Raw genomic sequence first — 260932 nt, 5'->3', positions numbered from 1 at the left:
GTCATCATTGTTGTTACATAAAGGTACAATTGCGTTAAGATTACATATGCCTTATTTAAACTTAAACCAAAGCAAATATATTCTTTATCCTGACGTTTCCTACTTGCTACGTTTTCTTCTTGATGTTCATTCTTACCCAAAAGTATGATGTGAACATTCTTACTCTGTGCAGAGAGTATGAGCCCACATTTGTGTGGGCAATATGCTTCTTCGTGTTCTGCACAACTAGCTATTGTTTATTGTGTTATCAAATATTTACTGTATGTTTGCAATCAATGGTGCACCATATTTTATGTTTTCCATATGTAAGTCCAATCAATAAACAGACATTCGACACTAATTGCACAGAAATAAGCTTGAACTGAACCAAGACGTTTGGCTTATATTTTTGATAAAAGTAAAAAAATGAAATTGTGTTTTTACATTTAATTGTATATTTTTTACCTTTTGCGGGTACTATTTTTCTTTAAAAAGACTGAGTTATTTTGTAATTCTAAACAAGTTAGCCTGATTTGGTCAGAAATACAAGGTGGGTGGGAAGTAACTAGGTATTGAAAATTAGTTGTAGTTTCTGTAATATTTAAGCAATCTCAATGCAATTTTCTGTATATATACATTATGGAATAGGATTACATATGTACCAGCTCAGAATTCAATGTAGGCACCAGCGGCATTCAACAGAGCAGCCACAGGCTGAACTTCGTCCATGAATAAAGAAATTCTAAAGAAATTCTAAGAAATTCTAAACAAACGGGAATGGAATTCACTGTCTTCTGTAGGAATTCCTTCGGGACGTTTGTGATAACATCCCGAATCCGTGCCTCCAATTGTTTCACAGTGCGGGGTTTTGTCTAGTAAACTTCCTCTTTTGCCCAGCCCCACAAGAAAAGGTCACAGGGCATGAGGTCTGGACTTCTGGCAGGTCATTCATGAGGTCCAGCCAACGGCCAGGAGAATTATGGTCCAATCAGGCCCGTAAGGTAAATGCAAAGTGTGGCGGAGGGCCATCTTGGATGAAAACAAGCTCACGAATGGTTCCCAGCGACATACGACGGGCCAAACATATCCGTGCAATATTGTCAGGTAGCGTTCGACAGTCATGGTGTCATGCAGGAAGTATGAACCTACGACCCTATCGGCTATCATATTCTGAAATTCGTGTGTAGATATGTAATCCTATTCCATAATGTATATGTACAGAAAGTTTCATTTGGATTATTTAAATATTACAAAAACTACAGTAAATTTTCAATGACTAGTTACTTTTCACCCACCCTGTACTTTTTAAGAATGCAGTGGTGTAACTAGAGAATTGTTCGGGTGCAGGGTGAATTATATACTTTAAGGTGGATCCTGCTTGGGTGGCAATCTGACTCAAGTATGTATCTAACAGCAGAAATAAGCATGTGAATAGGTTAGGTAGGTTAAATTTTGTATATTTCTGCCATTATATGCATACGTGAGCAGGTTAGGGAGATCAGCTTTGGTGCTGTCTCCAAGCTGTTATATCTGTCGCCAGCCGGTCGTGGCTTCTAACCTTTATATTCGAGGTTAAATGCAGCAACATAGTTTTCTGGAGAAGAACAAGGTGCTGGACAAATTTTCTCCCGTTTATGACTGTGTACATACCTCATGGGAGTACAGTACTAATTTCCACCTCCTGTGGTCCTTTTTGTACAAAGCAGGGGAGCAAATGTAAACACATTAATGGCGGGATAATAAAACTGAAATCACGGTTGCGGCGAGTTGGTGTCTGACGTCACTCGCCAATTTGACCGTTGAATATGCATGGAAAGCCCGACTATAAAGGAGCCGTAATAAAACCCGGACACATGAACACACATAAAGGAACAGCTGTATCAGCAGTCAAAGAGATGACTACGACTATCCTAGCAGGAACATCAATGACAGACGGCTAACAAGAACAAGCGTGGTATTTTTCGCCTCTATAAAATGTGAAGCAATACTTTACTAGAGTTGACGAGCTGTATCTTTGCGGGTGACCTTGACCAAACCCGGTTTCGCAGTAGCAAGGGGAGGAGCTTAGTCGCTGCGCGTCATTCTCCATGAGTTCTGCCCTTGCTATCGACCAATCAAACGCGAGTAGGTGGCAACTAGGGATATCTCTCTCGGTCTCTCTGAGCATAATAGCCAAGGTCACCCGCAAAGATACAGCTCGTTAACTCTAGTGAGTTTTATCTTTCATTTTTGTTATTTAGCGTCGCTTTCTGTCACCTTTGTATAACCGCCACGATGAAGATGTGTAATGATATGATAAAAGTGGTGAAGGGACACTCATAAAGAACACTCATGCCCAGGCCGGGACTAGAACCGGGGGATCCTGGCGTCGTAGAGCGGTGCGCTAACCACTGCGCCACGGAGATCGGCTTTTCTAGTAAGTTTCTAGGATTTTATTTGTGTTATAAGAAGTTCTCTGCAAAACTACAAAATAATAATAATAATAATCGAAATAATAATAATAACAATAATAAAAACTGGTGGAGTACCCAGGGGATGTTTGGTCCAGAATCCAACAGATGCCACAGGGTAGTTCAGATCCCACCATAAACTGTATGCCCAGTCCTGATTAGCCTATATCTGCATAAAACTCAGATTAATTAAACCCAAAAACGTTCCTTGTATACAGCGCTGGATCTACAAGGAACAAAACCCAGCAGTGCGAAGGGGGAGGGACGGAGACAAATAAGCCTTTAGGGGGCCCTCAGCCATTGACATAGTAGAAGGTTCGTATATCATTATCTAAGAAAGTAAACGTAGTTACTCAGGGGAACAGAAACGAATACAATATATACAGGTAAAGGTAAATTTAAAGTTTCCTGTGCGTACCTTGCCATGGAGACACATTTAGAGTAGGGATGGCCAAACGGATCCGGATCCGGATCCAAAAGTTGCGGATCTGGATCCGGATCCGAAAATTCCGGATCCGGGTCCGAAAGTTCCGGATCCGAGAGTTTCGTATCTCAATCCCATTATAATATTACCACACCTTAAAAGGTATTATGATCTTCTATTACAAAGAAATTTTTCATTAGTTAGTCCTACAAGAATTTTTTTTCAAGTGTTGTACCTAAAATACTTTGCTACGCATCGGCTAACACACTCGTGCACAAAAATAATCTTACTTGTTTAACATAAAATGTCAGAGGTGATTTTGTAAATGCCATTGAAACGAATATGTATTCATTCGAATATATATTGGAAATGAAAACACACATAAATGTGAGACATTCCATTCCAGGATGAAATCTTTAACACGTGTAACACGATAGAAATGTTATACAAAAATTATACAATTGTTCTACAGTTACAGTTTTACAAATTAAAATAAAACATTATAATATATGCAGTGTTATATAATTACAAAGTGTAAGAATAACAAGGGAGGTTATCTAAGTGTCCCCCTCCGATTTCCATGAAACTTGGCAGGCGTATAGTGGGGTCCAAAAGAAGAAATACGTGTTTTTTTTGTTTCAGCTAAAAAACTGTTTTAGGGGGCAAAACCCCCTCAAATGTCAAAATGAGGACAAATTGAAGTGAGGATCTGACCCCTGTGTCCCTCCGATTTCCATGAAACTTGGCAGGTGTATAGTGGGGTCCAATGAAAGAAATACGTGTTTTTTTGTTTCAGCTAAAAAACACGGTTTTAGGGGGCAAAACCCCTTCAAATGTCAAGATGAGGACAAATTGAAGTGAGGATCTGACCCCTGTGTCCCCCTCCGATTTCCATGATATTTGGCAGGTGTGTGTATAAAGGGGCCCAAAGGAAGAAATACGTGTTTTTTTTTTGTTTCAGCTAAAAAACTGTTTTACGGGGCAAAACCCACTCAAATTGTCAAGATGAGGACAAATTGAAGTGGGGATCTGACCCCTGTGTCCCCCACCGATTTCCATGAAACTTGACAGGTTGTGTATAAACGGGCCCAAATGAAGAAATACGTGTTTTTTTTTGTTTCGGCTAAAAAAACTGTTTTAGGGGGCAACCCCCCTCAAATGTCAAGATGAGGACAAATTTAAGTGGGCATTTGACCCCTGTGTCCCCCCTCCGATTTCCATGAAACTTGGCAGATTTATAGAGGGGCCCAAAGGAAGAAATACGTGTTTTTTTTTTTGTTTCGGCTAAAAATCTGTTCTAGGGGGCAACCTCCCCTCAAATGTCAAGAAGAGGACAAATTTAAGTAGGCATTTGACCTATGTGTCCCCCTCCGATTTCCATGAAACTTGGCAGGTTTATAGTGGGACCCAAAGGAAGAAATACGTGTTTTTTTTTTTTTTGGTTCAGCTAAAAAAAAACTGTTTTACAGGGCAAAACCCACTCAAATTGTCAAGATGAGGACAAATTGAGGTGGGGATTTGACCCCTGTGTCCCCTCCGATTTCGATGAAACTTGGCAGGTGTGTGTATAAACGGGCCCAAATGAAGAAATACGTGTTTTTTTGTTTCGCCTAAAAAACTGTTTTAGGGGGCAATCCCCCTCAAATGTCAAGATGAGGACAAATTTAAGTGGGCATTTGACCCCTGTGTCCCCCTCCGATTTCCATGAAACGTGGCAGTTGTATAGAAGGACCCAAAGGAAGAAATACGTGTTTTTTTTTTTTTGTTTCGGCTAAAAATCTTTTCTAGGGGGCAACCTCCCCTCAAATGTCAAGATGAGGACAAATTGAAGTGGGGATCTGACCCCTGTGTTCCCCTCCGATTTCCATGAAACGTGGCAGGTGTATAGAGAGGCCCTATGCCCCCCCCCCGTTTCTTCCTATGCCATATTTACGTGGTTTCGGGGTCAGATCCACACTTCGTTTTCTCCTCATCTTGACATTTGAGGGGGGGCCTCTATGCACCTGCCAAGTTTCATGGAAAATGGAGGGGGAAACTCCCTTGAAAGTATATTAATTAATTACGAATCGCGCACGCGCGCACACACACTATATATATATGTGTGTGTGTATGTATGTATATTATATATATATATATATATATATATATATATATATATATATATATATATATATATATTAGCAGGTAACAATATGTTATAAAGACATTCTTACTTTCCAAAGAAGCGCATGTGGGATAACAAAACGGATCCGGATCTGAAAATTCCAGATCCGCGGATCCGGATCCTAGGATCCGGAACCAACCGGATCTGGCCATCCCTAATTTAGAGTAGGGCCCCACATATTTTCTGTGTCGACCATCTTGGTGGTGATGTGATCAGCAGCACGCTGTGGACTCCTTTATCCCCCTCCAGGGTACCATTTGATTTGAGGCTGGGTGGACCCTAGAGCCGCTTTATTCGGGGACTAAGCAGGAAAAATTCCGACCTTAGATCACCCGCCACGGGTTTCTCGCGTCGCAGTCAGACTAGAATCAAATGAGACTAAGCCAAGCGTCAAACTAAGTTTGCAGCATGTTTTATGTATCAGTCCGCGTGAGAACTGAGCTCAGAATCTTCCGTGCCAGTCTTGCCTCAACCGCCGAGCTGCTTACATCGCAGACACTGAGAAAATCCACAGTATTGCCAACCGCAGAACACATCAAAACCCGCATGCATGTCAAGTGGGATGTATTTTTGCCTCTTCTTGTCTCCTGAAACATAAAATTTTAGAACTGCTTTCTGCGCATAGATTATTTAATAAATGTGTCATTACTTAATATAAATGCGAAATAACTTCTAAGCATAAGAGCATGTGTGTACATTTCGAGCACGCAAAAAAAATAAACAAAGATAAAAGTAAACAACGATAGGCCCCTCTTGAATTTAATGACAAATTATTGTTTTTGGTTTAGAAAGATATACATTTATGAAAAAACTTGGTTGCTTCGTTCGCAATACATCCGTTACTGTAAAACACACGCACTTCAAGTTATACCAGCAAAAAAGCATGATTTGTTATTGGTGACAATCAGCTGCATTGTCTCCTGCTATTACTCTTTTTCAATTTATGAATCACTTCACTAAACCAGGATTCAAATCTTGGTCTGTCCATTTCTTGCTGATAATCACCCTTTCTTTGCACGGAACAGTAAATTTGCGTCTTCAACAAAGACTTCATTGCCGCCAGTGGGTGAAACAATAAGCCTCCCCCTTCCCCTCTTCTTTTCACGTCGGTTTCTTCAGCCCTGGCGGTGGTTTTACGGTGGTGTCCTTCAATGTTTGATTCAATATACGCCCCCCGCCCCCTCCGAGTTAAAGCAGGTCTCGTCCAAACAATAAACATGTTTCTTATCACGGCGATATCTTTTAATACCGAGGAGAGTCTTTTGTCTTCAAACAACAAACAATCGTGTCATCTTCCTAAACTTAAACCGCAAATTATTCAGCACCCGTGATACAGTTCATGCGCACATTGACGGCAAATCACCTCACGCCCTGTTTTACTTTGATCATGTTGTCGTAAGGAGGATTATGCATTTGAAACAACTTGCTTGATTTGAAGAGCTTTTCCCTTCGGATGAAGCCCAAAATAACACTCGAGTAAAACCGCGCGCTGAACAGGATACCTCGATTCAGCCATTCTCGCCGCTGTATAGCACCATTATTAATCAATCACATAACAATAAACATAGCGTTAAAATAGTGGGAATTACAACACTGGTATGATTCCACGCTTTCTGAAACGTATTCAGTCTTGCTCGACTCGCTCTTGATCTTCAACGATTCTTCAGCGCAATACAAACTCCAGTTGGCGAATCTGCGGATCCTAGTTCGTCTGCACAGTGATTGCAACCGATCAAGTACGTACCTGCTAATGGATGTATTATTTTGTCTGTATTTTACAAATTAAATAATTTTCTTGCAAGTATGCAGTTGTGTCGGAATAGAACCCGTCTCAATGGAACTATATTCTGCGCGCACGTTTAGATCTACATATGCGAAAACCTGCTGCACTTGAAGCTTGGCTTAGAATTTCACGAGAAATGCAGGGGAGAAGGTTACTTCAACCTATCTTTAATTAGGAAAAAGTTATGACTGCATCCTTGTAACAAACGTATAATTTTCCAGGTGTGAGAAATCAGTGTCATATATAGATCACATCACCCCCTTCCCATTTAAAGATTAGAATTGAATTCAATATGGCGGACTTCCGCTTGGAACACACCAATTTGGTTTCCCCTTAAGCCTAACCTGTTTCTATATGACCAATTGTACCCAGCCTAAACCCTTTAGTTTTTATTAGGGTGACCAGACATACTCTTTTTAAGAGTATTATACTCTTTTAGAGGTTCATATACTCTATACTCTTTTCAATTTGCAAAAATCTTTAAATATATTATTTTCCTTACTATTTAATTTCATTCATTATTTTACGCCTAAAAATGCGTTAAAATCCACAGAAAGAAAAGAAACAATGATGGGTAAGTGGAGGTCAGTACAGGCTGAGTAAATTTAAAAGTGATTGTGCCTCTTATAAAATTCTTGTTTACTATGCCTGGTACAAATGTTGATTGTGAAAGACTTCAGTGTTATGAAAACTTATTGGCGAGAGGGAAAAGTACACACCTGGTGTCAACACTCGAACAAGAAATGAAAGTGAAATTCAATGTGGACATGACCTGTGAAGAGTTTGGATTGGCAATAAAGGACGAATGAAACATACTCAAGAAAGCAAAATCATCCCAGAAGTATGAATGATGGTGCCCATTGGTGAGTAAGTATTTGTAATTAGCTAATTACATTAGACCCTTATGTAATTTGAATCTGTAGAGTGTAGGCCTATTTTATAGGGGCTATAATGGAAGCAACAACAAATAACCACCCGTATTTTGGTTTTCTATTTATGTTTTGTGCATGCGCATCATCAACCTATAGACTATACTCTTTTTGGTCAACAAATATCTGGTCACCCTAGTTTTTATAGTTTTTATAGGGGGTGTTAGGGACTTTTGAAACGCCCTTTAGGCCCTCGTATGTGACTTTGTCAACATGAGATCAAGAATTACACACACACACACACACACATTATATATATATGTATGTACTCGTATGTATGTATCTGTGTGTGTGTGTGTGTATATATATATATATATATGCGATATGTGTGTGTGTGTGTATGTGTGTGTAGAGGCAGGTAGTTAGAGGGGTGGCCTTTGGTAATATTTTGCGGGAAGCCAAGATTTGTAGATCCGGCACTGCTTGTATATCCAGAATTTGATATCTAAAACTGGATATCTAATGAAAGTCCAAAGCTGTACATCTAATACAATAGATATCTCGAAATGGATATCCAACCTGGATCTCTAATGGACTTCCAAAGGATATCCACAATATCGATGGATCTGGTCTGTATATTGTGGTTATCCAATGTATGTCCCTTGAAGATTTGTGTTGAATGGGATGCCACCCATGTAAGAATCACGGTTATGCCACTGGTATTCTGATTTGGAATGCACAAAGCAATGCTCTACATTAAATATCTCGTCCGTAACTGGAGATCAAATGCCAGTGCGATTTGTGCTTATTATTATTACACCGTGGAATGAAAGCCTTTCAAAAAGACTAAAAAAAAAAAAGTAAACGCCACGAAAACTGTCCAGTCAAGGTCACGCTATCCAAGTACAGTGTTGCCAATAAGCAACAATTTCAACTTTCAATAATAATTCAGACAAAAATGTTAGAAAATAGTACTTACCGTGAAGAACATTATGAGGTATTTTTACACTGAAATACTTTATTGGTCATTTAGAAAAAAAATGAAAACATGTTTCGGTGAAATTCACGAGGAAATTATTATTTTTTACTTCAAACTGTAAAATATAATGGAAGCAGTGACACAAGAGGGTTGGAAAAAACAGCGAAGCAATCTTAACGTTCATAGATGCCTACAGTATATGTTTCATACACAAAATGTATAAGCATGTGAAGTAAAAAAGTAAAATATTGCAAGGTTCGCAAAAATTTTCGGGTTATGTAATGTAAAATATCGCGTTCTATTTGATCACGTAAAAACTTTGAGCGAGAAAGTTTTTAATAAAATATTGAAATTAATTTTAAGAACAAATACAGCGTGTTTAGAGTAACATGTCAATTGTATTTTATGTTTTATTTGAACGTATTTTGCCGCGCATCAATCTTGCGCTCTTCTGAGCGCTGCCTGTGACGTGTGTCCGGCTACATTTGCTTACTGGGGGAACAAAATATTTCCCGCAAGTTTGTACTTCGTTCAGAGTAAGAATCATCACTATCTCTCTCTATGACACTGGCGGCATCAGGATTAATCATCTAGGGGTGCTGGGGGGAATGCGGAATCAAATTAAGGGTTGCAATCTTGAAAATAAACACATGATTCATGAAACAAACATATACGGATGTCAACACCAAACAACTTTTAGAAGGTTTCCATAAAAATATGCTATTGAAAGTGAATTCTATTTTTATTTACCATAAATTTGTCTCCCTACTAATCAGTGAACTTCTGTGCCGAGAGCAAAATTCGGCCGCTTATTGAACTGTGCCACCGAGGCGGTGTTTTATTCTTGTAAGATTTTAAAATAGCCAACAAAGACATGTTTTGTAATTTGAAACGAACAAGGCTTTTTCAAGGAAGGCCAATGGCATACTATATTACTAGGGAGACAAATTTATGGTAAATAAAAACTTAGGACAGCGGTAAATAAAATGTTAGATCAGCGGTATATACCAGCGGTGGAAAAAAAAATTGGCACACACTTTTTCATTATGAGAGGAAACAACATACAAAAGAACTATAAATTGATAAACTACTTCATTTTTATATACTGTACACATACACAAGTACTTATCTGTCCAACCCAAAAGAAAACATCAACACAAAATCACTTCATTTCTAAATTGCATATCTCAAGTGATTTGTTCATTGTATGTATTTAAAGGATATCCTTGCTGTCCAACAAATAAAATAATCACTACTGCACATACACAAACACATGTTGAAAATCACATGATGATAAACAAAATTCATTCATGACTGAACACAAATGACACCATTGTTTCCCTTGATGTGCGGGAACAGACTAATCTTACCGCTGCTACTGCTAGCAATGTTCAATGAAACTGGAAGTTGAGTAGACATTCGGGGGAAGAAAGGAATGCAGCTTGACATGGAGCGAAGTTTTCGAACTGAGATTATGTGCATGGGAAATCCAAATTTGCAGCATCTTCCTGATGTGATCGAAGATAAAACGGTCTTCAGCTGCAAGTGGTAGGAAACTTTAGGCAAACGTTTCGTTACAAATCGACAGTTTGCGCGCAAAACCTTGATTGCAGGTTTTTGCATGTTTTCTACTTAATTTGATGATATTTCACGGTTATTTCGCGAAAAAGCGTTAATTTCGTGGAAAAGCACACATTTCGCATTACTTCACGAATAAAACTCATATATATTTCATCATTGGGGGTGTAGTTACGTGCATAATGTTGAAAATTGCATCTTTTATTCACATTTCGCGATTTCGTGCATCGCGAGAATTCAGTGTCCCTATATTTTACGTTTACACTTCAAGAAGTGGTTATAAAATGTAAACCGAAAGCGACAAACGGTATGACTGAATAAACAAAGGGGGACACAATTCTTATCAACAATACAGGTGAAAGAGAGACAGCAGTCACTGATCTTTGTATCTTAGAGACCGTCGCTACTGCATCAAAGCAAATGTTAAAATCGTCCATTTCAGTGTTTTTGCGTTCCCGTTTGTAACTCTTTGTTGGTGACTCGAAGACAACGTTCACACCTCGAGCCTCTGCCGAAGCTAAAGTACTGCTGATACGTTCTACAGACTTTTCAGAAACCCCACAAGTTACGCAGTCAGTTTTTGTACTTTTGCAAAGTTGATGTTCTTCTTTGCTTGTTCGTTATATGCAAGATTTCTGTATCGAATGAATATCTTACTTTGTTTTTAAATGTCCGTTCTCCAGGTACGTACAGTACCATCACTTCCACCTGATATTGTACCGCACGTAGGACGCTGCTCCTCAATGTCATTCACAATGAATGCAAAATCAAATAATCCGTACACAATACACCATCGAAGACGTAATCGGCCGCAAACGTACAGAGCGCGAAGTGTCGACTGAGCAGCTTAGAAGAAGTGTGGAAACCCTGGAGGGTCAGGGGTGTAGAGGAGCCAAGGGGGGGGGGGGGCTTCGACCTTGACTGGACAGTTATCGTGGCGTTTACTTTAGTACAAAAAGAAATCTACTCATTTGAGATGTGGCTTTACACAAGGTTATTAAAAAATTCATTTACATCTAGAGCAATGACAAAGTCACAGGAAAATGGAAAGAGAGTGGGTATTAATAAATACGACGAAGAGAAGCAAAATTGCATATTGTCATTACAATAATTAAAAAATCAAATATCAAAGGTTGATTGATTGGTTTTATTTTACTTCGCTTTTTGTGCCTCTTGGCTAATTTTCGAAGATGGGGATGAGTGATGAAATGATGAAATTGATGAATGGACATTCACAAACAACCATGCCCGAGCGGGAATCGAACCCTGGACCCCTGGCGTCGCAGCGCAATGTGCTAATCACTCAGCCACAGGGTCCGGCGAAATATCAAAGGGAAAATAACAAACATTGAGGAGGCAAGTTACTTTCTGTCATTCTTCTTAAGTACCTCAATGGTCCGCCACTTTTATTCTCCCCTAAATATCCACACTCAGTAATATTTTTTTAAAAGACTAGAGAGAAATAAATACAAAAAGGAAATGTGAATATTTTGATTTTAGAGTAATGTTTTCATATTTTTGTTATGTTATATCTAGAGTGCTCGGGAAAAGGCACACAAGTCACAAACTGCAATTTTCTGTTCCTTTAACTTAAGTCACGCTGAATCAATTAAATATATTATAAGTATAATTGATATTGGGCACTTATAAAACAGTGATGTTCAAAATTTATATCATGTCTGTAACGTTTAGTATTAAAACATACACAACTGTCTGCTGTAAATTTCCATTTTTTTGACTTATGTTTTTTTTCTGAACAGCTTATGTGCATATATAGAGATATATATCGAGGTTGGGGTGTATGTGTTTGTGTATGTTTATACAAACATTTTGAAGTTCCTGTATGAAAAGATTACATTCCTCCACCCTGTTAGAGTCGAATTACTTTCGGAACATCTTCAGCGGACTGCGCGAGTCTGTCTAGCGAGCCTAGTGGGCGTGTAGAACCTGAGCAAGGGGCTTAGCGATAGGTTCTGGGTTGAGTTGACGTCAGCGGCTCGCTTGGTTAATTGGCTGCTTCGAGAGTTGTGACTCGTTCCGAAGCTTCAAATGCATAACAGCCAAAGATGTTATGGAAATAATCACCCACTAGAATGAATTTCAGTTGGCAATATTTCAATTGTTTTAATGCGTAACAATTGAAAAGAAGTATATATATTCAGTTGCAGCTGAACGAGGCTCTTCAGTTTTAATTATTAATAACAATACAGAGCCTGTAGCTTATTGTTACCACATATCAATACGAACAATGTACAGCAATGTTGATGAAATTTAAACAATGTTCTGTGGCTATTCAACAAGCTTAAAATTAAGTAATTCCTCTAAATATCGGAACATTTTACTCAACAGAAGAATCCATTACTCTCTACCGGGATTTTCAACTTGAAATCAATTCAAATTAAATAAACGTGATTGGCTGGCATGAATCGAATTCATCTAGCCTAACAAGCAAAGTCGTAGGAACTCGAATCAAATTACGGTTTAAATGAAACCGAATTCGAGAAAATCAAATCACCGTATATAGCCTCGAATCCAATACGATGCGCGTGATACAAGGGGGAATCCAATTTTATCTGATTTCATTTTGCCAGAGTCTGGAAGAGAAGATTGGCGGTTTGTCCGTTTGAATGCTTTATTATGTCCATTCGTGCAAACTCTTGTTTACCTTGACGTTATTAAAACACATAATGGCTAATATGTTGCCTGCCTCCGTGGCGGAAGGTCAACGTAAGACACTACGAAGTCAGAAACCCAAGTTTCGAAGCCTCTTCAGGCTTGTGTTTGTCCTATCGCCGGTTTCATCAGTTCATCATTCATGGTCGTAGTCGCGATTAACCCAAGAGTTAGAAAAGTGATGTAAAAGGAAAATCAGATAATACCCTATCGTCTTTTAAATTTTGTGTCACTCTACCCCGTTAGGTTAATTGTGACTCATTAGATGACTCTGATTAAGAGACACTGTGTGAATTGAACATTTTGCTTTCTCCAAGTCCGCTCGCAGAATTTTTTCTCGGGGGGTGGGGCATGGTAAGAATTCATAGCATCCTTTCAGTCATAGAAACTTGTATTGTTGTTGTTATTATTATTATTGCTATTATTATTATCATTACTTTACTAATCATAAAATTCAAATTGAATTAAAAATACATTTGCGTTGTATAGAAGTTCAGACTCCAGTCTGTTATTTACGTAGATAAAAACTGAATTCGCCTTACTTCCTTTCCATAAACATCTATCACTTGGATGAACAGTTCTTTGTCTTTTTGTACTTTTTCACAAAGCACAGATATCAAACAGATACCACTTAATATACTGTCCTTCATGCTACCTCCGATCCTTGTTTTTACATGCCGTAGGGTACTGTAAAAAAAAAGTTATAATTGAAAATGACGGGGGTGTGAATTATCGAGGTCAGATCTCGACTTTTCGTAATCCCGAACAGCCGATATATTCCAAAGAATCTTAAAAGAAGTTAATTATTGATATTTTCTGTACTATAAGTGTCTGAAATATCTTGAAATTAACAGTTTCAAAAAGAAGGTGAAATAGAGTGTACAATTCGAGATTTTAACCTCATCGGCAAATTCCGAAAATTTCCCGACCTGGTCTGGAAATATTTTTCCTCAGCTGCGAATGCCCGAATTATTAATATTTCCTTCCCGATCTCGTCTTAACCAAAAAAGTTTCCGACCCGCCCACTCCTAGTTACGGCAGTCAACACGATTCTAATGTCTGTTGTGTGAACGTTCTCTCGCTACTTTGTTGGACATGGTACTTATTATTTTTTTTTTGTAATAAAATATGGCTACAATTTCACCATTCGAATTACATGAACCTTTTCCAGATATCTCGGGGGTCAAGTGCCCACCCTCGCCCCTTGGTGGCGCCGTTGGCCCACTCAGTGGCGGATTTGTGATTTCATTTTGGGTAGTAGGTTTTTTGGGTGTGTTACCAGTCAGTGAGCTAAACTATTGCCCTGCGGTTGTAAGTACCTTCAATATTGGTTCTGACCTAGGCCATTAAATCTTACTTAATACATTTATGACGAAATTAGAAACAGTGTATTTACATTCCAAGAAAACCAAACTCGTACACAGAAAGACCTATCGAACTATACTGAACGCAACTCCAACTGGCGGCTGGGAAACAGCGAATCAGCGATCAGTTGAATTCTCTTCGAATGAGATCGGGCATTTTCGAGTCACAAGGTACTGAACGTTGTTCGAGGGACGAAACAAATGGTCGTTGGATATACCACATGTTGCCAAGCGTACTGTAAAGCGAGAAAGAGTTTTCTCGGTCAGCACCAGAAATCAGCGGGTTCAACTACACACGTCGTTCTACACGATGAAGTTTCCGGAAGGACCACCCACAGTTCGGAATGCAGGCGGACGTACAGTCATATGAAGACAACTGGCAACGCTTTGCAACGTTGCTTCGGGAGAGCGATGTGATCCTTTCAGCTTTTACTTCGCAACTGAGTTTGTTGACACCGATCGGACCACACGCCCCCGTAAATAATTGGGGGACAGGACGCGCCATAAATAGCCATCAAGGTCAAAAGCCAGTTGGAGTTGCGTTCAGTATTGTAACACCGAAAACTTATTCAAATTTCCATTGCCAGGTTCAAACATAACGTCCATTTAACCTACCTACAAGTTTCTTGCGAACACTTGAATATATATTCGGTTAAGTTGGTCAGTTACAAAATGGTCGTCCTTTAATCCATAAGTCTACTTTTCGGCATGGACATCTTTGATGACTAGCCAATTAATGGACACGAATGATTTTCCAGTTGTGTTTGTGACAGTTAAGGAATGGTGTACTGTATGCTTTCATTTCCAATTTCTTTGAGAAGAATAAAAACATCCCTGGCAGGGATAAAAATAATATTATTTTGCCGGGGACAAAATATTTTCGGGGGATATCCCCGGCAACCCCCCCCCCCCCCGTTAATTCGCACACTGGACACTAGGCACAGATTTTGATGGGAAAACAAAGTACTTTGTGCTTCCTTTAAATTCCTTAAGAGTTGCAGATTAATCATGTGTGTGCGCGCGTGTGTGTGTGTACACGCAACCAAAACTTTGATCGTACGTAACTATGTACAAAATTCGATAGAGATATCAACCTGGGTATTAACATTGTCTATGTGCATAATTTTAAAACGTTAAACAAGAAAATGGTTGTCCATATGAACGTTCAGCATAGGGCAAAACGTTACTAAGGTGTAAAAAAGTTTTTGTACGAAGGGAAAAAGAACATGGGTAAAATACAGCTATGGAGTCGTTTGCATAATGGTCTCTCTGGGTATTTATCGAGCTGATAAAAGAACGATAAATATTTTACCATTTTATGCATTACAGACAACTTATTGGGTTAATTTTAACATATTCGTAGAAACGTGTTTTTCTTTGCAATTACGAGATGTACTGGCAACATTGGTCGTGTCAGAGAGCAGTAGAGTCGAATTACTTTCGGAACATCTCCAGCAGACTGAGTGAGTCTGTCTAGCGAGCCTAGTGGGCGTGTAGAACCTGAGCAAGGGACTTAGCAATAGGTTCTGGGTTGAGATGACGTCAGCGGCTCGCTTGGTTAATTGGCTGCTTCGAGAGCTGTGACTCGTTCCGAAGCTTCTAATGCGTAACAGCCAAAGATGTTACGGAAATAATCTCACTCTACTAGGAGTGCCCGGCATATGGCTATGTTATTTAACCAATGCCAAGATGAAACAAAAAGAAAGATTTGAAATTTACTTTTGTTTATATTCATCTTTCCACCAAATATATGATTGAAAGTGAACACCACTTGAAGGACACTCAGAAAGGAATTTCTAGGTCAAGACTAGAATAGGAGTCTTCGCTAGTGAGACAACTCAAGGCACTCGTAGAAGTCATTCCAAGGTGCACAGCAAGTCCAATAGAATCACTCGCCATCAAACCTCCTGCAACTTTAAAACCGAACTTTTTAATGTAAATTTAGAATAATTATGCAGCAGAAACAAGGAAATTTATGATTACATCAAAACGAGCGAAACCATCACAAGTTTGAAAGCATTCAACCCTCGCGTTGCATACCTGATGGAACAATTTCCAAAAGTTGGGCGTGGAATTTGAACATTGGCAATGAAGTCTCGAAGTTCAAACTTCCTCTGTATGTCAGCCTCGGGAACATTGCTGTTTTTCTTTTCTTTCTCTCCTCGTTCGATGAACTGGAATCCTACATCCAACTTTCACAAGAGAAACTTTCCCATCATTCAACTCTTCCTCTTCACCAAGCATTACCATTGAAGGGCGGAGTGGGGAGGAAGCCAGTTTGTATTTAACCGTCAATAATGGTTTCCAACATTCGCTTGTGCGTTTTTCTTCTTTTTTTTGAGCTGCTTCTGGTGAGTTCTGATGACGTCGGTTTGAAACTCACAACCACTCAGAAGTGTACTGTCAATGTTAGGTTCGCAGTATGCCAACAAACGGCTAAATTTCTACAAGCAGAGGCAGGTGCTTCTCAGTAACACGTTTCCTGTGACAGCTTAGAAGCAGAGACAGTTGGGAATATTTCGTGGTTGCAGGGTTATTAAAGGTACAGCAAATTTAAGTAGATTCAATTCCGGCGCAGGAGGGAAAATTAGCAAGCGTAAATTGGTTCTGGACCGTAAAGAACCTTTTTATGTTTAAAGTATTTCAATTCGGTCCACGAGCCTCTTTTCCCGATGAATTTTAATACGGTTCAGGAACCTATTTACCGGATCAATTTAAATACGGTCCAAGTTCCACATTGCAATGAAATAATATGGACCGAATTTGAATTATACGAGAAAAGAGATTCCGGTCCTGTTACGGAACCTAATACAGAAGGTCGTTTCACGTCCATGGTAACAAAGTTAGAACCCACCTCACCTTAAGAAAAACCGCGACGCCACGAGCGGTGGTGCTCCACGTGATACCCCTGTCTTGCAGCAATGGCCCTGTAGCGGAGTTTCCATTGGAGAAGACTGCGTTGAAGAACACATTGGTCCAAACGATCATATTCCTCCTGACAAGTTTCCAAAGACCCTCAATTGTGCGGGGCCGTCTGCTTCCTAAGGCTAGTTTCAACAACGGAAACCCACAAAAATCCATGGAAGAGGCATCGGTGGATTTCACAGGGATGTCTGTAAAGGGGATTGCATGAATGCCCGTTTCACGTGCCATCCGATCCATGTATATCTGCGTGGACTTTGCCGTATGACTGGAAGCCTTGTCCTGGTGGATGACAACACGAGATGTGTCGCTGCCATAGAGAGAAGGAATATCATGTCTGTAAAGTGGCTCCAAAATATTCGTCTGGTAATAGGCTGCATTTATTTTAACCTTTTTTCCACTCTGCACAGTTGAAGTTTGCCATTGTGGCTGTAACCACCAACAACCATGAACGCGCGTGGAAAACTTTCAGCACATTCACGTACCCACTCAGATCGACCTCTTGGATCACGTGGACGATAGTAGATGGCCCTTTTTTTTTTAAACCACATCCGGACAGATACACCCATGCTTCATCCAGGGACACCACATACTTCCAGCGGTCCCCTGCCAGATGGCGTTCGTAGAGCTTCCGACTGTTGGTCTTCCTCTCCTGGACATGTAAGGCACGCAACTTATGAACTTGAGCCTTGTGCTTCCGCACAAGTTGTAAATCTTAGGCTATGATGCGATTTATAGTTGCAGGGAAACAGTGTACTGCCTGTGCAATCACTCTTTGCGTTGCAGGGTTTTCACATCGCACCAAGGATCTCACTTTTCGCACAACATCGGAGGAACCCTTGGGCTTGGGATATGTCCGAGGCCCACTTTGACTGGTTCCAGCAACAGGTACGGTGCAAGCTTTATGGCGATTCAACACTGCATTGATGCCCTTGTTTGACACATGGAATGTATTGGTTCCTGGATCTTTCACAACCCTGTTAATAAGTATAATACTACCAGAAGGATTTTTTGTGGAAAAAATTTAAACATTTGAATTTGGAATTCGTGTTAAAGAGTGAGGCTTTACATATTAAAATTGGAAATTTTGGTATACCACTTTTACTTTGGTATCACCATCTTCAAAATCCCCCCCCCTGACATAGGCATGTAATATCTCGTGTGAAAGAGATCTTCAATACCTCCCAACTTATGGCTGAAATATTGCAATTTAAAATCAATCAGATTATGAATAATGGTCGAAATATCACTGTTATTTCGGAAATACAAAAGACATGGATCTGCAACTTTGCACAGGTTCCTACCTTCCTAATTGCCTCTCCATTGGCTGATTTCACATGGAATGACCCAGATACGATTAGAAATCACGAAATGGCTACAGTCGTAAACGTGTAAAAAAAAAACGAAAAAAATCAAATATCTGCAAAATATGAAATAAAAAAAGCAGTTTCTCCTGGAAGAAAAATATTGGAAAAGAACAAGTCCCGACAAGAATGTGTCCATTTCATCAACTTCCGTTTCCCGCTCATAACACACATTTAAATGCACATGAAACTTTTAAGCACCAAACTTTCATGACGAAGAAAGCAAGCTGAATGTAAAATCATTTAATAAGAATCTTAGTATGGAGGGTATTGCAGCACACAAGAATGAATTAGAATATATATATATATATATATATATATATATTACTACTGACTAACGTAACCCAACATAGAAAGTTTCACCCCGTAGCACATACAAATAAAACCTACTGCTCACGTCGTAGTTGCACGCATTGTCGGTTGAGTCTTTTATGTGACACATTTGGGTTAGATACATTTTTAGTGCAAAAGTTAAAAATAGCTTTAACTTTGACATTAGAAAAGTTTCTGATAATGGTATCGCTATTATTACTTTATCGTTACTGAAGTAAGACTATAGTAATATTACTAGTTTCCTTCGAGAACGATTGAGGACAAGAACTCGTAAACCTTTTGGAATTTAAATGATTTCGTCCAGGAACGTTATCACAATTTATATCTGCTTTTCTTTTATCTGTAATTAAAATTTAGAAATTGGAGAGTTGCGTATTGAGAAGTAAAGTCCTGGGACGCCGACTTGTCATAATTATTGGGGGGGGGGCCTCTGATCACTGAAATAAATGAATGAATGACTCAGTCCCTTCCTTTTTTAAAAACAAAAATTACGTCTTCGTATAGCAGTTTTTAAGCAGCTATTATATTCCTCATGCAAATGAAATGTAACATGAAAAACGTTTAGAAAATGTTTCAAAGTCTCTTTATGTTTTTTGTGTCTGCTTTTTTGTTTTTTAGATAATTAACTTTTTTATTGAAAAATATATATTTAGATTAAGAGCCAACCTAACAGTTTTATGTCGGCCTCGGTAGCCGAGCGTGTTGAGTGGTCGACTCAAATCGCTTTGATTCAGAGGTCTCGGGTTCGAGTCCCGGCGAGGGCATGGGTGTGTTTTAATGTCCGCAACAGACATGTGACGGGTTCAAATAACCTTAGTATTGACGTACCCATAAAATAACGAAAATTTACAATATTTAACAGTTTTATATAATTAGCTAACACAAATCGAAGGAAAATAGTTTTACTTTTTTGTTCTTGCTACAATATTTTACTTTTTAAATTTGATTTTGCAATAATAAAAAAATAGCATGTACACTAAGATATAAAGTACCGTACACAACAGAAACATATCAACATGATTTAAAAATAAAGCAAAAGTTGCTCTACGCACTGGGTTATTTCTTTATGAACTCATTAACGAGCTGTCTCAGGTCCAAATTATCAAGCACAGTTTGAAAAGTTCTGCCCCATCGTAGATCTCAAATATGTCTTTAGTCGGCGAATAGCACCGAATGACAGCATCAGGATTTTCAAGTCTCTTAGGGATGTGACATTGCCGGAGCAATTCTGGCTCATCAACGAGGCTGGGTTCGCCCTCTGTGCATTTCTGCCAGAACTGCTGAAAACCCATTCGCTTTTCTTGAAAGATGTCAGTCAAGTATTTTAGTTTTGATTCCACTTCTGTAGCACCAATGCGTGGAGACTGAATCTTACAGTTTACCTCTTCTATTGGGCCCATCACATGGCAGTAGAGGGAGAGAAAGAAAAATGTCTTGAAGTGAAGCATTGTCTCCAGGTATCCAGCACATTTTGATGCTGCGTCAGTAGAATCTTCTTCAGAAAATTTCTTAAGAAAATTGAAAAGGTTTTCATAGTTCTTAAGATCTGTTGCATACTGGAGGCTCTCAACGTCCACCGACGAGGGAAAACTTCTCACAGTCCAGTATGACCAGCCTTCTCATTCACATCAATAATATTCCTAAATATTTGCATTCTTTTAGGGGATTCCCAAACAGTCTTTAACAAGTCGTTGGCTAAATTCATTATGTCTCTGATTAATATATGAATAATAGTAAATAATAATTATATACTTAGTATAAGTCACGTGTTTTGCTGTCTTCGGTCATAGCCCCCCCCCCCAAGTTGATGGTTTAGCGGTCTCAGCCCCCAAAGTTGATGGTCTAGAACATTTCAAATGTGTATTTAAAGTTAAGTACATGTGGCACAATTCAGAGTAAACTTTACAAGATGTAACGTTTGTCCCTTTTGCGTGTGTCCAAACCTTACGTAATTAAAAATTGCTAGTTCAATTTTTAGCCATCGAGGGCGTTACGCCTCTCGATTGCTCTCTCTGGTGCTGCCCCTGGCGGTGAATTTTTGCAGCTTATGCCTGCTCGGAAATCCCGCTGCACCAGGCAGTTCAGTTCGCCCTCAGCCTTTCTACATAGCACGCCCACTCCGAACGGCTCGCTTCCGTTGCGATCCATGTCATCTAGTCCACGCCGGCAAGAGTGTACCCGATCCACGACTTGTAAAATTGACGTCTGCCACGCCGACCGCTGAATGGGGAGAAGGTGATGAAACGAGTACAGAGACTCTAGTGGAAGGAAGGCCATGCAACTTTACGTGATTTGAACATTCGTGGGGAGGTATGTACAACAATCTCTAGACCGTGAATATGGCAATGTGAACATATATATATATATTTTTTATTCATATTTGCATCAGTGATTGGCCCTCGTGTATTTGCCTTTTTTTGTGAGGTGAACATTTCGTAGCGTTACAACCTAGTGTATATTTTCGTTGGCGCACGACGGCAAGGGCAAAACAAGCAAAACGAAGCATAGAATATAAAACTAGTGTGGACTCAGCATAAATTACGCGAACCAGGCCTTTTGTAAATTGGCGTTCGTAATAATTGCAGAAACTGTGCGTGGCCATTGTTTATGAACCTTTTGAGTAAAACGATTTTTGGGCAAAAATTGGATTTTTGAATTGTGCATCGGAACTTATAGTTCCAGGTCAAATTAGACTTTTCTCATGCGACGTCAAATGTGGGCGCATTCGTGCTTGAACCAAAAAAAATAACGCAAGGACATAGAATAACTACGATCCCTTCTGTTCCTTTTTGTTTGTCTTTTCTCGTATCCCGATAATAGACATATCCGCATTGAGGTAGCACTAACGATGCATTTAGAAAGTGGGGACACAAAAAGTAAAGCATAATGAGTAAAGTAAAATAAGGGTCGTTTTGGTCCGTGTGTTCGATTGAGTAAAGATGAGTCGTACGTTGTTATCCAAGCACGTAATGTGCGTTGTTTTAGAGAGGTAAAACCTCTGTACGAATTATTATTATTATAGAGTCAGTTGGCAAAAGATATAAGATTGTTTAAGTGGACGTGCACTTTGTAGTTTGCGATTGATTGTTAAAATTGAATGGGGAAACTATGCGATACGTTAAATGGAGCGCCGGACGCTCGAATTGTTGATGATGAATGTGTGTTGTTAAATTACTCATAGTAGCTACACTTTGGGTATGTTTGTATTAAATGAATGATGTACTGAATAGCAATCAAGAATACATTTGAGCTTGTTAATTAAATTGTGTGGAATCTTAATTTCTGTTGCTGCATTCTAAACGGCAAGAATTGCGGATTAAATAATTGGTTGCAAATTAATCCTTAATTTAACAAAACGAGAGAATTGGAGATAAGCCTGCAGTCTTTTGGCACGTCTTTTTGAATAATAGATATAATAGTAATAATAGAAACGAGAAAGGAAATTACATTGGAAGAATATTATAGCAATTTTACTTTTTTTTTACAGCGAAGAAGGCAGGTACTGCTATTCGCTGTTGAACCCTTTTGAAACTTATTGTGCATGTTGCGCGACGTACGTGAGTTTCTTTGTTTTCAGGGCTGCTTCCCTATTTGTCTCGTGCTTCTTGTACTCGTCGCTCGTAAACTCCTGCGTCATTGTGCCGGAAGTACGACACAAAGAAAGGAAGTATACAACTTGTAACGTGAAGAGCGGGTCTTAAACCTTTTGAAGATGAGTTGCCGCGTAGCCGCTTCCAGTTAATTACCGCGTGCAATCTCATCAAATCCTGCTCCCACGTCACAAAGAGAAGCAAAATAATACATTAGATCCTCTTAAGCAAAATTATTTAGGGGGCTCTGCCCCCACATCGTTAAGAAGCCCCATGGGGTCGGCGCCTATGGTAGAGTCATTAACTGAAGATAATTTGATATAGTTGTTTGGAAACAATAGCTTTACGACGCTTTTATCCGTCAAGTTAACGGATAAAAGTCAAGTTGAATACATTGAGCAAATTGGAAACCTATTTATATTTAAACCAACGGCAAAGAAAAGGTAAACCTTCATAGCACGTAACAATAACAAACAAATGACCCTTTTCTTTGCAATTTACATTATAGAAGTTGAAATGTTGACCAACAAATTCGATTCTTTGAACCTCAGTAATTTATCTTGTCAAATGACGCTGTAGCTAGACACCCTATCAAATACAACACACTATTATAAAAATGAAAGCACAAATCCTCCTGGTCACATATTTTTTTTTACCGGAAAAGGGGTCACCCACCCCAACACGAGAAAAGGTCGCTCTTGTGATCATTTGCAGTCTAGTAGCAAATTCAACAATACATTTAATAAGAAATAAGATGAACAACAACAGTTAACCGAGTCATTGTTCCTTTGAAAGGCATCCTGCAAATGCCATATTTCGGATTGTGGTTATTTGCGATCATTTTCGTAATTGCCTCAATTTCCCATTAGCCTTCAGTAAAACTTAAATTGTCCTTTCAACTAGGAGTACACTTGAAATTGCTTCCCATTCCACGTAACAAAAGGAAAATAAAAAGGGTACTAAAAAACACAGAACATCAGCAAGAGACAAAAAAGATTAGCCCTCTTGCGTAGGCTCGGAAATGTTTTCCACTCTCCTCTCTATTTCAAGTTTTTGGTCATGTTTTTTAAGCCGTTACGCCCTTCACCATTTGTCCCCTACTCTCATTCTATTACCGCATGAAACTACTGAATCGAAATCTGATATGACATTGGCCGTTTTGTGAGAAAAGTTGCTTTTTTCCTCTTTAATAGTTGTTGTTTCAAATGAAGTACAACCGCTAAGTGCTTCACATACTTTTTTTTATCAGCCATATTCTCGACAGTAAAAACGGGCGCGATGCTTAATTTCCGCGCTCTTTTTTTTCCCGCCACCCGGCTCAGCAATCAAGCTCCTAACAAAGCTGGATACCTCCGGAGAGAATTACACGCAATTTTCCAGAAATTAAACACTTTTCCAGCCACAGTCCGATCACGATATAACGACCTAAATTTATTCCCAAGATGATGTATTTAAAATACAGGGTAATTCATAAAGAAAGTAACGCTTTTTAAAATTCAGAATGTATAAATTATTGCAGATAGCTACAGCAAAGCAAGAAGTGACAGAGTGATACAGAACTCTGAAAGTTCTTCGTCAGATGTGTTGCTTGTGCTTTCCTCATAAATGCTTTATGCGGGCCTTGTTTTGGGAAAAGAGGATATAACTCCAGCACCCTCTTTGGAAACGCCACAGTTTTGAAGTAAATTACTTCTTATCGCGAAAAATCGAAACACTAAACTCAGAGGTTGACTTCGAATAGTTATTTGTATGTTATTTTTTTTTTTAAAAAAATTAAATATTCTCGATTTTTCTCTCTCCACTTATTCTTTAACTTATTCTATGCCTATCTGTCCACCTCCCCTGGCGTAATAACAAATAAAATATATTTTTATTCAGCGGGCGAGGTTGAACCGCTGGCTCCTCAACTATCTAAACCCATCAATGTGTATATCTCGCGATCCAATTTTAATTCTAAGCGGTTAAACCCTGCTTGATTTCTTAATCCTAGCATAGCCGAGGGGGCTGTCAGGACCACAACCTTTATTGTTTTCAATTTCAAATGAGAACATTTTTATAAAAAAAAATTGAAAGTAAAATTACATTGTTCCCTAGGGTGTTCTGAATATTCTGTGTTAGTTTTGTTCATAAAAAAAACATAAATGTAATGTATATAGGAGGCAAAATGCACTTGGAGTGCGTATAAAGCGTGTTATTCGAGACACTCGTGCTAGTGAGAGTGTACAATTGGTTGGTAATGATAGTATTTTTGTAATTATTATAATTAATAAACAACTGCCCCTATATAAAAGGAGAAGCATTAATAAAAATAATATTATCGTTTTTGTGAGTCTTACGAATGATAAAATATGGGTGTGGTGTGACACTCATGCAATAATTGGTTATTAATTTTTATTAATGATGGTAATTTTTGTAATCATTATAATTAATAAATAACTAAGCGGTAGTATAATTACAGAATACCGGAAGTATCTCCGATTGCTTTCAAATTTGGTATGTTCACTAATTTTGACCTCGAAATCACGAATCTGCAGTTAAAAATTGGCGGTCACGTCTAGAAAATGCGAAATACCGTGCATACATTACCACTATGATTGTCGATACACTAATATGGTCGTCGTGTTTGATGATGTGAACAAGTGAAGTTCGCTATCCGTTCCATGGAGCGTTGTTTTACATGTGACAATATGGCGTCTTCAGTAAATGTGGAAAACATAGTTACTCACGCCAACATTAGTGAGTATGCCGAATTTGAAAGCAATCGGATATACTTCCGGTATTCTGTAATTTCTCCGACTAAACTTCAATTCAATAACAAACTGGCTTCTTGAACTTTAGTGATTATAAAAAGTGTGGGCCTGTAAGCCCCCCTTCAGGTAGGTAAGTTTCTGGTAAAATTTTGGTATCCGCAAAACGTATTTCTTCAATTTTGCAGGAGAAAGTACTTACCGAACTGACTTTCCGTACACTTTTGAAAGGTCATGGAAGTGTTTTTTTCCCATCGCTTAATTTATTTCGCCGGTAAATCATGTATTTTTGAAGATTAATGCCTCTCAAATGCACGAAAGCTGTTGCCTCTATGTCCTTCCACTATGTGAACCAAATGTTGCGTGCGTTCGATGATGTAACCCCCGGTCAGTGTTTCCAACCACGCCGTTGTTTTGCAAGAACATGACAATTTTGAAGATGACAATTTTAACTATGTTTACCTATCCTAACCGAACCTAACCTAACCTTGGCGTGCATGGTTCGTGGGGCTATTTATGAATGGTTTGTGGGGCTACGTGCATTGTTCGTGGGGCTATCCGTGAATTGTTCGTGGGGTTTTCGAACCCGGAAAAAAATACAAAATCAGTAACACGAAAGTAGGTATTTTTCGGTGAAGAAGGTTGGAAAAACTGCACACCCATTGATCATAGACAACGCTAGTCAAGATTTACCCGCCATATTGTGTGTAACTCAACCGAAAAACCAACGAACAATAGACCGTGTTATAAATGTAAACATAAACATTGGTGAGGTCTTGCCCCGTCCCCCCGGAACTTCTGGTTTAGGCCAGTCCCCGTTGTTGCCAGTGCAGATTCACCAGTATACGAAGGAAGAAATGAGCGCTTGTTTTCATCAGTTGTGCGACGATAGTCAAGAAAGGTATTTGTTACAGTTCTACTATGAAGGAGTAGACGTCTAGAATCCGTCTGATGATCAACTGCAGAGCAGATTTATTAAAACATGACTTGTATTTGTGGCCGCCAGTTGTATAGCACACTACGTGCATACAAGTAGCTCATGTACACGCACGACGAACGTTTAGGTATTCAATTATTTTGTAAATGGAAAATTAAGGGAAAGATAATTCTAGTGATATTATTATATTAGAAAGTACGCTTAAGTGAATCTTTGCCAACAAATCTGCAGAAGCAATGAGACATAACAAATGCTAGTAAATATATGTGCTTTCAACGTCGCCTTTCCGCCTGAGCGATTTAGGGAAAACCTATGATATGGCATGCCACTTTCACTTGCACGAATTTACTTCAAGCAACAAGAGAGTTTTTAGACTGAAGCGATAAGCGATATCGGGATTTCGCACAGAAGCATTCGATCTAAAGCAAACCATTTACCAGTCACGCTTGAGCAAAAAACAGGTCTTGGCAACACAATGCACGGTATTGATAAAACAGCCCAGTCCGAGCGACATGAAAGCGACAAGCGACACTTGCAATTTGTCGTGTCGCTTTAATTCGGAAGGTGTTGTTTATTTTTGAATGTTGGTTTCCAAGAGACACGTATCGTTGCAGTCTGAAAGCTTCCTTTCGAACCAATTCGCCACGAGAAAATGCACGTGTCGCTTGGACTGGACTGTTTTCTCAGTACCATGATTCGTGTCGCCTTGGTCTGTTGTACTCGTATGCGAGGTGAATTGTTTCTTTTAGAGTAAAGGGCCCGTTGCAATGGGCGTCCGGAAGGAGATGCAAGGGGGCCGTGCCCCCCCTGGAAAATGAAAGTCAACCAAAAATTATGTATTTCATACATATAATTTCATTTTAGCTACAATAATATGTGTTAATTATTGCATGAACATCATAAATTCAAATTTAAGCAATGTTTTTTTTAAGGAACAACACTATTTTTGGAGAAAATGCGCCTTGTTTGCCCCCCTGGAAAAAATAACTTCCTTGCCCCTACCTGGAAAAAATACTGCGGACGTTCATGGCCGTTGCTTGTCGCTTCGGTGTGTAATCTCTGTGCCACTTAAAAGTGAATCCTCAGTGATCAATGACATTTTTCGAACCGAAGCGACACGACAAGCTGCACGTGTCGCTCAGATTCCCAATGGTATGTATGTATTGTGCCGCCTGAGACTTGATTTCCCATGAGCGTAAATGCTTATTTATAGACTAAATGGGCCTATGTCGCTTGTCACTTCGGTGCTAACCACTGCTGTCGCGTGTCGCTTCTGTTTGAAACCTTACTAAGAGCCGTTCTTTTCACCACAACACAATACGCAGATAAGCGATCAACATACATGTAACAAAATGCAAGTCGTAAAACCCCTTTCCGGGTACCAATCCTTTCTCGTTCTGCTTGTATTAACAGGTTTCGTCTCTCTACGTTCTTCGGAAACCTACGAAGTGATACTTGACTCAATAAATTTGTTCCCGATCGAACTGTGCAACCATATGCTACACAGCTGACACCCTATTTCGTTGTAAAAGAATCTCCACTTTACCCTTTCATACAACGTCCATAGCATCGTAAGCGTAACCGGATGTTCGAGGGGGACCAGACGAGTGCGCATGCTCCGCAGTAGCTCCGCCTTTAACACCGTCTATAATTACTCGATATGTGGCAAATTGAAATTATTGTCGTGTAAAAAACTAAATCTCACCTTCAAGAATCCTTAGCAATGCAGAATACGTAAGTACTAATGTGAAAAACAAGAAAATAAAGGAATTTCAGACGTTTGGCAGATACTGAAATTTTAATAAGTTTCTCGTAAGGCATGGGTTAGGTAGGGTTAAGTGGAGAAAGCACTGCTTGTTTGGACTAGGTTAGGCTGTCTCGTCTGTTGGTGATGTCCAGTGGCGCAGGAACGTTTTTTTCATTTGGGAGGGGTACAAAATTCAACCTCCCATATAGTATATATCTACACACCTACTACTACTATACCTAGCAGGTACGTATGTAGAAATACATTTCGGGGGGGTCCAACAAAGTGTCGCAATAATAATAATAATAATAATACATAATAATTAGAATAATTATATTTAATTAGATTAAAATATTAATTAAATATGTAAATTAATTAATGTTGCATTGCTATTATTACATGAATAGGTAAAAGTTAGTAAAAGAATAGATATATAGAACAGCACGTACTCATTATCTAGCTTTCGTGTAGTTAAGATCGCCAAGATTTGCATGAAAACAACTGCCCTGGCAAGAATTTAATGTCAAATAGAAAAATAATTGAATATTTATTGAATAACAAAAAAGGAGTTAGATCCAATTAACGAAAAGTAAAGTTGCTGATCAATATTTTATGGATATTTTCATTAGTACTGTGCATAAATATTTGGAACCCTTCAAAGCCGTATGAGCCAATTTCCTTGCCTTCAAATAAGTTCAGCGGAAATAATCATCGATTATAATTAGCCTATATCTAATGCTAAACAATTATATTTTGATTATTTACTTTTACTACTTGGTAAGTCTTTTGGGGGTTGAGTCCGGACCCCTTGGTCCATCCTTGATACCTAGGTATAATGGGAAGCCATGGGAAACATCCTGTTTTAGAACAACTGTCACGTGCCAGTTTCGATGACACAATGGAAGTTACAAGGAGGAATGGTTTCTCGGAATCGACGATAGATGGCAGCACGACATATAAAGAAGAGCAGAGCTCATTGTACAAACTAGGAGCGGAGAAGAGCGATTATATATATTATAGTAAATAAAAAATATATAAAGGAAGAGTATAAAAATTATAAAAGGAGTGAATAAAATGTTGTAGATAGCAAATTAAGATAATACAGAACATGCTTATATATGAAACGTTTAGGAAAGTTATTAGGTGAGCAAATGAATTCAGAAATGTATCTCTTTTTATTTTCCTGACGAGGAGAACATCGTCAGTGTTTTTGGTTGTTTGTCCCCGGTGGCGCTGTGTCAAATTAGACGCCCCGAAGCACTTTTCGGTTGCGCTCTTTATTAGTCGCACTGGGCCATTGGCAGCGCTTGTTATTAGCGATCCTGGTTATTCCCCTTTGGTCGTCAAATAGGAGGTGGCGCTATTGTCAGTTTAGTCGACCCTACTCTTTCTACAAGTATAGCTTGTATTGTTTGACAAAGAAGCGGGGGGAAAGCGAGCACATAAATAAGATTACGCTTTAAAGGAAGATAATAAATTAAACGAAGAAAAGAAGAAGAAGCCTTTTCGATTATCAAAGAAGAAGAAGCCTTTTGATAATAAAAGAAGAAGAAGCCTTTTCCATATTAAAAGAAGAAGAAGCCGTTTCCATAATAAAAGAAGAAGAAGCTTTTTCCATATTAAAAGAAGAAGCCTTTTAAAAGAAGAAGCCATTTAAAAGAAGAAGAAGCCTTTTTGATAATAAAAGAAGAAGAAGCCTTTTCGATTATACATATATATATATATTTTTCTCTGTATTTTGTCAAGTTCTCAGAATATAGATCCGCATTTTACTATATCCTCTTGGCTATAAAACGCTTTCTTATTTGGAATTCTCAAACAAAGAACCTATCCTCCTGAGATTTAGATATCTGTAGCCGTAGTAAATAACATGTAAGTACGTACCCACAAAGGGCGTAGCACAACACACTCGAATGTCCTGTTATTTAATACAAAATTTGCATACATATATTTTATTTCTTTGTTTTTCTTAGAATTTATGTTGTTTTTTAAAATAGATTTTAAAACCTGACAACAATTCTGAAATATATAAAGCTCTGGACCTCGTTCTGAGCTTATTTGGATTTAACGGAACGGAAAATCAGGAGTTTGAAATGTGAAAATTGCGAACAAAAATAAGGTACATCTATGCATTTTAATGCAGGTTGAGATTAAAGGGCGGTGAGGAGGATCTCGAGCCACTCCAACCAGAAATAATAATCTCCTAGCTACTGGATATAGAAACCACATTATTGAATACAACGATCATACTTATAGAGTTCCACTTCAGTACGGTTCATTCTAATATTAAAGTCCCATAGCTACGCATAAAAATATCTTTAAACAATGTATGGCAGATGTGTACCACATCCAATGCCCTTTACAAGCCATGTATTTCTTATTTTCTCAGACATCTATAGGGCGTTGTATTAAAAAAGAAAAAAAAACAGTTGTGATGTTTCCTGATCAACTCGTAAGAAGTCTAATTTTCAAATATTTGTGAAAAATTTGACAAAGCTTTTATTTGTTATGGCACTCTTCAAGCATTGAAAGTATTATCATTACATATACAAAACCTAAATCCTTCAGATCTCGGAGAAAGCAAGGAAAGCCATACGCTCAAAAGTTGTTTTTTTTTTCAATCAATCAATCTTTGGTGGACAATATGAAGAGCCGGCCAAGGCTTCTTTTCGAATGGAGTGGTATTAAATGCATGTACATGCGTGTGTTTTAGGGTGACAAGTCAATTTCTAGTTTATGTGAACAGGTAAACTCTAATGTAAACAAAAGCATGCACGTCACAGTTAAAGATATTTGAATCTACAAAGAAAATCCAAAACACATTCCCGCCTCGCCGGCGTCCGTGGCGGAAGGGTTAGCATAGCGCGCTATGACGCCAGGGGTCCCGGGTTCGAATTCCAACCTGGGAATGGATGTTATTTGTGAGTGTCCATCAATTCCATAATATCATCACTCATCCTTATCTTCGCGATTAGCTAAAAGTGGCAGAAATGCGAAGTAAAACAAACCAAATATATCAATCAAACATTCCCATCTAACTCAATGACCTTGTGAATCCAATCCAAAATCTACCAATAGAACCTCCAGTCTGATTTTTCTCGTGCATTCATCTGACTAATGAAATTTTCTTACAGTTTGACTTTAGGGTTTAACTTAAAATGGCGTTGTATTTGTGTTGCATTCGATACCAAAATCAGATTTTAAGCAAATAATATCCAATTATATATACACCGTGCGTTCATTTCGATCTGCAGCCGAGAGATCGGGAGAAGCGTGGCGGGCGGCGCTGACGGAGATGCCGACATTTGCGGCCTGTAATGCCCGCTTATTTTTATAGACATATGCAGACATTTATATAAATATTGCAAAACGATCACTAACCTGTGTTATAACACGCAAAAGTTCTTCTGTAATTCATCCAAGTTCTGCTCTTATATGCACAAATAAATACGCTTTAGAAACGATGTTAAGAGCCACAGATAATAAAACATTTTAATCATAGTTTTGACCAGTAATGTCCTGCTTAAGTTTATATCCTTGAAAGAGTTTTGTGCCGATGGGGATCGTTTGGAGGTTTTGAATGTGCAACACTGTATCAAGATTACGCTGTAGAAGAAACCGTTAAAAGTCAATAGTGTTCGTGAGCTTCCTTGCAATCCGAAATCTCCGAGCTCGAGTTTTTTGTTCCTTCGCGACTAGATGAAGACAGAGTTGTAAATATAGTGGCGAGCAATATAAACCAAGAGCGTGTTAATTTCGTACTGTGCGCAAGAGTGTTATTCTTGGTTACTTGCAGTTACTTGTTTGTGTTATTGTAGTGTGTATGTGTGACGTGTCAGTGAGACGATTGGAATGCCAGCCGCAAAATTCACGTTAGAACAAAGATTTTTTTATGTATGACACGTACCTACGTGAAAACAAACTCGTGTCGAGACACGTGTAGGTAATTTGTACAGAAATTCCCATGCGTTTCAACTCCACACAGAGATACGGTTAGACATCTTGTCCTTAAATTACGAGAAACTGTATCGTTAAATTTTAAAACACCTAAGCAAAAACGACGGATTCTAACCGAAGCAAAACTCAATGATATTGGTGCAGCGTTAGAACGTTCTCCAAACAAACCTCTACGCCGTGTTTCACAAGAGGTGGGCGTGTCAAAATCATCGGCACATACAGTCACTAAGCTACTAAAATTAAAACCATACTCTTATAACACAGGTTAGTGCTCGTTTTGCAATATTTATATAAATGTCTGCATATGTCCATAAAAATAAGCTGGCATTTCAGGCCGCAAATGTCGGCATCTCCGTCAGTGCCGCCCGCCACGCTTCTCCCGATCTCTCGGCTGCAGATCGAAATGGACGCACTATAACTAATACATAGGTAAAAATAAGTCCCCCCTTTGATAAAATCGCAGATTGCACCCTGTTTAAATGTCTAGGAAAAAATTCATTTCACCTAGGAATGATATCCCGATGCAATGAGTCTAGAATTGTCACAGCATCATCTAGTCTCATGTGTGCTGAGGTCCTTCTCGTTCTTGTTTGTGTTTATTTTTGTTTCGGTTTCCACTCTGAAGTTATTAAAACACATTCTAGATCCACTTCATGCTCAGATAGCCTACGGACTCTATTTTATAAAAATCTCTTAATGCAGTATACAGGTTTAAATGGTTTGATTGATTGATTGATTTAGTTTATTTTACTTCTCGTTTTGTGCCTCTTGGCTAATTTGCGAAGATGGGGATGAGTGATGAAATGATGACATTGATGAATATACATTCACAAACAACAAAGCCCGAGCGGGATTCGAACCCGGGCCCCTTGGCGTCGCAGCCCGATGTGATAACCAATCGGCCACAGGGTTCGGCTGAAAAATATGGGTGAGGTACAGTAGTAGTACATTGTACCCCCCCCCCCCCAAGTTGGTTTTGTGGTGTCTCGTCTTGTTCGGGTATTTCGTTTCGGAAAATTCCATTTTAAATTATTCAAAAGAAAATGGGGTCAGTCATACACTCTTCAGATGAAGATTTGTATCTTATCTTCGAATCGACGCAACCACCTCTTTAGAAAAGTGTACCCCCCTTACGCAAAGGAGCATTCGTCTGCAGCGTGATTTTCTGAGAGCAAATCTGATTCCATCGTTCCACACACATTTTAAAGAATTTTCATCTCCTTAAAGATGTTTTCAAGACCATAGGTCAATGAACTAACAATGTAGTAGAATCAGTTTACAATTGTTTGAATAAGATAAGATTTATTTCCATCCACTTGGTCATATGAGTACGAATAGCACTATGATATGAGATAGGTCAATTACATGTATAATTTTGAGTACAAAGGAATTAACACATACTTAAGCATATTAAAAAAGTATAAAGAGTATAAAATAAAATTACATGTATGATTTTGAGTACAAAGGAATTAACACATACTTATGCATATTAAAAAGTATAAGAGAGTATGGAATAACATAGAAAATAGAAGAAAAATCAAAGGTTATAACTATTAGTGAACATAAAAATAGAAGAAATGTCAAAGGTTATGTCTATTAATGAAAAATATGATCCAAGTACTCCTCTGTGTTATAAAACAAATACTTCATAAGCAAGCTTTTTACTGTTATTTTAAATTTGGTTGGACGTATGATTCTTGAATTCCTCTGGCAGCTTGTTATAGAGTTTTACACCTTGAAATCCTAGACCACTATGTGTTTTGGATGTGCGGACAGTAGAAAGGTGGAGGGAGTTATGCATACGAGCTTCTGATATTGACTTACTTTTTTGGTATCCAAATTGATGTTTGGATAAAATGTCGTATTTTTCTAAGAAAGTTACTAATCTATTTAGCATTATTTTCTCTATTACTTTAGAGAAGACCGATAAAAGAGAAATTGGCCTATAGTTTGAGCATCCTTCTTTGTTGCCTTTCTTGAATAATGGTCTCACTTTAGCTATTTTGTACTCACTAGGAAAAATACCTGTTTCTAAAGGTGTGTTGCAAATACTTACTAGTGGTTGTAAAATACTATTCGCACATTTTTTTAGTAGAGAACTTGAAAATTCATCTGGCCCTGATGAATACTTATTTTTTGAATTTATAATTACCTTCTCGACTTCTCCCTCAGTTACTGGTGTAAGAAACATAGTGTTTGTGTTTCTGGGACTGTTGAAATATGTTCTTCATCTAGGTGTAGAGATTACTGCATTTTTATTTACGGTATTGGGAATGTTCACAAAGTATGTATTAAAAATTTGTGCTACATCAAGGGGATTGCTTATTTTCTCTCCATCAGCCATAATTTCTATTTTTTCATTCACGTTCTTTGTTATCTTACCAGTTTCATCATTAACAATTTCCCATAGTTTCTTTGATTTATTAGCAGATTTGCGTATTTTATCTGCAATGGCCAATTTCTTAGCATTGTTTATTGCCTTCCTGAGAATAATTACATATTTTTTGTAGTGGTCTTTAAGTATGGGATTCTTGTTTCTCTGGATTTCTTTATATAATTTTCTTTTTGTTTCACATACAGCGCCTAGAATAACGTAGTGTGGAAAACGGCATTCTTCTGCGCTCTCTGGCTGGTTCCACTCGAACATGATCCGCTAGAGGCGCTGGTGTTGACCCCGGTGCTTGGTGTTCGACTGCTTATAATGGAAGTAAATGGAGTTTTCGCTGCAACGTCTGATTCTTTTACATGAAGCATTTCTATGAATGTGATAATTGCTATGATATTTGGTGCAGTGGTCGCGAAGATATTAACGAACATTCTAGACAGTCGATTACGTCCTGTTATCGCCATACTTTCGTTAATAATACGTGAGAAAAAATACGCGTGGAATGTTCTTGGCAACTAAATTTTTGTGTATGAATTAGGTTCATTGTTATTATCATCATCATCATTTCTTTTAAAGATATACACACTGAAGCATTTGTATTTTGGATATTTACTGTCTCTTTTCTTCCGCTTTATACTAATCGCGGCGATGATGATAATGATGATTCCATGAAACGACAAGGGGAACCCCCACAAAACTTTCTTAGTGCCATCGACATGAGTGTAAGGAAACTTTCAAACCAATGGGACAAGCGACACGGGATGTTCACACTGTCACACTAGTGACACACACTTCCAGACTGTAAAATAGCATTCATGGCACATGAGGGTCCAAACAGCATATGGCGTATTCGCGTGCTACTTGTTACTTCGGTCGGAAAGCTCCTTAAAGGAAGGGTGCTGAGACCGAAGCGACGCGCTACAGGGGAGTTTCCAACTAAGTGACAAGCGACATGGTGCCTTCAGTCTATTGTCAAGCGTTCGCTGCTAATTGTGCGAACAACAGATAGGCGACACGAAAAACAGCACAACAACAGATCTAGGCGACACGATAAGTCACACGTGTCGCTTTGTCGCTTGTGCGTTGCTCAAACTGGGCCATTTCCTCAATAGCTTGCAACATGTTGCCGTGGTTTGTTGTTCGCGCATGCGCGATGCAATGAGTCTCTTGCTTTAAGGAGATTGCGCACCAAAGCGACAAGGGGCACGCGACACTTGTCGCTTGAGGATTTCACCAACCAAACGCTGGCCTGTGCTTCCCGTCATGCCGCTACGATGTGAAATGTTGCTCTTGATTGACTCGTTTCTAAGCAACATGTGTCGCTTCAGTGTGAAAGTTGCCTTGGACCGAAGGACCCGTGTCGCTTTGGTGTGAAATCATCGTATCGTTTGTTGCGTGTCGCTTTGGTCTAAAATCTCCTTGAGGAAACTGTGCAGTCAGAGCTTTTGTCCCTACGGTTCGAAAGGCTGCATTGATTTCCGACTGCTCGCTTTCAAGTAGTGTTGATAACGAGACGAGACTTTGGCCTGTCTCGTGCTCGTGTCGCGGAAATGCTGTCTCGTCTCGAAAATATTCGTTTGTCTCATGACACACGGTCAATCTCGTCTCGTCTCGAATTTTTAAAAGCCTGTCCCGTCTCGTCCCGTGGGCAACACTACTTTCAAGCGACATTTGTTGTTTGTCGCCTCGGTATGAAATATCTCTCAGGATACTATTTATATTCCAATAACATAGAAAAATAAACTCTAATACACAGTCCAAGACCTGACGTCCGGAATCACATTGCGATGTTTCTTCTTGTGTTACGCATGCTATTTATTTATTAATTTTATTTTACTTTTCTTTCCAAATTAATGCCATTTCGTGACTGCAAATCACTCCACAAATATAACTGTTTCCATCAATTCACTTACCGCCTTTCTAGAGAAACAAATCTACACAATATATTCCAAAAACTAACTAAGCCGCATTACTTTCATAACAAAATTAGCACCTGGGTCGATCGCACTGCCATCTACTTGTCATCGTCTCGGGAAAATTGTTTGCATACATTACTGTACATGCTATTAGCTTTCTCTACTTCTTTATTGACAATAGACCAGCTTCTGAGATCATGGCGGTGTGGAACATTTACTAGAATCACATTTGTGTGAGTCAGCCTCCCTAAGGTCTTTCGCAGTGTAGTTACAGCATCAAATGTTTGATCTTTGCTTACATCATTTCCACCACCAATTAATACGGCAAAATCATCTGATGATAATTCTGAATATTCCTTGTTTCCTACCACCTTTTCAAAAGTTGCACCTGGTTTCACAACACTTTCAATTTTTAGGTTATCCGCACATTTTGAAGAAGTTCTTAGCATTGAAGATAAACCACGCCCATGACTATCAGAGTATATCTCGATCCTACCCATTCTTTTATTCTTATTTCTTTGTATCTTAAGTTGCACTTCACCTATTTCAACTTTCCCAGTGAGTCCTAGTTTACCAACCTGATCTCCACGTGCATCCTCCTCTCTGCCCAAGACTGCATATCTATTCTTACTAACAACACCATCACCCATTACATTATTCCTCTTCTAGGACCACATTGTTATTTATATATGTACATAGTATGTAATTATTTTCCAAATGTTTCTGTTTATAAATGTTTCTGAATGTATGATAAATGGGGTGCATGTTTAAGGTCGGGGTGTTTATGTAACAATATTGTAAGATACGCACAGCCGAAGGGCTCGTATCAATATCAATAAATATCAATATCAAATAAAATATTCCTCTTCTGGCTCATAGAGTGTATTCTCTTCCCATGTGAAACAATTTGCCACACATTTTCATCAAGTTCAGCAGACGACACCACTTCACCACAAGATAATCCCTTGCCCAACTGCAGGTCACATGCCTCCAGGTCTTTCTTTAACTGTGCATTGTCACCCTGCAATGTTTCAATATCTTGTCTTAACACAGATATTATCTCCAGAAGAGTGCCTTCATCCCCCTTACCATCGCCACTCTGTGCACTCGCCACACGTGTAACGGCCATATTCAGGGTTGGCAAAATTTGTGTTTTTTTTTTAAAAGAACAAAACAAACTGTTTTTTGTTTAAAACATTTTTTTGTTTTAAACATAGTTTTAAACATGAGTTTAAAAAAACATGTAAATTCCCAGTAAATTATAGTTAAAGTCGTTAAAGAAAAAATAGGGGTGTGCCGGATCCCGAAGAGTCGGGACCGGGATCTGGAAAAAATTTCCCGACTTTTCGGGTTCCCGAGCAGTTAGTTTTTGTACCAGAAGTCCAAAAACAAGCTCTTAAGATGAAAATTACGTGTAGAATTCGAGATTTTCAAAGCTTCGGGAAATTTCGATCATTTCCCGTCCCGAAAATTTCCCGACAATTTCCGTCCCGAATGTTGGGATTTTAAAAATTTCCCGTCCCGACCAAAAAAATTCTGTCGGGACACCACTAGAAAAAAAATCATCTTTATGAAACTATGTTACTGAAGTACAGTGGCTGCAAGGACAGTTTATATCCCTTTGGAGACAAGGTTTACCATACTGCAGGGAAGGGGTGTGCGGGACAGAATTTTTTGGGTCGGGACGGGAAATTCTTTAAACCCCGACATTTGGGACGGGGAAAATTCTCAATTTCCCGACAAAGTCGGAAAATTTTCGTGACGGGATACTTCGAAATTTCCCGAAGCTCTTGAAATCTCGAATTCTACACGTAATTTTCATCTTAAGTGTTTGTTTTTGCACTTCTGGTACAAAAACTAACAATTTCCGATACGTTCCAGACATATATTTACAATGAAGAAAATGTCGAGAATTGACGACTTTTTAAAATGACCATTCTGTATGTCCCTACTGCTTGAAATGAAATTCACTTTTCGGGATCCCGCACACCTCTACTGTAGGGACAAAAGTAGGGGGTAATAACCCCCTTTTTCCGCCACTGCTGAAGTAGGTTAGGATTCATATTCATCTAAATTTCAAGAAACTAAATATTAAAGAATTACTATCATCGTCGTTGAAAAATAAGGGTGAAATATTTCCTGCTGCCTGAACAGTTTATATAGGAGAAAACAACCTGTAGTGTTATAATAGATTCTCGAGATCAATTTATCTATCCAAAGTACAAAATTGTGTTACCAAAAGTAAGCGTCTGCGCTTCCTTCAGTTATACAAACCAATGAATCATATCGCAAGAGAAAAAAATTCAAGTCAAGATCAAAATCACGCATTGTGTATTCAGATACTTCCACCAGTCTCAAACTTACATGACGGTAGGAAACAGAGAACTGAGAAGTTTCGATTTCTACAGTAAAGCACGGAACCTTCTTGTCGCACTACAGTTTTGCTACCTTGTGCATACATAGCTAGCCTGCCTAACCTAACAACGTAGGCATTTAGCCAAATTTATAACATTTTTCTTTAGAAAGTATTTAGCGATATTATTTTAATCCTAACGGAACCTAACCTAACTACGAGAGCATTTAGATTTATAATTAGAAGAAGAATGCTAAGGGATCTAATCTTTTAGAATTAGAATTTCTTTAGAATTAGAATTTCTTTATCCATGGTCGAAGTTCAGCCTGTGGCTGCTCTACCACTTAACCCGCAAAATCTACTACAATAAAACAGACAAAATGCAATTACTATTATAACATTTGAATTCCATTACATCTTCACTTTTTTAGCCAAAATTAAAAAGAAACTTCTCAGTTCTTTGTTTCGTACCGTCCTGTAAGTTTGAGACTTGTGGAAGTATCTGAATACACAATGCGTGATTTTGATCATGACGTGAATTTTTTTCTTGCGATATGATTCATTGGTTTGTATCGTGATTTCATCATGCTATGTATGCAATTACGTCTGTAACACATACTGTGAAGTTGTAGCGATTACTTTCACATAAATGTTTTAAGATTAGTTTCCTTAGCATTCTTCTAATTATAAACCTAAATGCTCTCGTAGTTAGGTTAGGTTCCGTTAGGATTAAAATAATATCGCTAAATGCTTTGCGGTGGCTCAGTCGGTAACGCGTCTGACTACCATGCTAAAGGTCCCGGGTTCGATCCCCGGCCGGTTCAAATCCGGGAACTTTTCTAACGGTGGAAGCGGCCCCGGCGCCCACCCAGCGTCGAATAACATGGGTACCTGGGGGAAACCCTGGGGGGTAAAGGCGGTCAGGGGCGTGATGCTGATCACATCACCCCCCCTCACGACCGGATCAAGAAAGTGTGGGGCGTTACCCCCACACCCCCTATACGCCTTCATGGCGTGGTGCTATGCACAGGGGAACACTTTACCTTTACCTTTCTAAAGAAAAATGTTATAAATTACATGTACATTCATTCCCACTAATCATAAACTTGCATTTTTCTCGTCTTCATCTGTTCTTAAGAATTTGACGCTATTCTTAGTGCTGACACGTGCGTGGCAGCAGACTCCGCCTTTTTTTTATATATAAAATATTTATTGGTTGTGGACAAAATCCATGCACCAGTTAACAATTTATCAATTGGTATTATATACATGTATGCACATAATATTTACTCACAATTAGTCCTTTCATAATAAATAGTTTCCAAATTTCATTACACTTTTACAGAATTATATTAGACTTATTAAGATATTTTGTAAAAATATAGATTACCGAGGATGAAGGTGAAGTCAGTAAACAAGGCAGTGTCAGTGGCGCTTGATGTCCACTCCTGTACAATTCCTGTAAAAATGGTTCTCTGTAAGTTTCATAAAGTTTGCATTGAAATATAATGTGGTTTGGAGTTGCAGTATATTCATTGCACAAACAAACTGGTGGTCACTAAATTCTTCTTGTACAGATGAGCTGCGGCGATAGTGTGATTTAACCTACAGCGCATTATAGTTGTGAGGGAACTCCGGGAGAGTTGAATCTGTTTAAACCAACATTCCTTTGGAATTCTTTCTTGTATAGAATAGTAGGCCTTACCGCATTGAGTGCCAGTATTTGTCCACAAGTTTTGCCAGTCAGTAAATAGTATTTTTCTAGTGTGTGATTCCAAAACTACGGACGGAATCTTTATTGAAAGCGGCCGTTGGATTGTTTGATTCGCTGCATATTTTGCCAAAGTATCTGCTATATTATTCCCTTCTATTAAAGAATGTCCAGGTGTCCAAATAAAGTTGATATCATATCCCAATCTCGTTAATTTCAGTGTGAGTATTCTTATGTTAACAATGTACCATTCCGTATGACATGACCATGATGCAAACTGTAAAGAATTTAGCACAGAGGCTGAATCGGTTGCAATTAGAACTGAATTTAACTTCTTCTTTTGTACATAAAGCAATGCCTGTCGTATCAGCCCTGGCCCAAAACCATGGTAACGGTTGAAGTTTTTGCGTTCGATGACGTGTAACCGGCCAAGTGAATGCATCACTTCAATGTGAAGTCATGTGAAATGACAGAACGACAGTATTGCACTATGCAGATATTAACCACCAGAACAAGAACAATGTTTAGATGAGGATGTGTACTGCAGGCTGTCGAAAAGGAGATACGATAGCCACTAACGCCGTCAAACGGTGGGGCGGGAACTTTACGTCACATACCATGAAGAAGTAATAGGATCTGAGCTGATTATGTCCTTTGCGATTAGTCCACTCAGAATTAGTTCACTTCATCAAATGATTTACTAAATCTCATCAATTTACATTGTCGAGTTCATTATTTGTGTTATTTTTGGTTTAGGTTTAACATCTTCTCCGAAGAGAAAATTATGCTCTTTTCTTTGTTTTCCTTGTCCCTGTACATCCAGGGTCAAGGAAGTCAGTAATAAGGTGTATTATATACAGTGTACACCTATAGATTGAATTGTATCTTCTCCAAATATGATGTATAAAGAAACAAACTGCCGGATAACTAAGTGAGGTGAGTGTACATTTTTATATTACTATTATAGTTAGTGGAACCACAAGCAAAGAAACCTGTGTAGACTCGCGACTCCTGTGCCCCGTACTCCAGTGTGGAGGGGAGGGGAGAGTGGAGCAGCTCTCTTATAGCCCGAGTTGAACGGAAGAGGAGGAACGTGCGCGGGGACTTTTCGACGAAGGTTCTTTTTCTTGTAGTCGCTCTTATAAGGATGGGGAACTGTGATTGGACATTCATCTATTTTATTACTTCTTCATCATCTCAATTGACTTTAATGGCCGGAAGAGCAAAGTAAATTTATCAAATATAAATGCAAACACGTACAGTTTAATAAATAACCAAAATAGAATGAAAAATTAGCAGTTTGTATTTTTATTGTTTTATGTGAATATGTAGAGAAAAACGAGAGAGAATTGTACACCAATGGCAAAAGAAATGGTAGGCGAATTGCCCATCAACATTTTCTTCCAGTCTGTTTTCCCCAAATCTGGTGATCACAAATTGAAATAAGCAGAGGACAACATCTGCTTTCCATTATTTAAAACAACACAGGATGTAGAAAAAAAATGAAAATAACGATGGACAATTTGCCCCCTATTATCTATCTCTTCAAGAATAAAAATACATCTAAATTTAGAACCACACTAAGGAGCTTGCTAATGTAATATTTGTTATATAGAAGATTATTTGTGTCATATTTTCCATTAATGGACATTAACTATAAAACTTTTTACTATTATTACAAAATACACTACATTACTTCTTAACTTTCTTAAAGTATTATTGTTTTTACTAACTTAATAGATAAAACTAGACTATAGGTTAATTTCCTTGTATTCAAAATTAGACATTAGATATTGACATATCTCATATCATAGTGAAACTTATACTTGTATGATCAAGTGAGTGGATCTCAATGAATTAATCTTTGTAGTTGGCTGTACGCCTTTAATTTTGTTTTAAATTAATGTTTCAAGAAAACTATATTTCTGCCCTGAAGAAAAAAGTATTGACGGATTGAAAGTATTCCAATCAAAATGTATGTGTCTTTACTCTTTACAATTCGTTTAACTCCATTACATGCCCGACTATGAGTAATTATCCTTAGGAGCGCACGATTCATCCACCTTTCTCCAATTCATATTTCATATGATTGTTAAGGACCGCTGCTGCGAGACTTCATATCGCTAATTATTCACGCTATTTATTGTCACGATTAATACTACTATTCATTTTCATTAATTTCTACATAATTCCCACATAGGTATGAGGATGAGTTTAAATAAATATACCTTGTATCATCTTAAACTTAACTTCTGACATGCAAATGAATGATACTATCATTGCTTCAAATGTTCAAGTTATGAAATATCAAATTTATTGCTTATTTGCACGGCATAAATATATGATTAGAGGATGAGAATGTGAATATATTTTACATTTTATAACAATTAACAGTTTGTCAGAAACATAAGTGGAATGCAAGTATAATCATTTGTTAAAATATAAACATGCACAAACATGTTGTGCACTGAGGAAAAAATACAAGTGCATAGCCTAGTGTAAATATAGCGTACATAAATGCTTATTTGAACTTTTCTTTTCTGGTATGCACAGCATATTATGTTCAACGTACTTGGAAGATGTATCTTGTGCTGAACTAAAATAAATAATAATAACAAGTGGTGTGCGGTATCTCGAAAAGTCGGGACCGGGATCGGAAAGAAAAATTCCGTCCCGATCCCGACTTCAGCAAATGACTTCCCTACTTTTCTGGATCCCGAGCAATCGAGAAATACCGAATGGTCATTTTAAAACGATATTAATTCTTGACGTTTTCTACATTGCAAGTGTCTGGAACTTATGGGAAATTGTTAGTTTTCATTCCAGATATGCAAAGACAATGACGTGTAGAATTTGAGATTTCCAGAGCCTCGGGAAATTTCGGAAATTTCCCGTCCCGAATGTCGGAATTTAAAAACAATTACCGTTCCGATCAATAATATTGTGTCCCGCATAACAATAAGTAGCCATCGATATTTATTTTCAATTTGTCTGAAGCCACAAAATGTAAATGGGTGGAAATGCTCATTTGTGTACTCGATTTCGTGTGTCCAGTTTCTGACATGGTTTCCTATCTGCATAGTGCAACACTAGCGCATAGATTTGGAATTCATTTCATGGATAAATTCACCTCTTACCGTCGTTTCGTCATCACGAGTAAACAACGGATTGGCCCAACCTATACTTCTAATAACCTTGTGTCGTATTGCAAAAGCTTCTGCAGTGTATATTGACAGATACGATAGCAAAGGAAAAATTTTGAATTCTGCAGAATTATCACAGTAAAATGCTGCTCCTGTTTTTCCAGACGTTGATTTTGAAGCATCTGTATATATGTGATATTCACATTGTAATTTTGAATGTATGTAGTCTTGATATATATTATTTGAAATTGTAGGGATTGTCTTCCTGAAAACTCTACTTGGGTAGGCAGGAAAATGAATCCTCATGGGAGATATCATATTAAAGTAGTCTGTCGTGAAGCATGGTGCATTAGGTAAACGAATAATATTAGCTTGAAATTTATTAATGTCCTTATAAGCATAATATAGTATAGGTAATCTGGATTTATATTTTGCTGTACGTCTGTTGAGCATCAAAGAGTCTAACAATTGAAGTTTTGGTATGATCGGAGATGTCGTGTTGGCAATTTTCTTAAGTAAAAATTTGCTCGCAAGATATTTAACTCTAAGTTTGTATGGTGGATCTTCCACTTCTACGAAAGTTGCTTGTTTTGGAGTTCCTTTCCAAAGGCCATAAATCCTGGATAAACTGCTATATTGGATAGAAGATAGCGTGTTAAAAGTCCAACTTAAATTATCATTGTACATAAAGGAACCATACTCTAGTCTTGAGTTTAGCATCTGTTTATGGATCTGATGTAATAATTTAGGATCAGCACCCCACTTTTCTTAACTGTCAACATTTTTATTATGTTAAACACTTGAGATCCCTTACATTGTGCCAGTTCTACTTGTGACTTCCATTTAAGTTTTTCATCTAATATAAGTCCCAAAAATTTATGACTTCTTTGTTGACTAATAGTTTTTCCGTTTATATTTATTGATATGCATGAATGAGATCTCTTCTTATTAAAAACTACCACCGAAGACTTATCTGGATTTACTTCAATTCCATTGATATCACACCATGATGATAATTCATCCAGAGATTTTTGAATTTTTTGAGCCCCTTCTTGAATATTTTTACTACTAGTGTATATAACAATATCATCTGCATATTGTAATAGACGAGTGTGTTGAAGAATTTTTGAGCCTAAATCTGCCGTGTACATATTAAATAGCATGGGACTCAGCACTGCGCCTTGTGGTAGACCTTTATGTGTATAACGTGCGGTATATAACTGTCTTCCATATCGAATGTACAACTTACGTGCCAATAATAATCCAAGAATACTTTTTATAAAATTACGTGGAACGTTCATTTTCTCCAATTTTTGTAACAGTATATTTGGAAGGACAGAATCATAGGCGCTACTTAGATCGAGAAAAACTACGATACAAAATTCTCGCCGTATGAAAGATAGCCATATATCTAAAATTAGTGTCGCTAATACATCTACTGTTCCAGTTCCTTTCCTAAATCCCATCTGATGTTTCGGTAATTTCTGATTATATTCGACCCACCATGTGAGTCTGTTGAGTATTAAATGTTCATATAATTTAGCAAGGCATGATGACATTGCAATAGGTCTATAGTTCGTATGTATTCCTGATTGTTTACCTGGTTTTAATATGGGTATTATCACCACTTCTTTCCACTGTGATGGAATTTCTCCACTATTCCATATTGAATTGTATGTATTTAGTAAAATTTCATATCCATTCAAAGGCCAGTGTTAAATACAATCGTATGTAATACCATCTAAACCCGGAGACGTTTTCTTTCGTTTATGAACAACATATTCTAATTCATCCATAGTGAATAGCGATTCTAACGTGGATGTTTCTGGATATTTCATAGAGTTTAACAATTGACAAAGATTAGTTTCAACCGTATCTGGTGTCAACTTGCGGTGAAATTCTTTTATCCAGGCTGAATTGATATCTCCTCCAAAATAATGACAAGTATTATTATTGGACATACTTCTTATTATTTTCCAAGTCACTGAAATAGAAGAATCTTTAGTTAATGTAGAGCAAAATGACTTCCAAAAGTATGATTTTGATTTCTTTAGGAACCTCTGAGTTTTTGCTGCAATTTCTTTATATCTAATAAAATTATTGATGGTAGGATTCTCCTTATAATTTATGTATGATTTTTGTCGTTCGTTTACCCATTTCTGGCAATCCGTTGTCCACCACGGAGTCACTTTTCTTCTAGATCCAAAATTAGATACTGTTGCATTTATTTGTTCTTGTCGAATGAGAGACACCAATGTGTCATACGATACTTCTTGTTTCAACAATTCATTCTTTATTGCATTGTTTACATTTCCGGAGAATTTCTGCCATTCAACCCTTCTTGATATATATTGACTATTGTTTTGTTCAGAGCGCATAGTAAACCACGTTATATTTTTATTATGTTGAAAGGTTATCATAATTGGCATGTGATTACTGTTGTAACACTTCTCTAATACACTCCAATGGATTTTTGAAGCTATATCATTTGAGGTAATAGTTATGTCTGGAGCACTCGGCTGTTCATTAGGTCTTGAGATTATTGTAGGTGTTTCGTCGTTGAGTAATACAGCAGAGGAATCTTGCAAGTAATTATACAAATCTTTACCTGATCGATCAGCAAGAGAACAGCCCCACATAGGGTGGTGTGCATTAATGTCCCCTGCCAGCACAAATGAAGTGTTTGGTGGAAGCTGCCCAACGATATTCTGCCACACTGTAACAGGGAGGTGCACTGTAAACTCCGCCTTAATTGACACTGATTCAATGAAAATACAGGGTTGCCAAACAAAAAAAATTATCACAGACTATAAAATATCAAGTACCAAAATGTGTTTTAAACACTTCTAAAAAAACATGTTTAAAAATCATTGTTTTAAACGTTTAAAACATTTGTAAAAAAACAAAGCCGTGTGTTTTAAACGTTTAAAACATGCCAACCCTGGCCATATTGGACTGTAGACCTACACACGTCGGACACATCCATTCAGTTCCCTCACTTGGCAACTCGTTGTCACTTATGCCTACACATCTAAAATGATTCCACAAATCGCATAAGATACCATTTCGAACAGTTCTTCTACATTTCACACACTTAATAACGGTGATCACACGATTCTTTGAGGGAGCTACACAGGATCCGACCGACTCAACAGGCGCCATTGTAATAAGGAAGGTAAGGAAGATAATGCTTATAAGTACCAGTGGCGTAGATTGGACATTTCGGGTGGAAACGCCAAGTCCGAAGGAAGAGTCGGCCCTTTCCTGCTTAATAATTTACTTATGGTATTAGTCGCCACGGGTATTATTTGCCTGAAGTAAGCTGGGTTTTCAATAAAACATCATCATTGCATGTTTTAGCTAGAAAATTAGATGCCTCACTATGCCACATATGTTTTGAACTCTGGTGTTCTATACCTTTTTTTATATCTTTCTGCATGACGCAAGTCATTAAAAACCTACCTGAATCACAAGAGCCTCTGCACAACAGTAGACGTCATTGTTGTGAGCGATCCAACTACTGATTGATTTGGTTTATTTTATTTCGCTTTTCTACCACTTTTGATTAATTGCGAATATGAATATGAGTGATGATATTGATGAAGGGACACTGACAAAGAACACCCGTGCTCACGCCGGGATTCGAACCAGGGACCTCTGTCGTCTTGGCGCACTGTGAAAAGCAGCGTGGATGATCCAAATATCGTACACTCTACTGACGTAACAGTGCCGATTAGTAATTCAGACCACTGTTTATTACATCTTGAGAATGCTGATAAACATTTTAAAATAATTTTCTCAAGAGACCATTCGATGTTAAGAGTTTTCAAACGAATGCTAAACATTTCCATTCACACAATATTAAGTAGTTAGATAATAACGAAGAAATACAATAAGAAAATAATAGTTTTGCGGGTTAAGTGGTAGAGCAGCCACAGGCTGAATTTCTATCACGAGGACTTCACCAACTTATTTGACAAAAACTGTGTTGATCTTTTAGTTTCTAATACACATCGCTGTTCGTGCGATAAACTATACAATGCAGTGGCCATTAGGAAGCAGTATATTTGAGATTGGTAAAGTTACATCAGTCAATATTGCGTATTGTAGCATCACATAGCACGAGTTGCATGAGCGCGAAGAGCGAAGAACCGGGTAGGAATTCTGCCGCTGTGGTCTGCTTCAGAAGGCAGGAAGGGTCACATGAACCAATCACGGTAGACCTCTCGTACGCTGGCGTAAGAGAGCCCATTTACGCGTGTGCTGTAGAAATGGAAGCTTTCCCTACGTAAAGGCAGCAAGGAATATAGGAGTCCTGTATGCCGAACCTGCTCGGCGTCCGGCCGGGAAAAGCATTGCAAAGAGATGCTAGAACGAGTGTTGAGAGTGGAGCGTTGCAAGCGGATCGCGAAAAATAGCCATTATAATGCCATGAAGGTCAAACATATATGAAATTAGTCACGTTTTACTTTATAATCACAGCATTTAAGCATTTTTGAAATTTTAAATCTGGGAACGCCGGGCGTACGGGCGTACTATAACCTATGCTATAACGCTACGCCACTGATAAGTACCCCCCTTCAAAAATTTGAGGGAATATAATGTACCCCTGTACCCCCCCCCCCCCCCTGTTCCTGAGCCACTGGTGATGTCACCACATATATGATCATGAAAATCTCAGTAATCGTGAACTGAAGAGGATTTGCCAACAGTGCTTGGTGTTTGTTTGTTTGGTCGATATTTTCGAAGTGCAAGCGGGAGGAGGTTTGTTTAGAAATATTTGTAGTTTTAAATTACTGTAAATGAGTATTCTGATCGGAAATTGTAGATTAATATAAAATAGGGTTCACAGATATTTCAGAAGAAAATACGAGACAATTATTTTGTCAAAAGTAGCTCAATGTTATAAAGGTAAAGTGACCAAAACAAAACGGGATATTTTTCATATTTTCCTGAAGGAAAAACGGGACCGCAAAATGTACACATTTTAATATGACAACTGTTTCTTCTTAAATATTTATGATTGAAAACTAAATAAATAAATACTGTGTAAATAACTTACATAATATGGTGATATACACTGCACTCCAGTCCTTTAGAATTAGAAGTTATTAATTTAAATTGGCCGATGGATACCAGTTAGATAAACCGGAAACACATTTAACTCGTTTATTTTGAAATAAAATTCATTTCTACTTACCTCATATACATAGCGGAACATTTTCAACTAGGGATTACTTTTTTTTCAATGAAAAAAGCTTTATTTTTAACATTATAAGTATTTATTGGTCGTTGCTAATTGGCGGCCAAATTTTGACTCACGTTGTCTATCGTCAGCTGATATGCAGTGTTTCCAAACTTATGAATCGATAAATGCCGCACAAACTATTCACAAAAGGTTTTTAAGCGAAAATTGATCCACAAACCATTCACGGAAGGTTAGGTTAGATAAACACAGAAAATTGAATTGGGAAAAAAAAACCGCTCACACGTCATCTTGTAAAACTACCGCATGGTTGTTACACTAACACAGGTTAGGCAAACAGAAAATTAAATTGGAAAAAGAAATTCCGCTCACACGTCATCTTGTAAAACTACCGTGCGGTTGCTACACTGACAGGGGGTTACGTAATCAAATGCACGTAACATTTGATTGACGTAGTCGACGGTGATGGTGGCACGAGCTATCATGCAACGGAGATACATGAATGTCAAAAAATATTTACAGGCCGAATAACTTGCACATTTCGAAAAAACACTTTTCCCAGCTTCAGAAAATCCTCAAGAACTAAATTCCGTAAGTACTTTCTCGTCTTTTCTCCTGTAAATTTCAAGAAATGTGTTTCCGGTATATCTGATCATTACCCCACTTTCTTTTGAACAATATCGAAAAAAGATTGGATGGGCAAAGACAGAAAAAAATCTAATCTTTTGTCTGTTAAAAACTATCAACGAAATTTTACCATATTTTTAATACTTCATTTAAGATTAAGATTAACTGCATTTCATTCAAATTAACAACACAATCATAAATTGAACATGGTATAACTACAAACATACCACAATGGTCTGGATGGCCTAGTGCGGGAATTCAAACTCGGGCAGCAAACCGTCTGCACTATGAATCTGTGGTTCGCATCTACCATAACATGGGAGTCGAACAAACGATATTTGTCGCGTGAGAGTTAATGGAAAATAATCCACAACATAGGCGAAATAATAAGAAAAGTGTATATTTTTTAATCATAAATTGTGATGCAGGTTATGTACGAGATATAATTTTGACAATTTTCTTTTTCAAAACCAGGGACTGTGTTACATGCCGATAAAAACAGCATTAAATATATCAATAAATACACATATACCACAGATGCAATTTCAGTTTCTATAAGACTGCCATCTTTCTCCTTTCAATTACTTTAATACTAAAATTAGCACTTCAAATTACTATTATTTCGTGAGGAAAATTACCCAAAAATCATGTTTAACATGTTGTTTGAATATTTAGCTGCAATCCATCAACAGACATAATCACAAAATAGTTTATGTATTTTTATTATGCCTAATTTAAGAAAAAAATACTCATAGTATATATAATACTCTTCATCACCTGAATACCATTCCGTTAGTTTCTACTGTCTTCTTATTTTGTACTCAAATAACAGAATGAACCTTCACTAAGTTATTCAGCAACATTGTCCCCAAAAATTAACATAAGTTTATAAAAATCACAGTGTCCAGGCCTACACAGGTAACAAATGTTTTCTGTTACCAAAAATGAAAGTTCTGTTTGAGCATTGTAAATTAATCTGCCAAAAAGTACTCTAATTACCTGAAATGTATTACATGTTTAAAGCATACTTGACAATAAATAATTCTGCTGGCAGTGGTAAATGTTTCCTTTTACCCACTGTTTGAGCAATATGCTGTTACTTCTCTCCTTCGGCATTTATTGTCACTTCTGCAGCACACGCACAGACTCTCAGATTTATCAAGATGCCACACAAAGAATGGGGAAAATGAAGCACACAAACTTAAAACGAACAAGTACATGAAAATTACTCTATATATATGCACGTTAAGCTAAAATATGCACTAACGTCCCTTATATGCACAATAAAACTTTACCACACTAATCCACATCAAGTGAAATGGATAAATCCATTGAGAGCATAAGGAAAAAAAATATGCAAAAATCCACCCCCTGGTCATGAGTTATACAAAACCAATAAGTTTTTATAATAATAAAAATAATGCATGGATATCATATCACAGGAAACTGACAACACAGTGATGTGATAAATACTGTACCACATAAAACTACATATCAGTTCATCATAACTGATAAGGGGGGGATTGCATGGGTTTCCCTGCCACCAAAAATGTTATCCCAGCAGAAGAAAATATTTTGAATGGCTGCCAGAGATGTTTTTACCCCCCTCCCCAAAGAAAGTGGAATTAAAGCATACAGTATACTACGGAACAAACACCACTGAAAAATCATTCGGGAAAGGAGTTGGAATCTTTAAGCCAATTACATCCTACTTTGCATCAGAAGTTTTTCAAAAAGCTCCCCGACTAGCTAGGGTGACCAGATATTTATTTATTTATATTTTGAATTATATTATATTATATTATATTATATTTATATTTTTTTATATTTTGAATTATTTATTTATTTATTCAAAGTTTCAGATACAGCACTTTTAAATCCATTTTACACTGAAAACTATAACAAATAACAAGAACAAGTCAAGGTGGTTTAAGGTAAAAACAAGAAAAGTTAAATATAAACATAAGGCATAAACAAGGAAACAAAGATTTACATATTCATTTTTAGGGAAGATCGGAAAATGCTTTCAGGGGCAGAAATGTCTATGTTTGTGGGTAAATTATTGTAGAACTGGGGCAGCCTGTAGAATAGAGCGCGCTGTATAAGAGAAAGCCTAGCTGTGGAGGTGTGGAACAATTCAGTGATTCGGGTCGATCGAGAGGGAACTCTGAAGTTGAATTCTGTAAGAAGAGTATACTCTATAGGTTGAAGGTGCGCATGCATTTTGCTCTTTCACGGGATCCGCAAAAATTCCGCGCGACTTCTTGACAGTCTTATTATCCTGGAAATTATGCAAATTAAAACTTCTTTTTTATTTTACACAAAAAACTATATTTTGTGACTACATAATATCTATTGTAATATTCTGATGCAATTCTTGAATATTCTAAAGCAAATTTATTGGTATGTTGATGCATATAATTGTAGGAGAGTATTTACATACCAATATTGATCAATATTTTGAACAAATTTTAATTATTGCAATTTTCAAGTATCGGTATTGGTGGGAATCTATAGGAGTATTGGTATCGGCTCAGCCCTAATCATTATCATTAAATTCCAATGAATTTGAAATATGTTTTGCTTGTTGATGGAATATGAAAATGACACTTTAAATTGTTCATAGGAAATTCTTGAGTCAAGGAGTTAATACTACAGTTTGTTGACATCTTGACGTTTTCCGTTCTGTGGATTTTAAGGTATTTTTAAGCGTAAAATAATGAATGAAAGGAAAGAGTATATTTGGGGATTTTTGAAAATTGAAAAGAGTATAGAGTATATGAACCTCTAAAAGAGTATAATACTCTTAAAAAGTGTATGTATGGTCACCCTACGACTAGCCTTTGCTCTGTAAATAAACTACAAAAACATGCTGTCATGGCAGTTAAAGTTGATTTCGTAAGCTTTATTCATTTCTCGCTGCACACTGTCATTGAGTTGAACAGGCAATAGAAATTTAATTTATTTCTCTTGTAGTCTACAGTTATTACAATCATAAAAACAGTTTTTTGTTGTGATGTTTCAGGAGAACACACGCTTCCTTCATCAGACATTTAATTTTAGTTTGTTTAAAGATACAGTTATCTTTACAGCATACATTAAAGATAATAACTATCTTTAATCAAACTAAAAATAAATGTCTGATGAAGGGAGCGTGTGTTCTCCTGAAACGTCACAATGAAAAACTGTTTTCTTATGCTTGTAATAACCGTAGACTACAAGAGAAATAATTCTACAATGCAAGCAATGCGTACATACAAGAAAAATTAATAGAAATTTGGTCAAGTTTTCTCATTGTTACTAGTTCAATAGCTCTTTTTTGTGCATGAGTTTGGGTTTCTTTAGAATGTAAATATACTGTTTCTAAATTTTGTGTAAATGGTATCATCAGATTTAATGTCCTAGGTTAGAACCATTGATTTCAGGTGCTTAGAACTGCAAGGCAATAGTTTAATTTACTAACTGATAACTGGGGCTAGGATTTTTATCACCTAATCTCCAAAATATGCAAAATAAAATGTGCTCTTATGAGCTAAAATTATACAAAATATGCACTATAATTTGAAAAATATGCACTATAATTTGAAAAATATGCCCTTATAACTAGACTGTTTCAAACAATATCTAACTTATGCTGAAATATTTTCATATACATACTATTTTTAGTTCACTTTATGGGTCCTGATGAGTTGAAATGCACAATGAATACTTTCTGTAAATTTTCAATTAAAAATGAAAAAGATTTTGCTGCAGTCCAAAAAACAAACCCTGAGTGAATATGGGAGTAAGAAGGAATGCACTAGAAAATATCTATATATATTTCTTGAAAAAGAAAAACATATGCTGAATATGACCGAACATCCATCAAAATATGCTTTATCACGTAGAAATGGCCAAATATGCCAAAATATGCCCTTAAAAAGCACCTTAATTCAATTAGTTTCTTCACAATATGAATTTCTATATATTTAGGGAACACATCACTCTTACCAAAAAAAATATGTAAGTCATGAAAATCCTAGCCCTACTGATAACATATACAAATTTGCAAACCCAAAAAAAGTTACCCCCCGAAATGAAATTACAAATACGCCACTGAGTGGGCATCCCTCCCCTAAAGCAAAAAGCTTAATTCACACACTGGTAGAGTTGGATCCATGAGTATTACCATGCAAATTGTCCATAATGATGTTTGTGCACTTTATTTGACCCAATAAGAGCTTCAAGAATTAAAAGAAAACTCAAAACAAGCTGTTGCTAACTTCTGCACCAGCGTACGTAAAAATCCATTGCTTAAAGCATATAGGATGTAAGAGCAAAATTAATGAAAATAATCATGGACAATTTGCTTGGTAATACTCATGGCGTGATGCTGATCACATCACCCCCACTCATGACCGGATCAAGAAAGTGTGGGGCGATACCCCCACCCCACACCCCCTATACGCCTTCATGGTATGGTGCTAAGCACAGGGGAGCACTTTACCTTTTTACCTTTTGTAATACTCATGGCTCCCACTGTACAGAGGATTGCCAATCCTTTTTTTCTTTTTTTCTTGCATGTTGGTGATGGTAAAAGTTTCTTTCTCAGCAGAAAATAATGCAAACCAATCATCTTGTCATTAGGTGATGTATGGTCAGTGTAACATGTCTTATCATTGCTGTTTTCTGACTTTTCAGACCAGTGTCTGATACTATTGCTCGCAAGTAGCTCCCCAAATGTCCTCTCGATGTTAGTCAACAATGATTTTGTAGCCTGCCACTGGGAACCGTACATGGGACAGCTGATACAAAAAGCAAGAATGCAAAACCATTAATCAATGCAGGAACTCTGGCACTTGAATGCAGAGAAAAGTATGCAGTCCCCGCTGTAATAATGGATAGTGTACATGTTCAAAAATTGGTTTTGTATTTGAAATTGTACCATTCCTAAGTTCGAGTGATTAAGTTAAATAGAGTCCTAGCAATAATTGTAGGAATGATATTATGATTTAAACTCTGTAGTAGATTTGAGGAGTTTTATTTTCTGAAATTTAATAAAGGATTTATTTATTTATATTTTGCTTTAAATCAACCATGCATTGATGTCAATAAACTTGAAGCAGTTTGTTGTATATTTCGTACTGTACTGTCCTGATTTACCAATGACAGGACATTTGAAGCAGGAGGAGTGAAGATGGATAAACTGAAGGAGAAAGGCATCCATTTTGTGTCTGGGAAAGTGAGTCGTGAAGTGGTTAAGTCAGCTTCTTATCAGAGCATATATAATGATGTGCAGGTGAGTTCAGTGTAGAAGTTTTGTTAAACATGTACATAAAAAAATGGTTAATAATTTTCCAAAGTACTTGCATAAAGTTTATTTTATTGTTTGCATGTTCCGGGAATGAAAATTTCGTAGTGTTATTTTATTTAATTAAAGAAAATTGTTGATTTTTTCCAGTGGATTAAGTTTTTTATTTATTCACTTTTTATTAGTTTAATTCAAGTAAGACATAAGAAACTCGTGGATTTTATTTTTTAATGTAAATACTGCATTAAACTTTGGTTCTGATATTATATTGTAACCCTCTCATTTCTACATTATTTGTAGATTCACATATGTAAAAATAGGCGCCATTTATTTAAGACAGCAATGGCCAAATTGTAGTTTTGCAATGCGCCACTTTTTATTGTCGGAGTCGTCCTTAACGTAATTTCCCCTCCCATGGTTGCCAGAAGTGATAAAATTAAATATATGTTCATATAAAGTTTGTAGAGTTTGAGTTTAAAATTTTGGGTGATTCAGCACTTCGGCTATTTTGCACCCATCACGTTAAACGGCATCCAGCCTCTTACCATAACTAAAATAACATAACTGTAATGTCATATAAGTAACATATTAAAATATTCTGACTTAGGTTAAAAGCTGAGGTTGTAAAGGGGCACTCAGCATAAACAAGGACAACAAACACACACAGTCTTACAAAGATTATACTGGCCTTAGGTCCAGATGCCAGAGACTTGTTAGTCTGGAAAATGCAGTACAGGGTGTACTACGTGGAAGTGAGGTTGACTATTGGGTGTACTATGTATGTACATATAAAAGAAGAGAAGATTAATTTTATCTTTGAAAGCTGTGTTTCATGGTTACAGAGGCTTGCTTATATTGGCTTTTATTAACTTTTAGCGAATGAGAAATTTGTATATTGTAAAAAGATTTTTAAATTTAAAATTTCCACAAAAAATGTCTTTTTTAAAAAAAGTCACCTCTTTTTTCAAATGCCCCCTTGCAAAAAGAACACACCTCAGTGGCATATTCTCCCATGTTACACCATGTAAATAAAAGTAAACCTGGTGTACTGCTGGTAAAGCCAACTTATGTATATAGAAATTGCCAGAAACTTTGAAGTTGTCAGCCTTCTGTTGTTTTACTTATATTTAATTTATACAGGGTGTTTCCAGGCTGATGATACAAACTTTCAGGAATGATGGGGAACGGCACATGTATCAAATAGAGAAAAAAATAACCCTGGCCCAGAAACGACTTAGTCGAAAGTTATAAGCAAAAATCGGTGTATGAATATATAATACTTTTATTACCTGCACAAGTTTCACAAGCCGCTACATTCACAACAGTTGTTCAAAATGGCGTCCCCCAGCTTCGCTGCAGGTATGACATCGTCGCACAAAGTTCTGGCTTACCCATTGGAACAACCCCAGGGTCGTTCGAACAATGTCTCAGGCATCGAAAATTCTTGCCAGGAGACCTTTTTCAGTCTCGTACACAACACTTTTCACATTACCCCACAAGTAGAAATCAAGTGGGGTCAGATCAGGTGACCAAGCTGGTCACTTAACAGGACCCCCTCTTGATTCAGCATGCTTACGTTGAAATCAAATCAAATCAAAACAAAAAATGAGCAGATTCGAACCCAAGATGAACATTTTGATGTGTGTGAATGAGAAAAATTGTTTTTTATCTTTTTAGTGTGTTAATTACTGAAATACTAGAAGTGAAAATGTAATGGAATTTGTATGTTATAGTAGTAATTGTATTTTGTCTGTTTTATTGTAGTAGATTTTGCGGGTTAAGTGGTAGAGCAGCCACAGGCTGAACTTCGCCCATGAATAAAGAAATTCTAATTCTATCCACCTTTCACGGAACATCTGACGCAAGTGTTCACGAACAGTATGTTCAAAGTGATCTGGGGCTCCATCATGTTGGAAAGACATATGTTGATGAAGATCAAGTGGGATATGTTCCAACAATGTGGGGAGTATGTCTCGTAGAAACACAAGGTACACTGGGGAGGAAGGAAGAAGATACGGGCCTATTAGGTAATCATTGACTATGCCCACCCACAGGTTCACATCAAATCTGTATTGATGGCTCGTCACAACTGCAGCGTGGGGATTATGACAGGCCCATACATGATTGTTGCGAGTATTCAGTACTCCATCTCTGGTGAAACAGGCTTCAACCGAGGAAAGAACATACACAGGAAAGTTAGGATCGACCATACAGCGTTGGAGTAACCATTGGCTGAACTCGACGCGAGATCCGAAGTCAGCAGGAGTGAAAGCATGCACTTTCTGATGATGGTAAGGGTGTAGCTGCTGTTCCGTATTATTTTCCACACAGGATTGTGCATGACACCCGTTTCACTTGCAACTGAACAGGTGCTGATTGATGGCTTCTCATCCATACGTGCAATCACTGCTTCTTCCAATTCGGGAGTCCGTACATATCGTTGTCCTCCTCGGTTCTGGTATTGCGGTTCCACATGCCCTGTTTCCTTTAACAGTCTTGGAAACATGGTGTTTGTCGGATGTCTCCTACATGGGCTCGATACAACATTTCGGCCTCCCTACTGTTTCCGTTTGCTTGTCCGTACACAAAAATCATGTCTGCAAAGTCTGCCCACTACCATGTACTCCATTTCACTACAGGTGATCGACTGTTACTCTTCAACTTGTAAACACAGACTGCAGTTGACCGACCTTCACATCGGGATTGACCATGTCTGAGACGTACACATCACGCCATTTGCAGTGCAATAGTGGAGTTTCCTGTCCCCACCCCTCATGATTGTGTACGAGACACCTGTAGTAGACTGAAGAGGATCTCCTGGCAAGAATTCTCACTGCCTGTGACATTGTTCGAACGACCCTGGGGTTGTTCCAACAGGTATGCCAGAACTTCGTGTGACGATGTCATGCCTGCAGCGAAGCTGGGAGACGCCACTTTGAACAACTGTAGTGACTGTAGCAATTGTGAAACTTGTGCAGGTAATAAAAGTGTTACATATTCATACACCGATTTTCGCTTATAACTTTTGACTAAGTCGTTTCCGGACCAGTGTTCCTTACCTTAAATTGATACATGTGCCCTTCTCCATCATCCCTGAAAGTTTGTATCATCAGCCCGGAAACACCCTGTATATCATACATATATGCAATATATAAGAATTGTTGTGGTAAACCAGGCCTAATTTTCAGAATAGATCACTGAATCACCCATGCTCATGATGGGACTATAAGCTTGGACCTTCAGTTTTGAGATCAAAAGTCAACCCTCAAGGTGACTCATTGAAAAATAGGTGGCAAAACTGTTGAAGACATGGATTTTTTTGTCTTCTTATCCTCATCTATTTCATCAATTCAGTCATCTTTATCATTACAGTGTATTAGAAGATCAACATTAGATTTTTCGGTCGAGTCGCCCACGGAACAGCGATTAGCGTGGCGGAAAGTAAGATCGCATCTGCTGGCAAACAGAATGCAGTATCTGCGTAACTGGAGCCACTAAGTATGTAATGAAAGAAGCTCGTACAATTACATTGCCAGTTACAATTAAAATGAGCAGGTACCTTGTTACATGAGGTGTTGGAAGTTATGTCCTGCATCCTCACATTTCCAGCATTTTTAATGGAATTTTTACTAACACATATCAGTTCCTCTTCGAAATTGCTTCAATTTCCCTCCTGATATTTTCTTCCAATTCTTCTAATGTGTGGTTTCAGGTTTGAAAATTTTGTACCTCACCACGCAGATGTCATGAAAATGTCTGTTTCTTGTGCAATGCGCTGGATGGATATTTGATTGTATTTCAACGTTTCTTCTCATTAAGCACATGCTGTTTTACCCCTTGCTTCTTATCAAGAACATACCCTGATTAACTAAATTTGTTCACGAGTATCCGAACACTGTGTGTGGAACAGGAACATCTGGGAATTCTGCTGCAACACGTATTTTATTAAAGATGTAAGAGTCGTGCATAAAAACACTTCACAAACATGTACAACTGGACACCAGCTATCTAGATAATACGGCACTGACACGCCCAATGGCAAGTTAGCATACAGCTGTGGGTCTAAATGCTGGCAGATGCAATCTTTCTTCCCGCCGAGCTATCCGCTGTTCCATGGGCAACTCGACAGAAGAGGGCACTGTATTTTCAATATTGGTACAATTGTATTTGTTCTAAAAGTAAAAAAAAAAAGAAAGTAAGATATTTATGTATTTGCAATTTTTTTTCAGATAGTGGCATCCTCACCTGAAGTTTCGAAGGCCGATTTTCCTGGATCTATGTCAAAATCTGTGAAAGAAAGAGGTATTATAAATCGGTTAAGGAATACAGTTTTTCACTGGCTTAGATCTAATAGCAACTTCACAAGTGTTAATGGTGTCCCTGTCAAAGAAGAACTTGCTTATCTAAGGAAAGCTCAGGTAAAACTGATTCATACTTCTCAGTTGTGATTACCATGGGCGTCACCAGATTTTTTTAGGGGCGGGGGTTGCATCAGGCAATCAACAATTAATTATTACTATTGCCAAGATTATGATTGTTATTAAAAATAATAACTATTATAAAGTAGAAAAATAAACCAATTTTATTTAAAGTTTTTTAACATTATTAATATTATTGATATTCTTGGAGTGACCTCCACTCGATCCTCAACTGTTTTTTCATTACTTTCTTTTACATTTCATAAAATGAGTGTTCTAAAATGCATAGTTGTTCTATTTTACTACTAACTTTTACACACAAAAGTTAGTGGAAATTTTTTGTGAATTTGAAAACTATGGAACCAATTGACATTTCCACTCAATTTTTTTTACAACAATTTTAAAAACAACACCCTGGAGAAATGACCCTGTAAGTTCTCGCGTTTCTCTGCCTTCAGTTTATGGCAAAAAGGAGACTTCCAAAGTTGCGCTGATAACACACCCCACCATGTTAATACGTCACTACTTAGAGAGAGCTAGTTTGTCGTCTGCTTCGAGCATCCAGTTTACTGCGGTAGCCTACGTTGAGCGAACATGTGCAGCAGTTTTACAAATCTGTACAGATTTAAATACTTGAAGAAGGAGCGATAGTGGAAAGGAAACTGCTTTGTAATGATCATTCTTCTATGAAATATCCCTGCTGTTCACGTGCAAGATAAATGAAGGTTCTGCTGCGTGCATGTTTTCAGGTCATGCGAAAAATATTGCTTGTAAAATTGGTTGTTGACCAAACTTTCGAAAATATATTTTAAACTTATATTTATCGTAATTTACCGTAACCTATGTAGTGCAAAATAAGAATTCTCACATTCTTCACTTTATTTATAAAGCCTATTTAACTTTCTTTTCCGTAAAGCAATTTCAGTTTGTGTTTCATTTCTGTTGCACAAATGATGATGAAATATTTTTGTGCAGATAAGAGAAAATACACTGAGAAGATTACATCACTTCCACAGTGCATATCAATACTTAGTTTATGTATAATTATTACAAGGAAATAATGTGTATAACCATGAGCGTATTTAAAGCGGGGTTCAACAGGTCCAACCCCCTCTTTTTTTTGGTTCAGTAAAATTACCAGATTACTGGTTGTATCCGCTTGTTGATAAAAAATTCTTCGGACTTAATTTCATTCTCTTAAATTAGAGACGTATAGGACGGGATACAGGTGGGAAGGAAATTACGTAATTCAACTCCTGATAGTTTCGGAATTTCTGCGATAAGAAACTGCATTAAGACTGTCAAATCAGTTATTTTTTCCCCCTCGAGTCATCGTAAAGAATTTTTTTTTATATATAAATTGAGTGACACAAGGTTCATGTTGATGCAGGTGTGACTTACTCACGTAGTATAAATTATCAGTACAATATAAAAAAAATTTTTATAAAATACTTAAAAGTACTTACATTGTGGATAAAAATGTTCAAAAGGTGGGACACAACAAGGGAAAAAATCTGCTTCCAGGTCACCTTGACCATGGTTAACGCATCTCGCGAGATAATAGATTTCGAGTTAGATATGAATAACCCAACAGAAGTAAAGGGGAGGGAAAGGAAGTAAGAGGGGAAATGCACCGCACCACACAACTTCCGACATTCCTTGAGAGGCCTCCTCAGTCTAGTGTACAGCGTCTATCGAGCCACTCTTGAAAAAGTGGTTTTTAACATGTTCCGAGTATAATTGTTTTAGTGTTTTTATGGATACACCCATCAGGATTTTAACATAATGGTAGGAATAATGCAATTTTACGCGTTCAGCAGCCTTAAGTCATTTTTTAACCTTTTTACCTATTTTTACCATACCTCTTGATCCCGCCTTGTCTGATGCAGCCAATGTCATAATTAAATTGGCGTAGTATGTCTACCTGATGAAGGGATTAGTTATATCCCGAACGAAGATGAACAGAAAAGTATATATACTAACTAGCGTGACTTTGTCGGGTCCAGCACCCCCTACCCCTCTGCTCCCCAACAAGCTTCCAGCCAGCAGTGTTCTGGATTTTCACTTACAAAATAAAGCAACCCTAATTATACCAAAAGTTGAACCCCCTCCCCTTACGTGAACTATATGTACACCCATGTGTATAACATTATATCTAATACTGAAATTGAACGATATTTTTTAAATTTTGTACTGCAAAAAATGCCACTTCATCTATTTACCCCGAACGCATTAATTGGTTGGTTCAGAACCTCGCCACTAAGGATCCTATCGAGACGAGACATGGCAGCCTTGGTCTCGTGCTCTTTGTGAGTTGTAAATGCCTGTCTCGTGTTAATTTGTACATGTCTCATTGACAGTCTCATCTCGGTTTATAAACATCCACCTCAATTTCGGAGGGCAATTCTCGTTCTTGTCTCAAGTCTCCAAAAATATTGAATTAACAACGTATGCAAAGGCTTATCGTACAAACTTTTACAGTGCTTAGAGATTATAAATATATATATTCGTTTGTTTGACTCCTTATTTCGATGCTACAAGGTCTCGAAAATTGGATATTATCCTGCTTATATATGCAAACCAAACCGAACATTCAGAATTACCACGAATGAACTGTTGTTGTAATTATTACACAAAATTCATGATTTATCTGAGGAAGTCACATATTCCAGGTTTGACTCTCGACCTGGGAGTTACTGTTTCCTTGTGAGTGACATTTCATTGAACTGGAAATTGTTACATGGGGGGGATGTTTGCTTGCTACTTTGGAGACAGTTAGGGGGATGGTTGGTGGTGTTGGTAGTGTGTGGGGTGGGGGTTCTGCTGCACCTCGACTTCGAATACTGCTTGTAGTCATTCATCCTCATTGTAGCGATTAGCCAAAAGTGGGAAGAAATGTGATGTTAGAGAAGATACATACTAAATTAACCATGTGTTTTCTTCGTTGTGGTTAAACAAAGCGACGGAAAAGTAGGATAAATACAAAAATTTGCAATATATATATTAACTGAAGAATACTGTCGTTTACTGCATGAAATTTTAAAGAAACTCCCCATACTTTTTTATACCGTATCACCTCTTATATAGCAGAAATTGGCTTGTAAACCAGAGTGTTCTAAACATATTATTATTTTAAAATTTGCGAAGAAAATATTATGATGAAAATAATTATAATTTCAGAAAAGGCATTCCTATAACAATAAGTTCTTGCCAGTCAGAACCAACCTATGTAATCGCAATGAACAAGGCTGTTCACGTGTTCAGCCATTGACTGTTAAAAAGTTTTACTTTGTCAGCCTAATGAGAAAACCCTCTACCGAGTGGCTGAATTATAGTAAATGCTGCTATACTTTTAGGACATAATTCATTTCCAAGAAATGGAGCACACATTTTTGCATTGGATGTTACAAGATACTAGTTCTACACAGTAACAAGTGACTTTGCTGTCGCTTTCACGGCTCATGCTAAGTTAACGGGACGAGCAGAAGCCCTGCCTGCATGCATATCTAAGTGATGATGTCAGAGGACCTCTAGTTTGTGCAGAGGACGTTTTCAAATCCGTGACGTAGGAGGTGAATTTCAGCTGTGTTTGAAGCTGTGTTTCTCCAGAACCAAAACAAATATTGCCAAGATATTTTGCACATCTCATGTTTGTGTCATTATCCGTAAAGTGAATTGATTTAAAACGTTTTTCATGTCAAAGTGGAAATGTCCATTATTCTTTGAATTAAGTGCTTGAATATGAATACACCAACCATATGGTTCCTGTATTTTACACAAATTATTTTGATCTATTATAGTTTTTACTTTTGTTATTCTGTTCCAATAACTAACTGAACCTTATTTCTGTTATTTCTCTTGTGGTCTACGGTTGTTACATGCAAAATAATCTAAAACAGTTATTTTTAGTGGTTATTATTTTATTTTATCTGTGACGTTTCGTTCTGGTATCTCAGAACTTTCTCAAGCTACACTAAGATATACATACAAAAACATAACCTCACAAGGCTAGTCACTCTACACATCTAAGGAATGAATGTGTCCTTATTTCCTCCTAGGTAAACTGGTTTTTCCTTGCAGGTGTTACAGCTGGCTGTTTCTCCCCATCCCCTCCATCCTGTAACCTACTCTTCTTGTCTTCCCTCCCCTCCTCCTTCTGGTGGCACTGACCTTCTTTTTCTCCTTTAACTCATCTGGCAAGTTAAAATGTTCCATTTTTGTGCATAAAATTGAAGGTGGCTCAGGAAACTTAACTAACTTACTTTCCACATGCTTTTTTATCAGTTGCATCCATTTCATACCAATTTCCCCTTCGTTTTTGTTTATTTTCTCTCCCCTGTTTATGCATATGTGCTTTGTCTCTGCTACTTTTCTCTCTATTTCATTTTCGTTCTTCTCCTTCATTTGTACTTTTTGATCTTGTGCCCATATGTCAACATATACTCACTCAATGCTGTTCCTCTTTAATGTCTCTCCTATGTTATTTAATTCTCTCATTGATGCTTCTCCAAGTCTCTCCTATGTATTTGCTTCTACATTCATATTCAGATAAAGTAAAATAATAACCACTAAAAATAACTGTGTTAGATTATTTTGCATCTATAAAAATTGTTAAACATTTTCATTGCAATACTAATGTGTTGTCATACTCAATGTCAACAACACATTATTTATCTTACAGCTACAGTGGGAGAAAAGGATTCAGAAATCATTGAATTCCATGTGCCTTGAGTTGGACCAGGTTCTCTCCAGACTGAGACCTACATCTGATAGGGAAGAGTTTCATGAGAAATGGGCCGAACTGAGCACATATGACATAGGTAAGATGCATTCTGTCTTTTAAGTTTTTGAATATCATATGTCATTTCTTAAATGTTCGCGTAACCACAGTAGCTAATTATTAAAGATAAAATACAGATCTTACTTACGTGTAACTTGCAAGGTTCTTGTTAGAACCAATGTTTTGGGTCCGTTGCCGAATCCTTCAGAATTTACCAATAAAATCACATTAACACTAGGACCACGCTGATTTCCTACTATAGTACGGCGGATATGTGTAAAATTGTGCATTTTAGTGATAAAAGCATGAAACTTCAAATGTAGTTTTATATCCACTTTAATATCATTTTAAAGATTGGAGACATTTAAAATACTCCGTTGGTCAGCAATGGCAGACATTTTCATAATGACGGCCGATTTATTAGTATATCTTTTGACACAAGCTGAAGATTTATCTCTGTTATTGGTCAAAGGAAAGGAAAACTTTCCAATACGGCCTACGAATGCATTCTAAATGCGTATTAATGACGAAAAATACATTGTTTGCCTATGTTTAAGGGGCACGTTTTTCATGATTGTGTATAATAGCATGTTGCTGTTCAAACAGCTTCAGTTTTGAAGTCTGAAGTGTAATCGTTAATTATCAACACTTTAGTTACTAATTATCATATTTCACGGATGTGTATAAATTCTAGGGGCAAAAACACAAAAGATTGTACCATTTACAGTCGGGCCAATATGCAGATATTTGCTGAATTGTGCATTTTTGTGATAAAAGCATAAAAATTGATCAATAAATTAGTAATATCATATCAAACGTTTTGAAGGTTGGTGGCACTGATAATACTCCATAGGGTATGAGGAAAAATTTTCAAAATGCCCATCATAGGGATCCTAAATACATCTTTTGGGCTACATTTTGATACTATTGTCACTTCTTTTATATTATCGTCACGGAAAATAGTGCTGGAGAGACTATGAAAGTAATTATTACATTATAGCAAAGACGTCTGATAACAGGTAAATGCTGATTGCCTAATTACAGGGTGATTCTTGAATATTGATACCCTATGATTTGCCTGCGTCATACGACAGTTATATCTGCATAGTTTAAATTTTAACAATCCATAAGAGGTTCTTTTACGCCACTTCCATTGAGGTTACTTCAGCGAAGGACCCTATAAAAAATTAATAACATTATAATCAAGCAGCAATATGAAACCTGCAGATTCTTGTCTTGATGTCATCGATATTTAATAACTTCTTTATAGTATCACAATGAGAGTAATAGATGGATGGCATCAACGCCTGGTGAGCTCTATAGTAATAGCATTAATTACATTTGCTTTGAATCATGTTGAAATCGAAGTCATTATATGTGTTTAACGTTTTATTATTGTACCTATCAGGGAGAAAAGGACTATAAACTTTGTGTTAAACATACGCTTTACATATTTCTAATATGTATATTTTCCATTTTCCTGGACTTCTGTCGCAGGAGGAGCCTAATCCACCCACAAACTTGATAGTCCGATAATCGAACAAGTGCGGCGTAAGAGACAGCACCTTACAGAAAAGCAGCGTGACACCGAGAGGAGAACATTAAAAGTGACGCAGAATGCAAATACTTGCAAATTGAATTGTTGAACTCTATCCCAAGTGGCTAGCAGCGGAATATCGTACTCATTCATTTAACATGTGAAGAGAACTTTTCGTGCACGTGAAGTCACAGCTTCTGCAGGCAACTTCAGCACAAATCCTATGACCTTCCTAGGTAAGATCAACAACAATGAAGATCCCAAGACCATTAAAGCGTAGAGTGAAAAACAAGGGAGAAGACTTCCCACTCTGCTTTTCGGGAGAACATCCTGCAATTAGAGTTAGGCGTTCTCACCTGGGATCGATCTTTCCAGGAAGGCAACTTGCCTCTGTACGTGGAGTCTTTGGTTAACTTTTGGATATTTCTTGCCCTCGATCACCATAATTAACCGCATGCAAGATAGATGAGCTTAAAAGAACAGAATCTAACAGTATTTGTTGAATTTCTTATAGTTGGATCACAAGCACAAGAACCTGCACAGAACCGTGTGTCGTGTGCACCGTACTTGTGCGTGTAGGGGAGGGGCAGAGTGAAGCAGGTTTCCCCGTAGGCCGAGCTGAAGGGATGGAGGGGAAGATGCGCGAAGGCTTCTGGCAGAAGGTTATTTTGGTTGTGGTCGCTTTATGAAGGAAATTTACTTATTTTAGTGCAAGAAACCTAGAAGCTTTACTTGACAAGGGTCAGGAGCAAAACAGTGTGTTAGTTAAGGGGACTGGAGGAGTGATAGGACAGGGAACCCAGCACAATTACTTATACTCTGTCTCAAGTGTCTGTGGACCAAGCAAACAAAAATTAGTCCTCTTCGCAAGTAGTGACTCGTGAGGGGATGATATTACAGGGAGGGGACAACACGACTGCAGCTAGCAGCAGTTTGCAGCAGGACTACCCACTCTCTTCTTCCTTCTCTACCGTTACGTGTGGTGTTTCTCCCCCAACTCCTTAGACATAGAATAGGTGGATGGTTACTGGAACAGAAATACCGTGGGTCGTCGAAGAATTCCTCGCTGCAATCAAGATACTTGAACTGAAGAGACTGAGAAGAATCTGCACCACGAAAATTAATCCAGCAAACAACATCTTTTGTGAAGCATGTCAAATCCTGTCATGTCACCTGCATGTCACCTACGAGAGGACTTGGAAACCCGACACACGAATAGTGGCAGATACAGCTGTTACTCAGTCCGCAAGAGACATCCAGGAACTTGGATGGAATAAATGCAGCAATTTCTTCCAAGAGTATCTAATACATCGAACAGTGTGGTTCGATAGTTTACTTAAGAAAACCATCTTCTCCTCTTCAGTTGTCCTCCTGTGAGAATGAAATTGCTCGAAAAGGGACAGTTTCGTCCCCGTAAAACATGATAGAAACTTGATCTCGGTTATGTATATTGCTTGCCAAGTGACAAATGGCCACCTTTGTCTGTAAATGGATGCAGGTTGGGAGCTAAGTCTGATTTGTTGCCATGTCTAGGAATTGCTAGAATAAATTTACTTACCACCCTGAAATACTAGTAGATATGCTTGTCATAGATGATGCGGCAGTAATTAACTTTGCTTGCATCTGACACATCACAGTTCAAGCCAGTTCTACTAGTGGACGTGGTTTTAGACATGTATGGCACCACAAGCCGCACAACAGCAAAAAAGGAAAGACAGTTTAAAGGGGTGTAAGCGAGCAAAGGATTGTTCTCCGAAATTTGCTTCAGTTTCTTTGTGGGGATGAGAAAAAGAATGAAATTTTCTTTAAACTTCAGTCTCCTCGAATCATTGTATCTACCTGCGCAGATTAAGGGAAGGCCACTGGGGACACAAACACAGACTGACTTTTACTGACAGCAAGGATCAGCAGACACTCTAATATTCCTGCACGCATTAAATGGCGTTGTCTGCATATTCTAGAAAGGTGCACTACGAACGATGGACACAGTTGTGATCGTCCTTGCCATCACTTTCGCTTAGAAGCTTGGATGCGAACGTTTGATGGTGGCAAGCGGAACTAGCAAATATTTCGGATACCTGGATGCCACGGAAAAGGACGGACCTAGGGGTGAGGCAAAGTGAAGTAATACCTCAAGTCACTTTTAGCAGCATTGCCCACGAGATGGAACTTTCATCTTTCTCGTCTATTGACCAACACTAAGCTTCGCGGGGATGGAAAAGCGTTCGACATGGGTGGCCTGGAACACCTTTGAAGAACTGATACCTATGTTCCAGTTCTTTCTAAGGGCACCACCTGCTGAGAATTCTTTCTATGTTCAAAAGGGCTCTCCCTACATTGTAGCTCAGTACGATCCGTGGAGACCCGAGAGGAATGTAAACGACACCCAAAGAGTTAAAAAGGAAAGGAAATTGAACATATTTCCTCTACAAGAGATGCTCTGCACTAACATCATATTCGAGTGGCCTACCAGGCTGGCCAGGTATGGGGTTGAGCCCTGGAAAATTCTCCAGAACTACCCACGCTTGTTAAAGATGTTGAATGGAAGCCGAAATGGCTAACACTACCACCAGAGAGGGAGGCATGGATGGAAATTTTGAAGTGTGGCTATGTGGATAAAAGTACAAGTGATTTTCCAGCAAGGACCCGATCCATTCGACCTTAGTTGTGAGCTCTGTAGGCTGAGCTTTATGGAGTTTAAGAGCAAGTATCATAAAGTGAACGTTTGCATTTTTGATTCCTTGATGCAAGTTGTCCTCCTAATCTTTCAAGCTTCACAAGAGATCAATTCTATCATTTTCCTACTGATTCCTTCCGTGTACTCAACTATGCAGATGCGATGGCTGTGACACAGAAGTCACTCTTTGAGGATGTCAATTATGATTTTGTGATGTTACTAAGAACATTTATTGATTGTATTGATATTTTTTCAGGTACTGATTATAATCAATATTTTGAAAATTAGAACAATTTGATTAATGGATAACATTTAATACTCTTTTTGAATTGCAAGAGATTCTTTCTTTCAAGTAGCATTAAATGGTTCGTTCCTTGTTTGTGTTTTTGGTCCCTAGAATTTATGCAACCCATATATCCACATCTGTGAAATATGATAATTAGTAACTAAAGTGTTGATAATCAAACAATTACACTTCAGACTTTGAAACTGTAGCTGTTTAAACAGCAACATGCTTTTATACACAATCATGAACAATCATTAAACATAGGCAAACAATGTATTTTTAGTCATTAATATGCATTTATAATGCTTTCGTAGGCCTTATTGGAAAGTTTTCCTTTCCTTTGACCAATAACAGAGATAAATCTTCAAACAGGACCAATAAAAGTTAATTTACACCGCTTGTGTCAAAGGATATACTAATAAATAGGCTGCCATTTTGAAAACGTCCGCCATTGCTGACCAACGGGGTATTTTAAATGCCTCCAGTCTTTAAAATGATATTAAGGTGGATATTAAACTACATTTGAAGTTTCATGCTTTTATCACAAAAATACACAATTCAGCTAAATATCGGCACATATCGGCCTGACTGCTACCAACTAGAACTAACCTGTCATTTTGACAGGTACAGTTTTCCTTACAATATTTTTCACTGCTTTTATACTGAGCATGAAGCAGCTACTGTGTTTCTTTATTTCTTTTATTTTCACATCATTATAACCATTTGTTACAAATTCTGCCTCCTAGAATGGCTAATAGAGGGGCATATAAGGAACAAATAGCCTGCTCAGAAGGACTGTGTTATTCATATTTAGTTAAATCATGGAAGCTGTGGAGTAAACTTAACATTGTCAAAATTATTATACAAATAAATCAGGTCAGGTTCGATACCCAGTGGAGGCACATAGTGGTTCGGATCCCACTTTAAACTGTGGGTCCAGTCCCGATTAGCATTGCTGTGCATAGAGTGGATTTAAAACACCAAATCAATCAATCAACATAATGATATGTATATTATGTATGTATTTATAGGTGAATTTTATTTATTTATTTATTTATAGTGTATTTTTATTTGTTTTTGAGTTTTTGTGCTTGTAGACCTTTTTTCCTGACCATTTAGATTACGTATGCTTTTTTCATTGGTTGGAACTTTTGAAAAATATAATTTACTTATTCTATCACAAAAATAGAAATACACGAAAACTCACTTGGAAAGGAGGAAACATCAATCTGCTGACACTCACCTACACTGCCTACAAAAAGTTTAAGACCACCATGAAAAACGGCCAAAAAATCAGTATGGAGTGTTGTATGGAACCAAGAGTTCCTGTCCAAGAAAACGTGATGATGATACATATGGAAAATTCAATGTAGTCTAGTTTGAACCTCGCAAGACGCGAAACCAATTTTTTTCCGAATGTGTAGCATTTGGTTGGAAAAATGGAAAGTGACAAAAACGTTGCTGAAGCTGGCAACATTGCAGCTGTGTGCGTGAAACTGGTCAGTACGGTAGCCAGGATTACGCGAATCCTTATCAGTGGCTCAGGGTCAGTTGCTGTTCATGCAGGCGACATTGCGACCCATTATTGTGTGTGAGGTGTACAAGGTAAGTGGAGCTGTGTGAAATGGCCCGTCATCGTGGGGAACAGGCGATTTCGGTTGAAAAGCGTGCTGTGATATGTGCACTGAAAAATGAAAGTTATTTGGAACGCGAAATAGCAAGAAAACTGAATATTTCCAAGACTTGCGTTCATTGTGCATTGGACAGATACCGTAAAACCAACAGTCATGCTGAAATGCACGTAGTGGAAGAGCTCGTGTAACGTCTGCAGCTGACGATAGATATATTGCAGTAACTAGCAAACGGAACAGGCACCTAACAGCACCAGTCATCGCTGCTTCCCTGAATAACAGCAGAGTGATGCCTGTCTCTGTGTCAACGGTGAAGAATAGGTTGCGTGAAGAAGGGCTGCAAGGCAGAGTAGCTGCTAGAAATCCATTTTTACGACGTGTGAACAAGACTAAACGATTAGCCTGGGCTAAAATGCACCAAGGCTGGACTGTGGATAACTGGAAACGGGTACTCTGGACCGACGAATCCAAATATGAATTATTTGGCAGCAAGAGGCGAACCTTTGTGCGTCGAAAGGTCGGCGAGAGAATGTAAGAAGAGGGTCTTGTTCCCACAGTAAAACATGGGGGTGGAAGTGTAATGGTGTGGGGATGTTTTGCTGGAAACCAGATGGGGGACCTTCATAAAATTCAGGGAACCTTGGTAAAAGAAGGGTATCTTCAGATATTGGTGCACCATGCCATCCCCTCTGATCGTCGTCTTGTTGATAATGGGTTTATTTTTCAACAAGATAATGATACCAAACATACATCCAAATTGTGCACGCGGTATTTGGAACGCAAGGCAACAGAAGAGGTATTAGTTCTCATGACGTGGCCACCACAGTCTGCTGATCTTTCACCAATTGAACTGCTATGGGACCAAATCGATAGGGACATCAGGAAGAAGTTACCCAGCAACACTCAACAGCTATGGGAATTCATCAACGATGCCGGGCGTAACATTCAACCATCCTATCTGGAAAAACTATTGGAGCACATGCCACGTGTTTGCGCTGCTGTCATTAAGGCCCATGGCGGACATATTGATGAAAGCAAAATATGAGGTGACATTAGTACGTATAGTGGATGTACCTATGTTTGTATATTGCAAAGCACATTCTTAAATCTGTTTCTTGTACATTAATTACGAAATACATTCATTTCTACTGATTTTTGGCACTTTTTCCTGGTGGTCTTAAACTTTTTGTCGGTAGTGTATATTGTCATCATCTTGCACATCTTCGTCTGAAGAAGAATTTGCAGACACATTTGTAGGTGGTACATAATCAACAACTATTCCGGCATTGTCATTATCTGCTCCAAGCTCATCATCTTTTTTGGGCCTCCCCGATGGTGCACTGGTAGAGTCGTTGCCTTGTAATCAAGGGGTCCCAGGTTCGATACCCGGTGGAGGCACAAGTGGTTCGGATCCCACTTTAAACTGTAGGTCCAGTCCCGATTAGCCTCATTGTGCATAAAGTGGACTTAAAACATCAAATCAATGAAGCTCATCATCTTCATAAATATTGTCCGCTCCCTCAGATTCGACGTCTGACAAGTCACTGAGATAATGAGGTTCATCACAATCCAGTAAACCACGTTTGGGCCACATATTGAACACTGAACTGAGCCAAATACAGTAAGCAAATAGAGGTAACCAATGTTTTACTCTAGATAATTCATTGATCGACCTGAACTAACATTCAACTTGAAAATACATCAGTTAGATAAACAACAATGAGCAAAGATGAACTTGCACTTTGAATCCGCTCGCTATTGCTTACGGTTGTATCTGCCTTAAGACTGTACCTGTCAAAATGACGGGTGACTGTACTTATAGTAGTAATGAAAGTAGATTGATTTAAATCAGGTGATTTAATTTATAGAATAATGTACATAAGGATTTTTTAGATTTCAGAATCACTTTTGGAGAAAGTACATTAACCTTTAAAGTCCTCTGGCGCTTATGCAGCTTTTACCTCTGTCCCAGGCCATTTAAATGAGTTTTGTAAGGTTTAGCAAAAATCGTTATAGCTTCCTTCCTATGGCAGATAATTTAGTGAAACAAGAAATAACGGCTGGGGGTTCATCGTGCTGACCTAACATCACCAGATTGGATGATCTTCCACCTCAACAGGTGGGAGTGAGGTTGGTAGGAAGGCCCTGGCCTTGAAAGGCTTTTGCACCATGGGTTATTATGAAGGTTGCTGAAAAAGTTTCTGCAAACTACCACCAACAGTGGCACTAGTTTTCCGCTATTATAAAAATTGGAAGAATAGACCTTTTTTATGTTTAAATTTTCTTTGATTGTTCGTTGAAGCCTATTCGTTTCTTTTTCACAGCAGTTTGAAGAAGTAGTTTCATGTGAGAAATGGAAATTTCTCGTGAGCACTTTCGGACAATGATTTTTTATGATTTCAAATTTAGTTTAACACCAAAACAATGCATCGAGCGACTTCATTTGGCTTTTGGGGATGAAGCACCATCCAATAGGACTGTGTACAATTGGTTTTCCGAAATCCAGCGTGGTCGCACATTTCCACATTTCTCAGTGATGAATTTCGTGAAGGTTGTCCATCTGTTGTTGCCAGTAATGTTGATGCTGTGCGTGAAATGATTGAGAGAGATCGGCATGTGACATACCGTGAGATTCAGGCATCCTTGAACATTGACATGAAAGCAATACATACGATTTTGCATGGTCATCTGAATGTATGGAAACTTTCAAGCTGTTGGATCCCACACAACTTGACCAAAGCTCAAAAACAGATTGGTGTAAAGAAATGCTCAAAAAATTCAACCGAGGCAAGTCAAATTTGGTATACTACATCGTTACAGGGGATGAAACTTGGATCTATTCATACGAACCCAAAACTAAACAGCAATCCACTGTTTGGGTGTTTCAAAGTGAGCTGAAACCAACAAAAGTTGTTAGTTCGAGGAGTGCTGTCAAGCAAATGATTGCTTGTTTCTTCGGTTATACCGGATATTTGGCAACAATAGCGTTAGAAGATTGAGGGACTGTAAATGCTGAGTGGTATACAACAATTTGTTTGCCAGAGGTCATCAATGAATTGCTTAAAACAAACCCAAATCGTCACATTATTCTTCACCACGACAACGCCAGTTTCCACTCAGCACACCAAACTCTTAATTTTTTGTCCAGTAAAAATGTCGAATTAATGACTCATTGTCCGTACTCACCTAATTTATCACCTAATGACTTCTTTTTCTTCCCGCACATGAAAAATAAGATGCGTGGTGAGCGATTTGTGTCGCCTGAAGCAGCTGTTGACACATTCCAAACAGCGGTTTCTGAGGTATCAACTTCAGCTTCAGAGTAGAAAAAATGCTTTCAAAATTGGTTGTATGTAAAAGTGTATCGATCTTAAGGGTGAATACTTTGAAAAACAATAAAGCCATTCCCAGAATTTCACGTCTTTTTTCATATTGATTGCAGAAACTTTTCCAGCAGTCCTCGTATTATATTATGAACTTTATTGTAATGAAGACATTTTCAAGAACTTTGAACATCTTTTTGTACTCTAAAGAGAAACTCTCAACAATGTACCAAACATAGCAATGTAAAATTATGGCAAACATAACTCTGCTTCAAAGAGAAAACTAGACTTTAAAAAGATGTGCAGCAGGAAAGTTATGATTTTCATGGAATTTTTTTATTACATGTGTACAAACAATTATCCAAGTCGCATTATTTCACAATTTACTATCCCTAAAAGGTGTTATGCCATGTTATTCACATAAAACTATTTTCCTAGCTCAGATCAATATTTTTCAACGTTATCGTGAGTGCAACATAATCTTACTTATTGGTTGTGTTTGTATTGCATTCTTGTGGGTATCTATGTATTCATAATTTTTTGTTGTTTTGTTTTTAGATTTGAGCCAGTATCGACCTGTATATGCACCAAAGGATTTTCTGGAAGTTCTGTTATGTTTGAGAAGTCCTAACTTTTTCCCTGGAGTGTAAGTGATTTAGACAATCTTCCCCTTTTCTCATGTAGATTCACATGCATCTTTGCAATGCATGACTGGATAGTATTTAACAAATGACTAACTATTTTCATGTTTGTTTAATTTCATGTTGTTAACTGAAACTAACAATATGCCTTACATCTGTCTTTCTATTTTTAGTCCAGAAGGTGACTGGGAATTTTGCATGCTGCCTATAAAAGTAAAAGCATTTAATGAACTTGTAAGTATCTTCAGATTCTTTACAAAATGTCTCATATTTTTAAATTTAGTTGATGGACTAATGTTAATTGCATGCTTTGTTGTAATTGTCTCATCTCTCCTTTGTCTAAGTAACGTACAGGAAGTGAAAATTCAGCCAATGTCTTGAAATCAAAAACAATTATGTTTATCAATTTTTGACTTGGACTTTTATTTTGTAAAGTACAGTATTTTGCCAGTATCTGTAAATGTAACTGCAACGCAATAATGGAGTTTGAAGGTTGGAGAAAAAAATAACAACTTGGGAGCAAAACTCCCCCCACCACCTTTTATCGTAATAAGCCATAACTATCTACGTATTCTTCTCTTCACCTTTCCATTTCTAACTATCATCTTTCTATTTTCCTTGTATTTTTTAGACCTACCTGATAGCATAGTCGTAACGTAGTCACCTTATGATGAAGGTGTCCTAGGTTCGATAACTATTGGTTGTTCCGATCCCACTTTAAACTGTAGATCCAATCCTGATTAACCTATTTGTGCATAACCTTACCTTACCATCTGGCTCTACAGCACCTGGTGGGTCTTGGCCTCTTCCACGACATGCCTCCAGTCTCCTCTATTTTGTATTCTTCTCTCCCATTCTCTTATTTCCATTTTCTTCAGGTCCTGGATGACTTCATCCCTCCATCTTGATTTTGGTCTCCCCTTTCTCCTCTTTAAATACATTCTTTCTTTCCCTTTCTCCTCTTTAAATACATTCTTTCTTTCATTATGTTCTTTGGCAATCTTTCCTTTCCCATTCTTTTGACGTGCCCCATCCATCTGATTCTTTGTGATTTTATGAATCTAACTATATTTTGTCCATCGAGTATTCCATCTATTTCTTCATTATTTCTGATTTTCCATTCATCATTCGTCCTTAGAGGTCCATAGATTTTCCTGATTATTCTTCTTTCAAGAACTCTCAGGTGGTTTTCATCTTCCTTTGAGAGAGTCCGCACTTCAGAGCTGTACGTATTAACTGGTCTGACTAAAAGGTAAAAAAAAAAAGGTAAAGTGTTCCCCCGTGCATAGCACCACGCCATGAAGGCGTATAGGGGGCGTGGGGGTAACGCCCCACACTTTCTTGATCCAGTCGTGAGTGGGGTGATGTGATCAGCATCATGCCCCTGACCGCCTTTACTCCCCAGGGTTTCCCCCAGGTACCCATGTTATTCGACGCTGGGTGGACGCCGGGGACGCTTCCATCGTTAGAAAAGTTCCCGGATTTGAACCGGCCAGGGATCGAACCCGGGACCTTTAGCATGGTAGCCAGATGCATTACCAACTGAGCCACTGGTCTCATTAACGTTTTATATATTTCATTTTAGTTCTATCGATTAGCTAGCTCTTGAATAACTATCGATTGACGTAGTATGCTTTGTTGCCTGCTTGTATTCTGTCTAAAATTGTTTTGCTTATTTGATTGTTGTTATCATTCCCAGGTATTTAAAGCTTTGAACTGTTTGTATTTCTGTATCCTCTATTTGTATGCTGTGTATTTGTCTATATCTGCTTTTAGGAGATACAATCATACATTTTGTCTTTTTGGTGTTGACCTATACTCCTACTTTCTCTGTTTATTTTTGCAGTTCTTGAAATACTTCTTTCATTGAATTTTTTGTCCTTGCTATGATTGTTACATCATCTGCATAGGCACAGATTTGACTAGTCTTGGTAAATATAGTCTTCCTTTTGTTAATTGTACTAATGGCTCTGTGAAGTGCAATGTTGAAAAGGGTAGTTGACAGCCCATCTTCCTGTTTTACTCTGCTGTTGATGTCCAAAAGGAGTGCTTATCTCATTCCTAACTTTAACTTTTGCTATTGTATGCTCAGTGATAATTTTTATTAGTCTCACTACTTTATCTGGGTAGTTTAATTGTATCATGATCTGCAGTAATTATTTTCTTCTTACATTGTCAAAGGCCTGTTTGAAATCTACAAAAAGCATGTAGAGGGTTACATCATGTGCATAGTGCTTTTCTATTATCTGTCTTGTTACGAATAGTTGATCTGTTGTACTTCTATTTGATCTAAATCCACCCTGATATTCATCCAGTATCCTCTGTGTGTAGTTCTTTATTCTCTGTTTAAGATTCCTGATAGTATTTTGTATGTTACATTCAGTAATGTTATGCCTCTGTAATTTGATCTTTCCAATATGTCTCCTTTTTTATGTATAGGACATATGATACCTATTCTTCACTCTGCAAGCATTTTCTCCTCATTTCATCTACAATGTCATCACTTCCAGGGGACTTGTTGGATGTTAACTTTTTGATCATCTTCTCTTTTTCCTCTTTCCCATGTGCTCCTATCTTAATTTTTGTATTTTTGTTCGTCTCCTTGTACGTATGTCTCTATTGGTATCTCTTTTGCTTCTTCTATGTTAAATTGTTCATTAAAGTATTCTACCCACCTGCTGATCACTTCATTTTCTTCTGTTATTATTTCGCCTTTTTTTATTTCTGCATCCTATTTGTCTCGGTTGGTATCCTTTCGTCATTTTGTTAATGGCAGCATAGTTTTCTGGTTTCATTCTGTTTATTCAAGTGTTCAATTTCTACTAACTTACCCTGTATCCTCTGTTCCTTCTTTCTCTTGCATATTTTATTTGCTTGTCTTCTCAGATCTCTGTATTTTTCATAGGTATTCCTGGTTTCCCTTTGTAAAATTTTTTTCTGTTGCTGCATTTTTCTTCTTTATTGCATTTCTTCACTCATCATCATCATTTCTTCTGGCCTTTTGCTCTCCTATTATTTCTAGGGTTGTTTCGGTTAATATATCTGTTACTTTTCCCCATTTATCCTCAATTGATTCTTCTCCTTGTATCATTGCTCTTCTTTCAAGTAACATCTTCACAATACTTTCTTGATACTTTCTTTTAATCTCTTTATCTTTAAATTTATCTGAATTCCATTTCTTCCTTATATCTCCTTTCCCCTTGTACATTTTATTAAACTTCTCTCTAATTTTTTTCCTTTTACACGAAAATGATCTGAGTCTCAGTTTGGGCCTCTACAGCTTCTGACATCTAGTATTTATGAGAAGTGCCTTGCATTTATCAAAAATGGTCAGTTTGATTAACTGTATTGTCAGGTGACTTCCATGTACCTAAGTGTATGTTCTTATGTGGGTGGAATATGCTTTTTATCACCATTTTATTTCTTGTAGCGAACTGACTAAGGAGCATCCCATTCTCATTGCTTTCTTCATGTAGTGTGTGCTTTCCAGCTATCCCTTCATAAAATTTTATTTTCCTACTTTAGCATTAAAGTCTCCCATCACTACTAACATATCATATTTTGGTACTCTATCTACAGTTTCTTCTAATAGATCATAAAATTGATCTTTCTCATTATTTTCTTTCTCGTTCGTTGGGACATGAATCGTTATCATGGTAATGTAAAAAAAAAGGTAAAGTGCTCCCCTGTGCATAGCACCATGCCATGAAAGTGTATAGGGGGTGTGGGGGTAACGCCTCGCACTTTCTTGATCCGGTCATGAGTGGGGGTGATGTGATCAGCATCATGCCCCTGACCACCTTTACCCCCCAGGGTTTCCCCCAGGTACCCATGTCATTCGACGCTGGGTGGCTGCCGGAGCCGCTTCCAACGTTAGAAAAGTTCCCGGATTTGAACCGGCCGGGGATCGAACCCGGGACCTTTAGCATGGTAGTCAGATGCGTTACAGACTGAATGGTAATGTTTCTGAACATACAAGGGTCGTTCAAGGTTGACCGGGATTTTCGTACGTAAGAAATCGATGAATAGCCGGATAATGATGAAACGTGCGGGTGACGTAATGTATTCCTTCGCAAGTAACTAGCGCCCGGCATGACGTATTTCGTGCATGCGCAGCAGTTGCAGCGAACATGATGGCAAGCAGTGTGTCTGTGGCTGTGGAGCAGCGGTGTGTGATCAAATTTCTCGTGAAGGAGAAAGTGAAACCAGCTGAGATTTTCAGACGATTGCAAGCACAGTATGGTGAACAAACGATGTCGCGGACAAGAGTGTACGAATGGTATGAGCAGTTTCGCGAAGGACGGGAGCTGGTGACAAATGAAGCGCATGGACACATTCGCCCGACTGCAGTCACACCAGTGAATATCGCACGTGTTGAGCAAATTATTCTTGAGAACCGGCAAGTAACAGTGAGGGATGTTGCTGCCGAGGCGAATATCAGTGTCGGGAGTGTTGAGACAATCATTCACGACCACTTACGCTTCCGCAAAATCTGTGCAAGGTGGGTTCCCCGCCAGCTGACATTCGATCAGAGGTGGACACGCAGGATGGTCTGTGAACAGCTTCTGAATCGGTTTCGAGCAGAAGGTGATGAATTGTTGCAATCCATCATCACGTGTGATGAAACATGGTTGCACAATTCAACCCCAGAGACCAAAAGATGCTGCATGGAGTGGCGGCATAAAGGTTCCCCCCCCCCCCCAAGAAAAGCAAAACGCAGCCGTCCGCTGGAAAGATCATGGCAAGTGTCTTCTGGGACATGAAGGGCGTTATCCATGTGGATTTTCTGGACAAAGGGAGGCTGATTAATGCCCAGTATTATTCCACATTGTTGAGTGGTGCTGTACGAAAGTCCATTCGCAAGAAAAGACCTGGGATGTTGTCTGGAAATGTCATTCTTCTCCATGACAATGCCCGCCCTCACACGGCCAATGTGACAACAACAACTCTGGCCGACATGCGCTGGGAAGTTCTGCCCCATCCCCCCTACAGTCTGGATTTAGCCCCCAGTGATTATCATTTGTTTGCACCCCTTAAAGACCATCTGGGAGGGAAGAAATTCACGACAGACGAAGCACTGCGGAGCGATGTCCTCCAGTGGCTGCGACAACAACCAAGTTCTTTCTACGCCAAAGGAATTCGGGAGCTGCCAGAATGATGGCAACGGTGCCTCGGCGCGCACGGAGAATACTTTGAAAAACTGACATAGTTTGGTGTTTCTTCTGCTACCTATTTCCTCTGCAGAAATAAAAGTCCCGGTCAACCTTGAACGACCCTTGTATTTATTGGTTCAAACTGCAAAATGTTTCTTCTCATTTGTTTGGTTATTATGAATCCAGTTCCATATAACCTTACTTTGTCCCTTGTTCCACTGTATAACATTGTGTATTTGCAGTAGCGGCGATTAGGGGGTGCATTTGCCCTCCACTTTTTGCCACTTTTGCCCCCGCACTATGCTAAATCTTATGTACAAAGGGAAATTTACTGTATTTGCCCCCCCCCCCAGTTTTGGTTCCTTGCCCCCCCTGGTTTTGGAACAACCGCCACTGTGTATTTGGGTTTATCTATCCTTCCTCCTCCATGCCACCTTATCTCTTGGAGAGTGATTACATCTATTTTGTTATTTATTACTATGTCTGCTTCTTCCTGCTTTCTTCATAGTTCTTACATTCCATTTTGCTATAGTAATATAATTATCCTTTTTTTGTTTGCCAGGGTCGTTTTCTCTTGTTTCCATCCTTCATCCGAGGCTGTTGTTTCTGTAACTGCAGGTTCTTTTATGGGGTCTGGTAATGGGCCATACCCCCAACCCCCAACCTGGAGGGCCAGCTGATTTGTTTTCTGGGTTTTCTTTAGGGATGGGACCGATTAATTGGTACTCTTTCGGTATTGGCTGATATAGGCTTATTGGTGTATAGGTAAAATTACCGATTATTTTACCGATATGATATATCAATAAATATCTGATAACTTAGTGCAAAATTCTGTCATTTTGTTGTAATTTTTATGGCTAATCTCCATGCTCTAATTTCTAAAAAAATTAAATGTCTAAATATGCAACTTCTCTTTCACTGCAGTCACAATGAAACAAATTTATTAAGGATGTCAATGAACCTTTCAGGTTCTTCAAGGACCACTTCTAATTTTATATCGGATCGATAGAATATCGGTTATCGGTATCGGTAAATTTAATATCTGTACTTTATCGGTATCGGCCCATCCCTAGTTTTCTTCCCATAGGCCTTGTAGATCCCTCTACTAACTATAGGCCAGCAGTTCTGGTTTTGGTCCGCCCTGGGTATTTTGATTGCCCAGTACCCACTATATCTAGTGGGTGTTACCCTATCTGCCACCTGGGGAGGCACCCATTAGGAGACCAGTAACTCCATGTGGTTATCTGTGTATAAATTGGACTTAAAACTAAAAAAGTAACTGAATTCCAGTTTTGGCATGTACTTCCTGATTTACTCTTGCTTTCGCCACAACATGTGGCTTCTTCAAGAGTTAATAGTCAAAGTTTAAAACATTGGATGGTAAGTTGGTTTAAAAAGGTTAAAATTGAAGGTAAAAGACAATGAAGAGTTCCCTGTCACTGCTTCCTACTCCATCTCGGGCTTCAAACTTCAAACTTTGACTACCGCATCTTAACTCCTGAAGAAGCTACATGATGTGGTGAGATCTCTGCAGAATCTTCTTGTGACACGATAACACTTCTATTTTTGAGAGGTAAGTAGTTCACATATGTAAACCTTGGATGTTGACACAAAGCAGAAGAATATTGTAATCTCTATATTTGGGTAAGAAGTAAATTTTAACCATGTTTGTGCTATGTAATTAAGTCCACCTTTCTTTCAGTAAGTTGGATAACTACTGTAATAGAAATATTTATGAAATGTATAACAGAATTAAAAGAGAAGAAATTCACACTTTTGGTTATGTATATGATGTGTTTAATTGCAGAAGTCATTGTATCAGGAGCTTACTCGTGGAGAACCACTACTTGGTGTTAACCCCAACATGCCAACGGCAATGAATAATTGTCCCACACTGGAGATGGAGCGGACGTACATTGGTGAAAAAGGTAGCATATACAAATAAAGTGTTGAAGTACATATTAATATTTTTTTATCATCGTTAACAGTCAAAGCTTTCCAATTTGATTTATAAATAGAACTGTAAACAAATATAAATTTCAGCACTAGGGAGTGCATTTTTGGTTTTATGACCTACACACATCATTTCTAGTTGAGACAAATTGAGATATAACAGTGCATTCTTGCATGTTTCTCTGTATGTTATTTGCATTTCGTATGAACTCTCTTCAACTGGACCTCTTTCATTAACAATATTTACCTATTCTAGGTGGCTAAACTGAATTAAGTATTCACCCTATAACCTCAGCTCTGAAGGTTTTGGGTTACGAGTTCTGTTTAGGTCATAGGGGTTCCTCATCTGTTGTTTCATCTGTTATATCTAGTTGTCATTTATCACATCACAATGAGGCCTCATAAATGGTGTGGTTGTGTCACTTCCTTGTAATCAAGAGGTTCCAGGTTTGAAAGCTGCTGAAGGCATAGAGTGCTTTGTATCTCACTTTAACTGTATGTTCAGTCCTGATTAACCTATTTGTGCATAGAGTGGACTTAAACTGTCAGTATTCTATAGATATTATTTATCTTTTAGTTTGTTTCTTACAAGCACAAAAACACAATTTATGGTGTGACGTTTTAGGAGAACACACGCTCCCTTCATCAGCCTTTTATTCTTAATTTAATTTAAGCTCTATTATTATTATTATTGTTATTGGTAAATTAGCTGATAATTTTATCTATCTGTTAATTTATTATTTAAATTACATCAAATTGAGTGTCAAATTTTGCCATTTTGGTATTATTTTTATCTGTATAAAGATGTAATACATGTCCATTAGTTTTGTAAACTAATAATTGATTGATTGATTTGGTGTTTTAAGTCCACTTTATGCACAGTAAGGCTAATCGGGACTGGACCTACAGTTTAAAGAGGGATCCGAACCACTATGTGCCTCCACCGGGTCTCGAACCCGTGACCCCTTGATTACAAGGCGACAACGCTGCCACTGCACCATCGGGGAGGCCCTGTAAACTAATAAATATGCCACCAGCTTACATACATTAATTAAGGAGGTGAATGACCCATGGAGGTTTCACGTGGAACATTTGCAATGTTATATCAGATTGGTAGAATATTGGTTATCAGCAGGCAAACGGATTTATATGTACCAAGAAAGTGTTAGATATGTAAATATATATTTATTTATTTTAATGAAAATGTAGAATTAAATGTTGACCAATAGTTGTGAAAAATGGCAACTTTCACAGGAGACTCACAAAGCTAAATAAAATGCATTAGGCTAACATCATTACATGACATTAACAGTAATGCAAAATTCAAATACAAAATGTGCTTTATTTTTTGCTACCAAAGCCAGAGATTACAAAACTTTCTTTTTTGTAGTACTGAAAAAAGAATCTAAACATGAATGTCCCTAAATAAGATTTTACAAGGACTGGAACTGAGTTCAATATCGCGGAGTATATTTAAAATATGTAATGCATTTCACCGCAAAACCATTCTCAGGAATATTAGAATAACATATGCATTGTCTAATGTCAATAATTAAAGTAAATGGAGAATACTAAGCAAATAGAATGCAGATGAATTATAAACCTTTGATATTTAATGGAAGAAGGGAAAATCTAGTAATGGCATGAATATGGAATATATGTTGGAAAATATGGAAATTATTTGTAAAAATAACGAAAATATGTACAAAAAGCTAATGTATGGAAAAATATGGGAAAAATAGCATTTTTCGAGCTTACATACCACAATTTGCCAAGATAATTGAGACTGTCCTATTCTCAAACTGTCATGTTCAAAGTTAATATTATTTATGTTATTGATGTTGTTTTTAACTTATGCATGTTTGTTTTATAGATATTGTTATAATCATCTTATCACGCTGTATAAAATACAAGAAATGAAATTGATGTAACCATAGCAACGAGAAATAATAAGTACTAAAAATGGTGATGGAAGTAGTGTGATGTTCTGCGCCTGTATTGTATTTATTTGAAATATAACGGTTATCGTTAATTACGCAATTTTATTTGCATTGATAATCGTTCTGCAAGTCCGACTGGCGACAACATACAGTTTGTAGAACTGTACCGTGAATATGAGTGTCCAAACAAAAGAAGCAATGGGTGTATGAGGCCATAAGTTCATAAGATGAGATTTGATCAGGCCCGTAGCTAGAGGGAGGCAGAGGGGGGGGGAGGGGGCTTTTCCCAGACTTTGGGAAATGATTTCGCAATTTTCAGTATCTAGAACAGTTGTGACATTTTGAGAAGTCTTGTATGAGTTTGTGTTTATATTGTGTTATAGTTGCTTGTGTTTGTGTGTGTCTTGTGTAGTAGTTGTGCTGTCTAATGTGTTTGTGTCCGTCTTGTGTAGTAATTGTGCTGTCTAATGTGTTTGTGTTTGTCTTGTGTAGTAGTTCCTCCATTCATATTGGGGGTTAGGCGTAGAGCTGACAACTCTGCACTGTAAAAAGACATGCAATATAAGGCCATGGATGTTCCCAAGGTAAAATATTCCGGAGGTAAAATAGTCCCCCGTTCGGATCTCCGGGTGGGGACTACTTTGGGAGGTCCCTGGACTAAGGATAAGATCTACGTTAGGAATAAGGATATTAAATTAGGCACCTGGAATGTTCTGAGCCTTTACCAGCCTGGGGCATTTCAGTGAACAGTTAATGAGATAGTTAAGTATAAATTAGATGTAGTAGCTGTCCAGGAAGTTAGGTGGCCAGGAGAAGGGAATTGTAAAACTAAAAATTATACTTTTTTCTATGGTGGTACTGAAAATCATAATTTTGGAACAGGCTTTTTCATAAATAATAGAATTATCTCGGCTCTTAAAACAGTAGAATTTATTAATGATAGGATATCATATGCAGTTTTACAGGGTAGGTGGTGTAAAATTATTTTAATAAACATACATGCACCAACGGAAGATAAAGATGATAATACTAAAGATGATTTTTATACAGAGTTAGAACAGGTCTTTGATAAGTTTTCTCAGTATGATATGAAAATTCTGTTAGGTGACTGTAATGCACAGATTGGCAAAGAAGAGACATTTAAACCCACGATTGGTAAAGGAAGTCTTCATGAATTAAGTAATGATAATGGTATAAGATTGATTACTTTTGCAACCTCAAAGAATTTAATTGTGAAAAGTACGACTTTTAAACATAAAGATATCCATAAATATACCTGGTCTTCTCCAGATGATAAAACTCATAATCAGATAGATCATATTCTCATTGATAAGAGAAGGCATACTAGTATAATTGACGTTCGTACACATAGAGGTGCTGACTGTGCCAGTGACCATTATTTAGTAATTGCTAAATTAAGAGAAAGACTCTCAGTGATAAATCATAAGCAACACAATCTAAAAGTTATAAAATTTGATACAGGAAATTTTACTGATGAAAGAATTAAGAAAGATTACCAAATTAAACTGTCAAATAGATTTGATGTTTTGCAGGATTTAAATGATGATGAAAATATAAATGAAACAGACGTAAATAAGAATTGTGAGCACATACGTAATGCAATAGAATCAGCAGCTAAAGAAAGTATAGGATACCATAAACCGAGAAAAAGTAAGCCATGGTTTGATAATAAATGTCATAATCTAATAGAAATAAGAAATCAGGCTAGACTTAGGTGGTTAAATAACTCTGATGATACAAATCTAAACAATTATAATAGAATAAAGCGAGAAGTTAACCGCACGTTTAGAAGTGAAAAAAGAGATTACTTGAAAAGCGAAATTAACGAAATTGAAACAAACAGCAAAAATAAAAATATCAGAGATTTATATAAAGGTGTAAATGAATTTAGAAAGGGGTGACAACCTAAAGTAAACTTGATAAAAGATAAAGACGGTGATTTTGTAGCTGACCCAAGCGATATTATAAATAGATGGAAGAACTACTTTAATGATCTTTTAAATGTCCATGTAGGAGATAAATCAGAAGTAAATGAAGTCCACACAGCAGAACCTTTAGTTCCAGAACATAACTTGACTGAAGTTAAAGATGCTATTAAAAGGCTAAAGAATAACAAAGCACCTGGCATTGATTTAATACCAGCTGAGTTAATTAAATATGGTGGAAATTCATTAATATGTCAAATTCATAAATTAATTTGTTTAATATGGAATAAAGAAGAAATCCCTCAACAGTGGAAAGAATCCATAATTGTTCCTGTGTTTAAGAAAGGTGATAAAATGAACTGCAATAATTACCGTGGAATTTCTCTACTCTCAACAACATATAAAATATTATCTAACATTCTTTTAACAAGACTAACCCCATATGCTAATGAAATTATAGGTGATTATCAATGTGGATTTAAACATAACAGATCAACTACAGATCAAATTTTTCACATCAGACAGACACTTGAAAAAAAGTGGGAATATAATCAAAATGTCCATCAGCTATTCATTGATTTCAAAAAAGCATATGATTCGGTCAAAAGAGATAAATTATATAATATATTAGTAGAGTTTGGAATACCTAAGAAGCTTGTTAGTATGATAAAAATATGCACCAGTGAAACAGAAAGTAAAATTCGTGTGGGTATTAATATGTCTGACAAATTTACAATTCATGATGGGTTAAAACAAGGAGATGCATTATATCCATTGCTCTTTAATTTTGCCTTAGAATATGCTGTTAGGAAGGTAAAAGAAACTAACGAAGGACTAAAATTAAATGGTGTGACTCAGTTGTTAGCATATGCAGATGATGTAGACTTACTGGGGGATGATGTGAATACAATAAAGAATAATGCTAAAATATTTTTCAAAACTGCTAAAGAGATAGGTTTGGAAGTTAACAAATAGAAAACTAAATATATGCTTACAGGCCGAAACCAATTGTTAGATAATAATCAAAATCTAATTATTCATAACAACTCGTTTGAACCAGTTTCCAAATTCAAATACTTAGGAGTAATATTAACAAATGAAAATTATATTAAAGCAGAAATAAAATGTAGGCTTAATTCAGGAAATGCATGTTACTTCTCTCTTCATAAACTTTTGTCTTCTCGTTTAATCTAAGAAACTCAAAGTTAAAATATACAAAACCGTAATTTTGCCTGTAATATTATATGGATGTGAAACTTGGTCCCTTACATTGAAAGAGGAACATAAATTGAGAGTATTTGAAAATAAGATCCTTAGGAAAATCTTTGGACCTAAAAGGGATGAGGAGACAGGTGAGTGGAGAAGGTTACATAATTTAGAAGTACATAATTTGTATTCATGTCCAGATATTATTAGAATAATTAAATCAAGAAGACTTAGGTGGGCAGGGCATGTGGCACGAATGGGAGAGGAAAGAGGAGTTTACAGGATTCTTGTTGGGAAACCTGATGGTAAGAGACCAGTAGGAAGGCCAAGACGAAGATGGAGGGACAACGTTGAGATGGACCTAAAGGAAATCGGTAGGGATGGAAAAGAGTATATAGAACTTGCTCAAGATAGGGAAAGATGGAAGGCCTGTGTTGCTGCAGCCATGAACCTTCGGGTTTAAGAAGGCTAGGGAGTTAGTTAGTTAATCGTTCTGCAAGTTTAAGTGCAGCGACGGTTATCAAGAGTGGCGAGCCAGGATTGTTCAAAAAGTGTGCAATCTTCTGATAGTGGTAAGAATGTCTGTTGTAATGGAACAGAATTTTTGTCATATGCTGAATTAAGACTTATGTCACAATCTTCAGTGTGCTTGTATAACGTAACTTCTTAAGTGAATCGTCATATGTGTAAAGATCACAATGGCTGATAAGTTAAAACAAAGTAAATCTAAATCGTCGCGTAAAGAAACAAACATTCAGGCTAATACAATGACTACTTACATTGATGCTGGTAATCCCGTAGTCGCTTCCAGTAATGTGAATACTACAGAACATGATGTTTGTTCTACAAAACCCGACAAATTATCTTGTTGTAATGATCCTGACAATGATTTGAGGTATGTTCAGTGTACACAGTGCTCGTCATGGCATCATATATATATCTTGTCTCAAACTTAGTCACTCACTGGACAATTTATTCGACTACACTAGAAAATTATTATTGTAAAGGTTGCAAACCAGATTATGATCCTTTTAGTTTGCCAGCTTATCTCGAAACTCTTAACCCGAATTTTGGTGATTTGTTAAGTACTGTTAAGAGTATTCAATTGCTTATGGTCGCTTCTAATGAAGACCTCAAGACGAAACTAGAACAGTCTAATGCTGAAATGAAATCGCAGTTAGAACAGTCTAATGCTGAAATGAAATCTCAGTTAGAAAATTCTATGAAATCGCAGTTAGAACAGTCTAATGCTGAAATGAAATCTCAGTTAGAAAATTCTATGAAATCGCAGTTAGAACAGTCGAATGCTGAAATAAAATCACAGTTAGAACAATCTAATGCTGAAATGAAATTGCAGTTAGAACAGTCTAATGAAGAACTAAAAACCCGAATGGATCTTGCTAACCAAGATATGAAATTACAGTTACAACAATCTAATCAAGAATTTGCAGAGTTTAATGAGAATATCAAGTCTCAGTTTGAACAATTGGAATTGGATATTTATAGTAACCTAACTTCAAAATTTGAATTGGTTCATCAAGAAATTAATACTGTTAATCAAAGATTAGACAACTTGACTTCCGATGTTAAAACACAACTTGATTCAATAGCTTCTGAATGTGTCAAGGAAAATGAACATTTGGGAAGTATTTTAAATAGCAATATTTCTCAAATCCGAACAGAACAAGACGTTCAAGGACAACAAATTTTAATAAATAAAGATTTGATTAGTGAATACGATAAATCTATTACAGTATGTTCATCCAAAATAACTGATATTAATAATAGATTATCATCGTTGGAAGTTGCTGGTAAGGAAAATGTACATTTTGGAACGTATCTTATTGATTGTAATAACAGATTTCAACATATAGAATCTCGTATTGATGTTTTGCAAACTAATTATGCAAATTTTCAACGCAACACAAAAGGAAATTTGAAACCTCCCCTTGCACAAAATAGTTCTCAAACTAAGACATCACGTGAAAGAGCTAGAAATGCAGTTGACTCGGGGGAGAATAATTCATCTGATGAATCTTTAACAACCCATGTGAAAACAACGTTCGATGAACCGCATGTTCGAAATCATGTTCGCTGGAAGCGAAACAAAAGATTTATTCCAACCTGCAATGAGGAACATTATCGAAATAATATGTCACCTAATAGTGTACAGTTTAAGGATACAAGTAATTATGCAATTAACAATATGCAGACAACTTCTAGATTGAATTCTACTGTTACAAATATTGATAAACATTCCAATGTTCAACAATGTTGTTCTGCTGATGGTGAAAATAGTTACATAAATCAAATGTTTACATACTAGCAAGAACCTAACCTCCCTGTCGTTCATCATAGTAATGTCCCTGGTGAAACGTGTGGGTTTCGTCATATTTCTTCTTGCAGAATGAAGCTTGCATACCATGGTTTCAAGGTGAAAGGCGTAATGCAAATTTAATGACTTGCACAAGTTGTCCAAATGCTGAAATTGGTGTTAATGAGTCAAATACAAATAACAATTACTGTGATAATCCACAAAGTCAGTTTGATCATTGTATTTCTCCAATGTCTTTACCTGTAATTACTGTTGGGGATAGAGGAAACAGATATGTAAAGATAAATGAACTGTCTCATTTACCCAAATTTTCTGGGAAAATAGAAGACCAATCGGCTCGAGAATATCTAGAACATCTTAATTCTATGCTTGATCTTATGGGCATTCCAATTAACAAAAGGCTACAGAGTATTCAGCAGTGTTTCACCAACAGAGCTGCGTACTGGTATAGAACTCACAAACGTATGTTTTCTTCATATGATCATTTTCAAAGGGAATTTATGAAACAATTGGCAAGTCCGGAAATAATACAGTCTCAGTTATCAGTATTAAGGAACAGGAAGTATGTTCCTACAGTACATGGTGATTTAGAAAGCTTTGCGTTGAAAACATATTCAAATTATTGTAATTTAGTTGAGAACCCAAACGAATTGGATGTTATTCAATTAGTTATTAGCCAGTTACCAAATAATATAGCTAATAACATAACTTGTCATGAGATACGTTCTATGGACCAGTTAACAACTATGTTAAGGAAATTAGATGTTGTCCGAACTAGTAGAAGAGGACTTATTTTCCTACCGGAAGAAACCGATAATAGTAATAAGGTTAAACCCAACAAGAAGCCTGACAGTATGAAATCAAAATTTAGTGTCAAGCAAATTAATGTTAAACACACCAAAAACACTTGCTCATCTTCTACTCAGACTTCGTCGATGGATGCTCAAGTACCTTTTACTAATGAATTTGGCAATGCTAATTCAAGATATGGACAGTTTAGAGGTAGCAATGGTAGTTTTAGAGGACGTAGAAATAATCGTGGCTATTCAGGATTTACATATAATAACAAATAATTTCAGATTCCAAAGAAATAATGCATACTCTGGTATTTCCGGTGACATTACAAATAGGAATTATAAGCAGGATGCTGTAAGTTCTCAGTTACCTAACAGTAGTCAGAATGGAAGGATTTTCTACAATAGGCAAGCGCAGTATACAAGTGAGCCTGCTCTCGCTCCTACTTACAGTCAACCTGTTAATGTGACTTCATTACAACCACAAGATGCAACTTCTGGAATATCAAATTCTCCTTCTGGAAATGTATCAAGGACCTTTACACGACAATCTGTTATTGGAACATCTTACCAATCAACAACAAATTTAAATTAAAGGAGCGGATGGAAGTGCCTCGTTCACTCTGCTTTCTTTCAGAGAGGCCAAATTTGAACAAACGAAATTCATTTCAAACACAGGAAATTATGAATGTACGTGATGATAAAGACTTAATACCGAAACCACTACAAGTTATTTTTTTATTGGAATGGTTTGAAGAAGAACCTGAATGGACTGTTAGTGATTATGATATTCCGGTTCCATTAACTGAAGTTCCAGTTATTCATGGAATTATTTGTCAAATACTTGTAGTTTGTATTATAGATTCTGGAAGTCAGGCAAATGTTCTAAATTTTGACGTTTGGTGTAAACTATCGTCTTTGATTGGCAACATTAAACTGGATAACGTGGAAGATGTAAAACTCACCGGTTTCGCTGGATCCAAGGAGTGTAAAGTTGTTGGCAGTAAAATTATTAATTTGCAGATAAAGAACGAATACTTTTCTATGGAATTTTTTGTTCTTAAAGAGTTGAATGCTGATGTCATTTTAGGAGTTCCATTTTTGAGGAAATATAAAGCTGTAATTGATTTTAAAGAAGGGAATGTAAGTTTGCTAAATGGTAAAGGAAAGGAAATTTACTCTGTTTTAACTCGGCAATGTTCTTCTACAGAAGATTTGAAGTATTGTACAAAGTCTAACTTTTGCTCCGAAGATACATTAAATGATAATGAAAGTTATTCATGTAGATTGCTACGTGATGCGTCAACTTTGAATGATGATGTAGAATATATGCCAGGTAAGAAGTCCATTTATGAGTCTGTTTTTAGAAATGATAATTTAGACAATTTGCAGAAAGCTGATTTATTCAAACTTCTGTCGTATTATCACGTACAATTTTCAGATAAACCTAGAAAAGCAATTGTTGAACCTTACAAGATTCAATTAGATACTGTAACACCTATTACAAGCACACCTTATCCCATACCAATATCAAGGAGACTACCTTTAGAAGAAGAGCTTTCCAAGTGGGAGAAATGGGGAATTATTTACCAAGATTCTTCACCATATCTTAACCCTCTACATATAGTGCCAAAGCGAGGAGGTCTTTGGAGACCTGTGATCGATTTTAGGATACTTAATCAACATGTTATCTCTCCACAAGTGAGAGTAGAAGCAATTAACGAAATGTTACAGAGGTTCCTAGGATGTGTTTACTTTTCTTCAATTGATTTATCATGCGGTTATTTTCAAATACCGTTGACTGAAGATTCATATCCTTACACAGCTTTTTCTTATAGAGGCAGACAATATCTTTTCCGCTATCTTCGATCAGCAGTCTCAGTGTTCCAAGACAGGATGAATAAAATATTCTCCACCGATTGCAGAAATTTTGTTGTTTGTTATTTGGATGATATTCTAATTTTCAGCAAAGATTGGTCTCAACATATGCAACATCTAGAACTAGTTTTACAAAAGATAAAGGGTGTAAATATGTCTATTAAATTTTCCAAATGTAAGTTTGCTTACAAAGAAATCTGCTTCCTTGGACACATAGTGTCCGGTGATAAAATTATGGTTGATCCTGCAAAGAATTCAGCAATTATTAATTTTCCAATTCCAACAAACAAACGCTCCTTGAGAAGGTTCTTAGGATTAGCTAATTGGAGGCGAAAGTTTATTGAAGGATTTGCTGAAATGGCAACAGCCTTTGTATGATCTGTTGAAAAAGGAATCAAAATGGCAATGGAATGATGTTCATGCTTCAGTTTTTGAAAACCTCCGCAAGTCACTGATATCTCCAAAGGCTTTGTATCAACCAGATTTCACGAAGCCTTTCAATGTCAACACAGACGGTTCGAAGAAAGGAATAGGAGCTGTTCTATGGCAAGACTCAACTGAAAATTCTGAAGAAGGACCACGTATAATTCAATACGTTAGCAGATCTCTTAAAGGCAATGAGTTATCATACAATACTCACAAGATTGAATGCTTAGCGATATTATTTGCTTTTGAAAAATTCTACATTTACATAGCTGGAACTAAGGTGAAATTGTTTACCGATCACCAATCTTTATCTTGGCTAGAATCTACTAAAACTTTGAATCCACGATTAAATCGTTGGAGTTTGAAATTACAAATGTTTGATTATGATGTATATCACGTGCCGGGAAAATCTAATGAAGCTGCAGATGCTTTAAGCAGATATCCTGATTTAAGTACAGGTTTTCCAACTCTATCGGTACTATATGTAAATAACGTAAGTCTTGATTTTCTTGATGAAGATAGTGTAACATTTTGGCAAGAAAGTCAAAATTCGGATTCTTATTGCAGTGCCATTGTACAAAAGTTACAAAATGGGAATTTGTCACAGAATATAAAAAGGCAATATTCGATTCAAGATAATATATTATTCCTGAAACATTTGAAAGAAGACTAGTGGAAACTTGTAGTACCTATTATTGTTGTACCCAAAATTCTTCATAAATTACATGACTTACAAGGTCATTTTGGATACTATAAACTATTTAACAAGTGCAGAAGTTTATATTATTGGCCTAAAATGAAAGTTAGTATCAAGCAGTATTTGAACGACTGTCTAACATGCGCAAAAACTAAACAAGCTCACACAAAAATTAGTAAGGATGAATTGCATGTATATTCTACTACTCCACATGATATGTTATCAGTAGATCTTGTTGGACCGTTACCCAAATCACAAGGATATAGTTACATATTAACAATAGTTGACACGATGTCCAAATTTTTAATGGCTTATCCGTTAAGGAAGGCAACGTCACGTGAAATAATTAACAAATTCAAGCTCCAGTATTTTTACCACTATCCAGCATGTAAGGTAATATTATCAGATAACGGTTCCCAATTTAAATCACAAGAGTGGAAGTTATATATGGATGACTGTAACATAAAACATATCACCACGTCAGTTTATTCGCCTTTCGCAAATCCTGTGGAAAGGTACAACAAAGAGTTAATACGATTGTTACGATTATATGCTTCGCAAAATCATCAGGACTGGGTAAAATATTTGACTCATGTAACAAAACTTCTAAATAATTCAGTTTCGGAAATAATAGGTTTCACACCTAGTGAACTTTTCCTTCATCACGAATTAAAAGATTCAATTCTCAATCAAATTAACTGGCCAGATGATTTAAAGTTTGTGCCCTGGAAACACAAGTGTTTTATCGCCAAAGCACGTATTAAGGAAAGATATAAGTCCAAACCTATTGAGTGTGATGCAAATAAATTGAAGATAGTCCCAGGTGATATTGTTTTAGTGAAAAATCATGAACATAGTAGTGCAATTAACAAGAAAATTCATAAGTTTATGGAATTATGGCTTGGACCCTATATAGTCGATGCTGTGAAAAACAATTATACAATTTTGATGTCTATGGACGGAAAGAAGATAACAACAAGGCAGAACTTGTCAAATATCAAGAAATTTAATTGTTCTGATGAGAAAAAAGAACAATTGCTTAAACTAATGTAATTATCATGAAGTGATGCATAAGTAACTGTAAATTCGAACACTAAGATGACATTTTCAGAACTTTAGTGAAAAGAGTATTGTAAATTTGTGAATTGGTTCATTATGTCAAGTGAACTTTCTCATTATCCTGACGAGTGTATATTAAAAGCAGGACTCAAATCTTATATATTATGTAAAAAAAAATGTTATGTTCATTTTTTTTCCAGGAGAAGGGGAGAGATTGAGACTGTCCTATTCTCAAACTGTCATGTTCAAAGTTAATATTATTTATGTTATTGATGTTGTTTTTAACTTATGCATGTTTGTTTTATAGATATTGTTATAATCATCTTATCACGCTGTATAAAATACAAGAAATGAAATTGATGTAACCATAGCAACGAGAAATAATAAGTACTAAAAATGGTGATGGAAGTAGTGAGATTTTCTGCGCCTGTATTGTATTTATTTTAAATATAACGGTTATCGTTAATTACGCAATTTTATTTGCATTGATAATCGTTCTGCAAGTTTAAGCGCAGCGACGGTTATCATAATACAAAATAACATTGATTTGTATCAGTATCAATAAATTTTGTATTCGTACTTTATTTGCTTTAGTAAAAATTTCATGTTGGTTGTTCAAAGCATAAAATAATCAAAAACAATAAGACATCAATGGTAACGTCAAGCTAAGATTACTTACAATTACCTACTTTTGAGGATGTATTAAAACAATGGAGTTATATTCACTTACTCCTAAGTCCACTAAGTTGTATACTTTCAATTAGCCACCGAAGTTCTGAGGTTGAAATCCTAGCTTGGACGTGGGTGTTGTTGCATGTTCCTACATCAAAATCATCACTCATCGTCATTGTTACAATTAGCCAAAAATGGCAGAAAAGTTGGGCTAAATAACAACAATAAGTACATTACACACTTACATGAACATCTGCAGGATTTTTTCCAGGAAGGGGCAAGCAAGATATTTTTTTTCAAGGAATAAGAACGAAGCACATTTTTCCCCATAATAGTATTGTCCTCTCAAAAAACATTGCTTCAGTGTAAAGTTATCATGTTTCTTCAATGCCCTTGCAATAATTAGCATATATGAGGCTCGTTCAATAAATAAGGTTACCTGTGCCATGCGCAGAGGGAGAAGGAAACGACGGAATATCATGAAACGCCGGGTTCGCGCCATTCGAGAGGAGGGCAGCATGGCAGGCGCATGTGTATTGGACAGCTGGTGTCAGAAAGAACTGCGTGTCATGATTTGGTATGAATGGGCAAATGGCTTGACATCCACAGGAAGCTGGTTGCTGTGTACGTTGACACTGTAATGTCTGTGCAGGTGGTCAGAAGGTGGTGCAACATGTTCACTGAAGGCAGAGTAGGGATTTTTGATGAAGTTCGATCCGGTCGTCCCTCAACTGGCTCCACTGATGAGAACATTGCGAAAGTGGATGAACTGATCCGGTGGGACAGAAGAATCTAGGTTTGTGAGGTGGCCAACACGTTTGACCTTGGGAACGCTCACAGCATCATCCATGAGAACTTGCGAGAGGAGTGATGCAAGGCCTAAGCTTGGACTTTTATGCACTGGGATTCGATAAGCTGGTGCAGCGTTGGGACAAATGCCTCAATGTGCAAGCCGATTATGTTGAAAAGTAGTACAGGTGTGTACTTATCTAGCCATGTAGAGTTTGCATGTATGTATTACCAAATAAAAATATTACAACATAGGGAAACTTATTTTTTGAATGACTCTTGTATTACTGTGACTGAAGACTCAGTTTCCAGAAGGCGTATTTGAAACAGGTCTAGGGCATCATCAGGAAAATGTACATATAAGATATGTTAATTATGCTTGTACTGTGCTTTTATGTTACATGCTAATGACAATGAAAAGTGCCAACCGTTTGTTCAAAGAGGAAGAATGCTTCATTTTATAATTTATGATAAGTGTCACCTGCCCAAGCTTCGTCATTAGCCAAGAGGATGCTGAACATGCTCTAGCAGTTGCAGCATGGCCAATTGCATACCAGAATTATTGTGCTGGTGAGACGTGATTTTAACGTAACATTGTTGCCGTCGACTGGGAAAGTGGAGAAAATGACTGCTTACATCAAATTATTGTTTAGTATAAGTCCATAGTTATGCTCACAGCTCTCGCAATCATTCTGGTGTGCAATTGCCCACGCTGCAACTGTAACTTGCTGCTGCATGTTCAGCGCCATCTTGGCTAATGACGTAAGCTCGGGCATGTGACTCTTATCTGAAGTGATGAAATGAAGTTTCAAGTTCAATGTGACATTCACCATTTCCCCCTACATTGTACAGTAAAACACTACTTTGTACTCACTTTGTACGTGCCTCCTGATTTCAGCAAGAATATTAATTATTATTTTATTTCCAGTTATTGCCAGCAACCATGCACCTCTAGCTCAAGAGTTTTTGAAAAAAGGTTGCCCTCGTAGCCTAAGAGGGAAAATATGGGCCCAAGTTTTGGGATCTGAAGCCAGAGAAGAGGCATGTATTTGGTGTTAATGTCTTTTACCTATTGAAAACGTTCGTCAGTTGTTCTTTCCAAATTTTTGTGTTTGAAGTGTATCCAATATTGTCCTACAATTCCTGCCAATCTTTGGAAATAACGAGTTAATTGCAATGCAGTTACAAGTAACATTTACTTTCTCAGTAACAGTAACTCAGTTTTTTTAAGATGAGTAACAAAGAAATGTAGCATTTGAATTGAGTTACTGTACTCTGTTAACTTTTTGCATGTAACAAAGTAACTTACTTTTACAAGTAAGTCTTGAAGCTTTCCTGGTGACAAATGATAAGACTTTTCTGTACATTTCAGTAGTAATGAACAAAATTTGGACATGTTAAATGATAAGAAATATTTTTAATAATAATTTTAATCTTCATACCGGTAATTACATTTGTTGTGAGCAAATGTTTTGCATCATGTAGTATTTTCAGTATTTCAGTGTTATTTTATACTTATTTTGAATTTTCTTTGCTCTTATTGCATATTTAAATACATGAAGGAATTATTGTTTGATGCAAATTAGTGTTCATTTTTGATGGTCACCAGTGAAGAAAATTGATTGATTGATTGAGTTGGTGTTTTATGCCCACATTGTGCACAGTAAGGCTAATTGGGACTCTGCCTACAGTTTAAAGTGGGATCCGAACCACCATGTGTCTCCACTGGGTATTGAACCCAGATCAGTGAAGAAAAGTACTATCTGCTGTTGAATCTTATACATGCAACACATTCTCTTAATGCTTACACAGAATAAGGTAACTGTGAAAGTAATTGTAAGTCTGTTACTTTTTGAAAGTAACTGCCCAATGGCTGGAAAAGAAAATGTAAGATTTTAAATTGCTTTATCTATTGATATGTGATACTCGATACAAAGTTATGAATTTGGTTAATAAAAAGAACACTGTTTTTTCCTGTGTGAGAGTTAGTATTATTATGACAAAAGTTTGGCTTTTTAAGTCCACTTTATGCTGAGACAGGCTAATCGGGACTGTGTGCCTCCACCAGGATCTCTTGATTAGAAGTTGACATCATTGCCACTACACCCTTGGAGAAGACTGTTAGTATTATTATTTTAATTTTTAATGATTAAATACTGAACACTAACACAAATTTTGATAAATATTTCATGTAAAATCTGAAAGTACTTATTGGTTATTAAAGTGTGAGTCAATTAAAAGTATTTTTTTTTTTTTACAGCATGTCCAGTATTTTAGGGACCTCAAAATGGCAGTGTTGAAGTATGACATGATGGTTGACAAGTTAATTATTAAGGTATGTCCAAGATTTAAGAAAATATACTGTGTGCTAGAGATAAAAAAAATATTATGTGCTTATCAGCAGAAGCCAATAAATGTATATCATAAAAATTAGCCATATTTTAATCTGTTTGATAAATATATAAATAGCATATAATTCTGCAACCTTGTTATCTATTTATGAATTTAGAAATATAATTCATGTTTCAAGTCAAATGTTGGATATGCATGAAATTATAATACACAATTTAGCAATAGAACAATTAATTAGTATGATCTATTGCCATCTTCGAACATACTCACTGTGTAATTAACCCTTTTGGGGCGTGGCCTATAGATGTCAGAAGTAGTGATGGGTCGTTCCGGAACGAATCGTTCCAAAGGAACGAAACCAGCAAGTGAACGAATCGTTCCGATTCCGGAAGTCAGCTGGAATCGAATCCGGTTTTGTTTTTAGCTACTGCGCCTGCGTCGTTGTCAACACATGCGAGAAACTTCTACAAGCGGCTTCTCTTGTCCTTTTGTTCCCTTACTTTCCCGCCATCTGCCTCAGCATTGAAAAGGCACTCCGAGGAGAGGGAAGAGGGGGGGGGGTAGGAGGAAAGTTGTATTTTGCCCATTCCGAGTGGTCTGGGCTAAACAGCAGGGACATTGTGAATTCTGCAAAATTCTTCCCTGGGTCGGAGAAAAATTTCCCTCCCGTGTAGCAAAAAATTTCCCTTTCGACTTGAAAATTCCTGGTCTTCCACAACCAAGAAATACAACAATAAAATAGAAAATAAATTATCCATACTTTTACGATTTATCCAGAACTTCTAATCTAGGAGGGTGTAAATGATGTAAAGGCAAATTTAACACCAAATCAGACTGATTGATTGATTTGCTTTATTTTACTTCGCTTTTTGTGCCACTTTTGGCTAATTTTCGAAGATGGAGATGAGTGATGAATGGACACTCACAAACATCCATGGATTCGAACCCGGGACCCCCTAGTGTTAGCGCGAAGTCCTAACCCCTCCACCACGGGAGTCGGCTACCAAATTAGATGATTGTGAATAAATTTAAAGGGGGTCTGTTGCGAAAAAAATATAGCCGTGATATTTAGAGGTGGATAAATCATTGAGTATGTACTTAATTTATTTTCTTCATGTTGGACAAAATCTGTTTTATTTGAGTCGTTATTGTTAATTAATATTTTTACTTGAATGTTGATTGTTGATTGATTGATTTAGTTTATTTTACTTTGCGTTTTGTGCCTCCTGGCTTATTTGCGAAGATGGGGATGAGTGATGAAATCGATGAATGGACATTCACAAACAACCAAGTCCGAGCGGGATTCGAACCCGGGACCCTTGGCGTCGCAGCGCGATGTGCTAACCACTCAGCCACAGGCTCCGGCTTTACTTGAATGTTGTTACACCTTTTAACTCAATCACGATTAACTGCGATCAACTGAGTTCGAACTGAAAGAAAATACATTTCAGGTGTTTATAAAAGATAAGTATTATTTAATGCAAGACATCTAAGTCCACCGTTTCTTGCACATTTTAGACGTTTCACCCTTTTCCCTTCCTTGGCTCCAAAATTTCCCGTTTTTAGGAAAGTTTCCTGCTGGGTTCATCGCGGTTAAACTCCTCTCCCTCCTTCACCCGCTATTGAGGTCAGAAGGAACCAACCAAGAAGCCAAATATAATGGAGGGCGTTACTACAGTTTTTAACTCGCTCCAAGCTCCCCAATAGGCGGACTGTACGTTTGAAGGACTAGTCAGTGAGCCTTGGTACGAGTTTTTGGAATCGGAACGAGAATTTGGAGTCGGAACGAATCGTTCCGAGGTTTCGTTCCGACCAAACAGCCTGGAGAGAGGCAAGGGTGCGGGTGTGTTTGAGATACACCTGCACTTCGTAAAATCAAATGTTCGCTGAAATCTGAATCATAAGAACATCGAATTCTAAAAAGAAAGGGATGTAACTATGTATTTGAAGTTAATAAAAATACATTTACATTGAGAGAAGAGGGCAGTAATCATTTGGCATCCATGACAATTTAATTTATTAATTACATTCGACGGTTCATTTTTCTCCCCCTTTCCCTCCCATTACACAACCTTTATTAAGAATATATATAAGGTAAAAAGAAAATATCAGTTATGAACCATTCCTGTTGTCGACATAAAAGAAATTTATATTTCTAAAAACCCGGTATTGATATATTTACGTCGAATCAATTACGCGCAATCGGCCTTTTTGAGAGATTTTGTTTTACCACATGGCATATTTTTCTTAGCTTTATTTCCATCGCTTTTAGTGTGATTACAATTTGTTATAGCTAATATCAGTAATAAATGGGGAAAAAATGCATGATGATAATTTTCTCCTTTCAAAGTAAAGTACTTGTAATTTCACATTGTTTAGCAGTGCACCCGCGAAGTGTAAAATGCTGCAAAATAACACTGAATGGGCCCACCCTTTGTCCGCGTGTAATTAACACACACACACATATTACCAGGTCCACAAAACTCCATCCTACATTATTTTCAATTTCCCCCACCTCCTCTCCTGACAAGGAGGAACGAAACATGAGCCTCGTTCCTCGGAACGAGAGGAAATGATTCCAGGAATCATGATTCCGAAAAGGAACGAGTGAACGAAATCATGGTGGAACTGGAACGAGACAGCCGGAGTCGGACCGACTTGCAGTGGAACGAAAGGAACGAAGGAACGAGTTGGAGGAATCGATTCCTTTAGGTGAGCGGAACGAAAGGAATCGAATCCGCAAAAGGAACGACTTTTCTCATCACTAGTCAGAAGTAACTCAAGGACGGATGATGAATATTTCGTCAAACAAATATTTTGGTAATAAAAGTTTAATAAACAGGAAATCGAATTAAGAAAACACACTGAATATTTTTGGGTTTAATCTCCAAGCTTTCACCTCACATCTGCCGTCATCGCCGAGTAGACTCTGACGACATTCTCGCGTCGCCAGGCTGATTGTTGTGCTGTCGTATTCGCCTTTATATAACTTGGGGCGACCAGTGGTGGTTTGCCCTGATCGATGGGCGTATTTCTGATGGAGTTTCTGGTCAGTTGTGATAAACATTCTCCTTGACCTTGGGTTTTCTTCTTCTTTTTTAAAAAAATTACTATTTGTATTATCGTTTTGATGCTATGTATTCGCCATTACATAACTTGGGGTAATCAGCAACAAGTGGTGGTTTGCCCAGATCGATAAATGCTACTGGATGGGAGCTAGCCAAACTTTGAAAGAAAAAATGAAAAAAAAATGAGATTCCTCTGTCTGTTGCTTCCAAAAATGGGTACACATCGACATGTTTACCTTACCGAACGAAAGCCTTGGAAATTCTGAATAAAACGACCCTTGATTGGCATTTATCGTGTTATTACAATTTAAAAAAATAAACATTTTGCTTAAAATGAGCTCCGTCCTTGGGGAATTTCCATGGATGACGAATATTTCATCATCCGCCTCGAAAGGGTTAAAAGCAGCACATAAATTATTTTTTTTGTATGTAATATCCTTTCACAAGCTGCTTCTTTGCATGAGACCCAATGGATTTGAAAGAAAAAAAAGAACTGGAAAATGTGAATTACGTACAAGGTCTGTCCCAAAAGTTATGAGACTAATTCTGGAAAAATCGTTTTATTGTAACTAGGTTTGAATACATTTAATATTCTTCAAAGTAGGATCCTTGAGCATCAATACAGCAGTTCCAACATTGCTGCTACTCTTCGTAGCAGCACTGGAAGTCTTGACAAGAGATTCCTTTCAGAGCATTCATCACGGCTGCTTGAACCTTTTCAATCGTCCCAAAACACTGTCCTTTCAGGTCGAATTTGAACCTCGGGAACAAAAAGAAGTTGACTGGGCCCAGGTCTGTGATATGCGGTGGGTGGGGAAGAATGGACACATTTTTCTTGGCCAGAAATTCCCTCACAGCGATACGTGAGATGGTGCACTGTTTATGGACCGTAGTGCGTGCGGAGCCGTCATTTTGTTATATTTCTGTTTCATTTATGCCAGATTGATGGAATCCTTTTTAATTTTGCCACCAGTGGTCAATAGAATCGGTTACACAATGACGTAATAAGGAAGCCTCGGTGCAACCTCGCAGCCCTTCAGGCAGCACATTTTGGATTCTGACCCAGAGAATGGAAGTTGCTTTCCTCAAGGTCGACACTTTGTGAAGGTGTCCGAGGAACCACAATATGGAGGAGAAGGATAAGTACTTTCCGTAATGTTTTAAGTTCCGATCTTGCACTCACTCACTCAATTATATTTTGTTCATCATCTTTCTTGTCTATACTACGTGAAGAAGTGATTTGACAGTCAAAAGACAGATTTAGTTCATTATTATTAATTAGTTAAACTAATATCCATCAAACTGGCCCAAGTGATAAGACACTGTTTATTTCAGCGAGTTTATCATCGAACAATCTTTCTTTATGTAGTCTAATTGTGCTTGCACATTATGTCAATAAACTCCATAATTTGGAACAGTGTTGTATCTGTACATTCGAATAGCATAGCTGCCCCATAGCTAATAAGTAGACCTTTAAGGTGGAAATCTTCCACTGCACGACTACTTCAAGGTGCATATGCATTAAACAAGCCAGTTTAACGTGCATATGTTGTGGTGAAGAAACCAGGTAATCTTAGAGCAGATGCGTGACTTTTTTTTTTCCCCACCTTATCTATGGTTATCTCACACTCAAATGTCAGCCAGAGTTCAAAACAGACTCACTTGAGTCAGACAAAATCTCATCCCCATAGGCTTGTCGTAGCATTTCAATGGAGTAGTGGATTTGCTGAGTTTGACGAAAAAATTTAATTGCACACCACTGCTGCATTTTTGACCTTGATACGGCACTAAAACAGCTTCTCACTTTGCTGGCAATCCAAATGCTGGAATGGCTCGGAGGCAACTGAGTTACATCACTCTGTATACCTGACATCCCCCACAAACAGCTGACCCTTCTGATTGGCCTGCGAAAAATAGGCTCATTACTTTTGGGACAGACCTTGTACTTTGTTGAATCAGTTCCAAGATGATTAATTGTTTGATATTTAGCCATTGTATACAATAATACAGTAACAATATATTGTTAAATTGATCATTTTCCAACTGATTGAACAAACTATGTAACCCACAACAACAGGTTTTTACCTGTTCTAATTTTACCAGTGTGTCCTCATCCGTGGCCGTGCAGTCGATGGCGCTGTGCTTTGGACTTTGTCTGCGGACGGCATGAGTCTGAGTCTGCCTGGGTTCAGTCTCTCAGACCTGTGGCAACCCACCATTGTGGGGAAATTTGGAACTACTAGTGGGTAGTGAAACCCGGTCTCTGAAATCTATAACGGATGAGGATTAGACAGGCTGACCCATGTCACCCCATTACTGGTTAAAGATCTCCACACCTCTAGGTAGGATTCTGGGAAGGAGACTGGCAGTTGGGAGATATGCCAAGGCCCTTCGAGGGCTGCCATGCCATGGGTTATTATTATTATTTTATCAGTGTGTTATTCCGATGAATAGTTTGTAAAGTGCAAATTATTTTTTAATTATAAATATATAAGATGTATCAATTGGTTTGTTAAAGTACGAGGGGTGACTGAAAAGTTCTCGGCCTACCCATGAAGGGTTGCCAGGAGCTCAATCGTTCATGGCTATTTTTCAACATAGTCCCCTTTCAGCGCCACACACTTTTGCCACCGGTGCTGCAGGCCCATGATACCTTCCTTGTAGAACGTTTCATCCTGCACTGCAAAAAAGTCCTCCACCGCAGCCATGACGTCATCATCTGATGGAAAATTGATTCCACCGAGGTGTTGCTTGAGTTTAGGGAACAGATGAAAGTCTGAGGGAGCCAAGTCTGGCAAATAGGTGTAACGAGTGCACTCACGGTCCCCAAAATGACGTGTCAATCATACCCCGGCACGGGGCCAAACGTCGTTATGTGTACGGGAGACCGGTCGTGACTCACGGTCCAGTTATCAAGTTCGGTACTGAGACGGTCGTTTATTGTCATACTATTGCGAGGTGGAGATTAATACCTTGAAAAGTTACACTGTTTTGTTTACCTTTGATATGTAGATTCGAACAATCATAAAACACTAATAGCATAATATCTGGTACCTGAAAAACGTCAAATAACAACACTGACGAACGGTAAAAAGTGAATATATATTGTAACCACAAAAAAATATTGCAATCAACAACTGTTTACAAAGCCTCCTCACTCTCACAACATTCACGCTATCTCTCTTTCACACACATGAGGTATTTTTACATGTGAAGTATGGATACAAATCATGGATCTCATTAACATATCATTCCTTTTAATTTTTAAACCTTTATGTGAATTTTGGGCATTTGTCTTCCAGCTCCTGTGCTCTTTTAAATTAACTTAAGTGCCAGCCCTCGGAAAGCGGTTAACTAAGACAATTGGGTCGGCGTGGTTAAATCTTTTGTTCGAATGAACGTGTGCATCGAGTCGTAAGCACGACTTTATACAAATTTCTCGGACGGGGGCATTACACACAAGCCTCTCTCGTCCAATGAGAACAACTACTCAATTACATAGTGATGCAAAAACTTAATTGACTCCAGCTGCCGGAATACACTAATCAATCGTCGGCGCGAGCAAAAATTACCTTAAAAACCACTATGCAACAAATAATACTATTTCACGCACACGACCTTGCAATAAAAACAACTACGCTTTCCACAATTAAAAAGGACTCATCAGTCAACAATTGACAAATTAAATGGCACGACGGGGCGGTCGGTTACACAAGAAATGGAGCACACTTTGACAATTTATACTAAATGTTAAAGAAATGAAATGGAGCTTCTAACCCTGAATGCAGACAATTAAATTAGCACATCTGAACATGAAATGACTCTTTTTTATAACAATACCAAAAATTATCAGATGCGGGGATTAGGTTCGTGGTTTCCTGAGTAACTTTGCGAATAAGTGAGACTTCGGCGTTAACTGTACGGTGTTGATACTAACGACGCACGTTTACATGTACATGAGACCCTCTGAAGTATACTGTACCAGACTCTGCTACATGGCGTGGTTATTCATCTCTCCTGGACGCGGGACTTGCACACGGTTCCTTTGTGGCGAAATTGTCCTCCGAGGTCGATCGCGACGAGGAATAATTGCGACGACAAGGTGTACTTGCACCTCCTCAGTACTTCGGGCGTTCCTCTTGTCACTAGCGTCGGGTGTACGTGGTCACGCGCCGGTTCGGAATATCTCTAGTGTCGGGCATCAATTGGACGTCGATCTGCAATCATCTCTCTCTGGTGCCGGGCTTCGTTTGGGCGTCGTTCTGGTATCATCCTTCCCTCTCTTTCTCTGGTAACTAGCTTCGGTTGGAACGTCGATCTGGAAACGTCCTTCGGGCTTTGGTTGGGACGTCGATCTGAAAGCGTCCTTCGGGCTTTGGGCAGTGTTTGGTTTTGGCGTCGTCTGACTGGCTTCGGCGTCGTTGCAGGCGTCAGGGAAGCGACGCCCCCCTTCTCTATCTTCTTTAGCCCTCCATCCTTATGTAGTCCACGCTTGGCAAAAACAAATCACCGCGTAATCTTCACCAAAATAAGGCGCACACTGGTAACTCCCTATCCGCAAGTCGCTCACAGTACGTAAGGAAACGAAGTTCACGGACACAAAACAATAATCACGCGAGAGTGTAGCGCGGAGCTGCTCTCTCTATGAAATCCGGGTGAAAACTGTGTCTGGAATCATAGTACTGCCTATATATAAGAGATTCGAATTCTTCCGTTGAACAGGACGCTCTAGTGGCTTGGCTTCGCTTTCTCAGGGGATGGAAATGACCTCTGTCCATTGTCTTGAAAGGCACGGTCAGCGACGCATCCTGGATCCTTGCAGAGTTGGGCTCCAGCTGGTTCTCCTGGTCATCCGTGAACATGGGTTCGAACGCCTGCTGCGACTCGAGCCCAGTAGCGGCGAAAATAATCTTTCCTTATCTCCGCGTTGGTGCAAATATGTCATGTTCTAGGCGGCGGCTGTCACTCAAGAAAAACTCGTCCCCAACTCCCGACGTCTGGCTCGGATACAAGTTTATTCACAAAATAAATCAAACCTCACACTTTCATGTTTATGCATAAAATGAATCAATATATAAAAAATAATTTATATCGAACTGCGTTTCACATGTCACTAGATACCGTGACATAGGAAGGGTGTCGAAGCAGTTCGAAGCCGCAGTACTCAATGGCGGACATTGCAATGGTGGATGTGTGCGCGGATGCATTGTCTTGGTGGAAAAGAACACGCTTCTTCAACATTCCACGACGTTTCACCTTGATGGCCTCCCTCAAGTGCTTCAGTTGAGCAGCATAATACGCACCATTCACCGTTTCACCTTTTTTAGATACTCAGCCAGGATGACACCCCTTGCATCCCAAAAAAACAGAGACATCACCTTGCCAGCTGATTTCACTGACTTGAACTTTTTGGGGGTGGAGGAGGAGGTGTTTTTCCACTGTTTTGATTGCACCTTGGACTCTGGCTGAAAGTGGTGGACCCATGCTTCGTCCATGGTTACAAAACGTTGGAGAAATGTCTCAGGATCAGCCTGAAGGAGGGTCAAGTTTGCTGAAGACAAGAGGTGTCTCTGACGTTTGTTCTCAGCACTCATTTTCGGGACCCATCGACATGACACCTTGTGCATGTCCAGCACAACTGTTAGTATGTGTCCAACGCGTTCCTGGGACATCCCCACTTTCTCTGCGATGTAACGTTCTGTCACTCGCCGTTCTGCCATAACAAGATCCTGTATTGCTGTGATGTTTTCTTCAGTACAGGTCGTTGCCGGCCTTCCACTGCGAGGTGCATCTTGGACTGAGGTGCTCCCCTCTTGAATTCCGCCACCTTTTTCACAGTAGAATACGATGGGGAATCCTCCCCCAATGTTTCCATCATGTCCTTGTGAATGTCCTGTCCACTCATGCCTTTTTTCAGGAGGTATTGGATAACCGCACGAATGCTCACTTTATCCATTTTTCAGAAAATGCTCACAGTCTTCACTTCAAACATCAAAATCTTAAAAACAAAAAAAGATAGTACTATGAAATTTGGTATGGGGCTTTGCAAAGGCATATATTATGATTAGCTAAAGTAACATTCAGCTACGATAAATGCATCATGGGTAGGCTGAGAACTTTTCAGTCACCCCTCGTATGTATTTATCTAAATGTGCAGTTTCTTTCACCTCAGTCATCTGGTCACATAGATTAATTAAGAGGGTTCAAGTTCCTAGTGGAAAATTGTAATTTTATATCAGAATAGTAGAATATTGAATATTGGTATGAGCAAAAAATTCATACGCATAGACATATAAACTGAAGTGCTTGTCATCATTGACAACAGTATGCATATACATTTCTAATACAGAAACCAGAACTTTTGTAAGTTGAGTGAGTACACCTTGGTCAATACCCATTATGTTCATTGTTCTAGCACAGATATTTTGAGTGTTTTATCTGTATATAATTGTAATAATTTATCTTTATTCCCCACCCCCTTTCCTTCTTTTTCTTTCATTCTTTGTAGTAAAATGTTTATGTTGTAAACAAAGTTATTACCACTATGACATTGTATAATGCATTGTACTACATATGTTTTGAGTGAAAAAATTAAGTTATGATTTCTTAATGTGTGTTATTGATCCTTTATCTGGCATGCTAACAGAAACAAAAAGGTATTGAATTTCTCAAGCAGAATTAAAATCTTAGATTTTTGTGTTGTAAAAGTGTTCCCAACTCCCTAATTTTATGAAAATTTTGACATTTTTTTACACCGATTTTCGTTTTTGAAAGATGGTGATGATTACTTAATTTACATGAATTGTAGTTAAGTATATACCTTTGTTCATATCAAAGTAGCACATGATAACTTGTTTGTTGTAGTATTGTAAATGTACATCAACATTTTAAACATTCAAAAGTTGATGTAATTTACATGACTTTTCTTTCCTTTTTTAAAAAAAAATTCTTTCTAGGATGTACAGCTAACAGCATCCAATGATGACCAATATTTTGTATTTGAGGATGTTCTTTATCAGGTAAGTAAATGAAATCAAAAAACTTTGTTTTTAATCTACCTTATATTGGAACAGGTCAGTCAGGAGTGAAACTACAGTTTTCAAGATGTCTACCAGCCTGGAGAACCTGAAAATATCAGGGAAGAGTACTGAAACTTTTTTGTAGTAGTGCACTAAAAGTAGATTTTTGAACTAATCAATAAAAGACAAGCAAGAAATTTAAAAATATTTTATCCTATCCATGTAAACCTAATCCTTGCCATTGACGAAGCTTCGTGGGCAACCGTGAAGCTGATAAACCGACCTGAAGAAGGGGACAGTGGTCCCTGAAACGTTGTCAATTACTCAACACATACTCACTGAATGTAAGTAAAAATAAGTTATATTTTATTTTATTTATAATACATAAAGTGAGTAAGTCGCATGTAACCTGAAAACTTGATTACAATGTGATGTTATTATCACAATCCCATTGGAGGGGGTGGGGAGGTGAATGAATTTATATGTAACATTAAAATATTAATTTTGGGAATACTCCAAGTATAGTACACAGGAATTTTTTTGTAATAGTTCTTTCGTACTGAAGTATCATCCATCACAGCGAACCATTGAAATATCTGCACTACAGTGGCATGATATACGGCAATGTCTGTGTCTGGTTGCTGCATTTTCAAAAGTGACATGTTGTGCTTGAGTTGCCACTTTTTACTTGAAAACACCCTAGGTTTGTTAGGTTTCATACATACAAAGCAAGAGAGTCTGCAGGAGGAGAGGGAGGGGGGCAGCAAGGAGGGAAATTTTTCAAACAAATAACGGCGTTAGCAAAGTACAGTGGAACCCCAATTTTATGTTTTTTAGGAGACCAACCTGAAAAATATTAAAATACAGGAAAATGTAAAATCGAGGAAATTTTTATAGCATTTTGCTGTGTTGGGACTCTCAAGATTGAATGTATAATGCGGGAAAATGTAAAATCGGGGTTCCACTGTATCCCCTTCCCCCCAAGAATAAACAAAAGAGACTACAGCTACAGTTTGAAGTTATCATGTTCTTGGTAAAATTTGTATTAGTCCTTTTTAATAGTTAATGCAAATTAATATGACAATTTTAGGCTCTCGTTAATTTTTCATGCAGGCAATGCCTCCCCCATGCCAGATGCTCATGAGTGTGAGCCAGGTCTTGAAGTGGAAATTTTAATGAAAGCATGTTTCATGTTGCTTTTGTTAACATTGTGTTGTTGTTTTGTTTTGTTTTTTTGTCTCTGATTACTACATCGATGAGATTATTGATTAGTGGAGTGAGTTAATATAAAATATTTATGTAAATATGAAACATGTACACGAGTCTTGTGGAACATTTTTTTCTTTTTGTAATTTAAACAGGTGGAATTCATGAATTGTATTCAGCTCACCCAACTTGGGGGGAAAATTTGAATTAAATGAACATGTAAAAGAAGACGAAATAAATAAATAAATATCCACAATAATATCTTAATAGTACTCATTCAAAATCAACTGTTATTTTATGTATGATCAAGGATTGAATTTATTGCTTGACTGACTTGAAATTTTAGCTTTGTGTAACTTGCCATTTCTGATGAGACGAAACAGAATGGTTCCAATTTTCAAGAACCAGAACATCGTTCCAGTCCCCACCGGTTCATTTCTAGTCCTGGTTTGAGCTATTCTTCATAATTATTTGCATTGCTTTGTCAAACTTTCTCTTCAATTGCCGAAGAATTGAAAGTTATAATTGAAAACAGAATTTTTCTGTGTGGGGTGATAACAGCTGACATGCTAGGAATATTCTACCTCAAATTTACGTCTCTGTAATTTCAATTGCAGGTGATGCTTAGCTTTTCCAGAGACACTGATATCTTGTACTTGTTCAACCGAAGTGCCAGTAATCCTATGTTGGCCACTCTGAAATCAAGGTTTCCTGATGGTGCAGATATGGTAGTGGCATTTCCTCCATGTGGAATTACACCTTTTCACGGCTTTACTATGTATGGTAAGTGTTCAAGATTTAATTGCATTTTGGTGGTTCATGCATAATTGTTTTTAGTGAGCATTGATATTAACCCTTAGATGCTGTGACACCCGTGTCACAAGGAGTGTTGTGTGACTTTGGGAAGACCCTGTGTATCAGATAATGTTCTGAGATACATGTTTTGTGAAACTTGACGTATGTCAGTATCAATTAGTAGATTTTAATTTCATCATTCTCACTATATTTGGGGAGAGGGGTGGGCAGTTTCTCGCCGGAAAGAAATTAACGGTTATTACACATTACATTAAAAATTTTTATTTTTCTCTGAAAGTATTGGCTGCAAGGGTGCAATTCTTACCACCGTTTTCTTCTACTTGATTAATGAAAATTGTGTTTTTAGACCATAGACTTATAACCTATTCTGTACTGAAGAAAACTTATAACTGTAGCAAATAAAGTTTCCGAGATATATATATATATATATATACACATTTTTTTAAAACTTTTAGACAATTTTAAATTTCTCGCTGAAAACAAGCCCGTATTTTATGTTAGATATATTGTTCCTCCAAAAGTATCAGCACCAAGTGCGCAATTCTTGCCACAAGAATGGAGCACATATCAGGCAACAAGCAGGTACCATTTGGAACAATCATGTCCCAGAATTACCTACGTGGGGGCCGACGTGAATCAATTGTGAAAAAAAAAAACACTCATCTTCTTCTACTTGATAAATGAAAATTAGGTTTCTCCAACCAAAGTCTTATAGCCTAGTATATACTTAAGAAAACGAGATATAATTTTTAACTGTAGCATTCATAGTATCCAAAATATTTTTAAAAATTGGAATTTTGAATTTCTCGTTAAACAAGAGAAGCACACCTTTTTACAATAAAATATTTTTTTGTCCGAAACTATCAGCAGTAAGTGAGCAATTCTTGCCATGAGTATGGTACACATATCAGGTAATATTTAGGTATAAAGTCTTGAAACGTCACGTCGCAGCGATGTCTACATGCTGGCCCGACGGATTTCAAATTTTGTAAAGAAACTAATATTTTTAAAATTTCTTCTTCTATTTCTATTTGTTGAATGAAAATACTTTTTTTCGCCATAGGCTTGTAACCTAGACTGTTACTATTTGTAACTATCTTTCGTAGTTACAAATATATAAATTTTTATTGAAACTCTTAAGAATTTTAAATTTCCCACCGAAAGAAAGAACAGCTTTTACATTACAGAATATCTTTTTCTTCAAAAGTATAATTAGTAAGTGTCAAATTTTTGCCAGGGAAATGGAACACATATCGGGCAATACGCAGATACTGTTTCAAATCCACACATCCTGGCGTTACCTACATGGGGGCGAGACGAAATTCAAATTTAGTAAAAAGAAAATATTTTTTGTTACTTCCTCCTCCTTTTTTTATTTGGTAAAGGAAATTAGGGTTTTTAGACTATACAGTTGTAGCATAATCTTTGCTAAACAAAACATGGTACCAATTGTTATTCTAGCATTCGTAGTTCCCAAGAAAAAATATTATTCGAATGTTAGCTAATTTCAAATTTCCCGCTTGAAAATGCTCCTGGCGTTTAGGAAAATCTGAGGAAATCAGCCCCGGCATCTTAAGGGTTAATTATGTTTTTGAGTTACGGTATTTGCTCATTTGAATTAGTTCAGCTATCATGCAGTCTCCTAGTGGGGCAGTTGTCAGTCAATGGTTCCAACAGCAGGCAGCACAAAATGTGGGTTACTCATTGTATTTATTTATTACATCTTGTTTCTCTTGACGAAGTTCAGGCTTTGTAGTGTTTTCTTCCAGTTGATGATGTTTACATTGAAATTTTCACACATGAGAATTAGCAGATGTCATGTAAGACATTACATAAAGGGGAGATATTGAAAGAGATATATAAAATTACTTACATACATATACATGGGCGGACAACAAAAAGCATGCGTACATTCACCTGGAGATGAGAGAAGAAGTGCTCTCTTGAAATGTAGCGTTAGAATAAGCACAGGTGAAAGCGCTAGACAATGCATAATGTCCAATTAACATTGTGTGTTAATTCAACACAGCTCTTGGGGGCTTCTCCGATGGTGCAGTGGTAGCGTTGTCGTCTTGTAATCAAGGGGTCCTAAGTTTGATTCCTGGTAGAGGTACATAGTGGTTCGGATCCCACTTTAAACTGTAGGTCCAGTCCTTTTAGCCACACTGTGCATAAAGTGAACTTAAAACACCAACTCAATCAATCAATGAATGCAGCTCTTGTAGAACTACTTGTGTTGTCTCATTGGTGGAATCTGGAATTGAATCATCAGAAATGCTCCTGCTTCGCTATTACCCTAAATAGAAAGAACAAAGTGGCCATACGTGTCCTTGTCCTTCTGTGGAGCTTTACTGAAATCCAAAACTAATCATCAATTACCATATTTTTCAAATCTTTTGCCTCCCCTGTTCTTAAACACTGCTCCCCTAAATGGACCATAGCTTCCAAACTAATATTTCCAGGAGCTGTCATCAGTTTCTGGCCATTATTTACCATAGAATACCTTCTCTGAGGCACTTCGTAAAACAGATGTCTGTTTTGGATACTAGCATACATTAAATTTTGCATAAAATTATCAATGGTAAAATTAAAACCTAATTTCTAACCAATCAGTTCACTCTACAAGTACCCACATGACCAACCCACAATGTAAAGCTCTTCCACAATCTCACAAGTCTCTCCCTTCGACTATGGTCTTTTTCTGTAGGTTTCCTCACTTAAACACTGTGTTTCAAAATGATGTGAACGATTTCAACTCATGATATTTTGTCCATAAATTGTCAACATGAGATACAATTTCACATATGTAATGTAACTGTCCAAGTATAAGTGCCATTGTTTATCGTGAAGTTAATTGGTAGTTAAGGTGGTAGATCAACATTTGCTGAACCTCGCCTAAGAATAAAGACCATTGAATTGAACTCACAAATGCTCATTGTGAACACCATTTGTTACTCTTCACTCTGCACACGTCAATACAGTAATCTAACTCCATCCAGGCACATTTCAGCTTGTTCTCGTCATGGTTTGCACTGCAGCGCTAATGCAGTTTAGTTCTTTGCTGATGGATCTTTATGAAATCGTGTACAAAACTGACGTTGCACACTCGTGACCAACGTACTCTCGCAAAATGCTTTCTCCTCACCACTGGCAGCCATTTCGCAACTGGTCAGCCTGGCGGCAGAATTTAAAACTACTGGGACCATTCCAAAAAAAACTTATGGATGTGTTTGAATATATTTCACTGGATATTTGATCGATGATTATGTATTCATATTTGCACATGTGCGAATTACCCACTTTAGTAAATAACAGTATTTCATAAAATATAAAACCATTTACTTACGTTATGTGAGTATGTTCTGTTTGTAAAAGCATGTGCTCCCTTCTTCAGGCTCTTTCTTTGGCACGGCATGTTGCAATGATATGTGCCAAAGAAGGAGCAAAACGTTGCTTTTAGAAACGGAACATACTCACATAACGTAAGTAAACGGTTTTATATTTTATGAAATACTTATAATGATTATGTTGTATTGTTCATGGAACATGTTTTTATTGTTCAAATCATTTTAAAACACCCTGTAATACCCTACCTCTGAATGTTGACATTTTCTTGCTGGAATACAGTTTCCTAGTCATTTACAAAAGTTGTGTAACTTTATTTTTTTAAATATTTCGTTCCTTTGCCATCTTGTGTTGTTTTTGTTTTGTTTTCTTGTTTCGTCCTGTTACAGTTTCAGTATAAAATTGTTTTTTAGTAGTGTATCTGAAACTTTAAGTAAGTAAATTAATAAGCATGGTAAATTTGTGACTGGTTGATTGAAAATAATATAATAATAATAACTATTATGAGAAGCATAATGGTCATTTCTGTTGTGGAGTTCAGAGAGCAGTCAGCTAACAATTTCTGCACCAAAGTTCCAGCTTCGAATCCTAGCCTGTTTATCGGCATCCCTTTGTGACTAATCCTTCATCAGTTTCATCATTCATCATCATTGTTACAATCAGCCAAAAGCTGCGTAAAAATGAAGTAAAATGAAAATAAAGTAACAATAGAATTTTTCATTTTTCTACATTATTATTATTTATTTATTTCTCATAATTTTTAAACTCAGAATGTGGTGATCTCATATTTTAGAACTTTAAATTTGTAATGACATATGTAGCCATCTACTTGACACAATGCTCTGAATTAAAAACACAATCTGACTTTGCATGGTTGATTGATTGGGTTTATTTTACTTCGATTTTTGACCACTTTTGGCTAATCACGAAGATGAGTCATGATATGATGAAATGGATGAATGGACAGTCCCAAAGAACACCCATGCCCAGGCTGGGATTCGAACCCGGGACCTCAGACATCGTAGCATGCTATGCTAACTACTCCATCACTGAGGCTGCCGACTTTGCATGGCTTTCATCATATATGTACAGATTTGTGCAATTATTGTCTCTAACTAGAAAGATATATTATAAAATGCATACATCGTAATCAGTGCTTCATGTTCCTATTCTGTTTTCCCATTGTTTCAAAATCTTAACCAACAGACGTAAAATGCGCTTTATTTGGTTTTGTGTACAGGGCTATTCTAAATGATCTTCCCGATTTCAAAGTTTAATATCTCATGTTTATTTAGTCACAATGACATGCAAAGTATTTGAAATGAAAGAAAATCTCAAAAAGTTTTAGCGTCTGTCAAAGCAGATGTTTAGTTACGCATTCTGCCGTTAGGGCGACAGTAAATCAAGATGGCTGGAAACGAAGACAGGAGAGCATTTTGTGTCCTGGAATTTCATTTTACAACAGTCAGTTATTTATGTCCAATGAAGTTTTAGGATGAAGTTCGGGTTAGATCCACCAAGCAGTCACTCAATTCGGAAGTGGTATAGATAATTGGTATAGTTATCTGCAAAAGGAAATCAACAGGCCGGCCAGGAGTTAGTGATGAAACAGTTGATTGGGTGCGTGCGACTTTCATCAGAAGCCCCAAAAAATCAACGGTTCGTGCAAGCAGAGAATTGAACATTGCCCCCACATTGGCACCGGGATGTCAGGAGGGAACTCAACAGAAGGTTACCAAATCAATGGATAGGGCGAGCTAGTCGTAAGGATCAGGTTCTTTGGCCCCCTTGCTTGCTTCCTTGGCCCCCCCGTTCGCCAGATATCACCCCGTGTGACTTTTTTTGTGGGGTTATGTTAAAAACCAAGTGTATGAGCCTCCCCTACCTAACAACTTACCTGAACCTCGAGTACGCATCCAAGAAGCAGTTGTGTCCATTGACTCTGAGATGTTGGGAAGAGTGTGGCAAGAATTTGACTATCGGCTTGATATGTGCCGAATTACAAAAGGCACTCGTATTGAGCAGTGGCCGCAGTGGCTCAGTCGGTAACGCATCTGACTACCAAGCTAAAGGTCCTGGGTTCGATCCCTGGCCAGTTCAAATCGGGGAACTTTTCTAACGATGGAAGCGGCACCGGCGCCCACCCAGCGTCGAATAACATGGGTACCTGGGGGAAACCCTGGGGGGTAAAGGTGGTCAGGGGCGTGATGCTGATCACATCACCCCCACTCACGACCGGATCAAGAAAGTGTGGGACGTTACCCCCACACCCCCTATACACCTTCATGGCATGGTGCTAAGCACAGGGGAGCTCTTTACTTTACTTACTCATATTGAGCACCTTTGACGTGGAACATAACACGTATGTATGTAAAAAAAACTTTTTGAGTTTTTCTTTCATTTAAAAGAATTTGCATGTCATTGTGACTAAATAAACGTGAGATATTAAACTTTGAAATCGGGAAGATCATTTAGAATAGCCCTGTATATTATCAATTTCTTTCTTTACAGCTACACCATTTTGTTACATTTATGATGATCCTGTGCAGCTGTACTACACATTCCGTGCCTTCTACGTGAGATATTTGTTTCGTCTGCATGAGGTGTCATCACATCAACAGGGAATACTCTGCTTGTGTCTTCTGTTCGAGCGCCTGCTTCAGTGTCATGAACCTGAACTGTGGTTGCATTTCAAGGCCATAAATATTCAACCGTAAGTTATCATGGAATTTTTGTGTTTCATGTTGTGCATTAGTTTGCTTGATCAGTTTACGAGGAGAATTGAAGTCAAACCAGGACATTTCATTTTTCAGAATAACAGATCACATTTGGACATCTACATATTATCGGATTATAAATTATGGATACTGCACCCAAGTTATATTTTGGCTCCGATGAAAAATTAACAATTATTTGTACATAAAAACGAGTTAGCTCACTCAATTCTGCATCAAGTTATGGTAATCAATTTTTTAGAATTATTTTCCTGTAGTTTACGGTTATTACAAGCATAAGAAAACAATTTTTCTTTGTGACGTTTCAGGAGAACACAATGAAAATAAATGTCTGATGAAAGGAGCGTGTGTTCTCCTGAAACGTCACAAAGAAAACTGTTTTCTTATGCTTGTAATAACCGTAAACTACAGGAAAATAATTCTACAATGCAAGCAATGCGTACATACAAGAAAAACAATTTTTTTTAGTATGCCTTCGATTTTTATCCTGAGAACAAAAAAAAAAGTGCTGGTATTTTGGTGTTTTCCAAACGACCATTCTCTTTGAAATTCTATAAATAAATAGCTTCTGCTGTGATTGTGGTAACATTTAAATAAAGTTCAGGTAGCAAAATTTCAAATACAATTCTTAACTTTCAGATTTTTTAGATCGGTCAGAAAGAGTTTCTTATCAATTTTCAGAAATAGAGTAGTCCTACAAATACAATCTTGATCTTGTTTTGAAGCTCTTTTTTTAAAACCCATTTTCATTGCCAATTCACAATGTGAAACCGATTTTTTACAGATTTGTATTCAATAGAGTAAAGATGTGTGTTGAACGTGGCAGCACTGCATGGATTGTCACTACAAGGATGACTGTCAAGCATTGGAAACTGTGAGCGGTGTAACCACATTCAACACACATCTTTAATCTGTTGAATAGAAATCTGTCAAATCGGTTTTGCAATGTGAATTGACAATGATATTGGGTTTTAAAAAAAGAGCTTCAAAACAAGATCAGAAAATAGATAGAAACTCTTTTTCGCCGATCTAAAAAATCTGAAAATTAAGAATGGTATTTAAAACTTTGCTACCTGAACTGTATTTAAATTTTATCACAACCAGACCAGAAGCTTTTTATTTATAGAATTTCAGAGAGAGCAGCTGTTTGGAAAACACCAAAAAAATGGCATTTTTTGTTCTCACGAGAATAAAAATTGAAGGCATACTCGAAAAAGAATTGATTACCATAGCTTAACGAAGAATTGAGTAAGCTAAATTTGATGTAACTCGTTTTTGTGAAGGTTTACTGTTTTTTTTAATTGGAGCCCAAACTCGAGTATCCATAAGTTTTAATCCGATAGTAGAAAAAGACTTTTATTTTTCGATGTAATGCTTTCCTGTACATTAATGCACTTATTCCAGCATTTCACTAGTATTTAGATGTCAGCAGCACAGAAAGATTTCTTTGTATGCTGGAGTCATTAATGGATTGCTTCCTTCACCTCTTTACTGCCGAAGGGCTAGCCTCCAAGGAACTCCTATAAGGGTTCAAACAGGTAAAAATCACTTTGGGTAAGGTGAGGACTGTAAGATGGATGTGGACCAGCCGAGTTCATGTAGTGTGCAATTTGGGTGCTGGGCTGTATGCAGGAGTGCATTGTCTTGCAGAAATAGAACATCTGTAGTTGGTCAAACTGGGTCATTTTTCTTGAAATCATCATGAATATTTTTCAGAACCAGACAGTAGTAAACATTGTTTATGGTTACACCACTGGGCAGAAAATACACATGAATGACGCCAGTTTTATTGCAAAAAATACCAGCCATGACTTTGCCTGCAGATACTATTGTTCAAAACCTTTTGGGAAGTGGTGAGTCCAGATGCTTCTACTGTTTTGACGAATGTTTTTATTTTGGGATAAAATGATGCACTCATGTTTTGTCACAGGTAACAGCCGATTGAAAAAATACTGCCCTTGGGTGGATGTAGATGTTGTTTGGAGAGTCACTTCGTCAATTGTATCTAATCATCACTCATTCTCATTGTTATGACTAGCTAAAAGTGGCAGAAAATTATTAACAATTATTTTATAATAAAAATAAGGTTAAGCTATGCTTGAATTTGTAAAATAGTGTGTAATTCAGGGTATAATTCTGTCATTTTTCATTTTTTAATGAAATAATTACCTTGGTTTCATACAGTATTTTTTCTAAGGGGGAAACCTTCCATGATCATTAGTTAAGGAGGTAAACAAATCTTGCAGAATCCTCATGAAGTATTGCTATTTTGTATCGGATCACACTGGCAGTGTGGTTAGCGCAGCACACAATGACACCAGGGGTCCTGGGTTCAAATCCCAGCCTGGGCATGGGTATTCTTTGTGAGTGTCTCTTCAATGTCATCATATCGTCACTCATCCTCATCTTTGCAATTAGCTGAAAGTGTCAGAAAAGCAAAGTAAAAATAAACCAAATCAATATATCAGATCATCTAATTGTAGAAACAGTATATCAGTACTTTATCAGTATCAGTAGAATCTTGCAATTGATCCATACCTATTGAAAATTATTCTATGTGCTAGAAAAACATATTTAGGAGGTAACAAAAAAAAAGTACACTGCCTCTCTTACACATTATTATTTTTTTAGCCTAGAACTTTCAGTATGTTTTCAATTAAACTTGACATGGTTGTACGTATGTACAACTTCTACATACTACATTTTTTTTCATTCACATCGATCTATTGTGTGGGCCACAGGAGCGATTTTTTTTAAAATTCAATTTTCTTCTTCCTTTAACACTAATTATTCGGAGGCACAATGTATAAATTTTACCTCCGCTAAAAGCCCTGTCTTTAGGATAGAAAACAAAACCAATTTCGTCTTTCTACGAAAATTAATTTTCAAAATACAATTATTTTTGTACTTTGAGCATGCTTGAAAAGGTCCCACCTGCAGAGACTTTCCATGTGCACAAGGCTTCATCCTCTAAAGGTTAATTATTAGTACTAGGGCAATCAGCATTCCAAGAAATACATGAGAGTTTATTTTTATAGTAGTGATTGATCAATTGATTTGGGTGGTTGTACTTTGCTTTTCTGCCACTTGTGACTAATCACAAAGATGAGGATGACTGATGAGATTGATGAAGGGACACTTACGGAGAGTACCCATCCCCTGTGCATAGCACCACGCCATGAAGGCATATAGGGGGTGTGGGGGTAACGCCCCACATTTTCTTGATCCGGTCGTGAGTGGTGGTGATGTAATCAGCATCACGCCCCTGACCATGTTATTCGACACTGGGTGGGCGCCGGGGCCGCTTCCAATGTTAGAAAAGTTCCCGGATTTGAACCGGCCGGGGATCGAAGCCGGGACCTTTAGCATGGTAGTCAGACGCGTTACCGACTGAGCCACCACGGTATTTACATATTTAGGAGAGTATGCACAAATTTTGTGTAATTAACCAACATGATTTTTTTTTTCCAGGGTCCGTGTGGTGTTCAAATGGTTAATGAGAGGCTTCAGTGGTCATCTGCCCCCAGAGCAACTGCTCTTCCTTTGGGATCTAGTCCTTGCCTACGATTCACTTGAAATCTTATCCCTGTTGGCAGTCTCAATATTGAGTTTCCGGAGAGAAAATTTATTGGAAGTAAATACACTCCAACATATTGAGGTGAGTATTGTTTTTTTAATGTATATTCAGGGTGGCGCAGAGGAACTGCAAAATTTGAATGTGGAATTGACAACACTGTAGCGCCGGCATTTATTCGGGATCGATGCGACATCATTGAGGAGGCTTTGCCATTTAGTAATGATCCAGCATTGGAATGGCTCGGAGCGTGCTTTCGTTGTGAAAACTTTTTATAAAAACGGTGATAGTGTGACTGCAGCACAAAGGGTATTTCGGCAGCATTACCAGCTAGGACGTCATGCTCATATCCCATCGGCTCGTGCGATTACAACATGGGTGCGTAATTTAGAAGAAACCGGTTCAGCGTTGAAAAGAAGCCCCCAGGTAGAGTTCGAACAGTACGTATACCAGAGAATATTGAAGCAGTTCGAGTTGCCATTCAGAGGAGCCCTCGCCGCTCCGTTCGACAACATGCATCAACCCGACAGTGTAGTTGAAGAAGCGTAGAAAGAATATGGCATGAAATGAAGTTCCACCCCTATAAGTTACAGATTGTGCAGCAATTACATACATCCTGAAGACCCTGTGTTGCGTAAGAAGTTTTACGAATTGGTGTTGGCTAAGGTTAACAAGGACGCCAATCTCCTTAACAATTTGTTGATCTCTGACAAAGCCCATTTCCACTTTAGCGGCTATGTTAACAAACAGAATTTCCGTTACTGGTCACAGGATAATCCTTGTCAGCTTCACGAGCATCCATTACATAGCACCAAGGTTACAGTATGGTGTGCAGTGTCAAGTCATGGTGTTTTCGGCCCTTATTTTATTTGAAAGTGAGGAAAGCATTGCAACAACAGTGACATCAGATCGATACGTTGCTATGCTTGAAACATTCTTTGCATCGAAGTTGCATGATGCACATCTTGACACCGACAAAATGTGGTTTCAGCAGGGCGGAGCCACATCACATACTGCTTGACAGTCGATGGAGGCAATTTGCAAATTGTTTGGAAGGCAGATCATTTCACGTAACGGTGACATTTCATGGCCTCCGAGATCGTCTGATCTCAGTGTTTGAGATTTCTTTCTGTGGGGACATCTCAAAAGTAAAGTGTACACACGTGCTTCAACCATTGCTGAACTGAAACAGAAGATTGCAGTAGAAATCACTGATATTCCTCAAGATATGATACGGCCGGCATTCCAGAGTTTCCACAGCAGACTTTCAGAATGTGTACGCCGAGATGGAACATATCATGGAAGGAATCTTGGAGGTAAAATATATGGTACCAAAACTGCTTCGTATGATATGGCTTAAGGTGAAATCATGCAATTTGAGAGGAAATAGCGAATTATTATGTCTTGATAAGAATTACAAAAATAACAAGTATGTTCTGTATCTCATAAACAGTTATAATTCAAATACCGTGAGATAGATATTGATAATGTTGTTAAAACAGTTTCAACTTCATATATAAGGATAATTATTTAAGAACTCTTTTATAGTTCTATAGTTGAAATGTAACAATTGTATATTTTTTAATGCATTTTTAAAATTCTTGTAGTTTTAGGTTATGTTTGCTAAATATTTTGGAATGCTCTCTTGTCCAATACTATGGTTTTGGATACCTTGCAACATGTAACCTTGTAACATGTAACATGTAATACTGCTGTGTTAAGGCTGAAAAGCTGTTCTCAGCAGTTTTAAAACACTTTTTAAATAAATAAATAAATAAATAAAATAAATAAATCTTTCTGATGTAATCTTTAAGAAGTAAAGTGACATGAAAAATGACATGTAAATGTCAGAGTTAATGGCATACTATGTACATGCATATCCATCATTAAATGTATTTTTTCCTGTGATTATTCATGCATTTTACGTCAATTGAAATTTTGCTGTTTCTCTGCCAAAAAACATGGGTACCTGGGGGAAACCCTGGGGGGTAAAGGTGGTCAGGGGCGTGATGCTGATCACATCACCCCCACTCACGACTGGATCAAGAAAGTGTGAGGCGTTACCCCCACACCCCCTTTACGCCTTCATGGCATAGTGCTAAGCACAGGAGAGCACTTTACTTACATTTTTTTATATAATAAAAACAAATAACTCAAGATGAGAGTAGCCCTTATTACGGAGTTGTATTATGCATAGTGGTCAGTTAGTTTTCATAGCAGGGTGCTATGATGACAGCATCAGATGTTCAGATATTGACATATTTTAGTCCATATATGTCTTGTATAGTCCTCGAGGGGAAGAGCTTTCAATGCATATGCACCGGGTACATGAATACCATTTATGCTCTCTTTACTCTGAGCGAGCGCACAGAGTAAGGGGGCAGGGTGACTCATGATGGTCATGCCAAGTAATTTATACAACAAAACATGAAGCAATCACCAGGCACTGGGAAAGTTAAAATTTTCGAGACGTCAGGTTGTATCTTCAGATGTCGATAAAAGATGATGGAAATGGAAGTGAACGTTCAACCTGCTAAGTTGCCAGATCCAGATATAGTTGACACGGAAAAATGTGGTTCTCTCACCAAGATTGTGAGTGTTTGGTGTGGTCTGTGCATGTGGCAATGTTAGGAGAAGGGAGAGGGTTGGTGAATGGGATGAGAGGAGTGGAGATGTTCACCCTGATGTGCGTTCCCTTGTTCCTGGCCCGTTTCCAGGCTTGGACCTAAGGTAGCCCAGAGAGGGAAGGTTTGAGTTTGGTTGAGAAAGCTATTACGTACTAAGTGGCCTTATTCAGACCAGAGGCATGTAGTTGCACTCATGGCTGATATGTAGGCCCTTCTTTTCTTCCTTGTATTGAGGTGTTGATGGATTGGGGGATGATCGCTACTCGGAAGCAGTCGTTGAAGGGGATATTGTGACTGTTTGTCTGGATGGCAACAGTGAAGTCCAGGTTTTGCGTGGAGGTTATCGAGCCTGAGGTTGAGAGCTGTGGATGTTTCCCCATTGATATTGCAAGTAAGGATATGTGAAGTTTGAGGTGTGGAAGGTTCCTCTTGGGTGGATGGCAAATTTCCTGTGACAGTATGAATCCGGAGAATATGGGAAGTGATGAGAATAGGAACCCTGTTCTTGATTATAAAATCCCATGGTGTAACAGCCTACAAGGCCAGGGTCTACTTACTGACTGCCAGCCTCACTCCCACCTGCCGAGTTGGGTGATCATTCAACCAGTTGCGGGGTTATGTGTGGTCAGCATGACAAACCCCCAGTCATTGTTGTAGGTTTCCGTGACCGAGTTATGCTACTCATTTGTAGCTCCCCAATTTCCTCATGATGGTGGGTGGTCACAGGTTTCATACACAGGCTGAAATCCCAGGAGTCTCGAACCTGCAGTCCTGCATTCACCCTGTAGTCAGAGCCCAAAGCATGATGCCTTAGACTGCAAGGCCACGGTGTGGGACTTCTTGATTAGAAAACATTACTGGAAAGAAACTCACCACTTGCATACTTGAACCAGAAGCTTATACTCATAGCATTTTATTTCCATGCTTTCTTGGGAAATTGTATCTTACCTGATAAAGCCTGTTTGAAGCAGTGGAAATACTGCATTTAAAGAAACGGAATTAATCACTTTTATTATTTATTCTTAATAAACGTTGGCACAAGGGATAAGTTATGCTTAAATCATTGATTTTATTGTTAGTTTTTCTATGTGGATTATTTTGCTTCTCTCTTAAGGTTATAATTTGCTTTCTCTTTCAGGCTGTATTAGCTGATTTGTCTTCCGTGATGGTGATGCCTCTTCTCCAGCTAGCTCTAATGAGGGATTCTATATAAATTCTTAATAAAACACTTTCTGCACTTGCATTATATTTAACAGGTGCGTAATTATGTTCAAGTCGGCATTCCATGAAGTGTTTGTTATTGGTCTTACTGAAATCACAGCATTACTTACTTCAGATGGTAAAATGATGCCACTAGTTGTTCTGTTGCATCTACAGTTAGGTTCCTTTTCACTATAAGCAGTATCCATGGCAAGATTCACCCAATTTCCTTACTCTTTCAACCCTTAGGTGTGATTGATTGATTTGGTTTGTTTTGCTGTGATTTTCTGCCACTTTTGGCAAATTGCAAAGATGAGGAAGAGTGATGATGCGATGAAATTGATGAAGGGATACAAACAACGAACATCTGTGCCCAGGCTGAGATTTGAATCTGGGGCTTTTGGCATTGTAACTTGCTCTGCTAACCACTCTGCCAAGGAGGTCAACTGACTTAGGCATGGAATCATCCTTTGTGCAGTGCTGACAATCCAATGATTATCAAGGAGAAGCAATTTTGTAAAATGTATAAGCAGTGCCTTGACGTTCAATGTGTCATTCTTTCTCTTCATATGTATTTCCATCTGGGTGCAAATAGAAGTGATGTTGGCACACCACCAACACACTTCGTGTTCTCGCAGATGATTTTTCTTAGGTCAGCAAGTGGAGAAGTAATTTGACCAAACAACAAAGAATAAACTGGCAACATCATCTTGAATATTAAGCAGATAGGGAGAAAACTCACAGCAATGAGCATGTACAAAAATTATATTCACACACACTTTTACTAATAATTCAGATGTATTTTTAATTTGTCTCTTTTCTTTTTAATGTTTATGACAATGAAAACTGATAAAATTCCTCAATTTTTAGCAGTGCTATCTAGGGTTTGACTTTCTGTCGTGAAATGAAAACTTTCTGATAAAACTTGTCACGGTTTCAAACACATCTTGGGAACCCTTCATAGAATACTGCAGAAAGTATGATTTAACATTTACAGCACCACGAGGCAGCAATTACTAATGCACCATTTGTTGAAAACTACACACGATATTTAAGTTCTTTTTTTTTTTGTTCATTAGTACACGTACTAAGGTATTAAATACTTGGATTGCAAAACAATATATCTATTGTCACTATTAATAACGAGCGGAGATTGAGAATGTCCTTTGTTACTCCTGTATTATTATGGGATATATTTATAAAAAATTGCTTTAACTTCTAAACCACTGCATTTATTTGAAAAATTTAAATGTTACATGTAATAATGAGTAAAATGCAACACTTTATGCAATGTGCGACAATAAGGGTCCAAGGGGGGCGTGGGGGTAAAGGCTCGATTTTCGAAATTTGCCCAGACCACGTGACAAGAAATAACATGCCATTTCTTAAAAACTATTTGCGATATTTCATTTGTCTTTTTTTATTCATTAGTATACCCCTAAAGGTATACATATTCGAATTAGAAAACACTATGTCCATTGTTACTATTATTAACAAGTGTCTTTTTAAATAGTCCTTCATTTCACTATGGAATAAATTTAAGATAAAGGACTATAATTCCTTAGCCCCGGCATTTTTTAGAAAATATTAAATTGTACATGTAATAATGATTAATAAGGAACACTTTAAGCAACATTTGGCAATCAAGGGGTGGCCCGGGGGCAAAGGTCCAAAGTTCAAAATTTTTGGAAATTATGCACAACTTTCCGAAAGCTGTGATCTTCTTTTTTTTTCGAATTGGGCACGAGCATCACATATTCTCAAAGAGTAGTCATTTGTCATGCTTCCCTTCAAATTTGGTCCATCCAGAATCTATAGGGCCGACGACAGGTGCAAAATTCCAGATATTGTTCTGTAAGCAAGCTAGCAACACTGCTGCTCTTACACATTATTATTTTTTTAGCCTAGAAGTATCAGTATGTTTTCAGTTAAACTTTACATGGTTGTACGTATGTACAACTTCTACATACTACATTTTTTTTTCATTCACATCGGTCTATTGTGTGGGCCACAGGAGCGATTTTTTTTTTTAAATTCAATTTTATTCTTCCTTTAACACTAATTATTGGGAGGCACAATATAAATTTTACCTCTGCTCAAAGCCCTGTCTTTAGGATAGAAAACAAAACCAATTTCGTCTTTCTACGAAAATTAATTTTCAAGCTACAATTATTTTTGTACTTCGCAGCATGCTTGAAAAGGTCCCACCTGCAGGGACTTTCCATGTGCACGAGGCTTTGTCCTCTAAAGGTTAATTATTAGTACTAGGGCAATCAGCATTCCAAGAAATACATGAGAGTTTATTTTTATAGTAGTGATTGATCGATTGATTTGGGTGGTTGTACTTTGCTTTTCTGCCACTTGTGACTAATCACGAAGATGAGGATGACTGATGAGATTGATGAAGGGACACTTACGGAGAGGGTGGCCGCGGTGGCTCAGTCGGTAACGCGTCTGACTACCATGCTCAAGGTCCCGGGTTCGATCCCCGGCCGGTTCAAATCCGGGAACTTTTCTAAGGTTGGAAGCGGCCCCGGCACCCACCCAGCGTCGAATAACATGGGTACCTGGGGGAAACCCTGGGGGGTAAAGGCGGTCAGGGGCGTGATGCTGATCACATCACCCCCACTCACGACCGGATCAAGAAAGTGTGGGGCGTTACCCCCACACCCCCTATACGCCTTCATGGCGTGGTTCTATGCACAGGGGAGCACTTTACCTTTTTTTTACTTTTACACTTACGGAGAGAGCACCCATCCCCAGGCTGGGATGCCCATGCTCCACAATGGAGGTCTACTTTTATAGTTATGGTAATAATAATAGTGATAGTAATGATAATACGAGGGTCATCCAGAAAATAAAGAACATTTGGTTATACAAAATGATAGACACAATATTTATTGGAAAAAATCAATTCTGTTACATACCTGAAGCTTCCTTCACTTCTCTACATAATCACCTCCTACATTTAAACATTTGTCGTATCTGGGCACGAGCTTCAGAATTCCCATGTTATACTCTTCTGCCGCCAATTCATTAAGGTCATGGCAACCATCTTTTGAGATCGTAAAGGTGTTCTTTTGGTGGATTTCATGCCAAAAGGCACTACGATCAATGCAAATAGTTATTGTGAGACTCGAAGAAAACTACGGCGAGCCATCCAAAACAGGAGGCAAGGAATGCTTTCTGGAGGAATTGTGCTTTTGAATGACAATGCCCGCTCTCACACTGCTGGTGCAACTCAAGAATTGCTGAATCAATTCGGATGGGAAATTTTTGATCATCCACCCTATAGTCTGGACCTTGCTCCTAGTGATTTCCACCTTTTCCCTAAGCTGAAAGAGTTTCTGGATGGTAAACGTTTTGGAAATGATGAAGAGTTGGAGAATGCAGTGACCACCTGGCTTAATGAACTTGCGGCAGAAGAGTATAACATGGGAATTCTGAAGCTCGTGCCCAGATACGACAAATGTTTAAATGTAGGATGTGATTATGTAGAGAAGTGAAGGAAGCTTCAGGTACGTAACAATTGTTTTTTCCAATAAATATTGGGTTTTTAATTTTGTATAACCAAACGGTCTTTATTTTCTGGATGACCCTCGTATATTTGTATAACGTGGTTTGATATTTGACTTTGAGAGTTCGTGTACCAGTATACTTATACTTCATGTTACCAAAATTCAGACGTAAGAAAATGTTTAGAAGTAGTTTTAATTGTTTGTTTTCTCTAAATTAAATTCAATGTTCACAAATTATTTTGCAAATGTTTATAGTATGATCCTTCACTGACTGATGAATGAATTTACATTGGAATTAGAGAAATCACAAATCAGAATACAAATTTTGTTTCTGCCTTTGAAAGTATAATGATTCTAACTTGCAATAGGAATGCAGATACATACTGCCTGTGTTTGATACTAGTCATTTCCGATATGTAAGGCTTTTTTTATAAGACAGCATTTTTTTTCCTGTTGCTTTTCTGCTACATAACTTTTCCTTATTTTTTTTCAGTATCAAGTAAGGATTTTCTGACTGGGTTGTTGTCTTGTGGCACTAGTTACAATGTATCAAAACAAATTGTGACTTATCTGTTGGTTGCCATTTATAGACATTTTTTCAAGATTCAAACAGTATTTGGTGTCTTTCTTTAATGCCATGATTATGTGTCTAACCATTGTAATATTATGAATATTAATTGTATGTTATTGTTTTAAAAAATGTAACCTTGTGTTGCTTTTTGGTGGGTTAAATATAAAGCTAGTCAGTTATGTTCTTTGTGTAAAAATGTAAAATATTTCTGTTTTCAACTTGTAAAATTATTGTAGCTACAAATTTTAACAAGATATGCCATCTGGGATAATGGAAGATACAAAACACACAGCATAAAAAATTCTTCAGTTATTCATGGTTTTATTATTTATTTATTCATATTATTATTCATTATGTTCATTGTAACACTGTATTTGTGTCCTTTATAAATTGTACATGTTAGATGTAAGTACTGTGTATTGATTAAAATTCATTCCTTGAAAAACTTGTTCTGTTTTATATCAACTGCATGTATACTCATAACATGACGTGACATGTTTTGTTAACAGTTAAAAGTATAGGGTACGGCAGAAATATTGAGACTATTTAAATTTGCAAAATGTATAGTAAACTCCAGAGTAACAATGAAAACACTTACATGACTGGAAAGTACATACAAGAGCATTTCATGTGATGCCTATGTATTGATAATAATGGCACTCAGGTGGACACCATTCTCCCTCAAACAAACCTCTGCACGTTGAATTACAGCAGTCATAGCCTTGTGCAGGCAACTGTTACGTCTCACCGATATGTTACCATGCCGACAGACTTTTTACAGCCAGAAGTGGGTAGGCTTAGTCTTAATAGGTGCCACAGCTCACACAGCGGGGATATCGATGACTGTTCTTCGTGGAATATTTCCAGGAAGGATCATGTCAGGTCAGGGAAATGTCACATGGCCTTCATGTTCGCCGAACTTATCTGTCTCTAATTTCTTTCTGTGGGGGTTGAAGCAAAAGGTCTACATGACCTGAGCTGACACGTTGGATGACTTAAAGGAGTCTATTCGCGCTGCAATACAGCAAATTCCACTGGAGATGCTGCACAAGGCTATGGCTGCTGTACTTCGACGTGCGGAGGTTTGTTTGAGGGAGAATGGTGCCCACCTGAGTGATATTATTTTCAAGACATAGGCATCACATGAAATGCTCTTGCATGTACTTTCCAGTCATGTAACTGTTTTCATTGTTATTCTGGAGTTTAATATACATTTTGCAAATTTAAATCGTCTAAATATGTCTGCCGCACCTGTAGTTTTGCAATCTGTTCTTCACAAGCATAGTTTAAAAGTTGCATGAGGTCAGCTGCTATTTGCTAAATCTAAGGAGAATATGCTAGTGGTTTTGAAACAATGATATCCATTAAAATCAGTTGCATTTCTCACATGTAAAAAAATGGCTACTGTCAGATTAAGAATTATAGATACTAGAGTTCGGACGCCAATTAAAAATTAACCAGTAGACCTACATAAAAATGAGTTACATCAAAATATAGATTATTCAATTCTGCGTTAATCTATGCTAACCATTTTTTTTTTTTGCGAGAATGCCTTACATTTTTTTTTATTTTTGTGAGAGAAAAAAGGTGCAGGTTTTTTTTGAGTTTTAGAAATGATCGCTCTCTTTGAAATTCTATATTTCAAAAATTGTTGTCCAATCATGTTGAAATTTTACTACGGTGCAGGCAGTAAGATTTTCAACACAATTCTTAGATTTTAGATTTTTAAAATTTGTCAAAAAAAAAAAAAAATCTTATTAATTTTGGGAAACAACTTTTTCTTAGTATTGGGTAGTCCTACAAATACAATATTGGTTTTGTTTTGAAGCTCTTTGCATCTGTTTTTAAAATCCATTATCATTGTCAATTCACATTGCAAAATCGATTTTATACAGATTTTTATACAATGGAGTAATGCTGTATGTGAAACGTGACAACATGGCACACAGCGATGTCCTTTGAACTGTGGAAACTTCATGCTGGTGCTTTGAGTTTGTGCTTGCGGTGTTGCCATGAAAGTGTGGGGCGTTACCCCCACACCCCCTATACGCCTTCATGGCGTGGTGCTAAGCACAGGGGAGCACTTTACTTTACTTTTTACTTTTAATTTTTATGTAGGTCTACTGGTTAATTTTAAATTGGAGTCCAAACTCGAGAATCTGTGATTTGTAATCTGACAGTAGAGCAACTTATTTATGATAAATAAGAGATCCAAGATTGTGGTAGAAAAGTTGGGCACATTACAGCAACAAAGCAGTATATAAAATTAAATGTCCGTGTAAATACGGTGAATATAATCCTAAATTTGATTTAAAAAGTACATTTTCCTTCTGATAATACACTTATGTAGTTATCAGAGTATTTACTTTATTCCTGTGTAGTGGAGTCCGTTTATTTATTGATAAAATTCCAGATACAGCACAGGTTGCCATTTTACACTGAAATTGTCAACAATGAAAAGCAATAATAATAATAATAATAGGCAAAAAAAATAAAAAATAATTAAGAGTAACAAAATAACATGAAAGTGAATAGCAAATGAACAAAAAAAAAATAAGTAAAAGATGGCACTATGTGATATTAATTACTTTCTTCTGATAGAAGACCAAAAGGCAAACTCTGAGGAAAATATATCAATACTTGAGAGATCATTGTATTGTGTTGCGAGTCTGTAAAATAGAGATCTTTTATGAATTTCTAGTCTAGGTTTTTTTGTATAACAATCTTGTGTTGCGTGTTGTGCGTATGGGTACTCGAAAGTGGAATTCCTCAAGAAGTGTGTTGCAGCGGATTTCCCCATTGACAATTTTGTATATATAACTGAAATCATTGTGCACACATCGCTGATAAGATTTACAGCAGAATTAATACATTTTCCATGATCTGTATAACTCGCATGATAATTCAGACTTCAGAAGTGTTTCATTGGTAAATAAACTCTAAATTTTATGTGTAAGAGTTCATGTCGAGTTTTGAAGCTCATTTCGCATCATTTCGTGGCAAAACAGTAGAAAATGCACCTTGCACTTTTAAAAAACATGATAAATTAAAATTGCAGTGTGTTATTTCACAATTTGTGGTTTCGTCATGTGGTTGCTCATGACATGACATGCACTGACCTTTGTGGTAAAGTGGTTAGCAGAGTATGTTAGAATGCCAGAAGTCCTGGGTTCCATTTCTGGCCTCGGGCCGGATCCTGTGGCTGAGTGGTTAGCACATCGCGCTGCGACGCCAAGGGTCCCAGGTTCGAATACTGCTTGGGCTTGGTTGTTTGTGAATGTCCATTCATCAATTTAATCATTTCATCACTCATCCCCATCTTCGCAAAGTAGCCAAGAGGCACAAAACGCGAAGTAAAATAAACTAAATCAATCAATCAATCACTTCTGGCCTCAGCATGGATGTCCTTTGTGAGTGGCTGACCTCCATTGCAGATTGGTTAGCACAGCACACTATGATACCAAGGGTCCCGGGTTTGAATTACTGCCTGGACATAGGTGTTGTTTGTGAGTGTCTCTTCATCAATTTCTTCGAATCATCAATTATCCTTATCTTTGCCATTAGACAAAAGTGGCAGAAAAGAGACGTTAAATAAACCAAATCAATCAACATCAAGCCTATGTTTAAAAGTTGGTACATGATATCAACTGTTAATTGCTAAACTAAATAAAATATCCATTGTTCCTAATGCTTTTGAAACAATAATATTCATTCATATCAGTTGTATCTCTCGTATTTAAATTGTATGTAATGTTAGAATATGTGGCCGCTGTGGCTCATACTAATGGTCCCAGGTTCGACCTCTGGCCAGTTCAAATCCGGGAACTTTTCTAACAGAAGTGGCCCGGTGTCCACCCAGCCCTCGAATGACATGGGTACCTGGGGGAAACCCTGAGGGGTAAAGGCAGTCAGGGGCGTGATGCTGATCACATCATCTCCACTCACGACTGGATCAAGAAAGTTTGCGACGTTACCTCCACATCCCCTATACACCTTCATGGCTTGGTGCTAAGCACAGGGGAGCACTTGTTAGAATATGAAATTTTGTAATGCGCATTTCTTCTCTTATTTTCCTCATATATACCACATGTTTCGCTTACCCATACCTTTACTTATGTTTGAATTTTTGTTTTAAGTCCACTTTATGCACAGAAAGGCTAATCGGGATTGGACCTACAGTGTAATGTGGGATTCAAACCATTATGTGCCTCCACAAGGTATCAAACCCTTACCTTTACTTACCTATCAGTATGCCATTGAAAACAATTAACTAAGTTACACCCCCATCCTCTTTCATCCTTTATCAAATGTCTGGACACATTGCTACTCTTACAGATTGTAGGGAAAGATCGTGTTCTGATGGTTAGGGCTGAACCAATACCAGCCAATACTTTTCTGGTATTTTGGTCTTTCATGGGGTCCACAAAAAAAACGTAATTATCCTGCAAGTTACGCAAGTTTTGAAGTTCCCATTTATCTTGCACCAGTATTGCGTGAGAGAGCTGGATTTTGTGATTACATAACAGGTATTATAACATTCTGATGTAATTTTTTAATATTTTAAAGGAAAAAAAGTGCTAAATTCATGCATATAATTCGAGTGGAATACCTACAGATTAACATTAATCAATATTTTGCACAACCTTTAACTGCCACGATATTCAAGCATCAATATTGATTAGAGTTGAGCTGATACCACTATTTTCCGATACCAATGCCGATACTTGTATAATTCCAGTTTAAAATAGCAAAAGCTAGTTACAGAGTCACACTAACTCTTCACATCACTAGGCACATATCTAAAAATATATTTGGAAATTCAGTCCGAACAAAGTGTCTCAGAAATATAATAATAAAAGTGTGTCTATTTAATACGTTAGTATAATTATAGGTCGATTCTTAATAATATGTAAATTAATTAATTAGTATTTAATTTCTCCAATGCGAATCGAGTATTGTTGTATGTAACCACAGACTAAGAAACGGAGGAAAAAGAACGTTAATACCTATTTTGTTCTTTGTTTCTTGACTAAAAAATATTATATAAGATGTAAACGAGTTACTAAAGATATATCCGCGAAACTTACCTGTAAATGGTCTATTAATTTTGGTGGCCTCTGCCACCATCCACTTGGGAACTCGATGCTTCACTGCTTGGTTGACTTCCGGTTCCTGTTGTTGTTTCCTTGACTACCGCTAAGGGTGCTGGTGTAGCCATTTTGTCTGTTGCACATGATGGGTTTGAGCTGTTGTAATAGCAGGAGCCAACCCCAGCTCAAACCCAATACGCATGGTGGGGTGGGGTGAGGTGGGGTTTTATCCAGTGTTTGTAGAAAAATCTATGGAACTTCCTGTGCTGGTCTCCCAATGTGTCACAAGGAAGGGTGAACGAACTTTTAAAAAGGACAAATGTTGAGACAAGTTGTTGCCTTTGCCCACTTTTCTAGCCACTGAAAATCTTTGGTATTGGTAAAAGAAAATCAACCGATACTCACCGATGCATCAGCTCAGTCCTAATATTGATATGTATCTGTGGAAATGGGTTCAAAGTGATAATGCTTTGTTACATGTGATATCTCAAGTAAATATAATTTTCTCTGTTTTAATATAGTTGTTCACAGAATTTAACAGACTTGAACTTGGCCACAAAAAATTTAAGGTTCATTATTTCAGCTTTGACATGAGTTTCCATTTTGTTTTTGTGTTCTTTCTTGTGTCAATTCGATCTATTCATGCCCATTGTCGTGATTGACTTAATTAGAATTTGATATATCTTGTTTAGATAATTATAAGGATAAATCCATGATAAATCATCACCGGCTGAATACTATTTTGTCGTATGTCCATCTGCACCGATCAAAGCTGATCAAAGTTTGATATATGAGGATTTTGAATGCAATGCAGGATTTGAGCGAACGTTTTATTATTGTCGATAAATCACACTACTTGACTGCCAGATTTGGAACATGATGCATTAACCTTTAAGGAACAGGATAGCATCATTGACTCATCTCTGATGAGAAGTGGAGATGCGACAAAACAGCATTTAGCCAGTGGCATATAATTTTGAAGTGTAACAGTTATTCATCTGTCATTGGATTTTTAACTCTCGATGGCAACTTTAAATTAATACAATGGAACCCAAATTTAACATTTCCAGGTTTTACATTTTCCTGCATTACACAATCAGTCATGCTCACAATGGAGGATAATGTTGCAAAATTTTCCCAGGTTTTACATTTTCCTGCATTTTAAGATTTAAGGTTTCTGCAAGACAAAAATTGAAATTCCACTATAGTTTAGCATCTTTTAAAAAGTGGTGGAGATAAAGAAGGTACACACTAGAGTACTGCATGGAACTCTTTTGCTTGCTCAACGTCGTTCGAATATCCCATGCTCAAGCATGCTATGCTCGAACATTTACAATGGAATATCATTTTAATGTGGCAATCACCGTACATAAAATATCCATCCTGGCAGTGTGAGCCCCCAATCATCTATTTCATTTTCATAACCTCTGTATTAGTAAGATAGACTAAAGTACATTTTACCATGGAGATGATGACTATGTTCCCTTAAGTTTCAATGTCACTGCATCTTTCACTTCATGATCTATATTTGAGGGCTCACTACCAGACAAATTATGGTTATTCATGTCCTAAGGTGCTTCACTCGAATACTGCTTGTTTTGCCGTTTGGAGCATTATTTGCACAAGTGAAGAAGATCTAAATTTCGTACGCTATCTAGCATCATCCGTGCAAACTATTTGGTGCTCTAGTGAAATTCTCTCCTTGCAGCACTCTAGAACACACTATTACAGTCTTAGTTACAGAATGTAACCCTCGCTGGCTTGGTGGTTGAGTACATTTAAGTGCTACTCAAGTTCACAAGTTCAAATCCTAGTCTGGGCACGGGTGTGTTTTGTGTGTCCTATCATCATTTTCATCTAATCATCACTCATCCTCATTGTTACAATTAGCCGAAAGTGGCAGAAAAATGATGCTAAATAATAAATGCAATGCAAAATGTTCAAGTACACATAACCATAGCTTGCAATTTTAAATAAAGCACAAATCGCTACTCACGTTTGGTTTTAAAGACTCTTTTTAAAAAGCAAAGTTTGGTTGAAAATAAATGGTTGAAACGATAAAAGTCATAGGGCCACCATCACGACACTTTTTTAATTCTGTGACTTTCATCCTTCCAATCATTTTTTATTCTCTTTTTATCCTTTAAATGTGATTTCTTTGGATTACCCTGAGGAAGGATCTGGCAACAGGTCTGAAGTCAGTATTTGGAAACAACTTGTTAACCTACATGTAAGTAGTGATTTGGCTTTTATTCAATAAATACAAAATGTAATCTTCCCATTCAGTTATACTTTTAATGCTGTTTATCAAAGAAAGTAATATTTTTGTATAGTAATTTATTTTTTCACATACATATCTTCAGTAATATTTTTACATGTACATAGATAGCAATACACATATCATCCTGTATGGTATTAGGTGGAACTTGAAAGATTTTATTTGTTCACTGGCTTACGTGTCCAGTAATATTTACATAAATCTTATCATGGACACATGTATTGTTTTTTATTGAATCTGTTTAATTGAACAATCGTTAACTACTTTTCCGTTGCACTCTAACACAGAATTTCAGTTTTTGCAATGTTATGAAAGTGGTTTGTTGGTACTGTATAATTGAGAATTAATTTAAATGAGTATGGCATCAATATAAGTTGCTTCATTGTAAATATGCTTCTCACATTCAAACGGAACTTGGACATTTCTATATTTTAATTTTAAGTATATAACTTAAAATAAAGCAATTTCAAGAAGTAATTGTAAAATATAGTGCAGTCAAAGCACTCATTTAATGCGGATATAGAGTTCATAGCTCACAGATAACATTTGCCAAGCTCTATATTGTCTTCTCTGTTTACTTTTTCCCAATTGCAAAGTTTTTCTTGGCAAAACATATGTAAATTTGTGTTCACTAGGAAGATTACACTGCTTTCTAGGAAGATAGTTTTCTTTAAAAATAGTAATAAAATAATCTGATATTATTTATAATTCTAATGTAATGGATTTCCCAATGTGTCATTGCCGTTCATATATTTCATTCATCACAAAAATTGTTATTTAAAAGGATTACACAAGTGATACAATTTCTAATTTTAGTTTATCGATTTTTGGAAACTACAAAAGCTTATTGAGAGTGAATTGCAGATACACATATCACAGAAAATAAAAAGGACTGAAAAATAAGATACCACCATTGTAACGACCAATTGTGGCAGAGGAAGGCAAGTGAAACCTTTACTGTATAAATTACAACCTTAGGATAATTATTATCTTGTAAGAATATTATCTGGAAGTAAGAATTTGGACATAAAGTCAAACTAAGTTTGACTGTAATAGATCAGGGTGCATTAAATTATGTAATATGGAAATTAATACTTACAATTCGACAAATTGGAGCTTATGTCAGAACGAAATTAGATGCTTTGTAATCTCTTCATAAGTTCTTTTGAAGTCTTTAATGTATATTAAGTTAACCTCTTATTACTCAGAAGTACTGTTATGATCATACATGATATGTCAAGTTTTAATAAAAGTCTGTGTTCACTTTAATCTTTCTAAGACTGTGCATCAAAGAACATATATAAATTTTATGTTATTTCCCATTAACCACATAAAATTTGTTACATAGTCACTTTTTACAGGATGGCTAAAAGTGCCAACTATGTTATGGCGACACATAATGGCTACAAAGTACCATAGTACAAGTTGATGGTACATCACTTCTTTCTGTTTCAGGGAAAATCTTGTTCTTATTCACTATTTGTGCAAAATAGAAACAGTTGTTTTTACATAATTGCTATTTTATATTACACAAGAATTAGTGGTCATTACAATAATACTGGTTATAAAATATAATGTATTAAAACTAAAAAATGTTCCCTGAAAAAATTATAAAAATAATATTAGATTTTCGTCAATTTGACTAGGTGTCGCTTACAGATTTTTCATGTGACACATAATCAAACTAACGATGCTTTATCGTCATATCGAAGGCCCATTTGCCATATCAAAGGCATTACATTTAATTGTAGACAGAAGGGTTATCACTGTTTTAAATATTGCATTTATCTTGATATATTGTTGCACTCTTTAAGTTGCACATGCCTGCATGTGTTGTACGTTGCACTGAAAGTAGTGGGTTCTGTTTGAGATTATAGATGTCATACATTGCCTTCTCTTTAAGTTTTAAATCATATTACAGTAACATTACCTTTCATTCACTATCATTCGAAATTTGGACCATCGATATGCTTTTATCTACATGGCAACTGCACACCTTTTACACATTCTTTTCCTTAGAGTCCAAGCTTTCTCCAGCATATGGTAACAGAAACTCGTCATTATACAAAATTTAAAAAAAAGTGTAGTTTCAGGTTCATGTTTAACTGTCCTGTTCACAAACACACATACATAGTATAGAATCGTAATGATCATGTACACCTAGAAGAATCGGTATAAATACTACTCATTTTGACATTCACGCACACGACTGGCTGTTTTGATTCTAGCCATATTGGCACTCCTGTTGCATATCATCACGTTACAGTAATACTCTGCGGCTTTCGTTTGATTTCCACAACTACTCCCCGTACGGCATCCATGTCATCATTATTGAGTCTCTGACCTGGAGTTAGAATCTCTGGGAAATGTTTTAGGATGAAAGTATCTTGACGTCTTGATATTTTGGGAGATGAGTCTTTCACGGTTTTTTGCGTTGATTTATTTGAAGATCCCTTGTTCACTGTTTGACCTGATTTGTTAGTGTTTTTAGTTATTAGGATGGATTTCGTGAAGACAGTTTTCGTGTCTGATGGATCCTCTTTATTTGCATTGGTTTCATTTTTACCAGCAGAAATGTCAGTTACTTTCAGCTGTATACGACTGCTGCTGAATATGTTGTTGTTTGTTGATGGGGTCGGTTTGCTTGTCGTGGAAGATATCTTCAATGTTTGAGCCAACTTACCACCTGATGCATGATCCATAGGTTTTGTTTCTGCAGATATTATTTGAGTTACCGTCTTCTCTGTTGTCGATTCTGTTTTGTTTTTGGGAACATCTAGTGCCTTCTTCGCATCAAGGCCAAGTGGTTTCTTGTGGCTGGACATGACAGATCTAGTTGATGAAGATGATGATGTGACGATAGTAATGACTTTAGAATGCCCTCCTATCGTCTCCACGGTTGATCCTTCTGGGGGAGAATATGTTATTGTTGTAGTAAGATCGGGAAATCCTGCTTTCCCCTCTCTTTGACCATTAGTTGTAGTTGTGGGCAGTGACGTTTGGTTGATGGCGCTATCTGGTGCTGTTGTAGCGGTCATCGGTAATGTTGTAGGGAAGTCTGTTGAAGAGTCTTCTTGAACTGTGGAAGAAAATTGTTAAAACATTTCCTAGATAAAGACACATGTGAATTTAAACAACGACTACTAATCATATCCTGCTACAAGAAGAATCCAGGGAAAACTGATATATTGCAGAAAATAACTAAGATCTACAGGTATGCTTAGAAACAATGCTTCTGAATTGGAAATTCTGGAAAAGTCAGGGACTATAAAATATGGTTATTTGACTTAAGTGAATATGGATCTTTCAAATATCTCCAAACTCTAATTTGATAGAGTAGGCATATAAGTAAATGAATTGTTAAGATATTATGTTTGTTTTTCGCAGTAGGAACCATTCCTTTCATATGTCCATCTGGAACCTATTCTGCAGACTTTAAAAAATGCTACAGAATTGCTGGAAATTTATTTTAAAATACCTAGAAAATCTAGAAAAATCAAGCTAATTTTTAATTTGTTAAAACAACATCAGTGGAAATCCTGATGTCCCATACTTTAACTTTGACAATATCTATAAAATATAGCATAGGGTCAATTCATATGAAGTGGGTTCTCACCAATTTTGGGAAAAAAAAGTGTATGATTTCACCTGTGTATTTATAGTTCATTTTATATTTGACACCTCTGCTTAGAAGTGAAAACTATGTTTCCATCATAGTGTGAAGTGAATTTTTGAGTTTGGGAAAATCCATCCTTCAGCTCTAATTCAGAGAAAAGAGAGTAAAGCTTTTAGTTGTAATGTGACGTTCAAGTCAAAATAAAAGATACAATAGCACTTGGTGATTTTTGTTATTAATTTCATTAGTTAAAACTAACAATCATCCAGTTGCATCAAAATTTTCAAGCATTCTCACTTTGTCATTATGAAAAATTGAGATTTACAGTTTAACAAGTTAAGCAACTTTGGAGGTAGAGGAGACTGGGGTTTGTTGTGACAAAATGAGGATAGTTTTTTCTTTTGCTTAACATTTTCTTTATTTGCACAATTTTTTTGTCTTAAATGCAAGTATATACAATTAGCCATTACTATTATTTTATATATTTGTTCAAGTTTCAGCATAAGGACAGTATTTGCAAATGAAGAAGGAGAAGTGTTTTGTTACAACATGCCCCCCGGTGTGGGGTTAGTTGTGACAGTATGTAGCACTTCTGAAGTACATAGTACAGACAAATTGTATATCATCAATGTACAGTAAAAATGATTTCAATAATTAGATACATCATTAATTACACCATTAGGATGAAAAAGTTGTCTCGCCATGTGATTTTTCTATTACTAACACCATGTCAGGAAAATTATGGTGTAGGTCTAGTCTAATATGAAAAGGTAATAATCGTTAACAACATAATAATACAATGAAATAATGAATTGTGTAATTCAAGATGCTTTATATGTGATCATCAAAGTCACAATTGTGACTGATATAAACGGTTTTCCTTTAGTACAAGCGTCACGTACCCACTGTTTAAACTCAAATCACTGGACCCACTTCTTTTGAGATTTAGAATTGGAAAATGGTTCCGTACACGTGTGTTAAAAACAATCATCATCATTATCTGAACTTTGCTCACTTTTACTTTTCCCCTTTTCACATAAGTATCTGTAATTTAGAATTTAGAATTTCTTTATTCATGGGCGAAGTTCAGCCTGTGGCTGCTCTACCACTTAACCACTCGACATCTGTCACAACCAACCCCTAACGTTTGTCACAACTAGCCCCATACATACTTTTTCACTTCTAACCCTTCAATCTCAACTTCAAGTTCAAATTTACTTGAATCATAGTGACTATAAGTAATAGAATTCTCAGGATATATTGAAAACTAAGAGAAGAAATAATATTTACCACAGAAATTGGATAAAAAACCCACAAAAAGAAAACGCCCACCTAACTTATCTCTGGGGAGAAGCACACAACTGGCAAACAATGGATAAGAAATGCGGCTGCTAATGAGCCATCACTGTCAACAACAAACGTATATCACTAATAGTTTCCACGAAACAGTGCTTGTCACAACCAGCCCCCTTCATAACCAACTCCGGTCTCCTCTAATTTTTTAAAAACTTTTAGATCATTAACTTCTGAGACTTTCTTATGGGTGTAAAATTGAAATGCGGGTCCTTCCTACAGATGCCCTTGTCACTGGTGCCTTGATTTACAGACACACATGTATCAGCTGTTAATTTATGCCATGTGGCATAAGTTCAACGTCCAGACCTGCACAGAATCCCCTCATTATGCAAAAGAACCAACTTCAAACGTGCAGACAAAAATGATGCAATTCCAAGAATGTGAGAATTCTGCATATTTAAATAATCGTGAGAGATTTGGAGGGCATTTGCAGCGTTTTTTTTACACATTACTTACGTCATTCTTTGGTACTTAGAATTTAAAGCACCTGATCCGTGTTATGCAATAGCAAAGCATTATGTAGTTGACATACAGTTATATTGTATCGCTCTTTTTTTAAAATAGCTTATGTCGGTCAAAATGTGGGTTAGTGTTACCAACTGCCTGCTTACAAACTATGTAAATTTGTGGATTCCCCAGAGCAACTGCTGTTAAAATGTGACACCAGCAGGTCGAAATAAACGTGAAACTTTGGGGCAAACTGATGACCCTATCCGCAAAAAGAATCGCACAAATTACATTTGAAATCCGTGTTTCTTTGTTCAAATGGACATTTGAAAATACGACAGTTGTGACTCGGGAATAATGACAGAATTGCCTCTCAGGGTGGCTTTGCTTTGGTACTGTTGTTTCAAGAGCAGGAAAAGCCGTTGAAATCGTCTACAATAGTTTTCCACTTAAGTGTGATTGATCGATTCAGATTATTCTCTTCGTATTTTCTCTGGCAAGAAATGCTCACATGCAGGGAGAGCTAATGGGGCTATAGGCCCATCCAAAATTTTGAGGAAATCAGGATTTTCAGATGGAAGTAGTAAAGAACTCGACAAAACCGAAGTGTTAAATTCAAACCACCCATCAAATGATCCCCGATTACCGTTTTTATTCTTTTGCCACTTTTAAAACGAAGGTTGAAAATGCTAATTATATAATATTTAATGTGTGTCCCACCCTCTCTAGAACACAATTATGTAATGTCCATCTTTACAATTCCAGCCTCCTCTCCGAAAAGAACCTGTGTATGCCAGTGGTGATGAATAGTGTTATCTGACATTCATCGTCTTATATCCGTCCTTAAATTTTGGTAACAGTTTCATACATCGGAGACACATTTCTTCATTTTTACAGAAGAAACTACTTACGGAAATGAGTTTCTCTAAGGTTTCCAACGTTCGTCGAGGTATTTTCTTTCCTCGTGGAATCTATTTGACGGCGAAATCATGTATTTTTCAAGATAAATATCTCACCGACGCACAATTGCCATTGCTTTCCTTATGTGACCAGGATGCTGCATACGTTTGATGACGTAACCCCCTGTCAGTGTTCCCAACCCCCTTTTTTTTAACTATGCTTGCCTAACCTAATCTTATCGGAATGGTTCGTGGGGCTATCCGTCAGCTACCCGTGCATAATGTACAATTTACACACGTGACGAACACGATAGTAGGTATTTTTCGGTGTAGAAGGTTGGAAACACTGAATATCCACTACGGTAGTCAAGTTTTGCCGCCATATTGTGTGTTATGGAAGCGAAAAAAGGGAATAACAAAAATTACTCTCTATGTGAAAAATTGTGTTTGTTTTCGTGTAAAAAGCATAATGGCACCTTGAACTATGTTCCGCAATACACAATTGGTAAGTACGAATCATGCGAAACACAAAATATCCGATTTTAATATGTGTATCTGTGTGTGTATCTATGAAACTGGTACCTAAATTTTAATTCGGGAAGCAGTGCCTTATCCAGAAACGACCATTACACAGGAATATGAAAAATGCAAAAAATCGAGCTTCCTGTGTTTGATACACATTCGATTCGAATAGAATGTGCTGCTCAGAAAAAGGGGGATTTAGACTTTTAGGTTATAATTCTAAAGACAAAATACTTTTTAAAATGTCCACGTAAAGTTTCAAGCAATAGATGTGATAAAAGAAGAAGATGTGTACTTACTTGATTGACTAGCTATCATATCTCCAAAGTCATAGTACTTCTCTTCAGAGGCTTTGTCGTTTTTGTTTGGTGACCAATTATCGTTCGGAACATCTGGCCCCGTCGGGCTGACTGTCGCGAAATAGTTTTCCTTGTCCTTGGCTTCGAACCTCTGGCCATACCAGAGTGGAGTTGGACGGATCAGGAACCTGGGCGATTGGAAGGAGAACGCCGGCGTTGTTACAGGAGGAGTCACTGTCGTCTGTGGGGTCACGATAAAGACTGGTCCTTTCCGGAAAGGCGATATGTCATTTACTGATGTGGAAGGCTTGTTTGTGGTGGTAGACATTCTCTTGGCCACTGGGATCTTCTTGCTCTTGCTGGTTACTGGTTTGGGTTTTGGTGTGGAGACTTTTATGGTGCTTACAGGTGTCACAACGTAAACTTTTTCGTTCGTTGATGGCGAAATGGCGAGGCGAGTGTCGTCCCATGTCACAGCCTTAAATTGATCGTCGTATCCTTCCGTCCAATTGGCTTGATTGAAGCCTGTTGTGCTCAGAACGCTTATATCTGTAGATGACTCTTGCTGAGATTTCTTTCTAGGCCCTGACTTTGCAACTCGTGAGCGATGTTCGTGGAAGAGCGCTTTTAGACTCTCCACCGGAGTTGTGGTGGATGGAACATTCATAGACATGGTCGGTCGAGGAAGGAACTCCTCTGGAATATTTTTAGACTGTTTTAGGAATAGCGTCGGTGTCGACTTCTTGAAATCCTCAAGTGGTTTTGAATATGCTTGAGCGGTCCATTTGTCTATGTTCTTCTGCAGCCGGATAAGGTCGTCGTCACCAGGATTGTCTTCACCATCACTTGTGTCCATTTCCTCATCCAAAAGCAGATTTCTTATATTGGAAGCCAGAATGTGCTGTATACTATAATCTACTCCAGGTAGAGGTTTGATGCTGATCTCGCTCTTAGCGGGGTCAGATGTGGAAGTTGGCTGAGGCTGGTGAAATTGAGTTTGGAGATTCCAGGGTAATCCATGACCGTTCGAGAAAACTGTATGATGAACACTGTTTGCACTACTTGCTGGCACTGTATTCTGTTGCGGATTTTTGTTGGCGTTCCCTTTATTAATCCTTTGGTTGTTAGGCGGGGGAAGACGTTGAACTCTACCAGAGTTATTGGAATTTGAACCAGATGATACCAAATCTCTCTGGAAATTAACATAGAAAGGTTTGGAACCGGGTTGAAGATTGAACTGATTGGAGGATGTGTACGGTACTATTATTCTAATTTGCTTCGTTTTCTTGACTCCAGGACGGACTGGAGGAAGAGGAATTTGAGCAACTTCATTAGTTGGAGATCCTACGAAGTTCCCTTCGAAATTTGGTCCCAGTATATTGTTTGACTCGAATGAGAAACCGCTGTCCGGATGTAAGTTCTTGGAAGGTGTTACGAATATTGGCGAAGCAGTAGTTCCAGATGGGTTGAGAATGTGGAACTTTGTGCTGCCAATCGTGGAATATGGACCAGACGTCGGTGTCCATGGACTGTAATCTACAATAGGTTGCGACGTTACATGTTCAGAGTTCTGTTTTTCTGATTCTCTTTGGGATTCCTGTTCAGAATCCTCGTTAATATTAGGCTCAATTGGTATCTGCGATTCTGCAGGTTCAGGTTGATATTGTTGCGAGAAGTGTTCATTGTTGGACGAGAATGTGCCTGGTTTATCAGGGAATATTACTTCTGGTGGCCTCTTTTCTGGAAACAATACTTGTCCCTGAGGAGGCTGTGCAAAATTCGAAGATCCATCATTATGTTTGTTGTCGTGGTTCACTTGAATATCGGAGATAAAATTGTCTTCATAAGAGGGTTGGTTTTGATTAAATTGATGATCTTTGTTTGGCTGTTCAATGTGGGGGTCTGGGGGTTGGTCTCCGCGGTACGGTTGCCCATTTTGAGGTGGATTTCCTAATTGTTCTGTTGGAGGTTGTAGATCGATCAGGAACGAATTGTCAGGCCGATGATTTGGCGGAAGTGCTGGAGGAACAAGTCCTATATCCTGTTGAGCATTTAGTGGTTGCTGTTGTATGTTACCATTTCCAGAATCTGGAGGTATGTAGTGAGAATGATGAGGTTTTGGAGGATAGTGAACCGTGTGGAAGAAGGTTCCAGGTAGTAATCCTGGAGTTTTGTCTTCGTGCCCTCTCTGCTCTTGAGATATTTGGTTGTGGCCATTCAGTTGCTCAATGTGGTCTTCAGACTGCGATGGGCCGAAGTGGAAGCCGCTTTGAGAGATGATTGGCGGAGGTTTCAAATCGTGAGGGACCAGATGTACCTCATCATTGTTCCCTGCTCCAGACGACTGGGATTGAGGCTGTAGCTGATGCTCAACGGATTGCACAATATCGAAATTGTTGTCGTCTTGAGGCGCGTGGGTGTTTTGAGCTAAAGGTTGCTGGTCAGACCCTACGTTCTGATCGCTTGAAAAGTTTATGACAACCTTTCCTAGATCAGCGGACTGCTGCTGTTGTGAGTGGTCCGCGTGCGCATCTGGGGATGGAGGTTGGAGGTCGTAGCTCTGGTCTTGTTCATGGGAGGGTACATTACTCGGCGCTGTCAGCTGCTCACCACCCGCACCGTTGGAATGTCCTTCGTAGACATCGTACGACACGCCCGATCCTGACGATGACGGTGGTCCGTAGCTGTTGCCTGGATATTTGGCCAAGTTGGGAGCGGCGACGAGCGACATGACTTGATCGGACACCCCGGCCGGCGTTTTGGACAGCGGCACCCAAGGAACCTTATTGCAAGGGTTGCACTCCTCTTCGGGCGGCTTGAAGTGCTTTCTCGGAGGACCGTAATGCACTTGGACGAACTGCTGGGTCTCGCTCATTTCCGGTCGCTTGTGGAAACTTGGCGGGGGACGGGGTTTGAACATTGGTGGGTGTGAAGGCGCCCTCTCCTTCTCTTTCGAGAAGAACCATCTTGCTATCCTGGGTGGTGATCTGTTGTGGCCAGCGAACTGAGGGCCTCTTGGGGGTGACCGAGGTCGTAATCTCAGCTCTGGAGGAGGTGGTGGTGGAGGCCTTAAATATTCGTGTAGATCCCTTCTGAAATGACTCGATCCAGAACGTTCTGCCATTGCTATTGTATCTAATAGCAGGCAAAGGATCAGTAGCGACAATGCCTGCAAAGAAACAAAAATGACAATTAGAAAATTGGTTGAAAACTCCATTTGTTGCAATAAAGACTATTACACGAAATTAATGATGTGAAACAAACCCAATACAACTCCAATACACATCACTATAGGCTAACCACTAACCACTAGGCCATAGCAGGTGTCGTCACAGTATAACCCCAGGCCTGACAATCCTGACAGATTTCCCCAGTTTTGCGTACTGGGAACAACAGGCCTATAGTTCACTTAGACAAAACCTGCATTTCACAAAATCAGTAACTGAATGAGGCGGGCATATGTTACATGCAGCGCTTGAATGAGCACAAGATTGCTAGGCAGCATAACTCGTTCTAGTGAACGATAATATACCTGATATGTCACATTAAGACGCTGTATGCTTTCCAAATTAATTCAATATTTTATTACAGACTTTCTCGCTGAACTTTTTATGTGATGAAATAAAACGCAGATTGTAGCAAATTACATTACACAACCGAAAATATTTTACGATAATTGGAATATTTTACTTTTTTTAACTTCAAATGCTTATATTCTGTGTAGAAAATATCTACTGTAGGTATCTATGAACCTTAAGAATGGTTCACTATTTTGTCAACCTTCTTATGTCCCGTCCGAGCTTATAGCATTTTCTACTGCTTAAAGTAACGAAAATAATTTTCCTTATGAATTTCACGGAAAAGTGTTTCTCTTTTTTCGCACCGGCCCCCGTGGCGGAGTGGTTAGCACATCGCGCTACGACACCAGGGGTCCTGGGTTCGAATCCCGGCCTGGGCATGGATGTTTGTGAATGTCCATTCATCAATTATCACTCATTCCCATCTTCGCAAATTATCCAAAAGGACACAAAAAAGCGAAGTAAAATAAAGCAAAATCAATCTATTTTTTCGCAATGGCCAAGTTAGGATTTGAATGTGAAAAATACATCGCCATGTTTTTTTATGTTAAGTACTGTACTCTAGCAATTTTTTTCGGAATTATTATTGAAAGTTGGAATTGTTCCTTATTGGAAACCAAAGTCGGTAAACCGACTTTTAGTCAACACTGTAGGTAGATGGCGTTACCTTGCCTGGTCTAATTTCGTGCCGTTCGCTACAGTGCAGAAGCTACGTAACGATTTTTGAAGTGTTGCCAATAGTGTTTCGTTGCTCCACGATGGAGATTGTAGCAAATTCTGTTGCCGAGATTTTATATATGTTGAGAAAATATTTTCTGACATGATTTCTGTGTGAGAATATATGATTTGAAAGTAACTATTTTTTTCAAGAAAATCTTTTTTCTTCAAAACAAAATCGACAATGCTTTATACTTTAAAAAATCAGAATAGGATGTTGCATTCTGCGTAAGGCATAATCCAGATGTCATATTACCAGAGTATGAAAGATAAGCTTTCCTTAATACAGATTATATCTAACATTTTGAAAATTAATATTGAACAAATTCGTGTGAGAATTTGTTACGTTCCACCCGCTTTATTCACGTGTAGATCGAATTGAAATCAGTACATTTTAGCCGGTTGTTTTTCAATTTCACTTTGCCCTTGCACATGACTGGAACTAGTCATTTTTTAACTATTTTCGGGTGAAAATATTATTTCTTTTTTGAAACTAGAACACAGTTTACAAATATTTGGTTACATTAAATAGATTCGACTAACTTTGGTTGGATTCAAATACATTTCATAGATTTCTAAATGTTCTGGATTCTATAAGCATTGTTCTGTTAGATTCTTCCACAGAATCACGTTAGAAAACCGGTTCTGCAAACTACTCGACTCTCTTCTGTTTCATGTCCACAAGGGAGAGTATCGTAGTTCAGCTTCCTGGGCATGTTGAAATTGCTTCGTGTTGGTGCGAAAATTTGAATGTAGGAAAGAGTAGCTTAGAACACCAGGCATATGGCATATGAAGTAGAAGTATTGGGCTAATTGCAAATATAAATGTAGACATGCGATGGTTGTGGAAAGCAGAAGTAAAGACATAGGAGTGTTTCGTCCCAACAAAAAACTCAGGGTAAGTATTAAGTAATTATTAGAAACTTTTTTATAATAAGAACTTATTCGTAGGCGAAGTTCACCCTGTAGCCTGTCTACCACTTAACCCACAAAACGTATACAATCAATCTAAAATTATTATATTACCATGATAGATACAAGTATTAATTTCCATTTATCCCTACTAAACATTTTAGTAACTAGCACGTTAATATTTATTTGTGTGTGGGTGTGTGTAATGTAATAAAGACTCTCACTTTCTGCAATAGAGTGAAGGGAAATTGACTAACATGACCAAAGAAAGGCCTCAAGTGAAAATTGAATTGTACAATGCTCCTATATGCTTACGTGGATAGGTTAATCGCCGGCTTGGTGGTCCCTTTATCAATTTAATCTAATCACCACGTCGCGATTATCCAAAAGTTGCAGAAAACGACGTAAAATAACAAACATACGACAAAATTACCAAATACTAGTAACAGAGCGCATAGAAGTATACGCTCTGAGAGTAAGTTAGACGGGTCAGGTTTGTTCTCAGCTCGAGTGTCAGTAATAGGCTGCCCCCACCGGAAATTGCTGTGAATGTAAGCCTAAATTTTATATTTTAGACATGTACAAATTGTGGTTTCAATTACAGAAATTTGCCTATATTATTGCAATGGATTGACAATTAGAAGACTGGCGCAGATCGTTGCAAATCAAAGCTGTGTGTTTTTTAGGAATGTCTTGCGTGCCCTCCCTCCTCTCCCCTTGAAGACGTTCATGGATCCTATATTAGCATTATAATTACGTTCCTAGCCTTAGTATTTCCACACGAGAGAAACGCTTCAGATAGAGGTAATTTTCGCAACTTCCTGACAGTTTCTCGGAAATTAGTATGTATTTCATGATACCTAACAAAACTTGACTGAAATGGAACCATTTTAGTCTTGATTTTCCTAGATCACTCCTGATGAATGTTGGAATGGTAACTTAAAATAGTTTACGATTTTTTTTCTAGTTTTTGCCGTACACCCGCGAGAAAGTGGAACATTTTGCATTGGTCTGAGGACTGTGTTTAATATGAACGTTTTCTGTCGTTTCTAGCTTGCGGATACGTTATAACGAAGTAATGAATGATCTTATGTTGCGCTTAATAACGTCATTGCTGATACTAGTTGTATGATTTTGTAATGTTAAGAGTGCTAGGCTTAATACTTTTAGAATGCCTGCTTGTGTTCATACATAAATATTTTGTTCAAGAAAAGGTGAAACTTCACCGAGATACGAGAAATTGGACGCACACTTTCGGGACTAAATATCTGTTGTTTTTTTTTGGCAATAAATTTCATGTTACGTTAATCACTGCGGTCGGTCGTTTAAATAAAATAAAGTTGAGGTGGGTCACCGCCCCCAATAATTTGAAGCGCACACGTCTAAAATGGCATTCTTCATAGCCACGATTAGCCAAAAGTGGCTTTAAAAGCGTCGTAAAATAGGGTAAATCAAAACCCAGTCATAATTATTAGCACAAACTTTTGAAAATAGCTGGTCTATGGGAAAATCGAAATTATTTACCGTCAAATATTGCGTAAAGTAATGAAGTATATAGAGGATTTATACAATGGTCGGTGAACACCCGGCATACATTTTCTTCTCCCATGCTGATAAGTTTGTAGAATTGGCAACACTGCATATCACTGCTGTACGTTGACGCGAGTTATGAAGGAGCACACGCGTGGAAGAAAAGATTACAAGTTCCCAACTCTCTCTCCACTCCTACCACTTTTCCCCCTACGACGCTGCGGACTTCCTCACAGGCAGAACCCCCCAGAGTTTGAAGGTCAGTGTCAGTAGGTCAGCGAGAAAAATAAAGGTCGCAGGTCAAAGTCACGTCTTGGTCTCGATGAAAACGCACAGTTTCTAAAAAACATTACCTGTTCTTCAAGTTTTCTCCTTTGAAGTTTTTGGTTCGCCTGAAATATCGTGCCTGGTCGCCGACTTGGTCTTTTTCCAACTGGTGGAGGTAAAATGCCGGGCGCCCTGCCGGCTGGATGAAGCGATCGGAAACCTACACGGGTGGCCTTAATTGCGTGTGAACTGAGGCGCGCTACATTTCCTTATTATTTATGATGGGTTAATGGTAGCTTTAAGTCTTAAGGAATATGAGAAACTAGGAAATCAAATTGTAAGCCATTTTCCCTGCTGATAACTTTAAACACGCTTCCTTGTGGAAGTTGTAGTTTCTGTGTATTCGCAGCAGTGAATATGATACAAGGTCTGTACCCAAAGCAGTGGGTGGCCGCCTCCCACTTGCTCCCCCTCAGTTTTGGAACCCAATCGCCACCAGTAATGCAAAGGTGCATAACATTTTTATTAACTGACATAGTTTGTAGAGCACCTCTTTCTCTATACTAAGACATTGCTCAGCATGGTGTCCGCCGGCCTCCTGGCGGAGTGGTCAGCTGGGCTCGCTAGGACGTCAAGGGTACCGGGATGTGCATAGGGTGTTCTCTGCGAGTGGTCCTTCATCATATCATCCATCACTCATCGTCGCGATTAGCCAAAAGTGGCAGGAAATCGAAGTAAAACAAACCAAACCAATCAGGCATGGTCTCCGTCACAAGCGATGCATTGATGCCATCGTTGAGCCCAACTCTCGAATCCTTTTTAATCAAGGGGTTCCGGGTTCGATACACAGTGGAGGCACATAGCGGTTCGGATTCCACTTTAAACTGTAGGGTCAGTCCCGATTAGCCTATCTGTGCATAAAGTTTACTTTAAACGAAAGCTCAAACTCGAGAAACTTCTTCACAAACTTCTTAGATTTTGGAGAAGACTATTCTTCGTTTCTGGACTATAAAGATACGCCCACGTTTCATGCCTTGTCACCACATCGGAAGAAAACCTGTGAATCGTCTGTGGTCTATCTGCTCGAATCAGTTCATCCAGTAGCTGATGATTCATGTAGCACTTCATGGTCTCCCGCTAGGGTTGGTCTTCAATGCTCTTTCCCCTTCTTTGACTTATTCATCCTACTGTGCAGATTATTCTTGTCAATGGTTTCATTTCCGTAAACATTCTGTAGCCTTCTGTGGATGTCGGATAGCCTGCACCCCTTCTTCAAGAATTCATTGACGGGACGGGACGTTGCTTCTCCTTTGATCTATTCTTCACCAGTGAAGAAGAGTTACTATAGAGGTAGAGGTTCTATCAACGTGTGAAATTTGTAAAACCATATCAGTTAATAAAAAAAAACGGCACAGTTCTCGTAATGTAGTGATGAACCAAATCGATACCTCACTTTATGTTAATCACGACAGGTATTGAAAGAAAATCTTATGGAGGGGTGTGGAATGACTCCAGTGACTAGTTTATCATCACTTTATACCAATGTGTTTGTAAAGTGCTTAGAACTTAATTCACTTACATGCACTTCACCCCAAAAAATATTAGGTTGATTTAATTTTTGTTATTTAGCGTCGCTTTTCTGCCACTTTTGGTAAATCGTGACGATGATTGATGATGTGATTAAATTGACAAAGGGACACTAAAAGAAACACCCATGTCCAAGATTCGAACCCGAGAACACTGGCGTCGTAGCGCGCTGTAGCACTCCGCCATGAAACTCTGCGACTGTGGTGTTTGACTCCTCCCACACCCACACCTTTCCCTTCCGGAAAAAAAACACCCTTCACAGCCCTCGAAATGCCTAACTTGAATATGTGGGCGTTACGACTGCTCAAAATGCTTCAGTAACTATGAATAACATTTATAACAGCCGAGGAAAATCAGACTGAACATTTGTCCACGCGAATGCATCCGTTCACCTGAACGCAAAAAAGTAATTTGTAGGAACTTCATTTGTCTTGGAAGAGAATTTAGGCTGAAAGTGAAAATTAATTAGGGTTTAGAACACTGACGTTCCGGGAAGAAATTGAGCTCGCGATAAACTCTTGAGGCCAACGGCGAACCGAGACCTACCTTTGTTCGGCCAAGTGGAAACTTGCCCCTAGCACCAGAGTCTGAAAGCAGAAGCGTCTTGTGATATAAAGGGTGTGGTCCGTAGGATCGTTAAGGGGGAAATTCGACTTCTGGAAATGCTGGTTTTTCAGTGGCGTGCTCGAGAGTGTTGAAAGGGGCTGTAACCCCACCTCCCTCCATCTTTAGCCTAGTTTTATTTTAAAGAAATGAACTCCGAGTGTAGGAAGCATTGACAAATGCAGAACTAACTGCTGAAATAAAGAAGACGACTCCCCACTTGATCCTTAGGGTGATTTCACACCAAGACACAATTGAGACGCAAGGTCACCAGCAAGGCGGGGGACAGAGGGCCCCCTCCTAAGATATCTGAATAGAATTCACATAATTTGAATGGAGAAATTGTAGCGTGAAAACAAGAAATCAGAGTTTGTTGTCGCTGATGCTTAATTTAACTGGGGACAAAGTATCACCCCCATGTCCCCCCAACTTTGAGCACTGTTGCCCCTCCCCTCAGAAAATCTCCTGTGGGCGGCCTCGGTGAGACATGTCTTTGTTGTGTGAAACATTGCTACTCATTGGTTCGTTCTCAAACGACAGTATTGCTTGTCACTTTGATGTAAAAAGGTGCCTCACAAAAGTCCTGATCACCAATGGTTCACTGGTTCGAATTAACGCCTGAAATTGTCATTTCTTTGTAAATGTCCCTTCATCAAGCTATACTCATGTTGTTCAGGTCCCCCCGATGGCGTAGTAGTAGAGTCGTCGCCTTGTAATCAAGGGGTTCCGGGTTCGATACCCGGTGGAGGCACAAGTGGTTCGGATCCCACTTTAAACTGTAGGTCCAGTCCCGGTTAGCCTTACTGTGCATAAAGTGGACAAATCAAATCAATCATGTTGTTCATTCATCCTGATCGCCACGATTAGCCTAAGGAGACAGAAGAGCGACGTAAGAAATGAAAAAAAAATGCATGTTAAAAAAAACGGATGTTGATTGCTTGAAAAATTTTGTTTAATAATAGTAATAATAACAATTACAATATGACGATGGTCAGAAATAAATATGCCATCAATTTATGCAGTGGTGACAATGAAGGCCAGCGAGGGCTAACCCTCTCCCCACAACTTTTAGATAAAAATATTTTCCTTCTCAATTGCATCATGATTACTATTATAGACAACATTCTGTGTTAACTTTGGAGTTTCTGAGAATTTTTGTGACCCCCCCCCCCCCCATCCGTCACTGCCATCACCCTTTGGCACCCTCTTCTAAAAATGTTCTTGCATCGCTGCTCAGTTTGAGTACAATCGAAGTTTGAGTGAGCATTTTTCACGTCCCAGACTAAACCAAGGCCCACGCAATGCGTCAGAAAATTCATGAATATTCCATGAAGGTGGACCCAATGAAGGGTCTGTGGAAGTAACACCTTTTCAGAACAAGGGTAACTGTAACTGATTGACGTTATTAAGAGAAAAACTGTTCGATACACTGTGGAGGCACATAGTGGTTCGGATCCCACTTTAAACTGTAGGTCCAGTCCCGATTAGCCTTACTGTGCATAAAGTGGACTTAGAACACCAACTCAATCAATCAAAAGAAATTCTGTATATGAGTTACTTCTTCAAAAGAAGAACTTCACTGAATTACGTTCTCAAAAGAAGAACTTCACTGAATTACGTTCTCAAAAGAAGAACTTCACTGAATTACGTTCTCAAAAGAAGAACTTCACTGAATTACGTTCTCAAAAGAAGAACTTCACTGAATTACGTTCTCAAAAGAAGAACTTCACTGAATTACGTTCTCAAAAGAAGAACTTCACTGAATTACGTTCTCAAAAGAAGAACTTCACTGAATTACGTTCTCAAAATAATAACTGTAAATGAGTTACTTCTTCAAATGAAGAACTTAATTGAATTACACTACGAAAATAATAACTGTAAATGGGTTACATCCTCAAAAGAATAACAGTGACTTATTTTTTCGAGAGAATAATTGTAACTGAGTTACTTTCTCAAAATATTAACTGTAACTGTACTTTTAGAAAGTAACCTTCCATACATTGACACAATGTTAATTTAAAGTAGAAAAATTTCCCAAGTGTCTCATTAGTTCTTTTCGTCATCTGTGACGATTTCCACTGTTAAGTACGAATGTTGCTGCCCCGGTCGGAAGTAAAAATGGGCGTTCCGGCTGAACGTTATTTATCGTTTTTTTTTTTTTTTTGTTGATTTTTTTCAATCGGCGTGCAGTTTCACTTCGCATCTGCTCTTGAACTCGAGGCAAAAACTTGCCCCTTCTCTCCCCTCTCTCCGAATGCTTATTATGGCAGAGTGTGAGCGATGATGATGCAGCAGAAGTTGCTCCGTCGGAGAAAATGTTCCACCTCGGGGCGACACAACCTGCTAACCTTCATTCGGCGGGAGCCTGTTATACATTTGTCGAACGAAAGCTTATTCCCAGGAGAAATAAAAGGAATAAGAAGCTGCGGTGGAATTTTCATCTGGAAATCTTTTTTTTTTTTGCGAGAGCTTCTAGCTGCCGTAACTTCCTGCATGCTCGGAATCGCCTTCGTTTTCCCACTAGGTGAAGGGAATACGTCAGTGGCGTGCTGAGGATAGGTATATTGTCTAGGGCTTCTTCTTTTAGTACAAAGTCTTACATATTACTATATTTTCCCTAGGCCTCCCAGATGTGGTGGTAGTTACGCTGTCGCCTTTTAAATCGAAGAGTCCCGCGTTCGTTCCCCGGCGGAGGCACACTATACAGTGGTTCGGATCCCACTTTAACCTGTAGGCTCAATCAGCATTAAGTGGGCTTGAAATTTTCACCAACATTTTTTCTCAGCATTTTTATTTTATACGAATGCTTGATGGGAGGGAGGTATATCTTAATTTACACACACACACACACACACACGTGTGTGTGTGTGTGTATATATATATATATATATATATATATATGAATTTTATACCGGGTGGTCCAAAAGTCCCGGAACGGTCACATATCGTGAGAAATACAAATCGAATCGGAAATCGACGAAAAAATACGTGTTTAATAAGTGAAAGAAAGCTATTCAATGATATCACACTTGATTCCCCTACTACTGTGAAATTTTAATTGGAAACCCCCAATTTGTATTGTAGAATCTGAAAGAGGACTTCATTCAGAGACCAACGAGCTATTAACCATCCTCCTAGCTCAATTAGGAACGGAGATATGGCGATTTTAAATTTTGGAAAAAGAAGAAGAAGAAAGAAAAAAACGTGAAAATTTCATAAAACCCAAAAAAATTTCAAAGGGATGTCATACAGCACAACAACGTCGTTGCCTTGTAATCTAGGGGTTCCGGGTTCGATACCCGGTGGAGGCACACAGTGGTTCGGATCCCACTATAAATTGTAGGTCCAGTCCCTATTAGCCTTACTGTGCACAAAGTGGACTTAAAACACCAAATCGATCAATAAATCATACAGCACAATATGTAATTGTCATAGAGGAATATACTTTGTTGTAGGTGATTCACAAACACCCAAAGTTGTTTTTGTTTTTTTTATTAGGTATTGAATAACTTTCTTGTCTATCCCAGTTGACAGGAGCTGTATAATTTGAAATGGCGTCCGCACATGAAAAAGTGCATTGTGTGGCGTGGTTTTGAAAGATGATGACAATTTTCTAACCAAAGCGGAATTTTCTGATGAATCCTCTTTTCATGTGTACGGTAAAGTCAATAAACATAACGTACGCATCTGGGGCTCAACCAATCCACATATGATAAGGGAGGTAATACGTGACAGCCCAAAGTCAATGTCTGGTGTGTTTGTTGGTTGACCGCATTATAGGCCCATTATTTTCTGCCGAAGAACAGTTAATGCTACAAATTACTTTGACATGCTGGAGCAGTATCTGATACGTCAATTGGCTGACCGTCAACCAACAGTCCTTTTTCAGCAAAATGGTGCACCACCACACTGGGCATATTATTAGCCAGGACATTTCCAACACGTTGGATTGGAAAACATGGTCCAGTTGCCTGGCCTCTTATATCCCTTGACATTACCCGTGGACTTCTTTTTGTGGAGCTGAGTGTACAGCACTCATGCCATTGATCTTGATGATTTGAAGGCCAGAATAAGAGTTGCCATTGTCACAGTTGACAGGAATAATATATTTTTATTGGTGTAGATCTCTTAATGGTCTCTCAAAAGAGAGAGAGAGAGAAAGCATGAAACACTCAAAACACACTACTTCGTGTACTTTCCATATTATCCTTAGTAAAATATATTTGAAGTTAAAACTAATTGCTTATCTCGTGTTGTTATAACGATAACTACCCCCCTATTTTTGATGGAGGGATTTTAAAGCATTTTAAGATTGTTGGTGGGGGAAATTTTCCCTTGACCCCTCCAGGATTTCGCATCCTCTTATGACACCTATCAACCCCTTGGGGTACACTGTCGGAAAATGTTTTCTGAACTAATGGTCTACTCCTCATTTGATTGTTTTTATTATTCGTAAAAATCGTTACATATATCAAAACTTGTTTGCAATTATGAGACCTATCAAACGAGCCATTACTCAACCTTCTTTTTTTTAATTTAAAAGTTTTCGAAGCATTCTCTTGAGCACTTCCCTAGCGGGTCCCAACTAAAGAGCAAAATACTGGCAGTCGACTAGCTTCTGCATTTTTATCCAGGACGTTGCTTGTTTGTGTATTTTTATTATCTGTTTCGAAAAAAAATTATCCCGTGTCGAATTTTCACTCTAATGAAAATAGCAACGTACAATTTGAGCACCAAAAAATGTTTCCAACAAATTGATATCTATCAGACAAGGTGTCACTCGTCCCCAACCCATTTTCACATTTCAAGTTTTGAGTGACCCCTTCCCATACGGCATACAAACGTCTCCTCTACACTACGAGAAGTACAGGGTGTCCATTAATTATCTTTACAACTTTAGACTTCAATAACTTGAAAACTATACTAGATAATGACAAACTGTTTTCAACATGTGACAAGAAAACTCATAAAGTTTTTTTTTTTATTTTCATGGTGACGCAGATTTGACGAAAAATGTGGACGCCACAGGTAAAAGCTGAGTGTGTAGCCTGGTTTATAGAGACGAAGTCCGATACTCAAGTGCAACGAAACTTTTGGACACAGTATGGAAGGGAACCACCGTCCCGACCCACCATTCGAGCTTGACATACACCATTCATGGAAACGGGTAGTGTTCTCCATAAACAGGGGGCGGGTCGGCCATCTGTGTCAGACGCCAACGTGGACAGGGTGCGGCAGGCGTTTGCAAGGAGTCCGACAAAATCAGTGCGTACGGCGGCCAGAGAGTTGGCAATGCCACGAGCAACAGTGCACAAAGACTTGCATAAGAGGTTACGTCTGTATGTATGCCTACAAGGTGCAGCTGCTTCAGGCACTAAAGCCTAGGGACAAATCTCTATAAACCAGGCTACACACTGAGCTTTTTCCTGTGGCGTCCACATTTTTCGTGAAATCTGCGTCACCTGGAAAATAAAAAAAAACTTTATGAGTTTTCTTGTCACATGTTGAAAACTGTTTGTCATTATCTATTATAGTTTTCGAGTTATTCACGTCTAAAGATGTAAAAATAATTTATGGACACCCTGTATATTGTTTGTTTTTTTTACATGCGGTTGGCTCCACTATTCAAAAAATTGCTCCATCAACACTACTTAGCTATGTAGTTGATAACTTAAACATAATTTTAATTATCACAATCGGGATATACAGGGACAATAGCTTGTACATCCACCATTCTTCCCCATAGTAATAGGTACATTCAGAGGTACGATCTAACAGTCATACAAAGCTCTAATGTCGCCCAATGGTAGTCCGTGTAGATTGCTTGTCTAGACCGTCAAATTAAACATTACACGCACAAATAAAAATAATAATCAGGATGTAAATTGGGCATAGTCCTAGTACGATGCTACTGCGGATGCCGGAAAGACAAGAAACACCATTCTTTAATTGTAACCAATCAGGTTTTGCTCTAGGGAGTAGATTATCCAGTCCTATATTTAGCAGAGTAACGTAAAGTAGCGATATTTACTTTAAAAATAACACGCTTTTGTTGCAGTTACGGATATAATTTCAGTAAGTCGTTACTTGCATTACTTCCGAACAGTGGCCGATTTGGCAATTCGATGTCCTCGTTTTCCGCTCCTAGTTTCACCAACAGTTATATATTCATTTTGCATGTAGAATTAGATCGGCAATTGGCAGCGAAAATAATCAGCATTCACACAGTTTCCTATGCCCGCCCTCCTTTTCCTTCCATGCATTATATGACGTGACAAAATCCACTTGAAACAAAATTTACATACCAATAATTGCGCCAGGCACTGTTATTTGAGAGTAACTTTTTTCAAAAATGGAACTACACAAAGCTGGAAGGCAGGATCTTCTTCGCCGAAAAATGACAGTTGTAACAACGCTCAATTATACAGAGGCAGAATTTGGGAGACACTCTGCATGATTTGGAGAAACCGACTTCTTCCAGTTGTTTGAACACACACGAGACACGCCGTATAGTCATCCCTAGATAGGGCTAGGATTTTGATGACTTTACATCCTCTTTATGGTAATCTAGAAATATGCCTGCTTTAGTATTTACTTGTTTTATGACAAATTAACGCTTTTAATATGAATTTCTTCTGGCATTGTTGTGCACATTTTAGAACTTTTAGTAGTTCAAAGTACCGACGCCCCTTATAGACCAGAGAAAAATCCCCCTTTTCAACTTTTTTTGCTGTAGTGTTAGGTTATATAATTTGTATGAAAAATGCATCTCCACATGCTAAATACATTTCTGCACAATTTAGATGAACTTCACATCTATCAACAAATTTTGCAACAATTTCCATACCTCTTAGAATTTACAACAGCTGTATACAACATAATGTTCAAATGATTAACATGAATATCCTATTCCAACATAACCGATGAATTTGCCGATTCAGTAACAACTTACCCTTTTTCATCTACGGAATTATGTACAATGAGTATAATTAAGTTGAGTTGGGACCCTCTCAATTTATTCTGTTTATTAACTCCTCTCTTTTGTAAAAGTCAGAGGAGTATTATTTCATCTGTAATATCGTCCAGGCGATATAAACTAGACGATATATCGCCGATATCACGATTCGGAAAAAAATATCGTATCGTATCGTTCCTGTGACGATATTCTTTTGACGATATATCGCGATATCAAATTTCCGATATCGTCCATCCATAATAATATCCCAAACCGGGCCTGATTATTTGTGCAAGAATAACACAACACCCAGTCCGGATTCTTTAAAAACAAACTAGAAAATATTCAAGCGAGAACAATTTAAAGTAAGGGGAACACCATATATAGATTGAGTAGATATGGCAATTCTGAGTTATTTATAAGATTTTCTAAAGTACAGGTTTTCCGTATCAGCTCCTGCCCCCTCCCTCGATCGTTTCGGGTTCGTTTCCCGTATGAGAACATATTTCAGTGGTTCTGAACTGCATGTCCAGTCGTCTCGATCAGCCTATTTGTGCATAAAGTTGACTAAGAAGTTAGTTTATTTTACCCTAAGCAGTATCCTGCACATCTATCAAAATTGTGGCATAGTTTAATTTCATTTTGGTTATATGACGTCGGTTACAAATGACAAAACGAATACGAGTTTATCACCCCTTAATTAAAGTAGCAAACAATGCATGAGTAGACTTACCAGCCCCGCTAAATATTTCCTACGATGACATTTCGGGTCAATCCTAGGGATATGCCTTTCAATCCAAATTCTAACAGGTCTCTTTGTAACAATACACTATATTTCAATAACAGATTTAGCCTTTACTAGAGTAAAACATATTTGTCGAGATCTAAATTATGGATGAATATTACGAACTATCCACGCTAATGGAGCCTCCTTATTCTTCATTTGTATATATATATACATACACGTTGGACAAGGAATATATTACGGGTCATACTTATATATTCATACATGATCACATGGGTTAGTTGCGGCGATGAGGATGAATGATGAAATGATGATGGAACGAACATATACTATGTCTGACCATGGTTCAAACCTGGACCCTCTGGCTTTGTAGTGAGTTACGCAGACGATTCCGTTACAGAGGCCGGTTGTTTCATTGTCACCTGTACCATCCTCAATTGAGATCGTGGCCTCCGTGGTGGAATGGTTAGCAGAGCCCTATGACGCCAGAGATCCCGTGTTCGAATCCCGGTCTGGGCATTGGTGTTCTTTATGAGTGTCCCTTCATCAATTTCATCATATCATCACCGATCCTCATCTTCGCGATTAGCCAAAAGTGACAGAAAAGCGAAGTAAAATAAACCTGATCAGTCAATCAATTGAGATTAAGGGATAGAGGATACTCTTCTCACTACCCTTCGATCATTTCAGTAAACCTATTCATATCAATTCAAATTCTTTCTTCACAACGTCGCTTGAACTTCTGAGTAAAGTAATTGAACCCTGTTTTGGTTTATAGGTTTGAGTTCATAGCAGCATATATGCTTTCATGAGATGTTGACTGTTGACTGCTTTCTCCCGGACCACACACGGGTAATGAATACATCTGAGACTAATTGCTCGAAAGTGTTTGGAGAGCGATGTGCTCATTCGACTCGGGACGAAGCTGAGGGGATGAATAATTGTGGCTTTATCACATGCACTATATTCCTACGCGCAAGATTCTTGCGCAGCTACCAAGCACAGAACCAGTAGGATTTCTCACAAGCCATGTATATTTGTTTACATTGAACCCCTCCTTACAATGGACAGATTTTAGTTGCATGTTCGAACATATAGAAAATGTATAGTCACGAACAAAAGTGTTTTACTTTCACTAATCTTAACATTTTGAACTTCAAAAGTCTTCAATCATCTTACCCACACTAACTAGCCTATTTATTTATTTTTTGCATAAAGTGGACTTAAAACTCGAACTGAAACGATTATGTTCCTCTTACTTGACCCAATATGCCCACAATTGCCCGTTTCCCCAAGCACCCTTGTCAATAGAACAGCCTGGTTATCATTATCTTCAACTAACACGTGTAAGTTTTAGACACCCCTTTCCTCAATTAATTCATTGACAATGAAATTACGGTCTTAAAGTGTCAAGCTTGTACAGTGGGATCCATGAGTATTGCCGTGCAAATTGTCCATCACCATGTTCGTGCACTTTATTTGACCTAATAAGAGCTTCAAGAATTAAAAGAAAACTCAAAACAAGCTGTTGACAACTTCTGCGCCAGCATACATAAAAATCCAGCTCTTAAAAACACACAGGATGGAAGGGAAAATTAATGAAAATAGTCATGGACAATTTGCACGGCAATACTCATGGATCCCACTATACTCTTGGTTCATAGATGGTAACACAAGATAATTAATTTATATCAATAACAAAAGTCGTTTAATACCAAAATGTTGATAATTTATTGCTTATGTTTGCACACGATCATTGATTTCGAAAAGATGCAAGAAAAATACAACGTTCGATTAACTTAACAATAATAGAATACACTTTAAATATTAAATCTTGGAAATGAATTACTTTTAAGCGGGCTCATAAAGAAAGTTCGGAGATAAACGTAAAATAATGTAATGGGCCTTTGTCTGGCTTTTTTGTAGGGAAAGGGGTATTTTGCTCAAAGCGACCAACTAATGAAATTATATGTATATCCTCATTGGTGTCCACAGTCCGGATTCTGCACACACTGTATGTGTGCTTTTAAGTTCACACTATGCACAAATCGGGACCTGATCAACAGGTTAAAGTGTAATCGTAACCACTATGTGTCTGCATCGGATACCGAGCCCGCGACCCCTTCAATGCAAGGCGACGACATTTCCACTACGCCATCGGGGAGGCCTTGTGCATATCTATACATCCGCTTGGTTATTATCTAATTCATGCTAGCTAATATTAAAGGTAACAATCTAATGTTAATATTTTAATATTAGTGCTATGTAGATTAATGATATTTCACTCAATAAAAATAATATTAATTCGTAATATAAATCCTAACTAAATGAAATTAGTCTATTCACTAACAACACCACTGCCGTTACAATTTTATAGCACCTCCAAGTCCACAACTTAATATTTATTAATTCTGCCACTTTTGGATAACCGTGAATATGAGGAAGATTGGTGATGAGATGAATGAAGGGCCAATCATAAACACACATGGACAGAACAGGTCCGACAGAGGATTATACTAGCAGTGAGCCCAGACGCCAGAGCCTCGTTAGTCTGCAAAATGCAGCCCAGGATGTGCTACGTGGAAGATTGGTTAACATTTGAGTGTCTTCACCCCTTATTTTATTTAAACTATTTAATCTTTAAATTCAAGAAAACATTGGATAACGAAGGATATTTAATATACTAGGGCGTGTCAAAAAGTAAGGTGAATTTTCGATTGATTGAAAAACGTGCATAGAAAAAAAATATGAAACTGTAGTATGTTTGACACATGGTATCACACTAAAATTCGACATAGGAACCACTGCCTTCATGGGCATATCTTGTGAGGTGGGTCAGGGACATGCCCATTCGGTGGTGTTTTTGGTCCTCACTCAAATTTTTGGGCACCCAGCGCGCGCACACTTTCCTGAAGCCAAGTTGGCCATGGACGATACTCCTCACTGAACCATATGAGATGTTCAATGCATCAGCAATGTCATGCAACCTGACTCTTCTGTCTTCACGAATCATCGCATCCACGTCACACACGTTCCTGTCGGTGATGGACGTTTTGGTTTGCCACTTCTGTCATCATCTGTCACTAGTGTTGCCCACGGGACGAGACGGGATAGGCTTTTGAAAATTCGAGACGAGACGAGATTGACCATGTGTCATAAGACAAACGAATATTTTCGAGACGAGACAGCATTTCCACGAGACGAGACGGGCCAAAGTCTCGTCTCGTGGGCAACACTAGCTGTCACATTACTCCTACCACTTGCAAATTAGTTACACCACACATACACTTGTTTCTGCAACATAACACGCTCTCCATAGACCTCCGAACAATTCTCGATATATTTCAGATGGTTTCTTTCCCTTGACCCATAAAAAACTAATAACACCGCGCACCTCCTCCTTGAAGTAATGTTCAAGTCGTTGCGCCATCTTTGAATTGCTCTAGGTACCAGACGGGTTGACGTAGAAGGCTGTAATTGCCGTCAGACTTGTATCACCTTGGTATCTGACACACACAAAAAATTTAATTAGCTACACAAATAACTCTGGGTTTTACAGACAAATTCACCTTACTTTTTGATACATTCTAGTATATAAGGGAAATTCATGGCAAGATCATAATAAATCATCACATATATATATAATCAAGAGTTTTCACAAGAGGTCGCAATTTTGATACTCAGCTTCTTCACAAACTCAATTCAACCCAAGTCAATTCTTCACTGCCGGACGAAACGACTTGCTCGTGAAGAGCTGCTGGACACGAATGCCCGATGAAAATCCCACGCTGCTACACTATTAAGCTTGCAATGCTGGAACCTGCTATTACAACGTCATTCGGTCGAACAGCACGAGTTCGCAGAATCAACATCATTTTTCTGGCTTTCAAGTCGCACCATCATCAAGATTCCCTTTCACCGATCACCCACCAGACAGAAGTGGCACGCCGGCCACTAATTCCTATTGAGGCAGTCGAGACGAAACCAGGATAGTTGGACACCGTGATCTATGAGAGGGCCGGGGAAAAAGAAAGAGGTGGTTAGGGAGAAGGAAAACTTGTATTGATGATCATGTGAGAGTTGCTTGGAGTGAGTCGTGGACCTTGAACTTGTTCCTGGTCCAAGGGCAAGATGACTGGGCTTCACTGGCCTTCTTATGCACGGATGACCTTTGCAGTATGCTACAGGAATCGGTGCACTCTTTTCTGAATGCAGATTACATTTCAGTTATTTGGAAAGGTTTCTAGGTGTTTCATACACATATAACTAGACCAAGATGATGATTGATTTACTGATTGATTTGGTTTATTATTATCAATCTCCGTGCCAAAGTGGTTATCACAGCACTACGGCACCAAGGGTTCGAGTTCGAATACGAGCAAGGACTTGGGTGTTCTTTGTGAGTGTCTTTTCATCACTTTCATCATATCATAACTCATCCTCATCGTCGCGAATATCCAAAAATGGCAAAAAGCGACGCTAAATTACAACAAGCATCATCGTCATCATGATTTAATTCATTTTACTTCGCTTTTCTGCCACTTTTGGCTAATCGCAAAGGTGAGGATGTGTGATATGATGAAATTGATGAAGGGACATTCACAAAGAACACCCATGCTCGTGCCGGAATTCGAACCCGGGACCCTTGGCGTCGTATCGCGCTGTGCTAACCACTACACGACGGAGGTCGGCTCAACTTATCACGATAATAAAGCAAACGTTGTATATTTATATGCAAATACATTACTACTCTGCATTTCACCATGCCGTGATGTGGAGGTAAAGCTCCACCATTTTCAGGTCTGCCATAATTTGCGTTTCAAATAGGGTAATCTGTACCTCTCTTCAGGGATCGAACTCGGAACCCCTTGTTTACAGGGCAACGATGTTACCATTAAGCCATCGGGAAGGCTTGTCCGACATAGAGGAGGTGATGGGATCAGTATCAGGCTCCTGACACCTGGTGAGAAACAGTAGCAACTGCGCTATTCAATCCGGACACCTGAAACGGTACTGGAAAAGAACGTAATGGCGCGCTTACTGATTCGGACATGATCGTACCACCTAACGTTGCGGTTAACCTAAATGCACAAACAGGGGCGCCGACTTGTCAAAATTATTGGGAGGGCTCTGATCACTGAAATAAATTAATGAATGACTCACTCTCTCCCTTTTCTTAAGTTTTGGCCTCAGTGTTCGGAATCTCGTAAAAGCCCATGAATTCCTCAAAAATATCAAAATTTTTATTCACAGTTCGAATGCAGAATGTCAATTGTTCACATTTCCGACTTTTAATATCTGCTACCACAGAGCGCAAAACAGATCTCCCTAATATATCAACGATCTCGTTCTGAATGTTATGTGAGACCCATTTGTAGCCTGAACGTCCCATCCACTACCCTAGTTCATGCACATCGTCTTTTGAAACTCTTTAGTAAAAATGTTAACAATACTCATAATTATATACTTACGTTAGTATATAGTAATAAGTCGTGCGTTTTGCTGTCTCTGGTCATACCCCCCAGTAGTGGTATTGACTGTACTACCAGGACCACTTACAAGTGTAGAAAGTATGAACCCCCCTCAAGCAGATTTGGCTACACTTAAAACAAGCTCAACATGCCCATATGAGCTTTTTGCTCTAGTGTGGAACCCCGTCTAATCCAAGATTTTTGTAAAAAAGCCCTCGGGAATTTCTCAGAAAGTATGACCCCCCTCAGAAAGTATGAACCCCCTCAGATACCCATACCCACACCCACCCACACCCACCCACACATATCTACTTCCGGTCTACTTCCGGTCCACTTCCGGTCCACTTCCGGTTTACTTCCGGTCCACTTCCGGTTTACTTCCGGTCCACTTCCGGTCCACTTCCGGTCCACTTCCGGTTTGCCTACTTCCGGTCTACTTGTGGCCAAGTTGTGGCCTATTTCTGCTTTTTTTATCCAGCATAAAGTTTTGATTTGAATCCCAAGAAATTGTATATAAATACCAAAGCCAAAAATATTAAGTGTATACACACATGCACACATACACACACACACACACACACACACACACATACACATACACACACATACACACATACACACGTACACACACGCACACAGCACAGTGTTGAAAACATCTGATATTTTTATCCAGCATAAAGTTTTGAATTGAATCCCAAGAAATTGTATATAAATACCAAAGCCAAAAATATTAAGTGTATACACACATACACACGTACACACACGCACACAGCACAGTGTTGAATCCAACTGATATTTTTATCCAGCATAAAGTTTTGAATTGAATCCCAAGAAATTGTATATAAATACCAAAGCCAAAAATATTAAGTGTATACACACATACACACGTACACACACGCACACAGCACAGTGTTGAATCCAACTGATATTTTTATCCAGCATAAAGTTTTGAATTGAATCCCAAGAAATTGTATATAAATACCAAAGCCAAAAATATTAAGTGTATACACACATACACACGTACACACACGCACACAGCACAGTGTTGAATCCAACTGATATTTTTATCCAGCATAAAGTTTTGAATTGAATCCCAAGAAATTGTATATAATAAACAACAACAAAAATGCCGAATCAAAAACATTGTAATCAATGCAATAAAAATATATCCAGCCCCAATTGGGCCAAGCACCAAAAAATTTGTAACCCGGACAAATACAAAACTCCCACAAAAATTTGCCCCAAATGCAATAGAAAATACAACATGCAATACTTCACATATATACATAAAGATACTTGCTCTGTACAGTCATCAACACAACCATCCACTTCTGGTCTGAAAAGAAAGCACGAAGCACCTGTTAATGCCAGAGCAGCAAAGCAGCCACGCTATGCACCCATCCGTAGCAGTTTTAACGGCCAATTAAGAGATCACCGGTTTGTATCAGAACCAAGATGTGACATTAAGAATTTTTTGAACAGTAAAAATTCTGATCTGCAGGCAATTCTTAATGCACAAAATGGCTCTTATAAGCTGTCTCTCAAATTGTTTACACAATATAAGAAAGCAAATGGCACAAAATTTACACAGCCCCACATAACAGAAACTGTACCTGTATACTCAAATGCAAATTCAGATACAATAATAAGCAGCTTGATAAATCAACTGAATACTAAACACTCTGAATTTGCGACAAAAGAGTCAGGATGGAGCCTTTGCGGCTCTCCGCACAAGTTATATGTTAATATTTCTGAATTCAGCCCATTAAAAGGTTCTACATATCTGCCATTACCTGCCAATATTAAAAACAAACAAGCCGTGGTCAATATAAAAAATACCGACCAGAAATGCTTTTTGTGGTGTATATTAGCTGCTTTGTATCCAGTTTCAAGGCATCCTGAGAGAATAAATTATTACAAACAACATGAAAATGATTTTGAAGATGCAATGGAGGGTTTGGAATATCCAATGTCTGTTCAGAATATTGATAAATTTGAAAAAAGAGCCAGGCACATCAATGGCGAACAATTATCTATTAATGTATTTATTTGTTCTACTGGCAATTGCCCGATAGCACCTCTCAGAATCAGTACACTTGATGATGAATCTGCTGTTCCGATTGATTTGCTCTTAATTGAAGGGGATGGCACAAATCATTATACTCTGATAAAAAATCTTGAAGCTTTAGTCAGAACACAACTAGACAAAACTCATACAATATTCAAATTGTGCAGAAGATGTTTATCCGTATTTTATGGTCAAAAAATGGTGAAAGGGGTTCGGGAAGAGAGTGCAGAAATTGCAAAAAACAAGTTAATTGAGCATCTGAAATACTGTGGGAACCATAAACCTGTTCATATGGTGATGCCCAATCCAAGTGAAAATTGCAAATTCAAAAAGTTTGAAGCCCTGTCGGAACACCCAGCATATATTGTCTGTGATTTTGAATCGAACCTCAAACCTCTTGCATTTTGTAGCCCAGATCCTGAGGAATCTTCAAGTACACCATACCAGCTACATGAACCTCCCAGCTTCTGTTATATAGTTATACGGGATGGTGTAGCTAGTGAGCCATACTTATACATGGGACCAAATGCCATCAAAATATTTGCACATAGAATAGAAAATGAGTGCCGTGACATAGCATCTAACATCTTATTAAAATCAAAGCCTATGTTGCCTTTAACAGAGAAACAGATTGAGGATTTCAACAATGCAGAAAAATGCCCGGTATGTGATTGTGAATTTTCAGATACAAATATCAAGGTACATCACCATTCACATACAGATGGTAAATTCTTAATGGCCCTGTGTAATAGCTGCAATATTCAGATCAAGAGACCAAGATTTATCCCCATATTTTGCCATGGAGCATCCAATTATGATTTTCATCATCTGATCAGATACGAGGGGTTTGACAAGCAGAATTTAAATATTTTAGCTGAAAATGATGAGAAATATATATCTATTAGCAAGATAATTAAAGTTAATGGTGTTCCTATTCACATAAGATTTCTTGATTCTTACAGATTTTTACCTGCTGGCCTGCCTACACTGGCTACTCAATTACCTGATGATCAATTCAAAATCACACGTGCCAAGTTTCCAAATCAGGACCTGAAGTTAATTAGGCGGAAGGGTGTATATCCATATGACTATGTTACAGATTTTTCTAAATTTGATGAGTGTTCCCTGCCACCACAAGAAGCGTTTTACAGCAGAATCAGAGGATCTGGAATCAGTGATGAAGATTATCACCATGCCCAATTGGTGTGGAACAATTTAAAATGCAAGACATTTGGTGATTATCACATGGCATATTTAAAACTTGATGTTACTCTCTTAGCTGATATACTTCAGGCATTCAGAAAATCTTCCATGCAAAATTATAAACTGGACCCAGTGTATTTTTACAGTGCCCCGGGCCTAGCATGGGCCGCAACGTTTTTGAACACTAAAATGCAATTGGATCTGATCCACGATCAAGATATGTATCTGTTTATGGAGAAATGTATAAGAGGAGGGATGGTGCAATGTTCCCAGAGATATGCCAGAGCAAATAACAAGCATATCATGCTGCCTGATTATGATCCAGCACGGCCATCAAATTATATACTCTATGTAGATGCAAACAGCCTCTATGGTCATGCCATGATGCAAAAACTGCCATATGCAGAGCTTGAATGGGTTGAAGATTTGAATATTGAGGATCTTCAGAATTTTGATGACAGTGTCTATGGCCTCTTCTTAGAGGTTGATCTGATAATTCCAGATCATTTACACAATAAATTTTCTGATCTGTCCCCAATTTCCGAGGTTCAGTGCTCACCTGGCTCTAAACAGAAGAAGCTCATGATGACTCTGGAGCCGAAACAGGGTTATGTCATATATTACAAAAACCTCCAGTTCCTGATGAAACATGGTGTTCAAGTGACCAAAGTTGGAAAAGTCTTAAGGTTCAAGCACTCAGAATGGTTGAAACCATACATTGATACAAACACGGAGCTTCGAACATCTGCAAAGAGCCAATTTGATAAGGGCTTGTTTAAATTGATGGTCAATTCTGTGTATGGCAAAACTATTGAAAATGTCAGAAAACATACCGATGTTAAAATAATTACTGACCCCAGCCTGAGCAAAAAATTGGTTGCAAAACCCAATTTCAATTACAGAAGAATTTATGATGAGCACATGGCACTTTTCAACATGAAGAAAACAAAGATCAAGTTTGATAAACCTATTTATGAAGGGGCTGCAATATTGGAATCGTCCAAATTACATATGTTAACATTGTATTATGACGTGCTGAAACCTTTTTATGGTGATCGTGTAAAATTATTGTACATGGACACGGATAGTTTTATTCTTGATATTCAAACAGAAGATGTTTATCAAGATATGTCACAGCCTGAATTGTTTCAATACTTTGATACCAGTGAACATACAAGAATTCAACCCCACAACAAAAAGGTGCCTGGCAAGTTAAAAGATGAAACACTTGGTGATGTTATTGTGAAATTTGCTGGGTTAAGTGCCAAGATGTACACTTTTGAAACATGTAGTGGTGCTGTTGCCAAAAAAGCCAAGGGCATTGGCAAAGTAACTGTTGAAAAAGATCTTCAATTTGAAGATTATGAAAATTGCCTCAAATCCCAGAATTCAATCAAAACATCAGAATCCAGAATTCAGAGTGTGGATCACTTATTGACTTCAAATGTTGTAAGAAAAGTGGCCCTGGACCCACATGATGATAAGAGATGTATTTTATCATGTGGCATACATACTTTACCTTGGGGGCATTGTGATTTGAAAAATGGCAAACAATGCCCAAACACAGAGCATGATTTGAAATAAATAAACATGCCTATGAACTTATTTGGGTTCAAAAAACAGGCTATTATGGAGCTGCAAACACCACAACCCTCTCCTGATATGCTGTCTAAACTGAGTGGCTTGTTAATTATTCATCTGAACAGCATACTTACAGATAATGATGATGAAACAGGTAAAACATTGTACATATTTAACAATAATTTAAATCATTACCAATTACCTGTAGGTGGGCAATTGCAATTTATTACAACCCCTGAGGGTGATGTTAAAATTTCAGTAGGGAGAAATATTTATAGAATTAAGCACTCAAACATGATTTCTGGCACTGTTTATACTGTTTCTGCTGGTGACTGCTTATATATTGAGGTCCCTGGATCCTATGACAAGCTTATACCCTTTTTTATAGAATTAAGAATCAGATATTCAATAATAAATAACCACTAAAACAAAAATGCCTAATGATATATTTGGCCATACAAGACATGAAGATCACAGTGATGAGATTCTGATGCTTGATGTCAGAGTCAAGAAATTAAGAAGTGATTTACAAGCTTTACAAACCACACTCAATGCCAGTCTTCAATTAGAAATTACAAATTTACAATCACAATGCATGGACCCTCTTCTTAAAATTGATTCTGAACTCAAATTGCTGCTTCAGAAATATACTGACCTGGCCACATTAGATAATTTTCAAAGTTTAGAAGAAGCTGTAGCAGCTCTTCAAGCCAAATTTAAGACCCAGGCCACCAACTCTGAGCAATTGAAACAACAATTGGAGGAACAGATTAATAATGTCCAGACACAGCTCCAAACAATTGTCAAAAGCATAAAGTCACAAGAAGATTTTGATCTAGTCATTTCCACTCTAAAGGAACAGATTCAGTCACTCCAAATACCTAATCTGGACCCTCTGAACAATGCCATAGACGAGGTTAAAGAAAAAATTGTGACACTTGAAAATTTTATGAACAACTTGCCATCTTCTGATGCTTTGAATGCAATAACTCGGAGTGTAGCAAACATCAAGCTGCAACTTGAAACATATGAAGATTTTGGAAAAATTCAAAGTTCCATAACCCATCTTGAAGGTACAATAGCAGCAGTGCAAAGTGATTTGGCAAATGTACTAGAATCCCGCCTGCCCGGTATTGTAGACACACTTGTCAGTGTCCAGCAACAGATCACAAAGCTTGAAAACCTCAACACTGAATCTGAATTGTCTCATTTTCATCACTTGATAGATGATATCCAAACAAAACTTGAAATTTTACAACAATCCACACCCTCTCAGGCAGATATAGCCCTGCTCCAAAATGCTATGCAAAATGTGGCTGATGCTACTGAATTAAACAATGTGAAATTGGCACTTGAATCTTTGCAAAATACTGTATCAAATCTTCCCACATCACAGGAACTTAAAAATATTAAGAGGGCAGTGAATCGCATATTGAAATCAGAAGATATCAAGAATATCCAGACAGAGATCAAACACCTTACTCAGACAGTGGCCACTCTACCAACCAATCAACATATTAATGAACTGCATGCCCTGTTTGAGGATATCAGAAGACAGGTCCATGATCTTACTGCTCAAAATTCAAAATTGGCAGTTGTTGAAAATTTGCAACAAATTGTAGCTAATATCAAGCAACAGCTAGGGACCATGGAATCCAATCAAGCAAATGCTCTGTCTGTTTTTGCCACCCAGCTTCAAGAGATTGTGCAACAATACAAGAAACTTGTTGTGGACATAAAAATCAAGCCAGGCCATGATGATGTTGTTAGAACCATCAATGAGCACCTTGAATCTGTAACAAGCAGATTGCTCACAGCAGAAAAAGAAATAACAGGCATAATCGAGAATCCAAAACATTCAGTAATTCTTGAATTGTACAGCATCCCCAACAAAGAATATGATTCACCATTTACACCAGGTGGCAAAATATATATGCTGTCCCCTGCACAATTTTATTATCAATTTTTTGTTGGGGGCACACTGAGACCAATCAAAATCAAATATTGGCTACAACCACAGGCACACCACTACCCCACCTTATCAATAACAAATGCTGACAACAAACCAAAAATCACCAGTGTAGAATTGGAGGATTTTACAGATCCCAATACATTAGAAACAGCCTATGTTGAAGATGATGGCTCTCTGGAATTTAATATACAAATAGGAGACAAATTATATTTAGAAAATCCTGAAGTCTCAGCTGCTGAACACCCCATAGTTGCAATATTCTTGTTTTCATATTATGTCTAGACAAATTATTGTTGATGAATTACACAGACAAGCCAGACATAATTATAAGAGACTCCCAGTAGTCACAAAGGGCATAGATGATTTATGGCAGAGCGACTTGATTGAGTTGTCAAGTGGGCAGTTGAAAAACTTAGACAAAATCAACAAGGGCTACAAGTATCTACTCACTGTAATAGATACATTTTCAAAATTTGCCTGGGCTGTGCCACTCAAATCCAAGACAGGAAAATGTGTTACAGAAGCCCTCAGGACAATCATCAATCATTCAGGAAGATCCCCGCACTATTTGCAAACAGATAATGGCAAAGAATTTTATAATTCAGTGTTTCAACAATTTATTAAAAGCCAGGCAATAAAACATTACTCGAGTTACAGTGATCTCAAAGCCTCAATTGTAGAGAGATTCAACAGAACCTTAAAAAATCTTATGTATAAACAATTTACACTTCAAGGTAATTATAAATGGATTAATATTCTTCCAGAACTTCTACATAAATATAACAACTCGGTCCATTCCACAATCAACATGAAACCCTCTGAAGTAACTTCATCTGATGAGCAAAAATTGATCAGGACTGTTTATTATCCTAGATACCAGCCAACAACAAGAAAGGCCAAATACAAGGTGGGTGATCAAGTAAGAATCAGCAAATATAAGCACTTATTCAAAAGAGGCTTTACAAGAAACTGGAGCACTGAATTATTTACAGTGGTTCAAGTTAAACCCGGGACCCTTAACACATATATAATAAAAGATCACCGAGGAGAAATTCTCAAAGGCCGATTCTATGAACAAGAGCTCAGCAAAACTAAACAGCCTGACACATATCTCATAGAAAAAATCATCCGCAGAAAAGGCAACAAGTTATTTGTCAAATGGCTGGGTCATCCGGAAAACAGCTGGATCGATGCAGACAAAGTGATAATATGAACACCTGGGATGTTATAAAGAGGCTGCCAGAACCTGAACAGCAGAATAAGAGAAATGGCAAGCTGCTGCCTGATAATATTAGGTGTCTTATTGTTGGGCCATCTGCTTGTGGTAAAACTACACTAATAGTTGATAATTTTTTTATTGGCACCCAACTGGTTAGACTGGAAAAACAGGCACTTGTATGTCTTCTCTAAGAGCTTGGAACAATTAAAATATCAGCAGCTGATGAAGCTATATGATGGATTGGATATAGCCACTTTTGAACCAGATGTTAAGCCACTTCACGAATGTCTTGATAATTCTGTTGTTGTGTTTGATGACATTATACTGGATAATCAAAACAAGGTTAGAAATTTCTTTACACAGGGCCGGCACAAAAACATTGATTGTTTCTACCTGGCACAGACTTTTTCAAAAATACCGAAGCAGCTGATCCGAGACAACAGCAATTTTATATGTGCGTTTCATCAAGATCATACCAACCTCAAACACATACATGATGAATATGTAGGTGGGGACTTGAGCTACAATGATTTTTCCAAGTTTTGCAGCAAGTGCTGGAGCCAGGACAGTTATGGGTTTGTCACAATTGATATGACAAGAACACCCAATAGTGGCAAATACAGAAGTAAAATCAACGATTTTCTAGACGTTGAGACATAAATAAACAACCATGAAACGACCAATCATCGATGATCTTAAATTAAGAGATTATCTTGTAAAAAGATTTAAGGGATGGAAATCAGAGAACCGTGGAATTTATGAAAAACACAAACAAACAGAACAGCCTGTAATTGATGCTATTAATAATTTAGGTAAGAATATCAAAACTGTTACAGAGCAGAATCAAAATTTGATCACAGAGCTTGTACCTGTAGCTGCTAGGAACATATTAGATTATCCATTCACCCCACTTTCCAGTATTCATACACCTAGTCCTGTTGCTCCTAGAAGAATTGAAGCTACTCAGGATCCTATTGAATTGGGTCTTCTTGCACAAAAATATTTAACCACACCTAAAGACAACAAAGATGAGGTGTTTGGCTTATATGCTGACACGGAGCTTGATGGCAGCATCATACATAGAATTGGCAATTTCAGAGTAACTTTTATGGGGGATGATATAATTGTTTATTCAGAATCTCGTCTCGGAGAAAAAGGTGCTTTTGTTAAGTACCCCGGCACACCTGGATTGTGGGAACTGATGACTAGGAAAAGGCCTGGCAGCTATACAGATCAAGATTATGATTATTACAAAGAAATATTAATAAAATCAGATGCTCTGTACCAGAACAATGATCCCACACAAAAAAGAGTCAAGTCTAGCAGTGGAGCAAAATACAACAATTTAATCAAGCCCATATGGTCACAGATCAAGACAGGCAGTGGAATCAAACAATACAACACCCTGCCTAAAGAATTTGTGTGGGTTGATGATGTCAGGAAACTTGTAGATAGGTTATTGGTGATAGCTGGGGAGGAAAATGCTGGCAACCACAATTTTTACAATGAAAAGGTTGGAATTATGGACATGATAAGCACCAAATTGTCTAATTTTATAGTGAATGACCCTAAGGGGATTGGATATCTCATAAAAATTATTAATACTCTACCACCTAAATTTTGGAATATTTCTGAGGGTCGGGGCCTGGTTAATGACATTATAAACAAGCTGCCATTTGAACTACACATTCCAGGCTATCAGTATTGTGGTCCAGGCACAAAATTGGACCATAGATTAAACAGAGGGGACCTGGTGTTAATCCCCTAGATGCTGCTTGTAGAGACCATGACATAGCATACAACACACATACTGATCTTGACAAGAGACATGTTGCAGACAAGAAATTAGAAGAGGCTGCATTTGGTAGATTTGTAAGCAAAGATGCTTCTTTGAGTGAAAAAATAGCAGCATTGGGAACCACCATAGCTATGAACACCAAACAAAAACTGGGGTGGGGGCTGTGAATATGTATATAATAAACCTACAATGAAGGCCAAGGGTGTTATGTATCAAATACCTTATGCAGGTCTCAAATCTCTTAAAACTATTGACAGTCTCTTGACCAAAAAGCAGCGCACGAAAAAAAATTCTTGTCTTGCCAAGGGCCATGGTATGAAATTGTTGCTTAGTACCCCCCAATTAAAAAAATTACAGCAATCTAGAAAAAAATCACATGTGGGTGGATTTATATTTACTATCCCGGCCATCTTAGCAGCACTCGGGGCTGGGGGATCAGCTGCCATAGCAAAAACGGTAATAGATGCCAAGAAAAATAGGGCAGAATTAGATGAGCAGAGGCGCCATAACCTGGCCATGGAGAAAAAAGGCAAAGGTGTTAAGAGAGCCATGAATAAGTTTAAAAAAAACAAGAGCCGCTTACAAACCAAGATATTGAAGCTTTAATCAAGCCACTGGGCATCAAAAATTTTAGAGGTGTGTACATGTCTGATTCTTTACCGGAACAACCACTCAACAAAGAGTGTGGCATTGTTAATTTGGATGAGTACAAAAATCAGGGCACTCACTGGATCTGTTATCTTAAATATTTAAAAGATGAGGCATTTGTGTTTGATTCATTTGGAGGTGTTCCACCTGAAAATTTAGTAAAATATCTAAATTCAGCTAATCTTTATTACAATAATGCCCGTGTTCAAAACTTCAAAGATGTTAATTGCGGACATTTGTGTTTATCTGTTCTCAGATATATGTCTCAAATAAATAAACCGTCAATTGAAAATTTTCAAAAAGCCTTGTGGTATTTAAAACATCATGGGGGTATTCCATCTCACCAGCCAAAATTCAATATTGAAACTCAAATTGCATGATGATATAGTGTATCCCAAAACAATAGCTCTCAGAGCATTTTACGGCATGTACCTGATCCCTAATATTACGCACCACAACAACACAATTGCAGTAGGGGATCAAAAAATTGTCATCACTCCAGGCCAATATAATCTGTCCACTCTAAATGCTCAATTACCCAGAGGTGTAGTATTAAGTCAAAATTCTGTCACTCACAGAGTAGAGATTGTATCTGGCACAGAAACAGTGGATCTGGGTACTATAGGAGAGCTGTTAGGCTTTGAGAACAACACAAAACTTGAAGCAGGCATCAAACACACTGCTATGAATATACCTAAATTCTTAGCCATAGAGACTCTGAATATTCACTGTAATGTGGCCGAGGGTATGATCACCAAATCAAATGGCATAGGCACTCACAAACAAACCGGCATCATTGCAACATTCAAACCTAATTCCGAATTCATGGAGCCAATCATCTACAATCCATCCCCAACATTATATTTTCCTGTGTGCCATAATAGAATAGATTACATTGAATTGATGGTCACTAATGAAAAAGAAGAATTAGTTGATTTTGCTGGAGCCACAACAACTGCAATCATAGAGATTAACATTTAAATAAAAATACATACAATGGAAAATATTGAGAGTTATGAGCTACAATCATTCCCCCCAAACAGGAGGACATTTGCAAATTTAAATCAACCCAACACAGAAATTGAGGTTGATCTTGATGTAGGGGATGGATTTATACACCCCCACAGAGCAGATCTATACATCAAATTTGATGTTGTAAAGCTCGATGGTACAGATTATCCGGCAAATTCGAATATAAGATTGGTGGATAATTTTGTGCCGCATCTGTTCTCTGAAATTGAGATCAGAAAGCATGGCGTTGTTATAAACAGAATAGATTATCCCGGCATTACCTCCACAGCTTTGGCTACATTAAAATTATCCAAAACCGAGGCTTCTTACTACAAAATCGGTGGATTTGAGGCTGGTGATAAAATATTATCTAAAAACCACACAGTGCTGTTCCCTATGCGCCTGTTGCCAGGATTCTTCTCAGATTACAAAGAAATTATGTGGAAGGGTGGTTTAAGAATTACATTTAGAAGAGCTGCCAATGATAACAATGCTTTGATGAGGTACAGTGCGATAAACCCTACAGGAGAAGCTCTGCCCAATACCCTACCTGATGAAGGCAAATGCATTATTCAGACTATGGAGCTAAGAATCCCAGTTGTTGAATATGAGGCCAGCTATGCTCTTAAATACAAAGCTGATATCCTAAAAAATCCACAGGTTCCTCTGCAATTTTATACATATCAATGTGTACAGAAGCCCGCATCTGGTACATATTATGAGTTTGATGCTACAAATTCATTCTCCAGTATTCAATATGACATGCCTGATTTTGTGGTAGTATTGTTTCAGACTGGAAGACACAACAATCAGGAAAAAAATTCAAGTAAATTTGATAACTGCAACATCAAGAACATATATCTTAAAAATGGCAGAAATGAGGTTTTTCCTAGAGAAAATTATAATTTAGACATGTCCAAGGATGATTTCCTCAAATTATATGAGGCTTTTTCGGCTTTCAAAAGGGTCACTACAGGCAATACTGACATGTATTACACACCAGATGAATTCAAAACACAGAGACCCATGTTTGTAATCAACACTTCAAAAAGGAAACAAGTTGTGGTTAATGACAGGACAAACATTAAAATTATCTGTGAATTCCACGAGGCATTACCCGATGACACCATATGTACTGTCATTCTCATAGGTGAAAAATCATATGTTTATGATGTAAGAAATGAGAGAGTCACGGAGCAATTCTAGAAGATTTACATTATCTTAATACTAGATATGCAAGATGAGCCTGGTGTCCAATTGAACTTAAACCGGAAGTAAACCGGAAGTAGACCGGAAGTGGACCGGAAGTAGACCGGAAGTAAACCGGAAGTGGACCGGAAGTAAACCGGAAGTAGACCGGAAGTGGACCGGAAGTGGACCAGAAGTAAACCGGAAGTAAACCGGAAGTAGACCGGAAGTAGATATGTGTGGGTGGGTGGGTGTGGGTGTGTATGGGTATGGGTATCTGAGGGGGTTCATACTTTCTGAGGGGGGTCATACTTTCTGAGAAATTCCCGAGGGCTTTTTTACAAAAATCTTGGATTAGACGGGGTTCCACACTAGAGCAAAAAGCTCATATGGGCATGTTGAGCTTGTTTTAAGTGTAGCCAAATCTGCTTGAGGGGGGTTCATACTTTCTACACTTGTAAGTGGTCCTGGTAGTACAGTCAATACCACTACTCCCCCCCCCCCTAAGTTTATGGTTTAGCGGTCTCAGCCCCCCAGAGTTGATGGTCTAGAACATTTCAAATGTGTATGTAAAGTTAAGTTCATGTGGCACAATTCAGAGTAAACTTTACAAGAGAAGCAAAGTAATACATTAGATCCTCTTAAGCAAATTATTTGGAGGCTCTGCCCTCACTTCGTTAACAATGGGGGGCTCGAGCCCACCCAAGCCCCATGGAGTCGGCGCCTATGTGCACAAATAAACTACAAGAATCAAGCAAGAACAAACCCTTAATTCAGCTTTACGTGTCTCATTTTGGACATGGCGGAAAGGATTATGAATATCCTGTTTGAAATCTTGTTCGGATATGGCGATTCTGCAAGCCACCTTGCAAAACCAGATGCGCTGTTATTTGGACAGGTATTGGAAACGAGTTAGCAAGAATAACCGGAAAGAAAGTATCTTTGTGGGCCACTGTTAGTAAAGTGTGGTTGTCGCGCTGGTTGGATGTCTGGAATGAAAGAGATTTACCATGTTAATTATTAAATATTTACGAGGGAGGAGCAAATACCTGTTCAGTGGTATTTTCGTTTGGCACCTGGCACTCCTGCTTCGTTACATTTTTTTTTAAAGCACGATCCGCTAATTGCACAATACTTTTGATTGTTAAAAACGAGCTTTACAGTCTTGCAAGTATGCAGTAAGTTTTTTATGGAATAATGCATACCAATATTTAGAAGCTTTGGTGTCAAAATTCAAGCTCAAATTTAGGGGGCAGTTTGGGGTGACAACTTCTAGTATCCATTGCAATGAATCTTCCATCTTCTTTCCTCTCTTTCTGTTTCTTTCATTATTTTTCTTTTTATTTCTTTCTCGTTCTTCGTCTCTTCTCTTTCTTTCATTCTGTTTCGTTTGTGTAAAACTCAATAAGAAAATATAATAACTATTCATTTCAGCACATTAACTGTGTGAAATGTGTAAAATGATATTCACTCATCTGGTGGATTGAGTGAAGTCTATCCCTAAGGACATATTAATAATAATACATTTGGAATAAAAGAGGTCTATTTTTATTAGTTTTGATACTTATTATTGTACATTAACAATCCTAAACGTGTTTGTTATTATTATTATTTCTATTCAGGGTTGTTCAAGGTCGCGAAACTCATAAATTCTAATGGGTTCTATAGGGTACCGCATGAGGACCGGAATCTTCTTTCTCGTAAATTCGGTCCAAGTTGGGTATTGTTTAATTGAAGCAAGGTTCCTGGACCGTATTCATGCGGGAAAAGGTTCCTGGACCGACGGTCCAGATCTCATTTACGCTTGCTGATTTTCTTGTCCTGGACCGGATTTGAATTTATTTAAAATTCCTGGACCACAACCCTGCTTCTATTATTCAAATTTTATCAATGGGCTTACACGCCCCTACAAAAATTGCTGGCGACGCTCATGAGCGAAATGGAATCAGCATCGTGATTTCACTTTCCTTCTTAACCCTGTCACATTTGCTCCGGTGACCTTGCTGCATAGGCGGCATATGTACAGTTTCGATAATATGCTGTTCGTGAGCTTTGGAGAATGTATACCAAAAGTAGACTGAGCTCAGCTTATGCAGGGGATTCGTTCAATAAAGATGGGAAAGGTCCCAGGGATGATTCTTGCTGTGATTGTATTGTTTGTTCAACTCTCACCGTTTATTACTAATTTTCTCAAAGCGACATCCGGTTGCCGATTCGATAGGTAGGGCACGTTTCTAAGTGTGCTTCTTTCACTTTGTATTTATTCTTACTCATTTCCATGGCAAAAAGATGACATTTTGTCAGCTTTTACTGGAACTTTTGCAATATGTTTACCGGGCAAGCTTTCTGCCCTCTTGGTTTGAGTCCACGACAGGAGGATTGTCCTGCTACCTCACTTGTTGGCTTTCGATGCTTCTTGCCAATTGCCGTGGTTAATTTAGGCACACACACCCTTCCTAAATTACACAAGCTTTTAAAATTTTAGATTAAGCTTATCTACCAATACAGGGTGTCTCAAAAGTATTGTCGCAAATCGATACAGGTGAAAGTACACGTTAATAGAAGCAAAAAAAAAAAAGTCTCGGTAAACATGGGTCTCCAAACGAGCCGCTTTCACATTCGCGATTATCTCGAAAACGGCTTGTTTGCAGACCCATGTTTCCTGAGACTTTTTTTGCTTCTATTATCGTGTACTTTCACCTGCGTCAGTTTGCGCAATTACTTATGAGACACCCTGTAGCCTATAGGCTATGTCCTACACTTGGAACATGTTTTCTCGGTGGAGTTTTTGAGAGAATACTACCCTATACCATTTGATAGTGAGCGAAACATAGGGAAAATCGATTTTCCGTCCGCAATTTTGAAACGTTTGGTCTAATTTTCCAAAAATGCAATAGTTTTGATTGGTGGATGGATTTGTCTTATTCTACTTTACGTTTCTGCCACTTTTGGCTTATCGTGAAGATGAGGATGATATGAAGATGAGGATGAATAATTATAAGATGAAATGAATTAGAGAAAATCACAAACACACACTAGCTTAGCAGACCGCGCTACGACGGCAGGATTCCCAGGTTCGAACCGGCCTTGGTAAGGGTGTTCAGGGTGTGTCCATCAATTTCATCGTATCGTCACTCATTCTCGTCTTCGCGATTAGCCAAAATTGGCAGAAAAGCAAAGTAAAATAAACCAAATGAATCAATCAGCAAGCGGATAGGACACAACAAGAAACCCACTCAAGATTATATTGGCTGTGAGTCCAGACCCCAGAGTCTCATTAGTCTGCCAAATGCAGTCCAGGGAGTACTTACTACGTGGAAGAGAAGTTGACTATTACTTATCCTCAGAAAGGGTCATCCCTTAAGGCTGTACTAAAGGTAATTTTGTGGTAATTTTTCGATAACAGATGGCAGTACCGTTTGCCATGGCAACCGAGGTCTATGTTGCCAGATCTCCGCGTAATCAAGGTAGATACATACAGGTTAGTCGATTAGGGTACTCCTTGATGGGGTATCACGTCACGTCGGTTAGCAGATTTTATTGAAAAATCTAACTAGATGTGGAGCAACGTAATTGTTTATCATGAGATTTCAGTTGTATGTTCTTATTGAAAAAAAATGCAACAATTTATCAGCAATGGAAGATAGTAATAGTCGTAATAGTAATATAAAATCCCTGTATTGTATTATGTATTTCTTTTAATATTTCGAAAGCAGAAGAGAACATACAAAGATAACTGTAGTTATTTCAAACACGAACTTTAGAACCCCCTTAAATCTACAAATGCAAAAGTATTGCAGTTATTCGCAATATCCAGCTGTAGTGCGAATTTAAGATAAAGTCACTGCAAATTTAAGGCACGCTATAGCAGAGCCACAGTTTTGATGACTTGTCTGCCGTCCCTTCTAAACAACGCACTATATTTCAAAGTTTTTATTGTCCGTTTGTCGGGCAACTGATGAGTTGAGTACCGTAACCTCAAATTAAGTGGTGTACACGATGCTTTGAAAATATCAAAAGTGGCCAAAAGGTTGAAATCTATATGTCATTGCTGAGAACACATTAAACGGCACACATATAGTCGTAATGCATAAAACATAGTTCTGGGTTTATATTCCACCATGAGGGTATCATCAATGGTGTATTATGGCCTAATTCTGCTGTAACGAGTAAGCTGGTGATGCATTTTACTCTTAAGTTTCGTTATATGCGTAACTTGGTTGTTTATTCTCTTTGTGTGTGTCGAAAGTTGCGCGCTCTTAGAATTCGCTAATATTAATTAAACGATACAAATAATGTCACCTCTAACAACCTCTGGATCATATTTAGTTTTTAATTCGTTTTACTTATTTCTCGAGCCTTCGCGACAAGAATAAAAGTTCATAATGTTTCTTCAGGTGTCTCAGGTTCGAACCCCAGCCTGGGAGTAGGTATTCTTTGCGAGCGTTCCTTCATTAATATCGCTCATCTTCGCGATTGACCAAAAGTGGTAGAAAAAACGAAGTAAAATAAACTAAATCAATCGTGACGTGTCTTCAAACCTTCGTGGACCTTCCTGGGACTACTTGGGTGCCTGCGAACCACAGGTTAAGAGCCACTTTCTAGCACGTACACTCGCTTGCACTTCTGAGTTGTAATGATCCCATTGAGAATCAATGTGATTGTTACAACCCAAAAGTGTCCGTGACTGTACAAAAGTGTGTAAATATTTATGATGTCCGAGAACAGTAGGTGTGTATCCTTAAAAAAATTGGCGTCTGCGGCAATTACATAGGGCTGTGAAGTTTTCGTTTTATTTTCCCTTATTTTTCGCGGTTTAGGGAAAATTCGGTGTTATTTTTACATGCATTTTTACTATTTCCTCTATGCTTAAGATTTTCACATTTAGGCAAATTTTAGTTTTAACGACAAAAAAAATGGCTTACCTTTGTGAGAAATAACCAAATTTCTTCCATTTGAAAAACTATTTCATCTCATCAGACACTAAATATGAAACGTTTATTGAACCCAAATCTTTGAACACAATCGCCCCCCCCCCCTCCGAAACAGAACAGGTGCTTCTCCCTAACAATTTTCCCGTTTCTACAAAACTTCCCTTCTGGGGAAATCCCCCCGCGCGAATTCAGGACGAGGTCAAACACTGTCAGTCATGTCTGCACCGAACTGCAATAAATGAAGCGTCACAATCCCTCTTGAATCGAACTATCACCAGCTACACTACAAATAACATATAATAGCGCCTCAGGTAGTTCTTTTTGAACAGAGAAAGTGTTATCCCCAGTTTATATTGCGCCTTTCGTGGCGTTTTTCGCGTTATAAAGTGCAAAATTCGGTGTTATTCTGAAAAATGGCATAATTAGCGTTATTTTGCGATTACGAAAAACCGAAAACTTCCCTCCTTTAACCTACCCAAATACATTTTAAACGCTGTATTTTGCTCTCCTCAACTTTTCGTGTAATCGTTAAAACGAAAACTTCACGTCCCTACATATACCTTATTGTAATTAGGGCCTCCTCCATGGCGCAGTGGTAGCGTCATTGCCTTGTAATCAAGGGGTCCCGGGTTCGATACCCGGTGGAGGCACAAGTGGTTCGGATCCCACTTTAAACTGTAGGTCCAGTCCCGATTAGCCTTACTGTGCATAAAGTGGACTTAAAACCTCAAACCAAACCAAACCAAACCTTATTGTAATTGTTAATTAATTTGTTAAAATAAAATTGTTAAGTTATATTAAGCTTTTAAGATCACATCTGTTAACTTACTATTGCTGTACTACTGTATATTAATCTGTTTCTTGTTCACATACCTTATTATGTAATTTTAGTTCAATTTGATGGACTGTTGTTTACTTTATCCGTGTGGATTCCCAGTACAAACTCAGAAAATACCATATACTTAATTTATTGAAGACCAGTACCAGATAACTCTTTCCGAACACCCTCCCCCCCCCCCCGAGTACCAAAATGTAACAAGGCAAGATACGGATCAAAATCCCTGTCATCACTGGCAAGTAAAGCGTGGAATCAACTGCCTGTAAATTGCAGAAAGGAGAGAAATTTGGCCAAATTTAAACAACAGATTAGGACATTAATCTATGAATACTGACACCGTATCTTATAATCATTATTTATCTTTATGCATGATTAAATATTCAAATTTGAATTAAGAAACGGTTCAATCCCGGTTTTGTAAATTAAGAGTTAGAAGGGTATTAAATTTTACGGTAACGTTTGACAGTGTATGAGAGTCGTGTACTCGAAAGGGAAAGTGTAGCAGTTACGGTAAAGTGGTTCTCAAAATTTCGCTGGTTAGAAATACTACCTAAAAAGGAGTATCGAATTGGTTCTGAAAAGAATTTGAGAAATTGAAAAATAACACGTTAAAAAAAAAGAGACTTATTTTTCTTCAATTTGCACAATTAATGATAAGTCACGAACTATCATTACTTCACTTTTTCCTGCACAATATATATTATTTTTAAATTGCGCGATTTCGATCGCTCGCATGAACATCACGGTATGTTGAGAAGGATAATTGAATGAAAGTATATTATTTCCCACGGTAATGGGGTTATTATTATTATGTTATCCAGTTGATGTAGATTTAGGTTGAGGCATATTTACGCGTTCTTGAAGCACTTACCCTTTTGCCTCTTCGTGATTGCAATGTATTGGCCTATCCAAGAATTTCTCTTCTCTTTGCACTGAAAGAACGTTGACTGAAGAAACTAAAACTTTCAATTTCCGCTCCCATCCAACTACAGTAAGGTCTAGTGCGCTCTATCGATTAAAAAGTTGGTGATTTGTTAACCACGGAGAAAAGAAAGTTGCTCGTAGTTTTGCCCCAAGCTCTTTTAGTGAATATCTGTTTTCATTATAGATTTTCTTTTCAACCTGAAGTAGTTTATGGAGAATAGAATAGAATAGAATGGTCTTTATTTAAGCAGACGTGTTTCGGCCTCGTGGGCCGTTCTTACAACCAACCCTTGTCAAAGATACAATAAATGAATAAAAACAAAAAGAAGAAAAAAAAACATTATGATCAAGATAATACAATAAAGATAATATAAAGATTATACAATGATAAAATAATACATTGAATAGATTAGTATATACAGGGTGTCGCAAAACTCTTTCAACAACGCTTGGGTGCTGGTAGATATCATAAAAACAAGTAACTTTTCCCTATAAAGTTTACCTCGAAAGAGCTTAGTTTCTGCGCTATAAGCGCTTAAAATCTATCCTGTATGTATGCAACCCAACACAGCAAACGCTTGCTCTGACATAACTAGCAGGGGCGCGTGGCAGGGTTGCCACTAGCGTTCCTCGTTAAGAGAGATGACTTGAAAACAACTTGGTAGTCTTCCCTGAGCAAAATCCAAAACATTAATGGTACTTGCGATGTTGTAAGAAGCATTGACAGTATTCATAAACTGACCAAGACAAATAATGGGCAGACTGAAATTCAAGATTACTCATTCTAAAATATCTCCATAATTGATTGATTGATTGATTTGGTTTATTTTAAATCACTTTTCTGCCACCTTTGGCTAATCGCGAAGATTAGGATGATATGATGAAATAACAAATGACACCAATGTCTAGGCCAGGATTTAAACTCGAGATACCTGACGCCGTAGCGAGCTGTGCTAACCACATCTCCACGGAGTGTTTCTTCGTGTATCATGCGATATTAACAATTGCAAGGGAGACGTGAGATATGGGAAATCCACGAACGAACAAATGTAAACATGATGTTGTTGCTGCCTCGTCTCGAACACGCAGACTGTAATGTTATTACAATTTATTTATTAGAAAATTATTCCTATCTGTGCTAGTGTTATTGCTAATCGTGTTCGTCTCCTAAGGAAATAATTGCAATGCTCTTTTAATTTAATGATTGATTCATCCATTGATTGATTGATTTGCTTTATTTTACTTCGCTTTTTTGTGCCACTTTTGGCTAATTTGTAAAGATGGGGATGAGTGATGATATGATGAAATTGATGAATGGACACTCACTAACATCCATGCCCAGGCAAGGATTCGAAACCGGAACCCCTGGCGTCGTAGCGCTATGTGCTAACCACTCCGGTACGGGGGGCGGTTCTGCGTGTTCGAAACGAGGCAGTACACACATCATGTTTACATTTGTTCGTTCGTGGATTTCCCATATCTCACGTCTCCCTTTGCAATTGTTGATATCGCATGATACACGAAACACTCCGTGGTGATGTGGTTAGCACAGCTCGCTACGGCGCCAGGTATCTCGGGTTTAAATCCTGGCCTAGACATTGATGTCATTTGTTATTTCATCATATCATCCTCATCTTCGCGATTAGCCAAAGGTGGCATAAAAGCGAATTAAAGTAAACCAAATCAATTAATCAATTATGGAGATATTTTAGAATGAGTGATCTTGAATTTCAGTCTGCCCATTATTTGTCTTGGTCAGTTTATAAATACTGTCAATGCTTCTTACAACATCGCAAGTACCATTAATGTTTTGGATTTTGCTCAGGGAAGACTACCAAGTTGTTGTTTTCAAGTCATCTCTCTTAACGAGGAACGCTAGTGGCAACCCTGCCACGCGCCCCTGCTAGTTATGTCAGAGCAAGCGTTTGCTGTGTTGGGTTGCATACATACAGGATAGATTTTAAGCGCTTAAAGCGCAGAAACTAAGCGCTTTCGAGGTAAACTTTATAGGGAAAAGTTACTTGTTTTTATGATATCTACCAGCACCCAAGCGTTGTTGAAAGAGTTTTGCGACACCCTGTATACTGTGGAGTAATGATAAGTAATAAGTCTTCGGTAGTTCAATGTGTATGCCGGGGGGGGGGGGGTAGGTTAGGTATGCATAAGTGCAGGTGCAATTGTTAACATATGAAGGTTAATTAAGTTGTTGGGACAATAGTAAGTTCTTCAGATTTTTCTTAAAACTTTGATGGCAAATAATGTTAGTCAATGGTGCAGGCAGTTTGTTTCATTCCCTGATCCCTGTAACAATGATGGACTTGTTATATGTGGCGGTTTTATGTTTGGGGATTTTTAGATTGTGCTTGTTGCGGATATTATGTTCGGCTGATGTTCTACGAGAACAGATCTAATCGGATAAGTATTTTGGGGAGCCACTCTTAATATTTTGTGTATCAAAGTGAGTGTTAAGTATTTTCTTCTATTGTTAATGTTTAGCCAAGAAAGTTTCTTTAAATAGGGGGATACATGTTCCTTTCTGTTTAGGTTAAATATGAAACGTATAGCTACAACAATTCTGAATTTTTTGAAGTTTATAGTTTAGTCCCTGGGATATATTACTATACACTGGAGCGCAATAGTCTAATGTGGATAGAATGAGTGCTTGCATAAGACGATCTTTAACATTAGCGTCCAGAGTATGTTTTAAATTATACAAAGATTTAAGTTTCCCCATACAGTTTTTCACAATAAATTCGACTTGTGGCTCCCAATTTAAGTGTCTATCGAACACAATCCCCAAGTTTTTGCTTGTATCCACTTCGCTTAGCGGTATACTGCCAAGAGTTGGAGGAGAAGGTGCGTTTTTGTGAAGTTTTTTTTAAGGGTACAATGAGTTCCTATGATCATGAAGCAAGATTTTGATGGATTTAATTGAAGGGAGTTTCCCCGTGACGAATTTGTTATAGCATCAAGATCGAATTGAAGTGTTGTCTTTAAATAAAAGTGCATTGTATGACTTATTTGCGACTAGAATATTGGGGTAAAATCAGAACTGCGAAAACACGGAAAATGTCAGGGAAATTTCCGTTTTTCAAACGTTAATTTCATTGCCAGGGTTGTTTCAATGTCACTGGTGAGAACATGCATGATCAAATGTTGCCTCTCCGTTCTCGATAAGGTTTATATGGTTTGGAAACTGGAAAGAGTGACAAAATTTGTCCTGCATGTGAAAATCAGTGTGTTTTTATAGTACGTAAGTGGATTCTTGTCGAAATAACAGAATATATGAGTTTTAGAAGCCGAGTTATGCATGAAAATACTAGAATTCTTGATAGTTTTATCTCGTTACAGCGATGGTGTAATGGTAATGTCGTCAAGGGGTTTCAGGTGGAGGCACAGGGTGGTTCGGATTCCCCTGTAGGTCCAGTCTCGATTAGCCTTTCTTTGCATAAAGTGGACTTAAACTTATAATGTGAACACCGCAAGATATATTCACACCAGGGTTTCTGCATTATAAAGTCTAATCAATTGACATTTTTTTCCCCAATGCCTTACATTATCGATTTGCTCCACACAGGAAATTCTATAAATTAATAAATGGCGGAAGTGGGTGCTAATTTCCTTTTCAGAAATCTACTTTGGGGTGAGGAAAATATAAGAAACTATCAAAGGGTTGTAATTAGACGTCTACTGCTATTTTAACCGTTCATGTGCGACTACCATGGGTCATGTGCAGCCCTTGATGGGTTTGGGAGTGACTATTCTATAGATTAAGTGGGGGGTGCCATTTTAAGGGCATATCATCTTAGCTGGCAACACTAGCAGGTCGAAACATTGTCAACAAACGCAGGCCACCCTATGCCTACGTATTGGCGAAAATCCATCATTCTCTCAAACTCTTTACATCTTGTTTTCGTTCGCTTTGCCTTCCCAATATGTGGCACCAACCCGCTTTTGCCCAGACGTATTTAGGGGGAGGGTCCTGACCCTCCAGAAAGACTTACCAAGTAGAAATAAATAAATAAGGAAAATATGCTTGTTTCACATTTGTTGTATATTTGAGGGTTATTTATTTCTGCCAACTTCTTGAAAGGCAAGAATATGATTGGGAATAAAAGTTCCAAATAAGATTTATGCACACTGTTATTTTTAATAATATGCATAAAATATTAATCAGGAACTATACTGTTCGTTAACTGGATCTAATATCCTTTTTTGTTATTCAGTAAATATTCTATTCCTTATTTTTAATATTATTTTCCTTGCCAAGACAGTTGTTTTTACAAATTTGAGAGATCTCGACTACACAATAGCTAGATAATAAATACATGCTGTTATATCTCTATTCTTACACCAGCTTTTTACCTATTCATGTAATAATAACAATACAATATTTATTAATTTATGTATTACTATGAATAGACCCATCAATTGTATTGACGCATTGATTTTGACATTTATATTTTTATCATGATTTATGAGTAGGGTGACCATACGTCCGGTTTTGACTAGGACAGTCCCTTTTCAGAAGCTTGTCCCGGTCCATATTATTAAAAAGCCACGATTTGTCCCGATTTATAAAAGTCTAGGAGATATCTTGAAAACGAAGACTAAATTGTCTAAATTGGGGTACACATTTCATCAAGATGCATTGTTTTGTATGTGTTTCGTTATCTGTAGAGCAGTGAATAAGCATGCAGTTTCTTTAGAGAATTGACACAAATTCAAGAGAAAAAATCTAGAGTTGTGTGTCTGATATGTGGGATAAGGTTTTCTGGGAGATTTATAAACGGTTGATGAAGAATAAAATTGTTCTCAAGAAGATTGGTCCTTCTGCTAAATACTTCTGGCATTCCTCAGCTTCAGCGTAAGACCTGGGTGGCTACTTACCGGGAATTCCGGGAATTATGCGTGAATCATTGGCTCCGGGAATTATACGCGAATTCCGCGTGAATTTTTCTCCGTAGACGTGAAATATTGCAACTTTTATTAATCGCCATTCCATTGAATTTATACATATATAAGCAAGTTTTTCGCAGGAAATGAAAAGAAAGCTGCGTGAAAAATAGAACAGAATTCTCTCAATTCGTTTACTTTATTAGTGTCCTTTGAAGAACAATTTATCTAACCGACTGACAATTATTGCAGACTAAGATATCTTGAATTTGATTTGGTAAATTTGAGTTTGAAATTCTTATACAATTATTTTTTTTTAAAAAAATAAATTAGTTTATCCTGTAACGTTTGTGACTTGTGTTTGTAAATTTATTTCGAATCTGAGTATGTGAAATGGTACATGTAAACTCTGCACCGTAAATTATATATTTTAAATGTATGTGAATGTGCCCTAGAAGTTTTGTAAAGTTCGCCTTGAAAACCGGGAATTATACTTGAACTTTATCATGGTCCTAGAGTGGCCAGCCTGAAGACTAACATCAGATCAGAAAGACGAGAAATGCTATATAAATCATACCGAGATTATAATACATTTTGTCAGCGGGAGATCATATTACATTCGTTGTTTATGATGTATCATTTTTGCGATCCATCCGTTAATAAATAATAACAATACGTTAGTAATAACAATAATTTTATAATTAGGTCAGGAAAATGGGGGAGGGTAAACTAATCTTAATGGGATGACCCGTTTTGGGGTCAGAATATTCTGGTCACCCTATTTATGAGACACTTGGTTCTGAACTGGTCTCGGATTCGAATCCAGATTTGGGCACGGGTGTTTTTTTTTTTTGCGAGTGCCCCTTCATCAATTTCATTACATCGTCACTCATCTTCATCTTCGCAATTAGGCGAAGTCTCAAAAACACTTAAGTAAAATAAGCCAAATCAATTAGTTCGGACCCCCTTACCGAAATATAGTTCAAGATACTTGCCTGCATTTTATGGCCGTTGGTTTACGGAGATCGAAAGAAAAAAAACAATTATGAAATGCATTTACCTCCATGCGAACGTTAAATTAGAAAATCTTTCCAATAAAAAAGGAATCCAAGGCAAATTGCATGGAATCTGGATCACACAAATACTGAACAGCAGCACACGACTTGGCTGAATCAAAGACCCCATGTGTGACTTTCCCACACCTCCTGACTGAGTGCGGTAAGTTTTCTGGGTTCCCACACGGGAAGCCATGCCACATAATTTCATGTTAAGTGGAACGCCACGCGATATTCTTCGCCAAAAACGGCTGCCAGCCAAAGGAAAGTCGTAAGGTATCGCCTTACATGCGACGGCTGTACATTATTCCGAAAAGTAATATTCTCAAGGCCTTACATCCTCAATCTTAAAGGATGTTAGCCGGACCCCGTGGCGGAGTGGTTAGCAGATCGCGCTACGGCGCCAGGGGCCCCGCGTTCGAATCCCGGCCTGGGCATGGATGTTTGTGAGTGTCCATTCATCAATTTCATCATATCGTCACTCATCCCCATCTTCGCAAATTATCCAAAAGTGGCACAAAAGCGAAGTAAAATAAAGCAAATCAGTCACCCAAAGTATGTCCCCCCCCCCCCCCGTAGCACTTCAGTTTTTAGAGAAATATTTTGACTGTCAACACATATTACATGATGACCTTGTGGTGGAGTAGTCATCATATAGTGCTATGTCAGATTGAAATGGAAACTTGGGGTCACATTACATGGGGCTCCAGTCCATAACCATAACTTGTCCCCGAAGACTACAATAACTAGGTTGCATGTTGAGGCTGTACAGAGGCGCTCGGCACATAAGGACAAAACACGGGACAGCACCCAGTCCTACAGCGGATTATACTGACTGTAGGTTCAGACACCAGAGCCTCGTTGGCTGCAGCATTGCAGTTACCGGCGTGTACTACGTGGAAGTGAGGTTGAATTTTGTGTGTGGCCTGAGACGGCCACCCCTTACGCCCCATAAAGCTCTATGTGGCCAGAGGTTCGAATCCGTTTGTTATTCATTCTCATCGCCCCGATTAACCCAACAGGTGACGTAAACGAAGCGAAATGGGAATAAAATAATTGAGCCTGTATACCTTTTAAAAATTTTCTTGATGATCCTATTGATTCATATATACTAAAAATGGCAAGATGAGCAATTATATATGCATCATATATTATTGTGTATATGCCATCAAGTATAATCTACTTCTACACCAATTGGTAACTTATAGTCTGTTCATCCCCTTATTTTTCACCAACTAATGTGTATTTGACAGTGCTTTATTATTACACAAAAATGTAGTTACATAATTTATGCTTTTGGACCTGGAGATCCATAGCGAGGAAAAGGAAGCCCGCGTTTCCAATAGCCCAGAAGAATACGTCTGGTCAACCCGCTCTAATTTTGGAGGAGCTCTCTTGTACGCACGTGTGGACTGCAGAGCGAGCAGCAGTACTGTTGCGTTGTAAGGGGGGCGGATAGTAAGCAGTGAGTCAGGCAGAAGGCTTTGTCGGTCGCGTTCTTGTAGTGGGAACCTCTCGTCTTTTGATTCGCTTGTAAGAGTTGTAATCGTGGCAGAAGAAAAGAAGGTGGTTCCGTGAAAAGGGGGACGCCTTTTTCCGCAGTGTGTTTTACATCTCGACGCAAGCGGTTAACCCCACACCTACTCTGCCACTTATTGGCCTTGAGTTGCAGTTTTGCAGGCGGGAAGCTCGCACCGCAAGAAGCCTTCGCTGGGCATTACAATAGCAGAGTTGCTCAAGTCCGATGTAAAATATGGTATACCTAACACACATCATGTCGTAACGCAATGTTATAACTCCGTTGACATCGAACCAAGAACCTTTAGGTTGTATTGTATTTGGGTGGTGTAGGTATTCATCTTTCAGATGGTTATCACTCACTTAGCCTAAAGTATGATGTATGCGAGAGGTTACATTCAAAGGAATGGCAAAATAATTCACATGTGCAATAATTGGATTTCTGTACTTTCCATGACTGAACCGATATGGATATTGATAAGAAGAGGATAATACTTGCCTCACAAATAGATGAAGGTTATTCCCACACTTGTCCACTCAATTGTCACTTGTCTGACCTGCTTGTCAGAATTCAATCTCTTCACACACCATTGTCCAATAATCGCTTCCCACTTCCCTTCTCTCTCTCACACAATCCCAGTCCTTACTCTCTCTCGTATTCTCGCCAACTGATTTCGCTCCCTCAAGATTCCAACGCTCATTCCATAGCCGTCTCTCAAGTCACTAACCTAACGTTTGCCTAATTGCTTATTCCGCATTCCTTTCTCTGCTTCCTGCTATGTTAAGAATAACATAAGACGTGTAACTTCTTACCCAATACCTTGGGTACGATACAATTTCCCCCAATAGCTCAAAATTTGGAAGTAAGGCTTCTAAAACTATCAAATAAAAATATGACATTTCATTATCAGATGTCACTCCAAATCACTTACTGAGCATTGTTGATCATATTTCTTCCTTCTCGCACTGACGTACACGTATATTTATCTCATGCTGCTATTTATTGATTAATATATTACAATTAAAATTTCTGATGAAGGGAATTGGTCACAATCAGACATTTTTTGGTCACAATTTGGACAAAAGAAAATTTTGGTTAATATTCAATTAAAGTAACAAATCAGGTAACCAATACGTATTTTCTTTTCTATTCAATAAATAAAGTGCACAAAAATGGACCAAACCATACGTCAGCCAGTTCTGTGGAGGAAGGATAGCATTACTCCCTTGCAGTGGCGGCGATTGGGTTCCAAAACCGGGGGAGCAAGGTGCCAAAACTGGTGGGAAAAAGATAGTATATTTCCTTTTGTAGATAAGGTTACCCCCACACCCCCTATACGCCTTCATGCCGTGGTGCTATGCACAGGGGAAGACTTTACCTTTTACCTTTTTTAGATAAGGTTTAGCATAGTGCGGGGGCAAAAGTGGCGAAATTCGCCCCCCCCCCCGCCCCAATCGCCGCCACTGCTCCCTTGTAATGAAGAATATTCTGGGTTCGATTCTGATGGAAACAGGATCCAGCTTTTGAACTTAGGATCCAGTCATATGCGTTTCGGACGCCTTTGTGTGTATTTTTGTTATTAAGCGTCGTTTTCATACCACTTTGGGCCAATCTCGAAGCATGTAAATGGAAGGAGAAATTGTTTTGTTATCTTTTGAAGTTGAACTTGGTGCTACACTCAAACTCCGATTGTTCTGTTGCCAGTGGCACACTCTCTCTTTTCCAAGACCCACACCTCTCGTCCATCCCCCAGTATTACAATTGCAAAGTGCCGAGTAATAAGAGGTAAATTCGCATTTTCACCGTTTAACAGTCGCTTCGAGCTCAAAGCAAACGAACTACTTTGCGCCGCGGAGTGGGCCGAAAGTTTCAGAAGCAATTCCGTTTGTCTTCCGTCCCCCGTTTTGTAGGACAGACGAACGAAAGGGACGGTTGAAAATTGCTGTTTCACATTCGCATAAATAACGAAGCACTTTGACACACATAATCGCTTTACGACCATTTTCCTGCCGCTTCGATCAAACAACTCCACGGACGAGCAAACTCTCACATAGCAATAAAGGTCATAACAGTGTTGCCAATTGTAGAGTAAAGTATCTGACTTCGGTTCATAAATCAAGAATTGGCGGAATACAAATACAATTTACTTCACAAGTAACTGTTACTGAGCTACACACACACAACCCAAATTGTTTCAATTGACAAAAAATATTAAGGTGACCAAACGTCCCGAATTAGCTGGGCGGGACAGTCCCTTTTCTTGAGAGTCTGTCCCGTTTTGGGGGGAGATTCATTCCTTTATTTTGAACCTAACAGCTTTTATGCCGCTTTTTGTCCTTTACAATACACGTATAAAATATATATATAATTGTTTTACATTAAAATTATCAGTCTTTCCCCCCTAATTTACAGATATTAGATTTTTTAAAAAAGACACTTTGCGTTTTACAATTGTAAAAATGATAACAAACTATAAACAATCCACACATGTGGATTAACAACCAAACTTAACAAATTTGTTGGAAACGGACCTTTTATAATTTTTTATACAAGGTATTTCTCTCGCTATTATATTTTGAGCATTCCAGTATTATATATTGTGCGTCTGCACTTTCCCAGCCACATTCACATTTCTTATTGTTCGTTATTCCAATTTGGATAAATGTTGCCTAGTACACAAATGGCCTAATCTCAGTCTATTAATTAATACAATTACATTTTTTGTAGCACTTGCATGATGACCATCGTGTAAGTGCTACAAGAAATGTAATTGTACGTATTACTGGGTGCCAAAGTGTCTCTTTTTGCGACAATGACTCATAGGCATAGAATTATTGCAACAATACATGGCATACTATGGCATTGTTGGGTAGACATGATTTCACATTTCAGTGTCAACAATGTCCCATATTACAATTTTATTAAAATATTGCCGTTTCCTCTCTGTTTACCTGGAACTATACTGAACGCAACTCCAACTGGCGGCTGGGAAAAGCGAATCAGCGATCAGTTGAATTTTCTTCGACTGAGATCGGGCATTTTCGAGTCACAAGGTACCGAACGTTGTCCGCGGGACCAAACAAATGAGCGTTGGCTCCATCACATGTTCGCAAATGAGTTTGTTGACGCTCATCGAGCCACACACCCCCGAAGACGATTGGGGGACAGAAAGGGGCAGAAATAGCCGTGAAGGGCAGCCGCCAATTGGAGTTGCGTTCAGTATAATGCTCCCACTGAACGACTGTGTTTGTACATGAACGGTTTGTGGGAAGTAACAAGAATGCTCTTTCAGTACAAACTTTCAAAGCTATGGTAATCAATAAGGTGAACTTCAATCACACGTGTGTAAACTTTTGCAAAATTCATTTTGAAAAGAAGGGTGTACTGAAGAAGATCCATTCATCAGCAAATGATTTATTGATTGATTTGGTTTATTTTACTTCGCTTTTCTGCCATTTTGGGCTAATCGGGAAGATGAGGATGAGTGATGATATAATGAAATTATATCACAAAGAACACCCATGTCGGGATTCGAACACGGGACTCCTGGCGTCGTAGCCCCATTCATGGGCGAAATATCAATGAATGTCTTCTAATTCTAAAGGACTACTCGATTGTAGTGTAGTGCATATTACCATATTATGTAAGTTATTTACACAGTATTTATTTAGTTAGTTTTCAAACAAGTATTTATGACGACACAGTTTCTATATTAAAGTGTGGGCATTTTGACGTCACTTTTTTACATCAGGAAAATATGAAAAATGTGCTGTTTTGTTGTCTTAGAAATCTGGTCACCTTAAGTACGTAGAAACTTAAAAACGATAAAATCGTATGTGTTAACAGGCACTATATTTCTTGGGTCGGTGACATTTTACGCCCAGATTTTGGGTACCCCTGCATAACTGCTTGAAGGGACTTCTTTAAATCGATTCATTTTGTTTATTTCTATGCTGTTCGGAAAAAAAACTGGAATTTTACAGTATACAGTTTTTATGTTTATTCTTTTAACCTTTTGGAGCCCAAGGCCATTTTCACATGTAACCCCCCTTGATGCCCGAGCCGATTTTGAGCAAAATGCTGTTTCAATTAAATGAGTGTAGATCGGAGGCTAATTGCCCTAGAGAGATGGGTGATATACCGTTGTACGCGGAATGAACCAGAGATTCAGACTATATAAAATTTAAGCAAATTCGGCGTATATGTGGCGGGGGGAGGGGGCTAACTCTCAAAATTCCAAAATTTCGGAAAAAGAATTGGTTTCCCCACCCTCCCCTCAAGAAAAAAGTACATGACAGTGTCGACATGCACATGGAAATGATCGCTGACATGTAAGGAACACAAAAATATTTGCATTATTATCATATGACCAATGTAACTTGAGTTGTACCCCCAAAAGGAATGGCCACTGATTCAAGCTTCAAAATGCAGCGGTACCTTGAAATGGCTTTAGCTTAGAGACTATTTGCCCTGGAGATATGAACGATATACCGTTGTACGCAGAATGAATCACAGATTCAGACGATATATAATTTATGCACATTCGGCGTATATATGGAGGGGGAAAGGAGGGAAATCCCCTGAAAATACTTATTTTTTTATAAAAAATGGGGTTTCTCCCCCTCCCCCCGCGCTCCCTGAAAAAAATGATATGAAAAGTTCAAAATGCACATAGAAATTATCGCTGGCATGTAAGAAACAGAAAAATATTTGCATCATTGCCGTATGACCAATGTAACGCGGGTTGTACCCCTGAAACGAAAGGCTTGTACGCCACTGTGTCAAGCTTCGGAATGAAGCGAAATGCAGAGTTACATTGAATTGACTACAGCTCAGAAACTAAATGCCCTAGAGATATGAAAGATATACCGTTGTACGCAGAATGAATCACAGATTCAGACGATATATAATTTATGCATATTCGGCGTACATATGCAGGGGTAAAGGGGGGAAATACCCTCAAAAATACTTTTCTTTTAAAAAATGGTGTTTCCCCCCGCCCCCCCGAAAAAAATGTCAAAATGCACAAAATGCAAAATTTATGCAAATTTGGCGTATATATGGAGGGGGAAGGGAGAAAACCCCCAAAAATTATTTTAAAAATTTGTCACCACACAAAAAATGTCCTCGCACTTGGGCACAAAACGACACCTACGCACAACATTCACGGACGAAAAGCTAGAACGCAGTGAAAAATGAGCGCCGATTCTTGCAGCTGCTTGAATTCTATTTTTAGACAATGCAGGCTAACCCCTGTTGCAACTTGTGGATACTTGTGCTAAAAAGAAACAAAGGTTTCCTTCAGCTCGCTTCGAAATTCCATATTCACAACGCAGATTCAACAACCAGTCTTCCCCCCCTCCCCCCACCCCCTGCTTGCGCCCTCACGGAAAACTTTCATTTTGACATCGGATAATGATAAACAAGCTTCCTTCGAATGCAATTAACAGGAGGGAGTGAAAAAGCATTGCTTTAAAACAACAAAGCTGGTCTTCCTTTGTCGGCAAAAAATTGACCTTGAAAAGAGACGCAAAAGAGAAGTCCCTTTTCCCGCCCTTTCCCCTCAATTTTCATGAAGACAAAAAAAATGCAAAAAACATTTCTGTTAAATACATGTGTTAGGAACAATATAAAAAAAATGGAAATTCTAGCCAAAAATAGAAAAGTTATAACGTAAAAACTACGACCTTGACACAGCGTCTCGATCGAGACGCTTGGTACCGGGAGGGTTACATTTGGGTATCTCGTTCGAGACGCTTGGGTCCCAAAGGTTAAAAAAGACTTTCGAGACACCCAAACACTTAAGGTATTATATTACTCATTAGCACGTTCAAAACTTGAATTCGGGTCTGTTGTATGGAACACTGACAGTATAGTACAGACTACAAAAATAGAGCGCGTACAATCAAAAATGTTACGTTATATGAAGTATAAACTTGAAGGTACTTATCCCAGATTTGATTCGTACAGTAACCTAATAGAGGAGTTCCGAATGCACAGACTTGACGATCGAAGGACAGTCCGCGACCTGCTGCTGCTCTGGAAAATATATAATGGAAAACTTCGCTCTCCTCTTTGGATCTCACAATTTAAATTCCGCGTTCCTAACAATAAGACGCGACCCAATCATCAAACCTTTTTTGTGAATAGAGCGCGAACAAACATTGTCAAGAAATTCCCTATCTGCCTGGAGAATGAGTGTTGTCTACAATGTCTTAGAAAATCGTAACAAAAATATTGATTTGTTCTCTATGACATATATACAATTTGAAAACAGTGTAATGAAAACAATATCAAATAACGGTCACTGAAGCATGTATGAAAAACTGTATCTCTGAACTCTCTAACTGGGCGCCAGCTTGTTGAGTTCATTAATGTAAATAAGTACCAAATATTACAGACATTATATACTTGTTGGATCATCACTGTTTGTAATATTTACTAGAGCTGAGCTAACCGATACCGATAATCTTACCGATTCCCACCGATACCGATACCTGAAATTGCAATAATTAAAATTTGTTCAAAATATTGATCACCAAAATATACAAAATAAAATATGCTCTTATGACGACCTAAAATTTTACAAAATATGCACTATAATTTGAAAAATATGCGCTTATAACTGGACTGTTTCAAACATCAATATTTAAATGCTGAGACATTTCCACATACGTACTATTTTTAGTTCACTTCATGGGCCCTGAGTTGCAATGCGCAATGAATGCTTTCTCTAAATGCACAATTAAAAATGTAAAGATTTTGCTGCAGTCCAAAAAAAAAAAAACTCTCGAGTATTCACCAATAAATTTGCTTTAGAATATTCAAGAATTACATCAGAATATTGAAATAGATGTTATGTAATTAAAACTAGTTTTTTTTGCATAATTTGTGCAAAATAAAAAGTCATTTGAATTTTGCATAATTTCCAAGATAATTAGAAGTGTTCCGCGGCATTTTTTCCGACCCCGCTAAAGACCAATATGTCGGAAGATTATCGGCTGGTATCTGTAGGTGAATTCCAACCCACACTTTCTGTTACTCTAATATTTACACACGTCACTTGATTTTGTTCATACCTATTCGAGAACTCCTACTCTCGTCTTCAGATGAACAAATTTGTTTCTTGCCGGTTCTGGGGATCGAACCTGTGCAGATCTAGTACTGTTTGCTCCATTTAAGTTACGATCAGTAGTAGAAGCACTTGACAATGGATAATACTACTTAACATTGCATGCTAACCATTGTCACTAACATTCAGAGAATTATTATAAAAACTTCGTAAATATGAAAAGAGGAATATATGAAATAATATTAAGGTTTCATCTTACGTACTATGACGACTACTATGGAAATAGTAAGATATATAATTTTTGTGCTTGTGTCAAATCATTCGTTCCAGACTTTCTCTTGAACGCTGCTTGCTATGGAAGGGAGATTCTTGCACCACTATTTACATTGCATTTCGTACATAGAACAGAAAGAACAGAAACTAATAACAATTATAAACTCTATTTGACTATACACTCTTCACTTAGGCTACATAGGGTGAGGAATGGTATGTCCATATACGGGCAGTTGTCCTTTTCAAAGATTACGCTCTGTCTTTGATCATTTGTTTTATTGCACACCGTGACTTTATGTATTTATAGCAAGCCTGGTCAATCCGCTGTACTTCTGAAAGAGCGCTCTCGTATGCACATGTGGACTGCAGAGCGAGCAGCGGGACTGTCGAGTTGCAAGAAGGGTGCAAAGGAGAGAGGCAGAAGACTCGTCGGTCGCGTTCGCACAGTGGGTTATTGTAATCATCCAGAAGAAACAGCATTTTCGACCTTTCACCGAGAGAGGTTCCCTCACTCCTTGTACGCTGCTTACTGGCCTTGAGGTACAGTGTGCAGACGTGAAGCTCGCACTTAACTTGACGCTCTCGAGCCTCCACAAGTACAACACAAAACCCTTTTGCTATAGTGGCAAAAATTACTGTCTCTTTCCATCATCTAAAATTCCACCGCATTATCGCAGTTATGTCAGAGGCAGTCAGTTTTAATTTGAATTATCTAGTCAAATTTCAGGCTGTGGAGCTGGCAACAGTGATTCCTTCTGTTGTTGACACTGGGACAGGAAGTAAATACCTTTTTGTATGTCCTGCCAACTGTTTGGAGAATGCAAAGACAACGGATTTGAAGTGTGTCATCGTTCGGTAGAAAGGGACCAACAATTGCGTGATGTCACACGATGGAACAAGATTTCTTGTCGTTGTAAGGGATTCATTCGTGTAGGGAACGATCCATTGGTTCTGTCGAATCGGCCACGGAAGAATGTGGAGAATGGGAGTGTTAAATCTAAATGATCGAATGGTATGAAGTACCCATGCTTTATAGTATGTTTGTGTGCTCCCTTTCGTATTGGACACGAATACATACATTGAGGTTGACAGAAAAGCGTTCACGCCCTTTTACTGTTTTTGTTTGTGATTTAAAATTTCCGGCGAGAAAGTAAAATTGTTTTGGTTACTGTTATTCTCTTCTATGACGGAAAGTGAGACAACTCCCAATTAGCTTCTTCGTTACTATGCGGACGTGTATTCCCGTTTCACCTAATGGCTTATCACTACACGATGTTATATATGATCCAACAGCCATTTTAGGCGAAACTGGAATTCCCTTTTCGCCATTTTTCCCATTTCGCCTAATTCAAGCTGAAAGGCAAATATTTCAAGTTTGGGGAATTTGGTAATAGAACGGTCTCTGATGTACAACAAATTTGGAATACATCATTAATTCTTGCGAGAAAGATAAGACCAAAGTTTGTTTAAGTTTATTCGTAACTATACACTCAGCTTTATTACACACACACATTTAAGTTTGTAAACTTATAATTTTATTCCCCACCGTCTTAAGACATCTTGAGAGAAAGCGAACATAGCAATGCAGGAATTTTTAGATGAGGCTTTCCCGAGAGCATAGTGGTAAGATCGTCGCCTTGTAATCAAGGGATCTCAGAATCGATACCCGGTGTTTCGAATCCCACTTTAAACTGTTTATCCAGTACCGATTAGCCTTTCTGTGCATAAAGTGTGCGTAAAACTCGGAAACAATTATGGGAAGGAATGGTCGAATAAAATATGTCTAATGCAATTTAGCTCAGGAGAATGAAGTGAATTAATATATTATTTTACATTCTTAAGGACAACGGCCGACCTGCAAGGCGGAGCGGTTAGCACAACGCGCTACGGCGCCAATCTTCTCGAGTTAGAATCCCGGCTTGGACATGGGTGTTCTTTGAAAGTGTCCTTTCATCAATTTCAACATATCATCACTCATCCTCATCGTCGCGATTAGCCAATAGTTGTTTTAAAGCGATGCTAAATAACAAAAATCGAATTAAGGCCAACGAAGATTAAATACAGTTCCAGCATCCAAATTCCCCTTTTGGTGTGTCCCTATCGGTGAAATATTTAAATAAGACAAGTGAATATACGAACAAGGTCTTACCCAAGTCCACTTTATGCACTAATCAGTAATGGAGCTGCAATTTAAAGTTGGATCACTCGAACACTTAAATATGCGCCCTCCAATGATCAAGCCCCTTGGTTAAAAGGCAAGAACTTTACCACTACGCCATCGTGGAGGTTCGGAGTTCTTAATTTAGCGTGTTACGAAGCCAGGAGATAGAAATGCAATGTAATAATACAGGGTGTTTCACTCGCTCTCGGCCCATGATTTCCGCTTATAAGAATCTAACTATTGGTCATAATGTAATCAAATTTGCTACGACCACCTTGGTGTATGAGAAATATGATGACGTCATTGGAGATGGCGCCACTGTCTCTCTAGTCCTTGCATGAGCATGCGCTTGCGTCTGGGGAAGTTAAACAATTATTTTGGGCTATGTAAGTGTCTTTTGAAAGAAAAGGCCATTCTAGATTGGTCATAAAAGAATTGAGCATTACGTTAGTATGCATCATAATGGCCATTTTCTTTTGTGCTACCTGTAAATCGCAAAACCATGCAATGTGTCATGTACTCAAAGTTTCATAAAGTAAGTTCACATCTTTTTCGTGTTTTCCGGCAAATTTTTGTCCTAAAACGTTATATTCGACAAAAAGAAAAAAATGGTAAATTTAAGCTTTCAGTCTGAGTTCTTCGCTCTACTGTTGTGACACACCTGATAGTGGTTCGTGTCTTCCATTTAATATTTGGTAAAGAAATTGAAACAACGGGAACATTGTTGAATGTGCACGACGGAAGACGTCCAAAAATGCCAGAAGCAACGATGCAGGAAGTGAAAAACCGATTGCTGGCCTCACCAAAGAAGTCGCTGCTTAAACTGTAGCAGGAAATGGGAGTTTCCACAAGCACGTGTCAACGAGCTGCCAAAAGAGCACTTGACGTTGTGACTCCTGATGTGTTGGTGGCTACTTCTCTAACATGGAGAGGCGTGTACACGCATGCATTGATGCATGTTAATGGCGACCACTTCCAACATTCGCTGCGACGTCACCATGCTTCTCATACACCAAGGCATGTCCGTAGCAAGTTTCATTCCATTGTAACAAAGAGTTTGATTTTTATAAGCGAAAATCAGGGACCGAGAGCGAGTTAAACACCCTGTACCAAAATAAAAAAATGCATGTGTGTGCTCCCTGCACATTGCAACGTTCCGTGAAGCAAAGCGGGAGAAATAGGGCTCTCACACAATCACAATCTCGGAGGTTTGTGTGGAAGTGATGTTATCAGCACCACGCCCCAACAGCTTTTACCCCCCCCCCCCCGGCCGGTGCCCGTTTATTATAGGCTGGGTGAACCTCAGAACCGCTCCATACAGGGGCACTGATAGAAAAATTACCACTTGAAACCATCTAACTAGGGTCTCCCACGTGAGAGCCAGCCGTCATACCTCTCGTGTGTGTGTGTGTGTGTGTGTGTGTAAAGGCGCAGTATTATAACGCAATGAAGTAAGTGACAAAGAAGGGAAATGAAGCTTGCAAAAGGAAACAAAAAATATATTAACCGTACAAAAACTTGAATTGTTATCTCTTTTCTGTTGCTACGAGTGAACAAACTGGTTATTAATTAGGTTAACTTTAATTTTCGTGTTAACATGGAAAAGGCGCTTGAACATGCGGGCTGTATAATTAAGGTGACAGCTCGCTACAAACGATTTCTCTGCTAATGTGAAGTAGTCTTGCGGTCTGTTTTGTAGTCAGTCGTTTACTTAAATTTAATGCCAGCCCATTCCCAAGTTACAAACTTGGGTTGACCCCTTCCGTAATGCGTACTTAAAATTACGAGAAAAGCAATGCCATGATTTCGGCACTACAGTATTTCCCTCTTCCTGAGTTTGTTCGACAGTACCAACTGGCGATGTTCCGGAGAAAATTTAGTGCACTAAAATTCTTATTAAACACTAACACTAACTTACGTGGGCCTTCCCGATGTCATTGATTGATTGATTAAAATTAAATTTTTGGGTGCGTCAGAAGTTAGGCTATTTGCACCCGTCACATTATACAGCCCGAGCCCCTTACCATGGCATATTAGCACATGCCTTTGTGGACAAAAATATATATATAAAATAAGCTGGGACTGTAAACAGGCACTCAATACATATAAGGACAATACACATTGTATTATTGTATACATATGTATGTTATTGTTTTCTTCTTTATCACTTCATATGAATTTTGGTCGAGGAAAAGTGAATTTATGTAAACTATTCATCCAAAGTATTTAAAAAAAATAAAAATAAAATGTGCCTGTAGTACTTTCCATAAGCTCTGAAAAATATGCAACAGGGCGCTCCTTTTGGTATCAATGCGGAATTAGCATTTTTTAGCACCATCCTTGGTGTCTTGTTAGAACATTAGCTGTCAAACCACACCAAGTGTGGTGTTCTGTTACAACAACTAGGGTGTAACACCACTTTTGGTGACAACTCAGTTGAATATTATTTAGAGCACTGTTCCCAATCGCCCTGGCGTCAATTATACCGGCCCACGAGAAGTTCTGAAGTTTGCAACTTGCAGCCCGATCTGGCAATCACCTGGAAAGATGACCTTTCGTTCGGGGTTCACTAGCGATAAAGAGGATTTTTTTTCCTCGCCAATGCTAGTGAGAGAACAAAGCCGCTGAGAAGGGACTGTCACCCATGCAACTTCCAAATTTGAATTACAAGTTTTAGGCCGTTCTCGAGTTAGGACCAAAACAGTGAAACGACTTGTAGCCCGAGCTGGTAACCACCTGGAAATATGGCGGTGAGTGGAAATATTCTGAATAATTGAAATTTTCCGGTGTCCGAAATGGAACATTTAATTGAGAATCAGGTCTTACGAAAATAATTTAATGATATTGGCCAGAGAATGCAAAGATTCGTCTATTAGTCGTCTACTAATTTAAACCTAGACATAATCGAATAAATCTCTCTATGATTAAGTCATATTTTTTATTAATATTTAAATTCATAGTACATATTAATAAAGTTTTACAAAAATAGAAAGTTATTTACGAGTAAAATAGTTTGGACCATCGACTTTAAAATAACTAGAGTACGCGTCAAATCTCCTGCATATGGCCTTGAACGGCTGTACAGCACGAGCGAATCACAGACGTGCGTGCGGCGTTGCCTAGTTCCGTGACGAGGCGTTTCACTTAACCACGCTGTCTCTTTTCCGTGTGAGATTTCGACATGGCACCGCTGCAGTGCGCTGCTATTGGCTATCGCCATATGCAGGAGATTTGACGCGCACTTTAATTTACCGGGCCGCGGGCTCTCGAAGATTGTAAGAACTTCTTGAGAGCGTATGGAAGATAACGCAAGCTGTAATGTGCCTAAAATTCGTAGCACACTAAATCCGATTAAGAAAATGCGATAGAATATCAGCAATAAAATAATAATTTGTGTTAGTATATTACATGGATTGCAGGCTTTCGTACTGTGCTAGAAAGGCATGTGGAGAAGAACAATGTGTGCTAGTCCATCAAAATGGAAGTAGTATGATGCTTCCAGAAGTATGTTCAAATCTAAAGACAATGACAATACCTAATTAATGTTACATAACTATATTTTAGACATTTAACTTGTTAGTAACGTGCCGAATTTAAAAGGACAACAATGATTCTACGTACAATAATGGACAAAGAGCTGCATCGCAATTCTCTCTGCAAGCAAGTTGTCATTTTACGCCGATAAAAGCGAACTGGTATTCGAAACAGCAATGAAATTTCTGTTTAATGGTGAGTCTGGCACAAGCAGTCGACCAAAGTAGAACAGTGGCTCTATGTACGTCAATTAAATCTCTAGTACAAACGGATAACAGCTTTTCATTTTTGTTTCAGTAGTCTTAAAACTGTCAAGACCCTTCAAGACATAGCTTATCTTGTGATCGGAACCTGTTTCTAGTTCATGGATCCTGTTTTCACCTTTAAAAGATTAAAAACTGCTACCGAGAGTGTAAATTAACAGAAGTAGTGGTACCGAATGCATAGTGTGATGTTCGTGCACGTATCATGTTCTGGGGTCTTGTTTTTGGCAAACTATGCAGAGAAAGTCACTGGTGAAACTGCGTCTAGTAGCTTTACGAAGAAACATACTTTCGTTAGTACTTTTTGCCTTGTGATAACTGCGCACTAACGGAGCATGTACTAATCAGCAGAAGTTGAAGACGGAATTTGGACTACTAACAAGTTGATTGCAATTTAAATTAGGATGATTGCCCAGCTTCTTCAAGAAAGTGTAATTTTACGAGTTCAACAAATCATACAACAAGCGGCGCTGATGATGACTCGGTAAATGTAGAAAGACAAGAGATCTGCCTTTGAAAGGTTACAAATTGAACGAAAGCCGTAACGAACTGTAGATTCTAGAACTCAGATTGCACGAAAGCTTGATATAAGCATGATGCAAGTTTGTTTCCAGTATACAGCTTTCTGTGGCAAGCTTGGTGCAAGCTTGTCATGCAAGTTTCCTGCAATGTTAACTAGGATGGCTGGCTACTCACCGGGAATTTCGCGAATTATGCGTGAATTATTGGCTCCAGGAATTATGCGTGAATTTTGCAACGTGAAAAAATGCAACTTTTATTAATCGAAAATCCATTGGATGTGGAGGCACATTACACAGTGGTTCGGAACCCACTTTAAACTGTAGGTCCAGTCCCGATTAGCCTATCTGTGAATAAAGAGGACTTAAAACATCAATTCAAACTCAAACTGCCATTGAATGTATACATATTTATAAATACCCTGGGGCAAGTTTTTCAGTCTAGCTTTTATTTTTATCGAAGAAGAAAAAGAAAGCTGCGTGGAAAATAAAACAGAATTCTCTCAATCCGTTTACTTTGTTAGTGTCCTTTGCAGAACAATCTACGTGACAGACGGAAGATTATTGCAAGATAACGTATCTTGAAGTTCATTAGGTAAATTTTAGTTTGAAATTCTTATTCAATTATCAATTTTTCGTATTTTATCACACTTTTTCCTACTAGCCCTTCACTTCACCTAATTCGGACCCACAATCCACCGCTGCGTTTAATTAATGGTGTGGATGTGTGGTGAGAAGCGGTAATGAGTAAGCTTGAAATAGAGAAATCATCTGCTTGTACCCTTGAATTTTTGGAAAGTTGACTTTGAAAACTGGGAATTATACTTGAATTTTATCATGGTCCTAGAGTGACCACACTGGTAACTAGTTGGCTTGATTCAAACCTGATGCAAGCTTAAGCTTACAGCTTGTCATTACATGCTTGCAAGAAGCTGCTCAGTCTACATGAAAATCTTGTTTCAAGCAAGCTTACTGTGTTTTTCTGGAAAAAGTCAGTATTAAATGTCATGGATGAGATTGTAGAATAATATTCTATTATTGGGAAAATTAGTGACTTGAACTGAGGATTGTGACATCAGCGATTTCAGTAAAGTTGTAAGTCTTTTGCAGGCAAATAAGAAAAAAATGCGTGACAATTTTTATAATACAGATCTATGTTGCGTTCTGTTATATAATTTATTTTACATTTCAACATATAATTTAATAAAAACTTTGTAATTTCGTATGATCCTTCATGTTCATGCATGATACATGTTATATGAGTTATATCTTATCTAGAACTTTTTTAAAGAACCAGCTCGGTGGCTGAGCGCGTCAAGTGGTCGACTTTTGATCTCGCCATCGAAGTTCCCGGGTTCGAGTTACGCCCTGGGTGTCCTTTGTGAGTGTCCCATATCACTCATTCTCATCTCCGCGATTAGCTGAAAGTGGCAGAAAAGTGACACTAAATAACAAAAATACAAATACAAATTACTTTTTAAAGTAACTGTTACTGAGCTGCACACATACACAACCCAAAATGTTTCAGTTGACTCAAATATGCATAATTTTTTTGGCTACAGTTAACACATTAAAATGCATAAACTGCTAATGATGCACTTATAGTGCATCATAGTACACAAATGCATCAAAGAGTACTTTTACCAGTGCGATGCACTAAAATACATCAGTTGACACTATCAGGCACAATCATTTCATATGAACCAAAATTGAACCTTTAACTGTGTGAATTGATGCACCAACTGCATTTGTAACTTTCCAAAAACTGATTTGTAAGCATCCTTCCATTTGCGTGTTCACTTTGTTTCCATATGCATACTACATCTTAATTATCATTAAAATCATAAGAGGTTAGGTGGTCTATTGCCGTCATGACCGAGCGAATAAGAGTGCAAATGCTTTCGACCCTAATCCCTGCTTGCTACAAGGCTTTTGCATTACCATAATGGTGGGAAGCAAAAATACAACCGTTACGTACAATCAAGTATGAATGACGTCATTTCTCTGTTTCCACAAAATGGTAATCCTTCAGAATAATTTCTTGTAATATGTTTGCTTGACAAACAATTTAAGTATGAATGTATGTAAATTATGGATATTATTCGATCGATGTCAAACGATAAAACTAACATTGTTGATTCCTTCTTTTTCCCCACTTTTAGGAAAAAAATTACATTTTTGTCTTGCATTGTTGAAGAATATAAATGTTTACTACAGTCGTTTCAGATCAATATTGACAAATTGAACACTTCCCCTTCAATTTAAGTACAATAAACAATTGAATGTTTTCTTTCGGGAAATGGCTATAATGTTGCAAGATAGAAGGAACACGGTTTGTCTTGCATACTTATCCATTTGGTTAAAACACTGTAGCTCACTCCGTAAGGAAAATGTGTACGGCCAGCGGGGTGACAAGCTAGCTCACAGTTTCAATGGAGACAGCTGACAAGAAGAGGTGTTTATGGTAGTGTTTGCGGAGCGTGGTTAAGGTTTTACTGGTCTTTGGCCCATAGCCGGTTTTAATTCTCGGGGAAGCATTCTATCCGTTTCAAGAATGTTCGAACTGATCCGACGGTACGGTCGGTAGTTCATAATTTTTTTCCCTCCCTAAGGCTATCTTACAAGACAGAAGAGGATGACTGAGTTGGACTAATGATCAAACAGGTTGTCTACCAGTCAAGAAAGTCAAAAAATTATCGTTGTGTCCAAGAATTTTTTTTTTGCTATTTCTTTTACAGTACAGTGAATTTACATTCTTATATAGGGTACCTGTAGTTGGATTTTATAAAATTGAATATTTTGAAATCTAAAATTGTATTGAGTTGTGGTTAAGATTTGTACACTTTATTTCTTAAGAATTACATTGTTGTATGCATTTTCCAACTATACCTAAGTAGGGGGCGATTAAATAAATTTTAAGAAAAGGAAAAAAGGGTCAAGAAAAAGTCAAGAATTTTGGGTTTGTTAATTTGGTAGAAATGAGTAATGAAAATGATTGTGTCGATCAAGACACAACAAATTTCCATTTATGGACTAAATATACCAGAATTTATCTCAATTGTTGTCATTGGTATAATTCTTAATTTCAGTTTTATACATTATTCAATTTTTTTACATTAGCTGCATAGGCGGTAGAGCAGCCAGCGGCTAAGCCGTTAAATAAAGAATTATTATTATATTAAAAGGAAGGAAAATAGACACATCTAAAAAACAAATTACATCAAGCCATGCCATTTTTATTGTAATTTTAACTTAAAATCTGATTTCATTAAAAATATATTTTACATTTTGTATACTATACAGCATTTTTGTAGTTTTATCATTACTTTCTTTTCGCAAAATTTTTTAAATCAACTTCCTGATGGTTTATTTGGGGCCCTAAATTTTGGATTTCTGAGAGACTGTTAAATAAGATCATATTGTAAATAAAAATATAAAAGTACATGAGAAACTAACAAAATTATTCTTGTAGACTCAGAATATTTGTACGAATGAGAGAAAATAGTTTTGAAAATCACGATAATTTTTTAGATACAAAAAATATAATAAAAAGTACCATCGTAAAATTTACGAGGAGTTGCTCTCAGTAATGGTTAGTGTTTCTAGGGTTCATTAACTTTAAAATATTGCATTTCCTGACAGTGACTTGTTCTGCAAGGGTTGATGGGTTTTATAACCTAACCGCTTTGGTCCAATTTTTCAGAAAAAGAACGCAAAGTCAGTGAAAATATGGCAAAATATAGTGTGTCTGACCACTAACAAAAGAAGTTTTAAGCCCTCTTCCATTTGGCAAATCACGGGCACGCCACTGTACATTTATCACGAAAAGGTCATAGATTGTTGACACGCGGTCTACGTGATAGTAAATCGTGCCCTGCGCTTCGTCATCCCCCCCCCCCCCCAACCTCTTTCTTGGCACAGATCTTGACATGTTTGTGTGCACAGTAGAGTGTTCTACACACAAGCAGTTTTTCCGCTACCTGCCGGCCAAGATGTGCGTGCACGCATGTGTGTATTGGGGGTGGAGGAGTGAGGAAGAGAAATTGTGGTGGTTGCGCTTCTTGTTTCAATTCAAATCACGTGACAGCCACGGATGACAAGAACCATGAGTCTTAATGGAACGAGTTCCTACGGAACCTACATACGGGCAGGAGCTCTTCATTTGTTGAAGGAGGTTGAAAACCGGTTACGTTCCGTCATGGTCAATGCGCTGCTAATGCAAAATCGATTATTGCCACATGCTTCTTCATATTTTGGATATCTAAAATTGAGCCGCTGTAGTGGCACAGTGTATTGGGTATTCAACTCACTTTCTCTCCACCGAAGGTCTAGATTTCGATACTCCCTGTCTGGTCGTGTTCGTTCATTTCTGTCCCTATCTCATCATTCATCACGGTGGAGGCACAAGTGGTTCGGATCCCACTTTAAACTGTAGGTCCAGTCCCGATTAGCCTTACTGTGCATAAAGTGGACTTAAAACAACAAATCAATCAAGCAATCATCATTCATCAATTTCACGTGATGATCACCTATCTTCATCGTACCTTCAGAAGGAAATTGTCATTGCTATGGCTTCATTGGCCGTTTCCGAATCCTCAAGCACACCCTTACGTTCTTCGGCGTCGCTAAGATGTCCGAATCGAAAAGCTCCCGAATAGCACAGTTGCCACTTTTCCTGCCCAGGTGTCAGTCCGAGCGTCACTAACAGTTCTCTGGAGCGCAGGCGCACAATACGAAAGCAGAAGGCAGACGCCAACCAAACATCATATAGCTTTCCACCACCTAAAGTGAATATTTGACATGTTTTCTATTTTACCGTTTTTCTCAATGCAGGGTCATCTATAAAATGTGCAAGTAGCAGGGAGTTTTAGATATTTTATTCAACAAGCGTTGCCTGTACAAAGTGAAAGCTGCAATATGACTGCTCGCGTCAAAGCATTATTTGAGGCGAGCATTTAGTTTAAGACATGAAACAAAAATCTTACTGCATAAAGGTTTCATTCCATTGAAAATTGTAGAGAAAAGTAAGTGTAAAAATAACTCTTGATTTTGCTACTACAAGGTGGAGCATTTTCGACTACCTATTTTATAATGAAGTCAGAGGATTTGCTGATTACATTTACTTTTATTTTTCATTTCTAGAACAAACTTTGCACCTTTGGATTACAGAAAATGTATACATGAACAATGTGCACACAATTATTTCTTGAAAGCTACGCATGACCCATGTTCTCTGGTGTTCTGACTGTTCTTTTCCTCCCATGCGGTTTATTTTGAACACTTCCAACTTCACGCCATTGTTTTCCTGTTAGGAACTCGTCCACAGCATTGTTGATTACCATTCTCCCTGCGGAATGCACGCTGCACCGCTACAATTGACTTCGTCAACACTTACTACTCCACACAAAACATACGTTCCTGTAGAGGCCAACGCTCCATTGCTACTGAAATCCAAAGTCCCAGTGTACAGTCATGGAAAAAAGTTCTTCCCCATAAGGCTTTAATAGGAGCAAGTAATGCAGGAGGGTAGGCAACACATATTGCACCCTTCGATGATCGGGTGATTTTGCCTGTCTTAACACCTATAAATGTGTTCCACGCGAAGGTCAACATGACAGGAAAGCAAAGAGGGTCACGTGACTATTGGTTACGTGGAGTATTGTGCTTCTCCACGTCCCCAGTTCTTGATCCACATTGCAGAAAAAGTAGAGCTGCATACAATATATGAAAATAGGTTTTTTTCAACTACACGCTTAATTATGATTTTCCCAATTGTAAATCTATCAGACGTGTCTCCCGATTTAGTCCAAAAAAAGTATTATATTGAAAGATTTTTCCCAAATACGTAGATAGCAATTTAATACTTTGAAAGTGTCTCAGATTTGTTTATTGTCACAACTTAGTTTGGCACAGGTCTACTACAAAAGTGGAATTTCGTAACAGAAATATGAACCCACTCCTTTTATTTCGTAGCCGATTTCATCTTGAAACTGAAATTAAGAATATTAGTAAACAATTTCATTGGTGAACAATAAAAAAATGTGTTAGACCCAATTCTTTAATACCTTATCATAATCTTTATCGCAAGTTTAAATTTTGTTGTAAGTCCACTTTATGCAAAAAAAAAAAAAAAAAGGTAAAGTTCTCACCTGTGCTTGGCGCTACGCCATGAAGGCGTATAGGCGGTGTGGGGGTAACGCCCCACACTTTCTTGATTCGTTCGTGAGTGGGGGTGATGGGATCAGCATCACGCCCCTGACCGCCTTTACCCCCAGGGTTTCCCCCAGGTACCCATGTCATTCGACGCTGGGTGGGCGCTGGGGCCGCTTCCAACGTTAGAAAAGTTCCCGGGCTTGAACCGGCCGGGAATCGAACCCAGGGCCTAAAGCATGGTAGTCAGACGCGTTACCGACTGAGTCACCGGCACAGATAGACTAATCTGAAGTGCATACAGTTTAAAGTGGGACCGAACCACTATGTGCGATCACCTGGTATCGTACCCCAGACCCCTTGATTACAAGGCCTTCCACTACGCCATCAGTGAGGCGCACACAATCTTTGTATTTCGACCTTTTTAAACCTATATGTATCATATAAGAGGTTGTTTAACGTTGCTATGCCTCTATGGATTATATTTAGCCAGTATTCGAGCACATAGCGTCAGATTTCATAGAATATAAGCTTCTCTTCCATGTTTATGGTTTCCTGTCTGCAGTAGAAAAACTGGCAGGTTCCCATAGATTTTCTTTCAATAGTCTTCCAATGGTTGCATATCATATCACTCAAATTTGATTCATTCGTTTCGAACACAATCCCCGATGGCGCAGTGGGATCGTGGGCGCCTTGTAATTAAGGGATCCCGGGTTCGATACTCGGTGGAATAACATCGTGGTTCGGATCCCCCTTTAAACTGTAGGTCCATTCACGATTAGCCTAACAGGACATAAAGTGGACTTAAGACACCAAATCAAGCAACCAACACAATCCCGTTATTGTCCAGATTATCGAATCCAGAACCTTCGTCGCGAATAACATAAGCAGGAAGACAACGTGAAATAACCGAACAGAAACAGAACCTAAAACCTACATCGGATAGATTGGATTAAGTCGACGATATAGCACGGGTTCTGAAATGAAAAAGAATACGAAAGTTGAATGACCTCTATACGCACCCACTTTTCCTCCACTCAATGGGGAAGATATCCTTCTAGCTGAGAAGCCTTTACGTAGGAGTGCCCTGAGGGAACTTCAAGGCCACGATGATAAAGTGTTATACGTGCAATGACGGGACCAAAACATACGTCAGATAGCTGTGTTCCTCCTTATTTCGTACGCCATTGATAACTGGAACACGTGACCTCGTCTTTGGTAGAGCAGAAGCCTGTTTGCTTGCCACCACCCTTTAGTTCAGTGACCTTCGCCCATAGTCAGCAAGAGTGAATGACTCACCATATACTTGTTGTCTGTGAGGCTACACAAGAATAGATATTTCGTCAGTGGCTGTAAGTATTGTTTCATCTGCAGTTATATCAGTTAACATTTCAATAGTTTCCTTCCTAATGGTTACGTTAGTGATAAACATGTAAATTAGTTCTCGAGAGTGTACGTTTTATCTATTTGAAGGGGGGATTTTTATACAGCCTGCATGTATTATTTTTTCCTGAAACAAGAAGAAATTCGAAGACGCAAAAAGAGTTGTATAAGAGTAGTTAACAAAAGGAAAAAAGAAGAAGAAAACGAAAATGTAAATGCTGAAATAAATTATGGTAGAGATCGAGTGAATAACATTTTGTCATGGGGCCTCCTCGATGGCGTAGTGATAACGTCGTCGCCTTGTAATCAGTGGATCCCGGGTTTGATACACGGTGGATGCACATAGTGGTTAGTATCCCACTTTAAACTGAAGGTCGAGTCCAGATTAGCATATCTGTGCACCAAACCAAAACTAAGAAAGAAATTGTCACAGTGTAAGAAAATTTCATGTTCAACCAGATACGAAACAAAAGGGAATAATATATTGCAGGTTGGAGTTCACATCTGTAGCATCTAACCAGCACAATTATGAATCGCAACATATCGTATCAGATCCATTTTTATTATACATGTATGTTAATATAAGGGAAGTAGAGGAAAGAGAAAACCAAGCGAAACACGGACGCCTTCTCCAGAATTTCAAATCTCGTTACATAAGGTTCTGGGTTGGAGTCCCGAACAGGCATGACTTTCTTGTTCTTGCCCTTTTATCTGCTTCATTTCATCATAATTCATCGTTATGGTTTACCTGCAGGGGAAGAATAATGACAATAATTGCTAATACAAAGCCAATGACAAACAGAACAACTCGATTACGGAGTTGTCAAGAAGAAATGAGACTTGACAGTGTCTCAGTCTCTCGGTTTGTCGAATTGAAAATTGCTCTCCCGTTCTCGGTCTCGACTATAGTTAAATATAGAAATCGAAAACGTATGTGAATGAATATACATGTATTTTATATATTCCGGTTTTGTAGGAGATTTCGTGAGAGATGAAATAAGTACTCTTCCATCGTATTTATTTTTATAATTTTTATTCCCTGTTCGATGACCGCGACGATAAGGACGAGTGACCATTACATGAAATTGATGACGAAATAGTCAAACACCCCCGACAAGGACGGTACTCAAACCCGGGAACTTTGGCGACGATATCGAATGTCAATCACTTAATGAGCTTGACCACCGAGCCTGCTTAATGTTGTTTCTGTCAGGTAATTCGTAATAATATCCCACATTCACTATCATTTGCTTCATAATTTATCTTATTGTTGTGATTAACCTGAATTCAAAGAATTAGTTGAAAGGCAAAAATGCAAGATTGAATGTCTCTGATGTTACTTCGTGCCGAATAATATGACGTGATATTATGATATGATTTTTTTAATCATATAATATGCCTGTTCATTCCATTGATTGATCCCAATTGCACACACAAAATATGGTATAATGTCCACTCCATGGAGGAGTGGTTAGCACAGCGCGCTACGATGCCATGGGTCCCAGGTTAGAATCTCGACTTGGGCGTGGGTGTCCTTGGTGAGTGTCCCTTCATCAATTTCATCATAGCATCACTTATCTTCATCGTCGCTATTTGCCAAAAGTGAAAGAATAGCAAATCTAAATAACAAACATCCAATCAAATCGAACATCTCTACCGATTTAATGCTATACGGTACCAAATTCCCACTTTATTACTGCATCTTAAGTCATTTTACAGCATCTCAATTGTTTTCCGATTCGAAAACATTTGGAATGTTGTTTTTTGCAGTTGATTGTGCATTGTTTCGTTGTTTGGATTGTTTAATTAACGTCGCATTAATTAGTTTTAGACCAATCGTGACGGGGGAAGCAAGAGCACAAAGAAAGCGAAAAAGACAAGGAAGAGACCACGGCTTTCTTTAAAGATAGCATCCCGTGAATACAACTCAAGTGACTGCAGAATATTATGAATAACATTTATTTCGCTTTTTCCTTTTATTTCTGTTTCAGTTATTTTACTTCGCTTTTCTTCTACCACTCGCGTTACTCGAGTCGGTGAGGAAGAATTATAAACTCGTGAAATGGACGATGGTACAAAAAAATATATGCCTCTCCCACGGTTCGATTTGGTTTGGTTTGATTTGGTGTTTTAAGTCCACTTTATGCGCAGTAAGGCTAATCGGGACTGGACCTACAGTTTAAAGTGGGATCCGAACCACTTGTGCCTCCACCGGGTATCGAACCCGGGACTCCCACGGTTCGAAACTGTCAGTACAAAATATTGTCTTATTTTTAAAATTTACGGGCAAATATGGTTTGTCACGTAGCAATTTTCGCTTATCTCTTTCTCAAGGGGTTCCATTGCCTCTCTGATGTCGTAGTGGTAACGTCTTCGCCATGTAATTTGGTTCGGATCCCATTTTAATCTGTAGGTCCAGTTCATGAACTGGACTTAAACAATTAACGTGTGGCATGTGGTCTGTGATGAGAACCATTATTTAAGCGAACCTTCTTGACAATGACTCTAATATCACTTGAAAGAATAGTATTTCCTTACGAGTAGCTCTTGTCAAGAAACCAGTTCCTGAAATTTTCTTCTGGAGGCATCGTAGCACCCAGCTGTTTGTTGTGGCTGGGGCACGAGTCATGTGACTCATGCTATCAAAGCTCAATCCTTCCCGAGAACTCGGAATCACCAGGCAAACTTAAGCGAATATTTTGTTATTTGGGTTGCATAAACAACAGGCTTTAAGACGTTACGAAATTCTACGTCCCGTGGCCCAGGTATTTTTTTCTAAGACTGTACACGAAGCAGGAGGAAACCGGCCTCCCAATGCATTTGTTTTGCAGTGTTGCCAACCTCAAACAGTGTAGTCGAAAATGCTCCACCCTGTAGTTACTAGCCTGCGCAGGATTTTTTTGTGGTAGGGGCTGGAATTGTAAAAATGGATATTGCATAGTTGCGTTTTAGGGGGTGGGGGTTGCACTCTATATAATAGTTCGTGATTAGGGACAGAAATGCACGAACACGACCAGACAGGGAGTATTGAAATCTAGACCTTCGGTGGAGAGAAAGTGAGTTGAATATCCAATACACTGTGCCACTGCAGCGGCTCAATTTTAGATACCCAACATATGAAGAACCTTCGTTTTAGAAGTTGTTTAAAGACAAAATTGCTAATCTGGGTCATTTTGCATTTACCACTTTCGTTTTTCCCAATTTTTTTTATTGCTTTCATTTGAAAATTTTGTTTTTCTAAAAAAAATTATATAGGGGCTGTAGCCCCATCAGCTCCTCCTCTGCGTACACCAGTGTGTAATGTAATGTGAAAATGTAACTGAGTTTCGGTTAAAGTTTCTAATTTGAAACAGTAACTAGTTACGGTTAACGATGTTAGAAAGAAACGACTGCTCTTTCCTACAGCATATTGCTGTGCCGCTGCGAACAAGGCTACTAAATCTTTGATATCAATCTGAAATTACTACCTTGAGTAACCAGGAGCAGCTCCTCCTTCACGTCCGCCGTCATAAAACAAAATTTGAGCTCTACAATTATCACGACGCTATGTTTACCTGCGGCGAGTTCGATCAGTGCCACGTTCTGGCATAAGATTTAGGATACACCATATACCAGTTTGATGGCATGCTAATTTCCAGGAATGCCGAGCAAGATGTCCCCGGCAAGCAACTGTTATTGCTTGGCGTTTAACTCCAGATGTCGATGCTGCTGCAATGTATAATTTAGTACTTGGTTTGAAATAACAATCTTGGGCCTACCCGATAGCCTGGTGGTAACGCTGATGCATTGCAATCGAGGGCTCCAGGTTCGATCCCCGGCGGAGACACAATGTTCTCGATCCCAGTTTGAACTCCAGTTCTAGTCCAAAATCTGAGGTAGTTTCATATTTCTCTCTAAGATTCATTTTCAGACAATCAAAACCCACAGAAGTTTCAGGGCATCACTTGTAATTCAATTCGGTAATGAAAACTTTGAAATACAGCGTGTGGTTGGAGAATGACTAGGGGAGCTAAAGGGTGCAAATCGCCAATTTTTTTTGTAGACGATAACTGCCATAAACTAAAGCTTTTGTTGAGCTAAAAGCGCAATAGCAATTGTATGCCCCGGACAACTGTGTTGCATTTGAGCGAAATCAGTTAGAGCGTTTCAAGATGGTGAGCTTTAAACTTACAGATTTGTGCTTGCTGATTGGTTGATTTTGTTGATTCATTACACAAACAGGAGTTTAAGTAAGTGTCCGTTAACTCTATGCTATGAATGTCCGATTCCCCAAGACGTCTGCAGTCTGTAGCAGCATAGGCGTGCGCAGACCCTCTGATTAGGGGGACAAAAGCCTTGATGAAATTTCAGTCGGGAAATAAAAACTTCATTTTATATTTTATCACTGTTTTAGTTTCATTGCATTGAAGGGTATATGTATATACATACATACATACATACATACATACATACATACATAATGCAACAATATAGAGAGAGCATAATGAATAAATAAATTGTCTCTGAAATGTGCTGCGCTCCTTTTCCTCCAAAAAATTGTGTTCATACATTTAAGACAAAACTGTGTAGCAGCAAGAGTCTGAAGTACTTAGTAGTTATAACTTCTCTCTCTCTCTCTCTGGTAATTTACAATGCATTACATAAAACAATAAAATTGTGAGTGAAGAAAGAAATAAAATTTTTAGATCCAAATTTTTACAAACTGAAAACAATATTGATTTAATATGGCACAAAAAATTTCATGGGGCGCCATGGCATTCTCTTGTACATTTTTTAATTTAGATCGTTCGGCGTCCAGGGTCAACTCCCGCCGCCCCCTAGCTACGGCTCTGAACTTGACAATACTGTAAGAAAAGCAAAAATTGCGAGCGAAACGAGCAAGAAAATTTTACGAAATGCATTTTTATTTGTATAACATTTGATATCGATGGGAGCAATTGCCCTTCTGTGTTCCCCTGCAGGTGCTCTTGGACATCTGGAAGAAAGACGTGAAAACTAATTCGATCTTAAGTATCCTTTTGTCCTGCTACTCATAGATTCGACTACTCTGTCCCCCTTGCCCCCTAGAATTGTTTTCCGTCCAAGATTGGGGAGATGCAATACCCATTGCCTCCTGTGGTTGCACTACTGCACCACCTTCCGCTTTGAACTTAATCGGCTTGAAAACACTTAATCGTTTAATAACGGCGATCCTCTCCACTAAATTTCTACGTGAAAGTACAATAATGTAGGAGGAACATGGACGTCTGGAAGGGGGTGGCAAGGATGGCCACATCTCCCCCTTAGAAATCGATTGTTATTTATATTAATGCGATAATTTCAAATTCAAGTGGTGTTTCTTGAGGGGGCAACACTATTATCGGTGTATTATGCCCCATGGAAAAATACCCTGCTTGTCCCTCCGTGGAAAAAATCTGCGGACATCCATGATTAAGGGGGGAATTGCCCCCCCCCCCGTGCGCACTCCTATGTGTAGCAGTGTTCGAATTAATGGGGGGTTGCTGGAGATTTCCCCCCTTCCCCCACAAAAGTTGTATCCCGGCAAAAAAAAATTTTATATCCCTGCCAGCGATCTTATTCCCCTCAAAGAAAATGGAATTGAAAGGATATAGTATACCATTTCCTAACTATACAACAAACACAATTGAATAATCATTCGTGTCCATTAACTTTTTAGTCATCAAAGATTTTCCCGCCGAAAAAATATGCAGCCTTGTGTGATTGAAGGACACCATTATGCAACTGTCCAACCTCACTGAACCGAGACAACAGCAGGCTGTTTTCCACTTAAGTTTTCAAATTCAAATCCTTTATTTGCGTGGACGAAGTTCAGCATTAGTTCCCATATTTTACATGTATTAAAGTATTCACAACAAACTTGTAGGTGGGTTAGATGGACGTTAAGTTTGACCTTGACAATACATAGAAATTTGGTGAAGTTTTCGGTATTACTAGTTCGATAGCTCTTTTTGTGTATGGGTTTGGTTTTCCTTAAAATATAAATACAGTAAAACCTCGTTAATCCGGACCCCGATAAGCCGGACTTCGCTTAATCCGGATCAAAAAAAAGCAGAATGCTTTAGGAAGAAGTCGCATTGACACAGGAATGCCTTCGTACTGCATTGTATGTGCAGTATTGCTTTACATTTTACTGTACTGTATAGTGTATGTAGGCCTATGCCCTTTAAATACACCACAATAAACGTGTTTTGTTGCTATAAATGGAGTTTTAATTTACTTTCTACTGTTCTTTTAGGTTATTTCAGTTAATCCGGACTTTCGTTAAACCGGTCAACTTATCCCCCCCATTAGTCCGGATTAACGAGGTTTTACTGTATAGTGCTTGTAAATTACATGTAAATATTAATGGACTAAGTTTGAACCAATGTTCTAATGTTTAATTTACTGACTGTGGTAACATACATACAAATGTGTTTCCCACAAAAAAAAACTACCTCCTAAAATGAAATCACAAGTACGCCACTGAGTGGGCAACACACCCAAAGCTAAAAGCTTGATTCGGACAGTGGTCGCAATTCTCTTTGTATTTCAGTCTTTGTAATTGAACTAAATGTGCGTGGGACTTCAACAAGTGAAGCGCTCCACAACCGACTTGTACAGGAAGCTCATCCCAGTTTTACCAATAGACAGACCTGTTGGACAGCACTAAACGGAATTTCAAACAATACGACATCGACCCAAGTAAAATCTCCCCCGACGCCATGCAATTTGTCACAAAGGGAAAACATTGAGAACAATTCGCCTTTTTCTTCGAGCAAATTCGGCCAACCAGACATAGAATAAGTTCTCCTGATACCGGAAAGGATTGGGAAAGAGTTCGTGGTAAGCGGAAGAGTTTCGTGATTTATTGCGCCTTACTTTTAACGCTCTACACTTGCAGTTGTTAAAAGGAAACGCAGTGAACATGATTGCTCTTTTAGAACTCTTAGCTCGGAAAAGGAAATGTAGTTTGTGAAGACTTGGCTAGTTCTCTTCCGAACCACAAGATGTCTGGCAGGGAGCAGTCATGGCTTTTTCAAGACTTAGAGAATACTTTCATACTAAAACCTGTTGTATTTCGTTTAGAGTTTGCTTTTTTAACTCGAACCACTATGTGCCTCCTCCGGGTATCGAACCAGTGACCCTTTGAATACAAAGCAATCACATTAATACTAAGCTATGGAGGGGTCCTGTTGTTTCCCGTAAATGTAACGTCGTCAAAAATGTCAGAATGAATGAATTTTCATTTTTTTTAAGAGGCCAAAAAAAAAGTCTCATCAATTTTGTGAAACAACTTTTTCATAGGATTGGGTAGATTCAAATACGATCTTGATCTTGTTTTGAAGCTCTTTGCAGCTGTTTTTAAAAACCTATTATCATTGTCAATTCACATTGCGAAACCGATTTTATACAGATTTTTATTCAACGGAGTAAATATGTGTGTTGAACGTGGCGACACCGCAATTAAGAATTGTATTTAAAACCTTTCTACATTAAATACAACTGTATTTAAATTTCATCACGATCGGACCACAAGTTTTTTTATTTATAGAATTTCAAAGAGAGAGGTAGTTTGGAAATCACCAAAAAAAGGCACTTTTTTTGTTCTCACGACGATAATAACTCGAAGGCATGCTCGAAAAAAAAATGGTTACCCTAACTTAACGCAGAATTGAATAAGCTAAATTTTGATGTAACTCGTTGTTATGTAGGTCTACTTGTTAATTTTTAATTAGTGTCCGAACTTGGGTATATATAATTTTTAATCCGACATTAGATCGATTGTACTCGACTGAAATAATAATTGTATTACAATCAGCGTGCGCATTGAATTAACACGTCGTATATGACAAGCTCAACATAGCCCTACAACGAAACGAGTTAACCACGAGGTTATTCAAAACTATGTCGACAACTCTAAACGTTTCTTGTGGTAGACGTTTACAATTATTTAAATGAAAAATAGATATCAAACGAAAGTTTACATATCAGAGAATTTACTTATGAACGAGTTCTCCATTGTAGAACTCTATACATATCAAGGTGATCAACATCTTCCGACCAATTTGTGTCGTGGCTTTAGTTGTGTCCTTGTATACGTTCTCAGACAGTAACCTTTCAGGGGTGTAAGGGGTAACCTTCCACCTAGTACACCCTGTACTGTATTTTGCAGACGAAGGAGGCTCTGGCGACTGGCCCTATGGCCAGTATAATTCTGTGTGTTGTCATTACGTGTGCTGAGTGCCTCTAACAGCCTCAGCTTTTAACCGGTCAGAATATTTTAATATTTTAGTTACGACAAGACATTACTGTTATGTTCTTATAGTTATGGTAAGGGGCAGGACCCCGTATAAAGTGACGGGTGCACAGTAGCCTACGTGCTGGCGCACCCAAAATTTTAAATTCAAATTCACAGTAACCTTTCACACCACGTACAAAGAAAACCACCAACATAAGAAAATAAAAATAAAAGAGTTTAAAGAAGAGTTTACAGGATTCTTGTTGGGAAACCTGATGGTAAGAGACCTATAGGAGGGCCAAGTCGAAGATGGAGGGATAACGTTGAGATGGATATAAAGGAAATCAGTAAGGACTGGATTTACCTTGCCCAGGATAGGGACAGATGGAAGGTTTCATGCTGCTGCCATGAACTTTTGGGTTTAAAAATGCTGGAGAGTTAGTTATCAGCATAAGATCGGTAGACCTTTAAGAGTGTCCAATACGTTATGTTGTCGAGTCCGTTTTTAATACCTCTGTACTTAGATATATACTCGAAACGAGAGTGTTTTTCTAATGCTTTTCAAGCCACACTCTCAACCTAGAAGATATTATCCATCTGCATATCAAATTTGTTCCCAAGCACTCTTGGAATAACCCTTTTAATAATGGATTGTTTATTCTACGTTCACTCTTTGCTCTGCAAGTGTTACACGACATGATTTTTTGTAGTGTAAACCAACACACGCATCGGTGAGCTTCACGTGACACATCATATGTGACAACTTATGCAAACAGCTAAGGATTATAGACGGATGAACTGCTTTTTACATACGCTTATGAAAAAAAACATACAGGTAACAGGATCAAGTGTTAAATTGGATGCTAATTCTACATTACTTTTTGCAGTGAATAAGATGGGAGTGTTCTAAATTTTGGTAACTGTAATTGACGAAAGAAGGTTCAGCACTGGTATTATTGTTTCCTAGTGCTTCTTTAAGTGTGTGAGGTACATGGTACGAATATTACTGTTGGCAGAGACAAGTGATAAACGGGAGATTCCATAGACCACAGTGTAGATATAAATAGCATTGGATCATAGGTTCTGTAAAAAAAAGGTAAAGTGTTCCTCTGTGTTTGGCACCACGCCATGAAGGCGTATAAGGGGTGTGGGGGTAACGCCCCACACTTTCTTGATCCGGTCGTGAGTGGGGGTGATGTGATCAGTATCACGCCCCTGACCGCCTTTACCCCTCAGAGTTTTCCCCCATGTCATTCGACGCTGGGTGGGCGCGGGGGCCGCTTCCATCGTTAGAAAAATTCCAGGATTTGAACCTGCCGGGGATCGAACCCGGGACCTTTAGCATGGTAGTCAGACGCGTTACCGAATCTTTTTTTTTAAAAGGAATGTCCTTATGCGGAATGTTTGCGTTCCGGACCGTACAGGACCAAAACTGAATGTAGAACCTGTCCGGCTGTGAAGGACCAGAAATGAATGATGATCCAAACCGGTAGGATCTAAATGTAAGTGAAATTGTAGGTACCACTTACATCTCTCTGGTATGTATTGTGTCGCTACAGGGCAAAGTTCACCGCGATCCTCTTGGTAGTTGTAAAGAAAACACAGGCACACACACTGATAACTATAACTATGTATTATAAGGTATATGCACATAACACTTGATTACACTTCCCATGCACTCCTCTCTAGGGAAAACTGTTTACACGAAGTTGCAGCTGGTGTTACAACAACGCGCCACTAATGAAACGTAGCCACGTTGGGCTTACGGTATCCATAATTGTCCGCGACGGTTTCTGGCTGTGTCCCGAGTGGCCTCTCTACGCACACTGGCTGGAAGTAACTACCGCGCTAAGATGGCGGCAACTAGACACCGCGCTAACATTGAATTAGCCAATGGGAGTGCAGGTTACTTAAGGCATTTGAAATACACAAATAAACAATTGAAGCTATATGCAATATAAAATATATAAAGAAAGAATAAACATGGTTACTTTTATAGATAAATCTCCAACATACTCCCCCCCGTTGGAATGTTCACATCCAACCTAACACTAGGGGATACATTGTCAATGTTTTAGCTCATGGAGCGTCTTCTTCCCAATGTGGTAAAGGCACAATTTTGCTTAATGCTCTCTTGTAGACTCCGTCTCTAGTACGAACGGTGACTACGCGCACTAGGTTATCCCTTCCCGGAAACACTTCTTGGATGACGCCGACTCTCCACGAGAGTGGTGGAAGATCGTCCTCCTTCAATAGCACTGGTGTGCCAGGCTTCAAATTCGACTGAACGGCTGTCCATTTCTGTCGCTGCTGCAGACTATGCAGGTAGTCCTGAGACCACTTCCTCCATACTCGCTGCTGGAACTGCTGTATGCGCTGCCATCTGGATAATCTGTTGGCAGCCAGATCTGTAATGTTTGGTTCAGGAAATGAGGTTAGAGGACCTCCAATAAGAAAATGACCAGGGGTAATGTAGCTGAATTCATCATGAGAATCAGGGAGTGTGGAAAGAGGACGGGAGTTGAGGCAGGCCTCTATTTGGCATAGCAGAGTTACTAGTTCTTCGTATGTTAGCACGGCGTTTCCTGCTATTCTTCTCGCGGTGAAGCGTACTAGAGCTGCGATGAAGGCTTGTGATGTCAAGTCTGAGACAATCTCTAGATGAATTGCCCTTGTGGCAAAACAAGTGAAAACTGCAATGTAGCATTTTCTTGTGGATCTGCTTCTTGCGGCCCCGGTCTTGATGTGGTATGGCCCTGCGTAATCAACGCCTACGTGATGGAATGCCTTGCTGGGTCTCACTCTACTGGAGGGTAACTGCCCCATCAGCTGCTGGGCGGCCGAAGCCTTCAAACGATAGCATATGTTGCACTGATGAATGATCTGTTTGACCACCTGTCGTATGCGAGGTATCCAGTATTTCTCACGAAGTGATGATATGAGAAGCTGTGGACCAGCATGCATAAGTCTCTTGTGTTCTGATGCTATCAGAATTTTCGCGAAATGACTCTTCGGATGAAGAATAATTTGATGCTTGCTTTGGAATTCCAGTTCACTGTTTTCCAATCTTCCCCCGACACGAATTACTTTTTCATTGTCGAGAAATGGATGAAGGTTCCTCAAAATGCTTTTGTTGCGTACTTGCTGCTTGTCAGACAAATCTTTGATTTCCTGAGAGAAGAATGCGCGTTGTGTTATCTTGATGCAGGCAAGTGTGGCGCCTTGAATTTCAAAGGTGGTAAGGTCTTCACTCCTTTTCTCTCTTGAGTTTCTGCAATTGCTGATGAACCTTTTGCAGAGTGACACTACTCTCAGTAGCTTGGATAAAGTTGAATATCTAGATATGATTTCTTCTTCAGTTGTTACATGAGTGACCAATGTGGTAGCTGCTACCTTACGCTGCTCTGGAATAGTGTTGTCGTCTGGACGGAATGCTAAACTGGATGATGGCCACTGTGTCTCCTCTTCTTGGAGCCAGGTGGGTCCGTGCCACCAAAGCTGAAGTGATCTGATAGTTTTTGCATCGACTCCTCGTGAGATCAGATCTGCAGGATTGTCTTTTTGACGGAACGTGCTTCCAATCACTGACCTGTGTGAGTTCCTGTACCATAGCAACCCGGTTGGCAACAAAAGGTTTCCATTTACTGGCTGGTGACGCCAGCCAAGCTAGGACGATTTTTGAGTCGGTCCATAGGTGAATGGTGTCTATACATAGACGCAGTATGGGCAATGCTTTGTGTACCAGTTTGGCTAGTAGAACTGCCGCACATAATTCCAAACGTGGAAGAGTGGTTCTCTTCACCGGAGCCACCTTGGACTTCGAACACAATAAGTTCACACTTATGTGACCCTCTGAATCAATTGATCTTACGAAGAGAACGCTGCCATAGTTTCTCTCTGATGCATCAGAGAAACCGTGAATTTGAACTTTATGGATGTCTCCTGGAGCCAAAACGAAGCGTGGTACTTTTACTTCGTTAATACATGTGAGCTGCGAATGAAGACGACGCCATGTTTTCTGCAAATCTATAGGAAGCGGATCATCCCATCCTACATTGTGGAGCCATAACTGCTGCAGGAATGACTTGTATGTTATCACCACTGGCGATATTAGTCCGATTGGATCGAACACTTGTGCAATTATGCTGGCAACTTGGCGCTTTGAGAAGATCTTCAACGAGCCTACATCCACTGTTGTGGAGACCTTGCTGTCCATGAGAAATTCGTCCGTGGATGGGCGCCATGAAATTCCCAATGTTTTTGTGCCTTCTGTGTCGAATTGCACTAGATCCTGTGCTGCCTTCAATTCTTCTGGAATAGATTGCAACACTGCCTTGCTATTGGAGCACCATTTACGTAGATTTAATCCTCCCTTCTGGAGTAATTCTGTGAGACTTTCACGCAGCTTTATTGCACCTTCAATGCAATGATTTCCTCCCAGAAAATCGTCAACGTAGAAGTCATGTGTCAAGACATGAGTGGCTACTGTGAAATTTGATGATTCATCTTCTGCCAACTGCTTGAGGCATCTTGTGGCCAAGAATGAACTTGAAGTTAATCCATAAGTGACTGTGTTCAAACTGTAAAAATGAATTGGTTCGTCACGTGATGCTCTCCATAAGATGCATTGAAGTGGTCTGTCTTCTGAATGCATGTTAATTTGCCTATACATTTTAGCCGTGTCTGCAGTCAGTGCGATTTTGTGACTACGAAATCTGAGCAGGATTGAAAACAATTCTTCTTGTATCGTGGGACCAATCATTTGTATACTGTTCAACGATTCCCCCGTAGTTGTGGGCGAGCTTCCATCAAAAACCACTCTTAAACGTGTAGTTTTGCTTGATTCCTTGATCACACAGTGATGTGGAATATAGTACCTTGTCTCCTTGTCTCTGGATACATCTTCCAATGTCCCAATTGGTTGCATGTGTTTGAGTTGTTGGTACTCGACCATGAATTCTGTGTATTCTCTTTTCAATTCCACGTTCCGATCAAGTCTTCTTTCTAATTGGTTAAATCGTGAAATCGCTGTTTGCAGAGAGTCACCAAGAACAGATCTGTCCTTCTTCAAGGGCAGCTTGACTGTGTATCGACCTTCTCGATCACGAGATGTAGTTTCCTGGAAATGTTTTTCACAGGCGATTTCTTCTGGCGAAGGCAACTTATCATGGAATTCCTCCAAATCCCAAAATCTCTGTAAATGGAAATTGACTGTATCTTCTGTGCGAACAAAGAATGACTTCGAAGGTCCGTTCGTAGATGGTGCATTGGGAATCCTTCCTGCTACAATCCATCCAAATTCAGTGTTTTGCAACGCTGGATAGTTTCCTGTTCTTGAAAGTTTTTCTGGCTTGAGAATCGTGTAGAACACATCTGCAGACAGAAGTAGGTCAATGTTGCCAGGTGTATAGAAGCTAGGGTCTGCTAAATGTATGTCACTCGGAATTCCCCATGTGGAAGTTTCGAGCCTCTGCGCTGGCATCGAACCTGTGATGTTTGGCAAGATGGAACAAGATATATCCATGGTGAATCCACTTATGCTGGATTTAATCTGCGTCTCCATGGTGTGAAAGGCTTGCACTGTAGCTTCATTTATCCCTTGGATAGGTATTCGGCGTTTTTGTTTCTTGATGCGTAGCTGCTGAGCAAGGTTCTCTGTCATAATGTTACTCTGCGAGGCTCCATCCAAAAGTGCACGACATGGGAGCCACTCGCCGTATGCGTTCTTGATTTTTATGACTGCTGTGGCTAGGAGAACTTGCGAAGTTTCTCTGTTCTTGACAGAACAATATGTTGCTTTAGTCTGGGCATCATTATCCTGAAAACGAGTATCATCGCCTACTGCCGATTTACTTCTGGATTTACTGGACTGCTTCTGTGTTCGACGTTCTCTGTTGTTCTTATCTTCATGAAGAAGGGAATTATGTTTCTCGCCGCAATATTTGCAAGATCCTGCCTTGCATCCTGACCTAAATCCCTGGTGATCTGACTGTCCAAGACAATTGAAACAGATCTGGTTTTCTCGAAGAAATTTGTACTTCTGAGCTATAGTAGCTGCTTTGAAAGAACTGCACGCAAACAGCGGATGCTTATTATTCTTCATAGTATCCTTGCAATACAGGCATGAAGGAGATACAGTAGAAACATACGATCTTGAAGGGGAAGGATGCGCAGGTTTGTGACTTTGTTGTTTGGTGTTGCCACTAAACTGTGGTTTGAATGTTGATTTTTCATTGGAAATTGGTTTGAATTTCTCCAAAGCCTTGGTTCTGTGCTCTAGAAATTGAAACAAACTGTCAAGAGTGGTGAATTCAGAATCATTCACTTCTAATTCAAAAGCTTTTCGTGTGGTGGCATCAAGCTGAGAAGTAAGATGTTGAACTAACACTATATCTGATAGTGAACTATCTCCTGCTAATAATTTTAACGCTAAGATGGAACTGATAGCTGTGTTTGTGAACGCTCGCAACTCTTCTGCATTTTCTCTCGACACTGGTTTTATATGCAAAATATCATTGACGTGTGAAGCAGCTATGAGACGCTTGTTGTCAAAACGCTCTTGGAGTTGTTTCCACGCTACACCGTAGTTGGATGCTGTAATTGGTATGCTTTCAATGATTTGCAATGCCTCACCCTTCAGTGCGACACGTAAATACTGGAATTTCTGAATATCTGAAATATCCGAATTATCATGTATGAGCGAAGAAAATGTGTCTTTGAATGATACCCATTGGGTGTAATTTCCACTGAAATGCGGAAGCTCTATTAATGGCAACTTGACTTGAGACTTGCACGAAGCCCTGTGTTCATTTTCCGCGCCGTCTGTATTTGAATGATTTCCCTCAATTAATGTTAGCATCTGCGACTTGAGATCGAAATATGAAAGTTCGATTGTCTCTCGAACTGCCGTGTGTTCATCGTCTGTGGCTTCAAATTCAATGCAATCCTGAATTTCTTCTATCTTGGGCCATAATGTGTTCAGTTGCTCCAGCCGAACCTTGATCTGTTGAACGTTCGGCACCTCTGGATCAACACTGCTAATGTACGACTGCAATCTCGTTATTTGCCCCCTGTAGGCGGCAAGTTGCTTTAGAAGATGTGCTAAGTCTGCCATGCCTCAAGGTGGGAGGGACAAGCAATGCGTATTGAAATGAAAGGAAAAAATGAGGAAATATGGAACCAAACACTGTTGTACTCACCGATCTGGCATTCACTGGACCATCTGGGCATCTGAAATCCTGGTTAGGCTGCAACACTGCAGGTAGTCGTTGACACTGACGAGTACTGGAACAGCTGATGCACGGTCGCCATGGTGATGTCACGTCTGCACGCGTGGGCTGCTTGATGCAACTCTCCGCGATACGTTTCTCCTCGCTCCCGCACGAAAACGAACGAAAAGCCAGTCCCGTGAAGGAACAGAAAACTGCAATCTAAAAATAACTCAGGGACACACCACCGGTGTATGACGTCATGTCACTGGTCGCCGACCGAAAGTCCTCGTACAGCGCGAGGGACGAAGGGAGCGGAGTGTGAAACGTCACTGACAAGCGAACAACGAGAGCGCTGTCGTTCGGGGAAGTACCGGGCGTGTCCTTCAGCCACGTGGAAAATATCTCGCGCGCTACAACGAATGATGTAATGCTTTCAGTTACTTGTAGTTACTGTACTTGAAAATAATGTTTGCACAACACAATGTCACTAAAATCACTGATAGTAACATACCTCATGTTCAATACAAAGGAGATCGCGGCCTGCGGAGGACCAAAATGTTTGCGTTCCGGACCGTACAGGACCAAAACTGAATGTAGAACCTGTCCGGCTGTGAAGGACCAGAAATGAATGATGATCCAAACCGGTAGGATCTAAATGTAAGTGAAATTGTAGGTACCACTTACATCTCTCTGGTATGGATTGTGTCGCTACAGGGCAAAGTTCACCGCGATCCTCTTGGTAGTTGTAAAGAAAACACAGGCACACACACTGATAACTATAACTATGTATTATAAGGTATATGCACATAACACTTGATTACACTTCCCATGCACTCCTCTCTAGGGAAAACTGTTTACACGAAGTTGCAGCTGGTGTTACAACAACGCGCCACTAATGAAACGTAGCCACGTTGGGCTTACGGTATCCATAATTGTCCGCGACGGTTTCTGGCTGTGTCCCGAGTGGCCTCTCTACGCACACTGGCTGGAAGTAACTACCGCGCTAAGATGGCGGCAACTAGACACCGCGCTAACATTGAATTAGCCAATGGGAGTGCAGGTTACTTAAGGCATTTGAAATACACAAATAAACAATTGAAGCTATATGCAATATAAAATATATAAAGAAAGAATAAACATGGTTACTTTTATAGATAAATCTCCAACACGGAAGCTGATCTAATTTTCGATATTCAACAAAAACTTTTTTCCCCCCATCACACTTCATTCACTCATATCATTTCATTCATATTTCAATTTCAGGACTTTTCAGGACAGACAATCACAAACATCCATGTCCGAGCCAGGATTCGACCCTGGCGTCGTAGCGCGATGTGCTAACCACTCCGCCACAGGGTCCGACCGACTGAGCCATAGGTTCTGTAGGCCTATTAAGTCTCATTGTTGGCCTCGATGGAGCGAAGGGGCATTTTACCGTGAAAATGAGTCGGCGAAACGTCACAAACTGTTCAAGTCGAATGAATTACGATATCCATGTGCTTTTCTCAAACCATTACATAGCACCCACAACTTTCAAGAAAGCTGTGTATGCACTTTGATTCTACACCCTCTTCATCCTTATGAAATAAGTACAAATTATGGCATTAATAACACCATCAAAACCACTATACTCAACTCATACCTGTATGCCTTCGATTCCTTCTATCCCGCCAGCTATATTTCAGTACGAAACCTTCCATCCAAGTCGTGAGATGTGTGTGAAAAACGTAAATAATGACTGAAACATGTTTTCAAGCAAAATCTTGAAGTCACGAAATTGCCGAAAGATATGATGTTCATCTGTGGTTCGGGAAAATTTAATGAATTGACATACTAGCACCTGAAGCAATGGGCATTATAAGATTTAAAACCTTACCTTGTCTAATCAACCAAATTTGAATTATTTTTGTACCTAATAGTCTCAGATATTCATTATGAAATAGATCGAACCATATACTACTCTACCAGTTACCTATATTTGAAACTTCCAATCAGCCTAGTGCGTTAAGTGGTTGACTTTAGATCTTGCCACCGAAGTTTCCGGGTTTGAATCTCGGTCTGGACATGGCTGTTCTTTGCGAGTATCCATTCATCAATTTTATCTAACAATCAGTCATCCTCATCGTCGCGATTAGCCAAAAATGGAAGAAAAGTGACGCTAAATAGAAAAATAAAGATCAATGAATAACGTAGGACTATTAATATGTTTTCACTAGCTTAAATAGGATATGAAAATTCACCACGTATTTTTTTTTAATGATTCATTGATATGGCTTGTTTTACTTCGCTTTTCTGCCACTTTTGGCTAATCACGAAGATGAGGATGAATGGTCATAAGATGAGATGGATAAAGGAACAAGTCTACCTTTCGTTTTATATAATACATAGTATAAATCGCCCAATCGCTTGATTACTATACTATAACCATATTTGTAATCAAGCAGGCTTGGTCTCATTGGGTATACCATACCAATGAACAAAATCGAGGGGGGTGTTTTTCGCTAATCAAATTTGAAATTTGAACGTTTCAAAAGAATGTTCTTTCTTCAAAATTAAGTTTTGGTCATGAAATGACTTTCTCTCTTTAAAATGAGTGGTCTAGCAGGTGTCTATATCCCATATTCTCTTAGTTTCAACCATAAAAAAAGAAGATTTTATTCCCCCCTAAAAAGTACATAAAATAAAATTTTGGCGCAAACCAAACCGGTTCTGTTAATGTCATCAAAATTAAAGACATTTGACGTGCAACGAGCCACCTGTGAAACACCAAAATAATTGGATATTTTGTTTACTATTCTCCATCCACTGCAAGAACGAAGGTAGTGTAAACAAACCCACGTGACTTTTGAGCAATAGTTCCTTTGCTATGTCCAAGTTCTGGTATTATTTTGCCCATGAATATATTGATTATTATAGCTGACAAGCTCAGAAGTCCCGCAACTCCAATATAGCAGCTGCGTTGAGTGGTGTGGCTTTATAACATGCACTATATTCCTACGCACAACCAATAAGATTTCTCAGAAGCGACGTGTATTTGTTTACATTGAGTTCATTCTTACAGAGGACATAGAATAAATATACCTAAAATACAACAAGTTTTAGTAGAAGCTTTTCAAGTTTTGCTCAAACTCCGTAGCCTCAATTAAAGTTGCCCTACTCAGAGCCCTCTGCTGCCCGTTCGAAGCAACGGATTGCCCGGAAACTTGGTATATAGGCTATGGAGACAATGGGGAACCGAATGCTAACGAAAAAAGAAATGGTTCAAATTTTCACCACCAGGTGGAAATGTGGCGCCTAGAATTAATTTTTCTTGCTCGGAGCCCTCTGGAGCCCTTTCTAAGGAACGGAATTTGGTGAAACATGGTACAGAGGCTACGGAGACCATGTGGAAGCGAATGCTGACGGGAAAAAGGTTCAAATTTTCACCACCAGGTGCAAATGTGGCGCTGAAATTGAGTGTATAATTAACATCATCCCGGGAAACTCTTCGTGCGACCATTGATCACACTGCCTTACGCTTCCAAAGGGTCATTCACGTTGACATGAACACTGCTGTTCGATATAAACTCAAATTACTTGTTGTTGTTACTTCAGCGCAAAATTTTAACCTGGTGGTGAAAATTTGAACTATTTTTATGAGCATTCGTCCATGTTGTCCATATCCTCTATACCACGATTGATCGCAATCCGTTGCTTCGAGCGGACTCCAGACGGCTCTGCGTAGGGCAACTTTAATTGTGGCCAACTTGTATATAATACATGACAGCGGCGTTATAATAAGTTTTTAACGTAACGAAAACAATTTCGTACCTTTTCACCATGACGTAATAGGCTTCTGAGAACCAGGGCCTGCCAAGCAGCTTTTTCATTGGGTGACGCGTCGCCAGCATATCGAATCTCACAACTACTGTTTTCTTGTTTTCAACACCGGGAAATTAATATATATTAGCCTATATTAATATAGGCTAATATATATTAATTTCCATTTATTCGAAACCACACTTTTTTTTAGTTCTTCGGAACATAGTACGCGTACAATAAGCCACACAGCGTGTAATGAACAGAAGTTTTTCCTAAGTGAATAATGAACTGGAGTAGTGAGTTTGTCATTACGAAAGAAGGACGAGCTTCTCATACATAAATGGGTGTCCTTTGTCAGTCGGAGTATGACCCCTTCCCCCCTTTGCACTTTGCAATTATTACGTGTAGTCCTTTTGAAGCGTGAGAACAAAGTCGTTCTGGTTAGTAGAACAGTGATTTAAGGTTGGCGTTCTTCTGCTGTAGATTTTGTGCCTTGAAGACATGAGAACTGCAAATTGTCTGCAAGGTTAGAACTTTTTGTGCTTGTTGGATGAAAATAATTACATTAATTTTCAATTCGTGCACCCTCCAGGTCCTCTCTGTAAGGAACAAATGGATAGGTGTGCGAAGTTCATATGCGCTGCTTCGACCAGCGTTTTAAACTGCGAGTCTAACAAGAAATTTTCCAATTTTATCCTCTGGCGCTGAATATGGTGGTTAAGGATTTGGAGTGCTGAACCACTGAAGGTTCCAAGTTCGAGTCCTGGCTTGCACGGTTGTTTGTGGGTGTCCCTGCATCAATCAGCATTCATCCCCATCGTCGCGATTAGCCAAAAAGTAAAAGAAAAGTGGCAATAAATATCAAACAAGTACGAAGTTTGCTCTGTGGACCCGCTAATTGGGGAGCCTCCACATTGGTAACGTCCTCATCTTGTAATGAAAGAGTTCCTGCTTCGATACCCTGTGGAGGCACATAGTGGTTCGGATCCCACTTTAAACTGTAGGTCTAGTCCCGATTAGCCTGTCTGTGCATGTCTTGCCCTTCCAGCTGAAAGAAGCAGAACACCCCTTCACACTGGAAGCCGCGCTCAATTTTCCAAAATGACGGGCGATATTTTGCCAATGATGACTTGGACCTCAGTTCCGTGCTGCCCTTTGACGAGTACACTACTTACAGGACCGGATATGCTAACGTTGCACATTCTTAGAGTAAAAAGTGAGAGAAAAAGAAATGAACTATACTTTGCACGTGCTGCGATACCAAAACTTGCTGAACAGGTTCGCAAAGTATTCACGTTTGATACTCAAGAACCGACGAGGAAGAAACTTCAGAGCGAGAAACAAACCACTTTTCTGTGTTTGCAGAGCAGATTCCTAGGGGAATCGTTGAACGAAGAATGTGTAAAATGATTCAAGATAGTCGAGCATTGGTAAAAAAATATATGGGTCAGCAGAGTTAAAAGAAGTTTTATTTGTTTTTAAAGGCGAGGGAATGCTGATTTCCACTTGACTGAATTAACGTGCTAACTGGTAACACTTGAGGCATGTTTGTCATAGGCGAAAATCAGGTGAAAATGTAAACATATCGTTGATAGATAGGTTGGGTGTTACGTTAACGGTTATTGAGAGAAAGAACTGTGGAAAGAGTGGGGAAAAAACATGATTGACAATTCACTGTGCAAACGTATTTTTTTTTAAGATTCCGTTAAGTTGACTGAACTAATGGAACGTAGCCAATGAAACATTTTTTGCTGGTATTCCATTAGGTTCGTACATACGCAACCCAAAATTCATCAATTGACACAAATATGCCTATTTTTTAACTCCAACGACACATTAAAATGCACAAACTGCTAATGATGACAGAGAAATACATCAAAGGGCAATTTTATTAAGAGCTGTTCAGTGTGATGCACTGAAAATGCATCAATTGAGATCAGGTATGATCTTACCAAAGAAACCGAAATTGCAGATATTAGTGTGTAAACAGATGCCAGAAAATTGCAACAACCTTGATGCATTTGGAGTTGTATGTGTACTTGTGGTTGGAAACTAGCAGAAAACAATCAAACTGCTGAAAGATCGTTGTTGAAACATTATTTCGCAACTGCTTGCAAATGTCTGTGTGTTTTTGTCTTCTCAACTCTACATTTTAACTTCTATATAATTAAGCCAACGCTGTGTCCCAGCACAACTGTCGAACTCTCAACTATATCTCGACACTCAGAATGAACACCCACGTCCTGGCCGGGTTTCGAACCGGGACCCATGGCATGGTAGTGTGATTTGCTAACCATTGCGCCACGGAGTTGGCTCTCTTAATCATAACTATGAGTTTAATTTGGATTTTTTTTTTTTTTTACCCATAGTGCTCTTGACGAGTTCCTACATCAAGACTTGATGGTTACACAGTACGGTGATTCGAAACACAGTTTAAACTTCAGGCCCCCCTTACTCCACATCAGCCTAAACGTTAACCTAAGGAGCAACTACAGAGGTTGCTATTTATGTATCCGGAACTGGCAACACTAATGTTGCTTCGTAACATGTAATATATCCATCGTAAAGTTGGACATTTCTATGGTATATGTACCCAGAAGGTTGTGCTTACGGATGCTATTTTTGTTTGTTACAGGGACTTGAAAATTTCATCGGAGGCCAACAATGGAATTAATTCGAGAACATATTCGAGGCCGAGCAATGATTTTCTACACTTTCGACATGGATTATCTCAACAACAGTGCATCGATCAACTCACTTCGACTTTTGGCGATGAAGCACCATCTAAGCATAAACTGTATATCACTGGTTTAGTGAATTCAATCGTGGCCGTCGTTCGCTCACGGACGAATCTAAAGAAAGCCGTCCAAAATCGGTTGTTGTGCCAGAAAACATTGATGCTGTGCGAGAACTGATAATGCAAGATCGTCATGTGACATATCGTGAGATTGAGGCATCCCTGGGCATTAGTATGACTAGCATACATAAGATATTGCATGAACATTTAGCCGTGAAGAAGATTTGCTCGTGTTGGATCCCGCATAATTTGACAATCGCTCAAAAAAGGCTCGTGTCGATTGGTGCAAACAAATACTCACAAAATACAATCGTGGTGCTTCAAAAGCCGTGTATAACATCTACGCAGGTGACGAATCTTGTATCTATGCATATGAGCCCGAAAGCAAACAGCAGTCGACGGTGTGGGTGTTCCAAGATGAGCCAATCACAACAAAAGTTGTTCGTGCAAGAAGCACTTCGAAGCAAATGGTCGCCTGTTTTTTTTGGGAAAAATGGACATGTGGCTACAATGCCACTAGAGAATCGTAGAACCGTCAATTCTGAATGGTACAGAACCATTTGTTTGCCAGAAGTCTTTGGGGAGAAAAAAAAAACTAGCGACGCAGGATCATTCTTCACCATGACAATGCGAGTTGTCACACATCGGTCCAAACAACTCAGTATTTGACCGGTGAAAACATTGAATTGATGGGTCATCCGCCATATAGCCCTGATTTAAGACCAAATGATTTCTTTTTGTTCCCGTACGTGAAGAATAAGCTACGTGGTCAACGATTTTTCAAAATGCATGTTTTCGAGATACCTCAATCGGAATGGATAATTGGTTCAAACGAATGCAAAAGTGCATCGATCATCATGGAGAATATTTCGAAAAACAATAAAACAATTTTCAATGATACATATTTTTTTGTTTGTTATTCCGGATACATAAATAGCAACCCTCGTATTTCAATATCTCGAACACACACAGAACTCGAAATGAATCAAATCAAGGGCGATGCAGCTTTGGGTTCTGGTTCGATTCCCGGTGGGATACCCAAAAGTTTCGGCATTGACTCAGCGTAGTAAGGCTTGAAAACAAGTAGTGGGTCCCCACTCGGAAGCCAGAAAACACCGGCGATGGGACTCGATGCGCTGACCACGGGTCACACAATGAAAAATCTGCTCTGGCAGGCCCTGGCCCATAAAAAGAACTATTGTGCCATGAAGTTTAGTTCTTATGCATTTCTCCTCGTGCACTAATGGTGCATCATTAACTCTTAATGTATCACTGGAGAAAAAAAAACATTTATCCATATTTAACACACATTGAGTTTCGTGTGCAGGTCACGTAAAATCCGTCTGAATTTTGACATTGTTATCTTGAAAAGAAGAATGTATCATGTCACCTCGAGCACTGGATTACATTACAACGAATTAAATCCTTGTTCATCACCCAGTTTAAAAGTTTACTTGTCAGAGCAAGTACAATCACGAAACATGTTTCCCAGTTCCGACTTTGTATCGCTCGTTTTCCCGCGTGCAAAATTAAAGCTCCATAGTGGAAATAATAAATTATTACATTTCGCATTTGCATTCACGGTGAGCCGGTTCCGTGGTAAACCGCCGAACCCAAATTCTCGAATCAACTCACTCGCAATTTTATGCATCCTGAAACGCAGCCGTGGGACTCCGTTCGAAATAGGAGGTTTGTCGGTCACGTTGTGTGAAAAATGCTTGTTTTATAACGTGGAAACTTCCCAACGCAGCCACGCAACACTCTTCTGGGTCTTTTTTCTCCCTCTCTCGCCTTCCATCGTTTCCTTTTTTTTACAAAACGATTCGTTTTTGTCTTTCTGTAATGTGTTTGTTCAAGAGAAGCCCGTAACATTTGGCCTGAGTTTTTTTTCTGTTTCGCTTATTTATAGTGTAGAATTTCGCAAGTTTGAGTTCAAGATTCACATTAATGCGATTCAAGTAATCGTTTCTACCAGAAGATCTGTTGCTCTTGGTGCGTTGCGCGCTACGAATCCAAAGGTCTTAGGTTCGAATCCTTTTCCTAGTTTTTTTTTCCAACATTGTCTTCAGCTTTGCGATTAACGTAGAGAAGTAGTTCAGCGTGTCCACAAAAACATTCCGTGATTATAAACGACCACAAAATTTTAATTATCTATATTACAAAATTTATGCCGATACCATTCGAAATAAGAGCTCAAAGAATTTTAGCGGATGTGTAATTGTTGGCGTTAACTACAACAATAGATGGCATAACAATAGAAGAATGAAAAAAGGAAAGAAATAGCCAAAAGTAGCAGAAAAACACATTTTAGGATGTAAGAGAAAATTAATGAAATGGACAATTTGCATGGTAATACTCATGGATCCCACTGTACAAACCTAAACAGAACAATGCCATTTACAATAACACATTAACAGTCGAAAGATCTTTTGGTGTGTTCTCTCTTGTCCACCATTACGTTTCTTATTATTATTATTATTACTATTTGAAGTTTCTTTTCAACACTTATTCATACAGCATTGTACAGTGGGATCCATGAGTATTACCGCTCAAATTGTCCATGACTACTTTCATTACTTTTTCTCTTACATCCTAAAATGTGTTTTCCTGCTAGTTTTGTCTATTTTTTGTTCTTTTTTCATTAGTTTATTGTTATGCCATCTATTGTTGTAGTTAACGCCAACAATTACACATCCGCTAAAATTCTTTGAGCTGTTCTTTCGAATGGTAACGGTATATATTTCGTAATATACATAATTAAAATTTTGTGGTCGTTTATAATCACGGTATGTTTTTGTGGACACCCTGTATAATAGGCAAAAACACAAATAAAAATATACGGGCCAACGTCCGTGGCGGAGTGGTTACCACAGCACGCTTCTCCCTGGTTCGATACCCGGTGGAGGCCCACTTTAAACTGTAGGTCCAGTCCCAGTTAGCCTATTTGCATAAAAGTGTACTTACAACGAAGCTCAAACAAACACAGCACGCTTCGAATCCCGATCTTGGCATGGGTGTTCTTTGTGAATTTCCCTTCATCAATTTCATCATACCATCACTCATCCCCATCTTCGCCATTAAAAATGCCATAAAAGTGAAGTAAAATGAACCAAATCAAATCGAACCTATATACGGCAATGTTTTATTCAAAGTAACAGCCTTAAACCTTTGTAACTTTTTTTCTGTTTCTCATTATTTTACTTCACATTTCACCGCCTCTTAGTGCTAGAACGTGGGAGAGGCACAGGACATCTCCCTAGATAAGATGGTTTCCGTAAAGCATTCACCACGTTAAACCATACAGGTACCCCGCCCTCATCTATCCCAAGGCTGAAGTACACATCTTCCCGCCTAAGACTTTTTCCCTTCAAGATGTAACCTCTTTAAGCAACTATGAGGATGAATTGTGAATTGAAATTGACTTTTCCTTAAAGGTTATACCGATTCTTCGGTTATGTGTTTCATTTTAACCATTAACGTTACTATTAATTAGAGCAAGAGTACTATAAAAGCCCCTACACTACCACTTTCAAGAAATAACTGGTTCCCTAGGGACTGTACAATCCATTATGAAAGTGTTGCAAGTAGAGCATCTAATGAAAATTACAGGAAAAGTAATTATTTTAGCCTGCGAACTACATAAATACAAGGTTTTCTGTCCACCTATTCATTAAATTCTCTCTCTCTAACTTTGAGACCATGTCTAAAGTATCCTGAATTTCATAATTATCTTTAAATTTTAAATCCAAATTATGAAATCTTAGATAATCGCAACGATGGGGATGAATGGTAAATTGATGTTGTTGTTTTTTTGGACTCCACGAAGGTAGGTCTGGATTTAATATAAGTTCGGAGCGGGGGGGGGGGGGGTATAAAGAGGCCGAAAAAGAAAAAAGATGAAACTGATAAGTTGATTGATTTAGTTTATTTTACTTCGCTTTTTGTGCCACTTTTGGCTAATTTGCGAAGATGAGGATGAGTGATGACATGATGAAATTGATGAATGGACACTCACAAACACCTATGCCCCGGCCGGGATTCGAACCCAGGACTCCTAGCGTCGTAGCGCGATATGCTAACCACTCCGCCACGGGGGTCGGGTGAAACTGACAAGTAACTGGCCATATGATATAACCTGATCTAACAGGTTATAAATAAAATTATTATAACAATTAATATTATCACATGATTTTCATGTCGAAAATAATCGTGGAGTAACGCTTCATATATCTCTCAATGCTAGTCGGCCCTTTATACTATGCGTCTGGCTTATCGCACTTCGAGTCAAACACCTTCTCGGTCAAGCACCGTATTTGGTCTTCTGACGTCAGGTTAAATGCTTTCGTTGTTAGGCTAAATGTAATGTATTTATGCTAAGAGTTTTAACCTAACAACGAAAGCATTCCGCGCTTGCATCACAAGATAAAATACGGCGATTGACCAAGAAGGTACTTGACTTACGTGCGATGAATCACATCCATTAGCTATAATAGCCCCGCCCCGACTAGTTTGCTGCACTCGTTGACACGAGGTGTAGTGCAGGTGTATCCCGATGTCAGGCTGGTGCAAGGAAATTACGTTCAACCAAGTAGACGCTGTGCGCAAAATAGCGGTGTTCAGAGGATTCACAAATGCCTGTCTGCTGTTTTAAACGCCCATTTGTTTAGTTAGCACGCACCACGTGACCATACACCACACACTACAGCGCTCCAGAACGTAGTGCAAAAGGTGCAGACACTAAATGAACGAAGTAGACGCGTCGGTGTTGCACCGTATAACCAAGACGCACGACTGCAGAGCAGTGTTGCCAACCTCTTTTCGGAAATGTCCCTACAGACGTAGTCAAAATGTCCCTACAACTGACCAAATGTCCCTACGCCAAGTAAAGCGACTAAAAAACACCACCTCATGAGCATGCAAGACAGAAGATAAAATATACACATTTTCTTAACAAATCTTTCTGCTCGAGGCTTCCACAATTTATGAATAACGGTGAGTCGTTTAGTGTTGATTATGTTATTTGAAGTCATACATGCTGCTGCTGTGAAGAGATAGATGTTGGTTGGTGACGCTGTATTTCCTGCAGTCTTCTTCACGTGCCTTAAGGGAAGAATTTATCACTAGCAAAGAATTTAACAATTCTGGTGCCATTTTATTTATCTTTTTTTTTTTGTTTTTGTATTACTTAACGTTAGAATGTGGTAATGTTAGCACTATTTTCGCGAGAGTGGAAATGTTTTCAAAAAAGAACTTGCCTTCCAAGTTCTTGGTAACCGAAAACATGTTCCAAAATTCTGATGGAGATTTGCACCTTTGCACAATAAAATGTTATTTTTCAACATTGAACCCTTTGCACAATAAAATGTTATTTTCCAACATTGAAAAAAGTCCCTACGTTTTCCCTCATTTGGCAAAATCTGTCCCTAAGCGGGTAAAATATAGTGAAAAGTCCCTATTCGTAGGGACATGTCCCTACGGTTGGCATCACTGCTGCAGAGGGAGTCGAGACGTGCAGCAAAGTAGATGGAGCTAATGTAGGATATCGTAATCGCTAATGAACCAAGAGGTGAGGGGGGCGATTCTGAAATATAAAGTGGAGTTAAACAGGTAGATCAGTAGAAAATAGGGTTCTATGAGAGCCATGAACCTCTATATGAATGCGGACATGCACCCGTAGTAAGTCATGGTCAAGTGAGCCTTACTCTTTCTGCAACAAGAGTCCAATATATTTTCTTCCAGAAAATAAAAAGGGTCCAGCATTTGAGGTTTTCGGCATCCGTGCACAAAAGTAAGAAAGGCTCTCATATGGAAGCACGCAATTTACATATCTCGGCCTCCCAACACCCACCCCCCTCTCATCGAAGATCGAAAGAGGTCAAGCGGGTTGTTGTAGGTCATGAAATCAGCTGACTGCCTGTCCACGAGAGGCGCTCTCCATCGCTCTCTCCTCGAGGGTCTATCAAGGTCGGGGTTAAGGACACAACCCTAGGGGCATCCGGCAGTAAACAGGTTGGCAACGCATTACAGGAGCTTATAATGCTCGTCATTAGCACAATGTCGGAGCTTCAATTACTTCGGTTCCGTCACGTGATTAAATATTACTTTGCCCAGCACGTAGCGGCTTCAACACTGCCGTGTAAACAGCTTCTAGTGGCTTACTAGCATTGTTTTGCCCTCTGGCGAGAAATTAGCAGACATTTTTTTCGAGCCACGGAATGTGCAAGAGCAGAAATGATGTTTTTACCGTTGTTTACCGCGTTTGTCTAAAGGGAAATCAAACCTAGATTAGTTTTTAAATGTTATTCCGTTCCGCGCTAAATTGGCGCCTAATCTAAGGGTTGTAAAGTAGGTTGTAAGGAGCACAAAAAAGGGGTTAAAGTTTAAACCACAGATACACAGTACCAGACTGAAAATAAAGTCACTGTGGAAGCGTACTCTTAGAGAATGATGACCTGAAGATGACGCTTAGCCATATTCCGAAACGATGGATAGCCTTGTTGGAGTCAGTAGCGTATCTAACAACAGGCTATTAGGCTCGATCTACCCCCCTCTCCGGAATGAATCTCAACAAACAAATATTTATGATCACTTGGTCATACAAATCCTTATATGATACATGCCGTAAGGAACACACAACTACAATCAGAAGCGTGCGCAGGATTTTTTTTCCGGAGAGGGCTGTAATTGTAAAGGTTGATATTACAAAGAAAGCTGCGTTCCACGGGGGGGGGGGGGAGGGGGGTTGTTCACACACAAAATTGGTAATCGTAGATCATCTTTAGGGATGGTTGCATTCACCCCCCCCCCCACCCGAGTTCTTTACCGCTTTCGTTTCAAAATGTTGATTTTCTCAAAATTTTCGGAGGGGGCTGTAGTCCGATCTGGTCCTACCTGCGTACCGGTAATTACAATACAATCAGAGGACACATACAAATCAGCACCGCTAACGAAAGCTGCCACTGTATAAACGTCAATAGAATTAAAGTAAAGGTCTCGTATATATGTTGTATTAGATATGAAGGAACGAAATCTAGGAATAGATGTGCAAAGAATTAATTACGGAATCAAAATCTAGTAACGAATACGAACCAACCATTGCGAAAGTAATGAATGAAAAGCATACTAGGACAGAGAAAAGGAGAAAGATGGGAGAAAAATTAAAAGATAGAAAAATAGAGAAAGAGAATGTACAGCATAGAATGAGAGAGAAGCAGAGTAAAATAGTGAAAGACAAATATTTTAGACAGTAAAATACGGGGAAAGAGATAAGAGGTAGTGAATATACTCGAAACAAAATGCGAAAAAAATGGAACAGACCAACGGAGAATAATTTAAGAGAGAGAAGAAAACGAGACGGAGAGAGTGACAAAATGGAAAGCAGAGAGAGAGAGAGAGAGATTGAGAAAGAGACGAAAGCGAAATCAAAAGGACAGACAGAGAAAAGAAGCAGTTAGACAGAGAGCGTGAAATTTTCACTGCTGCTATTAAACCAGTTCACGGTTATTGAGGAAGATCAGTTCCACTAGCGAGATAACAAACAATTACAATTTAGATTTAAATATGTCCCCGCGATTACAAGCTGCCATTCTTATGCTAGCAGAAACTTGTTGAAACTCTTTAAGAAAGCGCTAGTAAGGTTGTTGACACTGCAGCCCGCAATAAAGTTGTTCTACTGACATTCAAGAATAAACACAGTTGTTCTTCCGTCACGAGGGTAGTCAGCAGCCCTTGCCCGCAAAATCTGGCATTGGTGTCTCTTGCGCTGCTATTCGTCGGAAGTGTGCTGTGTATTGGAAGTAAGTAGCGTGAAGGATTCAGCTGAGTAAATTCTCAAGCTTTGTATAAGGGTAATTTACACAGAGGTGCGAAGTACCTTCTAGCTTCATTATGTAAAGAGCGGTTTCAACAACTGGTTTGCAACAATGTTATGAGGTTATTCTAAAGAGTTTATATATACACATTGTATTAGGTTCTCAGAAGTAGCAAGATTGTATCGGCTGTTCTCTGAAGAGAAACGAAGATAAAGATAATTTGAGAAACGCATAGGTTACTAGCAAATCTTATTGTTTGCTGAAATACTGAACTGAATGTTGAACCTTAACAGTTCTAAGTACATTCTAAGTGGTCAAACAACTTTTCATTTGAGCTTAAACATTTTTAATAAGCAATAATTTGTCATCTCACTTATTAATTTATAATCACGATCTCCACCGTAATAACTACTATGTACAGTCACCGACAATAAAAATGGGACACCTATATACTGAAATACTCGTTTCACTGCAAGACGTTATGTGTGTTGCCTAACTCTGCGGCGATAATTGGCAACTACTACCACCACCGCAGAGTTAGGCAACACACATTACGTCTTGCAGGGAAACGAGTATTTCAGTAGGTGTCACATTTTTATTGACTGTACCAATTAATTTTTTTATGAACAACACACTTGTGCTTCTATTTCAATAGGTCAGGGGTTCGGTTTCCTTTGGGGACTCAAATCACAAAAGTTTGTATCCGACTCTCTAAACTGTGTTGTCAGTCCCGATTAGTATAAAGTGAACTAAAAACTAACTTAGCTACTTACAAGGGAGGTTATCTAAGTGTCCCCCTTCGATTTCCATGAAACTTGGCAGGTGTATAGAGAGGGGCCCAAAGGAAAAAATAAGTGTTTTTGTGTTTCAGCTAAAAAAAAAAAACTGTTTTAGGGGCAACCCCCCCGCTCAAATGTCAAGATGAGGAGAAATTGAAGTGGGGATCTGACCCCGAAACCACGTAAATATGGCATAGGAAGAAACAGGGGGCATAGGGCCCCTCTATACACCTGCCAAATTTAATGGAAATCGTAGGAGACACAGGAGTCAGATACTTCAATTTGTCCTCATCTTGACATTTGAGGGGGGGTTGCCCCCCTAGAACAGTTTTTTAGCTGAAACAAAAAACACGTATTTTTTCCTTTGGGCCCCTCTATACACCTGCCAAGTTTCATGGAAATCGGAGGAGACACAGGAGTCAGATCCCCACTTCAATTTGTCCTCATCTTGACATTTGAGGGGGGGTTGCCCCCCTAGAACAATTTTTTAAAGCCGAAACAAAAAAAAACACGTATTTCATCCTTTGGGCCCCTCTATACACCTGCCAAGTTTCATGGAAATCGGAGGGGGACACTTAGATAACCTCCCTTGTTAGTGTAACCCCATTGCTCGAATACGACAGCATCAATGGATGTAGACTATTCTAAGGCGTTGATGGAAACAGATGTAACCCAGTATGTTAACCAATTAACGTTACATGCTAATCTTAGGCCATTGAGTAGTTTGTTAGCGCATCGGATTTGTAGTAAAATCACAAGTTAGTCGTAGGTTCGATCCCAAATACTGGCAAAAAGGAAATTTGTTTACCTGAAGACGAGAGAAGAGGTGCTCTCTCGAAACGTGGTATTAGATGGATTTATTTTTTTAGTATGGGCACATCAGCATCTACTTTTTCCCGTCATGCAATGGAATATGTCCCTGAACTAAAATAAAAATTAAGACAGTCTACTAACACGAAAGTAAAAAAAAAATATCTCTTAATAACTTCCTTACTCATTTTTCAAAACTCATTCATTCATTACTTAACAAGATCTAGCACTATACTGTCTCTGAACGCCAGGAGCACTGGGAATGGATGTTTGTGAGTGTCCATTCATTAGTTTCATCATATCATCATCACTCGTCCCCGTCTTCGCAAATTAATTGAAAATGACACAAAAAGCGAAGTAAAATAAATCAATAACAATATCCTGTCTCTGAGGACTAACATCTCATTACCTAAGTTAAGAGTTGAGGCTGTAAAGGAACGCTCAACACACACAAAAACAAACACAAGACAACCCAACAAAGGATTATCCTGGCCTTGGGTCCTGACGCCAGAGCCTCGTTGGCCTGCAAGAAGCAGTTACCGGGGTGAACTACGGGAAAGTGAAGTTGACTTTTGGGTGCCTTACCAGAAGGTCGGCCCTTACACCCCACGTAATGTTAGAATAAGTATATTTTAAAGCACTGTAAAACAGGGTGGCTACTCACCGGGAATTCCTTCAATTCCGGAAATTTTGCTTGAATTCTGCGTGAATCTTTCTCCGTAGACGTGAAAAATTGCAACTTTTATTCATCCATATCTCATTGAATTTATAGATATTTATAAATGCCCCGAGCCGAATCCCGTGGCGGAGTGGTTAGCACATTACGCTACGTCGCTAGGGGTCCCGGGTTCGAATCCCGGCCTGGGCATGGATGTTTGTGAGTGTCCATTCATCAATTTCATCACTCATCCCCATCTTCGCAATTATCCAAAAGTGGCACAAAAGCGAAGTAAAATAAAGCAAATCAATCAATCAATTAATTCTATAAATGCCCCGAAGCAAGTTTTTTACAGTTTACAGTTTAGATTTTATTTTTATACAGGAACCAAAGGAAATCTGCGTGGAAAATGAAGCAGAATTCTCTCAATCCGTTTACTTTGTTAGTGTCCACTGCAGAACAATCTATCTGTTAGATTGAAGATTATTGCAAGATATCTTAAAGTTGATTAGGTAAATCTGAGTTTGAAATTATTGTACAATTAACATTTTTTTCGTACATTAGTGTATCCCGTAACATTTATGACTTGTGTTTGTACATGTACTTCTAGTTTGTGTATGTGAAATAGCAAATGTAAACTCCACGGTTTAAATTAAATGTTTTTAATATACTCGAACATACAGTTTAATTGAATCGAATTGGATTTCTTTGGATACTTTGACGTCACACAGATCCCTTTATATTGTTAATATAATTTTTGTTTGTATGTGTGTGGGTTGTGAGAGGCTGTAATACATAAGTTTGAAATTGAGTAAACATCTGCTTGTATCCTTGAATTTTTGGAAAGTTCGCCTTGAAAACTAGGAATTATACTTGAATATTATCAATAGGCTAATGTCAAATTAACATTGCATGCTAAAGCCAATTGAGCTACTAGAAAGTTCAAGTCGGCAAGTGCAATGTGAAAATCTTCCAAGTGAAAAATGTGCCTCGTACGTTCCTCGACGATGTGATCTGAAGGTTGGCTCCATATGCTCGAACGCATTGACCATATGCCAATACGTGATCCACACGTAGGATGGAAGATTTCTCTTCCTTCCGTCCGGAGTAGAAAGTGCTTTGTTTGACAGTTAAACTCATTCTCCGATGTCCTGTGCATGCGAAAGTCAACGCGACGAATTCATTGTCATTGCCAGCTGTAGGAAGGAAAATGTCGACTTCAGGAATGACCATTTCGAGGTTTCGAGTACGAATGTTTCAATGTCCACAAATTTCTCTCTCTCATCATTCTGTGTCGCCGGTTTCCGTGCATTGAGAATTCAGCATGAGAATGGAAAGTTCCAGGAAATGTTAGAGATGGACCAGACACAAATATCCGACAACTAGTAGTAGCATTTTGGGTATTGAGTAGTTTAACTGTTTGGTTATTGAGAATTCAGAGGATAATAGGATAAGATGAATACTCTAGGTTGCCTTAAGCTAAGTACTGCCGATTTAACAAATGCTGTACAAATGTCGGGTGAGAACGTGCAATATCGGGCACAACACTGTAAATTGACATTTGCCTGTAGTGTGAAGTTTTAAATTAATAAATTAATTATTCAGACCGAAGGTGACGCCACGATTGCAATATCAAAAAAAGGAAATCGTAAAGAAAAATACTGCAACCTCAAAATAGACATTTATATAAATGCGTTGTCAGACTCCAAACAATGCGAAACGAATTTAAAAGATTAAAGCCTACACAATAATGCACAAGGCAAATAAGGGTTTAAGGTACGTTATTTTCAGGGCCCCCGTGGCGGAGTGGTTAGCCCATCGCGCTACGACGCCACGGATCCCAGGTTCGAATCCCGGCCTGGGCATGGATGTTTGTGAGTGTCCATTCATCAATTTCATCACATCATAACTCATCCCCATCTTCGCAAATTAGCCAAAAGTGGCACAAAATGCGACGAAAAATAAAGCAAATAAATCCATTTAGGGAACTCACCTCCCTCTTCCAAATGGTACACTGTGGACTTTGTTTTGCAGATTAGTGAGGTTCTGTCGAGTGAACTCGCAGCCAATATAATCTTCTGTGGAGATTCTGTTGTGTCCTGTCCGTGCATGTTTGTGATTGCCATTTCATCAAATCAATTTCATCTTATCTTTCATCCTCGTCTTCACTATTAGCCGAAATTGATAGAACAGCGAAGTAAAATAAAATAAGCAAGCAAACAAAAAAGTAAAATAGATAAAAATACGCACCTTATTCATTATTTTTATAGCTGTATTATGCACTTTAATATACACTCTTAGAAGTTACCGTAAAATTTACCATATTCAACCGTTAAAATTTAACAATCTGCCTGTTAATTTACAAAACGAGGACGCAACCGTTTTTAATTTCAATTGTATATGTTATGCAAAAAGATAGACAATGATTATAATTCGAAGTTGAGTGCACCATAAATAAATATTTTTAAAAACTGAATCTTTAATCTTACATTAATTGTGATAACTACGTAACTACCAATTCATTCTTTCAAAACAGTCAAGGTTATTTTACGGCCAGCAAAAATTGACAGTCTTAAACCATCATATCTCCAGTCAATTTTTTACAGTTTCTTTGGTTACTGGACGTGCTGGGTTTACACTTCACATCTTGTATAATCTCAAGGTAACGAATGCCGTAACTGTCCATATATAGCCTATACGACTGGAATTCAAATAATACTAGAATTACGTCCTTACATGAAGCACGCATGAATTTTATCGGACGTCCACTTCCATCAATTGTGGCAGAAGTATGTCAAAACATCCAACACTGATCCCAACCGGCAACTTCTTGCATACGAGCCCACGTGCAGAATGCTAACACCTTTCCCAGGAAGCGAAGGCAGTCAACCATTCGCACCAAAGCTTCCAAGCGTTAAACAGCGATTATGTAAAAACGGATGCATCACAGAGCGCTACCGTAAGATGCATACAAGAGGCGTCACAAGAGGATGCTCGTTAATGATCGTGTGCTTCCTCTAATCGTAAAGTACGGTCATAATATTTAATACTGCTTCTAGGTAATATGCAAGCACTTGCAACACTGTTCTTGTATGCCATTTGCCGTTGTATGCGAGTTGTGACCTTGAGGCAGAAAAACGACGTAAAATGGGTAAAGTTATAAATAGAAGAAACATTAAAATCACTAATGTATATATGAGTACATAATGAATAGTTCCATTAGCCAATTATCATTTCCGAACCTTCACTACTTCACCGTTGGTTTTATTGGATTTTAATTTTCCCATTCGTTGCATTTTTGCAACACGTTTATTAGACAATTTTCTCTTTTCTGCAAATATATGTGTTATATAATACGTACTTACACACACACACACACACCCACACTCACCCCCCCACACACACACATACCCATTTGTGGGATCTTGACGACGGTGCTGTTTTTGAAAAAATTCCAGTGGCGAGAATTTCCAATAACTGCCCTTCAAGAATTAGAATATTGTATTTGAATATATGATATTCATTGCATACATATACTTTCCCCTCATCTTCCCTATACCACCCTGGATCTTCATGTACGAATTTCCGAAAATAGTTCTTCAACGCTGACTTCTTTTAGAAGCAGTTAACGTTAGAAGAACGAAACAAGAATCCTTGTAATGGCGTAGATTTTACCGTTTTATAAAAATAACTTCTTTAATATATTAATGTTATTGTTTTTAGCCAACTGGAGTCAGGAGTGATGGCTTTAAGTTCAGTGTAAAACATTATAGGAAATTAAATTTTGAATTCGTTCTAACCTCTTTATCCTGGAAGGGAGGTAACCCGAAATACTTCAAGAAAAGGCGCATTACATAAGACCCAAGGATTTCTGATAATTTTGGCGATATGAAATATTACTCTGTGTTTCAAGTTTCATTTATCTTGGAATTTACAATGAAACATGTAATGTCAGCGGAGAATATGTCGAAGAGACCAAACCCAAGAGAATATTGTTGTAAAAATCTCCATGAAAATGTTGGTTGCCTAGACATCCATGTAAGAGTTTCCCCAGAGTCCCCTGCCGTTGTCCTTACACGAATATCCGTAGATACTATGCAACGTGCCAATCAGTTGTGCCATTCTGGTTGCCTGCTGTTAAGAGTTGATGGCTGAGTCATATTCCATGTTCTTTATTACTGTACTCCTCGCCACTTTGGTAAGTGCGAAGGTGATGAAAATACAAACAGGAAGAAACATGCAGTGTCGTGCCTAGAATTTCGTCAAAAATGGGGAGAATATATCGTATCTAATTTAGCAGTCATCCCCATAACCTCTACCAACCCCCATGGATAATCCACTCTAAGCACTTTCTCTAGTTTGGGAGAAAATGGGTTAAAGGAAGCATCCAAGAATCTGGATGTAGGAGATCCGCTGCATGACTCCCCAGGTGCGTTAAAAAATATGGCTGATGGAAATCTAAGTTGTAATTCCAATTATTTCTCGTGTTCTGTATTTTTTATCCTTAGGAATTTGAGGAAACGTTAGCATATGACTGTAACCCCTATACCACCTCTCTCTTCTGGCCAGCCATTGGCGATTATTCAACGACGTAATTATTCTAATATTATTATTAATTTGAATGCATTCATTCATAGAGCAGTAGGTATAGATCGGCACTGAGATACAGAAGGGGTTGTAAGGGGTGATCTTTTCTTGAAGGTTTCCAACTGTCAACCTGTCTTCCACATAGTACACCCTGGGAGGTGTTTATGCAGACTAACGAGGTCCTGGCGGCTGGACTCACATTCAGTACAATCCTCCGTGGTGTTTGTGCTACGTCGTACATATATGTTTGTGATTGTCCCTTCTTATCAACATTCATCCACATCGTCGCGATTAGCCAAAGTGGTAGAAAACAGCCTAGAGTAAACTAAATCAACAATTCAAAACACATAAAATAGTAAAGTAATGAGATTTGGAGGTAAACAGGAGGATATAGCATCTCTGTTGTTAATCGTGTCTGAAGTAAAGTCACCAAAGGGATGAGCTTTAGTATGTCACATTGTTTCCACATATTTTTGTTGTGCTGTTGTCCATTTATGTTCCTGTTGAACCCTTCGGAAATGAGGATATATCATGAAATAGATTAAGTGCAGAAACACAAAAATAATGTGTACCTCACCCAAAGTCGAACCTGGGCCCGTTAGGTTGTTATGGTGTAAAGCTAATCACTAAACTAACTAAGGCGGCAGGTAATGCTACTGTCACGTCTTAATGTCAAGGTAGGCATTGTAAGCAAGGAGTCCCGTGTTCGACTCCCGGTGAGGTTGGATTCCCCTCAAATCAATCATAAGATTATCTTAAAGCAAAGACGGAGTTAGATTAAATATTATTAAAGCAGTTGGTAAGTCCTTACCTTATGTACCGGAATCATCCTTGGATCCTTTAGAACACAAGAAAAACACCAATGGCTTCAGAACATCACTCAACAATTGTTAATTTGTGGTATCACCGTTTCGCAACAATGCTGTTGCATTGGTCTGGTTGCACAAAACACACACACGATCTTTTCTTTTCGGAACTTCCTAACAGGTAAAAAAAAAAAAGTCACTTTTTCTTCAGTCGATTAAATCAAAATAGGTTTCAGGAGCAGTGAATATCCATCATCACCACCTCACGAGCTACCACGAACATCCAAGTCACTCTTCTGAAAAACAACACCTTCTTCTTTATTCGCACCTGTTGAATCGACTTAATTTCCCTCGATTGTCTCCGACTTCCGGTCCCACCACGTGAAACTCTCCGACCACCTCGGCAGCGAGACGTTGGGGAAATAGCTATTCTCAAAGGTTGAATAAGGCTTTATACCGCTGACCTATTTTTACCTCGTCGACAACTCTTGCTGGGCTTTGCCGCAGTCGCGATGAGGCTGGCTGTCGGATACCTGACTCCCTCTATCCTACATTTTTCTTTTTAACGGCGCACTTTTCCCCCTTCTTTCCTTCCTCTTTCCCCACCACACTTTCGTACCTTGCTGGAAGATCCAATGGTGCGGCAGTGGCTGGAAGTTGCCCTCTGGTGTCTCGGTGGTAACATTGCGTAGATCTTTCATCCGGTCTTTGGGAATCTACGATCGCCGGTTCGCCTCGGGCGTAGAGAGCGTTGGAGTCTGAAAGAGAAGATATTGGTTTGTTGTGTGGCGTTATGACTTCAAATTGCTTTGTTGTTATTCTTCTAATTTGTTTCTTCTTTTTCTACTTGCATTGCTTCGTGGATGACTTTATTGTTGGTTGTAAAGAGAGAGGCTTTAGCTCGTGTGGACAACTGCGGGGCGTAATCTCTTTCACCGGTGGATTAATGACCTCTTGGAGAGGAGGATTAATCGTTTCATTCAATTGTTAGTTTTCAGACGTTCACCCCGGGAGATGATGGCTTAATTTTAGACGTCAAGGGGTTGATTTTCTATTTAATCTTTTGGTAATCAACTGTTTATTGTTCGTTGTTGATGACTTTGGGGGTAAGGTAGCGAACGCCCGTCCAGCCTCTCTCAAAATATACTTGTGAACTGAGAGGATTTTTTTTATTGGGGAGGAACCTTGCATAATGAATTGGGGCATGTAATAAGCCGTGTCCATTCATAGTAGAAGGGTGGCGGATGAGAGGAGGTATATTGCTAAATACATCGGCCAAGTGTTGTCTTCTGATTTTATTCTTAGAAGGATTTGTTGCGTATGGTTGACTGATGAAACAGTCATAATATTTCGTAGCGAGGTTTGATTTAGTCCCACAATTTACAGAATGAGCTGCACATTCGATCTCGCCACCCAAGTTCCCGGGTTCGAATCCCGGCCAGGGCGTGGGTGTTCTTTGTGAGTGTCCTTTCATCATTTTTACTCATCCTCATCGTCGCGATGAGTCAAAAGTGGCAGAAAAGCGACGCTAAACAACTAAAATACTAATTCACAGCATACGCGGCAGAGTATCCCTACCAAGCCAGTGTACGCGGGTTCGAGTCATGGGTAAAGCATGGGACTTTCATTGTGCTTGATGCTTCATCTATTGCATCATCCTCATCGCGGCGATTAACCTAGAGAGGCAAAGAAGCGACGTAAAGCAACCAAAATGCATTGAAATATACAATTCGCACCATACGCTGTTTGAAGTTGCCTTGATATTTTCGTCTTTTATACACGGTCACGGTGAGAACTCATAGTTATTGTATGCATTTTAATGGGGGTTATTATACGTAATCAGGATGTGAAATACGAGTAATTGGGCTAAACTCATGTGGGGAATTTGCCTGTCAGCTTCCAGACATATCCCATAAGGGAGGAGAAAATTATGGGGAAGTTGATGCGAATAATACTATCCGGGTACATTTAACTTCCCCATGGAGAACTCCATATGGAGATCTAGATGGGGAAGTTGTTGCACGTAATAGCCCCCTTATGCGTTTATCAGCTTTTTTTTACTTTCAAAATCTTGTGTTTACTTGCAACATATCAATATTGATTGAAAGTTTATTGATTTTACTCCAATATTAATCATATTTATTTGTAAATTAACAAATTAATTTGAATTAACCGTTTTAATTATTTACGTCATCAGCGAATCAACGCGATTGTTACAATATTTCTTGGCAAGTCGCTAATACATTTTTAAAAAGAGATGCCTGTATAAATTGGTACCTTGTGACGCCCCCAGAGGGTGCAGGATCCTATAATGTGTATTCTCTATAAACTACAATTTGCTTTCGGTCCATTAGGTATGATTTCAAGAGAAGAGTTGTATTTTAGAAAATAATCATATACATCAACTTATGTAGTAACATATCATGATTCAGTGAGACATATTGGGTAGATCTGCAAATAATACAACTACGTGTTTCCTTTAATTCAATTCATAAGCTACGGAATTTGTACTTCACTCCTAAATCTTATGGAATAGGTGATGTACGTATAACAATGTTCATTGACTGTTATTCTATACTATATTATATATATTATTATATACAGGGTGCGTAATCATTAAAAACAATAAAAAAACACCCCACATATATATATAGTCAAATATATATAAATATTTTAAAATACATTATTAGTAAATGCATATAAAGAAATTTGTACTTTTCCATACATAATATAATTATAATGAAACAAACTAATTCCTTTACTAACTGGTTAAAAATGTCAATATATTACAAAATAGTTTAAATATTCTTAGTGTGTATAAATTTTTATTTAGTTTTTGCTTTCTATTAATATATATAAATTAGATTTTAATAGTTATATTTGTCTTGAGTTCTTGTTCGTATATATTGTTGTTAGTGTAGATTTGTTAATGATCTCTTGAGAGAGATAGAGAGGAACAACACTCACAACCACACTACTTTGTGTGTGTTTTTTATATTATCCTTAGTAAAGTAGGTGAAATCAAAGGTAATTGCTTTTCTTTTGTTGTTATAACAAAAAATATCTCCCCGGAAAAATTTTGGTGGAGAGGGTTTGAGGCCAAGATTGTTGGTGGCGGGGGGGAATTTCCCCTGTTCCCCCAGGATTTCGCACCCTGATTATATGTTCTAATACTGTGCAAGCCGGTGTGTTAAGTGGTGGACTTTCGATCTCGCTACCGAAGTTCGTGGGTTCGAATACCAGCATGGACATGGTTTTTCTTGTGAGTGTCCCTTCATCAAGTTCATCTAATCATCACTCATCTCGATCGTCTAGATTTGCCAGAAGTTACAGAAATACGACGTAAAGTAATAAGAATACAATTACAGAAACTTTGCAGCAATATGATTGAATGGCCTAAAATAGTAACTTTTTAAGGTTGCTCTCCTTGGTATGGAATTAATTTTTGTGATTTTAGTGCATTGGTAGGAATTCGAAATCAAAGCGTTGCATCAGGACTAGATTCAGGGTGCTGTACCACACCAGGGCGACAAAATCGACGAGAAGACAAATTTTTCAGTTGTGGCGAGTCATGCCTCTGAAAGCAAGAGGTTACAGACAGTGAGAGGAAAGATGAACACGAGGAGCTTTATTTCTTTTTAAAAAATTGATGTTGATAAGGCATATTTAGTGAATCTTCTCTGCACTTGCTTTTCTGACTTTTATGCATCTCTATTCTTCCGGTGAGAAAATTTGATATACTTCAAATTTCTGATTATTTTTTGGTTTTACTAAGGTAATTATTACCTTAGTAAATTAAAGGAAAACCTTTCAGAAAACTTGTGGCGCATTCGATGTGAACCTCAATTTTTAAAATTAAATGCGTAGCGTTCCCCCCCTGTAACTTTATCCTATATTGTGAGTGAACATTGTAAAATTGTCTTTTGGATAAAAATTCAAGTATAAGTATTATATATAATTAAGTTAGAAAGTAGAAGGTATTTTGCATATTATTCGTTTATTTTAACTTTTTGATTTACTTGTGTTTTCTATTGTATCCTACCCGTGACACCAAAAATCAATTAATTTTTCCTTTAACTATTACATTTCTCCCTCAACTCCACTAGAATATTCAAAGGTCAATTACCTTGTCTCTTTGTCTTAAATCACTATTTTTCAACATTTGACAATTGTCAGAAATTAAAATAAATTTCTTATTAAGTAAAGAGGCAGTGTCCAACCCGTGACACAATATTCTTCAAATCTGGGAAAGCATTTTAAGGGTAGTTATGTTTAATCAACAGTGTTAAGTTTCATATTTCATTGCACAGAAACTGTAAGAAAAATGTTGCTTAACTATCAGTAGAATAGTTACTTTAATATAAAAAATGCAGTCCGCGTGTCCCACCCGTGACAATGGAATTATTATTATTATTATTATTATTACTATTTTCGATTTTACTCAACGAGTAATGTAACACACAGGAGAGAGATTATAAGTAGAATAGCACAGGCAAAAGATAGCTGTTTCAAGAAGGCAGCTACTAACCTCCTGAGTTATAACTGTGGCTATACAGGAAAAGCTGCCTGAAACAATTTCTCTGAATGTGAAACATGTACAGTGGCTGAGGGGAAAAGACGGTTGAAGATCCAATAGTTAGACAGAGAAACAAAGTTGACCTGAGACAAACACATCGCACATACAAAAGAAGCCTGTGCGAATCGATGGTCCAGAGAAGATGCTGGATTGTAGATCATATCCTGACACATGAAGGAAAAATGAAAACAGTAACTTAGTAAAGAATAGAAAGGAAAAGCACATTCGGATAGTCCATTCGTATCAATCGTAGAAATAATAATAATGTAATAGCAATGACTATTATTTTAAATCAATAATGACTATACTATTATTTATATTTTCAATTTATTGTTATTGTTGTTATTATTATATTTTGGAGACTCTTCTACTTAATCCATCAGAAGATTGATTGTCCAGCTTATTGTTTTTATTTATTTTATTTAAATTTATTTTCAACTCTCATGAACTAGTTATTCTTTGGATGAAGTTGAAGAATATGAAATCATGAAGTTTGTGCGCGATTCCGGTATTTTTCACTAAATTATTCAACTTTTTACTTTGGGTTAGAATGCTGAGCTTTATGTCGACTATAAAAAAGTTTTTTTGCTTCTAATTTTAAGTGAACGATACCAATTTCCTAGGGGGGCTCGACTGTCCGCGATGCCCATGGGTGCTTAGCCACTCTTATCTACATAAAGTAACTGAACTACGAAATAGGATTACAGTTTCAGAGACTTGTACGTACTTACCCGCAGCGGTATTGAAAGCTACATGTTTCCTTCAGTAGTAACAAGCTAAGACTGCAACGAACACTTCTCTTGCAAACAGGAATGTTCAGACAAAAGCATCTTTTCTCAATTCTTTTTGTGTGTCTGTTTCCGTGTTCGTGAATGTTATCTACGCATTTTTACTCGACTTTGCACAAAAACGAACAACAATGTAGAAGACACTTCCTCCTTTACATATCGTTCATTCTGTTTCCACCAGAGTGCGTAAGTTTCTTTTGTCTTCGCCGGGTCTCGCTCGAAGGCTCAGAAAAGAGACGTCCTTGCGAACGTGACAGGTTTTTCAACTTTTTCTTATGGCGATGATTTTTGCTTTATGTTCTGGTACAGGATATCTTGCTATCTCTCTCTCTGGAAGCAGCACGGAAGCTTAGGACTGGAAGTTTTCTTGTCGGAACATTTAAGGATGAGGTTTATATCTTGTAAGGCTGAGTTGATGTAAGGCTATAACATGTAAAGATTAACTGAAGAGAATTGTAGGAGTTTTAGACGATAAAAGTCCGTATAGAATATCGAAGCATCACTGTTTCTATATTTAGGGCTGCCTTGAACTTCTAAGGGAAATATCAGATCTAAGCTTGGGAGCGAGCCAATCAGCAGCTACGTTTTGCACTGTAGCGGTATGACAGGCCTCACAGGCCTGCATTCGATTGATGAAATCCTCAAGCGACACGTGCCGCCTGTCGCTTGCCGCTTCGGTGTGAATTCTCCGTAACCCAACATTCAAACCGCAGTTGTAGTGATGCCTGGTAACGCGCTTCATGCAACACATTTTAACGACCACCAATCGCTCAAAATTCAAAAAACACTTTCGCCAAAATTAAATACTATTCGTACAAGGTATATTAGTCTATGGACCAAGTAGTCAAAATCAAGTATTCGGTATAATTTGGGGGGTGGGTTAGTAATTTTCCTTTATGCAACAGTTATATGGGTATGTAAGGATAGAAAAAAAAATTATGCCATGTGAAAGTGGGTGCTAATAAAAATGGCGACCAATCCAAGATGGCGAATGTTGGCTTTCGAGAAACCGACTATATCTCTGAAAGCAATGGCCGGATTTCAATGATCTTTTTATTTAAAATGTAGACTATTTTTTATTTAATGCTTTCCGATATGAGCAACCGTTAATTTGTAAATCGCAGATTAGTAAAAAAAAAATCGTACGTATTTGTTACTAACAATTTTGTTTATCATGAATTTACCAAGAACCTAGACATTTTAACAGAACATTTTTCCAACAAATATTATAGCTTAAATGCTTATCTTTAATTTCACATATCAAGAAATAATTATATCTGTGTACTCGAACTATATTCTACCCAAATACAGTTATATCACCAATTAATCTGTGGTGTTACTTGCTAGTTCATTTCCATTGAAGTCAGCTGGACCCTGTGGCCGAGTTATTAGCACATCGCGCTGCGACGCCAAGGGTTCGAATCCCGCTCGGGCTTGGTTGTTTGGGAATGTCCATTCATCAATTTCATCATTTCATCACTCATCCCCATCTTCGCAATAGCCAAGAGGCACAAAACGCGAAGTAAAATAAACTAAATCAATCAACCATTGAAGTCAGTCGTCTTTTATTTTCTTCGGTTATTTCAAGGAAGTGACTAGATGCTCACATGTCTTTCAAATACGAACTGTTCTCTTTCATCTTATTTCCGATTTCCCAACTACATAATTTACTTTGTGTAAACATACAAGACGTTGCTGTATCTAAGTTACTTTTTCTCAATATGTCCAAAAGCTACTTGAAGCAGTGTGCCAATTTATGAGGTAATTAATTTCTAGAGTTATTTACACCTCCGTATTCTTTTCCCATCATTAGACTCGGAACGAGTTTTTATTTTTTGTTTATTTTTTTAATTAAGGTTCTTGACATAAACAGATGACTGCAGTGGATGGTGGGAGGGGCGGGGAAGATTACACCTTGACCTACAACACTTGTAGTTCAAAGATTGTGTTCTTTCGAGACAAGTAAGTTAGCAATTCGCGTTTGAAGGGAGCTGCAAAAGACAGTGTTGCCACTGCACGAGAAATAGTACCATTTTCACCCGTTTACCATTAATCAAATTTGGATCCAAATAGTGTAAAATTATAGAGTTTAGAACTCTAAGCTGAAGAAAATTGTTGATTATAACGATCTGCGTAGTGTACTGGTTAGCATAACGTATTGTGAAGCCAGACTAGGGCATCCTCAAAAGGTTAACGCCGTTGCTCTGCGACCAAGAAGTCCTACGCTCGATTTCCTGCCGAGGCACATGGTGACTCGTATCACAGTAAACAGTACTGTTGTCCAGATCAGCCAATTCGTGCATAAAGTGGTCTTGACGCAAATTTCGAAATGCAGTCTACATTCAAACTCAAGTTCTTTATTTGCGTGAACGAGGTTCAGTCTGAGGCTGTTCTGCCACCTAATCCGTGTCATGCAGTACATTTAAATTTAGATTTCTGACATGCGGTTATAGTATTAAAAATGTATAATATAAAATGTACGATTTACCTACACAATACTACTATTAATCAAATCATTGTAATACATATTATGTGGATAAAATCATATAAACAAAAATGGTGAAAAGACAAGTACATAGAAATAAAATATAAAGGAAGATATAAACCAAAAACACAACATAAACATACATAGTGTTTGAACACAGAGACACACAGAGCTTTGAAAATGTTGAAAAAAAAAGGCGGGTGTGTGTGTTTAAAGATAAAGCTACCATCAACATGTCGTACAGCCATATGTGAGATTTGAAGGTAAGGCTCCACACATTCATAATCTCTGCCATTTACGGAGGTGATGCGATCAACACCACGCTTCAGTCGCCTTTATCAGCCCCAGATTATTAGAGGCTGTGTGATAATGCAGAAACTCCCCCCCCCCTCCCTTTGAGCTTTCCCCAGCAAGGGGGAAGAGTAAATGCGAATCCCAGAGCCGCTCCATGCAAAGACAATGGTAGAAGAATTCCTATTCGAAATCACTGGACTGAGTAGGAAAACTCTAATTAACGTCATTTATTCTTAATTTATGTAGTATTGTGATAACGTAAATGCGCCCTTTAAATACGAAGCCTGTGGCAGCAAGACATTTTCAGTTTTCATTAAGGCTCGTACCAGTGTACAGCCACAACTGTGAACATTCAAGCACATTAGATTGAAAATCACGTGTTTCCCACTTTGCCCTCTTTTCATTTCCCCTATCTGCACTAATAACAGTTTTTTCCTGTGGTTCCGGACCCTGTATATGCATATGTGTATGTATGAACATACCAAATGAAATGCTTCATCTGATTTGCTATCGGCGGATTTCTTGAAAGCATAAAAATAACTTTTACTGGATAACTGGATAGCATATCTTACTGTTAGTAATAATCCACCTAAAAGGTCCGTACGTGGCAACACTGGTGACAATGATTGAGTTGCAAGAACAGACGGCGCAGAAGGGGAAAGGACCTACTAAACTTCTTTCTCTGTTTCTGACACCGATGAACCAAGCTTTTGGTGGCCTGTAGTGGCGTGACGTCACACGACCTTGAAAAGAAGTGTTCCTGGGCTACCGGTTGCATTATGGATTCAGTTTTCAAAGTTGTTTTAATCCTCTCTTCCTTTATCTGCATTTCTTTTATTCGTATACAAAATATAAAAATTATGCATAAGGATGGGTTACGAGAACGTTCGTTGCAAAGAAACTCAGGCCACTGGTGGACATATCGATCATAGCTTAAAGAAAACTACAAATCTTGGAGAGATGTGGTTAGCACATCGCGCTACGACGCCAGGGGTCCTGGGTTCGAATCCCGGAATGAGCATCGGTGTTTGTGAGTGTCCATTCATCAATTTCATCATATCATCACTCATCCCCCCTCATCGCAATTGGCCAAAAGTGGTGGAAAAGCGAAGTAAAATAAATCAAATCAAGCAATCAACAGTTTATCTTAAATGCTTCGTACGGAAGAAAACGTCTGTTAAATGACCATCATTCTGTCGGAAACACTTCTGCAGATGGATGGACACACTAGGCATTACTCACTGACACTTGTCAGTTAAAATATTAGACATGTCAATGCAAATTTGATTCTGAAATAAAAATGAAATTAGTCTTTGTGGACAGTGGTGTCAATTTGTATGGGTAGTAATTTATCGTATTATCATTATTATATTTGTTATCGTGATTCGTGTTTGAGTGCTTATTGAAATCAGTAAATGAAAAAAATAATGAAATAAATTGTTGGTGGACATTAATTACATGGAAGGCAGGATTTATGAATTTTTTGTGAACTCGTATAATTTAAGTTTTTGAACCCAGCCTATTTTTTTTAAAAGTTGGCGACCATGTCTGTGCACATTATTAGTACAAGTAATGCTTTCTAATAAAAATTCCAAAACAAGTTCCACCACACCTCTCAACAATACAGAGTACTACTAAAGTAGTGTTACAATTAGGACACCCTAGTATTTTCAAAGTTTTTCTGTAATCAAGGAATCAGGCTTCGATTCTCCGTGGGACTGTGCAATGATTCGTATTTTATTGTAAACTGTAAGGCAGTCCGTATTTAGCCTACCCGATCAACCACCAGAGCGCTCCTAAAGAAATAATACATGTGTTTCAAAATGATTTGAACGATTTCAACTTGTTATATTTTATTCATAAATGGTCGAAATAATATGCAATTTCACACATACGTAATGTAACTTCCCAAGTTTAAGTGCCAATGGTTATCGCGAAGATAACTCACAAATTCCAATTAAGTGGAATTGGGCTCCATCGAGCTGATAGATAAAAACTGCACTGTCATTTGTCAGCCAGTGGCGGAACTACAGCCCCCCCCCAACCTTCGACGGAAGTCAATTCATGGTGGGGGGGCAAACGTTGACGGCTAAGGTCACCTGCAGGGGGCACAGAGGAGCAATTCCCCCCTGGATTTCAAATTTTATGCAAATAAAAATACATTTCGTAAAAATTTTTTGATCGCTTAGCTCGCATTGCCTGCCTTTCTCAGTGTCGTCAAGTTCAGAGCCGTAGCTAGGGGGCGTCGGGGACGCCGAGCGATCAAAATGAAAATAAAATGTAAAAGAGAGAATGCCATGGCGCCCCGTGAAATTATTGCGCTCTATTAAATCAATATTGTTTTCAGTTGCAAAAATTGGATCTAAAAGTCTTCTTGCTCGCTTCGCTCGCAATATGGTTGTTTTCTGTAATGTATTTAAATAATATGTGCACAATTTTGTGTTACCATGTTGCATATGTATTTTTCTTATTTTATGTCGCTCCCTGTTGCATATGTGTAAAACATATGTTGTAACTGAAAGTTATACTGTACATGTTATATGTACGAACAGAATTATCTTCGGAATGCATTTATCATTCATTTTCTACTATTAAAAAATACAGTTTGTTTGCTTGTTTTCCATTATTAGCTAATGTGAAATTGAACGTGTTGAAAAAATATTTCAAATCGTTTGTTCCAAACAAATGCTTTAGCACAGACTTCTACCCCCTTTTTGCGTAATTTTTGAGGATTATCACATTTTTGATACTAATACTACTACTACCACGACTTGTAATAATATTAATAATGTCTTTATTGTTGTTATTATTATTAGTAGTAGTAGTACGTTTATCCTGGTACTTGCTCCCCCCCCCCCTCCCCGACAAAAAAAATCCTGGTTGCGCCTCTGGTGTCAGCTGTGGCATAAGGCACGTAGTCAGCATCTTCAAGAATGTTTCACCAGTTACGGCAGCCATTTTACAACTGGTCAGCCTGATACCTGGCGGCAGAATTTACAAGTATTGAGACCGTTCCCCCCCCCCCAAAAGAAATAATTAAGGAAGTGTTCAAATGTAATTCACGGCATATTTGATCGGTAATTATTGTTGTATTGCTCATGGAACGTGTTTTATTCGTTCAGACACCCTGTATGATACATAACACACAACGACCTCTTGTTCTTTCTTCAATTAAAAGATATATCTCTACACTAACAGAGAATAGTCGCGTGATGTGAACACACTCTGTCTTTTGTGCTGATTTATAAATCCACTGCCAAATTGAGATATCTAACCAACTAAGCAACAGAATATAAACGTAATTCTTTTTAACTGTTATGTTTCTCCCCTTCTGACACCTGGCAAAACGCTGTTTATTCCATGAAATGAAAACAATAGGTAATTCGTGACAGGGAGCCTCAGAATTTAATCTATTAGCCGGTGGGCATGCTGGCGTTTTTTCGCCCGTCTTTTCTTACTTTACTACTGGCTCAGTGTGGGCAAGTCCTTTCTTTCGCAGTTTTGTCACGTCTGCTCAGGCCGCACGTGTATGAAAGTGCCAGAAAA

The 260932-nt window shown here is 38.3% G+C and overlaps 2 protein-coding genes across 5 annotated transcripts; one reads left to right on the top strand and one right to left on the bottom strand.

The window, feature by feature from the left end:
* The first annotated feature begins 48070 nt into the window (after window positions 1-48070).
* LOC145985997 (TBC1 domain family member 19) lies at window positions 48071-127102 on the top strand. 4 transcript variants are annotated; one of them, XM_083120155.1, is made up of 15 exons: window positions 48071-48133; window positions 54354-54480; window positions 58722-58910; window positions 63592-63730; window positions 73703-73790; window positions 73959-74019; window positions 80746-80866; window positions 95562-95674; window positions 96894-96968; window positions 107010-107072; window positions 108896-109061; window positions 114951-115152; window positions 118646-118832; window positions 122514-122631; window positions 126587-127102. In XM_083120155.1, the coding sequence occupies exons 2-14, from the start codon at window positions 54379-54381 to the stop codon at window positions 122586-122588; spliced, it is 1581 nt and encodes a 526-aa protein (XP_082976281.1). In that variant the 5' UTR covers window positions 48071-48133; window positions 54354-54378; the 3' UTR covers window positions 122589-122631; window positions 126587-127102. The 4 variants fall into 4 exon arrangements, with proteins under 4 accessions (XP_082976281.1, XP_082976283.1, XP_082976282.1 ...); XM_083120157.1 differs by having other exon boundaries at window positions 48119-48133; window positions 54308-54480; XM_083120156.1 differs by lacking the exon at window positions 48071-48133 and adding an exon at window positions 48170-48280.
* Window positions 127103-134556: 7454 nt separating this feature from the next.
* On the bottom strand, window positions 134557-254615 carry LOC145985393 (uncharacterized). Its single transcript, XM_083119366.1, has 4 exons — window positions 254551-254615; window positions 249249-250001; window positions 141172-144340; window positions 134557-137111 (listed from the first exon to the last, which is right to left on the bottom strand). The coding sequence occupies exons 2-4, from the start codon at window positions 249264-249266 to the stop codon at window positions 136288-136290; spliced, it is 4011 nt and encodes a 1336-aa protein (XP_082975492.1). The 5' UTR covers window positions 249267-250001; window positions 254551-254615; the 3' UTR covers window positions 134557-136287.
* Between the last annotated feature and the right edge of the window lie 6317 nt (window positions 254616-260932).

The sequence above is a fragment of the Lepisma saccharinum genome, chromosome 3 (genome assembly GCF_977018435.1).
Source record: "Lepisma saccharinum chromosome 3, izLepSacc3.1, whole genome shotgun sequence".
In the NCBI taxonomy this organism is placed as follows: domain Eukaryota; kingdom Metazoa; phylum Arthropoda; class Insecta; order Zygentoma; family Lepismatidae; genus Lepisma; species Lepisma saccharinum.
This window is presented reverse-complemented; position numbering and strand designations above follow the sequence as displayed.

Bases quoted from the DNA above. Each gene is read 5' to 3' on its own strand.
- LOC145985997 (XM_083120155.1), top strand. From the start codon at position 54,379: ATGGATAAACTGAAGGAGAAAGGCATCCATTTTGTGTCTGGGAAAGTG. The intron at 96,969-107,009 runs GTATGTCCAAGA...AATTCTTTCTAG, and splicing joins TTGACAAGTTAATTATTAAG to GATGTACAGCTAACAGCATC. The intron at 109,062-114,950 runs GTAAGTGTTCAA...CTTTCTTTACAG, and splicing joins TCACGGCTTTACTATGTATG to CTACACCATTTTGTTACATT.
- LOC145985393 (XM_083119366.1), bottom strand. The intron at 137,112-141,171 runs GTAAGTACACAT...TTTCTTCCACAG, and splicing joins TATGATAGCTAGTCAATCAA to TTCAAGAAGACTCTTCAACA.